The following is a 288,358-nucleotide window of genomic DNA, read 5'->3' as shown; positions in this document are numbered from 1 at the left end:
CCTCTTGAGAAACCTATATGCAGGTCAGGAAGCAACAATTAGAACTGGACATGAAACAACACATTGGTTCCAAATAGGAAAAGGAGTACGTCAAGGCTGTACATTGTCACCCTGCTTATTTTACTTATATGCAGAGTACATCATGAGAAATGCTGGGCTGGAAGAAGCACAAGCTGGAATCAAGATTGCCAGCAGAAATATCAATAGCCTCAGATATGCAGATGACACCACCCTTATGGCAGAAAGTGAAGAGGAACTAAAAAGCCTCTTGATGAAAGTGAAAGAGGAGAGTGAAAAAGCTGGCTTAAAGCTCAACATTCAGAAAACTAAGATCATGGCATCTGGTCCCATCACTTCATGGGAAATAGATGGGGAAACAGTGAAAACAGGGTCAGACTTTATTTTGGGGGCTCCAAAATCACTACAGATGGTGATTATAGCCATGAAATTAAAAGACGCTTACTCCTTGGAAGGAAAGTTATGACCAACCTAGACAGCATATTCAAAAGCAGAGACATTACTTTGCCAACAAAGGTCTGTCTAGTCAAGGCTATGGTTTTTCCAGTAGTCATGTATGGATGTGAGAGTTGGACTGTGAAGAAAGCTGAGCACCGAAGAATTGATGCTTTTGAACTGCGGTGTTGGAGAAGACTCTTGAGAGTCCCTTGGACTGCAAGGAGATCCAACCAGTCCATCCTAAAGGAGATCAGTCCTGGGTGTTCTTTGGAAGGACTGATGCTAAAGCTGAAACTCCAGTACTTTGGCCACCTCATGCGAATAGTCGACTCACTGGAAAAGACTCTGATGCTGGGAGGGACTGGGGACAGGAGGATAAGAGGATGACAGAGGATGGGATGGCTGGATGGCATCACCGACTTGATGGATGTGAGCCTGAGTGAACTCCGGGATTTAGTGATGGACAGGGAGGCCTGGTGTGCTGCGATTCATGGGGTCGCAAAGAGTCAGACACGACTGAGCGACTGAACTGAACTGAACTGATAATAGAAATAAAAAATGAAGACCGTAACATCTTTCCTTGAGTGAAGGAAAATCTAAGACTAATTTTTTAAAATTAAAACATTAATAGTAGATAAGCTGAAATGTTACTTTGAAGGTTCCGGGATTACTCATGTTACATACTTCAAAGCATAACATTTTCATATTCTCTGCTGTTGCTGTTCAGTCACTGGATCATGTCTGACTCTTTGCAACCCCATGGACTGCAGCACTCCAGTCTTACCTGTTCTTCACTGTCTCCTGGAATTTGCTCAAACTTGTGTCTACTGAATCGATGATGCCATCCGACCAGCTCATATTCTGTCACCCCCTTCTCCTCATTCTCTATAATATATGACAAACCAGCAAGGGTTGTTATCGTGACAGATAGGAAGTTGTTTAAGTGAGGAGCTGCAGTCATAACACACTGCACTGCTTACCTGTAAACAGGATTTGTACAGTCATTGTCCCTCTTCTGTTTTACCCTCTACAGCACTCTGCTTATTTCCTTAACAACAGTATACTGCAAAATAAACCTTTCTGTGTGGAGCTGTTTCTTTGGTTCCTATTTGTGTCTGCTGACAGGCTATAAACCCTTCAGGGCAGGGGGATTTCTCTCTCAACCATCATCACATCCTCAGCTCTGAACATGTATGTCTGACACAGTAAATGGTCAGGGTATAATTGGTTCAAGGAGTGACTGTTAGTAACTGTTGTGTCCATGTGACTGTCCTTAGGTCACCCAACTATTTCTTTATCCGCCATCCCCCTGACTTTTGGAAGGTTTTCAATTTCTGCTACTTCCGCTTGTTGGTAGTATGATGATAAATTCTCTAGGAGTAGGGAATTTTTTTTGTTTTGTTTTGGATTATATATGTTTAATAAACACACCGAAGTGTGAAGACTTTCGTCTCCATTCTCAGACCTAGTCTTATACTGTGGTTGGGTACTATTGTGTGGTGTACAATACCAGACTCCTGTAATCACCGACTCAAATCAGTGATTCAAACCTAGGCCTGAATGTTTAAGCCAACAAATGTGCAAAGACCATCCATCAATCAGCTAGGAGGCTTCCTCCAGCTTAATTCCCCTTCACACTATTGTTTTTCTTAATCCATCTCCTGAGTGGATTTTTACGCCACTAATGCCTCTTATTGTTTAAGAGGAAAAATGGTACAACCTGGAATATTCTTGTCCTCGTGGGGTTTATCTTACATTTTTATAATGCTTTCTAAAAGCCCACATTCCTCCTTCTTAAATGTGATTTGATATCTTCTCATTGAAAATACACTTACTGGAAATATTTCTAAAAACCTCCTCTTGCAAGTCACTCTCTTAGAGAGGCCTTCCATGGTTACTATCTAAGCATAACTTGGGTCCCTCCTCATCCGGGCATCTTCATCATCATCACAAATCATTCTTATTATCACCATCCTGTAAAAACTGCTGCAGGCTGCACGCATGGTATTACCTGAAACGCTCTCTCCATACTGTCTTATCTAATTCCGCAAAAGCAAACAAACCTCCAGACACAGTTATTGCCTCTTTACAAAATGAATCCCCTAAACTCAGAGCATGCATGCTAAGTCACTTCAGTCATGTCTGACCCTTTGCGACCCTACGGACTATAGCCCACCAGGCTCCTCTGTCCCTAGGATACTCAGGCAAGAATACTGGAGTGGGTTGCCAGCCTCCTCCAGGGTATCTTTCCGACCCAGAAATAGAACCCACATCTCTTACGACTCTTGCATTGGCAGGCAGGTTCTTTACCACTGAGCCACCAGCGAACCTCCCTCCCTAACCTTGGTACCTCAGAATGAATTAGTGATTTGGCTTCTCCCCACTTCCTGTTCTGTTTAAGCTGGTGTAAAGCACATTGTTTCTTTTCATTTCGGTGGAAGCATAGAGATGGAATATTTGCTTTTTAGTTTTGAATTAAAAATTTTTTAAATAATTGTTTTTTTACTGAATCTAGTTATTGACTGTCAACTAGCTTTGATAAAGGGGAAGTACACACATATTTTATATATGTGTGTGTGTGTGTGTATATTTATATAGATGATATAAATGTTTAGTTCCTAAGTGGTGTCCTACTGTTTTGTGACCCCACAGATTGTAGCTCACCAGGCTGCTCTATCCATGGGATTTCCCAGGCGAAAATGTTGGAGCGAGTTGTCATTTCCTTCTCCAGGGGATCTTCCTGACCCAGGGATCAAACCTACGTCTCCTGCTTTGGCAGGCGGGTTCTTTACCACTGAGCCACCAGGAACGCCTGATATAAACATAATCGCTATATTATTATATTATATGTGACACACACATGCTATACATAGGTATTAGATCTTATGATCTATCAAAACTGATAGATAACAACACACACAAAATACAATTATGTGGACTGGAATGGGTGAATTTAACTCAGATGACCATTATATCTACTATGTGCGGGCAGGAACCCCTCAGAAGAAATGAAGTAGCCACCATGGCCAACTCCGGGAGTTGGTAATGGACAGGGAGGCCTGGCGTGCTGCGACTCATGGGGTCACAAAGAGTCAGACATGACTGAGTGACTGAACTAACTAATGTATTAACGTATCTGTACACATATACAGTGGCAGCGATCAAGACAATCCCCAAGAAAAAGAAATGCAAAAAAGGCAAAATGGTTGTCTGAGGAGGACTTACAAACAGCTGAGAAGCTATAAAGAAGAGAAGCTATAAAGAAAAGAAGCTAAAGGCAAAGGAAAAAAGGAAAGATATACCCACTTTAATGCAGAGTTCCAAAGAGTAGCAAGGAGAGATAAGAAAACATTCCTCAGTGATCAATGCAAAGAAATAGAGAAAAGCAATAGAATGGGAAAGACTAGAGAGCTCTTCAAGAAAATTGGAGATAACAAGGGAACATTTGATGCAAAGATGGGCATACTAAAGGACAGAAATGGTATGGACCTAACAGAAGTGAAGTTGCTCCATGGTGTCCGACTCTGCAATCCCATGGACTATGCTTACCAGGCTCCTCCATCCATGGAATTTTCCAGGCAAGAGCACTGGAGTGGGTTGACATTTTCTTCTCCAGGGGATCTTTCAGACCCAGAGATCAAATCCAGGTCTCTCGCATTGCAGGCAGACGCTTTACCATCTGAGCCAGCAGGGAAGCCGCTAATAGAAGCAGAAGATATTAAGAAGAGGTGTTAAGAATACACAGAAGTACTATACAAAAATGATCTTCATGACCCAGATAATCACTATGGTATGATCACTCACCTAGAGTCAGATATCCTGGAATGTGAAGTCAAGTGGACCTTAGGAAGCATCACCATGAACAAAGCTGGTGGAGGTGATGGAATCCTGGTTGAGCTATTTCAAATTCTAAAAGATGATGCTGTGAAAGTATTGCACTCAATATGCCAGCAAATTTGGAAAACTCAGGAGTGGCCACAGGACTGGAAATGTTAGTTTTCATTCCAATCCCAAAGAAAGGCAATGCCAAAGAATGGTCAAACTACCACACAATTGCACTCATCTTACATTCTAGCAAAGTAATGCTCAAAATTCTCCAAGCCAGGCTTCAACAGTGCATGAACCATGAATCCAGATGTTCAAGCTGGTTTTAGAAAAGGCAGAGGAACCAGAGATCAAATTGCCGACATCCATTGGATCATCAAAAAAGCAAGAGAGTTCCAGAAAAACATCTATTTCTGCTTTATTGACTGCGCTAAAGCCTTTGACTGTGTGGATCACAAGAAACTGTGGAAAATTCTTCAAGAGATGGGAATACCAGACCACCTTACTTGCCTCCTGAGAAATCTGTATGCAGGTCAGGAAGCAACAGTTAGAACTGAACATGGAACAACAGACTCGTTCCAAATAGGGAAAGAAGTACATCAAGGCTGTATATTGTCACCCTGCTTATTTAACTCATATGCAAAGTACATCATGAGAAACATTGGGCTGGATGAAGCACAAGCTGGAATCAAGATTGCTGGGAGAAATATCAATAACCTCAGATATGCAGATGACACCACCCTTTTGGCAGAAAGCAAAGAAGAACTAAAGAGTTTCTTGATGAAATTGAAAGAGGAGAGTGAAAAAGTTGGCTTAAAACTCAACATCCAGAAAACTAAGGTCAAGGCATCTGGTCCCATCACTTCATGGCAAATAGATGGAGAAACAATGGAAACAGTGAGAGACTTTATATATTTTTTTTGCTCCAAAAATCACTGCAGATTGTGACTGCAGGCAAGACATTAAAAAATGTTTACTCCTTGGAAGAAAAGTTATGACCAAGTTAACACAGCATATTCAAAAGCAGAGATGTTACTTTGCCAACAAATGTCCATCTAGTCAAAGCTATGGTTTCTTCAGTAGTCATGTATGGATGTGAGAGTTGGACTATAAAGAAAGCTGAGGGCCAAAGAATTGATGCTTTTGAATTGTGGTGTTGAAGAAAACTCTTGAGAGCCCCTTGAACTGCAAGGAGATCCAACCAGTCCATCCTAAAGGAAATCAGTCCTGAATATTCATTGAAAGGACTGATGCTGAAGATGAAACTCCAATACTTTGGCCACCTGATGCGAAGAACTGACTCATTTGAAAAGACTCTGATGCTGGGAAAGATTGAGGGCAGGAGGAGAAGGGGATGACAGAGGATGAGATGGTTGGATGGCATCACCAACTCAATGGACATGAGTTTGAGTAAACTCTGGGAGTTGGTGATGGACAGGGAGGCCTGTTGTGCTGCAGTCCATGGGGTCACAAAGAATTGGACATGACTGAGCAACTGAACTGAACTGAACATATGTTACTGAACATATAGATACATGCACCCCCATCCACGTACACAGGGTATACCCATTCGGCTGTCTCACATAGTAAGACACCTATGTCAGCAGTCTCTCTTCTCCCGTGTGTCTCCCGGGAAGGTTCATTAAAGCAGAAACTTCCCCTGTGTGCTCACAGGCACCTTCTCTCCTGAGTCAGCAAACGCCATCATGGAACTGAGATGTGTTCAGTAACTACTCAGTAACGACCTTACTTTCTGGCTGCTGGTTTCAGAGTCATGCGAGAAAATCATGGAATGTTCTGGAGTACCAGAATCATGTATTTAATTCAGACATGAGACGGGGGTGTGAACCCCTGTTCCTGACGTGTCACCTTACAAGGTGTTGTCTTTCCTTCCCAGAGTCGTTCTCAAGCAGACCTGCCTTCTCACGTCATTTCAGTGTCACTTTTCTCAGAAACAACTACCAGCAAGGCCACGTGGATCCAAGATGAGTCTCTGCTCTAGCAGATTATATACTAAAAATAACTCCTAACGTTATACTTTTTCCATTTTTCATCCTTCTGAACGCCTTAATATTATTGCTGTAAATGTGATTGTGCAAAGCTATAAATTCCTCACTTAATCATTTTTAAATCTCTCTGACATGTGACCAGGAGTTGGAAATACATAAATGTTAAATTTTATGCTTTTTTTCCATGTTCCCATACCCTGCTCCTCTATTATAAACTGTCATCTGTTACCTAATCAAAGGAAAATGGATAAGAAAAACTTATTGCAGTCCAAGGAGCATTCCTTTTTGCATGAATTTACCAACTTTATAGGATGTAGAGTGACTGACCAAACTTGGAGTTTCAGGAGCCACGGGACAGAGCGGGAAAGGACAGGTCTTTCCCAGCTTCACTTCTCGCCAGGATCAGGGCATAAACACCTGGTGTGCAGTCTGGGCCAGGGTGCACTCTGTCACTAGAACTATTCCTCTCGGGACTCGTGTGTATTTCCTTCACTCAGACTGACTCAGTCTTCACAGTTTTTTATCCTAGATGGGGATAGGTAACACTTTGGTCAAAAATGCATTTTTTTTTTTCCACAAAAGAGAGGAGGACTCACTGGCTTCACTACAATCACATAGCTCAACATACAGCTGGCCATCGAACTGACAAGAGTTTCCAATGTTTTGCTTAGTTTGGTTCTTGCAAGCTGGGAGGAGTCTGAGCTTAAAGGACTTTTTTTCCAGCTCCTTCTTTTTCTAGACGTTGGACAACTACTTGCTTTTCTTCTTAGTCTGTTTTCTCATCAGCAAAATGGCAGTGATCACACTTACTGCAGGGGTTTCTATGGATGTTTTGAGCCTAAAAGAAACAAGGTTCTAATGTCACATCACGGACAGAGGACAGTTGTCATCAGCACATAGCATTGTCAAGCTGCATAATACCTATGGTTTCCAAACTAAGGCTGAATGATGGTTTTAATATCTTTCAGGACTCTGAGGAGGTGCAGGCAGGGAAGCTCCAACATGGACCTGGAGCCTCCCACACTACCGAGCAGTGAGCCTGAGCTCAGGTGATGGCAGGACACACTGAAAGGGCGTAGAAGCTGGCCTGAAAGAGCTCCCGGTGGTTGAGGCTGGAATAACTGGAATGATAAAAATCAATGGAGGACTGGATTGCAGCTCCAAAATCACTGTAGATGGTGACTGCAGCCATGAAATTAAAAGAAGCTTGCTCCTTGGAAGAAATGTTATGACCAACTCAGACAGCATATTAAAAAGCAGAGACCTTACTTTGCCGACAAAGGTCTGTCTAGTCAAAGTTATGGTTTTTCCAGTAGTCATGTATGGATGTGAGAGTTGGATTATAAAGAAAGCTGAGTGCTGAAGAATTGATGTTGGATATGAGGACACGTAAAGAGCCACTGAACTGAACTGGATTGCAGTCCTCAGAATAAAATCATTATCCACGAACCCAACATGCTCGTGTAGGTACACAGTTGAATAAACGACAAAGAGAGAAGAGAGATACCTCTTCCTCACAGAAGCTGTTTTTGCTTTTTTTTATGTAACAGTGCATGGGATTCCCAGGCAAAGTCTAGCAGAGGTGAGCACAACTACTAAAGAGCTCATTTCCTTGATAATGGCTGGGCCATGGCACTCCAGGTCTAACTCTTTGGAACAATGTCTTTGAATCTCAGAAGAGTCGTCGTAGTGCCTGGTAGGTGATTCCTATTTCGGCTGTAGACTCGTAACCAGAGGCACATCGATGCTAGGAAGGGTGTCTCACATAGAATGTCTTATGAAGACATTTAAGATAAATTCATAGAGAAGTGAGTGGAAATGCAGAATCTGATGCACAATTTGAGACCTCTCATATGATTTCAAAGGACTCTCAGACATGGGAGCACACCTGGCTTTTTGCTGGGCTGCACATTTCATTATTTTTGTAACAGAGATGCATCCACGGGGTGTCCTAGCCTGGGAGAACAGTTGACGACACACAGCCTCCATCCCTTCCCCAAATCCATCTAGTTAGCCGGATGGGGTTGTTTTGGAGATGATATAAAATAGCCTAATTATGGCTGAAAACTTTCATAGAATTTATTTTATGGTTCTGCTTTTACATCAAGTTTGTGCATTTTCTGGTATACAATGTCTCTAACAAAGCTTTCTGGGTGATTGCTAGCCAGTTCAAAGAGTTCAACACTGCCAAGTCAAATTTACCTGTTTCCGCTGAGGTTCTCTCACTTTCAAGAAGTCACGTCTGCTCTTGGAAGAGTAGCCGCTTCTAACATAGAACCATGCCTTCTACCAGCACGCGGGCCACCTTCCAGGCCAGGACAGTGCCCTTCTTCACAGCCATCTGGCTTGCTCTGGCCCCCTGCCCATTGTCCCCCTCCATCATGAGGGAAGAGCATCATTGTACTGCTCACGGCCAGGTCTGCACAGGAGATGGGGTCAGAACAGTGACCTCAAGTCACTCTGATTAGAGAAACAAGTGCAGACGCTGCTATTTACCGAGTTTAACTCATCACCCACATGTGTAGATGCATATACAGATATAGACTGGAGAGCCGAGGGTCAGATACAGACCAGAGAACTGAGGGTCAGCTAGAGACCAGAAAGCCAAAGGTCAGATAAAAGGAAAAGATGAGCATTCCAACTCTTTGTCTGCAGATTTCAAAAGATAGGGGGAAGGGATAGTTAGGAAGTTTGGGAAGTTCATGTACACACTGCTGTATTTAAAATGGATAACTAACAAGGACCTCCTGTACAGCACAGAGAACTCTGCTCAATGTTATGAGGCAGCCTGGATGGGAGGAGAGTTTAGGGGAGAATGGATATGTGTATATATATATGGGTGAGTCCCTTCACTCACTGTTCACCTGAAACTACCACAATATTGTTAACTGGTTCTAATCCAATATAAAAGAAAAAGTTTAAATTTAAAACAAAAGAGTCTCTGGTAAAAAGAGATGAAATAAGGTTTAATATGAGAACACTAGTTTGCTAGCTTTGCCATAGCAACGTAGCACAGACAGGGTGACTTAAACAGCTGAAATCAATTTTCTCAGAGCTCCAGAGGCTGGATGCCCAGGATAGCATCTGGGCAGGTTGGTTTCCTCCCTTCTTGGCTTGTAGAGAACCCTCTTCTCTCTGTGTCTTAATGGTCTTTCCTCTGTGTCTCTGCCCTAATTTCTTCTCTTTATAAAGACGCCAATCATATTGGCTCACGGCCCCACCCCAAAGACCTCATTTCACCTTAATCATCTCTTTAAAGGCCCTCTTTCCAAATATAGTCATTCTGAGCTCCTGGAGGTGAAGATTCCAATACACAAGTTTACAGGGAGACGCTTTGTTCAATACTTAACTGTACTTTTCAAGACAGAACTGCCAGGGTAAATCTAGAGGTCAGTGCTGAGCATCATGTGCATACTTAGAGGATGAGTTTCAAAAACACGACTGATTCGAATTCATGTGGTGTCTCCCTCTGGGGAAAAGAGTTTCATTTGTTTTTGTCTTCCATCACTCAATTAAATCTTAATTTAACACCCATTATGTACAATGTTTCCCTGGTGGTTCAGATGGTAAAAAGCTGCCTGCAATGTGGGAGACCTGGGTTTAATCCCTGGTTCAGAAAGATCCCCTGGAAAAGGAAGCACAACCCACTCCAGTAATCTTGCCTGGAGAATCCCATGGCCAGAGGAGCCTGGAGGGCAACAGTCCATGGGGTCACAGAGAGTCAGATAGCACACACTGAGCACACAGATACACACATGCAACATGTTCTTAAATTCACTAGGGATAGAAAAGGATTCAAGAATGTCTGAGACAATCCCATTTTCAACACAATTCCAAACTTTAACTAAGAACTAGTGAGGTCACCTGGTTGGAATATGGTAAAGTCATGTTAGCCTAAAACAGTGATGTCTGATAGTTGTAGGCATTCCCTGTATGTTTTGAACAAATATTTTATGCATAAAGACAATTATTTTTACAGTATTTGTCTTTGGTACCTGGATAGGGTAACTGCAAGGCTGGTTCTACAGTTCAGATTTCTTTGTGACGTATTTCCAGTGACAATGGAGGCTTTAGGAAGAAAGACAAGACTTTAGGTGTTTCTAAGGTGCATGAGGTCGGCAGCTATAGATGATTGGTGAATAATCAGGCTAGATCCTTACCTACAGGAGGATTTGGCAGACTCTCTGTGAAAGTCAATCATGGGGAATGGATAGGGAATCTAAGAGTTCTAAGACTGCATCTCATTTTTTTAAAACAGGCATCCGACCTTTGACTACATGTTGACTCTGTATTAGATGAATGCATTTGCTTGGTCAGAGTTCACAGATCTTTTTTCCCTTAAGAAAAGAGGCCTGCAACTTTAAAAAAAAAAAAAAAAAGAACAACTTTCTCTGTGGAATACTGAGTCAAAACAACAACATATTCCTTTTTTCCCCTTCGAATGTTATGAAAAATACTGTTTCTAGATTGATGGCCAACACTTCATGCTTTAATCCTTCTGGACCCCGATTTGTGCCAAGTTAAAAACCTTTAAACACATTTGTTAGCAGTGGCCTGGGCGGGCTGCCTTTGAACTGCTGTCACACACCCGGGGCTGTAATTTCTGCAAACCTGAAGCTCACACAGGCCTGCCGAGTGCCGCTGAGATCCTCGTGTGAGTCACGAGGAGTCGTAAATAACTCCCGCGTGAAGCTCTCCAGTTTTCATCAATCTTCTCGACTTAATACAAAAGCATTTCAGAAGCGAGTCCTGTTACCGTCTGAAACAATGCAGGCCTGCGGTAGGTCTATTTGAGACAAGATTTTACAGCTCTGTCATAAAACATATCTGAGTAAAAACACATGGTTTCTTGATCATTAAGATTTTTCCGATTGAATGGGCCAAACTTCACAATACAACAGAATTTCATTTCTGCTTTGATACCTGTAATGAATGGTGCAATAATCCCAGAAGGCCGTGAATTTTAACAAAAGATTCACCGTTTCCTAAAATCTTGTGCTTATTCACTGAAATACACAAACAAACCTCTTTTCTTGATTTAGCCCCACGTGAAGCATGCCCAGGCGCGTGGGCTCAGATCCACTCAGTTTGTTCCCAACAGCTTTGATCTGTTGATGTCAATGCTGATTTCCTGTCCCAGGTCCCTTCTTGATGACCCTGAAAATGTTTTCTCCACAAAGATAGTGCTAATCACCTTGAAAACGGAGCAAATGGTAGGGCAAGTCAGAGAAACTGCAGGTCGGGGAAAACGTTAACCAAAATGAGATCCTGAAACCCTTCATTTCACCTCATTACAGGGACACTGAAAGAGACTGGCTGTCAGGAACACACTTGTATGTCTCAGGTTCAGACTAATGGCCAGAGATCAGTTTTGGTTAAAGAGAACACAGCACACCTAAGCAATCATTCATCCCTCTTCAGAGTGGCTCTCCTACTGATTGATTTCTAAAAACAGCCACTTCGAGCAACAGGCCAATATGGGAGTGTCTGTACTTGACACACAGAGTGGCTGAAACACCCCAGCATCGTACCATAGCACAGGCTACCTCCTCCGCACACTGAACACTGGATGCGTAGCAGCCTCAATGGGCCATACACACATTGCACACAAGCTGCACAAGCTCCAGGCACTGGGCGGGCATGGTCCACAGTGGCCCATTTGGGCCAGGGCCCCTGCAGCACTGCCCCGCCCCCGTGGCTCCCCGCCCCCAGCTTTGGCTTCGTGGTCTCAGATTCAGGGAAAGAACCCAAGGATGGAATCCTTCAGTTAGTCCCTGAGACGAAGTGTTTTAATGCTCCTGGCTTATTCCAGGTTCTTAAGTTACATTCATTCCCGGTGTGCTTTTCTGGCCGTGGGTGGCCAGGGGTGGGTCACCCGCGGTCTCCACCCAGGGGGTCACCCTGCTCTCCACTGTGGTCTAAGAAGTGGGGCCCCTCACCCAGGACAGACAGGAAGGTGCAGAATTTCAGGACATACACCCTTTCTTGGGTTGGAATTTGGTTTCTGTGGCCAACTCAGGTTTCACCTGCAAGACCAGCCCAGACATGTGCGAACATAGCCACGAAGGATGGCTAGCATGCCTCTCTGTGCATTTTAAGCAAATCGGCTACTTGAAGAAGGAACACATGATGCCTTTACGACTGATCATCAGTAAACAGAACTGATTTTGGATCCCACCAGCTTATTTAAATTGTTATGTATCGGAGCGGAACACGTCAATTGTCCATTCCCAAATATCACTTAGCTTTTGTGATTGAAGCCTTGATAGGCATGATTCTTTACTGACTTGGTGTGCTGTCTACCAGACACTGTTCTGGGTGCTTTCCTTAGACCATACAGAGCCCCACGAGGGACGCAGGACACAGAGGCACCCATGGGGCCAACCTTGGACTCAACAGAAGTCAGATCCTCTCCCAAAACTGAGATCATATATTTAGTATCCATTGCAACATTTCTGGAAAACAGTAACTGCTCAAAACATGTTTGCTACCAGTAATGGCACTAAAATTGCAGGAAAATGAATTATTCCTGCTACCTTCCAACAACTCTAGACACTATTTACGTGAAGAAACAGAATATTCAACCTGCCACAACCAGATACATGAATCTGCATGGGCTTTCTGAAGTAGCTTCTTCACACACACATTCTTGAGCTTCCTAATTTTAGTATTACCCTTATGAAATTTAGTGCTTGTAAGCCAATCAAAGGTTCAAATATTTTAAGCTAGGAGGAGGGAAAACAAAGCACATTATTTACTAAAGTTACTTGGGCAATAAGCTACTATTATAAGTAAGCATACTCAGATTTTTTTCACCTCTTCAAACCAAATTTGGCAGTATAAGCTGATCAGTATTAGTGTCAATATTATATTTTATTGATTCTAAGTAAGTCAGAGAAATATGCACTCCCAAAAGACATTTTCAATCATCAGAGAAGTATTTAATGTGTAACAGGTAAAGAGACTGAAATACCTTCCAGACACCCAAGACATTGCCCAGCCCTAAAGCCACAGGTTTCGGCCCTGGCCACGCCAACTTCATCTTTCTTACTGTGGACCTGTCCCCGGAAGGTTTTCTCTGCCTCCTGGAGTGTCCGTGTTCTCATCTTTGAAAGGCTGGCTGGGTGGAGTGGGAGATGATGCACGTGCAGCACAGCGCGTCTGGCAGTTAGCGAGCATCCAGTGAATGCCAGGTTTCAGGAGTCCCTACGTTCCTGGAGGAAGGACCATTTGCATGAGCAGAAGGCCAGCAATGACCTCCCCTCCAGGTTACACTCATAGGTTTGTTTGTCAGGAATAGAACTTCTCCACCAGCTTCCACTCGGTTTTGGGGGATGAAGGGAGGGCCGTGTGAGGAGGCTGTGGGCAGCAGAGCAGAGGGAGGGGCAGCAGAGTGGCCTCAACGGGGGTGGGGGGTGGGGAGAGCGAGGGCTGCACCCACTGCACCCCTCCCCCACCATCACATCACCGGCTCCGGCACCATCCTCAGGCCATCAGCTTTGGATGGAGGCTGAGAATGAAGGGACGGAGCGGGGAAGATATGCACACAGCCTGTGGGGTTAAAAATAGGGAAATGACAGAAAACAGAGCAATCTCCGGGGATGCTCAAGGAGGCAGAGTCAGGAGGAAGCCCTGGAAACCAGGTCCCTCTGCTTGGGCTTCTCTGCCTCCTCTGCCTTCCCAGCTGTCAGTCTGCCTCTCAAGATCTGAGTGAGTAAGGCTCTCACTCCCCATCCCCACTAAGAAAGTCTAGATCCCACCCATGTAAGACACTTGTGCAGCAAGGAACACCTACCTCTTAAGTTGTTAATGTTCTTACTTTTATTTCTCTAGTAATTGAACAGATACTTACTGTGGTCCCTGCACAAAGGAAAACAAAGATTTTGCTGGAAACATGAAGCTGGATGAGGCATTGCCCTGCTGCTTTAGGAGCTGGCAGTCCAGGGTGGGAGGGAGGAAATGCAGAAAGAGATCATAGCAAACACGAGTGATGCTGTCACAGAAACAGAGGGGCTCCCAAAGCCAACCAAAGTGGGGTGGACAGATGGACGTCCCGCAAGAGGAGCCCCTCTGCTCTTGTTTATGGGAAATTGGAGGGGAGGAACAATTCAGATAATTTTCTCACTGTTTTTTTGATTCAGCATGGAGGCATTAATAGCATACTTGCTGGGCTCACCAGAAGGTTGGGAAGTACAGGAAAGACAGACTGGAGGAGATTTCCAACACAGCTTGCACGTGCTTCTCAGACACAGAACTCCCCAATCTGTAGTGACCGCAGGGCACTGCCCACAGTCAACAGATCCTGAGAAGGATTTCAGACCCACCCTGGGCAGCATTCCACTGCCCAATTAAGACATGGCATTTGTGTGACAGACGCCCTGGTCAAAGGACCAGACGCCGTGTGCCCCGGTGGAGATGGCCAAGGACACTGAGGCACCCCCATCCCCCACACCCACTGGCATCTCAGGCAGGGGCCACGTCAAGGGGCATTGGACGTGGACAGCCGTGGAAGGAAGCTTGCTGTCAAGTGAGAAGCCACAGTGGCGCATTTTCTGTTTCTGTTACAAGTCTAGTATAACATATGCACATATCTAGAAGCAGAGCTCACTTTTGATTTTCTAGTAGTTTCAACTCCTGTGTCCTCTCACAGGGTCCCCAGAGCTACATTCTGTGCAGGAGCTCAGCTGTGTGGAAGGGGGGCTGTGGGTGGGGGAAGTGCCGAGGGACAGCTCCACTGTATCTGCAGTCTCCCCAGACCCCCAGTCCTCCCCAGGCCTTAACTGTGGATGTGCACACGTGTGTGTGTGTGTGTGTGTGTACTTGAGTGTGCACATGTGCACACACACACAAATAATCATGACATTTGGGCTAACAGCCCTACTATACCTGAATGCCACAAAATCAGCATCCTTTAACACACTCTTTTACTGATGCCTCAACCATCTCACTCCTGAGTGTTTAAAAGAGAGGATGAATGAATTTCACAGGTGGGTAAGTTTAAGCCTTACACCTCGTGTTTACCCAAAACACTCTGAAGCAGACACGGGGGCAGAATCTGCAATTTCTCACTCTGAACTTCAAGGGCTCCTGCTTGCTGCCCTTCCAAGTTCTAAGAAGCCAAGGAAAGAGAGCATCCACTGGGATACACACATTTCTATTAAGAATTCCTCCTGAATCCCAGCAAAGTAGGCTCTGCTCAATGTTCCTCCACAATAATGATCACACAGACTAAGAGCGAGCCCTCTCCACGACACGACGCTCTTTCTGCCAGAGATCCGTCGTGGGATGTGTGACACGTCTGTTTCCATTATGAAAACCACTGCTTGTGATATGAAAATGGCTGATGAGGGGGTTTAAGGGTGGTATGCGAGCCCCTGATAACGGCACCATCCATCCTGTGTCACTCAGCCCTGAGCCCAACATGCGGGCATCTCCTGCATCCACACAGGGCGATTTAATTATTTCTATACATGCCTGATTGGAGAAGGCAATGGCACCCCACTCTAGTACTCTTGCCTGGAAAATTCCATGGATGGAGGAGCCTGGTAGGCTGCAGTCCATGGGGTCGCTAAGAGTCAGACACGACTGAGCGACTTCACTTTGACTTTTCACTTTCATGCATTGGAGAAGGAAATGGCAACCCACTCCAATATTCTTGCCTAGAGAATCCCAGGGATGGGGGAGCCTGGTGGGCTGCCGTCTCTGGGGTCACACAGAGTTGGACGACTGAAGCGACTTAGCAGCAGCAGCAGCAGCAGCAGCATACATGCCTGATTAGACAGGAGGCAGTGCAATGAAAGACATCACCCAGGTGACCCTCCTCTGTAAATAACCCCTCCTCCTCTGTCAAGCCAGTCGGGGGTCACTGTCTACTCTCCAGGTCCCCACTGCAGAGCGGGGCTCACCATGCCTGCCAGGTCACTGGAGCCCAGAGTGGCACAAAGGGCATCTTGTCTGATCATGGTCAGGCGCTTCTAAAGAGAAAAGGGACTTGTACCCTGTGCTCCCTTTCAGTCCTTGGAATTTTTCATCAGTTTCTGAGTCTGCTCTGGAATTTGACAGACTTAATCATGATACCATGTCAAGCAGTTGCTGCAGATGTCGACATGATCCCTTCTAAATGACCCTTCATGGTTTCGAGACATACCTGCCTCTGAAGGAGCTGTGCCCATGAGGCCCCCACTGACCTACATATTTGTGATTCCCTAAGACTTCGAGCCCACCCTTGGCAACCGACCAGGAATGTCTGGTAGGAAAGTTTTGAGTTAGATGCTTTTGTATAATAAGTTCTATCTGACGACGCAGGCACTCCCTTTCACGACCACATTGTGGTCTGCCAGGCGTGTACCCTGCACACAGTTGGCGTCCCCACGTCCCTCACCAGCCCCAGGCCCTGGAGGACATGTGCTCTTTGTAAACCATCCTTTTAATGAGTTCAAATGAGACTGTTTTTGGTTACGTCTCATACAGAAAATATACTTTTTTTTTCAAATAAAATGCCTACGAATTTATAGGAGAGACGTACATCACTGGTAAGAAGATTCATAAACCCAGCTAATTCATACTGTTCAGATTTTATCAGTGTGAACCGTTCTTATAAAATACTGGCTGACCTTTTTTTTTTCTCCTTCTTTCATTGTAAATATACTTGCTGACGAGGGGAACCATGGTGTTTTAACAGGTTCAGCAATTTAAAGATTGTCCCCTTTTATGTGTTCTAAGTATGGAAAGCTTTTCTGTATTATACCTTGAGTGCAGAGAAAGGCTGTTAGAGAACCCTTCATCCCAGGGGGACTCAGTTCATGCTGCAGCTGCAATCTTTCCGCTCGGCAGCATCTACAGAGAGGTGAAGATTTATACAGCCTGATGTCAGACCATCAGTGACGTGCCTTATGGAGCATTCAGTTGAAATAGCAAAGTTAAAGGCCTTGCCTGTTCTTCTTAGGGCTTCCCTGGTGGCTCAGCGGTAAAGAGTCCACCTGCAAATGCAGGAGACATGGGTTCAACCTACGCCAGTATTCTTGCCTGGGAAATCCCCAGGGCAGCAGAGGATGAGATAATTGGATGGCATCATCAACTCAATGGATATGAGTTTGAGCAAACTCAGGGAGATAGTGAAGGACAGGAAAGCCTGGTGTGCTGTAGTCCATGGGATCACAAAGAGCTGGACATGACTGAGCAACTAAACAACAAGTGTATAGATTATTTGGGAGAGGATTTACAGTATGTTTCTGTATTCAAGTATTATGTCTTTCAGTAGGATGCTGTATGTTGTGTTTATGTTTGTGATAAGATAATTTTTTTAATCTAAGCATTAGCTTTTTGTGAAATGCATTGCTCATTGCCAGAGCAAACTTGATCTGGTCCTCATTGCTTATCCCCAATAAAGTTATTATATATATATTATCATATATGAAACAGATCGCCAGTCCAGGTTCGATGCATGAGACAGGGTACTTGGGGTTGGTGCACTGGGATCATCCAGAGGGATGGGATGAGGAGGGAGGTGGGAGGGGGGTTCAGGATGGGGAACACATGTACACCCATGGCAGATTCATGTCAATGTATGGCAAAAACCAATACAATATTGTAAAGTAATTAGCCTCTAAAATAAATAAATTTTAAAAATAAAGTTATTATATATTATGCTACTTAATTTATAAGCAAGACCATTCTGAATTTTCTTTTTCCTCAAAAATAATTAACAATTTGTATCCGCCTTTTCTTTCTTGTTTTATTAACCATTACCATCCAGATTAATCTTTCAAACCCTTCTTGCCTTTGCTCTCCTTCGCTAATAGCACATGACTAGTGAATGAAGGACCGTATGATTGCCACAGGGTGGGTTCAGGGGGTACTGGGTGAGCAGAGATAGGTAGTATCCTGTCATCAAGCCATCTGTGCTGAAACATTCTGTCCCAGTCAGTGCAAAAAAGCAGAAAGCAAGACAGCATCCCAGGTAGAGACAAAGAAAGGAGAACTTTACATCCCTGAAAGTCAAAGTGAAAGTCACTCGGTTGTGTCTGACTCTTTGCCACCTCATGGTCTATACAACCCATGGAATTCTCCAGGCCAGAATTCTGGAGTAGGTAGCTGTTCCCTTCTCCAGGCGGTGTTCCCTACCCAGGGATCGAACCCAGGTCTCTCACATTGCAGGCAGATTCTTTAACAGCTGAGCCACAAGGGAAGCCCAAGAATACTGGAGTGGGTAGCCTATCCCTTCTCCAGTGGATCTTCCCCACCCAGGAATCGAACCGGGGTCTCCTGCATTGCAGGCGGATTCTTTACCAACTGAGCTATAACTATGATGATAGTGCACATAAGAGAAACTCACGTAAAATACCAGATGAAGAGAAAGCAAAGCCCTAGGACCCCAAAGTGAAATTAACAAGGCCATAGGACTTTTAATTTTTAATTTTATATTGGAATCGAGTTGGTTCATAATGTTATGTTAATCTCAGGTGTACAGCACAGTGAATCAGTTATATATATACATGTACCTCTTCTTTTTCAGATTCTTTCCCCATATAAGTTATTGCAGAATATTGAGTAGAGCTCCCTGTGCTATACAGTAGGGCATTGTTGATTATCTATTTTTATTTATCACAGTGTGTATGAAATTAATACCAAAGTCCTACTTTATCCTACCCCCCTCCCACCTTTGCCCACTTGCTAACAATAGGGTCATAGGTTTAGAGGGTCGATATACAAACATCAAACACATTTCCATAGAATAGTAATGAAAAATATATATATAAAATTGTAAAAGAAAATAGGATTTAAAAGCATGAAAAATATCAACACCTAACATGCAGGGATGAATTGACAAAATGGGCAAAAGAAGACATGCAGGTGCCCACTGAGCAAACGCAAAAGTGCTGAGAGTGTCTGGTCATCAGGGAAAGAGCCACTAAAACCACAGCAGAGGCCACTCCGCATGCTATGGAAGAACAGAGCTATATTGGGCCTCGTTGTATCACTTCTGACCCTTCTGTGGGCCAGTGAGGCGGGAGGAAGTGGCCTCCGGGCGGCCTAAATGCCCCGGGCTTCCTTCCCCACATAAACAGCCGTGGGGTAGGGAGTCAGTTAGTCCACAGGCTGGCAGGGAGCAGAACACTTGCTCAGAAATGCCTTCCAGCCTTTGTTTCCACCTCATTCCAAGTGTTCGCTGCAGCTTTCATGAAGAAAGCAGTCCAAGATAAAAACTTGCCTGTGTTTCTACAAAGGCTCCAGCCTTGCTTTCTAATTTACTCTCTTAAGTGCCCTTTAAACTCCATGGTAATGGCAGCAGGAAGACAGAAGGGGGAAAAATGAGCCATGGAATAAAGTGTATTTTGGAAAATTCACCTCTTGTATGACCACGTCTCCATTGGAAGCTCTGTAGCCAAGGCGGGGAATTGGCAGGTAGGGGAGTACGGCTGGGGGCTCCCTCCAGGGGGCTCTAGTGGTGACGAACCCACCTTTCAAGATGCAGGTTTGATCCCTGGGTCAAGAAGATCCCCTGGAGGAGGAAATGGCAACCCACTCCAGTATTCTTGCCTGGAGAATCCCATGGCAGGCTACAGTCCATGGGGTCGCAAAGAGTCGGACACGACTTAGTGACTTAGCACACACAACACTCTGGAGATGACAGCAAGGTTAACAGGACTCTGAGGAACAACACACCTAATTTCACGATGATCCTCCCTCACAGACCTCCCCTCAACTCTTCAAAATACACCTTTTGATTGTCTTTCATTATAAATAAAAGACAATGGATGCATCAAGCAAATAGGATGGATTTATTCTGAAGTACATCCTATGACCAAACAGCCAGATTCTGAGGCTGTCTAAGTGATTTCCTCTGGGCAAGCTCCATGGAAGAACCCAAGTCTGTACTGTTGTTCTTTAGTCTCTTCAGTCGTGTCCGACTCTTTGTGACACCATGGACTGTAGCCCAGCAGAGTCCTCTGTCCATGGGATTCTCCAGCAAGAATACTGGAGCGGGTTGCCATTTCCTTCTCCAGGGGATATTTCCAGCCCGGAGATCGATCCTCTGTCTCCTGCTTTGGTGGGTGGATTCTTTACCACTGAGCCACCAGGGAAATCTGAAGTCTATATTCAATGCATTTAAAAATACCCAACTCCCATTACTCCCAGGGGTTTCTTTGAATGTAAGAAGTAAATTACTAAATCATATTTATATGCATGAAGTGATCTTATCTGTACCTGAGTGACGGTACAGGAAAACAGATACAAATATTTGTCTACAAATATTTGGTATGCATTCTCAGTTCAGTTCAGTTCAGTTCAGTTCAGTCGCTCGGTTGCTCAGTCGTGTTGGACCCTTTGTGACCCCATGGACTGTAGCACGCCAGGCCTCCCTGTCCATCACCAACTCCTGGAGTTTACTCAAACTCATGTCCATTGAGTCGGTGATGCCATCCAGCCATCTCATACTCTTCATTATTCATGCATTCTCAGTTTGCTTTTAACACATGATTATGAAGTCAGCAGGCCTGCTGTTGTTTTCCAGGGTAGTTCTAAGTATCAGTCCAGGTAACCAAATTGTGTGTATGTCTACTGAAGGTTGGTTTAGTAAACTGAGAAATAGTTTTAGTAATGGCAACCCACTCCAGTATTCTTCTCTGAAAAATTCCATGGACCGAGGAGCCTCGTGTCTAAAATTAACCTGGCTCCTAACATTAATCCTCCAGGCTACAGTTCACCAGGTGGCAAAGAGCTACTGAGCACATTCAGTATCACAAAGGTATCACAGCCATTACATTGAAAAATCCAGCTGATTTCTTGTCTAAGGGACAGATACCTCCCTTACAGAAACTTCATAAAAATGTATATTTGTGTGTATATGTACTTTGACTTTATAACCTGGATGTTCTCTCATAGAAAGGAGCACTAGGTCTGGGAGGTTTGCAGAGTGGGTTCATGATATTCATGGTAATGTCACAAGAAAGGTCCTGAAATCTTCCAGAGCTTTCTTCTGAATCTGAGGTGACACATCTGACCCAGTCATTCAGTCATTTAAATACTGGGACACCCTTGCTCCCTTCTGAAAGCCAGGGCAGTGCAAGTTGGGAGAGGAAAGGGAACAAAGCCCTGCTCTATGACTTAGCCACAGGGAGTGCACGGCACAAAGAACCTGGAGAACCCATCATGGTTGCCTGTGTGGAGACAAGCAGGGGCAGAGCACAGAAGTGGTCACTGGGTCACTGACTTGGCCGACTGTCCTCTTGGGTCTGGGAGCCTCACAGCGCAGAGATGGTCATCAGACTCCAGCCCTGAGGAGGGCTTTGTGCTCTAGGTTGTTCTTGAGCTGGTGACTCGCCTGACTCCTGGAGACCAGGGGACCCAAGACACATCTGTTGTCTCCCGCACAACTTAGGCTATTTATTTCCTTGTGGCTGAGGGTAACATCAACCCTCTTCTCCCCTCCAAAATGAACGTTCTAGGTTCCTAAACCTTTCCCTGAGCAGAGTTTGAAAGCAGAGAAATAGGAAGATGGTATTTGAATCTAGAATTCTCATTTTAGAGCAATACCCAGGGAATCTTAGACTCCCAGAACTGCCTTTTCTCTAGCCTTTAGGTCCTTCCTCCCTCTCTCTCTTTTTCTTTCATTCTTTCTCTCTTCTTTCCTTTCCCTTCCTTCCTTCCTTTCTTTCTCTCTTTCAGCAGTCAAAGAGACTTCAAGTCCATAATTCTCTTTCTAGGGATCCCCTAAACTAACAAAGAATAAACTTTGCAACCAACACCTTTATACACAAGGTAGTGTGATGAAGAGGGCAAGGGTTTCACCACCTGGAGCTCTGATGACAGATCCACTGCCTTCTCTCTGGGAAGAGCAGCAAGTTTTGTTTTCCCTTGCTCCACGTCCACAGAAATGATTCTATGATTCGCTCTGGTCTTCCTCTGCAGGCTGCCCCCTCACTGCTTCCTGACAAGAAGGAAGAGGCTGTGGGTGACCTCTGCCCCCTGAACTCCACTCTCAGCAGACTTTGGGGGAGATAGAACAGCCTCCACAAGCTTCTGCTCCAAAACCATTGCAATGAGAGAAAATCAAGTCCAGTTTTATTTGTTTACTGCTAGGAGCCCACCCCACTTAGAAAGAAAATTAAATAAGAATAACATTTTCATAAGCTGATTTCTCAGGAGAAAGTGTAGATATTTAAAATATTATCACATCCATGATCTTTCAGATGAAAATTTTCACCTAAAGAAAGGAAAGCAGTCTCATCAAGTGCCTGTTTTGCCTCTTTTTTTCAAATAAAAATTTAAGGGTGAAAATGTAACATGAAATTATAAAAGCTTGAATAAATAGATCTATGTATCGGGGATCCATTGTAGGTACCAGCATATGCTTTGTATTTCACAAAATAGATGTTGCTAGCATTTAGATATCCAGGGCTGCCAGAACTGCAAATGTTTCCTTAGAGACCTTTTAAAAGCAGAAATCTATTTAATTCATAAAAAATTTTAATGAAAATAATAATGGCAATGTTACAGTTCCAGATGTTAGAGTCTTTAAACCAATTTTTCTCTTTCCTTTTTCAGAACCTTGATCTCTGCAGATGAGTGGCATTGCACTGTCCAAGGCACAGATAGACAGGTATTTATCCCCTAATTCACAATGTGAAAGACAAAAAGTGGAAGTTGCTCAGTTGTACCTGACTCTTTGTGACCCCATGGACTATAGCCTACCAGCCTCCTCTGTCCATGGGATTCTCCAAGCAAAAATACTGGAGTGGGTTGCCATTCCCTTCTCCAGGGGATCTTCCTGACCCAAGGATAGATTTCCTGCATTGCAGGCAGATTCCTTACCATCTGAGCCACCAGGGAACACACGGCCCAACAAGGGGCACCAAGGCCTGTGACTCTCTGTGGCAACTCAGGTTCATGATCAGGCTTTAGACTCTTTATAGCCTCAAAGCCTGGGTAGCTCAGCTGGTAGAGCATCAGACTTTTAATCTGAGGGCCCAGGGTTCAAGTCCCTGTCCAGGCACCAAAAAGTAAACAACTAAACAAAATAAAAATGTCTTTTAATAACAACATTTATACTTTTGGGGGGGCTTCCCAGTGGCTCAGACTGTAAAGAATCTGCCTGCAATGCAGGAGACTGCACTCAGTGACTTACTTCCTAGGCTTGTGTGCTTGTATTTAGCTGTGTGATTTAAGAAAAGGATGAGACTCAGGAAGGATAGAAAGGATTTCTTGGCATATATAGTAGGAAAGGTAGACCCAGCATGACCAGGCTGGAATTTTAAGACATAGAATGACCACATGACCATTTTAAGAGCAAAGGCACAGAAGTTAATAAAGAGGAAGAAAAAATGTGTCTAGCTTTATTATCTTGGTGAAAAATATCAGGGATCTGAGTGTGTGTCAGAGCTGCGGGATGTCTAAACATGGTAACTAATCTCTGGTTCCCTTGTTTTCTATTTTGTCAAAAAATCTCTGGTGGGTTTCCTCTCTTCCCTCAGTACAACATGCAAGTATATCTGAAGAGACCCATAGACTTGCTTCTGTGTCCAACTCTTTGTGGCCCCACAGACTGCAACCCACCAGGCTCCTCTGTCCATTGGATTTCCCAGACAGGAATACCAGAGTGTGTTGCCATTTCCTCCTCCAGGGGATCTTCCTGACCCCAGGGATTGAACCTGGGTTTCCTATATTGCAGGTGAATTTGTTACCACTGAGACATCAGGGAAGCCCTCCTCTGAATGACAGGAAGAAACTGAAAAAAAAAAAAAAAAAAAAAGCTATGGATCTAGAGAGGAGAGAATGCTCGAGGGTGGAAGCCTCAGGGTGTGCATGTATGTGGGGGCTCAGGAGACAAGAAGACCTTCTTCCTAAGCCCCTGTTTCTCAGGGTGCATTTCAATTTCCTCACAACCCTGCAGTCCCAATTTTCAGATAAAAGATGAACCATCATTGGTCAAGCCTTCTGTGAGAATCTGAAATCTTAACCCTGCTTCCACGAAGAAATGATCCCGAGTTCCAAACATGAGACTTCTTCAGAGCTTCAGGAAAGGAACCACAGGAGCATTGAGCCTCCTTCAGGGTAGCCAAGAGACTGAGACCTCTAAGATTTGGAACCTAGAGTCTGAGTGGCATCTCTCCTCCTTGCTTTATCTTGTGGCCAAGAAGAAGTAACCGCCATCACAATGCCTTCCAATGTGGAGGAACATTCAGCCTTCGTAACGGTTACCTTAATGATTTCTAGAGCCGGAAGAAGAAAGTTTTCCGAACTAGACTTTTGGGGAAGCATTGTCGTTTGTTTTAGATCTATGACTGGTAGACAGATCAGAGACTACATATCTCACAAGCAGGATTTAAAAACGTTGCATTTCAAGAAAAGTTGACCAGAAGCATTCACATTTTCCCTGCCCGTTCTTAACAACATCAGTGTGTGCTCTTGTGATTTATGGCCTCACTTGTGATACTGGCACCTGCCATGGATAAGATCATTAAAACTCTTTTTTTTTTTTCAAGTCTTTATTTATCAAAGCCATGGAAAAATGACATTCCTATTAGCTTGAGTTGGAAAAGTTAGAAAAGCATGGTGTAACTCATTCCAGGTAATATCTTTCTTTTTGTATAACCATTACCCAGACCTCTCTAAAGAAAGAGTTGAGTGTGAATTATTTCAAAATCAAAATAGTCTCTTTAAAATTGGAAATGCATTATGCACCTGAGGTGCTGACAGCAAGGTCCATGCCAAGTATTTGATCCATGAATACCCATTTTCCAAGCTCTCTGGGTCCTTAGATCTGCGTCTCTTCCATTTTTTTCCTGTGGCCAATTTTCAAATAAGGGATCGGGAAACAGTTTAGAGATCATAAATCACACTGATGGTTGGGAACTAAAAAGGGTTCCTTTGCTTCTTCAGATGTGGTTCTACACATTTTTACACATCTTTAAGCTAAATCAGAAATCCAGATGCAAAATTAGGGTGCTTACATATATCATGTCTCTTTGTGACATTCCATGGAGGAATGCAGGGCTGAGAGAGACCTGACCTGGCTGCAAGCTGGCATAAAAAAGTTCAGGTCAGCACTGCTGAAAACAAGGGAGAAGAGTTTGGAAAAGTGAGAGTGTGGTTCCACTGCTGTGTATACGTTTTACTGAGTGACTAACTCAACCAAAATATAGCATTCACTGCATATCAAGGAAATATCTGTGACTTAGTAAACAGACCTAATAATAGTTTGAGCATAAGCTTATTAGCATGTAAAATGAGGGCAATTGTACAGTAGTTTGAACATTCTTTGGCATTGCCCTTCTTTGGGATTGAAATGAAAACTGACCTTTTCCAATCCTGTGGCCACAGCTGAGTTTTCCAAATTTGCTGTCATATTAAGTGCAGCACTTTCACAGCATCATCTTTCAGGATTTGAAATAGCTCAGCTGGAATTCCATCACCTCCACTAGGTTTGTTCAGAGTAATGCTTCCCAAGGCCCACTTGACTTCACACGCCATGATGTCAAGCTCGAGGTGAGTGACCACACCATCCGGGTCATTAAGACCTTTTCTGTATAGTTCTTCTGTGTATTCCTGACACCTCTCCTTATTCTCTTCGACTTAGGTGGAATTTCATCCTTGCATGAAATTTTCCCTTGGTATTTCCAATTTTCTTGAAGAGATCTCTAGTCTTCCCCATTCTATTATTTTCCTCTATTTCTTTGCATTGTTCATTTAAGAGACAGAACAATAATGAAAACAAGTAGTTTCATTTTCACTTTAAAAAAATTCCAAACTTTCTGATAGCAGTACTGAGTCCTTTCTGACTATTTTTACTTGTCTTTATTGTCCTAGTGCTTTTTAAATAATAAAAATATGTTACTTTTCTAATCATAAAAGTACATTTTAAAACACCTACACTGTCTTAGAGACACTTTAGATCTTCCTGCCTTTTAGCTGTTCTTTACACGTTGGTTCTTTACATGACTCTCCTCTTGCACACTTTTGGATTCTCTGGTGGTGTGTGCTTCTCATTAGATGTTTGTACATTCTGAGCATAAGTCACTTTCCTTCCTAAAGAGACTGCAGGAGGACTGACTGTAGGGACAGTTTACTGACTGTAGGTGCCTCTCAAAGTAGTAACACCATAATGATGTTCATTAAGCTTTCTCTTTTCACATTTCTTCTCCCTGCTTCCTGTGGCCCCCTTTCTATTCCTTGACAAGGAGGCAAAAAAAAAAAAAAATGTACTGAATCTCAAATGCTGATTCTGGCTGAGAACATTTATACCAGGCTTGATATTTTTGTATTCTTACTGCACTCAGTGGGCTTCCCAGGTGGCGCTAGTGGTAAGAAACCTACCTGCCAAAGCAGGAGATGCAAGAGATACAGGTTCAATCCTTGGGTCAGGAAGATTCCCCTGGAGGACACGGCAACCCACTCCAAGAGTCGGACATGATTGAGCCCCTCCCCTCCATATACATCACACTCAGTATTCAGTAAATGTCTTCTTTCTTAAAGAACAGTGACTCTGGTCATCATTCCACACTCCAGGATCCTGCCCTCATCCCAACCTGAATTTGAGGAGAAAGGTGGAACTTAGTTATATGTACACAGATGACGAGAGAAAGTGGTTATTTTAACAGCTAAGATGTCCTGTTTCTTTGGGTCTTACCTTTATTTTATTAAGCTTTTTTTTCTTTACTTATACTCCTTTGATAATTAACTGTCCACCTTTTTAGAGTAGGAAATGGCACACCACCCCAGTATTCTTGCCTGGGAAATTCCATGGGCAAGAAGAGACAGGCAGGCTACAGCCCGCAAGGTAACAAAGAGTCGGACATGACTGAAGTGACTTAGCTAGCATGCACGCACACCCGTATGTCAGACTGTCTTACATAGTTGCATGCTACAACGAAGGAATGAAAACAGCATCATGTATTTTAGGAACTTCGCAGTTTGTTAGTTAAGATCTTAATTTTTGTCTAATATCCTTCTGTTTGGGACTCAACTAGGATTCCACAGTATCTTTGGTCATCAAAGCTCCTTCAGTTTCTCTGGATTGTGACAGTTCTCAGTCTTTCCTTGGTTTTGACAACCCTGACAGCTTTATGGGGTATTCGGTAGGCTGTCCTTCTGTTGGAATTCATCTGGCGCTTCTCTCAAGATGAAGCTGGTATATTGTCGGGACGACGATTACATAGGAAAGGTGCTAGCTCATCACACCCGATCACCATGCACACTGTCAACATGATATATCCCTGCTGACACTGACTGTGGTCACCTGGCTGAAGTAGGTTGTCAGGTCTGTCCACTGCAGAGTGACTCTTCCTTTTATCCCTCTTTTCCACGCTTGACTCTCCCTTGTTTTATTTTTTGATTGGAGGAATATTGCTTTACAATGTTGTGTTGGTTTCTGCCGTATAACAATGCAAATCAGCCATAATTATTCGTATGTCACCTCCCTCTTGAGCCTCCCTTCCATCTCCCTATCCCACCCAATCTGAGTCACCACTGAGCACCAAGCTGGGCTCCTTGTGTTATACAGCAGCTTCTCATCAGCTGTCTTGGAGAAGGAAATGGCAACCCACTCTGGTATTCATGCCTGGAAAAGCCTATAGACACAGGACAGTGGGCTACAGTCCATGGGGTTGCAAACAGTCAGGCATGACCCAATGAGTAAAAGAAAACAATATTCCATTCATACTTGACCCTTTAAAAGGTAGTGACTGCATGGCCCACTCTAAGGTGTGAGGATGAGGCAAATTCCAGTGTTTTTATATAATGGGATATTCGGCAATACAAAAAGGGGGAAAAAGCCATGCTACTGATAAAAAGAACAATGTAGTTGAATTTCAGAAATATGATGATGCATGGAAGAGGCAGGCACAGAAGTGTACCTCCTGTAGGATTCATTTATATGAAATTCAAGGATAGACAAAAGTAATCTATGGCCACTGAAAATAGAACAAATGACTGCCTCTGGGGAAGGGGCCTGATAACAAGAGTTATGAGGCAGTTCTCTGAGGTGATGAAATGTCCCATGTCCCCACTGGGATGTATTCATTTGGAATGCTTCAGTTAACTGTAAACTTAAGGTGTTGATGTCACTTACATAAACCATACTTCAGTTGGAATAATACACTTAAGAAGAATCTTTAGCATTTATTGTCAAAGAAGTCATTAATGGTCTTGATAAGAGCAGCTTCAGTACAAATGTTGAGGCAGGACGTTTCCTGGATTTTTTTAATCAATACTTTTTATTGGAGTGCAGTTGATTTATGATGTTGTGTTAATTTCTGCTGTACAGCAAAGTGCTTCAGTTATACATATACATATATATATTCTTTTCTTATATTCTTTGTCGTTACATTGTGTCATAGAATATTGAATATAGTTCCCTGTGCTAGGCAATAGGACCTTGTTGTCCATTCTATATGCAAAAGCTTACATCTGATAATTCCAGCCTCCCACTTCACCCCTCCTCCAAGCTTTCCTGGCTCTTAAATTTCCCTAAAAGACTTGCAAGAATAGAACAGAGTGAGTGAAAGAACTTCTCTTGTTAAAGAAAGATCACTAATTAAACTTGAGAAATTAGAAGAGGACAGAGGACTGAAGATTTATGAAGGAAGAATAAATCAAACTGCATGAGCATGCAGTAAGAGTGCTGATCCTATAAAGGAACTAAAAATAGCTTACGCGGTATCCAGCTGCGAGAGCGATCCAACTGGAGGGGCAAATGCGAGGAGATGCTAGCGTTCCTGCGACAGGCTTACCGCCAGACCCCAGCCCAGCAATCTCAGTCCACCTTACATCTTTTTATAGTGATCTCTGGAGCTTTGCTAAGCCCCTGAAACACTCTAGTAAGACATAATCCCCTAATTTTTACGGCTTTGCAAGGACACACACAGGTACTAAGGAGCTGTAATTTTAGAAGCATGTGTAAAATGACATGTAAAATAATAAAGTGTATAGCAGAAAAATCAGTACAGTTCTCATGCGATTGTCTAGTGAGTCGGTGGCTGCACTTTACTTTACCTCATGTGATTTGAGAAATCCTCTAGAATATTAAAAAGAGAACAGAGAAGATCATTAAAAGAGTTGAGGGGAAAAAAACTTCTCTGAGAATAAATTTGGAAAATTATCCATCACGCTGAAGGGAGAGAAATCGTAAAAGCCACTCTTTGTTGGAATACAAAATCTATTCTGCGTAAGAAATTAGAACTCTCAGAAAAACTGTTTAACTTCTCCTGGAGCTCTGGGTAGAAACAGTATCTTAGCGAAGACACAAAGGCGCTGAAGGAACAGTCAAAAAGACAAAGAAATAAGACCTTTCCTTTGTATATTTGTTCTTGGGTGGGAAAGGAATCAAGAATTCCTATACGAATGTTTTTTCAGAACCTTTATATAAAATCTAGAACTATAAAAATAATAGCTAAAAACTGGGAGTTTAAGGCTCAGATACTCTTAAATCTTTTCTTAAAAAAAAAAAAATTGGTGGGACTAAGTATTTCATTACTAAAGCAAAATCCAGCCTCTGAAGTATGAATTAAATGGAGAGGATTGTTAAGATATATGTGTGCATGCTAAGCCGCTTCAGTTGTGTCTGAGACCGTGTGACCCCATGGACTGTAGCCCACCAGGCTCCTCTGTTCATGGGATTCTCCAGGCAAGAATCCTGGAGCGAGTCGCCATGCCCTCCTCCAGGGAATCTTCCTGACTTAGGGATCGAAGGCTCATCTCATTGGCAAGCTGGTTCTTTACCACTAGCGCCACCTGGGAAGGCTGTTAAGATATATACATGCTGGCAATTAATATATTTCAGTGAAAAACAGAGAATGCGGATTTTACATTTAATTATGTCAAGTTTAATTAAATCATTCCACCACACACATTTTTCATTTTTGCAATCATTCATTCTATAAACATTTATTGAGGACCAATACTGGTCTGGGTACTTGGTTTTCAGAGATGAACACACAAAATCTATTGTCAGATAACTCATTGTTTGCATTTTTCTGGATTTTTTTTTTTTTGGTCTTGTTTTTTAGAATAGTATTTATTTCAAGACTGAGAAATGGAAAAGATCTCCTCTTAGAATTCCTTCTAATCACATAATTTTATTAAACGTCTTATTGCCAGTTCTGGAGATCAACATTGCTAACTCATTTACATTGGTAAGAGCTTAAATAAATATATAGTTATTGTTGGGCTTTGAGAAAGGATATTAGGTTACATACCTAGGGAGCTAAAGACAATATAAAGAAGCATTTACGTCTGTTTTCCTATGGCATGGGGTTTTGATTCCAAAGAACTCCTGCACTTGTTATTTATTCAAGCTTTTCTCCAACATCACAATACCAACTGGTTATTCATTCTGTGTATCTTTGCTTTCACTATTAAATGCATAATAAGTCTTTTAAGATGTTTCGAGATAAACCTGATATCTTTAGGTAGCTGAATGGTTACTCAGCAACTGAAGGTTGATTTTCTCTGTATTTCCATCTCCATGTCCGCAGATAGACACAGAGGGAGAAATCTCCAACCAAGAAAGGGTGGTGGTGCCTTTTCAGTTCATGAAATTAGGAAATAATCTTTGCTGTAGATTTTGATTTTAACCTATTGATTATAACTACAAAATTGACTATAACTACAAAAACCATTTATAATGTATGAAGTACAAGTTCTAAATGGACTATAGGGAAACTGGTGAACAGAATCTTACCACGAGGCTCAAAGGTTTTGTCTTGATTATTTCTGAATCTACCATTTTTATTTATCTAAAGTTGTTTTACCTTGAGTGGGACTGAGCTGGGCAAGCTTAAGACATTATCTGGCACTGTAATTTAAAATTCACTGAAATTCTTTGTTTTCTTAAATTGTTTCCAGAAATAACTTCAGAGGCCATTAGGTAAAATCAACAAGAATATTCAACAAAGGAAAAATTGCCAGTATTAAAAGCCCCAAATTTTTATAGCTGGATTTGATGATGGGGCAGGGTAAGAGGTGAGATTTCATACACACACACACACACACACACACACACACACACACACAGTGCATATTTGAAAATACTTTGGTGATTTGTCATTGCTATCAAATAACAGAAAACAGCTGCATTTAGTAAAGTGACAACTGGACTGCGATTGTAACTCTAGCTTTCCACTTGATACTTGGCTGGGGGGAGGGGAACCTTCCACCACATAAGATACAAAACTATGAGGAGCACCACGATTAGGAAACCCATGAAGCCGTGAAATCAAGAGCTCATCAGTTCATCATCTTGCAGTCTCTCCCTTGGCCCCTTCTCACATCCTCTTCTCCAGCTAACGTCGATAAGTCTGTCCACCAGGTAATCAGCCTATCACTTAGTAGGTACTCCGGTTAAGAAAATACATAAGTGATCTTTTAAAATGTCCATTTCTAACATCTCTAGGAAGCTTAACAGTTTTAAGCTTAATATGAAGGCAGCTGGAGCGGAGACGTCATTGGCAGAAGCACACAAGCTGAGGCTCCTTCCCTGTGCACAGAGGGTGCGGCTCCTTCCCTGTGAGCACTCTCACTCAGGTGGCTGAGGGTCTAGAGCCTAGCCCGCCTCTCCTTCCCTGCTCCAGCCTGCTGCTCTCTGACCATGCTTCAGTCAGCTTCATACCCTCCTTCTACCTCCTGGTACTAGAAAACACAACACTCATCCCAGTATCCCAATGGCCAGACCAGAATTTCCAAGGAGGATTCTGAAGGCCAGTCCTCCAGGACACACCATCCCCTGGACACAGCAGGACTGCCCCGCCGTGAACAGAAGAAAGTTCCCCACCACTTATGCTGTCTCCCGGCAACCAGGGTCCTACTTAAGGTTCACTCACTTGCATGGGTCAGAAAACTATCTTAAAGCAGTTGCAGCCAATTAGAGAACTGATTGGGTAACAGATATAAGGATGTACAGAACACCTAAACCTCAGGAAAGACAGGGGTGCATCCAGGCTGTCAAAGCCGAAGACTTAGATGTTTCCAAGACTCTTTTTTTCACCACATTTGTTTTCACAGCAGCTGAAGTCTCTCTCATGGCAAACCATTCCGTCTTTGTCGTGGGAATCACGGAAATACAAGGAAAGCCTCTCCTGGGGAAAACCACCACCGTAACTGCTAATACCTCCCACAGGGGTCAACACTGTTGAAACTCCTAACACCATGGATTAACTGTGCTTATTTTAAAATTTTGTTTACATGGAAATCATATAGGATGCCCTCTTTCGTATCTGCTTCTTCCAGTTACTATTACGCTTTAGGGGTTCAAAATGCTTTATACTATTCAGTTCAGTTCAGTTGCTCAGTCGTGTCCAACTCTGTCCATCACCAATTCCAAGAATTTACCCAAACTCATGTCCATTGAGTCGGTGATGCCATCCAACCATTTCATCCTCTGTCATCCCCTTCTCCTCCAGCCCTCAATCTTTCCCAGCATCAGGGTCTTTTCAAATGAGTTAGCTCTTCACATCAGGTGGCCAGAGTATTGGAGTTTCAGTTTCAGCATCAGTCCTTCCAGTGAACACCCAGGATTGACCTCCTTTAGGATAGACTGGCTGGATCTCCTTGCAGTCCAAGGGACTCTCAAGAGTCTTCTCTAACACCACAGTTACTTGTCTAAATATAAAAATATTCTCTCCTTTGTTCCATTGTTGATGAAAATTTGGAATTGTTTTCCATTTAGGACAAGCAACACTTTGATGAACTTCCCTCAGGGGATGATAACACACACGAAGATGTTTCACTGGATACACGCCTAGGTGTGAAATTCCAGGTAAAGTGTGTTTGGCTTTATTGGACAGTACCAACTGGCTTTCTTGGAGAAGGCAATGGCAACCCACTCCAGTACTCTTGCCTGGAAAATCCCATGGATGAGGAGCCTGGTGGGCTGCAGTCCATGGGGTCGCTAAGAGTCGGACATGACTGATCGACTTCACTTTCACTTTTCACTTTCATGCATTGGAGAAGGAAATGGCAACCCACTCCAGTATTCCTGCCTGGAGAATCCCAGGGACGGGGGAGCCTGGTGGGCTGCAGTCTACGGGGTCACACAGAGTCAGACACGACTGAAGCGACTTAGCAGCAACTGGCTTTCTAAGGTGGTTTTATCAGTCTACACTCTTCCCAACAGTGAACAAGAATTTCAGTTCCTTCACATCCCTATATACTACTTTTGGTGTTTTCAGGTTTTGTTTTGTTTGCTTGCTAATTCTGGTAGATATGTAGTGTTATCTGATTGAAGCCTGATTTGTGTTAGGTCATGGTTAATGAATGGAGAAGGAAATGGCAACCCACTCCAGTGTTCTTGCCTGGAAAATCCCATGGACGGAGGAGCCTGGTAGGCTACAGTCCATGGGGTCACAAAGAGTTGGACACGACTGAGAGACTTCACTACTTATGGTTAATGAAAGGGTTTTCCAAGTGGCTCAGTGGGTAAAGAATCTGCCCACCAATGTAGGACACGTAAGAGACAACGGGTTCGATCCCTGGGTCACAAAGATCCCCTGGAGAAGGAAATGACAACTCACCCCAGTATTCTTGCCTGGAGAATTCCATGGAGAGAGGAGCCTGGTGGGCTGCAGTCCATGGTGTCACAAAGAGTTGGACACGACTGAGTGAACAAACAGCAACAAATGTCTGTGACTGCCCTGGTGGCTCAGACGGTGACGCATCTGCCTACAATGCGGGAGACCTGGGTTAGATCCCTGGGTTGGGAAGATCCCCTGGAGAAGGAAATGGCAATCCATTCTAGGACTTTGCCTGGAAAATTCCGTGGTTGGAGGAGGCTTCAACCTGGTAGGCTGGTAGGCCTCAGTCCATGGGGTCTCAAAGAGACTGAGCGACTTCACTTTCACTTTCACTTCTCTTTAATCTGTTTACTGGTTGACAGAGTCCTTATTTTGCTAAATGTCTGCTAAATTTCCTGTGCCTCACATTACTAATTCTGATTGTCCATTTTTTTTCTTTCTCTTTATTTTGCTCCCTAAGAGTTATTTATGCATTCTGGATACAAGCTTTTATTCCATTATGTGTATTGCTAAATCTCATGCTGTATGACCTGCAGGTTTACTCAGTTAATTAATTCTTTTGATTAATACATTTTTATTTTAATGAAACTGAAGTTATTAATCTTTTTGCATTATGGCAGAATTTTACTTTCTGTTCAAGGATTTTTTTGCTTACTCCATGGATACAAAAATATTTTCCTATGGCATTGTCTCAACGTTTTATTGTTTTGCCATCCTCGTGTGGATTTATAATCCACCTGGAATTGACTTTTCTATACAGTGCAGTATATAGTGCACTGATTTTATATACACTCTGCTTAGGGTCAAGAACAATTTATTTTTCTTGCAAGGACCAGTTCACCTAATTACATTTATTGAAATCACCATTCTTTCCCTATTACATAGCAAATCATGAATCAACGGGCCTGTTTACATAGGTCTATATCTGAAATACGCATTGTTCTCTTAGTCTCTCATCTGTTCTTGCATCAGTATCACACTGTCTTAAGTCATTCACTTTGCGTGCTCAGTCACTTCAGTCATGCCTGACTCTTTTTGACCCTATGGACTGCAGCCCGCCAGCCTCCTCTGTCCATGGGATTCTCCAGGTGAGAATACTGGAGTGGGTTGCCATGTCCTCCTCCAGAGGATCTTCCCAATTCAGAGATCGAACCTAAGTCTCCTGTGTCTCCTGCACTGCAGGCAGATTCTTTACAGCTGAGCCACTGGGGAAGCCCAAAGTCGTTCACTTTAAGACTTTGTATTTATTAGTGTCCATCTTCCAATTTTGCATTTTTTCAATATTTTTCTTGGCTATTTGGAGCCCTTCTGCAGTATTCAATAAACTTTTGAAAGCTCTTATTTTCCACCAAAGAAATAAGAAAAACTCTGCTAGAATCTAGACAGATTCTGCTAAATCTATATATGAATGTTAGAGATAATTGATGTCTTTACAATACTGACACTTTTCATCCAAGAACATAGCTTAGCATTCCATTTCTAAACTCCATAAATGAAATTTCTTTATTAAATTTATTTTGAGAAGTTTGACTTTATGCTATTATAAATTATCCTTTTAAACTTCATTTCTACTTGTTTTATTCTGGTAGAAAAATACAACCTACTTTTACACTGAATCTATATAAAGAGACCTTACTAAATTTGTTAATTCTACTAGATCGTCTGCAAGTTATTTTGAATTTTCTACCACAACAATTTTAATGAAGGATTAAATCCATTTGACAGATACATTACGTTTGAAAAATTCTATTTTTTTTCTGAATACACGCTGAACTAAAAAAATTACAATTCATCTCATTGTATCACCTACATTTCCTAATTTTATTTAGCTAAACTAGTTTATTTTTTAAAATAATGTTTGTTGTTTTTATCCATTCACTTATTTTCCTTTTTAATTCCGTATAGGGTGTGTGGCCTTCAATTTAAGGATTTAAAGCTATGTAAGTAATATGTAGTTGTTTTTTTCCTGTCAAAACTGCCAATCTTTATTTTATAATTGGAGAATTTAGGCCATTTACATTTACTGATACATTTGGATTTATGTCCCACATTTTACTATTTGTTTCATATTTTTCCCATGTTCTTTGCTTTTATTCTTTCTTTTTATCTTTTTTTGGGATTAATTGGCAATTTTTTGCCAATATTGACTTGCACTATTTTTACCATTTGAATTGATTACCACAGAGATTAAAACCTGATTTTTTAATTTATTTTAGAACAATATAATTAGTAATTTTACTAAAGTATATCTAGCTATAACTTATTTTATTATAACAGATACTGCATGCATATTGGTTATAATATACTAACGTGTAATAGTTACTTCGCTTCCCACACAACTCTTTATTCCACAGAATTTTTAAACATTACATAGAGCTTCTTCTCACCCTTATGTTCTTATGCATCTTAGTTTTTACATACTTTAAATCATGCTAAGTGATAGGTGATTGTTGTTTCATATTCAGTACGTGTTTGTATTTTCTCATATGTTTACATGCTCATTACTCTTCATTCCTTTTTGCATTTTCATGTTTCCATCCAAAGACTTTTTATCTTTCTGAATGTTCTCATTTTAGTTTAAGGCAGTTCTAGATGAGAATTATTTTCATTTTTGCTCACTACAACCCATATCTTTTTTCCTTTTCTCTATCTTATACCCACCTTTTAGTCTTGAAAATGTTTGCTGGTTTATTTTCCAGTTCACCCAGTCTTTCTTTTGCTCTGCCCTCACTGTTGGAGACCCTGTCTTTTAACTTCTGAATTCCAATCTTGCATTTTTCAATTTTATTCTACGTCATGGTTGTTTAAGGTCCGTTTATCATACTTTCATTAATTGGGTTATTTGTAAGTCTAATACTATTTTTTTTTTTACTCTTTTCTTCTTGATTCTGCTTTTTTGGTGTGATTTTTAATTTTTTATTGAGAGTTAGATTTTACCTGTGGAAGACCGTTCTCCTCCTCCAGAAATGTTACAATATACCCTCTGGTGGTGAGATTCAGTTAAGGCACATCATTTTTATCAAAGTTAGGGCTAAGACAACCGAACTGGCCTGGAAGTTATCCTGGCGCCATCTCAGTCCTTCATTCATTCCTAGAACCTCACTCTCCAGCCAGTCCACCCAAGGCCTGGGGTATCTAACGGAGAACCCTTTCTCCTTTATCGTGCTTGAATAACATTTTTTGATCTCCCAACAATATCATAAAATTCTATTACTTTTTTCAGTGGCTTTCTGCTGAGCTTATCTTCTCAAGAATTCCATAAATGCCTCTAGGCAAAAAAACATAAACTATAATACATCTCCAGATCCTTCAACTCACCCAGAATTGAGCTTCTCAATTCCAGCTGTTTTGAAGTCCTAAACTCCAGATTCTTTGTCTCCAGTCCTAAGACGCTGCCAGACATTCTGTTGGTACCTCTTATAAGCATTTCTCTGCCTGCAACTTTGGTTCTGACCTCTGGACAAACTGGCAACAGCTCAGAAAACAATGACTCTTGGGAAGGTCTCATGTATCTCTAAGGTTTTCTCTCTGGGACCTTGATCCTTCAATCTCTCATCACCCTGACAGCTCTCCAGGGCATTCAAATGGTTTAATGTAGTTTTCCTGCTTGTTCTCAAGTTGGCATGTTGATCTGCTTCAAGTTACTTCATAATAAATGGAAGCAGAAGTGTCAAGGCATATTTGACAAATAAAAACGTGTGCTTCTTGCATTCATTACTGTTGTTAATAGGTTCCTATTATTTTTAATTCCAGAGAAATTAAGCTTCTACACCATTTCACTAGACAAGAGTAAGCGGCAATCTGGTGACTGGAAATTTACTCTCTAAATCACCCAAAAGTGTTGGTTAGAGTCAACAAGCAGCAAGATATGTTCATCTTTTACAGACATTGTATATTTGAAGCTAGACACTAAGGTACTTGCTGCTGCTGCTGCTAAGTCACTTCAGTCATGTCCGACTCCATGCGACCCCATAGACAGCTTGGCTGATCTCAAATGTTACAGCTTCCTGTGATCAGTCACTAGGATTGCTATGAAAACTAAAGCTCAACTTTGTTTTTTTGTTTTTCAAGTGGTAAATTTTTGACCATCTATAAAAGCCAGATGTGAAATCCTCGCACATCTCAAATACATTTTTGTCATTTTTATCAATATGAAATATGTGGTTTTCAATCAAAATATACTAATCTCACACTTCTCAATTTATCTAGATTTAAAACTTTATATTTTTTACAGACATATGGAAGAAACTTTGTGCCCTTTATTTCACATGCCAAAAGACTTCTCAGTGTAAAAATAGTTTCATTCCATCAGTGATGAACATATAAAATCTATAAATAGGAAAATATTTTCCATGTTATATTTTACCTAAACATGTGTTCACATAGTATTAAATGTTTCTCTTTAGTACGTCTGGTCTTATGATTTTGAGAATTTGTGCAAATATCATATATCAAAGATCCAGTACTTTGTCCACCTGAAAGGAAGAGCCAACCCATTGGAAAAGACCCTGATGCTGGGAAAGATTGAGGGCAGGAGGAGAAAGGGATGACAGAGGATGAGATGGTTGGATGGCATCACCGACTCAATGGACATGAATTGGAGCAAACTCCGGGAGATGGTGATGGACAGGGAGGCCTGGTGTGCTGCAGTCTGTGGAGTTGCAAAGAGTCAGACATGACTGAGTGACTGAATGGCAACAATCACTGGATGAATTCAGGTGCTTGAAGCTCTATGATGAGGCTCCCATGTAACATGGCTGGCTTAGTAAAATGTGGTCTTAGCATGAAACAGGAGAAGTCGAAATCTAGGGTGAGAGAAGGGCTGAGCCTACTTTGCTCAGCTGTGGTCAGGACTCACCCTGACTGTGGTGTCCTCTTCAGTCCTCATTCATTTAATGACAAGATAGAATACAGTGTCCTTAGAACAGTGAATGACTCTTAAACCCTGTTTGTGTGGAATGGTTCACAGGGCCAAAAGGAAGATACCTGTTTCCCATTCGTCTCACTTCTTGTTTTTTTTTTTTAAATCAGGGTACAGCTGCTCTACAATATCGTGTTAGTGTTTCTGCCACACACTGAAGTGAATCAGCTACATCATTTGCAGAGACGTGGATGGACCTAGACACTCTCATACAGAGTGGAGTAAGTTAGAAAGAGAAAAACAAACATCATATATTAATGCATATATATGGAATCTAGAAAAATGATTCAGATGAACCTCCCTGCAGGGCAGGAATAGAAACACAGACGGAGAGAATGGATGCATGGACACCGAGGGGCGCAAAAGGGGGTGAACTGGGACACTGGAATTGGCATATAATCTCACTCCTGACTGTCTTCAGATCAGCTTGCTTGAGGACACTCCCCTCTATCCACAGAGATGAACATTTGCCACTTGTGGCTGAGCTGAGACTATTCCAGCAGGATTCTTATCACATCATCTCTCCTAGTTTCTCACACAAAAGATAATCCTCCTTGACCACCCACATTTCTACACATTTAGAATGTAGCTGTGTGACCTTGGTAAGTCACTTAACCTTCTTCTGCCTCTATTTCTTTATTTGTAAAATGGTATAAATAATGGTACTTACAGCACAGGATAGCTACAAGCATTAAATAAGTTATTATTTATAAAGTGTTTAAAGCTGTGTCTGGCACAGAGTAAACACATGCTGCATATGTGTTTGCTGAAGAAACTGTATTTAACATCAACGAGTAAAAGTCAATGAAGCTTTTCCGTAAACGAATTATTAAGCAGCCATCAAGTGCCCCGTAGTCTCCCAGTGTGCCTCATCATTTTCTTCGAGACATAGCAACTGAGAACTGGTTTCATCGAGGTAGTTACTAAATGCAGCAACATGAAGGAAAATTTTCTGAGAAGCATTTTCCTGGCTGAGCTTAAAGGTCTGCCTCTCAAACACTTCTGTTTTGGAGATACGACATTTTATAGCATGAATGGAAAAAACTGCCTGGAAGCTATAGTGTTTTTTTTTTTCTTTTTTACATAACACCCACTATTTGTACTTTACATTTCATAGTTTACAGAATGTTTGTTTTAAATAGTAATGGGGTTGCAAAAAGCCTGTCTGGTGTGCACCGTGCTCTGGGAATCACAGAACCTGAGAAAATCGGCGGTCTGTTGGTGTTTTTTCTTGGCTTCTGCTTTGCACACTTAGTTGAAGGGCTGTCAAAGTTGGCACAACTTAAATGTCATTTTTTAAATAACTGAGGATCTAGAGGCAGCTGAGGTTGTGTGTGCGCGCGTGTGCACGTATGCAAGTGTGTGCTAAAGATGCAAGAGTTTAGCAAATATCTTCATTTGATTGAATATGAAAATTAACTTATACTTCACTTAAAATAAGTTGCTTTTCTCACCCTCCTGTAGGACTGTTTCCACTGAGTTCAGTCAAGGTGACACTAAAGAGAGGAGACTGCCAGGTAAGAGTGACATCACAAGAGGACCGTCCTGGGTTGGAGCCCCGCCTCTCCTTCATCCTTCCCCAACCCCCGCCTTTTGTCCTTTGCTAGAACCTAAAATCTGTCCTTATTCCTCTTGGGAGGTCCATTTACGCGGAAGGCACATCTGGCCTAATTAGGCTGACAGGTGCTCCAGGTATATTGGATGGAGTCCAGACATCACACGCACTGCCATGAACTTGGCAGTTTACCTTTTCATAAGCTCATCTTCAGGCTGCCAGTGAACTCGAGAAATGCATGTTTATTATTTGTTAATACATGTTCACTTTCTGCTTTGCTACCTACACCAACATCAGAGACCACACTGGAAGGCTAAGGGCAGCTCCCTCATGCCAACTGGCGAATAGTAAGGACCCAGCTACCCAACCCTGTGAAAACTGGGCTGAAAAGCATAACAGTAAATGGTCCACAGTGGCTATGCAGAAAATGTTGAGGAAACAACCCCACTTTCAAGACTCATGTTAGCTTCCGCAAAAACTTTAGAACTGATGCTTTCGAATTGTGGTGCTGGAGAAGACTCTTGAGAGTCCCTTGGACTACAAGGAGATCAAACCAGTCAATCCTCAAGGAAATCAGTCCTGAATATTCATTGGAAGGACTGATGCTGAAGTTGAAACTCCAATACTTTGGCCACCTAATGCGAAGAATGAGTTCACTGGAAAAGATCCTGATGCTGGAAAAGATTGAGGGCAGGAGAAGAAGGGGGTGACAGAGGACGAGATGGTTGGATGGCATCACCGACTCACTGGACATGAATTTGAACAAACTCCAGGAGATAGTGAAGGACAGGGAAGCCTGATATGCTGCAGTCCATGGGGTCGCAAAGAGTCAGACAGGACTTAGTGACTGAACAACAACAGACAGTAAAAGTGACTACAGTTCCTGCCACTCTGGCTCCACCCAACAGAGGAGGGGGTCCTCAGATGCCCCATGCCCACCTGTTTCTCATCTGCATTCCTGTTCCTCCAGCAACAGGGTGACCAAAAGCTTGGCATGTGCAGACAGATGGATTGGGTTGTAGCGAATCCCCGAGCCTATGTTTTAAACCACCTGCATTAAATGCCTTTGTAGTTGGTTTCATCAATTCACACATAGTCTTCTTTCAGGAGAGTTCCATGCAGAAAAGCTGAGAATAAAGACTGTTTTTAGCTGCCTCTGCCCAAGCCTGAGACAGACTCATGAAAGCAAGGCAATTCCAGGAAGCCCTTCCAAGGGAAGATGGCTGGCGTCTCCCCACCACCCTCTCCAAAGAAGAAGTGAAGTGAAGTGAAAGTCACTCAGTCATGTCTGACTCTTTGCAACCCCATGGACTATACAGTACATGAAATTCTCCAGGCCAGAATCCTGGTGTGGGTAGCCTTTCCCTTCTCCAGGGGATCTTCCCAAACCAGGGATTGAACCAAGGTCTCTTGCATTGCAGGCGGATTCTTTACCAGCTGAGCCACAAGGGAAGCCCAAGAATACTGGCGTGGGTAGACTATCCCTTCTCCAGCAGATCTTCCCAACCAAGGAATTGAACTGGGGAAGAAGCATGTTTTATTTAACACACTACTGTTAGCCCTCTTGGAGGTTCAGCTAATAGAATATTTGATTCTCTTGGAGGAAGGGATTTCCTTTTCCCAAGGATCCACATCACTGTCCCAACTGGAGACAAAGGGAGTCTTTCAAAACTGAAGGTTCCTTCTATTTCCCAAGAACATCATCTTCCTTCAGCTGATATTTTCAATCATGATGATTAAATTATCATTTCCTCCCTTATAATTCACCTTGACTCTGACTGGTCCCCGGAAGTACAGGCAGGAGATACCAAGTTCCTAATGCCACACATCCTCCAGGAATTTAGCATTGAAATGTACTTTGTCTTACAGCATAGGTCCCATCATCCCACCACAGATTTAAGAAGTGCACCAGCAATTAGCTATCATGTATGTTTTGATCCATTTCCTAAAACAAATGAACAATAAAATTTGCAGTTGAACAAACAAAAAACCATCTTTCCATTTGATGATGATAAAATATGTGCTTCTTGATCAAACACTATCCAAATAAGTGATTTTTTTTTTTACTTTGACCTGTGTACAAGTCAGGTCAAATGTCTATTTGACCAGTTTTCCCAGCACCACTTGTTAAAGAGATTGTCTTTACTCCACTGTATATTCTTGCCTCCTTTGTCGAAGATAAGGTGTCCATAGGTGTGTGGCTTTATCTCTGGGCTTTCTATTTCGTTCCATTGACCTATATTTCTGTCTTTGTGCCGGTACCATACTGTCTTGATGACTGTGGCTTTGTAGTAGAGCCTGAAGTCAGGCAAGTTGATTCCTCCAGTTCCATTCTTCTTTCTCAAGATTGCTTTGGCTATTCGAGGTTTTTTTGTATTTCTATACAAATCTTGAAATTATTTGTTCTAGTTCTGTGAAAAATACTGCCAGTAGTAGCTTGATAGGGATTGCATTGAATCTGTGGATTGCTTTGGGTAGTATACTCATTTTCACTATATTGATTCTTCCAATCCATGAACATGGCATATTTCTCCATCTATTAGTGTCCTCTTTGATTTCTTTCATCAGTGTTTTATAGTTTTCTATATATAGGTTTTTGGTTTCTTTAGACTAGATCACTTTCTAACACCATACACAAAAATAAACTCAAAATGGATTAAAGATCTAAACGTAAGACCAGAAACTATAAAACTCCTAGAGGAGAACATAGGCAAAACACTCTCCGACATAAATCACAGCAGGATCCTCTATAATCCACCTCCCAGAATACTGGAAATAAAATAAAAAATAAACAAATGGGATCTAATTAAAATCAAAAGCTTCTGCACAACAAAGGAAACTGTAAGCAAGGTGAAAAGACAGCCTTCAGAATGGGAGAAAATAATAGCAAATGAAGCAACTGACAAACAACTAATCTCAAAAGTATACAAGCAATTTATGCAGTTCAATTCCAGGAAAATAAATGACCCAATCAAAAAAATGGGCCAAAGAACTAAATAGACATTTCTCCAAAGAAGACATATGGATGGCTAACAAACACATGAAAAGATGCTCAACATCACTCATTATCAGAGAAATGCAAATCAAGACCACAATGAGGTACCATTTCACACCAGTCAGAATGGCTGCGATCCAAAAGTCTGCAAGCAATAAATGCTGGAGAGGGTGTGGAGAAAAGGGAACCCTCTTACACTGTTGGTGGGAATGCAAACTAGTACAGCCACTATGGAGAGCAGTGTGGGATTCCTTAAAAAGTTGCAAATAGAACTACCTTATGACCCAGCAATCCCACTGCTGGGCATACACACCGAGGAAACCAGAACTGAAAGAGACACATGTACCCCAATGTTCATCACAGCACTGTTTATAATAGCCAGGACATGGAAACCTAAATGTCCATCAGCAGACGAATGGATAAGAAAGCTGTGGTACATATACACAATGGAGTATTACTCAGCCATTAAAAAGAATACATTTGAATCAGTTCTAATGGGATGGATGAAACTGGAGCCGATTATATAGAGTGAAGTAAGCCAGAAAGAAAAACACCAATACAGTATACTAACACATATATATGGAATTTAGAAAGATGGTAATGATAACCCTGTATGTGAGACAGCAAAAGAGACACAGATGTATAGAACGGACTTTTGGACTCTGAGGGAGAGGGAGGGGGTGGGATGATTTGGGAGAATGGCACTGAAACATGTATACTATCATGTAAGAAACGAATCGCCAGTCTATGTTCGATACAAGATACAGGATGCTTGGGGCTGGTGCACGGGGATGATCCAGAGAGATGATATGGGGTGGGAGGTGGGAGGGGGGTTCAGGATTGGGAACTCATGTACACCTATGGCAGATTCATGTCAATGTATGGCAAAACCAATACAGTATTGTAAAGTAAAATAAAGTAAAAATAAAAATTTTTTTAAAATGTCTATTTAAGTTTATATAAATACTAATTCAGTTCAGTTGCTCAGTTGTGTCCAACTCTTTGCAACCCTATGGACTGCAGGACGCCAGGCTTCCCTGTCCATCACCAACTCCCAGAGCTTGCTCAAGCTCATGTCCATCGAGTCAGTGATGCCATCCAACCATCTCATCATCTGTCGTCCCCTTCTCCTCACGCCTTCAGTCTTTCCCAGCATCAGAGTCTTTTTCAGTGAGTCAGTTCTTCGCATCAGGTGGCCAAAGTAATGGAGCTTCAGCTATAGCATCAGTCCTTCCAATGAATATTCAGGACTGATTTCCTTTAGAATGGACTGGTTTGTCTCATGCATCAAACCTGGACTGGCAATCTGTTTCACATATGATAATATATATGTTTCAATGCTATTCTCTCAAATCATCCCACCCTTGCCTTCTCCCACAGAGTCCAAATGTCTATTCTTTACATCTGTGTCTCTTTTGCTGTCTTTTATATAGGGTCATTGTTACCATCTTTCTAAATTCCATATATATGCATTAATATACTGTATTGGTGTTTTTCTTTCTGACTTACTTCACTCTGTATAATAGGCTCCAGTTTCATCCACCTCATTAAAACTGATTCAAATGCATTCTTTTTAATAATTGAGTAACATTCCATTGTGTATAAAGTAATTAGCCTTCAATTAAAATAAATAAATTAATTTTTTAAAAACAACAACAACGACCAAAAAAAGACTGGTTTGATCTCCTTACAGTTCCAGGGACTCTGAAGAGTCTTCTCCAACACCACAGTTCAAAAGTATCAATTCTTCCATGCTTATCTTCCTTTATGGTCCAATTCTCACATCCATACATGACTACTGGAATACATAAATACTAATAACAATATAATAAAATTTTATGATCTAATCAGATGCTGTGCCATGAATATTAGTCATAGTCCAGGCACTGTGCATTTCTATCCACTGTAAATCATTCAGTGGAGAGGCAGGCTTATTTATAATAACCCCTCACACTTGACAACTGTGGTGCTGCCTTCTCCCTCCCTATTAATTAATCTGTGTGGCAGAAGACAACACCATCCATGGGACCAGAAAAACCTTATGTTCCCTGAGCTTCTGGGTGTCCTTGTAGATGGTTTTTCCTCGCTGACTAAATGAGATAAACCAAGGTTACTTTGTGGGCCCCAGTGAATCAGAAGGGGTAATCTAGCATCTGCCAGAGGCTGGTGAAGCTGATGACCAAGCCACTAACACCTCCCTGGCCACTTGGTCCTCCTAGCCCGGGAGTGGACCTAGAACTTGCAAAACCACAGTCCTGGAGGGGGACGTGGGCAAGTAGCATGGCTCTTAGTGTCCTGTGTGTATGAAATAAACCCTGGTTTCCAACGTGGGAAACCATCTTCCTATCAAAGCTTACATCAGTATTCTTCCTTAAAACTTTCTTAGGTCAATAGATTGTATAGGCTTTGTTGTCATTAGTAGCTCAGGTGATAAAGAGACTGCCTGCAATGCAGGAGACCCTGGTATGATCCCTGGGTCAGGAAGATCCTCTGGAGAAGAGAATGGCAACCCACTCCAGTAATCTAGCCTAGAGAATTCCAAGGACAGACCATGGGGTTGCAAAAGAATCAGACAAAGCTGAGTGACTAACACTTTCTCACTTTCTTTCCTTTTGTCCTCATTGTACCCTGTGTAAACTGCACACAACAGGAAGAGCTCTGACTAGATGTTTAAATAACCAGGATTTATTATCAAGATCATATCCAGGGCTTCCCTTGGGGCTCAGTGGTAAAGAATCCACCTGCCAGTGAAGGAGACATGGATTTGATCCCTGATCTGGGATGATTCCACATGCCTCAGAGCTCCTAAGCCTGTGCACCACAGCTATGAGCCCGTGCTCTAGAGCCTGGGAGTTGCAACTACCGAGCCCACGTGCTGCAACTATTTAAGCCTGCACGCCCTAGAGCCCGTGCTCTGCAGCAAGAGAAGCCACGGCAATGAGAAGCCCAAGCATCACAACTAGAGAAAAGCCCGTGCAGCAACTGAGACCCAGTACAGCCAAAAATAAATAGATAAATGTTAAAAAGATCATACCCAAATTTCATGAGCTGTGAGATTTGGGGAAAATCACTCCAATCTCCTGAGTCATTCTACTGATTTTCTAAAATGAAATCACAGTAACACCCACAATTCAGAGTTGCTGCAAAGGCCCATGAGAACACAAATCTTCGGAGCTTTGCAAGCTCTCAAATCTAGGACCGGCGGCCAGAGAGCTGGGCGCCTCTGCCTGGTGGGCCGAGGGAAAGCCTGGGGACACAGGCCCCAAGGTGCTTGCAGCCTTCAGAGGCTGTGGCCGGAAGGCAGAGAAGTGGGTTTTGCAATGTCATTCAGAGAGCTGAATCTAAGAGGCAGGGAGGACTGTAAGAGGCTTTTAAGATGTTTTACTAAAAAGGCAGAGAGGCAGCTGAACCACCGTGGTCCTGATACTGAGAAGGTGCTGTGATGGGCACAGTGAGAAGTGACCTGTTTCAAACAGTGGCAGCTTCAAGAGTCAAGTGCATTTTCACAGTGTAAATGGTGTGAACTTGGGAAGACAGAGCGAGAAACAAGTTTGGGAGGAAAATGCAAACAAAGAGGTACCACCCTTTCACACAGAGGATCCCTGAGCTCAGGGGCCATGTCCTGCTCAGTGCTCTGAATCCCAAAACCTGCAGACCTTGTAACCGATATGTGTTGAGCAAACAAAGATTGATAAGTTGCTTGAAGACCCTAAAATTACCCCATTTTGTCAACTGCGTAACAGGGGTGGTCTGATTAAATGCTACTCTCTCCATAATACTTGGCCCTTGCATAGCTGGGATGTGACATTTTGCTCTCAAAATGTGTATCAAAAACATATAGTACAGAAAGGAGAAAAAAAAGAGAAAAATCTCTCCTCTTCTCTCCTTCTCTCACCTCTGTCCCCTAAGTTCTTGAGAGAATTGTTGTTTAGTTGAGTATTTGTGTCTGACTCTTTGCGACCCTATGGACTGTGGCCCACCAGGCTCCTCTGTTCATGGGATTCTCCAGGCAAGAATACTGGAGTGGGTTACCATTTTCTTTTCAAGATCTTCTGACTCAGGGATTGAATCCATGTCTCCTATGCTAGTAGGTGGATTCTCTAGCCGAGAATCCATAACTGAACTCGAGAAGTTCAGTTGTGGCTGAAAAAAAATCCTCTAAGATGAAAACTGCCACTTTCAGTATTTCACATTTGGAGACATTTTCCTTGATTTTTAAAAATATTGCTGTAGGCTCCTGTCCACGCCCCACTCCCAGTCGGTCTTCTAACCAGCTGCACTGCCTGCACCACCTAGCACAGAGTGTCCAGGGCTGGGTGGACATGCATATTCATCTCCACCCCTTGGACCAGTCGGGTGATTTATCTCTTGCATCCTGCATCTCCTTATTGGGTTTATAAGTTATGCAATCATTCATTCTCTGTCAATTTCCTGTTCTCATTTTGCAAATTCAGTGCTATGCATCCACTTCTATTAATTCGGCACCCACATGGAACTGAGATTTACCGTGTGGTCTGACATCTCTAGTTCAATTAAAATAAAACATCAGACCCACAGCTCTCTCCCTAGTACCCAAACTGTGTGGTTGTTCTTTGTGTCAAGCTGAGCTTAAAGCATGGGCCACAGTTTTCTTCATCAGTAAAGTGGGAATCACAGCTGCAGTGTTTGCTTCTCATAGGCATTATAAACCTCCTAAAGTAAAAATAACTGTCATTGGCTTTTGTGCTTCAAGAAATTGCTTTCTTATAAAACTCGGGGTTGTCTGAGTGATAAGGATGCCCTACTGACCCATGGGCTTCCCAGGTGGCGCTAGTGGTAAAGAACCCACCTGCCCATGCAGGAGACTTGGGTTCAGTCCCTGGTTTGGGAAGGTCCCCTGGAGGAGGAAATGGCAACCCACTCCAGTATTCTTGCCTGGAGAATCCATGGACAGAGGAGCCTGGAGGAGCCTCTGCTCCATGGGGTCGCAAAGAGTTGGACAGGACTGATGCGACAGTACACACGCACCCTCTCTGAAGAAAATGAAATGTACAACTTGAACCATGGAAAGGGCTATTTTATAAAATGTTTACAACCGATATCATTAGCCAGGTAAACATGATCTAAGCCTGATGCATATATTTTAAATGTGTAATAGTGCTACCATCACCACTGATGAAAGATAACTGTGTTCTGGTTTATACAAACAAGTTTATACATCTTGAGCACTTCTTTCAGGTTTTATTATGAAAATATTTTCTCCCTTGAATAAGGGATTAGTTGTCAGAAATCCGATATGTTCAGCTAGAGAAGGAATCTTGGTTTTCTGATGGAGGTGGATTTTCTGCTCAAGATCAGTCATAACTTGTTCCTATCCAAACACACAAGGAAGGGCTAAGGCACATTCTTCCCTAATGTTGCAGGGAAGCCAGTCCAGAATTTAAAGATGAATTGCCTCATTGTTCTGCTAACATACCGTAATTAACTGCACCTCTCAGCTTAAATTACTAATTGGAGGATTCCTATCAAAGAGTGGAACTACTCCCCTTGTAGAGAATGTTCACTTCCAAACAGGTTTCTGGGTTTCCCAGATGGCACTAATGGTAAACAGCTTGCCTGTCAATGCAGAAGTCACAGGTTCGATCCCTGAGTCAGGAAGATGCCCTGGAGGAGGGCATGCCAACCCACTCCAGTATTCTTGCCTGGGAAATCCCATGGGTAGAGGAGTCTGGTGGGCTGCAGTCCATGGGGTCGCAAAAAGAGTCAGACACAACTAAGCGATGACATAGCAACAAAGATTATCTGAAGCAGCATCAAAAGGATGTTCATGTGGGAATAGAAGTTACCAACACAAAGCTCCAGGTGCCTCTTTCACTTGAAGGGCAGGACACTGCGCGTCACTGTGGGAACTGAGTGTCCACAGCATCCCGAGGCCACAGGACCATGAGCTATGCTCAGAATTATGTACAGTAAACCTCCCAGAGGTACATGTCCTGTTTCATTTTGAACTCATGTCCCCTCAGGGCCAAGTTCACTACAAAATATCATCACCTTGCATTTCTGTAGCTAAACTTTAACGTGGGTAGCATATTGTGTTTCATACTGATGAGGTCAGGACCCTGTCCCTCTCATATTTATTTATAGGTCATTATCAGATCTATTTTTGGAGAAGAAAATGGCGAAACACTCCAGTATTCTTACCTGGAAAATCCCTTGGACAGAGGAACCTGGTGGACTACAGTCTATAGGGTCACAAAGAGTCGGACATGACTGAGCAACTAACACACACACACACACACACACACACACACACACACACACACACCAGATCTATCTTATTATCTCAGTTCCTAATTTTTACCAAAGTGGCTCATCTCAGATACATTAGTCATTTTGTTCAGTGAATGTCCTTTATATTTAATGACTGCATCAAGCTCCCTAAAATAGCTACATTGAGCAAAAATACATGATATTTTAGCTAGTGTTTGTGCTGACTTGATCTCTTTGTAAAAAGCGCAGAGAGAGGGACTTCCCTGGTGGTCCAGTGGTTAAGAATCCACCGTGTAAGGCAGGGGATGTGGGTTTGAACCCTGGTAGGGGAACTAAGATCTCACATGCTGCAGACCAACTAAGCCCATGTGCCACAACTAAAACCTGACACAAATGAATAAATCATATTTTTTATAAAAGCACAGAGAGGAAGTCGCACATATAAAGGGAAATTCAGAGGCTACATGTCACCTTAACAGAAAGAGCACTGTGGATTGCATTTTCCATTGTATCACACACACATACACACACACACACACACACACACACACACACACACACACACGTGCCCACAGGCTCCAGGGGAGGGGTCGAGTGGCTGGTGGAGACGGTGGTCCCCAGCGGCACTACCTTTCCCTGTGTGGACACAGTGGGCAGGTGTCATGATTGGACTTAACGGCCTGAGTTTGGAACTCTGAAGGGCAAGTCAAAGACAGGGAGGCAGTGAGGTGGAAGAAGAGGAGGGGGAGAAGGGAGGTGGGGCTGTGTGGGGGAACCTGGGCTGTGTGGGGGAACCTGAGCCATTGCCGGGAGCCTCCCTCAGGGCTGGGGTCCGGGGGTCCAGACCCTCTGCCCCCAGCTTGGCCCCTAGGAGCTGCGAGGGAGACACCACGGAGAATGCACACACCACTCAATGGCTCCACCACCCTATCACTCCCTGAGGGGTTTGTCTGCTTTTTTGTTTGACTGACAATGATCAGGGTTTCCTCCAGTGCATGTTCCAGGACACAAAGTTGATACCAAGGAGAGGTGGCACGCCACTCTTCACTTGGCTCTCACCCAACATGTACATGGCTCCTGGTGGAACACAGAACATACCTCACCCACAGTATTTAGGGCCAGATGCTTTCTGAATTTAAGACATTGCCAGAGTTGGGATACATAAACCGCAAAGGTTACAAAAATTAAAACAAAATTACCTGCCAAGGTATGGTACAAACTATGCAGTTTAAATTTCCTAAGAAGGTGGCTCAGATGGTAAAGTGTCTGCCTGCAATGCAGGAGACCCAGTTTTGATCCCTGGGTTGGGAAGATCCTCTGGAGAAGGAAATGGCAACCCACTTCAGTACTCTTACCTGGAAAATTCCATGGATGAAGGAGCCTGGTAGGCTACAGTCCATGGGGTTGCAAAGAGCTGGACACAACTGCATGACTTCACAAGAAATAAACAGCTTTCAACTGCATTGTTAGAAGACCTTTTATTCAGAATAAATATATCATAAAATCATGTATATGTATTAACTTTTTCACTCCTTTGAAAACATATGGGTTTATCTAAAGGGAGAAGATAAATCTGAATTGATACCCAAATCTATTTTAATTGCCAGTTATTACACTGAAAATAAAAATTTGCATTAGGCACTATAAAAAGTAATGCTTGTTAAGTAGTATTTCTTCAAAGTAAATACTTTTTGATAGACAGATGGGTTGTGACAAAATTCTGTCATCATGATTAAAATCTGCAGAAAACTAAGGAAGAGAAAAAGAGCCCTTTGAAAAAGATTCATCTATGGCATCCATGTCCTACTGTTATGCCCTTATCTCCTTAACTTTTGTTTTCACTTGTACATGTGAAGAATTATCTTCTTGATGGCAAAGATTTGTGTTCCATGAAATTGATTAGATGTTTTCAACAAGAAGCCATTTTTTTACCCATTCATTATTACCTTCACAACACTGAATGTTACATACAGGATCACTACCCAGTCATTTATACTCTGGTCACTCACAGTATCACCATTCATCATTACGCCATCTCAACATCATCAACCACCTCAGCATCACCATCTCAGCCTCATCAACCATTACAGCATCACCATCTTAGCATCACTGACCATCTCAGCACCATCACAGCATCACCAGCTAAGGCAGCAACCCAAACCAACACCCCCCACCAACCATCACAGATTATCATACCATCAGAACATCATCAGATCACCAGAACATCATCATACCATCAAAACTTGTCTTTTAATCAACTCAGGGATGATATCTTAGAATAGACTATAAGAAGAAATATTTGTGGAACAATTAAGCACATTTTCGGGGAGTTCAGACTGATACGGATAACTGCTCTACAATTCTCTAAGAGGCTATACCAAAAAGTCTGGTCTGATACATAGATTCAGTTGATACCTTAACAAGAATTAAGAAGAACAGAATATATTAATATAAGAGGGAAATGTCAAGAAAGGAGGTCAGAAATAATTAGAAAATATCACTGAGAAAAGGAAATGAGGTCTCAGAGCAGCTGAAATCACACAAACAATAAATGTTGCTCATTTCCTAGTTTTACCAGCTTGGGTATCCCAACCACGCCTGTCTTTATAATCCAGACAACTTGCTGCTAATCCAGCCTCCAAGACACTGTGTGCATGTGTTTTAAGTCTCCACCCACTTAGAACCACCCGTCTTGAACTACTTCATTACCTGCCAAGGTTTCTCCCCACACTTGATCCAGCTGTCGAAATCTAACAGTCAGAAGGGTGAGTCTGTTGGTGACACTGCACCACTGTGTCCCTGAATCTCGCACAGAGCTCCAAACCCCACCCAGATGTTCCATGGCTTCGTTCAGAGCCAACAGGTGCATCTTCCAGGATCTTGTCATTTTAAATATTGCTCCTCTTCAGAAATTAGGTCTCCATCATTCATAAACTATATTTGTCATTAGGAATCTGAGTAAGAAACAAACTAATCTACAGTTAAAGCTGTGATACTGATTTTAACTCTAATAGAAGTTTACTTCCTAGAGGCGGAAATGGCAACCCACTCTGGTATTCTTGCCTGGGCAATTTCATGGACAGAGGAGCCTGTTGGGTTATAGTCCATGGGGTCGCAAAAAGAGTCAGACAACAACTTAGCAACTAAGCACACACACAGGAGTTTATTTAAAGAAGTAAGACATTATCATCAAAATAAGAATGCCTTTAAATGTAAATAAATTGCACTTAAATTGCTGGGAAATAAAAAATTAGTTATGCCATTAGCATGTTAAACACATTCTTTGTATCCTTTTCTTTGAAATGTTGACTTCATTAGAAGAAATACTAGATTTGCTTTAAAAAAAAAAAAAAAAAGCACAGTTCATTCTAAATCGGATTTCACATGGGCCAGAATGTCTCAGTGAGCAGGGAGGGGAAAGTCCAACAAAAACATCATCCACGTGACTCTCTGGGTTTCCTCCTTCGACATATTCAGACATTTTCTCACACGCATCTGCTCCATCATCTGATGTAAAATACAAACCTACAGCCTGTGTGTAAACACAACTTCAAAGACGACTGCAGTGATCCCCTTTCCAGGTCAGAAGTTTGGGTGTTCCATGTCTGTGTTTGTGCTCAGCTGAGCTGGGTCCCAACCCCTCATTCAGGCTCTGCCCCAGACCCCAGATTGACCAGCATAGAAAGTGCCCACTGAGAGCATGGTGCTGCCCCACACCCTCCCCTGTCCACACCACCTTGGTTCTAACATTACACAATTACTCTATGTCCTGTCATCTTCCTTCTATTTGCACAGAAAGGCCCCCGCTCAGAAGGTGTCACCTCTCTTCACTGGGTCCCCAGAGACCAGTGTGGCACCCGACACAGGGTACCATTTGTTCAACTGTCAGTGACTCACGGAAGGGAAGAACGGATTCACAGACGGCTCACGCCCGTCTCCTCATCACATGTCTTCGCTCATCACAAAACTTCCATGACAACCCACTTCAAATAGCACACCCGAAAAACTGGGACTCCGCACACTTAAAATAAGGTAATGGCGAGAATAAATTCCCCTAGAGTGAAATTAAGGGCCTGTCTCAAATGTTTTTTAGATTACTATAATTGCTTGTGCAGCACGGCTTATAAATCTGAACTGTCTACAGAAACAAAATCTAACTCAGCAAGTGAACAAATTTACTTGGCACGGTCTTAAGATGAAAAACAAAATTATAAGTAAAACTGAGAACCTGTTTGAATTTTGATACTCAAGTGTACTTTCTTACTAGATGGGATACTCAGTGTACTTTCCATATTAGAAAATGTTATGTCCTGAATACTTGACATGCCAATACACTTTCTGAGTTGAAAAATGAGATTTATATGTGAAGGCAGAAAATTTGTAAAACATTTTGAACACCTAAAATATTACAAATGAATAACACGAGTGTAAATAGAAAAGAAAACGAAATGAGGCTGCTACTTGAGAAGTTAAAGTTGTTGAGCCTCCCTGGGTATGATCACCTTGCTATTAAGTAACAGGAATGATACAGGTTAGGATGACTTGAATTGCCTTGGCACTTAAATAAATTCGTGGGGGGTTACATATGTTTATCTAATAACTAAAACTTCTCTGTTTAAATAGAAAATGGTCACAAACTATTTCTTTTTATCTTGGAAGGCAGAGAAATGGCATGTGAGAGCAGGCCCTGAAAACAGTCCCTGCATAAGTGAATAAACACCCTTATCTTCCCTGCGGTAATGGACGTGCCAGGGGATCTCCTCGTGACACTGGAAATCATTCATCCAGTGTGCTCTTAAACCCACCATTGTTTCCTGATTTTTGATGGTTTTCCCTGAAAGTATTAGCTAATCTATCGGACTGATTCACAATGAGAAAATGAATTCATCACCTCTCCCTAACTCTCTCCAATCAGTTCTCCCTCTACAAATAAAACTACCTAAATGTATGTAGTTAATGAGAACAGAGAGGAGAGGCTCAGACTCTGTATTTAAGAATGATTCTCAGGTCTGAGAAACTGTCCTAGGGCAGAGGAGTCTCAAAGGATAACATGGCTCCATGTAACGTTGGATCCTGGAGCGGTTGGTAGAAACCAAGGAAATCAGAACAAACAGAGAACTTCATAGAAGGACAGTGCATCAGTATTGGTTCATTTATTGTAACAAACACATCATCATAATTAACATCTTCTAAGATGTTAAGAATGGGGAAGTGATCCTGGTGCAGGAACTCAAGACTACCTTCTCAACTTCTCTGTGGATTTGTCAATTCTAAAATTAAAATCATTAAGAAATGTTTTCTCCTGCTGATTCAATGGGCTTCCCTCATAGCTCAGTCAGTAAAGCATCTGCCTGCAATGCAGGATACCTGGGTTCAATTCCTGGGTCAGGAAGATCCCCTGGAGAAGGAAATGGCAATCCACTCCAGTATTCTTGCCTGGAAAATCCCATGGACAGAGGAGCTTGGCAAGCTACAGTCCATGGAATTGTAAGACTTGCAAGAGTTGGACATGACTTAGCGACTAAACCACCACCACTGACTCAATGATTTTAGCCCAGATGAAATATTTTTAGGATATTCTGCTACAGTCAAAATTAGTCTAGAGTTTTACAAACTCTCATTAATTAAGATCTAGGATGGAACTTCAGACAAATGTCTCCTTCCTTTGATTTTATAAAATAGTATCTTTTCTATGCTTATGTTCATGCAAAGAATAAGGCATGGAGCTGAAATGTGCTGGCAAAATACACTAAAATGTTGTAAAACATTTTGAGCTGCTAAACCTAAAATAATTATGAATGAAATTTAGGAATTACACAGGACAGTTTCTTCCAGGGGACCCTACACTGTGGAAATGGCTCATTTTTAATAATATTCCTTGCATTCAATAGCTGACAATGGGAGGAAATCACTATATTAAAACTAAATGGGGGGGGAGGTCCATGACAGTGAGAAGTACATGACTTCACAAAGTCATAAATGGGCCAGGAGTTGCTTTTGGGGACACAATGCCCTAGAAACTGAACAATTACGGGAATCAAAATGACCAGAGCATTTATGAGTCATTTATCAAAGGATTCTGCAAAACGATTCATTTCTAAAATGTTTCTTTCAGTTACTAACAAATACCTAACATAGCTATGGATGAAGAGGAAAACAGAATGTGTATATACACGTATGGAATTTTTAATATTTTAGTCTCACAAAATTCATACAAGTGAGGGGTCTGCATTTTTCTTTTATTCAAGAAATATGCTTTCCATATAATCTAATGGAATTATGTGTGCCTATATCCCTGTGTCTAGTCAAAGCTATGGCTTTTCCAGTAGTCATGTACGGATGTGAGAGCTGGACCAAAAAGAAGGCTGAGAGCCAAAGAATTGATGGTTTCAAACTGTGGTGCTGGAGAAGACTTGAGAGGCCCTTGGACAGTAAGGAGTTCAAACCAGTCCATCCTAAAGGAAATCAACCCTGAATATTCATTGGAAGGACTGATGCTGAAGCTGAAGCTTCAATACTTTGGCCACCTGATGCAAAGAGCCGACTCATTAGAAAAGACTCTGATGCTGGAAAAGATTGAAGGCAAAAGGAGAAGGGTACTACAGAGGATGAGATGGTTGGATGGCATCACCAACTAGATGGACATGACTTTGAGCAAACTCCAGCAGATACTGAAGGACAGGGAAGCCTGCCATGTTGCAGCCGATGGGGTCACAGAGAGTCTGACATGACTTAGCAATGGAACAACATACCCCTTTGTGCATGTGTGTGTGCACATGTGTGTGTTTAGGAGCAGGTCACAAGTGCAGACTCACAGATACACCAAGAAAGCTCTGAACCACAAACGCATCAGGGACTGTGAGTATCCATGCCCTCATGCTGCAGAGTCAGGTCATCATTTTGGGGCTGTCTGGATTTCTCACCTGCTCCTGGAGGAAGAATTGTGTAGACTCTTCCTGGTACTTAGATTTGTGAAAAGTAGCTCTAAAGTTTCCCTGAGAAAGCAGACAGTATATTTAATTCAACACATTAACACACATTACACATTTTGAAATGGATCTGTGCTAATGGTTGGTTCCGGTCAGCTCCCTCCAGGGCAGCTGGCTCCGTGAAAAGGTTTCTGACACACAGGAATCTGTGGAAACCCAGCCTGGAGACACGTGAGCCCATGTAGCCCACTCCACCTGACAGCCTGTTTGCAAGTGGAGACACTCAGAGGTCAAGATCAGCTCACCCCACATTGCGATTCCTGGAGCATGGAAGGAGGAGGGGATGGGGGCAGGGGCATCTGTGGGAGGGCACATTAGTGAGGAGTTTCCCATGTGGAGATGAGGAACTGAATGTCCTGAATCCTTTCCACTGGGGCTTCCTCTGGTGTAGAGGGGGGATTTGAACATGAAAGGAACGTGAATTGTTCATTTCTGCAAGGTGTGCAGGGCCCAGATTCCAGCCCTTCACAACCACCTTGAAACAGGGCTCCAGACAGGAAAATGGAGCCCACTCATGAGGGGCTGCTCTTCTGAGCACCCTCAATTTCTTACAAGAGAGTTTGAATGATCTATCCTCGTCCTCATATATGCATGCTGAATTACAACACCCACACTCCCGTCTCTAGCGTCTGCACATCAGCCTAGAGACCAGACCAGACTATTTCTGCAGTGTGGAGCCTGCCCTTGGATGATGGGTCACGTGTGTTGAATCCACACCAAACACGTGACAAATGGAGCTCGGACAGGCCAAGATGTGAAAAAACTACTGGAAAGCACACATGTAGTTCTTGAAAGAAAGGAGAAAAACAACCAGCAAGTTTCCATCCCCAGCAGAGAGAGAGTCCAGCAGAAAGCACTTCATTTCATTAAACCCTCCCAGGCTCCACTGAAATCTGGCTCCGGTTTATTCCTAGAGATGGCCCAGGTCACCCCACAGCAGAAGTGATTATGGTGGTGACTTCCCCCGCTTCTCATATCATGCAGATCGTAAATGACTACTAGGGCAAACCACGATTCTGCTTGTGCTCACTCTCTGCAGTCATGTCTGATTCTTTGCGATCCCATGGAACCTGACAGGCTCCTTTGTCCACAGGATTTCCCAGGCAAGAATACTGGAGTGGATTGCCATACCCTCTTCCAGGGATCTTCCTGACCCAGGAATCAAACCCATGTATCCTTCATTGCAGATGGATTCTTTACCCACTGAACCACGGGGAAGCCCAAAGTTCCACATCTCTGTTAAAGAAGGCAAGGGTCTGGGCCGTGGGTTCTCCCTGGATCCTGCCAACCCTGCCCACCTTCCCCAGACCCCGGCCTGCATCTTCATGTCCTAATGGGACATAACAAATGAACTGAACTCCGAGGCCATGGGGCTCATGCTTACTCTCGTAATGATTTTAAAATGTGTGGCTGCATCTTGAGAAAGAACAGACCTTGACATAATATCCGTTATCAACCAGCCGTAATTGACACAGAGACAGGCCGCGCTTTCCACTGGGTTGTAATGAATCTGCTGGGCTGACCCCAGAGCCTGCACTTCTGAGCGCCCTCGACTCTCGCCCCAATGCTCTGTCATCTGCTGCGGGGGAGATGAATTACGGATGAGGTACTAATGATGCATTTCATCACCTGTTTACCTTCCGTGATCAGCGGCCCTCCTTTAATTTACCACAAAGACATTTTTTGAAGCTACTGTCAGTTCAGAGGGCCTCTTGTTTGAAGTGGTTATAGAATAACACATACCTGGGAAAACTTGGCTTCGAGGTTCTGGTACTAGAATTCTACAAGAAGGGAAGGAGAGAGAGAAAAAAAAATCTGGGTTTTCTAAACAGGAGAGAAAAGGTTAATGCTGGTGACCTCTTCCATTAGTAGGTTTTACTTCTCTAATGAGCACCAAGAAAGTCAGCCCATCAGAATACGTTCTCATAACTTAAAATCAACACTGAAGCAATGTCCCACAAGCTCCGTGCTGCACTTCACATCAGCATCCATTCCTGAACAGGTGGTGGGTTACAGAAGCACCATCCCAGCAAAGACGGATCATCCCAACATTGAGTGGCTTTGGCAACCACTTATCCTGCTGCATATTTTTTTTTATCTTTATGTCATTTTATTTCCACTAAATTTCCTTATCTAAAATGTGGAGAAGAAAATGCCTATCCCATCTGATTGTCGTGCAAATAACAAAACAAAATCAGAAAATGGCTTTATACTCAGTGGTACCTAGTAAACAGATGGGCTTCCCAGCTGGCTCAATGGTAAAGAACCCACCTGCCAATGCAGAAGAGCTGAGGTTGATCCCTGGGTCAGGAAGATCCCCTGGAGAAGGAAATGGCAACCCACTCCAGTATTCTTACCTGGGAAATCCCACTGACCAAGGAGCCTGGCAGGCTACGGTCCATGGGGCTGTAAAAGAGTTAGACACGGCTGAGTGACTAAACAACACCGAGTAAGCAATTTTTCTTTCTATTCCATTTTAACAGCTATTTATATTCAGTCCTATTTATTTCAAATCAATAGATATTTCTGCTGCAGGGGATAGAAAACATCAAGGAACTATGGTAACAAAACAATTGTAAGGTGGAATAAAACAAGTATTTTCTCTAAGAACTTTCAGTTCAGTTCAGTCGCTCAGTCATGTCTGACTCTTTGCAACCCCGTGGACTGCAGCACACCAGGTTTCTCTGTCTATCAAAAACTCCCAGAGCCTAATCAAACTCATGTCCATCGAGTCAGTGATGTTATCCAACCATCTCATCCTCTGTCGTCCCCTTCTCCTCCTGCCTTCAATCTTTCCTAGCATCAGGGTCTTTTCCAATGAGTCAGTCCTTCACATCAGGTGGCCAAAGTATTGGAGTTTCAGATTCAGCTTCAGTCCTTTCAATGAATATTCAGGACTGATTTCCTTTAGGATTGACTAGGTTGATCTCCTTGCAGTCCAAGGGACTCTCAAGAGTCTTCTCCAACACCACAGTTCAAAACCATCAACTCTTAGGTATTCAACTTTCTTTATGGCCCAACTCTCACATCCATACATGGCTACTGGACAAACCATAGCTTTGACTAGATGGACCTTTGTTGGCAAAGTAATGTCTCTGCTTTTTAATACTCTGTCTATCTTGGTCATAGCTTTTCATCAAAGGAACAAGCATCTTTTAATTTCTTCGCTGCAGTCACCATCTGCAGTGATTTTGGAGCCCAAGAAAACAAAGTCTGTCACTGTTTCCATTGTTTCTCCATCTATTTGCCATGTAGTGATGGGACCAGATGCCATGATCCTCATTTCTTGAATGTGGAATTTTAAGCCAGCTTTTTCACTGTCCTCTTTCACTTTCATCAAGAAACTCTTTAGTCCCTCTTCACTTTCTGCCATAAGGGTGGTATCATCTGTGTATCTGAGGTTATTGATATTTCTCCAGGCAATCTTTATTCTAGCTTGTGCTTCACCCAGCCCGGCATTTTTCATCATGTACTATGCATATAAGTTAAATAAGCAGGGTGACAATATACAGCCTTGATGTACTCCTTTTCCTATTTGGAATCATGTCCATGTCCAGTTCTAACTGTTGCTTCTTGACCTGCATACAGATTTCTCAGGAGGCAAGTAAGGTGATCTGGTATTCCCATCTCTTTAAGAATTTTCTATAGTTTGTTGTGATCTACAAAGTCAAAAGCTTTGGCGTAATCAATACAGCAGAAATAGATGTTTTGCTGGAATTCTCTTGCTCTTTCTATGATCCAATGGGTGTTGGCAATTTGATCTCTGGTTCCTCTGCCTTTTCTAAATCCAGCTTGAACATCTGGAAGTTTACAGTTCAGGTACTGTTGAAGCCTGGCTTGGATAATTTTGAGCATTACTTTGCTAGCATGTGAGATGAGTGCAATAGTACGGTAGTTTGAACATTCTTTGGCATTGCCCTTTGCAACAGGAATGAAAACTGACCTTTTCCAGTCCTGTGGCCACTGCTGAGTTTTCAAAATTTGCTGACATATTGAATGCAGCACTTTCATAGCATCATCTTTTAGGATTTGAATTAGCTCAACTAAAATTTCATCACCTCCACTAGCTTTGTTCATGGTGATGCTTCCTAAGGCCCACTTGACTTCACATTCCAGGATGTCTAGCTCTTGGTGAGTGATCACACCATCATGGTTATCTGGTTCATGAAGATCTTTTTTGTATAGTTCTGTATATTCTTGCCACCTCTTCTTAATATCTTCTACTTCTGTTAGATCCATACCATTTCTGTCCTTTATTGTGCCCATCTTTGCATGAAAGATGGTATCTCTTGGTATCCCTTGGTATCCCTTGGTATCTCTCATTTTCTTGAAGAGATCTCTAGTCTTTCCCATTCTGTTGTTTTCCTCTATTTCTTTGCATTGATCACTTAGGAAGGCTTTCTTATGTCTCCTTGCTATTCTAAGAACTTTATTTCCTGCTTATTTCAAGTTTAAGCTTGTTCCCTTTTCCCATTCTTCATTCATTTTTATATAAAGATATTCATATTAAACACACAAAATTCAGTTTAATATGTCCTAATTTTGAATCCTAATGTGATTCACTCCTGATAAAAATCACAAAATTGCAGAGTTTATAATTGCCTCCCACATAGAATCTAAACTCTACCTGGTGGGTGAAGCTGTTCGCAGTTACTGACCACACCATGTGTGTTCGGTTGCTAAGTTAGGTCCGATTTACAAGTTGTATCTGATTCTGCAACTCCATGGACTGTAGCCCACCAGGTTCCTCTGCCCATGGGCTTATCCTGGAAAGAATACTGGAGTGGGTTGCCATTTCCTCCTCCAGGACTGTCAGCAGACACTAAAATTACGTATAACGGAACTCAACTCAAACCAGCCTGATCTGGTGGGGGATGTATTGGCCCCCTTGCCTAAGAAAGGAGCAGGCTGCCTTGGGCATGCAGGGATTCAGGAATGCACACGTTCCCTCAGGAAACTCTCTCTTCTTCACCTCCAGGCTCTGTTTTCTGTTTGTTTGGCTTCCTTTTCAGACAGGCTTACTCTGTAGGTTGGCAAGGTGGCCCAGTGGCAGTTCTAGGCTTATAAGATCCCTACAGCCAGAAAATTCAGTGAGAAGAAATCATCTTTTTCAGGAATTTCCAGCCAAAGCCTCAGAAAGGTGGTGCCTGGTCCAGTTGGCTGATGGTCCCCTGAACCAATTACTGCAGCCAGCTTGGTACAGACTCTGATTACACGGCCGCTTCTGTGACCACGAGGGAAGGAGGCCAAGTACATCAACCAGATTATACAGGTTTCCACAAAGATGTGGAAGACAGTAATGACTAGTCCATGACATCCTCATCTTGTCAGGTCCTGAAGCTGATCTGGCTCTCACCCTCATTCCTCCTTGGATATAACCTCTCAGGGAGGAGGCACCATGGTCTTCTCTGACCTTCCCTAGGGAGCCCACCCTCTACTTCCCAACGCTGTCTTATAACGTGCATTCTTAGTCTTTGCCCCATTCTCCTTCCTAAATCCCTGGCCAGGGGCTAAGATCCCACGTGTTGCATAGCACAGCCAAAAAAAAAAAAGAACCCTGAAGAAAATACAGATATGATTTACCAAACCTGATTTACTGTGGGGTAACTACGCACTGGAGTATAACAGGGAGATTTTCTTCAAAACAAAATTTAAAAAAAAAACACACACAGGATCTTAATTACTCATTTCTGACCTCTAGTTTCAATTAATGGAAGGCTTCACTCTATAAACAGTCCAGTAAGTGACCAAGTACCCACTTATCAATCCATCTTCACAGTCATTTATCAACCTATTGGTTAAGCCTGTTTATCATTCCTTATAATCTTAGTCCCCTTATAGTGGATCTAACTCTATCTTTAAAGCATGATCTACTGTGTACACTAGTGAAGTCCCAGATTATTGTTACCCAAATGTGGGCTATTTCCACTGCTTAGCAAAGTTAATGGGAGTTTGGGAAGGATTCTAAAGGAGATTTAATTAAATCCTTCCATTTTGCTTGTCCTTGGCATTTCTTGTAAGAGTTGGTTGTGGTAGAATACTGCAGTTAGGGCTGAAATAAAATCTAGAGCCTGTCTGTAGATTTCATTTAATTATATTACTGCTTCCATGATGAACATGGAAATTAGGTGTTGACTGGAGAATCTGAATCACAAAGAATGACCTCTAAAGAAAAGAGCTCTTAAAAACTCTAATTTGATGCTTTGGTTGAAAGATGCTAAAAATAAAATTAAAAGTAGCCTCTTTCAGGGGAAATATTAAAGTATCATCATCGAGCCAGCAAAAGTACTCTTTAAAAGAGCATGCCAACTACACAGCTTTTAAACTTATGTTTTAAATATTTGGTTCTTCTAGAGGTAAACAGTTAATGTAATATTTTAAAAATGATTCTTGGTGTTAAATGGCCTTGAAGCTCCTTCTCTATGTATTTATGAATGTTGGTGCATAGAGGCCTCACCTTCCTGATCATTTTCAACTTAGACTTAACAGGGAAATAAATAAGGTTAGTGGCCTGAAGATGAAGCTAAGACATTTTAACTCAGCTTTTTGAAAAAATGTATTCATTTCTGTCTCACTTTGACATGGTCACATGCTAAAATATATTTTCCATAAGTTATGTTGAGCACAAGCATTAATTTTCTGTTCGTTTTTTTATGTCTGTCTTCCATACCCATAGATAGGGCTGCTGGTCACTCAAGGAAGAAAATAATTTTTCTACTTCCGAAAATTGTGCCCAACATTGTGACAGAGAATTATACTCTTCAACCTTCTGGTAGTCATGAAAATCCATTACCTGCCAGTGGAGAAGCTGATTTTCATTTATTTGTAGTTGTTCATACCATATATCTAACTAACTTCTTCAGAGCCATGTCCGGCCCTGAGTATGAATGTCTACTGTATCAGCTACAGTGTGGATTACCTGGAAAGCAATGGAAATTAAGCTTTACCAAACAGAACTGCAGGCTGGTTCATGGTAACCATTTAAAAGAAGTTAGACGAGATGCAAAGAGTAAATTTTTCCTCTTAATTGATTATGTCCTGCAGTTCATCACTTTCCCCTCTCACAAAGAAATCTACCCTCAATGCCAACACTGTACCTAACCAAACATCTCTGTCTCAATATGTCAGTGATATTTTCCCCATTAACAAATTCCATTAGATTTTTTTAAAATTAACTTTTCTACAGAATAAATAAAAGCTGTGACAGTAAATGCTGTAATGCATTATGTCAATAAATAGTTTAACATGAATTATACTTTAAACTCAGGGACGAAAGCTTATTCTTGATGACTTTCTTTCAATACAACAACACTTACCCCATTTTCAGACAATTTTAGCATCTCAAAGGATTTGCCCTCTTACTTTTTTTCTACTAGGTTATTGGTTCATTCCTACAACTCTATAGAAAGATAAATTGCAAAAGTAACAGAAGGTTACTTATGAGATGTGAGTCCTGCCAATTTCACCTCTGTGCCCTAAAATATTAATTTCTTTGGATTTCAGATTTCTTATGCCCCATCTAAGTAGGCTGGACTAGATGTCCAATTGACAGCTTTTTCAGAACCACAATTCTTTACACTATCTTTTCTTCCTCTGTAACAGCTATACTTCTACACATGCTTTTGTGCTTAGTGGATTGTGGTTATTAATAATAATAAAATATTAACAAAACATATCTACTTTTTATTCATCTATAATAGATATATGTCTGTCTACCTAACTGACTAATCAGGATTTCCTATGAGGATGAAATGACTCTCCCTGGTGCCTGGTGATCTAGTGGTTAGGATTCGGCACTCTGACCACCACTGTCCAGGTTCAATTCCTGGTCAGGGAAGACTTTCTCAGGGACTTCCCAGGTGGTGCTAGTGGTAAAGAATGTGCCTGCCAATGCAGGAGACTAGAAGAGACAGTTTCAACCTCTAGGTTGGGAAGATCCCCTGGAGGAGGGAATGGCAACCCACTCCAATATTCTTGCCTAGAGAATCCCATGGACAGAGAAACCTGGCAGGTTATAGTCCATGAGGTCTCAAAGAGTTGGACACAACTGAAGCAACCAAGCATGCACACGTGAGAGTGAAGTCATCATTGTTATCATCCTTAACTGAGGCGATTTTAGTCAAAAGTAGGAAATCTTGATATTTTTAGTCTCAACCACATTACCCTAGAGCATTTAGAAACCGACTTACAGCTGTGTGTATTGTTATAACCATTTCAACAGGAACTATTTCACCAGATGATCTCTCAGACTCTTTCCAACAGTGATGTTCAATCACTCACAACCAACATGATCAACATCATTATGTTCAGTCCATACTGCCATCCTGCCACGTGGACTTGAACACGGAGAGAATGGCTATGCCATCCATCGTGGCAAAGATCATGTACAGACTGTTAAGTCTTTCCGCCTTTCCATGGATTTACTGCAGTAAATGTCAAAGACAAAGACAAGTGCCTGAGATTCATCAGACGGTAGAACTGGTCACAATGTCCCAGGAACCAGCCACATCTACGGAACATCTTTAGCAGCATACACACTTGTATGCACTGTGGGATCCGATCTCTTGCAACTATTTGGGCAAACAAGGCATATCCAGCTTTTAAAAAAATCTAATAATACAAGAGAAACATGCTGTTTCTCATAATTGAAACAGTGGTTGCTATGGGTTAGGAAGTCAGAACTCAAGACATGGAAGCAATTTAAATTTCCATCAACGGAGGGATGGATAAAGCTGTGGCACATATATACAATGGAGTATTACTCGTCCTTTGTAAAGAATGATATAAGGCCATTTGCAGCCGGCATGGACGGACCTAGGGAGTACCATACCAAGTGAAGCAACTCAGACAGAGAAGGGGAAATATTGCATGACATCCCTTATATGTGGAATCCAAAAAGAAATGATGCAGATGAACTTACAAAACAGAAAGAGACTCACAGACTTAGAGAACAAAATTATGGCTGCCAAAGAGGAAGAATGGGGGGAAGGGACAGCTAGGGGGTTTGGGATAGACATGTACACACTGCTATATTTAAAATGGATTACCAACAAGGACCTCCTGTACAGCACAGGGAACTCTACTCAATGTTGTGTGGCAGCCTGGATGGGGAGGGAGTTTAGGGGAGAATGGATACATGCATATGTATGGCTGAATCCCTTTGCCGTCCACCTGAAACTGTCGCAACACTGTTAATCAGCTATACCCCAATACAAAATAAAAAGTTGATTAAACCAAAAAAAAAAAAAGAAGAAGAAGTAAGGGCTTTCTGCGAGGCTGAGTGTCCAGGGAGCTCTCTGTAGACAAAGCAGAACCAGATCACCAAGGAGTAAGTGGTCCACGATGCAGACAGGCTAAGACCAGGTTAGAGACAGAATTGAACCACAGCATCTGGACAAAAAACACACCATCTCAAAGGAACGAGCATATTCAGGAAGATTCAGAAAGTGACAGCCTTGTAACTCAAAGTACAAGCAAAAGTCCATTGAACACAGAAAAGTGTTTGCACAGATGATCAGCTAGAGAAAAAGATTCTTTCCCTTTTGCATTGATTAGGAAGGAGCAGAAAGAAGGAGCTGATAAGCACACAAAGGAAAGAGTTTGTGAGTCTGATGATTTTTATCAGCAGTAAGCAGTTTCCTGAGCAAGACCTAGAAGAAGCATGGAAGGAAATTTATATGAAAATACTGGTCTTTTTCCCAGATGTTTCCCATGTCTAGACAGTTAGTGAACAGAGATGAATATCTGTAGTCTTACTTCATGGACCAAAAATCTCCTCCTTTTAAAATGTCTGCCTGGACGTCCAGAGTGGGTGTGCCCCAGGAGTGACTTTTCAAAGTATGACTCAAACAATAGGAAGCTGAAGTGAATTAATCTATTTTTTGTGCTTTGTTTTTACAAGGACAGCTGATAGTTCCCTTGGTATCAAGACTTCTCAAAAAGGGGGGAAAAATAAGAAAATGAAAAAGAAAAATAGTTGACCTGATTCTATTGCCTCCTGTCAAGTGCTGTTTTTAAAATACAACTTTAAATTTTCCTGTGGCATGACGACAGTGCTGTTTCCATTCCCAAGCTCTCCTGTGTGGCTTAATTGAATTTCAGGGTGGAAAGAGACTTCGAACACTCCCTATTCCCATCTTCAACTGTAGACAGGCGGATGGAGGCCCTGGAGTGTTTTCACTAGGTGAGCAGCTCCCTTCCATAGCCAAGGAACGCTCTGGAGTTATTTGAAAATGTTGGATGGTCATATCTTGGTCAAGACAGAGGGATAGACCCCTGGTCACTAGGGGTGAAAAGCAAACTTTTCAATGTGGGACAGGAATATAGCAGGAATTCACCTAGGAATACAGCAGCTATACTGTAGCTAAAAGAAAACTTAAAGAAAAAAAATTACTTCTGTTGACAGACAAGACTGAATTAGTTTACGGGAAATATAAGCCCAAGGATAGAACCCATCACTCTTGCATCTGTGGCAACCTAGCAGAGAACTCTGGTTTGGAGCGCACCAAAACTTTCATTCCTGAGCCTCAACAAATTCTGTTCTTATGGATTTCGCTTGGGGAGGTTTCACATATCCAGTGCCATGCACTCCAAGGTGTTCTCATCTTAAAAACCTTCCCTTCACGTAAAGCGCCTGCCACTCTACATTTAAAAATACCCACATTTCACGTAAGCATGTTAATTAGCTTTAGCGCTTGACAAAGTGCTTCCCAATGGCTAAGATACTAAAGAGAGCATGACTCTGAGCTTCAGACATCAAGTGGAAATGCTTGGATAAATCCGGGTCAGTTCAGTTGCTCAGTCATGTCCGACTCTTCATAACTCCATTGACTGCAGCACGCCAGGCTTCCCTGTCCATCACCAACTCCCGGACCTTGCTCAAACTCATGTCCATCGAGTTGATGATGCCATCTGGGTCAGGTGATTATCAGTTGAAAGCCAGTCGACAATGGACCATTTATGTGGTATGAGCTGCATTTTAAAACAATCTTAAATGTGGCGTTTTCATAGAAACTGTTGACAGGAACAAACAGACACAGAGAAAACAAACATTAACAGTTGTAACCTCAACTGTTGAATTTCAGGGTGGAAAGAGACTTCGAACACTCCCTAGTCCGACCTTCAACTGTAGACAGGCGGATGGAGGCCCCAGAGTGTTTTTACTAGATGAGCAGCTCCCTAGTTGCAGTTGAAAAATACTGCCTTATGGGACTGCAGCATTATGGGACTCTGTATGGCAGATTGGGGTATTTGCTCTCCAAGTTCCCTTCCGAACTGAAGAGCCTGGGAATCTGTGACCTTGGATGAAAACAAACTTTCTCAGTTTCAGCATCAAGAACAGCCTTCTGGATAATATTTTGTTCAGCAGCCATCTCTGGCATTTACCTACTAGACAGCCGTAATTCTCGAGGCAACACCACTCAGCGGGGACAAACAAAACTATCTCCAGAAATTACCAAATGTCCTCTGGAGGACAAACTACCCACCAGTTGAGACTACAGAAGGAATTTTTTTAAGGTACTTTAAAAATGCTAACCTTTAGCCCCTCCTTCACTTCTCCCCAGTTATAATTCCTTAAATATCTGAAGAGCATCTCCCTGATTTGGGACCAAAATCTGCTAGGTTTACATGATCTCTGATAAAACTCCAATAGCATTAAGAATTAAGCTTTTCTTTTTCCATTTACATTCTGCTTTCTTAAGTTTCTTTTGATGTTGGCTGTTTTTATTAACTTTTTTACACGTGGCCCTTTAAAGAACGAAAACTAGATAATCTCTCAGATTTTAGCAGTTATGGTATGGATTACTCTTAAGTTTTCACTTTGAATGACTGACTCGTAGACTATTTTGTTTATATGTGTTTGTTTAGCTGTTTTAAGTTGGCAGCGAAGTCGTCAAAAGGATGTAGCTACCGTGACCTCCGTGTCCAGCAACGATGGATGATCACTGAGAAAGAATGCAATGACATTTTGTAGTTTTTTTCAGCGGTCCAGTCACACCATCCCTCATGACCACAATGTAAAACTCGAGAGGGAGCTGGTGCTATTCTTTGATGATTAATAAGAAGTTAACTCTGCCTGCAGTCACTAGGACAGGCTTCAGGTAGGGATGTTAAAGCATCTTGCTTCCCACCATTCATACAGAGAGAAAGAGGAAGAACAAAGCTGACCGTGGACAGTACCCGGGGCTACAGGAAACCTCCCCTTGAGCACCACCTCTTCTAGGATTACTTTAAGAAGACAAATGAGTGGACACAAGGAAGTTACTGGGTGACACTGACTAAAACTACACATTAAAAAGCACATGGCCTTATTCCCAGACTTCTATTAATACTTAGCGATAATATGACTTGTTTTTCAGTCAATCACATGAGAATTAAGAAATTCTGCAACACAAATGTTGAACAGAAATACAACCACTGTCCTATATCTTAATTTCTATAACATTAAATTTTTGTGAGAGCACAGAAGGAAATGTATATGAAACCAGGGAGGTAATATCACTCTAGAAATCCTTTAAACAAACACGTGTTGTATTGTGTGTTCGTGTTTTCTCCCCAGCAAATACCTGGCATTAGGCTGTTAGTAACTGCTGAAGGGCAAGTTCAGCTGTTTGTTGTTACGGATGTTTCTTTTCCAAAAGCCCAGGCATTCTGGTTGTGCTGCACTTGGCCTCAGACTTCTTTTTACCTTTGCCAAGACAATTCCCTGGACTTCTCTGGGTCCTGTTTCCTTGGTCCTGTGACTTTCTCTCTCTAGGATTACTTCTCAGTGGAGGGGAAGACATTTTCCAGAGTTCCCTGAGAAACTGTACTTGGCAGGTCATTTTTTCAAGAACTCACATGTCTGAAAATGTCTTTATTATCCTTGCTCTTGATTTATAGTTGGCTAGGTACGAAATTCTAAATTCCCTCAGCGTTTTAAGGTTTTGTTCCATTGTCTTCTCGCCGGAGGTGCTGCCGTTTGAGGAATCCAAGGCCAGCCTGGTAGTTTGTTCTTTGTACCCGATCTGTTTCTCACCCTTGGACACTCCTAGACTCTGTTAACTGTCTGGCTCTGAGCTCACTGCTGAGTGCTCCCATCTTTTCACTAACCGTGCATCATGGGTGAACCAACAAATAACTTCTGATTCCCATTTGTAGAAGGTGTAATACAACATACTGAAAATTGTATATAAATATTTTGCACTTTGTGAAACTTGGCTCTATGAAGAGACTGTCACTTTTTTCCCATTGAAGAAAAGTGTTACTAGAATTTATGACCTTCTCTCCATCAGCTGAAGGAAATTCTGTTGTTCAGCCACTCAGTTGTATCCAACTCTTTGCATCCCCATGGACTATAGCCCATCAGGCTCCTCTATCCATGGGATTTTCCAGACAAGAATACTGGAGTGGGTTGCCACCTCTTTCTCTAGGGCATCTTCTTAGACCAGGGATGAAAACCATGTCTCCTGCCTTGGCAGGTGGATTCTTTACCACTGAGCCACCAGGGAAGCCCAAAGGAACATCTTGGGAGCTTCTAATCCCAAATCCAAGCATCAGGGTTTTTTCTAATGAGTCAGTTCTTTGCATCAGGTGGCCCAAGTACTGGAGCTTCAGTTTCAGCAGCAGTCCTTCCAATGAATATTCAGGGTTGATTTCCTTTAGGATTGACTGGTTTGATCTCCTTGCAGTCAAGGGACTCTCAAGAGTCTTCTCCAACACCACAGTTGGAAACCATCAATTCTTGGGCACTCAGCCTTCTTTATGGTCCAACTCTCACGTCTGTACACAACTATTGGAAAAATCATAGCTTTGACTATACAGACCTTTGTTGCAAAGTGATGTCTCTGTTTTTTAATATGCTGTCTAGGTTTGTCATAACATTTCTGGTAGCATGACCTTTAGCAAATTTTTTAGTAAAATTCATTTTCCCTTTAACCTTTATTGGTTTAGGATTACACTGCCTGATACCCTGATCCTAACACAAGGCATCCTGGAACATTTGGTGAGAGCCAGTGCCTTCAGGGGACATACAGTCTCTCTGTAATACTCCAGGTGTATATGTTATACTAAGCTGTATAGCTAAAAATTAGTTTATAATTAAACAATAATATTTAATTGGATGTGACTCTCTTGAGGGGCTTCCCAGGTGGCTCTGTGGTAAAGAATCCACCTGCAATGCAGACACACAGGTTCAATCCCCAACTCAGGAAGATCCCCTGAAGAAGGAAAAGGCAACCCACTCCAGTATTCTTACCTGGGAAACTCCATGGACAGAGGAGCCTGGCAGGCTACAGTCCATGGGGTCGCAAAGAGTCAGACACGATTGAGCAACTGAGAACAAACACAGATGACTCTTTTTTAAAAACCATGTTTTCTGTCTATAGAGGGAAAATATTTGTCTTTATACTTTCAGATGTTTTAGGAAACCCCCGTATACTTGAGCTTACAGTACCTTAAATGCATCTAAACATTTTGTGTAGCCTTTGGCTTTTAGCAACTCAATGAACGATATTATTCAATCAAGCATTTTTTAAGAAGCAAGAACTTTTTCTTTCCATTTATAATCAGAAGTATACAGATGGCTGTTCCTTTAGTGTCTGTGTTCTCTTACTCTTCCTACATAACACAAATTCCTATTCATATTCCAATCTATGTTCCTAAAATTCATTTGGTTCCTAAATACCTATTTTCCTGTGTCAGGTCTTTAAATCTGTACTGGAATATTTTAATTTTCAGTTTAATTTACCTTTTTTATAAACTTGTGTTATTTTTTAAAATAGATTATAAATTCTATGTATGAAATAAAATTATTTTATCAATGTGCATATTCTCACACAACCTAGTGTAATTCTGCCCATTTTTTTCTCATCACTGTATAAGTGTAATAAACTTATAAGAAACAAAGCTGAACAAGCCTATACAAGCCCTGTTCCATAAACTAACTGAACAAATGCTTTTTGATTTCAAATTATTAAAATGCTAGTTTGAGAATAATGTTGATTCTTTACTTTGAGGAAAAGTCAATTAATGAAATATACATGTAATTAATCTCTCTGACTGTCTACACCCTAAGTATATATATTTGTTTAAAGCATACGACAAAAAAACCTCGAATTGCCAAAGCAATCTTGAGAAATAAGAATGGAACTGGAGGAATCAACTTGCCTGACTTCAGGCTCTACTACAAAGCCACAGTCATCAAAACAGTATGGTACTGGCACAAAGACAGACATATAGATCAATGGAACAAAATAGAAAGCCCAGAGATAAATCCACACACATATGGACACCTTATCTTTGACAAAGGAGGCAAGAATATACAATGGAGTAAAGACAATCTCTTTAACAAGTGGTGCTGGGAAAACTGGTCAACCACTTGTAAAAGAATGAAACTAGATTACTTTCTAACACTGCACACAAAAATAAACTCAAAATGGATTAAAGATCTAAATGTAAGACCAGAAACTATAAAACTCCTAGAGGAGAACATAGGCAAAACACTCTCAGACATAAATCACAGCAGGATCCTCTATGATCCACCTCCCAGAATTCTGGAAATAAAAGCAAAAATAAACAAATGGGATCTAATTAAAATTAAAAGCTTCTGCACAACAAAGGAAAATATAAGCAAGGTGAAAAGACAGCCTTCAGAATGGGAGAAAATAATAGCAAATGAAGCAACTGACAAACAACTAATCTCAAAAATATACAAGCAACTTATGCAGCTCAATTCCAGAAAAATAAATGACCCAATCAAAAAATGGGCCAAAGAACTAAATAGACATTTCTCCAAAGAAGACATATGGATGGCTAACAAACACATGAAAAGATGCTCAACATCACTCATTATCAGAGAAATGCAAATCAAAACCACAATGAGGTACCACTTCACACCAGTCAGAATGGCTGCTATCCAAAAATCTGCAAGTAATAGATGCTGGAGAGGGTGTGGAGAAAAGGGAACCCTCCTACACTGTTGGTGGGAATGCAAACTAGTACAGCCACTATGGAGAACAGTGTGGCGATTCCTTAAAAAATTGCAAATAGAACTACCTTATGACCCAGCAATCCCACTGCTGGGCATACACACTGAGGAAACCAGAATTGAAAGAGACACATGTACCCCAATGTTCATCGCAGCACTGTTTATAATAGCCAGGACATGGAAACAACCTGGATGTCCATCAACAGATGAATGGATAAGAAAGCTGTGGTACATATACACAATGGAGTACTACTCAGCCGTTAAAAAGAATTCATTTGAATCAGTTCTGATGAGATGGATGAAACTGGAGCCAATTATACAGAGTGAAGTAAGCCAGAAAGAAAAATACCAATACAGTATACTAACACATATATATGGAATTTAGAAAGATGGCAATGACAACCCTGTATGCAAGACAGGAAAAAAGACACAGCTGTGTATAATGGACTTTTGGACTCAGAGGGAGAGGGAGAGGGTGGGATGATTTGGGAGAATGGCATTCTATCATGTATACTATCATGTAAGAATTGAATCGCCAGTTTATGTCTGACGCAGGATACAGCATGCTTGGGGCTGGTGCATGGGGATGACCCACAGAGATGTTATGGGGAGGGAGGTGGGAGGGGGGTTCATGTTTGGGAACACATGTAAGAATTAAAAAAAAAAAACAAAAAACAAAAACGGATGACCAACAAAAAAATAAAAAAATAAAAAATAAAGCATACGACATTATGTTAGGCCTTACAAAATTCCATCTATCTCTACAAATATCTGTATAGTCACTGATGTTGTAGGATGTGTACTGTGTCTTACAACCCATCTTCTTTGAACAGATATCATCTCTGATTGAAACATTATTATGACTATTATTTCTTTTTGCACCTCTTTAAGAACTAAGCCACTAAGACTATGTATAAGAATTTCAAAGAGAAATACAAAAACAAATAGTAAGTTTCACAGGAAACTTATCAGACTTAACATGGTAATAAATGAGGTTAAAAAAATAGGAAAATCTCAAACATAGCAACCAGCAAAACAATGAAAACAGTGCCTCAATCTTTGTCCACCAGCTCCACCATATGGCACCATGAGAATTTACAGTTTATCTTCAAGGCAAAAGAATTTCCCCAAATATTTAAAAATACTTATTCATGGTGAATTCAGTATCTCATAACAACAACAACAAAAACTATTGAAAGCAGTAAGAAGCAACTTTTACCAATAACAAATGTGTGTCCTTTTACTTTGTTCTAAGTTTAAGAGGTTATAAGAATATAGTATTATCATCCCCCAGGAAAATAGAGCTAACTAACTTTTTGCATCTTAAACCTAAACTTTTGCCGTCTGCTTTGCAATATTATTTTACCATTTACAATGTTATATTGAAAGTTCATGGTTGGTTTTATTTTATCCAATATCTATTTCAGGCACTAGATTTGTAGCTCCATGAAAATCACATCATTTCATAAAATATAAGAAGACAGAAAAACATATGGTCATCCCTTTATAAATTTAAGAAGGCTTTAAAATTAAATTATTTCTTCAATTTAATTTTCCGATCTCCTCTCATACTGATCTGTGTCCTTAAGTTGGAGCATACAAGTATACTTTTAAAAAATAAATTTCACAAAAGTCTGCTGTGAGAATCAGAGCTGAGCAGCTTAAGTAAAAGGAGATTTGGGAGGGCTTTTGAATGTCCATCATGGGGAGAAGCAGTCAGATAACTAAGGTGGGGCAAGAGAAGGGTGTGGGCACCACAGGGCAGCTCTTAGTTCTAGTGTCTTCCAGGCGACTCAGGTCTGATCTACAAACACTGTCCTTGGACTTGCCTCAGGAGCCTGCCCTGAGCTAATCAGCTGACCCAGGGATGACTCAGTCACATCTGTTCACAGTCATTGAAGAAGGTGGTTCCTAGGCAGGTATAGACAACACCTGTGTGGTCCCATAACCAACACCACCAAGATGGTTCTAAAGGCAGCTAGACCACTAAAAGGAGGAGATGGCTTCCAACTCCACATTATTCAGATGATCGACTAAACCAGTCAAATACAAATAGTGTTGCTAACTAGATAATTCAATATTTCCAGCCCAATAGATTTAAGTCCAAATTATATTTGTAGAGTTCAGACCACAAATTGTACACATTCGGAGAATTACAAACTTCCCTCTCTCTATGTGAATTTGGGCAGATTACAGGAACACCAGCTAAATGAAGCAGTTTGGATCACAAAGCATATGGTCCTCTCCTGTTAGGTGTTAAAGGAGGTCATGGGAATTATGACAACACTCTGGACTGCATGGATTTTCACACTACTACTGCCACCAGTGAGCCTGCAGGTGACGGTGGCTTTCTGACCTTGACTCTTAAGGTCGTGTCTGCAGGCAGGGACCCATGTGCTAAAGTGGGACACATCCACATGGGAGCACTTCTCAAATATCTTTCATTTACCGAGGACAGATTTTCAATAACAAAACAATTCCCCTGCCATTTCTGGGGCACTTATCAGGCCCACATCCTCTTTACATGTATTAGCATACTTTAGTGCACATACAACAGTCCTATAAGTATTATTTATTATTATTATTTACTATTCTCTTGGGCTTCCCTTGTGGCTCACCTGGTAAAGAATCCACCTTCAATGCAGGAGACTCTAGTCCAATCCCTGGGTTGGGAAGATCCCCTGGAGAAGGGAAAGGCTGCCCACTCCGGGATTCTGGCCTGGAGAATTCCATGAACTATATAGTTCATGGGGTCGCAAAGAGTTGGACATGACTGAGTGACTTTCACTTTCACTATTATCCTCTTAAACAATGAGAAGGGCTTTTCTGGTAGCTCAGAAGGTAAAGAATCTGCCAGCAATACAGGGGACTAGAATTAGATCCCTGGGTCAGGAAGATCCCCTGCAGAAGGGAATGGTAACTCACCCCAGCATTCTTGCCTGGAGAATCCCACGGACAGAGGAGCCTGGCAGGCTACAGTCCATGGAGTCGCAAAGAGTCAGAAATGACTCAGCAACTAACACTTAAATAACATCAAGAAATCAAAAATTGCAATCCCAAGATCCCACATCTAGGAATGATTTAAATTCAATCTACTTTGGAGCCCGCCCAAAGACAAATTTCCCTACAAAAGCATGTTTAAGGCCTATGCACTCAGTTGTATTTAACTTTTTGCAATGCTGTGGACTGTAGTCCGCCGGGCTCCTCTGTCCATGGAATTCTCCAGGCAAGAATACTGGAGTGGATTGCCATTTCCTTCTCCAGAGGATCTTCCTGACCCAGGGGCTGAACGCAGGTCTCCTGTATTGACAGGAGGATTCTTTACCAGCTAAGCCATTGGGGAAGCCCCTGAGAGATGAATTATCCTTATCACAATCTTACTAAAAAGTATAGACAGTGTATAGATTCAATTGCAATATAATTTATATTGAAGGAGAAGATTTGTGCCTTGTTCTGTGTCAAACTCTGGGCCTGGAAAGTAGACTATTTCTTATACTCCAGGATCCTAATGAGCTGACAGCAGCAACCACAGAATCTCACCTGACAAGTCGCACAGAAACCACTTCTAGTTATTGTCTGATAATAACAGTAATCCTGCATTGGACACCTACCATAAATCAGTTGGTTTTCCTACGTTATCTTATTCAATCTTCCCAATACTGTCAGTTTGGTATTATCATCCTCCCTTTACAGGGGAAGACATGGTGTCCTAAACTAGGTCCTGGTAACGCTGGTTTTCAGATCCATTTGGAGGGGGAGGTTGTTTCATTTTCTTTCAGTTTTGAGGCTTATATTTCTTCCATTACAACACACAAGACCTCTGGAACATCAATCTACTTTTGTGTGCTTAATCTCATTTCCCTAGATACGCAGTGAGCTGAAGCTCACACCCATAGTCCAAAGAAACGCATTTTCTCTGGAAGGGCTTTTATCAGTGGATGTCGTGGGCACCAAGGCTGACTCATCTAAACTATATTTGGTAGCTCCTTTAAGTTGCTCACATCACAACACAGAGAGGCTATATGCTCTGCAAATGAAGGGCTCTCCAACTGAAGAATTTTACAATCCATCGATAATAATCTCTGCAGAATCACATAACAACTTCTGACTTTTCCATCAGAAATGCCCCTCCATCCACATTCTGTGCCACCAATCCAGGAACAGATATAATATTCCCAGAATACACTTTAAGGATGAACTGCAAAATCAGAGAGTTGGTTGAGAACTGTGTGTGTGGTGGGGGTGTGGGTGTGGGCATGTCACAGTTTTGTTTGTTTGTTTGTTTTTTCCCAGTGTTTTGGGTTTTTTAAGAAATCTTTGAGTATGCTTCTTTGAAAAGACCTCTGGGTTGTCCATGCCAAGACATCAGTATTTCTAACTTGAACCAAAGTTAACTATTGACCTACATGCTGTCTCCGGAAGACCCAGGCACTGAATCACCACCAGTTATCTGCTTTCAGCATCTTTCCTCCTGCCCACATCAGCTCAACACTTCCCAGATATTCCTACATTCATACAACTTTTCATTTTCTCTGACGTCATCATTTGGTCACCAACTTTTCAATCTTTACAGTTCATCTAAGTGTTGGAGAAGCACTTCATCATAGAAGGACTTTCATTTTTTCCTGCTTAAAATGTAACTCTTGCTTTGCTTTGCATTTTTATTTGACAAACTCTTCTATTTTTAAAACATCAGTCTTTGAAATGACTCTGACAGTGTCCTGCTCTCTCCCATCCTAATGTGTGTATTCCAGAGGCGGATACTCTGTGCTAAAGACAGCAACAGCTGTCCGGTGGCAGCAGCCACTGTACAGACACAGCGTCCATGCAGTGCGTGCCACCCCTGTTCCAGACATGAGCGCTTCTCTGGTCTGGAAAGAGTCATCTGACACTAATTTAGAAGTCCTTCAACAGTACAGATGTGTATTCCCTTCAAAGTTCCCCAGCCCGTTATAAAAATGTTCAACTCAGTGATTCTCCAGGCAGGTCCTCTACTCAGCACAGCCTTAGTTCTACGAGGGAGGTTATCTTATCTAAGAATTACACTTAAGTTAGGCTGAGATGATCGTTCTTAAACAAGCTCTGTTAGCTAATACTTCATACATTATGGCATTCAGGCACTAACTCGCCATTTCCCTAGGATGTGTTCTGAAGTATTTTTCTTGTGGGTTTCTTTCTATTTAAGGAGGATTCAAGCATCCTTTCCTTATGAATCCTACAGATAATAGTTGGTTAATATTTTGAAATAATGTGTTCCCACAGAGGGACATAAAATGTTAATAATAGAAAACTGAAGAATATATATGTGTACACACACACACACACACACACACACACACACACACACACACAAGGAATATGGAAAGAACAGACAAGAGCAAAACTCCAAAGCTATAGATTTCAAGTAGGTGACAACTGAAAATTGTAGATACCATATAAAGTAAGTTTTGTTGGAAACTTTCCTCCCGCATTCGTAAACATTTGTTATAATGTTATTTAAGGAAAACTTGAGTTGCAGAAAGCATGTTACACTGCATTTCAAATTTTAATATTTAGTTGCTGAAATAGTAGAGCCTTAGGGGTAACAGCAGGGGGAATTTGTGCCATTCTCAGGACAATAATACAATTTCTAGCAGAATTCACCTAAGCCCATGGAGATGGGGAGGGAGACCTCCAGTCTGCGCTCTCATTTTAATCACCTCCCTACCCTCACTGCCCACCCCCCGAGGCTCCTGGCCACAGGATGCTCTCAGGACAGCACAGCAAAGGCTCAGAAAGCTGTTTTCCAAGAATGGACTTAGGCACAAAATTCTGGGAACAAATCACCACCACCAGACTTAGTTTATTGTTCCACTTTCAGGATATATGATCTTAGAATTTCAGCCTACATCACAGTTGACATGCGTTCAGGCAAAATTCACAAGACAATCGTTAGTCTGCCACGAAAGGTTTTGTTCAGACCCTCCTAAAGTCTCCCAGCCAACCTCTTCAAAGCCAGCCTGGGTCATTCTCATCTTACAAAGCAGCTGAATCTGCAGCATCTTTATACCTGCCTCCCCCAACCTCGAACTCCTCAAGCCTCCTCCCTTTTAAAAATCAAACTTCCCCTTTCACCCAGTTTTATTCTCCTTAGTGGGCACACTGAGACACACGCCTGAATCATTAGTAGTCTGTTCAGCACACCTCCAAACTCTGTTTAATCCACTAAGTCTTGATGAGGTGATTCAGAGAAAGTGCATAAACAGTGCCACAACCAGACATGAAGGGTTGGTATCACCTGGACGTATCAGATGTGAAGGGTTGGTATCACCTGGACCTATTACCTTCTGAGATTACACAGATTCATTTTCCTCCCCATTTGATTTCTTTGTTCTGTCTGTAATGTTACAGTGATACCAAACCTACACTCCGGATGAAGTTTGATTTTCACATTTTATGAATTTCACCAAAGCTAAATACATCTAATACCCTCCCCTAATTTTTGTATATTGGAATTAATTTGAAAAAAAGGGAAATTATTAAAATGAGAGAGTGTTGCATGCTAAGTCATGTCTGACTCTTTGCGACCCCAGGGACTGTAGCCCACCAGGCTCCTCTGTCCATGGGATTCTCCAGGCAAGAACAGTGGAGTGAGTTGCCATTTCCTTCTCTGGGGGATCTTCCCAACCCAGGGATCAAACCCAGGTCTCCTGCATTGCAGGCAGATTCTTTACCACTGAGCCACCTGGGGAAGAGTTAAAATCGATACACTAATATCCAGAGATAACAATTAAATTCTTCATAATACTTTCACTATTTTCTCTATATACTTATTTATACCCAAATTAGCATATGGGCACTTGGTGATGTGCTTGTTAACTAATAAGTTAATAATTTTTACAACTAATGAAATGAACAACTGTGCATGATAAAACATTAAAAACAAAATGACAAAAAATGTTATTCTTAAGAGTTGCATAATAATTTTTGGATGTACTATGAATTCTTTGTCCATTCCTTTGAAAACCATTCTATGATTACAAATTGTTGAACTATTATATTGCCATTTTTGCACTTGGATCCAGATCAGATCTCTGATCATGACTTTGGATTCTGAAATGTGGAACTGTGGGCTTAAAATTAAAAACATTTAAAAGCTTTTGAAACACCAAAGCCAGTGTTTTTCCTTCAACGTGTTTCTCTAGAGAGGTTTTATCAGACTTACCAGTCACAGTAACTCTACACCTCCTGACACAAATTAGTCGTATCTTAATTGTTTCTTATTCTACAATTAATAGTTCATGAATGTAACTTGTGTTCCATTTATTACAAATCTATTGCACATTTTATTTGATTTTATATTGATTTGCAATTTGTTTGAAATTAGTTAACTGACTTTAGCTGATTTTTATTAGTGCTTTAATGTAGGTATTTGTTTGTTTACCAAACCTTATTATATATTACAACAATTAATACTTTATCTGGCATTTATAAAGCAAATTGTTTTCTTACTCTAACAGTTTCAGTCTTTTGACTTCAGTGTGTTAAATATATTTTATTGATATTTTCCTCTGTGCCTTCAATTCTTTTCAAAATATTGATAATTTAGTGTTTTACTTTTTGTTTTGGTATATGATGTGAGATGAAAACAAAAATTGAGTTTTTCCATTCCCAGTACCATTAATCAAACCATCCATTCTCCTCTGGAGTGTTTGTGTATTTTCCTGGTCACATACAGACAGAAGAGAGGGGCTTCCTTTCCACCTGTTGGAGCCAGCAATAGGGCCATGATGCCTAAATCTAAGCATTAGTTTATCCCTGAGTGGGCTCAACTTCCCACATTCTTCTTCTTCTTTATTCTCCCCATTCATTCTATTTTTTCTAAATGATATTTCTTCACTTTTATTAAGTCCTTCCCCTCAGCATCCTCACAAAACTTATTTCCTTTATCCTATGGCTAATAATTTGGAGAAGGAAATGGCACCCCAATCCAGTACTCTTGCCTATAAAATCCCATGGATGGAGGAGCCTGGTAGGCTGCAGTCCATGGGGTCGCCAAGAGTCGAGCACGACTGAGCGATTTCACTTTCACTTTTCACTTTCATGCATTGGAGAAGGAAATGGCAACCCATTCCAGTGTTCTTGCCTGAAGAATCCAAGAGAGAGTGGGCCCCGATTTATGGGGTTGCACAGAGTTGGACACGACTGAAGCGACTTGGCTGCAGTAGCAGCAGCATGGCTAATAATTATACTAATACTCTATGAATTTAAGTTAATTCGGGAATAAGTGAGATCTTTAACACAGCTCATTGACTTATTCAAGATCATGGCACATTTCTCTATTCCTTAAAATTCACTTTTAAGTTTCTTTGTAAGTTTCCTGGTTTCTTTGTCTTGTATCTTTAACACAATTCTCTTTAGGGTGATTCTTAATAGCACTTTTGGATTTTATTTTTCTGATTGTTCCAGTTTTTATTTGCTATCACAATCTTCTCCCATCTCTATACCAGCAAACTTACAGAGGATACATAAGAACACTTTCAGTTGTATGCTGGCATTTGCTCACTTTACTGAATACTCATATTTAATTTTAGGTTTTTATTCAATTGATTCTCTTGCACTTATTAAGCATGCAATTGTGTGAGTTCAAGTAATGGCAAGGTTGTCTGCTTTGCAAGAGTTATATCTCCTTTTCCTATTTCATGCCTAATCTGTTGCATTGACCAAAATGTCCAGAACAATGATATTAGTTGTGATATGTTTATAAAAATTTACATCAATAGAAATTTTGACTGTATCTCTTTGTTATATGTGCTTTGCTGTTTTATACCACAATAATACAAAGGCTCATGAGAGACTACTATGAACAATAAAATAAAAAAACTAGATAACCTAGAAGAATGGTTAAATGCCTAGAAACCTACAACCTACCAAGAATGAATCATGAAGAAATAGAAAGTCTGAAGAGACCAATAATAAGTAAGAAGATTGAATCAATAATCAAAAACTTCCCAACAAAGAAAAAGCCCAGAACCAGATGGTTTCACTGGTAAATTCTGATGAACATTAAAATAGAATTAATGTCAACCCTTCTCAAATTATTCCAAATAATTGAAGAGACAGAAATTCCTTTTATGAAGATGGGATTATCCAGCTGCCAAAGTCAGATAAGAACACTAGGAAAAAATAAAATCATAAATCTATACCCTTGATGAATGCAGATATAAAAGTATTCAATAAAATATTAAGAAACTGCATTCAACAGCACATTAAAAGGATCATACACCAAGATCAAGTGAGATTTATCTCTGGAATGCAAGGATGATCCATATACACAAATCAATCAGTGTGATACACTACATTAATTTAATAAGATAAAAATCATAAGATTATCTCAATAGATGCAGAAAAAGCATTTGGCACAAACAAACATCCTTTCATGGTAAAAAAAAAAAAAAGGCACTCAAAAATCTGGTACAGAAAAAATATACCTCAACATGATAAATATCAAACATGTCAAACCCATAGCCAACATCATATTCAATGGTATATAGGTCATACTCAATGTTTTCTCTAAGATCAGAAACAAGACAAGTGTCCCACTGTTACCACTTGTATTAAATACAGTTCTTAAAGTCCTAGCCACAGCAATTAGGCAAGAAAAGAAACAAAAGGCATCCAAACTGGTAAGGAAAAAGTAAAATTATCTTTGTCCACAAATGATATGATGATATATATAGAAAATCCCCACAAAAAGAAAAAACTGTTACAGATAATCAATGAATTTAGTGAAGCTGCAGGATACAACATACAGAAATCAGTCACATTTATTATATGTTAAAAATCAATTATCTGAAAAAGAAATAAAGAACACAAGCTCATTCACAATAGTATCAAAAACAATAAACACTTAGGAATAAATTTAACCAAAAAAGTAAAGATCTTTACACTAAAACTATAAAACTTTGATGAAAGAAATTAAAGAAGATACAAATGGAAGGAAATCTCATGTTCATGGATTAGCTGAACTAATATTTTTAAAACGTCCATATTACCCAAGGCCATCAATAAATTCAGTGTAATCTCTTTCAAAATTCCAAGGGTGTTTCTTGGAATAGAAAAAATTGGAAAAAAAAAAAAAGTCCTAAAGTTTGCATGCAGCGATGAAACTCCTGAATGACCAGAACAATCCTGAGAGAGAAGACAAAGCTGTTAGCATCACACTCTCTGATTTCAAACTATACTACAAAGCTACAGCAATCAAAACAGTATTTTATTACTTTTAGTCACTGATTTATAATTTATTGATTGATTTTATATTTTGGTATGAAACTTCAAGCACATGTTAATTTGACTTACATTGGACTCAGAGGGAGAGGGAGAGGGTGGGATGATTTGGGAGAATGGGAATTCTAACATGTAGACTATCATGTAAGAATTGAATCGCCAGTCCATGTCTGACGTAGGGTGCAGCATGCTTGGGGCTGGTGCATGGGGATGACCCAGAGAGATGTTGTGGGGAGGGAGGTGGGAGGGGGGGGTCATGTTTGGGAACGCATGTAAGAATTAAAGATTTTAAAATTTAAAAATAAAAAAAATAATAATTTGACTTACAGTTTTAATCAACATAAAAGGATTCTTATTTTGCTACTTACTGAACTGTTTGAATTATTAAACCTATTTTTAATATCCCTCTTCTTTATTTGTTCTCATTTAATACTGTATGAAATATCATATGAAATATCTTCTTGACTTTCATTTTACCACTGACTTTGACAAAGCTGCTAATAACCTGAAATTGATGACACCTGAAGAGTGGGGCTTGGGCACAAGGGTGGGTGGATCCTGTGTTACCCTTCCATATAGGTATTACTCTGATTTTTTTTTAATCATTAAAGTAATTAAATTAAATAAGGAAAAGGAATTAACAAAGTCACAATGAGACTTTGCCACCTGCATTGGACTTCGACTATGTCACTTTCTAGTGTTTTCCCAAAACCAGAAAAACTTTACCTTCAGATTCATATCTGTAGGATCTATCATTGATGCCTAGCATCTCAGAGATGTTAAATAAATGCTTTGAATTAAATACATCGATCAATTAATATGGAATGAACCTTCTTTTTACAGAAAGTAAGAGAGTATAAATCATAGAACAATAAAGAAGTATTAACAATACAGTGACTGGTTATCCAGGCAAAAAAGTTCACCCTGAAGCTAGATCACGTTTAAAATCCACCTTACTACTTTGTGGAAGATTTCTAAACTTCTAACACTTGAATTTTCTCAAGCTTAAATGGTGATTATAACAGTTCACTCACATAGTCGCTATGAAGCTGAATAGAAATTACCCATATCACAGTTTGCAGATACAGTAAATATCAGTTTCCCTTTTCAGACCAGTGATAAATGGTATAGCAGCTTTAGTGGAAAAAAAGTGCCTGGATTTATATATCTTGATGAATTGATTTATGGAAAGGAATGAGAGAATAAACTGCAAATACACTGCAAAATCAATGCTAAAACTTTAAAGTGAATATGTCAGGCCAATACACAGAGACAGCATATAAATACTTCCACTAATTCTTCAGAAACTCTGGTTCCAGATGCAACAATATCTCAGACTTTAACAGGAGAGTTTCATACCTGGAAATCTTTTTCTATGTATATACCAAAGCCAGGGCTTCCTTCAGATGACCTTGGACCTTCAGAATTAGCCTGAATCAAAGACAGAATTAAAGAAGAAACAAAAGAACCAGAACTGAAACTCAGATATTTTAAAAACCAAGACTTGTTTTTACGAAGTTGAGTTTCCCAGTTTCACAGGTTTGACTCTGTGCATTGCACCTCCAGGTTAGCTTCTCTGGTGCCAGAGCTATTTCAGGATTCAAAGAGAGTCCTAGGCATGATACATACTTCTATTGAGATTAAAAAAAAAAAATCAACATTCCTTAAAGATATCTCTTGTCAATTACAACTCAAGTGTTGATTACAAAGGGCAACAATTTCCCATTCAAGACTGCCCAACTCTGGTCTAGTTTAACATATTCATCAAATCTAAGTTAACTTCACAAAGGTCTTTAGCACCACAAGAGGGCATCCCCTCCTCCAAACCCTACCCCCAAACTCTGAAAGGCACATATATGATTTGGACAATACACAAAGGAACAAGAGGGGATTCAGAAACAAATGGCTGTTGTGATGGGAGCTCTGAGGTCCCTGATCCTGGCTGAGAGTCCAGGAAGAAGGCATCCACTAGCGGACACCAACAAGAGAGCATTGTGTCCGCAGAAGACGGCACGTTGTGTACAAGGGGGAAATCAAATGCATTGTAGGCATTGCTCCGATTTCCCATAACACAAATGTTATAAAACAGGGAACAGATGAATGAGATGGCAGTTGATACAGCAGATAAGTGCAGAGCATGAAGTCTAGTTACAGTCAACAGTTAATCAAATTCAATGCACAGCTTTTATCATCCTTGGCCTTTGACTCTCCGACACTGACATTCCCCACACTCTATTTAGGGAGTTTTGACTTGGCTGGAATCTCTGAATTGTAATCACATTTAGCTGAAAACAGCAGGGAGTGGGGGCAGTTTAATCATTTTTAGTGAAGATGGGGAAGGAAAGCATCAGAAAACCCTCTTGTTTTCCCAGTGTGGTTTAATTAGCATCTTTCTGAGTCACTTCTTAGCTGTGACAAAAACCTGAGCTTTGTGGCTGGAGGAAGGGGTGTTATCACAGGTATGTGGGTGGGGAAGGGGCTGGAGCAGGGATGGGGTGGGGAGAAAGCAGAAAGTGGAGGTAGGAAGAGGCCCCGTTTGCCTGTTGCTTTCTTGACCTACATAGATTTCCCTTTTGGGGACTGAATGAGGACACACAACTACCTGCTCTGAAAGTTGCACAAAAGAGCATCTGTTCTATTCTAAAGGTGAGAAAAATCTTTGTGCAGGAATAAATATAGCAGCAGTACGAATGTCTATATTTATTCACATCCGAGTGAAAAGGAGCTTTTCAAAGCCAACGAGAATATTTTCTATGTGTGACCTTCACGTGCCTAAAAATAATTTCACTATCATGCACACATTTCATGTCTTTGAAGCAGGGAAGAGAAAATTTTCTTTTTTTCCCAAATCTGTATCATGACTAATTTGGAGATAACACAAGCCCCCAAAATCTCCAAGATAAAAGTAAATCTCCTATAAACACAAAGGAAATATTTTCTACTAGCTGTTTAATTGTTTCCACTATATCCCAAAGAAGAGGTGACTTGATTGAGAATTTAATGATATGAACAGTTCTGTTCATGGGTGGCCAAAAATAAATGCTTTAAACTGGTTCAGGTTGGTCACCTGGACATGAAAATTGCAATTCCCCTGCCAGATGGTTGTAGGAGGAAACCTTGCCAGAATCTCTACCATAGAGGGAGGTGGTTCCAGTCTTCCAGCAGCCCCCACCTGCTCTTACATCCCTGGGTGAGTTCAAGTATGGCCATCCAGCAGCCTCAAAACTGCAGGGACCCCAAAGCTTGCTCCCCTCCCCACAAATAAAAACAAAACAAAGCAAACCAAAAAAGCTGGGTGCCCTGAAGATCTTCAGATCATTTCATGTGTAATCATATGAATCATTTATAGGTATTTTCAGAGTCATATCCTTTCCTATTATTTCCCTAGTGTTGGTACTTCTATTTCTCTCAACAAGTATTAACTGAGTATTGGGGTAGCGAGATGTCCTTCCAGGCTCCTGGGAGACTGCAGGGAACAAAATTCAGAACACCCCTGCCCATTGGAGCTTCTAGCAGGGAGAGAGGCAGACGATACCAGTACACGTAGGAACATTACATGGAAGAATGTTAGGTGGAGCCAAGTGATAACAATTCGGGGTAAAGGGGAGAGATTGTGGGATGGAAAGGCTGATATCCTATGTGGGAAGGTCAAAGAGGCCACTCAGAAAAGGGGATGAAAAGTGAGGGTCTAAAGGAAGTGGGGGCAGGAGCCATGGTGACACTGGGGGAAGAATATCTGTGGCTGCCCAAGCCTGCAGTGAAGCAGGGGAGGGGGAGCATAGATGCAGGACTCAGGACCGCCAGCGGGGAGGGGCAGTCAGGCCCAGGCCACAAAGGCCTTGACCCCTGCGCTGAGGGACATGCAGTGCCGCTGGAAGCGTTTAGCAGAGCAGTGGCAGAACTCTCTCCATCTCATTAGGATTGCTCTGGCCATTATGAGGTCTTAACAAGCATCCAGGTAAGAGATGAGGAAGTCATAGAGGTGATGAGACCTGGTCAGGGTTTTGGGGAGGTTGGGGGTATATATTTGAAAGAAGAGTCCAAGGGATTTGCTGGTGAGTTGGAGACGGCATGAGAGGAAAAGAGGCCTAGAGGCCACGGTTGCCATGCGGAAGAATAAGAAAGATGGTGGGAGGAACAGAAATGCAGGAGAGGTGCTGAGAAGGCAGCAGAGGTAAGACACAGATGGGGCTGGAGGGAGGAGTCTGAACTGAAAACATGCGCTCGTGAATGACTAGCTCATAGGAAAGGGTGATGGTCTTGGGATAAAAAGCAGTCACCCAGGGAGTAAGTACAGACCACACGGAGAAGAGGGAGGCTTTGGACAGGATGTGCTGCCATGCTGGGATTTGAGATACGGAGGGGGCAGCAGAGGAGCCTGAGAAGAGCCCTCATGAGGAAGAACAGACAGGAGTCGGGGTCCTGGGGGACAGCTGGACAAATTGCTAAAGGAAAAGCAAGGGTTTCTCAACCATATGTTATTGATGGAATGAATAAAGATAACAACAGGCCATTAGACTGGGTAACATAAACCAAAGTAGTTAAAGGATTTTCCTGGTGGCTCAGACAGTAAAGAATCCACCTGCAATGCGGAAGACCTAGGTTCAATCCCTGGGTTGGGAAGATCCCCTGGAGAAGGGAATGGCTACCCACTCCAGTATTCTGTCCTGGAGAATTCCATGGACAGGGGAGCCTGGCAGACTACAGTCCATAGGGTCACAAAGAGCCGGACACAACTGAGAGACTTTAACTTTCACTTTTCTTTCATTAAAGTAAAAGTCTATGAACAGTGCTCGCTTTGGCAGCACATATACTAAAATTGGAACGATACAGAGAAGATTAGCATGGCCCCTGCGCAAGGATGATATGCAAATTCATGAAGCATACCATATTAAAAAAAAAAGTCTATGAACATTTCTACTCCCTGTTTATAAGAAAAAGTACACATGTCAGTGGATCATAAGTTAAGCAAGTGGATGGAACCTAGCAGCTCTGACCCAGTGCCAGGTCAACATCCCTGAGGGGCCCCAAGGTGCAGGCAGCAATGAAACCCCAGCCCACAGGCCACTCTTGAGGGTCAGGATAGACACTAGAAATGTCAAGTGACTATATTATTTGCAGTGAAGGTACAGTCTGGGGGCCACTTCACAAGGTCATTCCTTTTTCCTCAGGAGCCTCTTAGCATCCTTCAGGTGGGAAAGCCTTCCAGGGACAAGGCTGAGTTTCCCACAATGACCTCCAGCCTCAACACAGAATGAGACCCTGAGCCCCAGAAAAATGGCACTTGGATGATATACCTCCAGAAAGGAAGTGACGGTGGTCCCCATCTGCATGAAGCTCACTGCGGGGGGGGGGGGGGGGCGGGGTGCGAGGGGACAGTGGGGCAAACACACAAACAGGGGAGACCTCGGCTTTGCTGTGCAGTGCAAGCACTGTTCTGTGCAGAGTCAGCAAGTTCTGACTCCATTCACATGGTGTGCATTCAGATTTGCAACACAAAACAGGAGAAAAGGCTGGAAAACATGCTATTGCAGAGCTGCTCCCCCAGTCCTGGCTCAGAACAACGTCTTCTGCTTCCCCAGGTCTGGGTGATACATCCTAACAGGGGCCCTACGGGGCTGCTGCACTCTTCAGGGAAAACCGAAGATGGGTTTAGAAATACACACAAACTACCAGACATTCCTCTAAACGTACGGCAACTACCGTTGTCATAATTTAATACAATACAATACAATACCGTTGTCATAATTTAATACAAAAGAAGCCCCGGCAGCGTTTTCTGCTGACTCCACTGAACTGAAATCTGTCTTCCACACAAACTCAGTTTCCAATCTGCCTGGGAGCAGAACCAATAAAACGCACGTGGCAGCCAGACTCCCCCCTCTGTCATGCAGGTAGCTGAGATCAACAGTCATGTGAGTTCAGACTTAGCAGGAACTGATACAGGTGCTTGTTCTATTCTCAAGCCTGAAGCACCTGGCTCTCCAATTCTTTCCTGAAGGAGCCCATGCTGGTTGTCAGACCACAGGGTCTCCTGTCCCTTCAGAAGGACCACAGCTAATTTAATGCTCTTTTAATGCCAGGCATCCTTAACCCAGGGCTTCCCTGATGGCTCAGTGGTAAAGAATCCACCTGCCAATGCAGGAAATGTGGGGTCCATCCTGGGTGGGGAAGAACCCCTGGATAAGGAAATAGCAACCCACTCCAGGATTCCTGCCAGGAAAATCCTATGGACAGAGGAGCCTGGAAGGCTACAGTTCATAGGGTTGCAAACAGTTGAATACAACTTAGCGACTAAACAACAACAAATCTTTAACACAGGAACCAGCCAACATGGTGCAGGCAAAATGTCTTCAGAGGAATTTCATCTGGGAAAGAACTGCTTTGGGCCTTTGTGTTCCTCTTAAAATGACCCACATCTCTGCCCTCCCCCAGCCTCCAGCTGTTTTTTTTCTTGAGCTCAACCATATAAGCCGCTGAATCAAAACTAACTCTAAGAGGCTTAGAGCCCTCCTTCAGGGGCCGGTCTGAGATGATGAGAACTACTCTGGGACGATGATGCTGGAAGGCCAGGAAACCATGTGTCTGCTCCTTACAGAAGTCCCTCCTAATGAGTCTGCATGCAGAGATCCCTATTTAGAATCACCTGAAACTGAACCTAAAATGATTGAAAATCATCTAATCTAGCAATGCTTATTGCAACTTTCAGGATGACTGCTTTTATAAAAAGATTTTTTTGATGTGGACCATTTTTAGTCTTTATTGAATGCATCACAATATTGCTTCTGTTTCATGACTTGGTTTTTTGTCCCTGAGGCACGTGAGATCTTAGTTCACTGACCAGGGATCAAACCCACACCCTGCATTGCAAGGCAAATTCCTAACCACTGGACTGCCAGGTAAGTTCCAGGATAACTGCTTTAAATGAAAAAATAAGAGCTTAATTTTTACTGAATATCTCAGGATCTCTAGCTGTGTGTGTGTGTGTGTGTGTGTGTGTGTGTGTGTGTGTGTGTGTGTGAATGTGTTCAGAGTTTAATTGGGAAAAGAAGGGTTAGGGTACCTTTTATTTTACTTTAAACCAATAATACCCTAGCTGTACATTGAGAAAACATTACTCACTCCTGAAGAGTTTTGATATATGAATTCCTTTGTTGAGCAAGTCCATGCATGTAGGCTACACATATATTGTAGGATATTTGCTGCAGAGCTAAAGCTCCCAATTCTTGTTCAGAAATTGCACTGTGTCAGTGGTGCCCACAGACTCATGGCTCCAATCTCTGCCCCCATCCCCAGGCTGCATCCCTGGGAGTCTCCACCTCTTCACATAAGAAAACTTGCCATCAGATTGAGAGGCCATCTGGGTAATCTGGGATGATCTCATGCTGAGTCCCTTCATTGCATCTGCGAAGACTCATTTTCCAAGCAAGGTCACATTCGCAGGTTCCAAGGGCTAAAATGTGGACCATTCCACAGACTGCAGGGGGATAGGTTTTTGGCAGATGGAGATAAACAAGGACAGTTTAGCACAGCTGTGCAATGATGCACAGCACTGCCCTGCATGCAAAGAAATTGTGACATTCTCATTTCCTAAAACTAAACAGAACTTTCCCATGAGTTTCAACATGTGCCAGTGGAGATATGAGGAGAGGAACTTTAACACAGAAATCCAAGGAGAAGAGGCAAGGAGAAAGGTATCTTACATCCTTGCCTTCCCACAACTGTCTCCCTCAACACACTCAATGACAGAGGGAGGGCTAAGGCCTCCACTCCTCCTTTATTCTGGAACAAACTTTCTCTCTGTCATATTGTCCTCTCTGCCAGGTGATAACTACTCTAACCTAAGAATCAAGTATTTTAGAACAAACTTAATCAAAGTGGGAAAAAATGCACACCTGAAATTATAAATCACCACTGAAGAAAATTGAATGAGAGACAAATAAATGGAATATGCATAGGTTAGGATATTTAATATCGGGAAAATGGATATATTCTCCCTCAAAATTTATCTACTAATTCAACATATTTAATTTCAAAATCCCAGGAACCTAATTTTTTTTTTAATGTTAACAGCTCAGTTCAGTTGCTCAGTCGTGTCCTACTCTTTGCGACCCCATGAATCGCAGCATGCCAGGCCTCCCTGTCCCTCACCAAATCCCGGAGTTCACTCAGACTCATGTCCATTGAGTCGGTGATGCCATCCAGCCATTTCATCCTCTGTCGTCCCCTTCTCCTCCTGCCCCCAATCCCTCCCAGCATCAGAGTCTTTTCCAATGAGTCAACTCTTCGCATCAGGTGGCCAGAGTACTGGAGTTTCAGCTTCAGCATCAGTCCTTCCAATGAACACCCAGGACTGATCTCCTTTAGGATGGACTGGTTGGAGCTCCTTGCCGTCCAAGGGACTCTCAAGAGTCTTCTCCAACACCACAGTCCAAAAGCATCAATTCTTTGGCGCTCAGCTTTCTTCACAGTCCAACTCTCACATCCATACATGACCACTGGAAAAACCACAGCCTTGACTAGACGGACCTTTGTTGGCAAGGTAATATCTCTGCTTTACTAAAATTCATATGGAAGTGCTATAGAACCAGGAGAGCCCAAAACAGTCTTGAAAAAGAAAAACAATGTTGGAGAACACACCATTCCTGGTTCCCAAACTACAGCATTTAGGATAGTGTGAGGTTGGCAAAATGACAGACATATAGTACAGTGACTATAATTCAAAGTCCAGCAATAATCCTTTCCATTTATGATTAATTGATTTTCAAAAGGATGCCAAGACAATTAAATAGGGAAACATTAGTCTTTCTGATAAGTGGTGCTGGGGCAACTAGATCCCCAGCATGCAAAATAACCAAGTTGGACTTCATCACAACACAAACAAGAATTGACTCAAAATGAACCATAGACCCAAAGGGAAAAGGTCAGGTATAAAATTCTTGGATGAAAACATAAGACTTTGTGATCCTGGATTAGGAAATGGCTTCATGGTTATAACAGCAGAGGCCCATGCAACCAAAAGAAACATAGGTAAATTATCTTTCATCAAAATTAAAAATACTCCTGAGCTATAAAAACTGGGAAAACTTTATGTGTAAAAGACTTATATCCAAGTCCCTTTTAAATATATACATACATTGTGTGTGTATGTGTGTATATACATACATACATATATATATATAACTTCTATAACTCATTAATAAAAAGATAAATAAACCAATTTTTAGAACAAGCAAAAGTAGAAATAAAACTTTCCTAGTTCACAAATGACATGATTTTCTATTTATGTGTAGGAAATCCCAAAGAATCATTAAAAAACAAACAAACAAACAAAAACCTCCTGGAACTAAGAAGCATTTATAGTAAGAAGGTAAGATACAAGGTTAGTATACAAAAGCTGCTTTCTTTTATATATACCAGTACTGAAGAAGTGGAATTTCAAATTAATACCCCAATACCATTTACATTAGCACCAACACATTAAATACTGAAGTATAAATCTAACAAAATATGTGCAAGATTAATGTAAGGAAAAGTACAAAATGCTGATGAAAGGCATCAAAGATCTAAATAAATAGAGAGAGACTTCTTATTCATGGATAACAAAACTCAATATTGTTACGCTATCAGTTCTTAACAACTTGACCTATAAATTCAATACAGTCACCATAAAAATCATAATTCTTGAACTATGGTGCTGGAGAAGACTCTTGAGAGACCTTTGGACTGCAAAGAGATTAAACCAGTCCATCCTAAAGGAAATCAATCCTGAATATTCATTGGAAGGACTGATGCTAAAGCTGAAACTGCTATTCTTTGGCCACCTGATGCAAAGAACTGACTCACTGGAAAAGACCCTGATGTTGGGAAAGACTGAAGTCAGGAGAAGAAGGGGAAGACAAAGGATGAGATGGCTGGATGGCATCACTGACTCGATGGACATGAGTTTGAGCAAGCTCTGGGAGTTGGTGATGGACAGGGAAGCCTGGTGTGCTGCAGTCCACAGGGTTGCAAAGAGTCAGATATGACTGAGTGAAGGAACTGACTATCTTGTGAATACTGACAAATGGCTTCAAAGTTGTACGGAGAGACAAAAGACATCCAACACAGCAGCAGAGGAGAAGAATAAAGTAAAAAAAATTGACTTACTTCTAGACTTATTATGAAGCCACTGTAATCAAGATAGTGTGGTACTGAAGAAGAAATAGGCAAGTGGATCATTGGAACTGAATAGAGAGTCCAGAAATAGCTGCAGAAATATAAAATCATATTTGTATGACATGTTGGTCACTTAACTTTCATTTGCAAATGTTCAAGAAGCTAATCTTGCAGATCAGTGACTCTGTCTTCTAAGAAACCCTGGGGAAGCTCAGAAGCACATTCCAAAACTTTGGAGAGATTGTCCTTCCTGAAGGCATCATTTTAATTGTCATTGTTGTTTCTTTGACCAAGTGTATGGCCCATCACTTCATGGGAAATAGATGGGAAACAGTGGAAACAGTGTCAGACTTTATTTCTGGGGGCTCCAAAATCACTGCAGATGGTGACTGCAGCCATGAAATTAAAAGATCCTTACTCCTTGGAAGGAAAGTTATGACCAACCTAGATAGCATATTCGAAACCAGAGACATTACTTTGCCAACAAAGGTCCGTCTAGTCAAGGCTATGGTTTTCCAGTAGTCATGTAAGGATGTGAGAGTTGGACTGTGAAGAAAGCTGAGTGCTGAAGAATTGATGTTTTTGAGCTGTGGTGTTGGAGAAGACTCTTGAGAGTCCCTTGAACTGCAAGGAGATCCAGCCAGTCCATTCTGAAGGAGATCAACCCTGGGATATCTTTGGAAGGAATGATGCTAAAGCTGAAACTCCAGTACTTTGGCCACCTCATGGGAAGAGTTGACTCATTGGAAAAGACTCTGATGCTGGGAGGGATTGGGGGCAGGAGGAGAAGGGGACAACAGAGGATGGCTGGATGGCATCACTGACTCGATGCACATGAGTTTGGGTGAACTCTGGGAGTTGGTGATGGACAGGGAGGCCTGGCGTGCTGTGATTCATGGGGTCGCAAAGAGTCAGACATGACTAAGTGACTGAACTGAACTGATGGACCTGACAGGGAGACCATGGGTTGGCATGATAACTTGTTACTCACTCAACAGTCTTAGGTATGAATGAAAGTCTCTGAAGTGCAATTTTGAATTAAAATGTGAATGACAAAGGGACTTCCTTGTTAGGTTATTGTGAACCTCACATGAGGTGAAATACACAAATGGTTATCAGAACACCTGCCTACTGCATATCATTTCACTAATAAAATTCGGTTCTACAATTATGACCAAAAGAAAAGAAAAGGAAGTATTTGAAAGTCTACCAGTGGGCTTGATAACATTTAGGAGAGATGGACAGGGAAGGGGCTTAGTTCGAGGTGACACCAAAGTTTCTGAACCAGAATAAGCAAGATGGTGATGCTGTCATTAAATTTAACTAAGCTCAGTCAGTTTTCTTCATGTTGAATTTAGTTGAATGAGAGTGGAAAATTGAAATAAACTTGGGAAGAAATTACACTTGAAATGTTCTTTGCTTCAAAACAGTAGTAGATTCAATGACTGTTGAATGAATATATAAATTCAGGGCTATCATTAAATACCTCTTGTTGGCTCCTTGTAGATTTTGTCCAAATTCCCACATACAAGCTTAGTCCAAAAGATCTGAAGAAGGAGATCTCTTAACCCAAAAGATATAACTCCTCCAAATGAGGTTGTGAAAGAGTCAGGCACTTTGATGATGCTGTTAAAGTGCTGCACTCAATACACCAGCAAATTTGGAAAACTTAGCAGTGGCCACAGGACTGGAAAAGGTCAGTTTTCATTCCAATCCCAAAGAAAGGCAATGCCAAAGAATTCTCAAACTACTGCACAATTGTACTCATCTCACATGCTAGCAAAGTAATGCTCAAAATTCTCCAAGCCAGGCTTCAACAGTACATGAACCATGAGCTTCTGGATATTCAAGCTGGATTTAGAAAAGGCAGGGGAACCAGAGGTCAAATTGCCAACATCTGTTGGATCATCAAAAAAAGCAAGAGTTCCAGAAAAACATCTACTTCTGCTTTATGGACTATGCCAAAGTCTCTGACTGTGTGGATCAGAATAAAACGTGGAAAATTCTTAGAGAGAATTTTCCCAGGTGATGGGAATACCAGACCACCTGACCTGCCTCCTGAGAAATCGATATGCAGGCCAAGAAGCAACAATTAGAACCAGACAGGGAACAACAGACTGGTTCCAAATTGGGAAAGGAGTATGTCAAGGTTGTGTACTGTCACCTTGCTTATTTAACTTATATGCAGAGCACATCATGCAAAATGTCAGGCTGGATGAACCACAAGATGGAATCAAGATTTCCAGGAGAAATATCAATAACCTCAGATATGCAGATGACACCACCCTTATGGCAGAAAGCAAAGAAGAACTAAAGAGCCTCTTAGTGAAAGTGAAAGAGAGTGAAAAAGTTGGGTTAAAACTCAATATTCAAAAAACTAAGATCATGGCATCTAGTCCCATCACTTCATGGCATCTGGTCTCATCACTTCATGGCAAATAGACAGGGAAACAATGGAAACAGTGAGAGACTTTATTGTGGGGGGCGGGGGGCTCCAAAATCACTGAAGATGGTGACTACAGCCATGAAATTAAAAGACACTTGCTCCTTGGAAGAAAAGCTATGACCAACCTAGACAGCATATTAAAAAACAGAGATACTACTTTGCCAACAAAGGTCCATCTAGTCAGAGCTATGGTTTTTCCATAGTAGTCATGTATGGATGTGAGAGTTGGACTATAAAGAAAGCTGAGTGCTGAAAAATTGATGCTTTTGAACTGTGGTGTTGAAGAAGACTCTTGAGAGTCCCTTGGATAGCAAGGAGATCAAACCAGTCAATCCTAAAGGATATCGGTCCTAAATATTCATTTGAAGGACTGATACTGAAGCAGAAGCTCCAATACTTTGGCCACCTGATGCGAAGAACTGACTCACTGGAAAAGACCCTGATGATGGGAAAGATTGAGGGCAGGAGGAGAAGGGGATGACAGAGGATGAGATGGTTGGATGGCATCACCAACTCAATGGACAAGAATTTGAGCAAGCTCTGGGAGCTGGTGATTGACAAGGAAGCCTGGCATGCTGCAGTCCATGGGATCTCAAAGTTGGGCACGATTAAGCAACTGAACTGAACAGGCATTTTATGCTTTCTGATGCTTTTAGAGAATTTGAATGCACACTGGACGTGAGATAATACAAAGGTACGATTTTTAAATTTTTTAATGTAAGAAAATACCTATAATTTTTGGTGGAAAATACCTATAATTTTTGGTGGTAGAAACCAAAATATTGTATTTGTTTTTTAAATAATTCAGCAAAAGAGAAAGGAAAAGAACTTATAAACAAAATTGTGTTAATGGTTGAATCTGGGAGATAAGATTACTGTAGCTCTTTCTTTACTTTTCTTTATTTTTTGTTATAGAAAGAAAAGAAATGAGACATATATATGAAGACATATAGGGACTTCCTTGGTAGTCCAGTAAGACTCTACCTTCCAATACAGGCAGTGCCAGTTCAATCCCTGGTCAGGGAACTAGGATTCCACATACCTTGTGGCCAAAAAGCCAAAACATAAAACAGAAGCAATATTATAGCAAGTTCAATAAAGATTTTAAAAACGATCCACATCAAAAAAAATTAAAAAAAAAAAGTATAAAGACCAAAAATCAAGATACACTGAGAGATGGAACAAAACAGCTGAGAAAACTTGAGACTGCCCACTGCTGGAATATTAGCTACATAAATAACAAAACACCATGGTTTGAGCCAATCAGTCCTGGTTCTTGACTGTTTTCATTTGAACAATACAATTTTATGCTATTGTAAACAGAATATTGACTTCATATTTACCATGTGCTATCATGAAGTACTTTTTTCATAGTTTTGAGAGCTGACAATTCTGTGAATCCTTAAGACTAACAGAGCACATTTCCTTCTAAAACCATAGTATTCCTTACATAGCAAATTACTCACCACTTCCAGTTCATTCAAAAGAGTGATTAAGCATTTTATATATACACAGTACTTTGGCCACCTCATGAGAAGAGTTGACTCATTGGAAAAGACTCTGATGCTGGGGGGGGATTGGGGGCAGGAGGAGAAGGGGATGACAGAGGATGAGATGGTTGGATGGCATCACTGACTCGATGGATGTGAGTCTGAGTGAACTCTGGGAGTTGGTGATGGACAGGGAGGCCTGGTGTGCTGCGATTCATGGGGTCACAAACAGTCGGACATGACTGAGTGACTGAACTGGACTGAATAATGTAAGGTTTGGGAAAAGGTGCAAATAGACAATGTATGGAGGAAAGTGATCAGTTAAGGGAAGTACAATAAATCTATATTTATGGAAACCTTTTATTTGGTATGGGTTTCAGCTTAGACACAGTCTCTCACATAAGATAAACCACAATCTATTTTCATAGGCCATAGGATAACCAATACAAAAGAAACATTATTATTAATCCAAGTAAAGTCATGTTCTGTTTCTCATTCAGTTCAGTTGCTCAGTCATGTCCCACTCTTTGCGACCCCGTAAACTGCAGCACGCCAGGCCTCCCCATCCATCACCAACTCCCAGAGTTCACTCAGATTCACGTCCATCGAATTGGTGATGCAATCCAGCCATCTCATCCTCTGTCGTCCCCTTCTCCTCCTGCCCCCAATCCCTCCTAGGATCCAATGACTCCTTTTCCAATGAGTCAACTCTTCGCATGAGGTGGCCAAAGTATTGCAGTTTCAGCTTTACCATCAGTCCTTCTAAAGAACACCCAGAGCTAACCTCCTTTAGAATGGACTGGTTGGATCTCCTTGCAGTCTAAGGGACTTGAGTCTTCTCCAACACCACAGTTCAAAAGCAGCAATTCTTTGGCACTCAGCTTTCTTCACAGTCCAACTCTCACATCTATACATGACTACTGGAAAACCATAGCCTTGACTAGACAGACCTTTGTTGGCAAAGTAATGTCTCTGGTTTCGAATATGCTATCTAGGTTGGTCATAACTTTCCTTCCAAGGAGTAATCGTCTTTTAATTTCATGGCTGCAATCACCATCTGCAGTGATTTTGGAGCCCAAAAAGTTAAAGTCTGATGCTGTTTCCACTGTTTCCCCATCTATTTCCCATGAAGTGATGGGACCAGATGCCATGATCTTAGTTTTATAAATGTTGAGGTTTAAGCCAACTTTTTCAATCTCCTCTTTCACTTTCATCAAGAGGCTTTTTATCTGAAAGAGTTGGGAATACCAGACCACCTGACCTGCCTCTTGAGAAACCTGTATGCAGGTCAGGAAGCAACAGTTAGAACTGGACATGGAACAACAGACTGGTTCCAAATAGGAACAGGAGTACATCAAGGCTGTATATTGTCACCCTGCTTATTTCACTTATATGCAGAGTACATCATGAGAAACACTGGGCTGGAAGAATCACAAGCTAGAATCAAGATTGCCGGGAGAAATATCAATAAACTCAGATATGCAGATGATACCACCCTTATCGCAGAAAGTGAAGAGGAACTAAAAAGCCTCATTTCTCATTAGATATTTACAATTTAAAGCCACATAGTCAAAATTGCTAAATATGCTTCTCCACTAAAATTATATTCTAGCATGCCTAAGAGCATGTTTTACTTCATGTTATTTTTATGTAAACATATAAATGTGCCCATGAAGAAATTTGTTTTTTTTTTTTCAATATAAATGAAAAGTGCAAGTTTGGTCATAATTTTTCATGAATACAAAAACACTGGATACATGACTCTATTTAGTAGTGAAAACCAGCTACCTATATCAGCAGATTAAGCTTCTATCTAAGATGTTTTGTTTGAATTGTAAGTTAAACGTTGTAAAATGCAATGAAATGGCACATAGCATGTCCTTTCAAGTTCACAAAGTTTTAGGTATCCTCACTTAGAATTCTGTCTTAGGTATTTTCATGCACCACTACTTTTTTTACCCACATTTAAGGAACTTCTCTGGTTGTTCTGGCATTTGTTTTTGTAACAGACTACGGACACAACTGAATGCGCAGTAAATTAGGGGTAGAACAGCAGTAAAGAATCTGCCTGCAACGCAGGAGACCTGGCTTTGATCCCTGGGTTGGGAAGATCCCCTGGAGGAGGAAATAGCAACCCACTCCAGTATTCTTGCCTGGAGAATCCCATGGACAGAGGATTCTGGAGGGCTACAGTCCATGTGGTCGCAAAAGAGTCAGACACTACTTAGCTGCTAAACAACACGGTAAATCAGAAAGAAATGTATTTTACTTTGAGGTTGTTTTTAAATTTAAATGAATACATCAGCACAAGAAAATTTAGTTTTGATAAAATAGAACTCCAAAACAACCCACCTCTCAGCTTTTCTGGATAGGGAATTTTAAAATAACTAATATGAAAACAGGAGCTATGGTTCAAGCAAGGAGATAATCCCTGTTTGGCCCATGTACTCTGATCTTACCATTTTGTGAGTATAAAAATAATCTAATTAATTTGATTGGCTTGAAATATTTGCTTTATTGCAAATCATAAAACCAGATGAAGAGTAAGATGAAACAACACTGGCAGGACCCTGAATACTTCAGATTCCTCAGCAAGGCAGGGAACAAAGGATTTATTTCTCCAACTCAAGGAAGATGAGATTAATTTCCCGGTCTTCCCATTAGTGGCTGTATATCTTTCTCATCCCCTCTCGCTTCTTACTCAACTATTTGAGCTCCTCTATCACTAAACTCGTAATGTATTCCCTGCCCAGCCTTCAAAGCCATGTTCACATTCACAGATAAAAGGCCTGGTGCACCAGCCGGGGTAGGACCGCCACAAGCCACCCTGCAGTGATGACATGAGCGCATGATAAACATCCTGACACAAAAACGCTCTTTTTTAGAAACGGCCACCACTCCATAAGCAGACCTTTGTTGCTCTATCTGTGAGTTAAAGGGTCGGTCCTCCCACTGAAAGGCCCTGGAGTCGACAGACCAACTACTCCAAGTTGCTGACACCACGAGACAGAACAAAGGATCAGTCGAAGTCTTGATCTCCCGGGTCGGCCTGGGCCAAGTTCAGCCCAGCCATCTGTCAAGACCCTGGAATGTGCCGTGAGAAAATACCCACATTCTGCCAAGGGGAGAGCAGAGCTGAGTCACTGATGTGCACGGGACCCTTGTCTGAGGGGCATGGGCAGCCTACATCCAGGCCTGCACTGTATAATGGGTAGATTTTCAGCAAGAGCTTGGAAGACAAATGATGCTTTTATCTGGCTTCTCCCCCTTGCAGTCAGAGTTTACGTTAAACCCACTTAGCTGTCTGGAGTGCAGCCTGCGGATTACCTGTTTGTATGAATCCAGTACATTACTTGGTCATGTGACTGGGAGAGATGGGGGCGGAGGAGATTTTTGTCAAATTGGTTTTGCTTTGAAGGGATCTGCAGTGATTTCTGAAGCCTCACAAAGATGACTGTGCATTCTGGACTCCACAACAAAAAAGGATTAAAAATGAACAATATACCAAGTAGAGACGGTTGTCTTGTATTTCTGGCAATTTTATTAGTTTAGGCTCACTCAGTTGCAAGCTTAATATTGGCCACTCATAAGGGCAAAGTTGGAAAGGGAATAAAAACCCAGGCCCCGTGACAGTCTTCCCAAGCTTGGGAGCTGAGCATCCAGTGGATTTTTGAGATAAGGCCTCATCAGCTAAAGTGAAACAATCATCTTTGAACTAAAACCACAAGGCCCTAAGTCAGGTCGTGAAGACAGCACCGTGAGGACAGGCGTCTCAAATGTTAACAAAGTTGAACTCAAATACCTAAAATGATTAATCAACCAAACTCATGTTGAGGTTAAAGCTTTTTGGTTTCTAAAATGCATTTGATTCCAAGAAGGAATTCTTTTCACAGCCACCCTGAGTGAAGCCTCAGCTTCAGCCTCAGAGGTTTGCTTTCTTTATCTTCATTAATCTTGGTCTCAGCTGAGGATGGGTGGGGGGTTAAGATGAAAATGGAAGGATGTCAGAGAATTTAATTTCCAACCTCAGTACCAATGCCCAATACCAAATTATGTACTAAGTCTTATTAATAAAACTCACCAGTGTCAAGACTTGAAGGTCTTCTTGGAGACATGACTGAGCGGCTGAACTGAACTGAATAGAATGTCAAGACCTAATCATCACTACCTTGAGGACCTACCACATAGACTTTTTTCCATTTTTTAAGGACCAAATGAGATAAATGCATGTGCAACTGGTTTGGGAAAAAAATCTGAAGTATTATGATAAACTCATCCTTAGGTTGATTTCAGAGTGCATATCACTGGCGTTGCTATTCAGTCGCTCAGTTGTGCCCAACTCTTTGCAACTCCATGGACTGCAGCACACTGGGCTCCTCTGTCCTTCACTATCTTCCCGAGTTTGCTCAAAGTCATGTCCATGGAGTCAGTGATGCCATCCAACCATCTCATCCTCTGTCACCCCCTTCTCCTGCTTTCAATCTTTCCCAGCATCAGGGTCTTTTCCAGCGAGTTGGTTTTTGACATCAGGTGGCCAAAGGATTAGAACTTCAGCTTCATCATCAGTCCTTCCAATGAATATTCAGGGTTGAATTCCTTTAGGATGGACTGGTTTGATCTCCTTGCTGTCCAAGGGACTCTCAAGAGTTTTCCCCAGCACCACAATTCAAAAGCATCAATTCTTTGGCGATCAACCTTCTTCATGGCCCAGCTCTCACATCTGTACATGACTATTGGACACCATATCTTTGACTATAAAGAACTTGGTCAGCAAACTGATGTCTCTGCTTTTTAATACACTGACTAGGTTTGTCCTTCCGAGGAGCAAGCATCTTTTAATTTCACAGCTGAAATCACCATCCATAGTAATTTTGGAGCCCAGGAATATAAAGTCAGTCACTGCTTCCACTTTTTCTCCTTCTACTTGCCATGAAGTGATGGGACCAGATGCCATGATCTTAGTATATAGGAATGTAAATTGAATCTAAAATCTTGTTCTCCATTTAATTTCCAGTTTTCATCTCTTTAACAGACAAAGAAATCACTAGACTATTAACTGTATAATAGAAAAGTGAATTCTTCAGGACTTTCTGCCCTGGCTGCCAATCATATGTTATATAAGCTCTCAACCTGAAGCTATTTCTAATTGAAGCCAAAAGTCCAAATTTGGCCAAGACAGGAGGCATTTAAGTAATTCAAGTTTAAAATTCAGGCCTCAATTTCAAATTGACAGAGACTGATAAAGTCAAAAGAACAGATGTTTTTGAACTGTGGTGCTGGATAAAACTCTTAAGAGTCCCTTGGATAGCAAAGAGATCAAACCAGTCAATCCTAAAAGAAATCAATCCTGAATATTCATTGGAAGGACTATGCTGAGCTGAAACTCCAATATTTTGGCCACATGATGTGAGGAACTGATTCATTGGAAAAGACCCTGATGCTGGGAAATATTGCAGGGAGGAGGAGAAGGGGACAACAGAGGATGAGATGGTTGGATGGCATCACTGACTCAATGGACATGAGTTTGAACAAGCTCTAGGAGTTGGTGATGGACAGGGAGGCCTGGTGTGCTGCAGTCCATGGGGTAGCAAAGAGTCAGACATGACTGAACTGAACTGACAGATTATTTTCTCTTGCAAAATAATTGATTTTTTCCTAGCACTTGATAAATGCTCTAATTTACAATCTAATTTACAAAAACTGAATATTTCTAAACATAGACTTCTTTAAAAAGTATCTAATACAGGATGCTTGGGGCTGGTGCACGGGGATGATCCAGAGAGATGATATGGGGTGGGAGGTGGAAGGGGGGGTTCAGGATTGGGAACTCATGTACACCCGTGGCTCATTCATGTCAATGTATGGCAAAACCAATACAATATTGTAAAGCAAAACTAAAAATAAATAAATTAATTAAAAGTATCTAAATATTCTTAGATATTTGTTCACATTAAAAAAGATTTACTAAGGTAGAAATAGAGACACAGACATAGAAAACAAATTTATGGACACCAAGGGGGCAAGGAGAGTGTAGGATGAACTGGAAGATTGGTACTAACATATATACACTGCTATTAACATATAAAATGATGCATAATGAGGGCCTACTGTACAGCACAGGGAACTCTATGTGGTGCTCTATGGTGACCTAATGGGACGGAAATTTTGAAAAAAAGGTATATATATATATATATATATATATATATATATCTGATTCACTTTGCTCTACAGAAGAAACTAACACAACATCATAAGCAGCTATACTCCAATAAAAATTAATTTTAAAAAAGCTAAAACATAAAAAGATTTACTGATCTTGACACAGCTTTGATCATCCATGGTATGGTTTTTTTAGCAGCTTTATTAGATATAAATTGTACATACCATAAAGTTCACTCATTTAAATATACAGTATACTTTCTCAGGCAGCTCAGATGGTGAAGAATCTGCCTGTAATACAGGAGACTCAGGTTTGATCCCTGGGTCAAGAAGATCTCCTGGAAGAGGACTTGGCAGCCCACTCCAATATTCCTGCTTGGAGAACCCCATGGACAGAGGAGCCTGGCAGGCTACAGTCCACGGGGTCGCAAAGAGTCAGAGATAACTGAAGCGACTTACCATGCACACATGCGTGACTTATTAAAGAGGAACAATGTAAATGAGAAATTGTATTATTATTATAGCTATTGCCATTATTATTATTTTGCTGAGAGTGCACTTTTTCTTTAACACATTGACTGTAATCTTGTTAACATGTATTTTATCTCTGCCTGTTCTCACCTGTGATTCTTACCTGTGATTCTCCATCTTCACCTGCATGCTACCTGGGCCATGACACGTGCTTTTCAAAGATGTGTTTGGGGGTCAGGATGTTCCAGGTTCAGAAAGAAAAGGGAAGATTAATTGTGTATAGAGACAGACAGATCCGTGTTGCTAGGGTGACTGGAGAAATAAGCACAATAAGGAGACTGTAAGAAAACAGTTTTATTTGTCCTTTTCATCCAAAGTCTAGCCATTCCTATCAGATCAGCGAGTCCCACTGCTTTCAACTTTAATGAAGCACATTTTTTATAAGACTGTCTTAAAGGTTTCATATATAAAACATAATAATCAATCCCAACTAGAAAAACCCCAGACAACTTTAGAGTATGTTGTTCATGCCTCCCTGGCATCCTAGTGTGCCTGGACCAGTGCTGAGCACACAGCAGTTCCTCTATGAATGTTTTAGAAATGAACAACCTGAAAGTGAACAGAACAGCTGAGGCCGGAGGCTGGGACTGACTGCAAGTCTTCAGATCGAAAGAAGAGTCAAGTGGTCATAACAGAGTGTCAGAAAGATTTCTCTGAAATCAGGGTTGAGGACAGACTTGGAGAAGAACAAGATAAGAGTAGAAGTGCCTGACTATCCACACAGAGGGGAGGAGGCTGAACCACTTGCAGGAATTAAAGCAAAGAGGTGGAAGTTAAGAGGGAGCAGGGAGGCTGATTGACCCTCGGACGTGGAAGGTGAGCAGAAGGGAAGCACCAGACATGCGTCCAGGGGGCCCCTGGAGGTGCCTCTCACCTGGCTGGGGCTTGCCTGGCTGGGGTTGGAGAAGAAGTTAAGCTTGGCACTTACAGAGGATTCTGTCTGGATTATCACTCAGGGACCTGCAGCAGATCACAGAGGCCTGGGTTTCAGGGCAGGGGAATGGCCAGACCACACAAGACTGCAGGTCTCCAATACAAAGTAACAGTTTAAGCCTCTGGAGTGGATGAAATTTCCAGAAAGAGGGCAAAGGAGGAAAGAAGACCACAAATGGAGCCCTAGGGAACAACAAAATTAAAGGGCAGACAAAGTCCCTCAGCATCCCTAGAAGGATAGCATGATTCAGAGAATCCATCATTATTCATAAAGAGTCAACCATCTCCTGTCATGTGCTGAACTGTGTCTCCACAAAACATATTGAAGTCCTAATGCTGGTTCTTCAGAACGTGCCTTTATTTGGGTGGAATGGGTTAAGATGAGGCCCTCTTGCAGTAGCGGGCCCCTAAAACACCACACGAAGAAGCAGGCATGTACACAGCAGAATGCCCAGAAGCCTGGAGTTACACTAGCAGCAGCCGGGGAACTGCCAGGAACCAGGAGATAGATGCTTGCCTGCTGTTTTCCAACGGAGCACCACTGTGCAGACACCTTGACCTTGAACTTCCAGCCCCCAGAAGGCGGGACAATAAGTTTGCATCTAAGCCACCGGGTCTGTGGTACTTCCTTATGGCAGCCTCAGTGACCTGACACCACACCTCTGCTGCACAAAGAAGGTGCTGTTTCTCCACTCTGTTCCAGCCTCTCTCTGGCATCCTTCCTGGATCTCGCTCCTGATTCTCAGAGGTTTCTGGGTGGGCAGACCATCCCCCTTACTCACCCGGAGCCTGAGAATCAAACTGTCATGCTCATCTCGACCACTTCAGACTTTGCCCTGCTCGAGGTATGCCAGGAGACACGGTGGCACCTCAGTTTCCGTGTTTCCTTTTTTTCAAATTTGCTCTTTGATTGGAGGAAAATTCCTTAATAATGTTGTGTTGGTTCCTGCCATACAGCCAGGCAAATCAGCCACAATTATACATACAGCCCTTCCCTCTTGAGCCTCCCTTTCCTCCCTCCAAACCCACCCCTCCAGGTCATCACAGTTCACTGAACTGGGCTCCCTGTGCCATACAGCAGCTTCTCACTAGCTAGCTGTTTTACACATATTAGCGTATATGTGTCGATGCTACTTGCTCCATTTGTTCCACTCTCTCCTTCCCCCCACTGTGTCTACAAGTCCGTTCTCCACATCCCATTTTGAAATAGGGTGCTAAGATTGCAAGAGCATTTTCAGCTTCAAGTTTCTACAAATAACTGGATGGAAATTAACCTGCAGAAAAGTGAGGACATGAGTCGATCCCCTCCCCCTTCTCACCACTAAACACCCCGAGCTTTTATCTGAGCAGAGGGAGAGAGACCCTCCTTTGACATTATCAGACAAATCTCCTTGATTCACCTGCCATATTTTTAAGTCTTTCTTATAAGCCTCTAAGTCTCATAACTGTATTAACATTATTTTTCCTTCATCTTAAACCTGACCCCTTAAAGTTTCGAACGTTACTGTGATTCAATGTTAAATATGATGACTTATAAAGTTGCACATATCAGACCACGATTCAAATCATTCTCAGATTCATCCCTCTCAACCATCATGCTAAACTGTCTTCATAATTTCACCACCCATGAAGCCTGTCTGATTTTTACTTCACCTTCTGATCTACTTTCTCTGCCATCAAGAGTAAATCACCCATATTTCCATGTTTCCTCCTCTTCTCTAACTATATTACTGTAACAATTTCAAATTCAGTTTCTTCCATAAAGTAAAAGAAGCACCTAATGAAACAAAGGAAACTCTTTAGTGCCGTCCTGCCTTTAGAACCTGTGCTCCCCCTAGCAAATCAAGCCTGCTCCAAACCAGTGGTGTCACTGCGTATCTTGAATACCATTATATCCTAAACACTGGTATCTAATGTCGTTGAAACTTTGTCACGGACCAACCTGAGAAAAAATGGGGTGCATATTTTTGAGATAAGACAGCAATCACAAAGTTGGCTCAAGGGCTGTATCTGGGAGTAACATTTCTGTTTTTTTGTTTGTTTGTTTGTTTTGTTTTTTACTGGGGGGTAATGGTAAAATGCGTAACTCATAAAAACAGTCATATTGCTTCATGAAGTCAAACTACATCATCACTTCAGATCTATTAGTAGTAGAAGAGGGAAAATGTTTTTTCCAGTCTTAGCTTTGTAAGAATTTCACATATTTTATTTTAAAACCAAAATAAAATGTTTGTTCCTTCATCTACCAAGCAGAATGTATGTTGTTTAAAAAATATATATGTATTGTTCATTGATTCTCCAAAGGCCCAGTATAGCGTAGAACCCTATTTGTCACTGAGCTTTTTTATACCTAGGAGTCTGATAGTAAACAGACGTGGCCCTTTAACACTTCAGTTCAGTTTAACCGCTCAGTTGTGTTCGACTCTTTGTGACCCCATGGACTGCAGCATACCAGGCCTCCCTCTCCATTACCAACTCCCAGAGTTTACTCAAACTCATGTCCATTGAGTCAGTGATGCCATCCAACCATCTCATCCTCTGTTGTCCTCCTCTCCTCCCACTTTCAATCCTTCTCAGCATCAGGGTCTTTTCAAATGAGTCAGTTCTTCACATCAGGTGGCCAAAGTATTGGAGCTTCAGCTTCAGCATTAGTCCTTCCAATGACTAATCTCCTTTAGGATGGACTGGTTGGATCTCCTTGCAGTTCAAGGGACTCTCAAGAGTCTTCTCCAACACCACAGTTCAAAAGCATCAATTCTTCGGCACTCAGCTTTCTTTAGAGTCCAACTCTTACATCCATACATGACTACTGGAAAACCCTAGCTTTGACTAGATGGACCTTTGTTGGCAAAGTAATGTCTCTGCTTTTTAATATGTTGTCTAGGTTGGTCATAGCTTTTCTTCCAAGGAGCAAGTGTCTTTTAATTTCATGGCTGCAGTCACCATCTTCAGTGATTTTGGAGCCCCCCAAAATAAAGTCTTTCACTGTTTCCATTGTTTCTCCATCTATTTGCCATGAAGTGAGGGGACCAGATGCCATGATCTTAGTTTTCTGAATGCTGAGTTTTAAGCCAACTTTTTCACTCTCCTTTAACAAATGGTTGGCAAATAGCCTGGTATTGAGTGGGGCAGGATTCTTAGAGGAAAAGGCAGAATAGGGAGTTGCCAGGCACATTAACCGAGAGCTTTTTATCAGTGGAAACGTAATGAGAAATTTTCTCAAGATGACGCTCTGTGAATCAGGTTGTTTTATCCATTTTCTAGGAGAAGGAACCGAGTGTCATTTCTCACAGCTCATAAGGAGCAGAGCTGGGACCCTGTGTACCCAAGTTAACACATCCTCATACTTCCCCTGATCAGAAGAGAAGCCGGAAGGGAGCCATCTATGTTAATGTGAAGAGCAACTTCCTTTCCAAATATCTGATCAGATTCAGTAGATTCCAGACAAACACGGCTTTACTAATGCTTTACTGTTTCTGAAACTACATTGTTGCTGTTGTTCAGTCACTAAGTTGTATCTGAGTAGAGCTGAGACTGTACCTTACTGCAGGCTAGGTTCCTTTCTGATTCTGACTTCCTAGGCAATCTACTCTAAGAAAGACCTGTCTACCCCTCTCTCTCTGTCTCTCTCACACACACAGACACACACATTATGACCCAAGTTTAGGAAGTCGTAGACTTTTTGTTGACTGTATAAACCAATGGGATAAAATGCACACCTTCTTTCTCTCTCTGACTTCACCATAAGTGAACTTATGGTGCCATCGTGTGGTGAGATACAGAGATTCATTTTTATCTGTTATACCAGGCTCCCTAGACTTCAATCTGTGACTTCAGCATCACCTTTTGTACCATCAATCTCTGTCTCTCCATAAAAGCACTGCCACCCCTGAGGGAGACATGTGTATCATTTCCACTTTTTGCATCGGACATTCAGCAGAAGGTGAGGTGTTTGCCTGCTGCTTCCTAACAGGTCAGTTATGGGATTATCTGTGGGGTACTCTAATTGCAGCTTCACTTGCAAGGGTGCCTTTGATTACTGAGAGGTGTGAGTAAAGCTGAGTCCAGATATTTGTATGCTATCTGCAGGCAAAATATAACCATCTGGAATGGAGTTGTTGACTGGTTTTCTGCAGGTAAAAAGTGACGAAAAACTAAAAGTGTTAGTCGCTGAGTAGTGTCTGACTCTTTGTGACCCCGTGGACTGTAGCCCCACCAGGCTCCTCTGGCCATGGAATTCTCCAGGCAAGAATATTGGAGTGAGGAGGCATTCCCTTCTCCAGGGGAATATTCCCAACCCAGGGATCAGATTCACATCTCTTGCTTTGACAGGTGGATTCTTTTGGTATATTTTCTAATTTATGCAACAAGAATCTGTTGAGAATGGCCCTAAACCTGGCTTCTTCACTTTAGTTTCCCACAGTTTCCCCTCCCTGGATCTTTTCCCATGGGTCCCCTCACCCACAACATTCACACATCAAAGATGTGGAAGAAGAGACAGAATTTTAGCTCTGGCCTCAAAACAGAAGTGAATTTCCCATAATTCTCAGGTTAGATATGTTCAGTAGGCTCGTAAACTAACGTTCAAAAAATACAAAATACAAAAATACAGAAAAACTGTGTTGAATGGACATTGTTAAAAATCATTATTTACTTCTGGAAGTTAGTTGATTTTATATTTTTCGAGCAGATATAAAGATATTACCACTAGAGAGCACCATGGTTCTTCCTTAATCTATATACATATGGGTTATAGTGATCCCTAATTTTAGGGATGATGTTAAATAATAACCATTATAATTTAAGCTGAATTTGGAAAATTCTTTTGCTCTGTTTTGGTCTTTGCCTAGTAACAATATCCAAAGGCATTTCAATTTTGTTTTTTAAGATGAAAATCAGCAGCCAGCTTCTCTGAAACCAATGCCACTTGTTTTTAGTACAACACCTACAACTATCTTCACCAAGCAAATACTAGCTATTCAAATGCCTTAAACACCCTCCAGATTCACAGAATGAAAATTCATGCCTTTAGGAGGCTTATATTCTAGAGGAAAGACTGAGACAATGAATGAAGATTATATATATATATATATATACATACACACATATATATACACATACATACTATACACACATATATTAATAACATTAATGAGATATTATATATAAAATTGTATATAGTCTATATAAAACCCCTGACAAGATGTTACATATGATATATGTATTTACAAGTCTTGTCTGAAATATTATCACTAAGATAAACTCAGATTGGGCTTCCCTGGTGGCTCAGTGATAAAGAATTTGCCTGACAATGCCAGAAACACAAGTTCTATCCCTAAGTTGGGAAGATCCCATGGAGGAGGGCATGGCAACCCACCCCAGTATTCTTGCCTGAAGAATCCCATGGACAGAGGAACCTGGGGGACTGCAATCCATGGGGTCACAAGGAGTCAGGCACAATTTAGTGAAACAACAATAACAAACTCAAATTGTTAACAAGCAGCTATACTACATTAATTAACATGCAGAAGTAGAAGTGTCCTTTTCTATAGAGAGTCATCATCAGAACATCCTGCCCAATCTCTCTGTGTGCTCAATCTCCAGACTACCCCGACTCTTATACAAATGTCTTGAGAGTGAGCCACAGAAAGATAGCTTTGGTTTTATTTTGGCATACATGCCATTGTACCTGTACTAATATCATGGAATCATGACTCAGGACTCCACCTCAACAAGACTTCATTCATCACGAAATAGGTTTCAGGTCAGATTCCATCAAGTGCATCTGGAGAGATACTTCCTTGTGAGTATCCCATCATTCTTCCATAAGACATACTCAAGGACAGAGCTTTGCGGTGGCATTATCCACAATGAAATCTGCTCAGAGGTCAGGACAGATATATTGCCTTCACAAGTGGCAGTTCCATAACTTACTCAGTGCAGTGTCTGGATAGCATAACTCCATAACTCCTCAATAGGATCCGGAACAGGAATAAACCAGATATAAAAGGACAACTGATGAAATCTGAATTTGGACTGCCAATTAAGTGTCCTGATCTTCATCATTATAATTTGGTTACAGGGCTTCCCAGGTGGCTCAGTGGTAAAGAATCTGCCTGCCAATGTAGGGGACATGGGTTCAATCCCTGGGTTGGGAAGATCCCCTGGAAAAGGAAATGGCCACCCACTCCAGTATTCTTGCCTGGAAAATTCCATGGACAGAGGAGCCTGGTGGTCCATAGTCCAAGGGGTCACAAAGAGATGGACACAACTTAGTCTGAGCATGTACACAATTTGGTTGCATAATAATCTGTCCTTGTTCTTAGGAAATCTACACAGAACTTAGTGTAGGAAATCTACAAAGAACTTGGTGACAGAAGGGCACAGTATCTTCTGCTTACTCTGAAATGGTTCAAGAAAAGTAAATATTGTCTCTATACTAAATTATCTCTATCTACTACACCTGTCTCCAGAGAGAGAATGATAAATAGGTCACTATTCTTGAAATTTTTCCATTTTTGAAATTAAATAAAACACTGCCAAAAAAGAATGCACATCAAAACAGAAAATGCACACATAAAATTATATCTTTCCTATTGTGACAGTTTCCCTCAAATTTGCATAGGTAAGGAAGCTGTGAATTATTCAAATGAATAGTGAGTGTAGGTGGAAAGTTCTGGTTACAAATAGCAGGAATAACATTTCTCCTTAGCAATTCATGGCTAAGGGCAAGGTTTTAAAAACCCTGATGCAGAAGAGATGGCTGAATGCAAAAGGTCACAGCTGTTTTTAGAAAAAGGCAAGCAAGCGATTGCACAAAACTTCCGCATGGTAAAATAGATTTTAAATGCCCTAACATTATGTATTTTCATAAAGAGTACTCTGATCCATAGAACTGCTATATGGCTGCTAGAGATAGGAAAGAATTTACTTCTTCCTGCATTTGATAAAATGGCTGGAAATAGCAAGTTTAAAATGAAATCATCATTTTGCTTCAATTTTCAATCCAAGAAAACCCTCTATTTTCACCCCATGGCTATAAACGTCTGTGCAGGCTCACAAGAAAATGCTTCAAGAATTCACACTAACACAGTTAGGATGAACCCTCTTGACTCATATCTTCCCCCTCTTCTGTGAAATTCCTGTCCTAAGTCATTTACTTGAATTCTGCCCCAAGTGACGGGATGCCCTTGGCACCTGAAGACTGGAGATGACAGGTCATAAAACATTGAATCTGGGAAGGACAGCATTGGATAAATACTGCTGCTAGGAGCTCCTGCTACGTGGAAGAAAGGCAGAGTATAACACAGTCGATACTAGTTACAAGATGGGAAAAATCCCTTCTGTGAAGATACATTCCAGTTTTTTTAAACTTGTAAAACCTGTAGTCAGGAAAAGGAAAACAATGGAGAGAGAAGCGTGGCATAGATATGTTACTTATTTCTCACAAAAAGCCCTCGAGGCTCCTCTGTCCATGGGATTCTCCAGGCAAGAATACTGGAGTGGGTTGCCATTTTCTTCTTCGGGGGATCTTCCCAACCCAGAGATTGAACCAAGTTTTCCTGAATTGCAGGCAGATTCTTTATTGTCTGAGCCACCAAGGAAGCTTGTCTTAAGAGCACGCGAGCATAGTTATGTAATGTCAACAACTGTCTGTCAACTGCCTATTACCAAGTGGTCGGAGAGCTAGACATTTTATACATTTTCTTACCTCATCGAATCCTCATAACAATCTCATGATTTAAATTGCATTTGTTAAACATCACAGAGAAAAATGAGAGAAAAGTCAGCTTGGGTAAATCCTAGCTCAGATTTAAATCTAGGCTGTTAAATGTCAAAATCTTTGCTCTCACCTCAAGACGCACTGGCTATGAACAGGTCCTGATGGGGGCAGCCCTGGCTCATGATTACCATATAGTCAGTAAAATCTATCCTTCCCTATTTTACCCACAGAGGAAAAATCATATGACCAGAAAGAGCATTCTCACCCTGCAGCATGGAAGAGAACATCCAAAAAGTGACTGAACCTCCATCTCCTGCAGGAAGATTTTTTACCACTGAGCCACCTGGGAAGCCTGATTTAGGGACTATGGCTTTTTTAATATCCACAAAACATAAAATTTTAAGTCATTTTATACATGACAATAATGTTATTAAATGTTCATTAAATGGTGGTGCCAATATGAGATTGGAAAAACAAACCCCCCAAATAAAGGATCAATAGCCAGATAAATCAATAAAAAAGAATCAAATAGTTTTCAGTTAATGTTAGAAAACTTTGAAAATTAAAAGCAACATTAGAGAAGCAAAGCTTTGTATAGCAAAGCAAATCACTATGTATCAGGCAGGAATGATGAAAAAAATACAGGTGAGATGGCTGCAAAATAAATGCCATAGCAACATGCCTGTACACATCAATTTCAGGAGATTTCTAAGCTCTGTAAAAGCATACTACCTACCCTACATTTATCTCTTTACTCCTGAATTACTCTTGAAAACTACTCTTGAATTATTCAGGTGTTGAATTGCTCAGGGTCTTCAAAAACAATTTATAACAATGGAATCATTTTACTGGGCACAGATAGATGAAAAATCACTCCAGTCATAAGAGAGAATAGCATCCTTCAGAAACCAATGCATTTATGGCTGATTTACATGCTTTCTTGTGATGCCACATCAACATTTAGAAAATAAAAGAGCAAATGACTTTAAGAAGCACTGCCTGGGAAGACTCTCAGATGAAGGTCACCTGGGTGGCCAGCTGCCGCACTTTCTGAGGTGGAGACAGGTCCCCACACAGGCCGGCGCTACTGCCCTAACGACGAAGTCAACACTTGCTTTGATACATTCATTAAATGTATTCTGGATTACTATGTGTGTTGTAAAGAGCATATACTTTGGTTCTGTGTGTACATGTGCATTCGTCCATTTTAGCGTGCATTTTTAATTCTCAGGCTTTTCAGGATAATTCTTTCTATATCATCTTGCTTCTGTTATTTTCTTTTCAAAATTTATAGTTCCTTTCCAGTTGATTCCATTTTCTGTCCAGGCTACATCATCTGCTCTTATTTCGTTCAATGATATGGATGGTAGATAACCTTCTACAAATTCAATAATGGCCACCTAAGAGTTCACAGAGACATCTGTTAGCTGATTTCCCTTAAGTGTGCTTATTTAATTTTTTTGTGATTCATTCTGGTATTAAAAACTGACAAAGCATTAAATAAAATTTGAACAAACATGTAAGAACAAATAATCTCACAATAACAGGAGCTATATAGTCTGGTAGTTGTATAAAAAGGGCTGTCAGATTCAGATAAGATCATGTAATTGTTTTCCACCTGAATGCCTCCCGCAGTTAGGCATCTCATTTTCCTGTCTCACTAAAAGGAGGAGAGGAAAGTAACAGCAGCAGTTGATCATAAAGATGCATGATGTTTTCAAAGACACAGACGCCCTGTGAAACAGAAAGCAAAGGTCTGCAGAAGCTAAGCTTGCAGGTGATCCTCTGTATAGAGACGTTTCCTGACTCGGAGGTACATCTATCATTAACTTTAGGTTACTACAAGGAGGTCCTTCCAGGGTCTATTGTTTTTCTTTCTTTCCTTTCTTCTCTCGTTTCTTTTCTCCCCTATCTTTCTTTCTTATTTTCTTTCTTTGGGTATATAATCCAAGTGCTAGAAGGTTTCTCCGAGAACAACCAGTTTAACACCTTAAGAAGGCTATGTATCAGACAGCTAGTGGGAAGCTCAGCTCGGTGCTCTGTGATGACCTAGAGGGTTAGGAGGGGAAGGGAGGAGAGGGAGGTCCAAGAGGGAGGGGATATATATATACTTAGAGCTCATTCACAGCAGAAACTAACACAACATGTAAAGCAACTATCCTCCAATTAAAGAAGACTGCATGGACTTGTCAGCGTCTCTGACATTCAATGACACAAACAGCATCTCAAGCCCAGTGTTGTTCTCATCATGACTCCTTGACTTCCTCATTTTCTTATGTTTTGTTTCCTACCCAGAATAAACACACAGAAGTTGCCACTGAATGGTCTGGAACTCCTTGATACCGCTTCAATTGTGAAACTAAACGACACACACCGCAGAGACACCCCTGCCACCCCGAGTCAGAGGCCTGATGAATGGCACTGGGCTGGCACTGAGCGTGTTTGCCCTCCTGATCACTCAGTCCATAGAGTGATCATAGCCAAGAGGCATGAGTAAAACCAATGTAACTGAGGATGCAAGCACCATAGACAGGAACTTAAGGATAGAAAAGACATCACTTACCTTATTACTTCCAAGGTTCAGCTACTTTATAAGATGCATGAGGCTCATTCGTTGGACTCTTATAGAAAACATTTAAGGCTAAAACAATTTTACGTAAAACACCACTGATATGTTATCCAATGAAGCACAAGAGAAAGGAAACCACCTTCCCATCTGTGGTTTCACTGCTCTCCTTCCACTCTGCCCCTCACCAGACTAACTGATAACTTGCCCATCCAAGAGGCAGTTTCTGTGGTTTGAAATCCAACCTTCTGGTGTGAGTGCCCCAAAATGTATTCTCAATGAAAGTCGATTGTGAATATATAATGTGGATTCTAAACCCCAAGTAATTAGAATCCAAGTCACCAGGGCTTCCCAGGTGACTCAGTGGTAAAGAATCTGCCTGCAATGCAGAAGATGAGGGTTCAATCCCTGGGTCAAGAAGATTCGCTGGAGTAGGAAATGGCTACCTACTCCAGTATTCTTGCCTGAAGAATCCCATGGACAGAGGAGCCTGGTGGGTTACAGTCTATGGGGTTGCAGAGAGTCGGACACAACCGAGCTGCTGAGCATGCATGCACAAACCCCAAAGATGCTTACCACTGTGTAAGGTAATACATTGCTTTACATGGCAAAAGGGACTTTGCAGATATGGTTAAGACTCTCAAGATGGGGAGACTGTCTGAAATCCTCTGGGTCAGAATCAGAGGAGGTGATGCAATGACAGAAACAAAGGTGTTGACTGGGGAGAGAGTGGGAGCTCCTTCATGGATGGTGCGAAGATGGAGCAGGGTCCATGAGTGGAGGAAGACGGGCAGCCTCCAAAGCTGGAATAGACACACACTTCTCTGGAGCCACCAGCAGGGAGGCAGGCCTGCTGACACGTCGACAGCAGCTCAGGTAAGCTTCTTTCAGACTGCTGACATCCAAAACTGTAAGATGATAAATATGCGTTGCTTTGAGCCAGTAGGTTTGTGGTGACTTGTGACAGCAGCAAGAGGAAAAATACATTCCCCTCTCAGTAGACAAGTCCTTCCTGACACCTTCAGTGAGAGAAAGCAGGCTTCTGAGTTCCAGACCTACTTCCTGACTCCTGTTTGGCATCTCCAATTTCATGTTCTGGAGAAGGGAATGGCAACCCACTCCAGTATCCTTGCCTGTAAATTCCATGGACAGAGGAACCTTGTGGGCTACAGTCCATGGGGTCACAAAGAGTCAGACATGACAGAGACTGATCACACATGCTAGCGTGCTTCAGAAGGATTTAAATCTTAGCGTAGCTCAAAGGACACATGTTCTATGAAAGTTATGGACGTTACAATAAACTCTAGTTGTGGAAAATGAAAGTGTTATCAATTTCTGTTGAATAAGATATTTCAGTGGTGTCCGACTCTTTGCAATCCACCGGACTACGGCCCACCAGGTTCCTCTGTCCATGGGATTCTCCAAGCAAGAATGCTGGAGTGGGTTGCATGCCCTCCTCCAGGGAATCTTCTCTGACCCAGGAATTGAACCCACATCCATTATGTCTCCTGCATTGGCAGGCAGGTTCTTTACCACTAGTGCCTCCTGGGAAGCCTAGTTGTGGAAAAGAAACTAAAATGCAAGACAGAATTGGTGTAACCTGTGTACACAGTTTACTGATTCAGGACAGACTTAGTTCTAACCTTGCAATGAATGGCCTTAATAAGAAATATTGCTCCAAAAGAATGATCAGAAAGCAAATAATTCATTTGCTAAAAGACTTTCAGACATCATACCTTCTTGGACAATTACAGTGTCTCTTGAAAGACTTTAGAATTTTAATTGTCTAAAGGTTATATACAAAAAGTTGGTTTAGAAGAAACTTTTTTCTAACATGCTCTTTCCATTTCCTGGAAGAAAAAAGCCAAAAAGTGATCAAAATACTGAAGCTGTAAGGGATTGGCATCACTAGAACATTTTCAGTAACAAAATAAAACAAAACAACACAAAAAATAATAATTAAAACTTTGCTACACTCTTTTATATCACTGGCTTCTGGTGAAAAATCAAACTAAACACTAATTAAACCAGGACTTTCATTGTAGATAATGCTAGCTCTATAAAAGGGCAAGAGAAAAATAAATTATATACTGACCAGAGGTAAGTCATGAAAAGGGTAATAGGGCTTATAAGATATTAGGAATCAGGCAGGGAGAGGATTAAATGTCAGAAATACTGCTCTTCCAGAAATTATTCGATTTGGTTTTATCACTGTGAAAACTGTCATACTCTCCCAATACCACTAAAAATTCCTCAAAATTATCCTTACACATAGATACTTGTATACGAATACAGAGAGAGATAAACAGATATAACTCAAAAACATACTAAAGATAACGTCTTTCTTTGAACATGTGAGTCTGTGTAAACTGGTAGCTTTTGCAAAGTAAGTTCTACATCAATAATTTCATCCAGTCTATGGTCAGATCTCAAACTGGAGTCCATGTCTGCATATTCAAAGTGCAAATCTCTCACCAACAGACACAACAAATCTCAGAGAAATGGACTAAAGGATGCCTGGTGTATGCACATATACCTACCAACAAAGTGCATTTTCTGTGATTGTGTTAGAAATCACGGCTGTGTGTGCTCGTAAACACAGTATTTCAGACTCCAGACCCCTGTGTTAGAAACAACAGCTGTGTGTACTATTGAACCCAGTATTTCAGACTCCAGACCCCATTCAAAGCACTGCATCACCTCCTGGTATTACAAGGCGGCAGTCCTGCAAATCCTTGACAAGACACAGCTGAGTTACCCCGTGTCACCTGCCTGCTGATGATGCCAAGTGGGCACTGGGGCAAACAACCCAGGCTTGGGAATATTCTAATTCAACTAATACTGTTAAAATAAGTCAAATGCCCTTTTGATTACTACTGCAAAAATTAGAGAAAAATGGTACTGATGAACCTATTTGTAGGGCAGGAACAGAGACACAGATGTAGAAAACAGATACGTGCACACAGTGGGGGAAGGAGAGGGGGACGAATTGAGAGGGTAGCATTGACGTATATACATTACCATGTGTCAAATAGCTAGTGGGAAGCTGCTGTATAGCCCAGGGAGCTCAGCTCAGTGCTCCCTGACGACCTAGAGGGGTGGGGTGGAGGGGTGGGAGGGAGAGGACACGTATACATACAGCTGATTTGCACTGTTGTACAGCAGAAACCAATACAACACTGTAAAGCGATTACACTCACATTAAAAAAAATCCTACGATAAACCATAATGGAAAAGATATATATATATATATATATATATATACATATATATATAACTGTTCATTTTGCTGTACAACGGTAATTAACAACATTGTAAATCAACTATACTTCAATAAAATAAATAAGAAAATAAATTCAAAAATCAAGAAATAAAAAATTATGATGTCATGACTACTGATAAATAAAACTTGAGCTCTGTGCTAAGTGTTGTATTTACTTCTTTCCTGTAAACATCACTGTAAACCTTCAAGACAAATATTCATTTAAAACATTTCCGCAAGTAAATACACTGAGTAGAGATGGGTTAAATAACCCACAGAGACTGCATAGGTAGGCAGAAGTAGAGTCAAAATCCAAACCCAGATCTATGTGACTCCAGTAAGTGCTTTTGAATAAAGCATTATTTAATGTGTTAAAAATAAGTAACATATATCACTTTTGGTCATTTTAAAAAGCAATGAATATATAATAACAGACAACATAATGATCATAAGAAAAAGTTACAAAATAAATTTGCAGGGTCTGCTCTAGCATAAAGAATAAGAAAAAAATAGTGTTGTTCACTCACTAAGTCGAGCCTGACCCTTTGCGACCCCATGGACTACAACACACCAGGCTCCTCTGTCCTCCACTATATATATATATATATATATATATATATATGTGCAAAAAACAGATAAATCTCATTATGTTGCCAGAAATGACCACTTATCTGGGGAAAATGTTGGCCACGTATTACATATCATATTCAAAATTAACTTCTAGATTATTTGAAGTTTAAAATATGAAAAACTTTTCAAAAGTCTAGAAATATTTTAAAAATGAAAACTAAAGATTTAAGTAGAATATTTTTTAAAATAATGGAACAGAGTATGCTGAAGCAGGATGCAATCATATTTTTTTACTGAGGTATAATTGACACATAATGATATACTAGTTTCAGATGTACGACATAATTTGCTATTTGTTATGTTGTGAATGACCACCTGGGTAAGTCTAGTTAACATCTGTCATCGTGAACAGCTAATTTTTTTTCTTGTGATTAAACACTTTTAAGATCTGCTCTCTTAGCAGATGTGTTTATGACTTGGAAATCTGAAAAGGAAGAGATGGGCAAAGACAGGCCATGTAACTGATAAAAACATGAAAAATGGCTTAGAGAAATATATTTTGACAAAACTGAATACAGGACTCAAACATTGAGTGTGATGGCACATGCTTTATGTTGACAAAGGCACCTGCATTCAAAAGGCAAAAAAACTCAAGGACTGAACAGCATCACATTGAAATACAGAAAGGAAATACTTTCAAAAAATACAAAGAAACTGAGAAGACTAGAATTAGGGAGGGAAAAAATCTGTCTCAGAAAACAGCAAAGTCATACTGAAAAAAATAACAATATGAAGAATTTGAATATCACAAACATCCAACATATATAGAGACAGAGAGAGAGAATTGTGTACCAAACAAAATTGCAACTAAATTGCACTCTTTTCAAACACCATATAACAGTTGCAATGATAACCCAGATGTGAGGTTACCAAAAAATGCCTTTAGAAAGTCCCAAAGCAGAAATCACACAGCCCAAGTTCTGATCAAAGGGTCACAAAACCAGACGGTAAACAACCAAGGCCTAGCCCCAAAGAAACTTCCTACTGAGAAATGTTGAATCGCTCTTCTAAATGACTCAAGATAAAAAGAAACTCAAAATTAAAATTAAAGGCTATTCAGAAATGAGTGAGAATAGAACACCACATATCAAAACACAGAATTTGGACAAAGCATCAATCAAGGAAAATTTGATGGTGAAGGCATTTACTAGAAATGGGGAAAAATGGGAACTACATGAGCCAAGGAGTCAGTTCAACAGAGTAGAAAGAGCAGCGGTCTAAACTCACAGCAAGGAGCCTCAGGCAGGGACGGGGAGTGAGCACTGGGGACAATCTGGGGTGGACTCTGGCCTCCTCCTCCATCCAACTTGGCCCTTGATGGAGTTATTTCCCTTCTCTGTTGCTCTTCAGCAAACCAGGGCTCTCATTGTTTTGTTAAAGGATTAACGGAGATGGCGCTAGTGGTAAAGAACTCGCCTGCCAATGCAGGAGTTGTAAGAGAAGAGGGTTCGATCCCTGGGTCTGGAAGATCCCCTGGAGGAGGCAATGGCCACCCACTCCAGGATTCTTCTCTGGAGAATCCCATGGACAGAGGAGCCTGGCAGACTACAGTCCATGGGGTTGCGAAGAGTTGGACACAACTGAAGCGACTTAACATGCATGCATGCCTAAGTGAGATGGTGCAGATAAAGTTCCTGGGTGCGCACCTGACCAGCAAAGCTTACCTTAAGAGGAAGACAACAGTGTGCATTAGTCAATGACTCAAGGACTCCTAAATTAGGCTATCTCTTGTATGAACATAGGTGCAAAACTCTTAAAATATTCACAAGCCAAATCCAGTCACGTATAAAGGTGGGGGTAACATGAGTGAGCCAGCTGAACATATTCTAGACACACCAAGTTGACTCACCATTGGAAGAAAATTGACCAACATTATTCATGAAGAACTCGTCAGGCCGATAGGAATAGAACACCTGCTGCTGTCTTCTCTAATGACCCTAAATTAAGACTGTCGGCATCTCACTCAGGTGAAATCAGGAGGAATTCTCCAACTGAGTCCATCCAGGAAGAATGTCAACAGGTCGCATCTGGAGTTATGCATCTTACTGACAGGCCACAGGCACCTCCATAGTGCGCTGCATATACATCATTAAAAATAACGCTGACATCCCAAAGCTTCACGGACCTACGTATGTAGTGAACAACAACATTTCCATCCAGAAAGAATTCAATTTTATTTGAGAGCAAGAACGTTTAAAAATTCTCAAGCAAAAATTCACATAAGCACGTTTGTTCTGTTCTCCTGATTTTAAAAATAACATCTAAACTGCCACTTTAGTAAAGGAGACAACCAGATGGCAATTTTATTTCAAGAATCTTATTTCAAGAGGGTCAGTCCATCAGCATAACTCTTCAGTCTGTTCTGTCTATAGCTCTAAATCCAGGAGACATTCAAAAATTATGTTTAAATGTATTTATCTAAAGGACTGCCCAGGGTTTATATTCAAGGTGACTCTAAATATATAAAAAAGCATCTCTGGGCAAGAAGAGACAAAGGTATCAGTAGGGCTCCCTCTTCCTCCTTCTTCTTTAAAAGAACATATTGATATGAGTAACCTAAAATTCAAGAAATGAGACTTTACAGTTGCTTGAAGCTTGCAATCCTAGAATGTCCTCTGAGAAGGTATTTAGAACGTCAACATTCAGGTGGACCACAGACCACAGCACGAGGCTCAGATCACATCAAGAGGACAAGCACATAATGAGAATCCAAATTTAGGCAGAATATGATGTGAAAATATGAATTCAGGCAATATCTTCTTGTCTTGGCATAATGGTTCTGCATAATCATTTTACATTTATTTTCAGTTCATGCTACTGAATCCACATAAAACGTCTAATGTTGTTTAAAAATGCAATGAAATCAAATTGCCTTGTTAAATATTAGGAGCAATTAACCAAAATCCATTATTCTAAGTTTTAAAAGGAAAATTTTCCCTTTTGTTGGGAAAAGGAATGTAGTACACATTTATTTTACTCTCCTTTCTGAACAAATCACCAAAACGCACAAAAAGGAGTCAAAAATAGTAAACAAAACATCACCTGCATTGAAAATAGGTTGTGATCATAAACACGGGGTGCAAAATCATGGTCTTATTTTCTCTCAAACTAAAGAAACTTCTTAACATTTCTTGCAGTGCAGGTGTGCAGGCAATGATTCTCTCAACTTTTGATTGTACAAGAAAGTCTGTATGTCAACGTCATTCATGAAAAGTATTTTCACCGAGCGTAAAATTTGAGTTTGGCTAATTTTTTTCTTTTAGCATTTTCCCAATGTTTGATTGTCTCCAAGCTAGTATAGTGTCTCACAGGGTGTTTGTTGTTATTCTTAGCTTTGTTCATCTTGATATAAGACATCTTTTCCCTCTGGTTATATGAAGATCTTTCTATGGCTGGTTTTCAGCAACCTCATATGGTATGTGACAGTATGATCTTTTTGTTTATACAGCTGAGTGCTTCTTAAGTCTCTTGGATCTACAGATTTAGTGTTATCAGATTTGGAAAATATCTTGGCCATTATTTCCTCAACTTTTTTTCTGCCCCTGCTTTTTGGGCCTCCAATTACACATATATTACATTGCTTGCCAATGTCCCATGGCTTACTGAGTCTCTGGATTTGAGAAAAAAAATTTTTTCTGTCTCTTTCCTTTGCCTCTATCTGGATTATTTCTATTTCTGGATTATTTCTATGTCTTCAAGTTTATGAGTTTTTCATCTGAAGTCACGTAATCTGCTGTTTATCCCATCCAGTTAAATTGCTGCTTCAGTTGCTGTTTTTTCAGCTCTTGATGTTCCATTTGGCTCTATTTATATATTTTATTTCTCTTGATACTGTGTTTTAATGTCCAGTTTTCCCAACACCACTTATGGAACAAACTTATTTCCCCATTGCATATTCTTGACTATTTTGTTGTAAATTAATTGACCATACATGCATGAGTTTATTTCTGGGCTCTCTGTTATATTCCATTGACGCATGCCATTTTTATGCCAATACTATACTGTTCTGCAGAGAAGGCAATGGCACCCCACTCCAGTACTCTTGCCTGGAAAATCCCATGGATGGAGGAGCCTGGTGGGCTGCAGTCCATGGGATCGCGAAGAGTCGGACACAACTGAGCGACTTCACTTTCACTTTTCACTTTTATGCACTGGAGAAGGAAATGGCAACCCACTCCAGTGTTCTTGCCTGGAGAATCCCAGGGATGGGGGAACCTGGTGGGCTGCCGTCTATGGGGTCGCAGAGTCGGACACGACTGAAGTGACTTAGCAGCAGCAGCAGCAGCATACTATTCTGATTACTCTATCTTTGTAATATAGTTTGAAATCAGGGGGCATGATGCCTCCAGCTTTGTTCTTCTTTCTCAAGATTGCTTTGGTTATTCAAGGTCTTTTATGGTTCCATACAAAGTTAGGATTGCTTGCTCTATTTCTAAGAAAAAATGTCATTGGGATTTTGAAAGCAGTTGCATTGTATCCGTAGATAGCTTTGGGTAGTATGGCCATTTCAACAATATTAAATCCTTAAATCCATGAACGTGAAATACCCCAATAAGTTTTTTGTGCAGTATTCTCATTTAGTCATCTAAATTACCAGTGACTATAGTAATTTCCTCTCTACCAAACAGTTATTTTGGAGAATGTTATTCTAATTTTCAAGTGATTGTAGTTTTGTTTAAATAGATTTGTAGGATTCTTCTGTAGTTCTTTGATTAACAGGTGAGTTTTTCTGTCTGATGTGAAATTAGTTTTTTCTTCTGCACTGATCGCCTTAAGTGTTTCTTTATTTTCATATTTTTCTCATCATTGCAGGGGGAATCAGGAAATAATTAGGTTTGTGTTCAAACCATCACCTTGCTGGAAAACAATCATGGATAACGGTTCAGTTGACTGGTACTTTCTTCTTCTCCAGTATAAACCATTTGGTCGTTTTGTTCTCTTTGCCCTCTCCAGCACAATCAGTGTTCTGTGACTATGGCAATATCAGGGTCATTGTAAATTCTGTTTGAGAGAAAAGTCACTATCTACTTAGAATTTAAGGTGAAAACCAACAGCTAGCCTCCATTGTGCTGAGCCATGATTTTTTTCTGCACAGCATGATGATGGCACTCTCCAGCAACAATAACTCAGGAGTAACTTGAAGACATGTCTCTGTAATTGCTTCACACCCAGAGCCACAGAGACAATAACTGCCCTGCAAAGAACCAAAGAGATCATCCAATTAGTAACTACAGTCCCTTGTTCCGTAGATGAGGAAAACGAGTCATGAATAAGACTTTCCCATACCATTATTTAATGGAAAATTTGCATTCATATTTGCACGAAGAGCAATGCCTTACATAACAGAAGACTAACAACTTAGTATAATTTATGGGAACATCATTTTTAAAAGGGTTACTCATAACCTCGGCTCCTTCAGAAACTACATAGAATAGAAACGACTTTCTGTCAGCCTTTAAAACTGTTAATTTTCTATCCTAAATGTCAGCTGGTAAGTTACTCACTGGAGTCGCACATGAACAGCACCCAAGAGACACTGGAGGTTTATATTTGAGATTTTGTATTTCAAAGTATTGGAATTTCTTGATCATGAAGACAGGCAATGTCTGTAAAATATCTATTTGCAACTTAAAGGCAGGTATTCATGACTTGTCTCTATAGTGTACTCTCTACATAAAGAGTTGTCATCTACTTTGCCCTTACTCATCTTTACCATCATTTCTAGAACCTCCCTTCTTCACCTCCCTTAAGCCATTCCAGGAATAACATGAATAGTGATACTGATATTATTTTCATCTTAATTTTACTTCTGATTTTAATTCCAATACTAATACTAGCTGAAGGTTATTGAGTACTTATTAGATACCAAGCTCTTTTCTAAATGCTTTAAAACATAGATTGTCTCTTTAACACAAGTAAGAGCCAACTATTAGGTCCATTTTACAGACTAGGAAACTGAGGCACAGATTGCTGAGTGACTTAGCCCTACCCAGGCAGTCTGGTTCCAGAGTCTGAAGTCTGTTTTTAAATGCTGCTCTACTTCTCAGTCCCAGAGTCCATTCGGGTATTTGTCATGTCCAGCTGAAAGGGGGAATTCTGAAAGCCTTCTCCCACTACAATGGCCCAGGGAACCTGTCTTTCTTATAGAAACCACAGGTGACTTGCCTATCCTTGGCCATGCTTGCCTCAGAAGCCCGATGAGAGTCACATGCATGACGTTTCATGAGCGGGAGAAAGAAGTGGGCTCCATAAATCATTACTGTACACTTCTGAGAAGGAGAAGAAGACCCAGAAGTAACAGTAGACTCTATTCATATGTTGGACAAACACTTAACAAATGCTCATGACCCAGTGATGAAGGGCAGGAGACTACCACACCTGCACATGTCCCATTCAGGGGGCTGTTCCTCAGAGGAAAATGATGGCTCCTCCTTGGAAATACTTCCTCCTTGATCTCATATTTCTTGTTAATTTTAAGATGGCAATTTCAAATGGTTATTCCCATTGGCATCAGATGAAAACTGAAAGATTGAAAGCAAAAGGAGAAGAGGGTGACAGAGGATGACGTGGTTGGATGGTATCACAGATTCAATGGACAGGAACTTGGGCAAACTCCAGGAGGTAGTGAGGGACAGGGAGGCCTGGCATGCTGCAGTCCATGGGGTTGCAAAGAGTCAGACACAGCTTAGTGACTGAACAACAATAACAAAGACTGAAAATGTCCATCAAATTCAACAACCAGGTGGTGTGGCTACAGCAGAGCAAACCAGGGAAGCAAGGCAGGGATAAGATTCCCAGGCTCACAGAGCCCTGTTGAAATGCTGGCTTTCATGCTGAACATGGTGGAATCACAGGCATGACTCAAGCACAAGAACAGCGTGTTCTGGCTCAAGATGTTAAAGGTTCATGCAGGCTGCAGGGTTGTGTACAGGCCCAGGGCGACCAGGCAAAACCGACCACTTAGGAAGGGATTTTAATCATCCCAGCAAAGAAGGACTGGAAGCTTTGCGGTAGCAGGAGAGATGGAAAGGAGGGGTGGTCAGCTGGGGTGCAGGGGTGCGGGGGGAACCAGTTAGGTTTGCTGATAGATGGGACATGGATAAGAGAGACAGCAAGGTCCAAGGATGAATCCAGGGTTTTGCCAATGGCACTGGTTCTGGCTTTTTGCTTGTTTGCTTGTTTTCTTGGAGTGTCTACAAAGATGGAGTTATCAGAGGAAGTATTCAGAAGGAAAAACAGATTGTGCAACGTGTTGGTGCCATGTTATTCTATTTCATTAACTTGACCAATAAAATGCATCGAGTGTCAATTTCACGGCATGCTCTGTGCTAGATGTCAGAGATGGAAAACAGAAGGACGTGCCATCTTTGCCCTCAAGGGAGTCACAGTCTAGGAGGAGACAGACACATAAGACCATGTTTCAGATAATTTCCTTCCCTCTCAAGAGGAGGAAATTTGTTGCCAGGGAAGAGAAATTTATCATCTCACAGAACAGGACTAAACAAACCATTCCCCAGCCCCATTTACTAAGGTTCTATAATGATAAAAGTTTGAAATGTCCTCACCCAGAGCAGGTCCAAACAGCTTAAGCCCCAAGGACAAATCAGTGTTAACATCACTCCCCACCCCAAGAAGATACAAGATGACTTTATATGAAGAGACCCGAGCAGAGAGAATAACTCTATTTTTCTATTTTCTAAATTTCCCTTCGTCTTGAGGCACCAACTGTGAGAACCCAGGAGCACAGAAAAATATCTAGGAGTAAATCAATTTAGAATAAATTGGCATCCTTCTGAACACAGCAATTTGGAAAATTGGAGGAAAAGTGTCAACCAGAAAACTGAAATAGCATATTATCACTCTGAATGCTTTGTTGGTTCTGGAATTCTTCCTTCAGGTTTTAAGATCTTAGACTCAAGGAGAACATGAAAAACACATCACACGTTTTGTTCTGAATCACTTATTTATGGGTGTAATCTTTTTAAAGTTGTCATACATTGTAGACATTTTAAGTTTAGCCTCTACTCTTCAGAAATATAGAACTTTTCTTTCCAGTGCATATATATATATATATATATTTCCTACTGTGATTATATAATATTATACATATTCTTAAATTATCATTCTACTTTGAAAAATAGCACCAGTCGTTTATAGCACAGCTATCTTGAGTCAGCATCCCTGGGCTGAGCTGATCATATTTCATTTCTAGAATTTATTAGACACAAATTCCAGGACTAAACCTATGGTATGAGCAAACCTGGGGTAAGAGCAAAGCTAACAAACCAGTGCTCTGACTTTTTATGGTGACATTTCTACTGTGGTCATGAAAATCAGTGTGGCTATGTGTCTATGAAATTATTTTAAATGTCAATAAAGACAGTGAACATTGAAGAATCTATGGAACAGCAATTTTATTTTGGGATCAGTTTTATATTTGGATCTGATTGTGGGCAGAGTAACTAGAGATCAAACTGACAACATTCACAGAATCATGGAGAAAGCAAGAGAATTCCATAAAAACATTGACTTCTGCTTCACTGACTGTGCTAAAGCCTTTGATTGTGTGCATCACAACAAACTGTGGAAAATCCTTAAAGAGATGGGAATACCAGACTACCTGACCTGGCTCCTGAGAAATCTGTATGCAGGTCAATAAACAACAGTTAGAACTGGGCATGGAACAATGGACTGGTTCAAAACTGGGAAAGGAGTACATCAAGGCTGTATATTGTCACCCTGCTTATCTAACCTATATGCAGAGTACATCATGCAAAATGCCAGGCTGGATGAATCACAAGCTGGAATCAATATTGCTGGGAGAAATATCAACTGCTTCAGATATGCAAATCATACTACTCTAATGGCAAAAAGTGAAGAGGAACTAAAGAACCTCTTAATGAGGGTTAAAGAAGAGAGTGAAAAAAATAAACTGACTTAAAATTCAGCATTCAAAAAGCAAAGACCATGACATCTGATCCCATCACTTCATGGCAAACAGATGGGGGAAAAATAAAAATAATACAGCATAGTATATACACATATATCAGAGAACAATTTGGTGAAAACTTGACATGACAGTAAAACATTTTGAGATGCTATTTAAAAGATATATGCAAATAAACCTATAATTATAAAACTGATAGAATTGTATCAGAAAAATCATAATACCTCACTTAATATGGCACTTTAGAATTAAATGGTATAATATTAATACAGGTAAAACCTTTGCATAGTGACTGAAAACTATACGTGTACTCTGGAAGATGGGGATTCAGGAAGGACTGTTGGCAGTTAAATTTGTAAAACCTTGAGAAAAGCCTGTATAAAATCTTAATAAGTTAAATAAACATTTATCAATGACCTGTTCTGCTGTGTGCATGCTCAGTCATGTCCAACTCTTCGTGACCCCCATGGACAGTACCCACCAGGCTCCTCTGTCCATGGGATTCTCCAGGCAAGAATACTGAAGTGGGTTGCCATTTCCTTCTCCATGGGATCTTCCTGATCCAGGGATCGAACCTGCATCTCCTGCACTGACAGGCAGATTCTTTAACCACTGAGTCACCCGGGAAGCCCTATCAATCACTTACAACAGAGCAATTCTGAATAAGTTGTTAGACTTCAAAACATGACTAAGACATGGCTTATGCCTCCGATGTGTGAAGGTGAAGTAATGATTAATAATTCAAATGCAACATACAGGTGCTCTGATGCAGGTGTGTCCGAAGCTCCGGCAGGGGGTGGGGGCGCACAGAGCAAGATGAGCAGCTGCCCTCTTGAGAAGAGGACCAGGAGATGGGGCACACAGGATTTTCACAGGGCAGAGAAGGAACAAGTTTCTAAGCAGAGAAAACAGATGCTCAGGAACTTGGCAGCAAGACCATGGGGTGGATTCACTTTAAAGGGAGAGAAGATGTGAAGCTTGGGCAAGACAGGGAAGAGTGGTGACCTCAGACTCAAGGGGCCTTTGGGTTTAGTGTTCTTCTCCTAGGCCACCAAAATTTTGAATATGCTACCACCTAAAAGGTAAGATATCAATAACCTCAGATATGCAGATGACACCACCCTTATGGCAGAAAGTGAAGAGGAACTAAAAAGCCTCTTGATGAAAGTGAAAGAGGAGAGTGAAAAAGTTGGCTTAAAGCTCAACATCCAGAAAACTAAGATCATGGCATCTGGTCCCATCACTTCATTGGGAATAGATGGGGAAACAGTGGAAACAGTGTCAGACTTTATTTTGGGGGGGCTCCAAAATCACTGCAGATGGTGATCACAGCCATGAAATTAAAAGATGCTTACTTCTTGGGAGAAAAGTTATGACCAACCTAGATAGCATATTCAAAAGCAGAGACATTACTTTGCCGACTAAGATCCATCTAGTCAAGGCTATGGTTTTTCCAGTAGTCGTGTATGGATGTGAGAGTTGGACTGTGAAGAAGAAGGCTGAGCGCCAAAGAATTGATACTTTTGAACTGTGGTGTTGGAGAAGATTCTTGAGAGTCCCTTGGACTGCAAGGAGATCCAACCAGTCCATTCTGAAGGAGATTAGCCCTGGGATTTCTTTGGAAGGAATGATGCTGAAGCTGAAACTCCAGTACTTTGGCCACCTCATGCGAAGAGTTGACTCATTGGAAAAGACTCTGATGCTGGGAGGGATTGGGGGCAGGAGGAGAAGGGGACGACTGAGGATGAGATGGCTGGATGGCAACACTGACTCGATGGACGTGAGTCTGAATGAACTCCGGGAATTGGTGATGGGCAGGGAGGCCTGGCGTGCTGTGATTCATGGGGTCGCAGAGTTGGACACCACTGAGCGACTGAACTGAACTGAAAAGGTAAGATATTGCAAAATACTTTGGAAATCTTCTGAGAGCTGAGCCACTGAAAAAAATATACAATAACTAGAGTTCTGAAAAGTCTCAAGAGACAGAGTCTAGCCTTTCCCGGGTCACTCTTGGGAGGAATGTGGAAAGCTGGAGTGTTACTAGCTGCACTCCAGTGAATGAGAGGGTGGGATGATTTGGGAGAATGGCATTGAAACATGTATACTATCATGTAAGAAACAAATCGCCAGTCTATGTCCGATGCAAGATACAGCATGCTTGGGGCTGGTGCAGGGAGGTGGGAGGGGGATTCATGTTTGGGAACGCATGTACACCCATGGTGGATTCATGTCAATGTATGGCAAAACCAATACAGTATTGTAAAGTAAAGTAAAGTAAAAATTTAAAAATAAATAAATAAATAAAATAAAGAACTTAATTTAAAATCAGGCATTAATGACAGCATTGGAAAGAATCTGGTTCATGGTCCCTGACCAAGGTCATTAAACAATGCTATTTTTGCATATATTACATATAAAGCTAAGATTAATTCTGATTTTCTTATATTTTAATGTTTCATCCCAGAATTGTCCATGCAGCGGCAAGAGGAAACATTGAGCAGACTCCAAGGCAACGAACGAGAAATAGGAAGAATTCTCCTGACTTGTCTCTAAATCTCTATGAAAACTACATTGACAAAGTATGTGATGGTGTTCATATACGAACTCCTCTTTACAAATGAAAGTCCCTATTAAAAATTTTAAAGTACTGACGACTATGAATATAAATGGGTCTTCAAATACTATGGGCTTTAAATGGTTTCTAGCCTACGTGATAAGAAAGTAAGCCTCTAATCCGAAAGTTATGTTTCAAAGGCAAGCATTTCACACTTTCTATTTCCATTATTACATTTTATTGAGGGAAGGCAGTCTGCTTGGAATAATGCAACTCCATTTCCTACTTTTGGTAAAGAGCTGTCTTTGGACGTAGATACGGAGCTGTTTCAGTCATTATAGATTTTCATGACAACCACTCAGAGTTCACTGCAAATTCGATTACATTCGAATTTGGCAACTCGGATGGTCATAGCACCGACTATGTTTTCTCTATTCCTCAAGAAGATTGGTACGCGTTTTGATGGTCCCTTAGTGTCAGGGTGAAAAATAAGTGTCCCTGTTTTTCCTCTCCAGTGTCAACAATTTTGGATGATTATATACCTTCTGAAATTGCTGTTATTCTCGTATTGTTTTCAAGGTCCACTTAAGTACCCAAATCTATTCACATTTTTATGCCGGGGATGACAATTTGGAAAAATGTAAAACACTACACAGCAAAATGAAGGCCATCTTTAGAGAGAGATGGCAACTTTTATCTTCATTTAAAGGAAAGTTGGAGAGATTTTAACCAGCTCAGAAGACCAGAGAGGTTAAATAACTCATCCAAGAACATATTATTAGATCTGGTGTCAGTAGACCCTTCTGACACCAGATTTCAGTCTCTGCTGACATTTAGAGCTCTGTTCCTACTGGTGTTAAGCTAGGATGTTTGTTTCTATTAATACATGAGTCTCCTCCACACCTGGACTTGGGCAGGTGAGCAACTGAGATGCTGTAATTTTCTGTGTTTATCCATGCAAAATATCTTTTCCAAGCACCTAGTTCCAGGCCTTATGTTTGCAATAAAAAACTAAACACTGTTCTTGGCCAGAGGAATGTTTAACCTAATGAGAGAGGAAAGCTCATGAATTACAAATATAAAGGGGTAAAACACTGCTATGTATCAAATGCTGTTAAAAAGAACACGGAATTGCAGACAAGGAATCTGCTGCCACTGTGATGAGTGTGGTGGGAGGTGGGGGAGGGGCCCAGATCCATGAAAGTGGGCAGAAGTCAGTCCCCACAGTCAACAGGGAATAGAACCCAACTCCTCTTTCAAAAATTCACATCCTGAGACAGCAGACCCCTGACTTGCCTTTGATGGCTCGTATCCATTAAACCACCTCGTCCTGCCCATGTTTTCACGTCATGCCCTTTTTTCAGTGCATGTATTCTGTGCTAAGTTCCTAGCAGCAGACACAGAAAAGGAGACATCCAGCTAAATGATTCATACTTGGTGTATAAGATGGGTTGGGTCATTGTCGTAATCAAGATTTTTGATGAATACTGGAAACAGAGCTAGAAAACAGTATTTAAGCAAGTATTTGAAAGGTGCCCATTTCGTGGGGGTTTTTCAAATTTTGACTCTACTGAGGTATAACAGACCTGTAAAATTATAAGATATTCAAAGTATATATCATAGGGATCTGATATATGCATACATTGTGAAAGGACTCCCCATCTAGTTAATTAACACAGCCATCATCTCCCATATAAGTCTTCTTTTTTAGATGAGAGCATTGAATTCTACTCTCTTTGCAAATTTCCATTATGCAATACCATGTAGTGTTGACAGCTAAATAAAGAATTATTTGACTCAAGAAACAATGGAGTTGGGTTGGGTTGGACACCTTGGTGAGAACCAAGATTCTATGAAGATAAAAATAAAGCCCCAAAATTTATTAAGACAATAACTCTGCATGTTTTCTAAGGCACGGATAGACAGTGGAAACCTTAAAGTTGTCATTCACTGCATGATTCTAATAATTTAACCTTGAAAATTTAAAGCGATATCAGATAGTCAGTCACAGAGTGCAAAGGAAGAAAGAAATGTCTTAATACACATGGGAAATGAAAAAATTTTATTGCACCTGGATTTAACTTTAATAAATGCTTTTTGACTTTCTCCAAAATGACATTGGTCGTTTGACTAGAAGGAATGCTGAGGGGAAATTTTAATAGAGATAATTTTAAAGGCCTAGGAAAAAAGATGGTGCCAAAAAGATGTTAATGAAAATGGGGGTACAACTGACATTAACTTTTCTTTACCAATTTTTCAAAATTTCTACAATGTATGTGAATTGGTATCACAATCATAAATACCATATACATTAAAAACAATGGGAATACAAAAGGAAAAGATATGCTTGTTCACTGCAAGAAAAATTAATCTGCTTTCAAAATAGTTTCCAGATGTACAATTCTTCTGTCTGCAGATTATCTGAATTTCTTGGCCAAAATATTCTGGCCATTTTCAAAGGAAAAAAACCCACAAATTAATAAAGATAAATTGCCTAGAGATAGATTTTAATGAAGGTGAACTCACAACAGCAGCATATTTATTGCCTTGCATTGGCAGTTTAACAGGGGCACACCTGGTACTGAAACACATATTGTTTAAACTATCTGAGCACATCTGGTCTTATTTTACCAAATAACACAGATTCAGGTTAAACTGGGGAAGCCCTCATGTCTGTGAGTTTCTGGTATAAAAATTTTCTAAACAGCAAAACACACAAGAGATACAGGAGCACCTACAGGAAAACACGTTCAATCATGGGGAAATTTCACTGGGTATGTGTCAGCTCATGGGAAAATTTGAAGACTGACGAGCTTGCTTCAGAATAATGACAGTTTTAAAATGAAAGTGAGAAAAATAAACTTATAAGTACATTCTAAGAGCATATGAGCAGACAGCTTTAAATTTTCAGTTCCTACAGAACCATACCCTTATTCACGTGTGCATCTATTTGTGAACCAAAATTTTTATTTAGACACTCATGTGCCAACCTCTGAGAAGCCTGGTGGGTGACAGGTGAGCGAAGAGAATCATCTCAGAGCTTCAGGTCAGTGGGGAGCAGACAGCATGCTAGAACCTGGCATGTGCTCTACTGGGATGGCGGGGTGGTCCTGATACTTTAGAGAAGCCCCCAAAGTAGAGCGATCAGGTACCCACCATGGATTCCTACTAATCCGTAATGCAGCTCCTAAGATTAAATCAGTCAGTCACAAACTCCACTCCACAAGCAGCTAAACAGAGGTGCGGTGGGTGAGCCAGCCTGCACGCGCACTGGTTCAACTGAAGTGTGTTGTGTGTGTGCTCAGTCGTATCCAACTCTTTGAGACCCCATGGACTGTAGCCCACCAGGCTCCTCTCTCTGTGGGATTCTCCAGGCAAGTATACTGCAGTGGGTTGTCATGCCCTCTTCCAGGGGATCTTCCTGATCCAGGTATTGAACCCAGGTCTCCTGCATTGTAAGCAGATTCTTTACTGTCTGAGCCACCAAGTGAGCACCCAATAATAATAATGTTCAATGAATGAACTGTTAGATAAGGGAGCTGAGGTCTTCAAATTGCTTCTCACTGCCTCTCTTTAAGAGATTTGACAAAATTTTCCTATGCCTGGGAAAACATGTGTGAAAAAAGGAAGCTATTTTTTTTAATGTCTAAAATTTGCCTTGGAAATGATTTGAAAATGTTAAGGCAGTTTGAGAATCATGAAAAACTGTAATTAAGTAATTCAAATTATTGAAATTACAGAGTTTGTAAACATGATGGGAAACACTGACCTGGATATGGTAAATACCATCACACAGCACTCCCTTCCCTTCCACCTGTTCTGAATCTGGAGTCTTTACTCAGGACAGGATGCTCCAGGAATCACTAGAAACGTCTTGTTGACACTTGCTCAGAACTTTCTCCCCTCTTTAGCGTGATTTCATTTCATAAAGCAAGGATAAAATATTCCAATAAAACACATCTCTAATTTAATATTAATAGGAAAATGATTTATCTTTAAAAGGTTATTTTTAAAGGGTTGAAACAATTTACTTCTTAAAGCAAAGAATTATCTGTACAATTTATTTTAGAGATGCTTTTCTATCTCACATGGAATAATTACCTACCTTAGCCATTTGTGAGCTCCATATTTTTAAGGATATAGAATTAAGACATGATTACTGCTACCAGTAAACTTACAACCCAGCAAAGTAAACACATAAAACAATATACTAGAAGTAGCTAAATGAATCTTGAAATATATTAGATGGCATACACCAACCAAGTCGCATGATGCAATAATTAATAAATGGCTCAGAGAATAGACCCTCAGTAAGGACTAAAGGAATCCAAGAAGACTGCACAGAGGTGTCAGCCAGGGAAGACTTGAAGAGAGAGGGTTTTGACTGACTTTCTGACTAAAAGTCCATACGGATGAATGGAAATTTCCTACAACACTCTATTGCCCTTTCCATCTCCATCTAATCAGAGAAACATTAAATGAGGTAGTCCATGCAAAACTGGAATTCTAGAGAGAACATACAAATATATATCACAGGCATCTACACAGTACATACCAGAAGGATATATGTGTGTGTAATATCAGATCAGGGGCTCCCTGGTGGCTCAATGGTAAAGAATCTGCCTGCCAATGCAGAAGACATGGGTTCAATCCCTGGGTCTGGAAGATCCCGTGGAGGAGGAAATGGCAACCCACTCCAGTATTCTTGCCTGGAGAACCCCATGTACAGAGGAGCCTGGTGGGCTACAGGCCATGGGGTCACAAAGAGTCAGACACAACTGAGAGACTACACAACAAAACATCAGATAGATACATATCATATCTGATGGATGTACTTCATGCAATATATACATATATGTATCGTTTCATATCGAACAGAGGGACACAAATCCTATCTATGAACAATGATGCTGACCCTACCCACATTCCTGACCCTCGGAGCTTACTTTCCCCTCAAAAATCCCTCAAAGAAAGTGGCATCCATCCTTCAGAGCCACACGTCTCGCTCCCAAGAGCTAACACCCCACAACCAGCTAAGGAAGCACCAGGATGTGAGTTGTCCCATAGCAGGTTTGCCTGAGCCCACCATCTAGGGAGTTCTCTTCGTGTTTACCGGCCAGGAGGCTCTTTAGTTCTCCAGTTAGTACCATCATGTTGCCAGCCTTTCAGCCTCACTTACCACAGTTGATAACCCCCTTATCCATGAGAAGCCACATTTATGAGACCCTGTGTTCTCTTCCCATCTTCTTCTCATTTCACTGGGGACACCTTCTCACCATGCATTTCTTTGTCCTCTTCGTCTCCCCAACTCTAAATACTGTCGTGACCCAGAACTGAATCTTCCAGACTGCTCTCTCCAACTGCACCTCTGGTGCTTCAGTATCTTCCTCAGGGTCATGGCTTAAATCCCAACTTCCATCTTCATGTCCCAAGCCTGGAGCCTCCCTCCTCAGTTCTTGATGCAGACAACTGCTTATGGGATGCGTCAGCTCGATGTCTTAAAGGGGACTCAAATTTCACAAGTCTAGCACTAGACTCTTCACCAGCCGCTTGAACCTCTTTTCCAGCCATCCCCTCCAAATCAGTCCTCGGGTCCATCATTCACCATTTGTTTGAGGCAAAATGTGAAGTTATCTCAAACTTGGCTCTTTTTCTTACCTCATATCCAATCCATCACCAGAGGTGTTGACTCTAAGCAGTCCTCCACACTGACCTGCCCAGGCTGTGCTCACCTTCCACCTGGGCTGTTGCAGTAAAGGCCTGTCATGTCACCCCAGTCACTACAATCTACTCACTGAGCAGCTTATACAACAGGCATTTACATCTCACAGGCTGGAGGCTGGGCATCCAAGATCAAGGTGCCTGCAGATTTGGTTTCTCCTGCACCTGCTCCTTGCCTTGAAGATGGACCACCTCCCTACTCTTTCCTTAAGCGGTCTTTTCTGCTTTTCCTCACCCTACTAGTGTCTTTCATGTGTCCTGAATCTTCTTCTTATAAGGACACCAATTAGACTGGATTAGGGCGCCACCCTAACAACCTCATTTAACTTTAATCACCTCTTTAAAGGTCAAGCCTTTAAATATAGTTACATTTGCAGCTGGCGCTTCAGTGTATGAATCTGGGGAGGCAACAGTCCATTATGCTATCATTCAGTGGTTTCCCATCTCACACAGGAAACAAGCCAGCATCTTTTCAGTGGCCCGAGAGACAGCACCTGGCCTGACCACCCTGTCACCAGTCTTTCTCCAGCTCCTGCATGCAAGCAAATCAGCTTGTTTGCCATTCATGGAAGAGCAGGCACCCTCTTGTGATTCCCTCCTCAGAAGGGTTTTCTCTCCCTGCCACAGGGTTCTCAGGTCTTTGCTGAAGCATCTCTTCTCCAGGAGACCCTCCTGCCTAATTTACAGCCTCACCTTGAACACCACGACCCCCCTCTCCCACTTTATTTTCCATAAGGACACCTGTCATCATCTCTCCCAGTGTTGACATGACATATATTTTACACGTTTATGGGTATTTGTCTGACACCAAGCTTCCTGGTGGCTGAGGTCTTTGTTTTATTCAGTGCTGGTTCTCCATCATCTTGAACAGGAGCAAACATTCTCCGATCAAGGTGACAAAAATTCATGACTGTTTTCAAGGGTATAACGCTGATCAGAACTATTAACTATTTCTATAACTTATTTGGTCTTGGCCAATAAGCAACCTCCACTTTCTCCTAGTTGATAATAAACTTATACTGGTTTTGAGATCTCTTTCTGGTGACTGATTCTGCACAGCTACCCCAAATCCATTATTATTTCTTGCTTCTTTGCTTGTATACTTAGAACATGCTGAAATCAGCATATACAAATTCATAAACTCAGACCTCAAGGGCTTTTCTATGAAAGTCCCTGGTTTATTAAGGTGTTAACATAAACCATAGTCCTGCAAAGAGTTAGAAATTTTAGATGAAAGAAGAGAACATTTATTGAGCACCCACTTTGAAAGTGTATGATTTCATTGAATCCTTACTACAAGCCTGATGCTTCCCTGGTGGCTCAGACGGTAAAGCGTCTGCCTACAATGTGGGAGACTGGGATTCAGTCCCTGGGTTGGGAAGATTTCCTGGAGAAGGAAATGGCAACCCACTCCAGTATTCTTGCCTGGAGAATCCCATGGTAGGCTACACAGTCCATGGGGTCGCAAAGAGTCAGACACAACTGAGCAACTTCACTTTCAATACCTTTACTACAAGCCTCCGTTACCACTGTTATTAAGTCTGTTGATACTCATTAAATATATTCATACTGTATTGTCTATTGATACTGGATTAAGTCTACTGATATTGTTATTAAATCTACTGATACTGTATTGTCTATTGATGTTGTTATTAAGTCTACTGATACTCTATTAAGTCCACTGATCTGATTCTCTCCTCCCACACAGGAGAGCCAATATGGTTCCCTGAATATATAACAAAATCTACCTTTTTTTCCCTCGTGAATATGCAGAGTTAATTCACAACTCTTAAGGATTTTATATAACAAGAAGCTTATCTTCTCCACTGAGCTAACACTCTCCTGCTGGACACCCCATGCCTGTTCTCACATGTGGAACCCTGGATACAGCCTTGATCTCAGAGGCTTGGAATCAGCAGGAGCCAGGAGGGAGGAAAGGCATTGTCTTCAGCAGTTCTCCAAATACAGCATAATGTACTCTGTAAGAGTCTGGACTCCTGAGTGCAAAGCCCTGGTTGTCCATTGACTAGCTGTACATCTTGGGGAAAATACTTCACTTTTCTGTTAAATGGGAAGGATGACAACAAATACATTGACAGGAGTCACAGAGACGTTATGCCCACAGCCTGTAAGAGCTTCAGTAATGTAAGCTATTGATCTGCAACTGGCTTTTTTCATTCATACCAGCAGTCACATGTTTGCCTTGATGATAAACATTTAATTTCTGGTCTCTTGCTTTAATAATGCCAGTCAAACATCCTCATACATATTTCCAGAGGCTTATGTGAAAATCAGTCTAGGATATATACAGAGAACACAGTTTGGCAACTGTTCGTCTCCAATTTGTCTAGATATCACAAAATTGTTCTCTAAAGCATTTGTACTGACTTTTACTTTCATCCCCCCACATAGCAGTGAATGATACCCTCTCATCATCTGATTGTCAGGCTTGATTGAGTGTGGCCTTCTGATGTGTGTGAGATGACCTCACGAGACACTCCGTTTTCATTTCCCCGATGGTTAATGAGGTTGGATATCTTTTCATCGTGTCAACCTTTCAGATTTCCTTTTTGGCTGATTGCTTATTCACAATCATTTCTACTACAATTTATTGATCAAGGTAATTCATAAAACCAACTTTGATTTGAGGGTAGGAGAAATAGAGTCCATTGCTTAAACAGACAGAATATCATACCACATTTATCAGTTCTGTGGCTTGCCTTTTTGTAACTGTTTTAGTTAATTTTACTGGAATTACCTATCATTCCCAAATAATATCTTCACCCATCTAGGTTATTACAGAATATTGAGGAGAGTTTCTTGTGCTGTATAGCACATCCTAAATGTAAAGAGAATTTGAAAAAAGATAGATATATATATGTATACTTGAATCACTTTGATGTGATTTATGCATCACAGATGTCGCTTCCCAGCATACGGCTGATCTTTTCACACTTTACAGTGTCTTCTGACTCATAGACATTTTCAGTGTTAACATAGTCAAATTTACTGTCTTTGTCTCATGAACTGTGATTTCTGTGTCTCTTTTAAGAAAATCTGTGCTCTCCAAAAGTCATATTCTGCTGTTTCTCCAAATGCCTTAAATTTTAGTATCTACATTTGGATCATAAACCATTTGGTACTTATTTTAGTACATCATTTGGGGTAAGAATAGAATTTAATTTTACTTTTTTTCATGTAACAAGCCAATTGCCCCAGCAGAGTTTGTTAAAGAGTCTAGATTCCTCTATTTATTTGTAATGTCCTTCTGCTGTATAAGTTTCCTTATATTTATGGTTGTATTAAAGTCCTCTCTAGCTAAAAAACACTATTTTAACAACTGAATAAGTTAAGACCGAACATTTGATTTGATACACCTTCATTTTTTTCTTCTTTAACTTCTCCTGACTATTAATGTTCTTTGCTTTCTCATTCAAATTACAACTGGTTTGTTGAGTTCCACTTATTAGTATCTTGAATGTTTTTTTTTCTTTTTTATTTAAATTTTTATTTTTACTTTATTTTACTTTACAATACTGTATTGGTTTTTCCATACATTGACATGAATTCGCCACGGGTGTACATGAGTTCCCAAACATGAACCCCCCTCACACCTCCCACCCCATATCATCTCTCTGGATCACCCCATGCACCAGCCCCAAGCATCCTGTATCCTGCATAGAACATAGACAGGCGATTTGTTTCTTACATGATAGTATACATGTTTCAATGCCATTCTCCCAAATCATCCCACCCTCTCCCTCTCCTTTAGAGTCCAAAAGTCCGCTCTACACATCTGTGTTTCTTTTGCTGTCTCACATACAGGGTCATCATTACCATCTTTCTAAATTCCATATATATGTGTTAGTATACTGTATTGGTGTTTTTCTTTCTGGCTTACTTCACTCTGTATAATCGGCTCCAGTTTCATCCATCCCATTAGAACTGATTCAAATGTATTCTTTTTAATGGCTGAGTAATACTCCATTGTGTATATGTACCACAGCTTTCTTATCCATTTGTCTTCTGATGGACATCTAGGTTGTTTCCATGTCCTGGCTATTATAAACACTGCTGCGATGAACGTTGGGGTACATGTGTCTCTTTCAATTCTGGTTTCCTCAGTGTGTATGTTCAGCAGTGGGATTGCTGGGTCATAAGGCAGTTCTATTTGCAATTTTTTAAGGAATCGCCACACTGTTCTCCATAGTGGCTGTACTAGTTTGCATTCCCACCAACAGTGTAAGAGGGTTCCCTTTTCTCCACACCCTCTCCAGCATTTATTGCTTGCAGACTTTTGGATCACAGCCAATCTGACTGCTGTGAAGTGGTATCTCATTGTGGTCTTGATTTGCATTCCTCTGATAATGAGTGATGTTGAGCATCTTTTCATGTGTTCGTTAGCCATCCGTATGTCTTCTTTGGAGAAATGTCTATTTAGTTCTTTGGCCCATTTTTTGATCGGGTTGTTTATTTCTCTGGAATTGAGCTGCATAAGTTGCTTGTATATTTTTGAGATTAGTTGTTTGTCAGTTGCTTCATTTGCTATTATTTTCTCCCATTCAGAAGGCTGTCTTTTCACCTTGCTTATAGTTTCCTTTGTTGTGCAGAAGCTTTTAAGTTTAATTAGATCCCATTTGTTTATTTTTGCTTTTATTTCCAGTATTCTGGGAGGTGGGTCATAGAGGATCCTGCTGTGATTTATGTCGGAGAGTGTTTTGCCTATGTTCTCCTCTAGAGTTTTATAGTTTCTGGTCTTATGTTTAGATCTTTAATCCCTTTTGAGTTTATTTTTGTGTATGGTGTTAGAAAGTGATCTAGTTTCATTCTTTTACAAGTGGGTGACCAGTTTTCCCAGCATCACTTGTTAAAGAGATTGTCTTTACTCCATTGTATATTCTTGCCTCCTTTGTCAAAGATAATGTGTCCATATGTGTGTGAATTTATCTCTGGGCTTTCTATTTTGTTCCATTGATCTATATGTCTGTCTTTGTGCCAGTACCATACTGTCTTGATGACTGGCTTTGTAGTAGAGCCTGAAGTCAGGCAAGTTGATTCCTCCAGTTCCATTCTTCTTTCTCAAGACTGCTTTGGCTATTCGAGGTTTTTTGTATTTCCATACAAATCTTGAAATTATTTGTTCTAGTTCTGTGAAAAATACCCCTGGTAGCTTGATAGGGGTTGCAGTAGAAGGAAAGAAATCTTAAAAATTAGGGCAGAAATAAATGCAAAAGAAACAAAAGAGACCATAGCAAAAGTCAACAAAGCCAAAAGCTGGTTCTTTGAAAGGATAAATAAAATTGACAAACCATTAGCCAGACTCATTAAAACAAAGAGAGAAAAATCAAATCAATAAAATTAGAAATGAAAATGGAGAGATCACAACAGACAACACAGAAATACAAAGGATCATAAGAGACTACTATCAGCAATTATATGCCAATAAAATGGACAACGTGAAAGAAATGGACAAATTCTTTGAAAAGTACAACTTTCCAAAATTGAACCAGGAAGAAATAGAAAATCTTAACAGAGCCATCACAAGCATGGAAATTGAAACTGTAATAGAAATCTTCCAGCAAACAAAAGCCCAGGTCCAGATGGCTACAAAGCTGAATTCTACCAAAAATTTAGAGAAGAGCTAACACCTATCTTACTCAAACTCTTCCAGAAAATTGCAGAGGAAGGTAAACTACCAAACTCATCCTATGAGGCCACCATCACCCTAATACCAAAACCTGACAAAGATGCCACAAAAAAAGAAAACTACAGGCCAATATCACTGATGAACATAGGTGCAAAAATCCTCAACAAAATTCTAGCCATCAGAATCCAACAACACATTAAAAAGATCAGACACCATGACCAAGTGGGCTTTATCCCAGGGATGCAAGGATTCTTCAATACCCTCAAATCAATCAATGTAATTCACCATATTAACAAATTGAAAAATAAAAGCCATATGATTATCTCAATAGATGCAGAGAAGGCCTTTGACAAAATTCAACATCCATTTATGATAAAAACTCTCTTGAATATTATATCAAAATTTTAAAATTTAATTATATTGTAAGCAATGTAAAAATCTCACCAGGCATTTTTCATTTTTTTCTTAGAGACTGAAAAGATGATTTTAAAATTAATATGAAACCATCTAGTGTATAGGAATATTGTATATCCAAAGCAGTCTTTGAAAAGAATTAAGCCAAAGGACTTATACTACTTGATTTCAAGACTTATTATAAAGCTGTAGTAATCAGGATTAGTGATACTGGCATGAAGACTGACACATACATCAATGGAACAGAAAAAAATCCTGGAAATAAACTCACATATGTACTGATGTTTCATTACCAGCAAAGTCAGCAAAGCAACAACTGAGAGGGGAATCTTTTCAAAAGGAATTGTGGGAACAATTGGACATCCATCTAGGAAAACAAACCATAACACTCTCCTCAAACCAAACACAAACATAACTCAGCATGGGTTACAGACCTACATTTAAATGCCAGAACTATAAAGCTTCTAGAAGTTACAGGGTCCAAGTTAGGTCTCGGAATATCTGTACCAGTCCTTAACTAATTTAACAAGAAAGAGCCGAGCAATAGCAAATTGTTTCATAGCCGTGTTCCCATGAACAGCACAAAATTTTCTCTAAAACACTACACACTCCCAAACTAACATATTCAACAGCTAAATCTAATCATATTCAATATGCTTCTTGCTTTGTATCAGTGCATAAAATCCTAACAAGATTGTTTTAAAAACTCCTTATGGGAAATCTATCACCACTTTATTTCCTGATGCTCCAAAGTGAGCTGTTTAACTCAGTATTAAGAAATTTCCCACGTCTTTCTCTTTGTTTTTCCTCTCCTGGCTGGCATAATTTTTGATATGTAGTAGGCACTACTTTGTTTAGTTTCATTTAATTGAAGATATAAAATCAAGGTTTAAATGTTCATAAAAATTTATGAAGGAAACATTTCTTTAAATTACTAAAGCTGAAGCCAATGGAAATGACAGTAAAACTCTAAAACACCTATTTTCTTTCATCCAAAAACTCCCTACTCTTCTATTGCAGATTAGCTCAAAGAATTTAAAACATTTCTTTCAAAATCAACAAAGAACAAAAGGGTAAAATTTTAAAACACAATTCAGGAGTTTGAGCAGATTCAGAGTTTTCTCGTCATTAAAGGTAATGAACCTTTGACACTATAGCTTTAATATTCGGAGAAGGCAATGGCAACCCATTCCAGTACTCTTGCCTGGAAAATCTCATGGGTGGAGGAGCCTGGTAGGCTGCAGTCCATTGGGTCGCAAAGAGTTGGACACAACTGAGCGACTTCACTTTCACTTTTCACTTTCATGCATTTGAGAAGGAAATGGCAACCCATGCCAGTGTTCTTGCCTGGAGAATCTCAGGGACAGGGGAGCCTGGTGGGCTGCCGTCTATGGGGTCACACAGAGTCAGACAGGACTGAAGCGACTTAGCAGCAGGATTCTTCTTCAAATGTGTTCATAACTGTTCGTGAAGCAGTTTTAGGTTCACTGTATTTACATGCAGCATATTAAAAGCATGACAGCTTTGAAACTCCATAGGCAAGAAACTTGTGACTTCCAATTCATTGTTATGTTGTAAATTTATAGATATGCAAACTTGTAATAGATATTTTCATCTACAAAGACTGCAGTTGCAAGAAGCATGATAACTATTTCATTTCTGCCATATTTCGCACCAGTTTCTGAATGAGCACATCCAATCACGTTGTTATCTATTCCTTAAATATTTTAGGACCTTTCATGTTGTTCCAGTATGCTAAGCCATGCAACTCTCTAAATTTCTAGCGCTGTGCAGGGGCTGCAAAACTTTAACATATTTTTGAAATCAATTATTAGAACACAAAGGCGCCTGAAGGAGAATCTGACACAGCAGCTGTGGAACTATTTTATTCACGGGACTTTTTTGAAAATCTTATAAAGATTACAGACACTGTCAGAACAAATGCACACTTTCACAAAATTTTGCTTACAACTGTAGGATTTTCAAAGAATACTGAAGTCTGATTCTTGGATCCCAAATTAAGAATCTTCACCTAGTTTAGTCCCCTTGAGTAAGTGAGTAGTGTGTGCTCAGTTATGTCCAACTCCTTGCAACCCCATGGACTGTAGCCTGCCAGGCTGTTCATGGGATTTTCCAGGCAAGAATACTGGAGTGGATTGCCATTCTCTTCTTTAGAGGATCTTCCCAACCCCATGTGCTGTGCTGTGCTTAGTCACTCAGTCATGTCTGACTCTTTGTGACCCTATGGATTGTAGCCCGCCAGGCTCCTCTGTCCTTGAAGATTCTCCAGGCAAGAATACTGGAGTGGTTTACTATGCCCTTCCCCAGGCGATTTTCCCATCAGGGATTGAATCCAGGTCTCCTGCATTGCATGGATTCTTTACCATCTGAACCACCAGGGAAGCCCCTTCCCAACCTATACTGGGAGCCAAAGCCCAGCACTGTGGGCCAGGACTCAGCACTTCAGTGGCCCAGCCAGACTAAAACTCAAGCTTTTGCTGTCTGAGTTCATTACTATTTTTCTGCACAGTACCCTGGTGGCTCAGACAGTAAAGTGTCTGTCTACAATGTGGGAGACCTGGGTTCGATCCCTGGGTTGGGAAGATCCCCTGGAGAAGGAAATAGCAATCCACTCCAGTACTATTGCCTGGAAAATCCCATGGACAGAGGAGCCTGGTAGGCTACAGTCCATGGGGTCACAAAGAGTCAGACACAACTGAGTGACTTCACTCCAGGTGTGCACAGTACTCAAATTCAAAAGAGGTGACTAGGAACAAAACACAGGACAACAATTCAAATTTCTTATTAGATATGGAATAAAGTCTGAACAAGACAGACAAGTAGGTGCAGTAACTCTAGCATAATATATTTAGTGGTAGAAAATAATCATAGCAAGCCATCAAAAATGACATCTTAGAGACTTGCCTGGTGGCCCAGTGGTCAAGATTCCACTTACTAATGCAGGGGACAAGGGTTCAGTCCCTGGTGCAGGAAGATCCCACATGCCATGAGGCAACTAAGCCCATGTGCCGCAATGAGAGAGAAGCTTGCACGCCGCAACGAGAGATGCCCATGTGCTGCAGCTAAGACCCAACCAGCCAAATAGACTAAATAAATAAAAGTGACAGCCTAGGCATGAGTGGTCAAAGTACATCCCACACAGTGAGCACAGATAACCAATATAAAGTGATTGCTGGAAGGAAGGAAGGAGAAGGGCAGAGACAAGGTGGGAATTCAAGGAGGGGAGGGGAGAGAAATGTGTTTACCAGCACAGAAATAAACATTCATCTAAAACGTCATGCTTCTGCTAAGGTTTACACTGTCTTATCTGTCCAGTTAAGTGAAAATGTGACCATGATATGGTGCTTCCTTGATGGCTCAACAGTTAAAGAATCCGCCAACAATGCAGGAGACACACAGATTTGATCCCTGGGTCAGGAAGATCCCCTGGATGAGGAAATGGCAACCCACTCCAGTATTCTTGCCTGAAAAATCCCATGGACAGAGGAGCCTGGTGGGCTACAGTCCATGGGGTGGCAAAGAGTTGGACATGACTGAGCAACTAAGCATGCACGCCATGTGACAATATAAAAGTCTGCTATTAAGTAGTTATCAAAGGAACAAATATTATCTCAGGTTTTTTTAACCTTGGAGTAAGATGGATCCTGCTAAGATGGTGCTTTGTTCAGAGAAAGAGCAGGTGGGGTGGAAGAGCCTGGGAGCTGGCAGGAGCTAAGATTTCAGAAGAAAGCAGAAGCCACTCTGCACAAAGAGGGTGATGTGTTTGGAACCCCACATAGAGGGAAGGACAGAGATGGGAAAGAGGACAGTGTGTAGAGCGGGCAGGTGGCAGGAGGGCTCCACTCTGGGAATGTACTGGAAGAGGGAAGGACTAATCTAACTCCACATCTCACCTATTTCTTTTGCTTTAACACTGTGCTCGGTTGCCTGTGCTGAGTCACATTGCTTCTGAACCTTTTGTAAAAGAATGCTGCCCAGAGCCTGAAATACACAGGGGAGTCTGTTCTCAGGGCTCTTACCTTTAAGGGTCCATCCATACAGCGGTAAAAAGTTGCAGAACAGACAAGAGCACTTGTTTTATTGACAGTTTATAGAAACATCATGACCTGACCTAACTGCACAGCTGCAAGAACAAAGGATTCCTACACCAAAATGTTTGCAATAGAAAACTATCCCCCTTCCTCACCTTGCCCTTTAAAAATGTTTTGCTGAAACCCTTCAGAGAGTTTGAAGTTTGGGGAGCACAAGCCACCCATCTCCTTGCATGGCCCTGCAATGAATCTTTCTCTGCTCCAAACTCTGATGTTCTGATTTGTTTGACCTCACAGTGCATTGGGCACATGAACATGCTGTTGAGAATATGAACTTGGTAACAGTATCTCTTTCTCAGAACCCTCAGATCTTGAGATTGGTCTAAAACCCAAAGAATGTTTAATATGAGTGGTCAATTTATGGAAGACACTGAATGACCTAAACACTTTCTTTAGGGTGATGTAGGGGCCAAAACAAAGCTGCTAACTCTAAGAAAACTCTTTCTGACAATAGAATATATGTCCAAAGAATATTATAGACTCTTCTCTGGAAATGTTAAGGCTAAATTATTTATCCAAGAGATTTAAATGATATAGGTATAAGACTAACTGAACTGAAGTTCAACCAACTAATCAAAGTTACCAAAGTCTGCTAAATATCTTTAGTATCTTTTAACTCAGTTTTTATGTTTCTATGATTTGCTTTCTTCAATAGTCCACATGTTTTAAAATATTAGACACCATTAGAAATAAGAATTTCAGGTACTGAATTTAAATATATCTGTGAAATTCACTCATGCACATGGATTTCATTAAGTTCAGTGAAGCAAATAAAGTCTGTTGTTATGAAGAGGACCTTTGACAGCTCATAATTACATAAAAATAAGTGCATCAGTTGAGGAGTAGAACAAAATTAAGATGTCAGCATTGATGAATCTCATAACTAAAATTTTAAGAAGCACTTTAAGACTCAGTAACTTTTCCCTGTTTTGTGTGGCTACATTAAAGTGGTAACAATTAATTTTGCAGCAACTTGACAGTAATTATTTAACTCAACACATCATGGAAGGTAATTTTTAGAAATTATGGACTAAAATATATTAAATCTGCTTAGCTAATTAAACCATAAAAGACTAAGATGGGAATTGCAATGAGAATTCAATTTAATTCAAAACCTGAACAAAATTTATAGATTAGAAGTAAATGATTGGTTCTAACACTTATAAGTAAGGATAACAATACTAAAACAAAAACAAGCTCCAGGTCAAAACGCTAGTAAGAGGCATTTTTGGCAGTGGTAGCATCAAGATTCTTTTTGGTAAATACCGGTAGCCAACAATAGTTAGGACAGATGTATGTCCAGGCTTCACTTAAAAGCTAGTCTCAGATCAAAACCCACCACACATGGTAGGTATTGCATTGAATCTGTAAACTGTCTGGGGTAGTATGGTCATTTCAACAGCGTTAATTCTTCCAGTCTACAGGCACAGTACACCTTTCCATCTCTTTGTGTCACCTTCAGTGTCTTTCATCAGTGTCTCAGAGTTTTCTGAGTACAAGTCTTTGACCTCCTTACCTAGATTTATTCCTTGTTATTTAATTATTTTTATATGATTGTAAATGAAACTGTTCTCTTAATTTTTATGGCACCCCACTCCAGTACTCTTGCCTGGAAAATCCCATGAGTAGAGGAGCCTGGTAGGCTACAGTCCATGGGATCGCGAAGAGTCGGACACGACTGAGCAACTTCACTTTCACTTTTCACTTTCATGCATTGGAGAAGGAAATGGCAACTCACTCCAGTGTTCTTGCCTGGAGAATCCCAGGGATGGGGTAGCCTGGTGGGCTGCCATCTATGGGGTCACACAGAGTCGGACATGACTGAAGCAACTTAGCAGCAGCAGCAGTTCCCTGTTAGTGTATAGAAATGCAGCTATTGGCTTTGGGCTTATTATATAAGACTTTATTTGAAGAAGGAAATGGCAACCCACTCCAGTATTCTTGCCTGAGAAATCATGGACAAAGGAGCCTGGTGGGCTACAATCCATGGAGTCACAAAACAGTCAGACATGATGTAGCAACTAAACAATAACAGCCACATGCCTTTATTGTGTTGAGGGATGTTGTTTCTGTAGCCACCTTGTTGAGAGTTTTTATCATAAGTAGACGTTGAATTTTGTCTAAAGCTTTTTCTGCATCTGTTGAGATGATCAATCTGTTAATGAGGTGTATTGCACTGATTTATGTGTGGATACCAAACCATCCTTGCATCCCTGGGATAAATCCCAATCATGGTGTATGATCCTTTTAAAGTATTATTGAATTTGATCTGCTAATATTATGTTGAGGATTTTTGCATCTATGTTCATTAGTGATAATAGCCAGTAATGGTCTCTTTTTATGATATCCTTGTCTGATATCAAGGTGACCCTAGACTTATAGAATGTGTTCAGAAATGTTCTGTCCTCTGCAATTTTTTGGAATAATTTGAGAAGGATGTATCTTAACTCTTCTCTAAATGTTTGGTAGAAATCACCTGTGAAGTTATCTGATCTTGGACTTCTGTTTGTTGAGATTTTTTAAATTACTGATTTAATTTCATTAATGCTCACCAGAGCTATATGCTGTAGAGGTTCCTCTTATGTGGTCTGCATGGGCCCCTCTGCTGTTGTGAGCTGACTACTGTAGGCTGGTAGGCTTGTCTGACTCTTGTTTCAGTTGGTTGCCAGGCCCTATCTTGTGTGGAGGCTGCCTGCTGTGGTTGGTGGGGCCAAGTATTGGCATGGCTGGATATAGGGCAAGGGAATCTTGGTCTGTACCACCTTATTGGTGGGAGGCGCTGGGTCATGATGAGGGGTGGACTTCTGGTAGGCAGGGTCGGTTTTGTCATGGCCGACTGTGGAGTCCATGGTGTCTTGGAGCTGGAGGTGGGGCCATGCCCTGGTGTCTCTAGCCCTGGGGGTCCTGGAGTCAGTGTTAGCTCACAGGTGATGGGACAAGGGCCCAAGGTATTCCAGAGATGTGCTGTCCCCTTGGTGTGTAGGGTCGGGTTCTGAGCCCTCTGGTGGCCAGGGCCAGTCCCAGGGCAGCTGGGGTCGTAGGGGTTCCATGGCAGCCAGCTGTTGTATGGGGCCGTGTCCCCACCCACCTAGCTGCTTGGCCCAGGATGTCCCAGGGCTGATGCTGACTGGCTGGTAGATAGGGCTGGGCTCTGGAACTAGAGGGAGGATTTCAAAATAGCACTCACAGCATCAGCATTCTCGTGGTGGACGAGCTCCACACAATGGCTGCTGTAGCATCCGCATCCCCAGGGTGAGCTCCCATTACTTCCAGTCTCTCTGCAAGGCTCTTCAGCATCAGCAAGTAGGTTTGACCCAGACTCCTTGCAAACATCTGCCTCTGCCCTGGGTCCTGGGTTCTGTGTGAGCTTGGCAAGCATGGAGCCTCCCTTTCCCACTTGTCTCTCTTTAGCTTGACTTTCTTTGTAAACTTCTAGTTAGCCTACCATTGAGCTCTCAACTATCATTGAGTCACCAGCCTCCTCTCAACTGTGTATTACCAAGCTCTCCATCATTTCTGAGAGTGTCCTTAACTGAGAGCTTCCCCAAGCTCTCCTCCAGAAAAATTCTGTCTCCTTAGGAAGGACAGTGAACCCCCTGCTTCTTCCCTGGGAGAACCTGGCCCATTGCTCCAGAGCTAAGCAGGACATGTGCTTTAGTCACTCAGCAGTGTCTGACTCTTTGTGACCCCATGGACTGTAGCCACCAGGCTCCACTGTGGGTGGGTGGGTTCTTTACCTCTAGCACCACCTGGGAAGCCCAAGGACTTTAAATAACTGCTTTTAAAATATTTTCACCACTTTTGTTTCATTAGAGAGGGTCTTCAGAGAGCCCCACATCACCATACCCATATGTTTTCCATTTACGTATGTTTTTACCATTCAATTAAATTTTCTATTTGTGTTTTACAATGTAAGTAATATATTAATTTACTGCATATAATATAGTCATACATATATATAAGTTGCAAATAATCCTACCTGTGTTGCTCAAAATATCTCTGAGAAGGCACTTAGTCAAAACTGTATGGATGGATTTATCTATGGGCTTTCTATTTTGTTCCATTGATCTATATTTCTGTCTTTATGCCAGTACCATACTGTCTTGATGACTGTAGCTTTGTAGTATAGTCTGAAGTCAGGCAGTTTGATTCCCCCAGTTCTATTCTTCTTTCTCAGAATTGCTTTGGCTATTCGAGGTTTATTGTATTTCCATACAAATTGTGAAATTATTTGTTCTAGTTCTGTGAAAAATACTGTTGGTAGCTTGATAGGGATTGCATTGAATCTATAGATTGCTTTGGGTAGTATACTCATTTTCACTATATTGATTCTTCCAATCCATGAACATGGTATGTTTCTCCATCTATTCGTGTCATCTTTGATTTCTTTCACAGAGTTTTATAGTTTTCTATATATAGGTCCTTTGTTTCTTTAGGTTGGACATGACTGAAGTGACTTAGCAGCAGCAGCATTCTTAAGTATTTTATTATTTTTGTCACAATGGTGAATGGAATTGTTTCCTTAATTTCTCTTTCTGTTTTATCATTGTTAGCATATAGGAATGAAAGGGATTTCTGTGTATTAATTTTATATCCTGCAACTTTACTATATTCCTTGATTAGCTCTAGCAAATTTCTGGTGGTGTCTTTAGGGTTTTCTGTGTAGAGGATCATGTCATCTGCAAACAGTGAGAGTTTTACTTCTTTTTCAATCTGGATTCCTTTTATTTCTTTTTGTTCTCTGATTGCTGTGGCTAAAACTTCCAAAAGTACGTTGAACAGTAGTGATGAGAGTGGGCACCCTTGTCTTGTTTCTGACTTTATGGGAAATGCTTTCAATTTTTCACCATTGATAATGTTTGCTGTGGGTTTATCATATATGGCTTTTATTATGTTGAGGTATGTTCCATGTCTGCTTTCTGGAGGGTTTTTACAATAAATGGATGTTGAATTTTGTCAAAGGCTTTCTCTGCACCTATTGAGATAACCAAATGGTTTTTATCTTTCAATTTGTTGATGTGGTGTATCACATTGATTGATTTGCAAATATTGAAGAATCCTTGCATCCCTGGGATAAAGCCCACTTGGTCATGGTGTATGATCTTTTTAATGTGTTGTTGGATTCTGATTTCTAGAATTTTGTTGAGGATTTTTGCATCTACATTCATCAGTGATATTGGCCTACAGTTTTCTTTTTTATGGCATCTTTGCCAGGTTTTGGTATTAGGGTGATGGTGGCCTCATAGGATGAGTTTGGTAGTTTACCTTCCTCTGCAATTTTCCGGAAGAGTTTGAGTAGGATAGGTGTTAGCTCTTCTCTAACTTTTTGGTAGAATTCACCTGTGAAGCTATCTGGTCCTGGGCTTTTGTTTGTTGGAAGATTTTTGGACACCTTATCTTTGACAAAGTAGGCAAGAATATACAATGGAGAAAAGACAATCTATTTAACAAGTGGTGCTGGGAAAACTGGTCAACCATCTGTAAAAGAATGAAACTAGAACATTTTCTAACACCATACACAAAAATAAACTCAAAATGGATTAAAGATCTAAATGTAAGACCACAACTATAAAATTCCTAGAGGAAAACATAGGAAAAACAGTCTCTGACACAAATCACAGCAGTATTCTGTATGACCCTCCTCCCGGGGTAATGGAAATAAAAGCAAAATCAACAAATGGGACCTAACTAAACTTAAACGCTTTTGCAAAATGAAAGAAATTATAAGCACGGTGAAAAGACAGCCTTCAGAATGGGAGAAAAATAATAGCAAATGAAGCAACTGACAAAGAATTAATCTCAAAAATATACAAGTAGTTCATGCAGCTCAATACCAGAAAAATAACCCAGTCAAAAAATGGGCCAAAGAACTAAACAGACATTTCTCCAAAGAAGACATACAGATGGCTAACAAACACATGAAAAGATGCTTAACATCACTCATTATCAGAGAACTGCAAATCAAAACCACAATGAAGTACCACCTCACACTGGTCAGAACGGCTGCTATCAAAAGTCTACAAACAATAAATGCTGAAGAGAGTGCGGAGAAAAGGGAACCCTCTTACACTGTTGGTAGGAATGCAAACTAGTACAGCCACTATGGAGAACAGTGTGGAGATTCCTTAAAAAAACTGGAAATAGAACCCAGCAATCCCACTGCTTGGCACACACACTGAGGAAACCAGAATTGAAAGAGACACCTGCACCCCAATGTTAATTGCAGCACTGTTTACAATAGCCAGGACATGGAAGCAATCTAGATGTCCATTGGCAGATGAATGGATAAGAAAGCTGTGGTACATATACACAATGGAATATTATTCTGCTATTAAAAAGAACGCATTTGAATCAGTTCTAATGAGGTGGATGAAACTGGAGCCTATTATACAGAATGAAGTAAGTCAGAAAGAGAAACACCAATATAGTATATTAACACATATAAATGGAATTTAGAAAGATGGTAACCATGACCCTATATGCAAGACAGCAAAAGAGACACAGATATAAAGAACAGACTTTTGGACTCTATGGGAAAAGGCAAGGTTTTTGATTTGATAAAATGACATTGAAACATGTATATTACCATACATGAAATCGATCAGCAGTCCAAGGTCAATGCATGAAATGGGACACTCAAAGCTGGTGTACTGGGACAACCCTGAAGGATGGGATGTGAAGTGAAGTGGGAAGGGGGTTCAGGATGGGGGACACATGTACACCCATGGCTGATTCATGTCAATGTATGGCAAAAATCACTACAATATAATAATTAGCCTCCAATTAAAATAAATAAATTAGTTTAGAAAAAAAAAACTGTATGGAGTGTTCGGACCTTTCCACACTCCAGGCTTTTCCCCCATATTTCTCTTCGGATGCATTTAGCTTTTCCATCAGGGAAATCATGGCCAGCGCTCTGGGCCCCCTGGGCCGTCACCATCCCCAGGAAGAAACTGTGGAGCCAAGTCGCTCTCCCATGTTGACGAAGGGGTCAGTGAGTAAATACTGATAGACACAGAACCACTAATAGGAGAACCGTGCGCCTTAAAATCATTTCAGCGAACCTCTCCAGGCTTTAAGAAAGAAAAGGAAAAAAAAAAAATTGTGGTACTGCTTCTTCTCCTTTAGTAAGTAGAGGATGGGCGCTATTCCCAAGCGCAAACCCCGCGGGGCACCCCCAGCGGCCAGTCCCCGGCCCTGCGCGCTGTGTCCGGAGCCAGGGAGGTTCTAGGGGCGCCGGCCGGGGTCCCTCTGAAGCCCGCGAAGGGCCGGGCCCCCCGCATCGACGCCCGGACACGCGCGGGAAGGGCGGCGCTGGCTGGGGTACCTCGGAGGACGAGGGCCTCGGCTGGGGACCGGCCGGAGCTCACGGAACTCGGAGCACGGATGCGCGAGGCCACGGCGCTGGACCCGGGTGGGAGAGTCTGGAAGGCGGGGGCCGGAGAGGGGCGGCCCTGAGGCCGCGGGGCCGGGACTCGGGGAGGGGGCAGCGGAGGGCGCGCCCGTGGACGTGAGCGCGGGCCCGGTGCGCGTCCGGACCACCGGCGATCCCGCCTCCCCCGGGCCCCGGGTCCAGGGCGCCCCGAGCCCGCGCTGGGATATGGGCGCCGGCGGCTGGGGGAACGCCCCCCCAGGCTGGGAGCTGAGCCGCCGCGGCGCTCGCCGAGGGAGGAGGACGAAGGCGCGTCCCGCTCTGCCCGGGAAGAGGCCGGTGGTCCCCTTCCGCCCGGGATGGAGGACCCGGCGGGGCCGGCCCGCGCCCCCAGACCCGGGGAAGCGGCTCAGGTAAGGAGCGCGGCCGCGCCACCGCCTCGCCCCAGTAGCCCAGTGTCCACCCCCGAACCTGCCCGCTCCCCCGCCTAGCCCTGCCCCACGAACCCCCGCCGCCTCCTGCCGGGGCCCTGGCCGGCCCGCACCTGCCCCTTCGCCGCCGCGCTCCGCGGAGTCGGGGAGGGGGAGCCCTGGGGTGCAGTTGGGACCCTTCTCCAGTCTTTACCCCAAAGACTAAAGGCTGAGCCGTGCTCAGACGGGACATAACTTCGGAGCGGGAACGGTGGTCCGCGACCCGGCCTTGCGCATCCCTCGGCGGCGGGTGGGTAGGAGCGCCCTTGGGGGCTAACCTGGGCTTCGAGGGGCGGGAGGGGGACAGAAAGCGCTGAAGTGCGCCGTCTCACCCCCTCTTCACTGGGGTGGTCCCTCCATCCTCATCCTCTACCCTCAAAGCGCCCTTATGTGTATGTTTGCATGTTATCACTTGGTTATGTTGGGATTAATTATTAATAGGAAGTCAGTAACAGCCAGCCAACGTAGTTGCTGTTCATAAATTTCGGGACAGTAGCGTTCAGTATTTCTGGGAAGCCGCTGATCTTCAAGTGTTACCCGCTGCCTCGGAGCAGGTGATGAAAGGCTGGCGCTGCGAATAGATGCGCGGTACCTTGGTGCAGTGCTGCTGGGTCTTCCTTAAAGCCGGTAAATCCGTGTGAAGCAGTGGAGTTGTATTTTTTTATGTTAGCTTTTTTACATGGCTCTTTTCGTGCTCTTCTTCCTTTCATATGAGCAGGTTATTTTAAAACTATGAAAAGTAGATTTTATAATATTATTCAAATATTTACTTAAGCTGATCTCTTGGCTCTTGGTGGTGGACTACTTTGCTGGAAGGTTCGATGTGCCTGGTGTTAAAACTTCCTCCGAGAAAACCGAGCCTCCAACAGAGTGCTGTCAAGTGACAACCAGTCCACGTATGCAAAACGTCCTCCAGGGAACTTTTCAAATTGTGGAACAGTCATGTTTTCAAGTATTTTACTTTCTGTGAATCCTGTGTTCTTTCCATTTTCAATGCTCGTTAGTGCTGACTCAACATTAAGCACAATATTTAGTAGATATTTCACATAAATCATTAACACAGATAATACTCTTGCACTTACAGGCTCAGAAGCATAAAGTGTCCTACATAATAGTTATCATCTATGAGATAATGTTTCTTTAATCTCGGAAAAAAGTAGTGATGAATTTTAACAAATTAAATTCATTAGAGCTACAGAGCAGACTATGCAAGAAATAAGCAAAGCTTTACATTTAGCCAATAATTTGTTTGCTTTTTTAAAACTATAAAAGCACCTCTTTCAGAGATAATGAGACTCATTTCAATTTTAAAAACGTGTTTTATTCCTCTGGCTAGATCATATTTAAAATATATCAGATTAAATGTATATTAGTACTATTACATTTTAATCAGCATCATTTCATTATCTTGGTTCTGATTTTTCTTTTAATTTATCAGACCCTCATTTAGTGGTTAGTACTTACGATTGTGCCCTACAAGAACTCCTGTCTTACTGTGGGTAATATATACAAGTGTCCACAGACATAGTTACAGTTAAGCAAAAAAAAAGGTAATTTTTTTCTTTCTCTAGAATTGTATAGTTAAAAAGTGATTTATATGGGAATTATCATTGTAGTGTAATAATTAAACATTTAATTTGACAAACATTTAATTTTATAGACATAGGAGATGGTGATTTGTGATTTTAAAAAATACCCATTTTATTGTCTTCTTTAGTTAAATTTATATGAAGTAAACACAACAGGCTACGTGCTGTCAGTTCTGCAAATGCAGTGTTCTCTGTATAGACAACCTCATTTGAAGTATATTTGCATATAAATTTCTGAGTGTAGCACCATCTAAATTAGGAAACAAAATAACTGTGTATAACAACTTGTCTTTTTAGCATATCATTTTGCTATATGTGAGGGAGATGTTTGTTGTGGAATAGGAGGCCCTGGGAAGAGGAAGGAGACAGAAAAGAGATGCTTCCTCAAGGTCATGGACCCCTTTGAAGGTCTGGTGAGAGTTACAGGTGTGCTATCCAGAAAAATGCCCAGAGAGGTGTACCTACTTTGGACTCAGTTTCAACAGGTTAACAACCCTCTAAGCTCAGTCTTGGACCCCAACCAAGATCACTTAAGTTAGATTTTTAGCATGTCAGTGGGCTTGGTTGCTGCACATACAGAACCCTAAATCATTCCATTATAGCAAAACAGAGCTGCACTAATAATTACCTTCATAATAAAACAATGAAAAATGAGTTGGAAAAGAAACATGAATTAGGTATAAATTTCTTAAAATGTGCTTATTCTTTTTGTCTGTTTGTTGCTAAACTCTTTTTTCAAAACTAAGGTCTCTGAATGAGAAAAGGAAGAATTTTAATATGAAAATTTTAACTAAAATCATATTACACTTATGACGGAGACCTAAGGAGCAAACAGATATGAAAAAGCTAGGACTGGACACAAGCTGTGTTCTTACAGAGAATGTCTGTATAAATCATTGAATTATTTAGGTGAAATTCTGTGGGCTGTGTTACAGCTGAGGTTCTGACCAATGACCCCTCCTGGTAGCCATGATTCACCCTCTGTATCCTCCTCCTTTAAGATTCTTGACTCAGTCTGTTTGTTTATAATTCCTTAGTTCAAAATGCCTTGAGAGAAATACCCAATAAATTGCTGTTCAGAATCTCCTTCTCAGATGTACCCTTCAGTTCAGTTCAGTTCAGTCGCTCAGTGGTGTCCGACTCTTTGCGACCCCATGAATTGCAGCACACCAGGCCTCCCTGTCCATCACCATCTCCCGGAGTTCACTCAGACTCACGTCCATCGAGTCCGTGATGCCATCCAGCGATCTCATCCTCGGTCGTCCCCTTCTCCTCCTGCCCCCAATCCCTCCCAGCATCAGAGTCTTTTCCAGTGAGTCAACTCTTCGCATGAGGTGGCCAAAGTACTGGAGTTTCAGCTTTAGCATCATTCCTTCCAAAGAAATCCCAGGGTTGATCTCCTTCAGAATGGACTGGTTGGATCTCCTTGCAGTCCAAGGGACTCTCAAGAGTCTTCTCCAACACCACAGTTCAAAAGCATCAATTCTTCGGCGCTCAGCCTTCTTCACAGTCCAACTCTCACATCCATACATGACTGCTGGAAAAACCATAGCCTTGACTAGACGGACCTTAGTCGGCAAAGTAATGTCTCTGCTTTTGAATATACTGTCTAGGTTGGTCATAACTTTTCTTCCAAGTCTTCTGGTGTTTGCCCTCAAAAGAAAAGTGCTGTTTTGTTGCATTGATTGAGTTCCTGCTTAAACCAGGCACTTGAGGAGTTCTATTTCATTCCATCTTCAACAGCACCCTGTGATTAGGGCCCCTGATAATACAGAAGGAACCTGGGCCCAGAGAGGCTGTTTTTATTGGCCCAGGTGGCTGTTGGGCAAAACTGAGTAATAACACAGACCTGACCCCAAATCTGTGCCTCCCACCACAGACAGCACAGAGGGTTTTTAGGGCAGTGAAAATACTCTCTATGAATCAGTACAGGAGGAAAACTGGAAAATTCACAAATATGTAGAAGTTAAACAACACGCTCCTGAACAACCAGTGGGTCAAAGAAGAAATCAAAGGAGAAGTGAAAAAATACCTTGATGCAAATGAAATGACAACACAATATAAAATCTTTGGGGTGCTGCAAAAGCAGTTCTAAGAGGAGAGCTGAAGGCAAAGTACTTACATTCAGAAAAAATAAAGATCTCAAATAAACAGTTTCATTTTACACCTCAAGGAACTAGAAAAGTAGATCAAGCCTAGCAGAAGGAAGGAAATTACAAATGTCAGAGGAGAAATAAATGAAATAGAGACTAAAAAGACAACAGAAAAGACCAATGAAACTAGGAGCTGGCTTTTTAAAAATAATTAAAATTTATAAATCTTTAGTTAGACTAAAAAGAGAGGACTCATAAAATCAGAAGTTAAAAGAGAGTCATTACAAATGATAGTGCAGAAATACAAAGGATCATAAGGGACTACGGTGAACAATTATATGCCAACAAATTGGATAACCTAGATGAAGTGGATATATCCTAGAAAAATGCAACATACGAAGACTCAGTTCAGTTCAGTCACTCAGTGGTGTACAACTCTTTGCGACCCCATGAATTGCAGCACGCCAGGCCTCCCTGTTCATCACCAACTCCCAGAGTTCACTCAGACTCACGTCCATCGAGGCAGTGATGCCATCCAGCCATCTCATCCTCGGTCGTCCCCTTCTCCTCCTGCCCCCAATTCCTCCCAGCATCGGAGTCTTTTCCAATGAGTCAACACTTCGCATGAGGTGGCCAAAGTACTGGAGTTTCAGCTTTAGCATCAGTCCTTCCAAAGAACACCCAGGACTGATCTCTTTTAGAATGGACTGGTTGGATCTCCTTGCAGTCCAAGGGACTCTCGAGAGTCTTCTCCAACACCACAGTTCAAAAGCATCAATTCTTCGGCACTCAGCTTTCTTTATAGTCCAACTCTCACATCCATACATGACCACAGGAAAAACCATAGCTTTGACTAGATGGACCTTAGTCAGCAAAGTAATGTCTCTGCTTTTTAATACTCTATGTTGGTCATAGCTTTTCATCAAAGGAACAAGCATCTTTTAATTTCTTCGCTGCAGTCACCATCTGCAGTGATTTTGGAGCCCACAAAAATAAAGTCTGACACTGTTTCCACTGAAACAGTGTTTCCCCATCTATTTCCCATGAAGTGATGGGACCAGATGCCATGATCTTCGTTTTCTGAATGTTGAGCTTTAAGCCAACTTTTCACTCTCCTCTTTCACTTTTATCAAGAGGCTTTTAGTTCCTCTTCACTTTCTTCCATAAGGGTGGTGTCATCTGCATATCTGAGGCTATTGATATTTCTCCCAGCGATCTTGATTCCAGCTTGTGCTTCTTCCACCCCAGCGTTTCTCATGATGTACTCTGCATAGAAGGTAAATAAGCAGGGTGACAATATACAGCCTTGACGTACTCCTTTTCCTATTTGGAACCAGTCTGTTGTTCCATGTCCAGTTCTAACTGTTGTTTCCTGACTTGCATATAGGTTTCTGAAGAGGCAGGTCAGGTGGTCTGGTATTCCCATCTCTTTCAGAATTTTACACAGTTTATTGGGATCCACATAGTCAAAGGCTTTGGCATAGACAATAAAGCAGAAATAGATGTTTTTCTGGAACTCTCTTGCTTTTTTCGATGATCCAACAGATGTTGGCAATTTGATCTCTGGTTCCTCTGCCTTTTCTAAAATGAGCTTGAACATCTGGAAGTTCACAGTTCATGTATTGCTGAAGCCTAGCTTGGAGAATTTTGAGCATTGCTTTACTAGCATGTGAGATGAGTGCAATTGTGCGGTAGTTTGAGCATTCTTTGGCATTGCCTTTCTTAAGGATTGGAATGAAAACTGACTTTTTCCTAAATCAGGAAGAAATAGGATATCTAAATTGCTCAGTAGCAACTAGGGAGATTGAATCAGAATCAAAATTCTCCCAACAAAGAAAAGCTAGAGACCAGGAAAATTCTACCTACATTTAAAGAATTAATGCAGTTTCTTTTCAAACTCTTCCAGAAGAGTGAAAATGTGAACGCTGCCTTTTGAATTTTTACTTTTTAAATCAACTTGTTCAAATCAGAGGAGATACAGGAGACGATCATTTCAAAATGGAACATGTGACCAGTTTGATCATTTGAAAATAAAGGAGAAGTGACGGAGGGCTGGAGAAGAAGGGGCATGTGTCTAGGTGGGGGGAAATGCTAACATCCTCAACTAGAGAGCAGACAGATGAAGAGATGCTCTGTCATCAGGGGCCAGGAAGCAAATGCTGACATAGACTGTTTGGAATTTCAGAGGTGACCGCAGATAAAACAACATAGGGAAAAGGAGAAGAAGGTCACTGGGTGATAATGTGCATGAACTCAGCCAACAGCATGAGCCCAGAGTTAATAAATCGAGCTACAGCCATTTAAGTTTATTTAAAGGTCAGAGGTGAGTGTGGGGAAGAAGATGTAAGTTGTGACTTGGACCAGTGGACATGGAGATTGGTAGGGAGACGCGGGAGACTTCAGGTTTCTCATAAGCACCCCCCCTTTTTTTTTTTTTGCTGTGAGACTTGTGGGATCTTAGTTCCCTGACCAAGGATTGAATGCAGACCCTTGTGAGTGAAAGCACAAAGTCCCAACCACCAGACCACCAGGGAATTCCCTATCACAAGCCCTTCTAATGGTTTTCCTTTCCAGCGTGTGTGGGTTCTGCTTTGCTAATTGCTCAGTGTTTCCTGTCATTCTGATGGGCACACACAGCGCTTCCATTCTCTGCCCAAAAGTCCATACTTACTGAGGCTGCAGTATCCGTTTTCTGTGAATTAGCAAAGTTATATGTTCATGAAATAATGCTTTTTAATTATTATGATGCAATTCGGGCATTACCAGTGGATAACCTTTGAAATTTCAGGTCATGTTCCACTTTCTCTTCTGAAATCTTAAAGTTTTCTATTCCTTTTAGTCTTTCCTTTTTCTACCTCTTATTTTTCCAGCATTTCAATGCTTTATCCTCTCTGTCTTCCCTGAAAACACTCAATTAGCCCTTGATACTGAATACTGACTCCTAAATTCCCCAAAAGTACCATGAAAAGCATAAGATACCCACATCAGTAGTCCAGTAGTTTCATTTTTATTGATTTGGAAACTCTGAAGGGACTATGAATTGTTTTTGTTAAAATGCATACAACCTGAAGACTTCTCTGGTGGTTTAATGGTAAAGTATCTGCCTGCCAAATGTAGGGGACATGGATTTAGTCCCTGGTCCAGGAAGATTCCGCATGCCAGGGGGCAGTGAAGCCCGTGTGCGGCAATGCTGAGCCCTCACTCTGAAGGTCGTGCTCCACAACAAAAGAAGCCACCGCAGTGAGGAGCCTGTGCAGCGCTCTGGACAGCAGTCCCCACCGCAGCAACTAGAGAAAGCCCGCGCAGCAGTGAAGACCCAGTGCAGCCAAAGAAACAGATAAATAAAAATAAAAGGCATGCACTTGGATCACTCCTATTTAAAAAGTCATCAGAGAGGCAGGTGAGAGGCCTCCAGGTAATTATATTAATAACATGTCAGATGAAAAACTTGAGTTTTCAGTTGTGTATAGAATCATTTGATCACTTCATTTTACTTACTTATAAGAAACGAATCGCCAGTCCAGGTTCGATGCAGGATACAGGACGCTTGGGGCTGGTGCACTGGGATGAACCAGAGGGATGGTACGGGGAGGGAGGTGGGAGGGGGGTTCAGGATGGGGAACACGTGTACACCCATGGTGAATTCATGTTGATGTATGGCAAAACCAATACAATATTGTAAAGTAATTAGCCTCCAATTAAAATAAATAAATTTAAATTAAAAAGAAAAGTCTGTGGCCATCTGCTTTGAAGAATTACAGCTTCAATTGAAGGAGCAAATGATTCACATGGTTTTTTTTTAAAGGTTTAAAGTTGATCACTTACAAAAGAATTTAACTTTATTTCACATTTCATTTACTCTGAAAGTCATCCTCTTACTGCTGTTATACTGACCTCTTCTGGATAATTCTTGTAATGTCATTCTGATATATATGTTAGCTCTGTGTGTGTGTGTGTGTGTGTGTGTGTGTGTGTGCTACTGTACACTATGGAATTGCTGTCATAAAAAGCAGAGTTTGGTGTAACTGCAAAGTTCAACTAATTGAGGGTTTACTATATGCAGGTGCTAAGCAGGTAGTTCATGGTCCAGTAGAGAGAACAGGTTTACAAACCAATGATGGCAGTGTGCATACAAGCAGTTATAATAAATTTTTAAGTGCATATAGAAGAAAAAGGAGAAGAAAATGAGCGAGAACTCTAGTGCAAGGTCCAGTGGGCACCCGACTGCACGGTGACTCCTGTGGTTCCTTACAGAACCCGCAGGGACAGGACAGGTGAGATGGGCAAGGCCTGACTATAAAGGAGCATGTGCCTGTCTGGACCTGGTGCCCTATCCCGACCTGCTGAAGGACTTGAAGCAGGGGAGTGATGAGGACAGAATTTCCTGTTCTCGGTGTTAATGTGGCATCAGGGAGAGTAAGATACAACACAGTGTACCTGCACACAGGGAAGCAGGTACCAACTACACACCAGGCAGACCTGAAGGGGGGTTCCCCAGTCAGAAGGGGACCCAGGGCAGAGAGGGGGGCAGAGCAGGAGGGGCGATGTGGATCAGTGACTGGCAGGCAGGTTAGCGAGGAGGCTTCCTCGACGTGTCTCCCCGAACTGTGTGGAGGATGGAGTCGTAAGCCAGGAAAGGAAGGATGGGCAAAGGGGCAGGTTTGGGGAAGTGAGGAAAGTGTAGCCAGGGTCAGGGAGGCTTTGCTGTCGATGATATCAGCTGCAGGGAGAGTATAAAGTCTCAGGGACCGTTCAGGATGGGACCATTGTCTATTCATCCACTTCAGCTAGACCCTGAACGCAGACTCATACATTTCACTGGTAACTTTACTCCCTACCTCTTCAAAGCAGCTACTCCTCACTTCTCTGTTCTTTCCAAAACTCGAATTATCTCATCTGAAAGTTGCTTCCCTCCATGCCCTTAGCAGCTCTGGCCTTGAACAAAGTGTTTTACATCTAGTGGAGGGGGAGACTAGTTTTCTTTAAGGCTTCTTACAGCTTTGTAATGTTATCATTCTGTTGAAAACAAATGTGATGTGTGTATGTGAGTTACAAACCTGAACTAGACCTACAGTGGATGCTTTGAGGATCTTTTTTCAATAGTATCAACTGCGGTATAAAATCAAAAGATTTTGTTTTCAAAACCATCCTTCCAGCAGGATTAAAAGTTTAGTCGATAGTGTTAAATATATCTGTGAATGTGAATGGAGAACAGACACACAACTTGACTAACGTGCTTACAAGACAGCCCCCAAGTTGAAAATTCATCGCTGTGAATCAGTTAATCGACTGACAAGAGGTCCCTTTGTAAGTAACTTTTAAGTGTGACATTTCAACCAGAATATTAAGTTAGGGGTTTCATATTTTGACTATTCAGGCACCCGGTGATATTAAAATACATCTCATATCATCACTGTTAAATATAGTAGGTATTTTTGTTGAGAATTGGTGGCTCTGCCATAGTATTTTGTCCAGCTGAATTGCCATGAGAGAAAAAATAGTAATGCACAAAGAATTCATGTAAGATTTTTCAGTGTCTTATGAATAAATGTACGATTAGTTGAAGCTGTACCAGCTTTTCATTTAAGGCCTGCAGCTGTTGGTGTAAGAAGCATCAAATTTCAAAAGAAGTTAGAGCATAAATAAATAGCATGAGAAAAAGTCTCCTAAGAAGAAAATAAAATAAAAATTAAGCATCTGGATTATCATTCACATTGCTTCTCACAGTCAAAGTTTGGTGCCAAAATATCAATTTCAAGTACATAATTTAGTCAGTTTCAATTCATGCTGGAAACCAGGCTCTGTAAAAATAATGCAGAATAAAAGATTAAGATTATTCAAAAGTTCAGTAGATTTTCTTTACACCTTATAAAAGATGAATGATCTAATTGTTCTTTTTAAAGAAAGGTAAGACTACATAAGATCACTTTGCTGCTGCTGCTGCTGCTGCTAAATCACGTCAGTCATGTCCGACTCTGTGCAACCCCATAGACGGCAGCCCACCAGGCTCCCCCGTCCCTGGTATTCTCCAGGCAAGAACACTGGAATGGGTTGCCATTTCCTTCTCCAATGCATGAAAGTGAAAAGTGAAAGTGAAGTCGCTCAGTCGTGTCCAACTCTTTACCACCGCATGTACTGCAGCCCACCAGGCTCCTCCGTCCATGGGATTTTCCAGGCAAGAGTACTGGAGTGGGGTGCCATTGCCTTCTCCACCTTGTTACTTTCACGTAATTTGTTAAACAAGATATAATTTTAGTTTACTGAGAAAATAACTGTCATAATTTTAACATGTCGAGTCTAACTTCTCTTTATAGTAATGATCATTATTTAAGGTTTTCTCAAATGTTAAAGTTTTTTCACTTAAAAAAGGTCTAAAAAAAGTGAAAGTCACTCAGTCGTGTCCAGCTCTTTGCGATCCCAGGGACTATACAGTCCATGGAATTCTCCAGGCCAGAATACTGGAGTGGGTAGCCTTTCCCTCCTCCGGGGATCTTCCCAACACAGGGATCAAACCCAGGTCTCCTGCACTGCAGGCAGATTCTTTACCAGCTGAGCCACAAGGGAAGCCCCACCCCCCAAAAAAAAGTTCTAAAGAAAGTGATTTTTAAAGACTGTTACATAAGACTTTACTTGAAAGAGAACAGTATACATTTAATACTAGCAAAATTGCATGTGAATTTTATTTTTATAAGACTTTTGTTGACATTGGATTCCACTGGAAATGCGTCCCACAGGCTTTTCCTGCTCATTTAAGGTCAAGTTCACTGTAGAAAGTTAAAATCACATACTAGGGTCATGATTCAGGATTTAACTGTTGGTTTTGTAGGAGGATTTTCTCCTTGGCACACTTAGTGCTGTGTCCTGGAATTGGTGCCCAGACAATTTTAAGTGTGGTATGAGCTGTTTGTGTCACGGGAATAAAATTAGATGCGCCTGTTGCTAATAGGAGGGAATGAAACATGAGACAGACCCAAAATGGGAGCCTTCCTCCAGCTGCCTGGCAAACTTGACCCCTCCCCTCTCACTGGGCGATTCCTGGGACAGCCTCAAATCCTGTCTCAGAAGCTCTGAAGGAGTGCAGTTAATTCACTTTGTGCTTTTTGACAACATCTAAGGTAAGTAATCGGCTTTACCTTGGATCTTACAGAATTAGAATGTTCAACTTAAAGACCAAATAGGCAGAAGGCCTCTTGACTATTTTTCCTTCATAGATGACATAATGGAAAATAAATTTAAAATGTTAAATAAATTTAGCTCAAAATGATTATATATTAAATATCTACAAAATGGACTTAATGCTTCATTTCAACTTTCAAGTTTTTCCAACTACTAAAATGCTACATGTTATTCTAGCATGATTATGTCCTTTTAATAGTTTTAATTTTAGAACACCATGACAGTATTTTTGTATTATCAGGCATTTAGCTAATTTAGATAAAGAGTAATCTTTCAGATCACCTACTTCAAATTCTGGGCCACCCTGGTGGCTCAGACAGTAAAGAATCTGCCTGCAATGAAGGAGACCTGGGTTTGATCTCTGGATGGGAAGATACCCTGGAGAAGGGAATGGCAACCCTCTCCAGAGTTCTTGCCAGGAGAATTCCATGGACAGAGGAGCCTGGCGGGCTACAGTCCATGGGATCAGAAAGAGTCAGACACGATTGAGCGACTAACACTTTCACTTTCACTCACTTTTCACTTCTAATTCTACTCTTAAACTTTTGTGATAGAAGTACATTTGCTTTACATTTTGTCATAGTTTTGTCAAAGACGTTTAAACACAGAGTAAAATTCATGAGAACCAAAGTCCAGGTGATTTGATACATTGAGAATAAGCAAAACAGAAGCAAAATGCCAGCTTCAACTGCCCAACTCTTCTTGGATGAAAAAGGGAAAAATGTCTCTCTCCCCAAATCTGGGGAAAATAGTCTATTGCTCAAAATATGTATCAGCAAATATAGTAAGTAGAGTATGAGGTAAACGTGTCCTGTGCTTTGATCTGTTAAATGTCTGTTCTTTCTGTTGGATCCTAAGTAACATAGGGCCTTTGGAGGACGAGTTTCTAAAGAAAGATAATAGGGAAAAAATAGCTTGGCTGGCTGGAAAATTTGCCAGCAGAATGGAGTAACTCACTAGTGCAAAATTAACTACAAAACTCCCTGTGTTTATGTTTTGCTTGTTTTCTTGGAAACATTTTGTAGAGATGGATACAGAGAGGCGTACTTACCACCTTGTGGTTCAAGTTGTTGTTAGTCTTAGAGGCTCTAGAATTTATCTGAGGTTTCTTTCAAAGCTAAACGAAAAGCAGTGTTTCACTGTATTTAAATATCAAATTCCAAAGACTAACACATCCAAGTTTCCTGAATATGTTGGCTAAGCTTGCAGCTAAAATGCTGCAAATAAAGCTGTTCCGTGCTGTCCTTTAAAAAACAAACACTGTAGTCATTACACTAAATTCTTACTGTTGTTGTTCAGTTGCTTAAGTCGTGTCTGACTCTGTGACCCCACGGACTGCAGCACACCAGGCTTCTCTGTCCTTCACTATCTCCCAGAGTGCTCAAGCTCATGTCCGTCGAGTCGGTGATGCCATCCAACCATCTCATCCTCTGTCACCCCCTTTTCCTTCTGCCTTCAGTCTTTCCCAGCATCAGGGTCTTTTGCAGTGAGTCAGCTCTTTGCATCAGGTGGCCAAAGGATTAGAGCTTCAGCTTCTGCATCAGTCCTTCCAATGAATATTCAGGACTGATTTCCTTGAGGATTGACTGGTTTGATCTCCTTGCAATCCAAGGGACTCTCAAGAGTCTTCTCTAGCACCACAGTTTGAAAGCATCAATTCTTTGGCACTCAGCCTTTTTTGTGGTCCAACTCTACTGTATTGAAGGTGAAAATCAAATAACAATGATAAATTATGAATGGGTGCCCATTTTGTTTAATTTTGCACATTTTGTGGGACCTGGGAAGGGTTCCCCCAGCTCCCTCTTGTACATGGCTGCTTCTCAAGTAAGCCCAGCACTGCTCACCCCCATGGCTTTGGTTTCCTAGTGAGGAAACTTCAGAACCCACCTCTGCTTCCTTCTTTCCTTCCTGCCTCCTTTCTCAGCCTCAAGAGCATCTAGCCTTATTCTTCTCTGGACCTACTTCAGGACCAGATCGTTCTCTGGTGTTCGCGTGAACTTTGTAGAATTCCTTACCCACTGTCTTTGCTGTTCCAGACTCCATGCTCACTTCTTGTTTCACATCTTACTGTGCCTTAGGGAATTTCCTGGGAAATAGATGCAGGAGTGTTTGGAGATCTGCGGACTTGCAGGAGACTTGAGACTTCTCCCAGAGTCCTTCACAGTGTCCGAGTCCACTTGACTTTGGTCCAGCTGGTGTGCTGTGCATGCTGGTGAAGGAGCTGGCATTCCCACGGGTTGTGTGTGCCCAAGACAGGTGTGCTTCGTCCTGAAGCCACTGGGATAGAATTAGTCTTGGGGGAGGTCACTTTGGTTGCCATGGAGACTGGATAAGGGGCATGGAGCGGGAGAGAGGAGATGTAAAACGTCAAAAGATGGCCTCCGCTGAGGGCTGGAAAACAGACCCCAAGGGAGAACCAGCAGGAAGAAGTCATTGCCATGGAGATGGTACCTAAAACCCATCCTCACCTTTGTGACTGTTTTAACTCTTACTTGAAACATTTTTCAGCGAGTTTTACATGTGCAGCATCTTTGAAGAAACACACTCTCAAAAAGCCTGGTAGGTCACTTGAGTTGATCAGTTGACCAACTGTTTGTTCCTCAGTGGACAGAATTGATCATCACATCATAGAACTAAGAAGGTGTGACTTTAGATTTCAGTCTGTGCTATACGATAGTGAAAGGGAAATACCTAAGATAATATGGCTGAAAAGTGAGGGTAGAAACAGCCCTTCTGCTAATCGTCCTCTGAAATTCAACTCATTTATCAAGGTAGAACTTTGCATGATCTTGAAATACACTGTTGAAATACAGAGCACTTATGGATAGACATTCCTGGTAGAAAATGAAGTAGCATGAGGTCACTAGGGTGTGAAATGCAGGAAAGGTCCAGCCTATAAACCTGTAGATGCTGGTTATATACTGGTGAACAAAACGGAGAACAAAACATCCTTATTTTGGCCTTATTTCTGCTAACTTCAGCTTCTGGACATTGATATTACTCCTTAGTCAAACATGACATAAAGACGTGGTAAAAGCTTCAGATTTCTGAGTTTATTTAATAAAAACAAGAGTAAAACACTAAGAAAACATGTTTGAATTGCTCATCTTCATAATCATAGCCCTGCTTTAAAATAGTCTCTAACTGAACTAAGAAACAAACATGCATTTGAAAACCACAGTTTTATGACCTAACATTTGTATGACAGTGGCTAAAAGTGTTTTTTTTTCCCCCCCTCTTGTTACTTTTTCATTTAAATAAAGGTTTCTTCCCTGATCAGGAGTGTTAGCTAGTTAAAGGACATTTATTCTGTTGGTTTGGTGTATTCTGTAAGGAACTTTTTAAAATGGCAGCTTGCCATTTTATTTTAAAAGTCAGTTCTGTTGTAGAGAAGAGAGAACAGTTTGATGACCTTGTAACCTGTAACTCTCTCTGTGCGTGTGTGTGTTTTATAGCAGGGGCCTTTGTGATGGTGAGAATTGTATTGATTGTGACTTTGGATGAAATTGATAACTACAGTTTGTGTACTTTGCTTCATTTTATAGTCATGCTAAGCAATTTGACCAAAAATGAAGCGGAAGTATTTTTTAAATTATTTGGTCATCCTAAATGTAGTCATGAAGTTGGGACAAGTATAGTGAATTTTCTATTAGCTTTTCTATTATCAGAGAAATATATATATCAAACGGTAGATATATACAAATTTTTTAATCTGAAAAAATACAGAAAGACATTTGGGAAATGCAGTTCTAAGTGAAAAAGGTAGAATATGGAGGGAAATTGTTGTTAACAATTTTAAATTTGTTTATAGTCTGTTTCTCTGGGTGTATATTTTAATTTGTATTTCACTGTTGTGTTTTTCATTCAGCACTCTACCATTAGCATTTCTCTAGGATATTCAAGATATATGCTTTCAAGCAGTTAATTCTGTAATGATATAATAATCTAATAACTAGTTACTCTGATGTTTAAACCTTATCATTATTTGTTGTTGTTGCTTAGTCGTGTCTTGACTCTTTCGTGACCCCACAGACTGTATAGCCCACCAGGCTTCTCTGTCCATGGGATCCTCCAGGCAAGAATACTGGAGTGGGTTGCCATTTCCTCCTGCAGGGAATCATCGAACCCAGGTCTTCTGTGTCACCTGGATTGGCAGGCAGATTCTTTACCACTGAGCCACTAAGAAAGCCTTTACTTTCCATTCACCTTTGCTTTTCATTCACCATTATAGATAAAGTAAAACAAATACCTTCAAACATCAATCTTCATTTTCATTCCTGGTTGTTTCTTTGGAATAAGTTTCTAGAATTGAAATTACTGTCTGTTTGAGATTCTCAGTACATAGTGCCAAATATCCTTCTAGAGACATGGTGTTAATTTTCACTTCCAACAGGAGAGGAGTTTCATGCCCATTTTTCAAACATATCCATATGATATCACTTATGCGTGCCAATGTTGGCTAGAACCGGTTTTTAAATTTCCCTTACTGTTTGAAAACTGACTGTGGAAGTTGTGTTTGTGCTTCCTGGTGAAGTAGAATCTTTTACTCTGTACTAATCATTTGTGTTTCTTTAATGTGTGTGCATGGTTTTGCTCAAGTTGTATTGATTTATTTATCTTTCTAAGGGTATTAACCTTGTCTTATCTTTAAGGCAAATATTTCCTCCATTAGTTATCTACTGTTGAATTTTCCTTATTGATGTACTTTTTGTCACATCTACCAAGGCAATCTCTTCGTTTTCCTAAACATTGGCACCATGTAGGATGCAAACAGTGACCTCCAAAACTAAAAGATAATAAGATTATGTTGGATGTAGCTAGGTTTGTGATAGGTTTACACCAGCAATAGTAAGCTCTATATAGGAATAAAAATATGTAACAATTGGAAGACATACATGTGTGTGTGTGCGCCCGAGAATATGTATATATGCTCAGCAGGTTTTATTATCTCTGGCAATATTGTAAAAAATATGTGATAGTTTTGAATTCTGAGTCTCTGGCCATACCCCTCCAATCCAGTCTCAGACTCTGAGCTTATCTATGGGCTGTCTGAATTTGCCACCATTATTTAGATGACACATGCTTTGAAATTAATATAACAGAATGATGTGATATGATGGGATTGAGTGTGTCCAGGGAAGACTTCTTGGAGGAGATGACATGTGAACTGGTGCTGAAGGTGAGGAGGGGGCCAGCAGAGGGTGTCAGGTGGGGAGGATGCCCAACAGTGAGTCCTGACCTGAGGGTTCACCTGGGCTGTTTGCGAGTAGGTGGGGCACCTTGGTAGCAGATGAAGAGGTGAGCGAAGGCTCTCATGTAGGATTGGGGGTGTGGGCGATGGAGGAGCCTGGATGTTCTCAGTGGGGGAAAGCCATGGGAAGATTTGACATTGTAGAGTGACAGGCACTGAATTTTATTTCATGTGCCTGCCCCTGGATAGAGAGAGGTTTCCAGAGCAGGAGGAAGGGAGACACGTTTGCAGTGGTGAAGATGAGGGAGTTCGAGGGCTGGCGCCAGAGTGGTTGCCATGGAAATGGAGGGAAGTAGGCAGACCGAGGATCCAGGCTGAAGGTGGCGTTGGTATGGGGTTGATGTGGGGCTTGAAGGGGAAAGCAGGGAGCAAGAATGACTTCAGAGACTTTGAAGACCTGGGTGGGTGGTGATGGACTTTCTCATATAAAAAAACTGGAGGGCTCAAAGATGAGTAAGTGAAGAATGCCCTCATGAAACTGTTAATAACCGTTTGGGTTTTGAATAATGCAGATTGTCAGTTCTCAGTGTTTGAAAATGATGAACAGCACCATTTTATACAATCATTTTGAACATGGGGGAAATGCCTGTTCAGTTGGAAAGAGAGTTAAAGAATTATTTTAGACCATGACATTTTAAATAAGGACATGTTTAAATCATTCCTAAAAGTAAATGCATGGGGGGGGGGTGGTTCATGTTTGGGAACGCATGTAAGAATTAAAGATTTTAAAATTAAAAAAAAAAGTCTCAGAAGAGAGTACTTTATGTTCTGATTCATCATTTTGCTACCTTTACAATCAGAAAAGTCATCTTAATTTCTAATTTTAATTTAAACAAAACTATGCTCTTTGTGTGTGTGTGTAAAGAAGAGAATGAGCAACTTTTTAAAATCTCTTCCTAAAGTGGATATTGTTACTGAAACTCTTACCTTGATTTACATAAAATGATGGATGTTTGTAAACATTTGTACACATCCACGTTTTGATCTTTCTTAAAGTAGGTCAGTACTTGGGACCTTTATTATAGGCAAATGTTGGTGTGATTGATATCTTGTAAAGATAATTCTAATTTTTAATTCTGAGTAATATGTAGTAGCTGAAGGAAGATGTAACCTAATTGGTTGGCGTAAAACTGAGGAACTGGAATTTTTTTCACAAGACTTATAGGTACCAGCTTGATTTTCCTCCCACTGAATCTTTTAAGAACTTGATCACTTGACTGTTGTAGGTTGATGCTTCAATTCCAAAGTTAATCCTGCAGAATTTTGAAAGCTGTATATGTATTGAGTTTATTGATTAAGACCTGAAAATGTGATTGTTATTATTGTAGTCGCTAAGTGGTGTCCAACTCTTTTGTGAACCCATGGACTCCATAGCCCGCCAGGCTCCTCTGTCCATGGGATTTCCCAGGCAAGAATACTGGAGTGAGTTTCCATTTCCTTCTCCAGGGGATCTTCCCAAGCCAGGGATTGAACTCTGATCTCCTGCATTGGCAGGTGGGTTCTTTACCACTGAGCCACCTTCGAAGCCCTGGAAATATGATCACTGGATTTCAAATGAATTTGTTATATCTAATATGGTGAATGACAGATTATCACTGTGGCTGAAATACAATGACATGTTTCAAAGTATTCTTTAATGCTCTTTTCAAAAATCACTTAATTTTGGAGATTTGTTATTGGGGTAAAAAAATGTTTTGTTGGACTAATGGTCAGTCAATATTGACAAATTCTCTGTCTGTCTATCTGTCCCTTTGTCCCTCTTCCCACTCCACTTCCCCACCTCCTCCCCCCTTTTCCCCCTCCCCCTCTTCACCCCCTACCTGTGGCAGATGGTGCGTGAACAATACACCACGATCACAGAGGGCACCCACATAGAGCGGCCAGAGAACCAGGCTGTCTACAAAATCGGCATTTATGGCTGGAGAAAGCGTTGCCTGTATTTGTTCGTCCTTCTTTTGCTCGTCATCCTCCTTGTGAATCTTGCTCTTACCATTTGGATTCTTAGAGTCATGTGGTTTTCCCCAGTAAGTGTTATTTTTCCTGATAACCATGTTCTTGCTTTGTTTGTGCTGTCAGTCCATCCCCATTGCATCAACAGAAGCTCCCTGTCATGCAGTTAGTGCTTGTCTCCTGTCTAGATAGAAGGCTCAGTAGCAAAAAAAAATACATATAACATTTAAAATAATATAGCATTTACCTTTTCTTAACGTTTTTAATAGTTTCACTGCAGATTATACTGTGTTGATTTTACAGTGAGTTTTCATTGCAGTTTTTCCACTCGTCATTATCTTTTCATGGTGGGAAAATTGGAGCCACCTTGAGTTTGGGGTTGACTGTGTGTCATGATTGCTTAAAGATTATTTAATTCATTAACTGACAAAATTTTGCAAATTTTATTTTTCTAATTTCACTAATTTATAAATATTTACCATTCAGATGCAACTTACTTGATTTTTTAAAAGCCCCATTCTGATATGCAATAAATTCTAGTACACATTTTGGTATTTAACAGCAAACTTAGTAACTAGTGAATTCAGTTCAGTTTAGTCACTCAGTCATTTCCGACTCTTTGTGACCCCATAGACTACAGCACGTCAGGCCTCCCAGTCCATCACCAACTCCCAGAGCTTACTCAAACTCATGTCCATTGAGTCGGTGATGCCATCCAACCATCTCATCCTCTGTCATCCCCTTCTCCTCCTGCCTTCATCTTTCCCAGCATCAGGGTCTTTCCCAATGAGTCAGTTCTTCTTCTCATCAGGTGGCCAAAGTATTGGAGTTTCAGCTTCAGCATCAGTCCTTCCAATGAATATTCAGGACTGATTTCCTTTAGAGTGGACTGGTTGGATCTCCTTGCAGTTCAAGGGACTCTCAAGAGTCTTCTCCAATACCACAGTTCAAAAGCATCAGTCCTTCAGCGCTCAGCTTTATTCACAGTTCAACTCTCACATCCATACATGACTACTGGAAAAACCATAGCTTTGACTAGACAGGCCTTTGTTGGCAAAGTAATGTCTCTGCTTTTTAATATGCTGTCTACGTTGGTCATAACTTTTCTTCCAAGGAGCAAGCATCTTTTAATTTCATGGCTGCAGTCACCATCTGCAGTGATTTTGGAGCCCAGAAAAATGAAGTCAGCTACTGTTTCCCCATCTATTTGCCATGAAGTGATGGGACCAGATGCCTTGATCTTAGTTGTCTGAATATTGAGTTTGAAGCCAACTTTTTCACTCTCCTCTTTCACTTTCATCAAGAGGCTCTTTAGTTCTTCATTTTCTGCCATAAGGGTGGTGTCATCTGTGTATCTGAGGCTATTGATATTTCTCCCAGCAATCTTGATTCCAGCTTGTGCCTCATCTAGCCCAGCATTTCACATGATGTGCTCTGCATATAAGTTAAATAAGCAAGGTGACAATATACAGCCTTGACATACTCCTTTCCCAATTTGGAACCAGTCTGTTGTTCCTTGTCCAGTTCTAGCTGTTACTTCCTGACCTGGATATAGGTTTCTCAAGAGGCAGGTCAGGTGGTCTGGTATTCCCATCTCTTGAAGAATTTTCCACAGTTTGTTGTGATCCACACAGTCAAAGGCTGTGGCATAGTCAACACGCAGAAGTAGATGTTTTTCTGGAACTCTCTTGCTTTTTCCATGATCCAACAGATGTTGGCAATTTGATCTCTGGTTCCTCTACCTTTTCTAAATTCAGCTTGAACATCTGAAAATTCATGGTTCACATACTGTTGAAGCCTGGCTTGGAGGATTTTGAGCATTACTTTGCTAGTGTGTGAGATGAGTGCAATTGTGTGGTAGTTTGAGCATGCTTTGGTATCGCCTTTCTTTGGGATTGGAATGAATAATTTAGTAACCTAAAAATCAGTCATTATAAGGAATTTGGAGTCTGTTTTAGGCACCTTCATGTTTTCAAGATAGCTGGGTAATTTTATATGCTTTAATAATATTTTGTGTCCTTTTTGGAAAAAATTCATTTAATGCAGCATGTTTTTACTTTACAAGATAGTCACAGTGAGAAAAGATGCAGCAATGAACATTTTTTGGAGACTGAATGAAGGTTGAACTCCTCAGGTTTACACCCCAGGGTCTGTCAGGGGCACCTCCTGACTACAGGGTCTTGTCTGGCCTCAGAAAGACTCTCGCTGTGTGGAAGGCTGAGGGATGAGCAGGAAGACGCTGGAAAGGCCTGGAAGGGAGATGCACCCACCCGCCCCTCACCTCCAGCCCCACAACTGCTGGAGACAGAAGACTGTAACGCCCCTGGGCACCAGGGGCCATGCATTCTCCCAGCCACTGTGTGATCCCACAGCGTGGTTGGCACTCAGCCAGTGTGTCCTGAAAGAATAATGATGGTGTGCATTTTCTTAGAAATATGTGTCAATTAATCCCACAGACTTTGCGTGAACATTGTTATACTGTGAGCCCACCAGGTGCTCTTGGCTGTTTATCATAAAGTGATTATTTAAATCTTACATGCATTTCCTAAACAGTCCTTTGTATTTACACAAGATTTAATATAACACTGAATACTGAATAAAAGCAACTAAAGTTATAAATAAAGTGCTTAAGAGAAATGCAGAGAAAGGCCGATAGGAAATCTATGAAAAGGTATACATAATTTAAGTTGATAATAAAAGAAGTGAAAAAGAAAGCAATAACAGAATCTCTGCTCTTGTTAACAGGTAGGCATGGGTCACCTGCATGTTATGGCAGATGGACTTCGCCTGGAGGGGGAATCTGAGTTTTTATTCCCATTGTATGTCAAAGAAATACGCTCCAGAGCGGTAAGAAAATGAGGACACGTTTAAGTAATTTGTTTCATGAAAAATAAATAATGGTTTGCTTTTCTAATGAAAAGGATGTCTGCACTGACATTGCATGGCTCCCTGGCCACGTGCCCTGTGTGTGCCCTGGCACACAGTGAGTGACCAGCAAGGTCACACCCAAAACCTTGCCCAGAAACCCCAGCCCCGCCCCCAGCAGATTTTTTACATCCCATTGACTAGAGTTGTGTCACTTGGGTCTCCCTCCCCAGAAGACAGGCTGAGAAAGAAATTAGCATTTCCAGCCCCTGAGGTGGAAGCCAGAAAAAAACGTGGGGAGAGGGGAGTTGGAAAGCATCCATGAGACAGGCAGCTGACTGTGTCCATGCCCGGGGGTGGGCCTCGCAGCCCTGACTGAGGCCCTGTCCTCCCTTTCAGGGAGAATGATAAAAAGAAAAAAAAAAAAAACAAGAGCCTGGACATTGGCACCTGAAGACTGGGCTCCATCATGGAACTGTCACTTGCTGGCTGTGACTTTGGGAGAACTGTCATTTAATCTCTTTGAACTCAATTTCCTCATCTGTAGATGAGGAATAAAGCTACCTCCTCCAAAGTGTGGAGGTAAATGAGAGGATGGATGGTCAAAATCTTCGGTGAATTGTTAGCTTTTACTATCATGCTAGTTATTTGATAACAAAGCAAAAACAAGTAGTAAGCTCACACTATTGGATAAAAGGTGAGATGCTGGTAAACCCATGTGCTTCCACAAAGCAAGTTGGAGAATTTCTAACCAGCCAGACGTCCAAAGTGCTCCTAAAACTTCTTTCCTTCTGGAAAAAAGAAAAACACATCATTCCCCCACCACTTCGGAAGGTATTTGGTTCCCTCTGAGTGACATAAACCCACCTGAATCCAACAGCCGAATTACTGCATTCCTTTTGAAGAAAACTGTTTATATAAGAGCCAGCAATCTTCTGTGAAACAAAGCCCCCATTCAGACTATGACCTCACTTACATGCTCATAAAGCCACTTTATCTTCCAACAAAGAGCTCTAAAAGTGTAGGCATCCAACAGATTTTAAAAGCTCTTGAAATTGTGAGAAGGCTTTTGTGTTTTGAAAATAAGTAATACGGTCTTTATTATAGAAGAGCTAAACATTCTCTGATTCATCTTTAAAAATATATCATATCCTGGACATAAATTGTGAGAAATGAAATTTTAATTTTTTTGAAAAGACCAAACAAACACTGATTAAAATTTGATTGTTTCAGATCTTTACATTGAGAATGGGCCTGGTGTATTATAAATGTACATGGGCTCTGTAAACCCACGAAGTTATTATATTTTGTGAGGAAATAATTTAATGCATTTACCCCATTCACATAATATAATCCAAGTTTAAAAAAAATTAGCCGCAGTTTATAGGCTTACAGGATCTGTGATGTCGGAAAAATTATTTTCTATAAATCTTCAATTTATATACAAATGTAAAGGTGTAGTCACTTTAGATAGTATACATCTGGCTCACTGTGTGAATCCATTTTTAGGACTCATCTCTGCTTCTGCAGTCTACACAGAATGTGACCATGAATGCACGCAACGCGGAAGGAGAAGTCACAGGCAGGTTAAAAGTGGGTGAGTTCAGCTTCATCAGAGTGCTTTGAGTGTGTGTGTGGTCCACGAACAGTTGTGCCAAATGGATATATTTGTTTTTTTCTTCTAAAGTGTTCAGAGTTATTTATGAGCAATCAGCGTGTGAGTTTTCTAAATATCATGCTGTGTGGACCATAGAGAGTCATTCACTTTGTGGGAGGACAGTCTGAAGTATTTTAATTGAAGTTATTTTGATTCCAAGAAATAGAGGACCGTTTAAGGTAGTACAAGAAGCACAGTGATTATTGCAGGCTACAAAATCATCTTGCCGAGGCAGAGAAAAGAAAACAAGGTAGTTGCACTCAAAAAACACCCGGGGCTGAGAGTCCAAGTATTCCTCCTCTCTCTTTCTCTCCCCATCCCTCTCTCCACTGTGTTTCCTTCCTTTCCGTGTGTGTTTGCCCATGATTTTCACTTGAGTGTTGTGATTACATCAGTCCTAACTCTACAGGACTCTCTGGTCCTTCCTCTGGTTGACTGTAGTTCTCAACACCAGCCAACTTAGTCTTCAGTGTCTTCAATTCTGAACTCACAACAAAGCACTCAAATTGGCCCAATCACTCGTCCAACCAGCTGCCCTTGGGTGAGCCATGTACACCCATCTGATCAACAAATAAGATCAGAGAATATGTTCACATGGAAGCAAGGTCCCATGGAATCTTGCACAGAGAGCAAAAGGATTAGAAAGAATAAGTATCGGAAGAAATGACAAAAGAGCAAACAGATGGTGAAAGGAATGTATATTTGTACTACACATGTATACATGTATATGGCAACCCACTCCAGTGTTCTTGCCTGGAGAATCCCAGGGACCAGGGAGCTCGGTAGGCTGCCCTCTATGGGGGTCGCACAGAGTCAGACACAACTGAAGCGACTTAGCAGTAGCAGTAGCAGCATACATATATATGACTCAGTTATACATATACATGTATCAGTTCAGTTCAGTTGCTCAGTCATGTCCAACTCTTTGTGACCCCCATGGACTGCAGCACACCAGGCCTCCCTGTCCATCACCAACTCCCAGAGTTTACTCAAACTCAAGTCTGTTGAGTTGGTGATGCCATCCAACCATCTCATCCTCTGTCATCCCCTCTCCTCCCGCCTTCAGTCTTTCCCAGCATCAGGGTCTTTTCCAGTGAGTCAGTTCTTCTTCTCATCAGGTGGCCAAAGTATTGGAGTTTCAGCTTCAGCATCAGTCCTTCCCATTAATATTCAGGACTGATTTCCTTTAGGATGGACTGGTTGGATCTCCTTGCAGTCCAAGGGACTCTCAAGAGTCTTCTCCAACACGACAGTTCAAAAGCATCAATTCTTTGGCATTCAGCTTTCTTTATAGTCCAACTCTCATATCCATACATAACTACTGGAAAAATCATAGCTTTGACTAGATGGACTTTGGTTGGCAAAGTATTGTGTCTGCTTTTTAATATGCTGTTTCAATGGCATTCTTTTAATAGCTATATAATATTCCAAAGAATGTACATATATAATAACTTGATTAGGTAATTCTCAAATATTGTAGTTAGGTTACTCTATTCAGTCATTATCACAGTTCTTAATTCAGGCCACTCATATACTTAGTAGGTGTTTTCAATAAATTCTTATTGAATGAATGAATAGAGGAGTGAATGAAAGATTGTGTAGTATGGGATGGGCTAAAAACCAGTTGGGAGAGAGTTCTAGGAGATGGAATGGGGTAAGATGGCCTGTCTAGGGTGCTCCAAAGTGCACAGGGGTTCAGGTATAGGTCTGAGCTACACCATGAGGGATTTGGGGTCATGAAGAGGATCATGGGTGGGAAACAGATTCAAAATTTAGCAGCCAAAACAGAGGAGAGAACTTCAACAAAGGAAGTCAGGAATAAAAATCAAGGGGTTAGCAGCATTATTCACTATAGTCAAAACATGGAAACAACATAAGTGTCCATCAATGGATGAATGGATAAAGAAGATGTGGCTTACATGCACAATGGAATACTATTTATTCAGCCTCAGAAAAGAACAAAATAACGCCATCTGCAGCAGCATGAATGAACCTAGAGGCTGTCGTACTGAAGTGAAGTAAGTCCCACAGAGGAAGGCAGATACCGCATGATATCACTTATATTTGGAATCTAAAAAATAATAATAAAATATGACACAAGTGAAACTATCGACAAAACAAAAACAGGCTCACAGACATAGAGAGCAGATTGTGGCTGCCATCGGGAGGGGCCTGGGAAGAGGGATGGACTGGGCGGCTGGGGTTAGCAGATGCAAACTATTACCTAGAGAAGGCATGAGCAGCAAGGTTCTACTGTACAGCACAGGGCACTGTATTCAGTATCCTGTAATAAACCACAGGGCTTCCCTGGCGGCTCAGTGGTAAAGAACCCACCTGCCAATGCAAGAGATGTGGGTTTGATGCCTGGGTCAGAAAGATCCCCTGGAGAAGGAAATGGCTACCCACTCCAGTATTCTTGCCTGGAGAATCCCATGGACAGGGGAGCTTGGCGGGCTACAGTCCATGAGGTTGCAACATGAAGTTGGAGACGACTTAGCAACTAAACAACAAAAACAACAATAAACCGTAATGGAAAAGAATATGAAAATGTGTATATATATATATATATATATATATATATATATATGTATGTATGTATGTATATAACTGAATCACTTTACAGCAGAAGTTACAATATCGTAAATCAACTCTACTTCAATAAAATAAATTTTTAAAAACAAGGGGTTCATCCACAGTGCTGCTGTAAACAGGCCTGGAGCCCTTTCCTCGCTATTTAGGTCCGTGAACTCAAGAGTGTAGATGTAAAAGACTAGCCAAAAGATTAGAGTCAAGCTACACAGATAAGGGTCATTGACTCCAGGCTTATAAAGCTGAACTAAGTAATGCAAGATTACTCTAAAAAATTAGTAGAGTGAACTCAACTGCAGTTTTCGACTTCCAGTCCAGTATTTGTCCGATACCATCTTTGCAGTGGTAGAGTAAAACCTTCCTAAAGGACTTTGTGCTGTTTGTTTTTAAATGATGCTCTCTTAAGTCAAAGCTAGCATAGTGGGGAGGGGCAGTGTTAATGGGGTATATTGTGAGTTAGGAAGAATCTGATTGTGTTTTTACAAGGAAAACTCTTGGGCCAGTTTCACAAACTGAATTCATCAGACCATAAAACCTGCCTTTATTTACTTCCTTTATCTTTTATTTATTTCCTTCTTTGTTTGAACCAAAGCCTTTCATTAGAAATTTTATTTTACCAAATAGCTCTTTCTTTATCATGAAGAAAGTATTTGAGTTTTGTTTCTTAAAGGACGTGGCTGCAAATGAGGGTGACATGTTCACCTCTAATGCACACTCAGCAAGGTTATAAAATCTAGTAGACTATTACTAAAAGAAGATTTAGTCATACACTCAGTTATTTTAAGAAGTGATTTATTCCTATGGTGGGCTTGTTGTCACGTGGAGAACAGTTTCTTTCGAGGTGGAAAACATATTTAAACATGTTTAAACACTAAACATGTTTCAGTGTCTATGTTTTTTATTAAATGAAGATGGAATTTTATTCACCTCTGTGCCTTTGCTGGGGCAGCCCCTCTACCTGGAAGGTCTCATTCTCCCCAATCAGGGAAACACTGATGCTTCCAGGTCAGCCCAGACATTCTCCCCCCCGGGTGTCAGGAATTCCTTGTTAGGTTCTTGCTGGACACTGTCCATGTTCGTCTCATGGCACTTATCACATTGCCCTGGGCTTACATTCTGTTGTCCTCAGTGGGCTGTGAATTCCATCTGCATCTCACTCATTCATATATATTCAATTCTTAGCACAGAACTTTGAACATAAAAACCATACAAGAAATTTGTATTGAATGGAAGAGACTCACTCTCCTGCATTTTCTTTGATTTGAGGGTTTACTTGGCTCTGTTACTCGTGAAAACTATGCAGCTAAATTTTTTTGTTGAATATTTCAACAATATATACGAAGTAATGGTTACAGGAAAAAATATGTCATTTAGTTGAGCCCTTTTACTTAATAAATTTCCCTCAGATTGTTATATGAACTTCCAGGGAGCTAAACAGTGAACTCTTACTGGATAAATTACTCCGGTTTTTTCATCTTGATTTTAAGCTCAAATAACTTCAAATTCATCACTTAATGCAGATCAATATTTATATGATAAATACATCAGATATATCAGTGACCCAGAAGAGATAAATAGTGACACTGAATCGCAGGGTATCTGAGTTTGGGGGAAAGCTAAGAAGAGCAAAATTACAGGCAACTAACAAAAAATAAAGCAAGCCTTCCTAAAGAGAACAGAGATAAAACATGGAAAAAAAAAAAGACTTCCACTTTATAACATAAGCACACACACACATACACATATTTAACTGAAGCATGTGTGTGGTGGGTTTTGAGGTACAAATCAGAATATGTATTGTGACAATATCCAAAACTGATTAACGTATTAATTGAAAAACTTCTATTTAATTTCTAGCAGGTCCACCTCAACTTGAATGAATACTGTGAGGGACACAGGGACACATACACAGAAGCTTTAAGTATCCATTTGACAATAAACTTACTTTTCTAGATAAGACTATAGGGCCAACAAAAGAATTCCGGAACACTTGAACAAATGCTGAATGCTGTGTTCTAGAGAGATCAATCCAGCATTAATCCTTCATGCTGGGTTAAGGTGCAGGGTTGGAAGAATAAGAAGCACAGAGAAGTTAGGAGACATAAAATGATGGATACCCAAGTGCACCGATGAGGGAGACTGAACAAGATCTCACCCACCAAAGGTACAGCATCACCAAAGCCTGGCACTAGAAGCACCCATGAAACAAACATCTGCTGAGTCAGCCATGGGTTGCTCACAGTGGGTCTAAAGTGCATGAGAAAGGAGTCAGCTTGGAGGACAAAGTGATGCCCTGTCCCTGAAATAGAAGACGTGGAGGAGACAGAAATGTCTGGGATGAAGGGGAAGGGCAGAAGATGGAGGGTGTATTTCCAGGGTGATGTCTGTTTTCTCCAAGGAGTAGGAGGTGAGGGGTAGGGCAGAGGCGAGAATCCGAGTGACTCATTGCCTGGGTTAACTTTGGTCACTGAGATGGTCTTTCACAGATCTCCCATTTCAGAAAACAAAATCCTCAATTGCTAATATGCAAAAGAATAGCAATTTAAGTAATCTTCATAAAAGAATTATATTATTTTTGGCAAGTTTTAAAAGCTGGAGAAAATTAATTTTTAAATAATTCATTCATACATATATTTGATATATAGTAACACACAATGGCACCCCACTCCAGTACTCTTGCCTGGAAAATCCCATGGATGGAGGAGCCTGGTAGGCTGCAGTCCATGGGGTCGCTAAGAGTCGGACACGACTGAGCGACTTCACTTTCACTTTTCACTTTCATGCATTGGAGAACGAAACAGCAACCCACTCCAGTGTTCTTGCCTGGAGAATCCCAGGGACGGGGGAGCCTGATGGGCTGCCGTCTATGGGTCGCACAGAGTCAGACACGACTGAAGCGACTTAGCAGCAGCAGCAGCAGCAACACACGTGTGACCTAAATTAATTTTAATAAGATTTAGGGTTAGGACTTAAAATTTAATCATAGAATTAAAAAAATAAAAACTACTGGTGACAAATCCTAAATGTTTAGTGATTTGGTACTACTGGGTGACAGCACATGTAAAAGTAGAGTTTGTAACACTGCACAGAGTAAACACTTTATAATAAGCTGTTTTAATTAATTCTTTAGGTCCCCAAATGGTAGAGGTCCAGAGTCAGCAGTTTCAGATCCACTCCAAGGATGGCAAGCCACTGTTCACTGTGGATGAAGAGAAAGTCATGATTGGTACAGATAAACTTCGAGTAACTGGTAGGTATAGCTCTTTATTTTTGATTTAAGAATAATTGACAAACAACATTAGTTTCAGGTATACAATATGGTGATTCAATATTCATATATATTGTGAAATGATCCACACTAAGCCTAGTTAATGTCCATCACCACACATGCTTACAAATTTATTTTCTTGTTATGAGGACTTTTAAGATGCACTCTCTTAGCAACTTTCAAATATATGATACAGTATTATTAACTAGGGGGCTTCCCAGGTGGCTCAGTGGTAAAGAACAAGCCTGCCAATGCAGGAGACTTGGGTTCAATCCCTGAGTCAGGAAAATCCCCTGGAGAAGGAAATGGCGACCTGCTCTAGTATTCTTGCCTGGGAAATCCCATGGACAGAGGAGCCTGGCTGACTATAGTCCATGGTGTCGCAAAAGAATCGGACAGGACTTAGCAACTAAACAACAGTTGCTTTCTGGTTTTAAAATAAGCCTGAGTAGGAAAGATATGTACACCCCAGTGTTCACTACAGCACTGTTTATAATAGCCACGATATGGAAGCAACCTAAGTGTCCATCAACAGAGGAATGGATAAAGATGAGGTATTTATATACAATGGAATATAAGTGAAAGTGAAGTCACTCAGTCGTGTCCGACTTTTTGCGACCCTGTGGACTGTAGCCTACCAGGCTCCTCTGTCCATGGGATTCCCTAGGCAAGAGTACTAGACTGGGTTGCCATTTCCTTCTCCAGGGGATCTTCCCAACCCAGGGATCAAACCCAGGTCTCCAGCATTGGAGGCAGATGCTTAACTCAGCCATTAAAAAGAATGAAATAATGCCATTTGCAGCAACATGGATGGACCTAACGAGTGTTATATTGAATAACGTAAGTCAGACAGAGACGAAGAAATATCATATGACATCCCTTATATGTGTAATCTAAACAGAAATGATACAAATGAACTTACTTACAAAACAGAAAGAGACTCACAGACTTAGAGAATGAGTTTATGGTTGCTGGGGGGAGGAGAAGGATGGAGGAAAAGGATAGTTAGGGAGTTTGAGATGAACATGTACACACTGCTGTATTTAAAATGGATAACCAACAAGGACCTACTGTATAGCCCAGGGAACTCGGTTCAATGTTATGTGGATGGGAGGGGAGTCTGGGGGAGAATGGATACGTGTATATGTAAGGCTGAGTCCCTTTTCTGTCCACATGAAACTACCACAATATTGTTCATCGGCTATACCCAGTACAAAATAAAAAGTCAAAACAAACCTGGGTATTTGTAACTGCTTTAAAAATCATATTTTGTTTATAGGAACCTAGTGAAATCGTGGTGTTCTTGGAAAAGTAGGAAAGCAGTTATGCCTATTTTATCCCACAACTCAAACGTCTATACAAAGTCAACAGTCAAAACCTACATGTCCTGTAATATGGAGTATAAAGGCTTGATTTGTTAGCTGTTGTTTACTTTTGTAAGAATGCTGCACCTTTGGTTTGTGTTTAGGGCCTGAAGGGGCTCTTTTTGAACATTCGGTGGAGACACCCCTCATAAGACCCGACCCACTCCAGGACCTCAGGTAAGAGTTTTGTTCAGATGTAAACAAACTGGTTATGTGCTGGAGTAATGCTTCAGCAGATGCTACCAGGTGGTTCCTTGTTCTGATGACCTTCCACCCATGACAGGTCATTTCTGACAGAATCCAGAGGGTGAACGTCCTTGTGCGCATCCCGTCCTCCCGTCTCTGAGACGCAGGCCTGGTGACCAGCCCGCCCCTGCCCCAGGGCAGCCTGCACCGTTCTAGTAGTCTAGTTCCTCCTCCAGGAAACCTCAGGGACTTGGCTAAATGCCACTATTTTATTTTTTCCTCGCTTTTTTTTTATTGTGGTAAAAATACACATATAAAATGTATCATTGTAACCATTTTTAAATGTATAGCTCAGAACATATTTATACTTTATATACTTAAAAGTTTTGTTTTTTATTTTCCATTATGGTTTACCACAGGATATTGAATATAGCTCCCTGTGCTCTACAATAAGACCTTATTGTTTATCCATCCTGTATATAGCAGTTTGCATCCATTGACCCCAAACTCCCAATCCTTCTCTCCCTCCATCACCACTCTTCCCCTTGACAACCACAGGTCTGTTCCCTATGTTTGTGGGTCTGTTTCTGTTTTGTAGATGAGTTCATTGTGTCATATTTTAGATTCCACATACAAGTGGCACCATTGATGGCTCAGCAGGTAAAGAATCTGCTTGAAATGCAGGAGACACGGGAGATGCGGGTTTGATCCCTGGGTGGGGAAGATCCCTTGGAGGATGACATGGCAACCCACTCCAATATTCTCGACTATTGGTTGAAAAATCCCATGGACAGAAGAGCCTGGCAGTCTACAATCCAAAGGGTCGCGATGACTCGGACGTGACAGCCCGCAGCACACATAAGTGATATCCTATGGCATTTGTGTTTGTCTGACTAGAGTACGTACTAGAGAGTAGGATGACCTCTAGGTCCATCCATATAGCTGCATACAGCATTATTTCACTCTTTTGTGTAACTGAATAATATTCCATTGTGTGTGTGTGTGTGTGTGTGTGTGTGTGTAAATATACCACAGCATCTTTATCCATTCACCTGTCGATGGACATTGAGGTGGTGTCCACAGTTTCTGGTTACTGTGAATAGTGTTGCTATTAAAGTGGGGTGTAAATGCAGCTATTTAAAAATGCTTCATTGACTCCATGTCAGCCATAGGAAAGTTCAGAATGCTCCCAGGGCACTTGGCCTGTGACCTAGTCTCTGTGGGGCTCCCTAGACTGGCACCCTGGGCACCTCCCTCCTCACTCGTCCTGAAACTGAGCAGCTGCCAGCCCCAAGCTCCACACTCCCACACACCTTGTCCCACCTGACTGGGGTGCCCCTCCTTACCTTGGACACCCATGGACGTCTCCTTGTCCTCATGCTTCAGCTCACCAACCCATCGTTTTTTCCTGAAAATCATCAGCTGAGGTAAAACAATTGTACCTTTTAGTGAAAGAGAATTGTGTCCTATATGGGCTTAAAATGTCCAAAAGGCATTCTCAGAAATTTCAGTCTACATTACATTTTTAAAATATGTGCACTGTGAGTAGAGACAAGAGCGTTACAAAACTGAGAACGTGATGAATCCATATATGCAAAGAAATTGTAAACCGTTGATATATCTTTTTTCAACTGTGGCAAAATACACATACATTTTACCTTCTCAACCACTTTTAAATGTACAGTTCAAAAGCCTATAGTAGACTCATTGTTGTCAACCATCCCTACCTCCAGTCGCCAGAATTCTTTACATCTTGGAAAACTGAAACTCCACGCCCCTTAAACACTAACTCCTGTCCCCTTCCCCGACCCTGCATGCCACCACCCTGCCCTCTGTGTCTATGAATCTGAGGACTCTCGGCACCTTGTTTAAGTGGAATCATACAGTATATGCCCTTTTGCGACCGGCATAATATCCTCAACCTTTGGTATATCTCTATGTAATATCAGAATATATAAAATCACCTCGTTCCATATGTGTCTTTTCTTTATACAGAGTCTCTGTGTGCCTGTGTGTATTTCACTGTCTCACTGGCTACTGAACGTCCTTTACTGCTGTAACTGTTTATTCTAATAGTGTATTTGTACTTTATAACAAAAACAAACAATAGTTTTTAAAACAAGTGTCTACAAGTCTACAGTGTCACTTAAAGTCACATTTAGAATTTGAACTTGAAAAATATTCAGGTCAACTAGCATATTCTAATATATTATGTATAAATAGGGGAATAATGTACAGTAGGAACCCCAGCTTTACAAACAAGCCTGGTGACCTTGGCCAAATTAACCCTTTGAAGCTATATTTTCTCATAAAACATTGGTAGTATAATACATCTCAGAGTATTCTAGGGAAGATTTAATAAGCTATGAAGTTAAAAATGTTTTGTAAACTGAAAGTGGAATACAAATAATCATTTTTATTATCATTATTATACCAACTAGATATTCATACCAAATGGAACTGGATTTAGGAAATTTGGCATTTCTCTTAATGTTAATGTCTAATTAAACATTGCTGCTGCGGCTGCGGCTGCTAAGTCGCTTCAGTCGTGTCTGACTCTGTGCGACCCCATAGACGGCAGCCCACCAGGCTCCCCCATCCCTGGAATTCTCCAGGCAAGAATACTGGAGTGGGTTGCCATTTCCTTCTCCAATTCATGAAAATGAAAAGTGAAAGTGAAGTCACTCAGTCGTGTCCAACTCTTAGCGACCCCATGGACTGCAGCCTACCAGGCTCCTCCATCCATGGGATTTTCCAGACAAGAGTACTGGAGTAGGGTGCCATTGCCTTCTCCGAATTAAACATTAATCTAAAGCAAATGAGAGTTCAATTCATCTTACCCACTTAGAGAACATTTGCAGCATAAAATTAGATTGTGACTATAATTAAATTGCAACAGTTTCATTGATTTTGATAAAGGACCATGAGATCAATATTATAGAATTATTATAGTTAGGGAAGAAGAACATTTTACTTTTGTAGGAAAGAAACATGATTCAATATCTTTAAAAAATAATGCCATGAGAAAAATTTTGTTATTAAAAATAATATAAATTGTAGACCTGCCAAACCACTCTTTGCAATGAACGTCACTGTTTTAAAAGTATAGGCCTCATAATTAAGCAATTCGTCTTACATTTTTCCCATTAGGAAATAAATTTTCTGGCTTCTACAGCAGGCCTTTCCTGAAAAAGAAATGGCAGAAAAGTATTCTCTGGCTTTCTAAAACATGACACTAAGGGAATATTCCATAACCCAAGTGTTACAACCAGAGTGATTGAGAACATAATGAAATTATAAGGAATTGCTTGAGGAATGGGGTTTGGATGGAAGACATGAACTAACAGGTTTCGAATGCCTGCCATTGCCAGGAAATGTGTCTGTACTGTCACATAATTTATCTCGTTTCCTCGTCAGCTCGACCTGAAAAGCATCAACTCAGTCCCCATTTTACAAAAGAGAACACTGAGCTCAAGGTAGGAGCACATTCTAAGACACAAAGGAAAAAAGGCAGCCAACTCATGACTCAACTTAGCTCTGGCTCCAAAGCCAGTGTACGCTCTGTTCCCACCTTCCACCACCCAGGGGAACCCTTTAGTGATTTACTCCCTGATTTATCACCAGACTCAGCTGACTGAGTGCATGAGAGTTGTATTGTCTTCTGTGAGTTCATGCTATCACCTGTCTTTCCCTTTTTATATCTGTGTCCAGTAGCATTACTATTCCTGGTCTGAGTAAAATGAGATCGATTCTGGAATATGTTAACTGACCTATGAAAACTTTGTGGATGTTGTTGGGTTAAGATCATGAAGATCATTTATAAAAAGACCTCTGAAATATACATGTTTAAATATCACAATTTAAATTTTGGTATGTGCTCAAATGGTAGTTATGAAAGGGTAATAGTTATTTTCTTTAAGAAAAATATATAATTGACTTGTATTTAAGCTAGATTTACATTTCTTAGGGCAAGGTCATCCTCAAGAGAAGTATGAACTGTAACATACGATTTTAAACCTAATTCTCATTTATGCATGATATAATTCAATCTTTTTTTAAAAAATTCAGCAAAAACGTATAAAGTGTGTTTACGTGCCAGAGTCTATATAGATGCTGGTTCCACAGTGATAAAAGGCGTGGTCCCTGACCTTAGTGAGTTTAAAGTCTGTTGGGAGAAAGAAACGTGCAAACAAGTTACAATGACATCATTCATTGCGATGATGAAGGTGCAAAATGATAGTGAGGGCATAGGAGAAAGAGTGTAACTCTTCCTTCGGCGATCTGAGATGAAGTCACAGATAAGAAAGCTCTTGAACGGAAATTTAAGGAATCAGTAGATGTGGATGCAGTGGGGCAAACTGCAAAGCCCCTACAGCCCAGTAGGGATGTGATGGCGGAAACCATGCCTAGGACATAGTAACACATATGTTTCTTCATTAGATGAGTAAAATGAACAGATGTGGAAGTATTTGTTCCCATTTCAAACACTTGTAAATATTGGTTTCCTTAATGCAGTTTATAAATATCACCTAAGTAGAAACCAAGGAAGCCCATTCACTCTCAGGTCCCAGTAACCAAGCAGAAAATTCACGGTCAGTGCATGTGTTGCTCAGTCATGTCTGACTCTCTGCAAATCTGTGGCCTGTAGCCCACCAGGCTCCTCTGTCCATGGGATTCTCCAGACAAGAATACTGGAGTGGGCTGCCATGCTCTCCTCCAGGGATCCTCCCAGTCCAGGGATCGAACCCAGGTCTCGCGCATCTCCTGCGTTGCAGGTGGGTTCTTCACCACTGGCACTACCTGGGAAGCCCATGGTGGAGTGGAAGCTAAGTCAGGGGTACTCAAGGAGAAATCAGGATTCCACAGAGACTAGGGGCTGGAACTTGAATATTTTATGGAGACTGAGTCCAAGCTACAACCTAGTGTGTATGAAATGCCCAGAGATATCTCATAGATCTTGAGAAGATACTTCAGCATCTGGTAGGACTAAGCACACACACACACGTGCACACACATACACACATATGCATACACACATACATACACACACCCTCTCAGAGTTTTTCTCTCTCACCATTTCTCTGTCTGTTCTTGCTTATTTTTCCATGTGAACATTAGGTCTTTGATATCTGACCATGTTGATTGCATTCATGGAAATGTGTACTTCAGAGCATTCTCATCTCAGCCTTTTTGGTAATATGGGTCTAAACCTGTACTGAATTGAAATGTTTCGTCTTCAAGGATAGAAATAAGGCAGAGGGGACGAAGTCTGCTTCTGGGAGCACTGTGTTGTGAGAACATTAACAACTAGTCATTGGTCCTGTTGAGGTCACTTGTGGTTTGAGAATGACCCTGGAAATGGACTCACCTTCGACAGGGTCCCTGAAATGGGCCCAGCGGTGCAAGGTGCTCACACCCTCCTCCTTTCCCTCCGCTGTCTTCCATCAGTCCAGGCAGGAAAGATGCAGGCAGTTAGCAGTGGCCAGAAGGTGCCTCCATCAGCAGACCAGGCTCATGTAGGTACCAGCATGTTTCCCCCAACACCTAAACCCAACAGAACTTGACCAATACATTCCAGGAATATCTCTGCTTCTGACACTCAAAGTCATATTTTAACATGTGTAACAGGTCAGATCTTACATACTGAGAGGGACATAAGAAAAGGGAGCTTTATTTTCCATAACAAATAGTGGTAGATGAGAAAACTTGCCAATTAAAGGTAGTAATCCACCTGATTTAAAGGTTGATCGGTACCACTTAGTCATAAAAAAGAACAAAATAATGTCATTTGCAGCAACATGGATACAACTAGAGATTATCATACTAAGTCAAGTAAGCCAAACAGAGAAAGACAAATAATATAGGATATCACTTATATGTGGAATCTAAAATATGACGCAAATGAAACTGTCTGTGAAACAGACTCCAGGACATAAAGAATAGACTGGTGGGTGCCAAGCTGGTTGGGGGAGTGAAGGATTGGGAATCTGGGATTAGCAGATGCAGATTATTATATATAGGATGGATAAGCAACAATGTCCTACTGGGTAGCATAGAGAACTGTACTCAATATTCTGTGATAAACTATAATGGAACAGAATATAAAAGATTCTATATATATATATAACCGAGTAACTTTTCTATGCAGCCAAAATTAATTAACACACATTTGTAAATCAACTATACTTCAATTAAGAAATTATTTTAAAAGTTGATCAGTCACTTCAGACGCAAATTCATTACCAGGCACTTCTCGCCTCTTAAATGCTACTCTTTCTTTCTCCTGCCACCTGCACCCTACTCTGACCCTGCAGTGGGATGGGTCCCTTTCTCCTTCTCGTGGATGTTTAAACATTCCAAGCAAGTCAGCCTTTCGCCTTTTGGTTGAGTCAGGTTGGAGCAGATGAAAAGCCTGTCCAGTGATCCTGCTGGGCCATCTGGTGGAAATGCCATCAGTCGTTTCCAGGCAGAAGCAAATAAGAGAAGATCCCTGTTCCTGTGTTCCTGGTTCTGAATCTGTGTTTGACTAAATCACAAGGAGATGCTGCTGAATCTTACAGAAACAAGGCCTGCTGAGGCTAGTCTCCACCTTGTCTGTAAACTCCATTAGTTAGTCATTTTTCCAGGAGAAATTGCTGCATGTGCCCTGTAATCTTCCTAAATGAGAAAAAAAAAAAAGCAAACAACGAAGTCCAAACTTTTGTGAACATGTAGCAAATGAATGTGTTGCCCTTAAATTTCTCTTTTTCCCAAAGAAGTCTGGGTTTGGGCTAAAAATAAATAGTTTTCCAGAGATATTCACCAGTAGCACTTTCTTTTGGTGTGGCATGCCAGCCTACTGACCATGTTGTCTGGAGCTGCCGCACAAGGCTGGGATGGTCAACGTTTGCATCAGTTTTCAGGGGATATTAATTTCATAGATTCTCATTGATGGGAAGTTAATTTCTTTACTGCCCTTTATTTCTGGATTTATCAATGAAAATCAACCCTGAATATTCATTGGAAGGACTGATGCCAGAGCTGAAGCTCTAATACTTTGGCCACCTGATGCGAAGAGCTAACTCACTGGAAAAGACCCTGATGCTGGGAAAGATTGAAGGCAGGAGGAGAAGGGGATGATAGAGGATGAGGTGGTTGGATGGTATCACTGACTCAGTGAACATGAGTTACAGCAAACCCTGGGAGATAGTGAAGGATAGAGGAGCCTGGCATGCTACAGTCCACGGGGTTGCAAAGAGTTGGACATGACTTAGTGACTGAACAGCAGCTGTTCAGTCCAACCTCATGGACTGCAGCATGCCAAGCTCCCAATGTATGGCAAAACCCACAATATTGTAAAGGAATTAGCATCCAATTAAAATAAATTAATTAATTTAAAAATTTTTTAAAAAGAATGAATGAATATACTGTATATCTTACTGATATATATTCTCTGTATGTCTCTATCTCTATTGGAAGATACTATGTCTTACTGATTATATTCTCTATGATCTTACCGATTATATTCTCTAAGATTTATGTTCTCTAAGAATATAATCAGTAAAATATATAGTATATTCTCCATTGGTTGGGGGATTCCTGGGGTGGCTGTTTTTTATGCCATTTTTTCTTGGTTTCCTTCCCTCATTTCAGACTAGAATCCCCAACACGGAGTCTCAGCATGGACGCCCCCAAAGGCGTTCACATTCAAGCCCCTGCGGGGAAGATCGAGGCCCTTACCCAGATGGACATCGTTCTTCAGAGCAGCGATGGGACGGTGAGTCCAGTGGACGGTGGGTGGTGGCTGCCCCCATTGTACAAGCCTCACGTCCACTAAGTAATGATGACATTCACATCCAATAAGCCATCAGCAAATTACAGTTTGTAAACAGATGTCATGAAAGGCATCACAGAAAATGTGAAAGAAGGAAAAAAAATTTAACACTAAAAGAAAAGCCAAGAAAGGTTAAAAGCAGTCTCTGTTGGATCCAGACTGCTTTCTTTGGCATTTGTCCTATCAAGTCTCTTATTGTTTTCAGCTTTGAAAAAGTCCTGGACATTCAGAGCTTGCAAAGAATGTCCATTCTGCCACTTCCTAGTGACCCTCTCAGTAGAACCATCACTGGGGGTCACCTGTAAGGGATAACTTTTTTTTTTACCACCCAGGGTGCTTGCTCACATCAAGTCCTGGTTCAGTGAAAGTCAAATATGAAAAATAAGAGTTGCAATAAAGAAAACTCTGGAACCTCCAGTCCAGAAATAAAACATCCCTGATAAGAGCCCCTCTGAGAATGGGCAGCAAGGCACAGGCTCCCTACTATTTATTGATCCTTCTAGTGTGAGATCAATTCGCCAATTACGTGTTTGAGTCGGGAACATTAACAGGCCTCTCTGGGCTTCTCTCCTCATTTGTCAAGTACAGGAAATAGTATTTACTTCACTATGTCACAGGGCTAAGAGACATCAATCCAGTAAGATAATTTTGAACTGATATTAATTTAATATTAAGGGGGGGTGTGGTTGAGGCTGCAGAGGTAGACCACAGGAGGCAGGTTCAGTCCTGGCTTGGCAAGATCCCCTGGAGAAGGGAATGTCAACCCAAGTATTCTTGCCTGGGAAATCCCATGGACACAGGAGCCTGGGCCAGCTATAGCCCATGGGACACAAGGAGTCGGACACAACTTAGTAACTAACAGCAGCAGCAGCAAAGCATTAGACAATAACCGATATAGGTTCTGCTCCAAAAAACATAAGACCCATTTGACTTCCTGCTCTGACGGTGACCCAGACCCCAGGGCAAAGCCTGCCTGCCATGCCCTTGTACTGTCACCCTGCACTGCCCGCAGAGATGTCAGCATCCCGGGATGCCAGTGTATTCAGAGCCCGGCCTGACGGGACCAGAGCCGCATAAAACAAAGGTGGGATTCCACCTTGTTGGTGAGGAAGAACGTGGGAGCTTCCCAAACATAGTTCAGCTCGTTCTGATAAGTGAACACCCTGCTGGGGCTCAGGCTTGGTTGCTCTGTGCTATGACTCTAATTTCTTTTAGCTGTCAGAGATTTCCAAAACTCAATCAACAGCCATTTGTGTGCATCTTGGTTCAACTAAACCTCTCTAGGAACAAAAAGTCCAGTGGCTTCCCTCTTATTTCAGTTGTCTGCGTGTCACTTGCTTCCTGTATCTAATAGAAGGCAACAGAGTTGCAAATAAAATTGTAAAAGCTGGAGAAATGGTTGCTAGCCATTACGATGAATTTAATTGCCTCTCCTAGGAAAATAATATCATGAGCAATTCCAGCATTCACAAGGTAAAATAAATAAGATGAGTCAACTTCTGCGGCTTGTACTTTATCCCAATAGGAGGAGAAGCTGAAGGTCAAAGTGGAATACAAGGTCGATGTGAATCAAAAAATGGTATTATTTTGGCCAGATAACTCTGAAAGGTCTTCAAGGAGTGTCACATCATACACTTTCCTAGCTGGCCTAGTGCAATGAATAAAAGGAAAAAAAAAAAGACTTCCCTCCAGTTCCTAAGGAATATTTATCCCCCCTGCCCAGATGGAAACGAGAAATAGGCTTTGAAAGAATCAGGTCATCATAATGCGACTTCAGTCAAGGCAGGTACCTACTTCATTTTCTATGCAGAGAAAGAACTTGGAACATTTGGAGCGTTTGAGTTTCGTGTTTGTCGTGTTCCCTCCCCTTGACCACGTCTTGTCTCACTCTCTCCCAAGCAGCTTATGCTCGACTCGGAAACTGTGTTTTTGCCCGAGCTGGCTCTGGGGAGCCAGGGGCCCGCAGGCAGCTCCCAGGGGCTCTACGAAGTCTGTGCATGTCCGAACGGGAAGCTCTACATGTCTGTAGCCGGCGTGGGTACCACGTGCCACGAGCACAGTCATCTCTGCCTCTAAACCATCGGCACTGCCCAGGGCGCATCTGCTGTGTCTCGGTGCACTCAGCAGTGCAGACCTCAGCCTTCCCAGCTGGAGCCACTCGACAACAGTGAGCTGAGTTTGCGTGTGGGAGTTTGAAAGGAGCTCAAACGCACCACTGAAAATGTTCCTGTGAAACTGTGATCTCAGAGTGGAGCTTAGACACAAAAGTCCAAGGATCAGAATCATTGTGACTTTCCCTGTCCTGTGTGTGTCGGTCTGTGATGGGATGTTGGGCTGCTGTGTGGAACGGATGCATGGATGTGTGATGCTCAGCTGGAGACTTCTGACCTCCCGTGAGAGTAGTCTGAGTCCTACCCAGGTGCCTCAGAGTTCTCTGAGGTTTTCCACTGTGTCAATCAATTCTGCAGGAGCTGTATTCATTTCAACGCAAAGTGTGTCTGGTTTCAGAAGAAAATCTTCAAGTTTTAAAAGGATGTTGAGATTGATCTGACTTTCAGAATGTGGTCAGAGGAATAAATTGTACACAACTGATCATGTTTCTTTATATAGTCCATAAGCAATAAAAATCAACCTACATTTTTCATAGACTTCACAATGTGTGTTGCTTTCTTTAATCCTCACAACTCTTTTTGAGTTCCGTACTGTTTTTCCCCCAGTTGCTGGTGATTAAAAAAAAAAAAAATGAGTCAAGTCACAGGTCACCCAGTATCTACTAAAATTAAACTCAACTGGACCCTAACATTTCAACATCAGTTTTCACTTTGGAAAACTTTGATCTGTGTCTCATTGCACCTGCATCACCTGTTTACCTGATACCTGCACAGACGGGCTGATGCCTACGTGAAAGGTGGAGAAACTAAAGTCAAGGGGAGTTTTGTCATCCACCAAGAGGGCCCCATGAGCTGGTGGGGGCTCGCCGCTGCCCAGCCCGCATGCTCACCTCACAGGAGAGGTGAGGGACCGGGGTGGAGCGGAGCTTCACCAAGTCCTTGCTCACAGTTGCCATCCTCGGCTGTGTGATCTGTATATGAATATGGTGAACACACACACTGAACCCATGAATGCTTTGGTTTTGTGGTTTTACTTACACGGTAGGATGCCTTCATCACACCGAACGCCAGGTGTTGGTTTTGATGTGTGTTTAACTGATCGTTCCCGTTAGAATCCCCACACAGCACGAGACGTGGTGGGACCAACAGCACTGCAACTTTCCCATTAAAGGATTTATGACTAGAAATACAACACTGGTTTCATTTTCCACAGTCTCAGAACTGAGAGAAAAGTGGTCTTTATTTCTAATGCTGTCTTAACAAGGTGTTAACAATGCAACCCACTCCTAACAGTTTCTTAATATTTAAATTACTGGTATTATAAACATTTGAAATTATTAATACAAAATAAAATTAAAATTTTAAAAATACAGTGTGTCCTAATCAGTTAAGAGCAAACTCAACTCTGAATATAACACTCCTAGTTTCAGGGGATTGGGAGGGTGGGGACTTAGATTATTTAAACAAGTATTTGCCTTTTCCATTAAGTCCTGATTTTTAGAATTAACGTCTGCTTTCTTGCTGGGACACTCCTGTTGTCGTAGCAGTGTTGTCACTTTTGTGTCATATTTACTCTCTTATACCATGTTTGTGCAGAAAAAAAAGTCTTCCAACCCAGTCGATATAGATGGGTTCTTATAGAATGTGTGTACATGTCCAAAAAAATGTCGACGATAAAGCAGAGTCAAAAAAAAAAAAAAAAGACTCAAAGGACAGGGAATAAACATTTTAAATAAAAGGTGTAAATCCAAACTTTTGTTTCTAGCTGCATTCTCCAGAGTAACGAGGAGTTTCTCCTTGGTTTCAAGCCAGACTTTCAGATGGGCTGTATTCTAGAATGTACTGCATAAACCTACCTTCTTAAGTACATTATACAGTGTAGTTTAAATCTCCACTGAAGGGGCAAGGCCGTGCTAGGAGCACCTGCAATGAGGCACGTACACGGACTAGGCACCAAGTGGTTACGACCACTGAGTATTGGTTGATACTTTAGGGACCTTGAAAAACAGTCTTTATTTCTTTTCCAATTTCCGAACCGACTGAGAAGCAGACACAAGTCAAAAAATGAAGATCAAAATGTCAGCTTTAATAGTAAAGTTAGATTTGCAGCAAACTAGATTTGCTAAGACCTTTCAGTGGAGCAAACGTGAACCTCTCAACCCCTCACAGGCTCTGCAGCTCCTACAGGGCTCAGGTTCCCCTCTCGGTGTCCCCCAGGTCAGTCTCTGCTCGTGAGGGACAGGGGAGCAGGGTGGGAGCTCTTCTGAACAGCAGAGCCATCCCCAGCATGAAGCCAGCGAGGCTGGGTTGCTTGTACTGTTTGTCCCTGCCATTCCCCGATCTAACACGTCAGCTCACTGGGCTTCAGTCTTCTCTGTAACTGCCACTACACACTGGCTGTCGTTTGAAAACCAAGTGAACTTTGGGTCAGGCATAAACAAGCAGGTGGAACAAGAGGGTAAGAAGGGCATGGAGCAGAAAGTGAATTTTGAGCTGAATAGTCAGTGCAGCTTCGGTTTTTGTCCTGGGCTTTGTATCCAGGGTCTTAACAAACACAAGAGAAAGAAGCAGAGATTTTAAGCATGTGGTTCTTCTTTGGCTCTGGTATCCATGTCCCCCCAGGCTCTCCCATGCCTTGACAGCACAGGCCGGGGACTAGCTTCCTAACCAGTGGAGGACTGATGACACTTTAGACCAAATGTGGCAAAACAAGATCAGTGGGGAAGCTCTAGAAGTCCAGGGTTTAGGAACCTCCACCTGCAGTTAGGAAGCTCCAGCTCCTGCCCATGGGCAGGCATCCTGTGGGCACAGCCTCTAGCCCTGATGGCTGATCAACTCCTGGAAGGAGACCTCTTCCCACGTGGTGTCCACACGTCTCCCACTGGCTGCAGGCTCTGGTGGAACCCTGAGCAATACACGACTAGCTAAGTCTCATCTACTTGCTGTTCTCTACTCTCTTATCCTTGAGGTCGACAAAACGCTCAAGGACACAGGATGTCAACTGGCACTGATGGAAGGACACCCACTGGTCCCCAAAGTTAACCTGTCAACTACTTCTCTTTATTTGACTAAACGCTATGCAAACATCTTCCCAGCATCATTCTCGGGCCTTCACCTGCTCCCCCCGGGTGGCTGTGGACCACTCGGGCCTCCTGCCCACAGGGCAGCACAGAGCCCGCCTCCATGGGCAGAAGGCCTGTTCCAACCCCCTCCCCAGGAGCAGCTGCTCACACACTGGTTGGCAGTCTCCAGTTTCCTTTTAATAAGAAAAGCAAAATAGGGTAAAAGGCGTAAAATAATAATAATTAAAAAAATAGTTTGGGTCCAAAATTCTTTGCCCTCAACTTCAAAATCTAAAAGTTTCAAATAATGAAAACTTCCCAAATCTATCTGCTGTAAACTCTGGGCAGCAAAACCTGATCTAAGTTTAGATGAGGCTGTTTCTCAGGTCTGTGTAGTTTAGGGTGGGTGGGTGTTCATGGTTTCACTGTGTTTGATTAAAGGGGAGTGGCCCAACCCCCACCCCCAATGGAAAAGTGAAACTGAAGTCACTCAGTCGTCTCCAACTCTTAGAGACCCCATGGACTGTAGCCTACCAGGCTCCTCCCTCCATGGGATTCTCCAGGCGAGAGTACTGGAGTGGGTTGCATTTCCTTCTCCAGACCCCCAATGGAAAAGCCTCATTAAACCCAGTTTATACACAGTAGTATTAACTTTCTAAAATCCAAATTCTGAAATACATTTGTATGCAAGGGCTTCATGGAAAGGACTGCAGACCTATAATTTTTCTGTTAAAGGAAGTCTAGAAAAAACAAAATTCCAACTACATCAACTATCATAAAAGCCAAAATTTCCTGTGTACATTTTAATATCCAAAAGCAATAAAATACATTCTAAGTGTTGAATCTGAGTTTTAAAGTAGCAAGAACTTAAAAGTCCCAGGTAGCTGGAGACCCAGAACTGGGGGGGGGGGCGGGGCCTGGGACAGAGAACCCCAAGTTTGGTGTGTAGGGTTTGAAAACTTGTGCCTCAGGTATAAGAGGAACATCGCCCACCTGTTAGGGCTCAGGTGTGAACTAGCCCAGCACACAGCCCTTCCCTGAAGCAAGGAATCCATCCAGCCTCTACTACAGAATAATTCTATTTCATATATTTCCAAATACGTATGTGTATCACATATGTTGAAGTTATAATACTTTGGCCACCTGATGCAAAGAGTCAGCTCATTGGAAAAGACCCTAATGCTGGAAAATATTGAAGGCAAAAGGAGAAGGGGGCGACAGAAGATGAGATGGTTGGACAGCATCATGACTCAGTGGACATGAATTTGAGCCAATTCCAGGAGATAGGGGAGGCCAGGGAAGCCTGGCATGCTGCAGTCCATGGGAGGGGGGGTTGCAAGTCAGATACAATTTAGCAAGTGAACAACAAAAATCATAAATGTCAACTAATCGCATTCCCTAAAAAGGTGAAATAAAATCAACTCTTAACAAAATCAATGAGCACCTAATAAACTGAGTATATACCAAGTACTTTATACTCAATCATAAAAAGAAACCTCTTAAAATTCCAGTATAAAATATATAGGAAAGTTCTATCCTAGTATTTCCAATAAACACACATATACACAGCATGTCAAATCTTAATACAGGAAGATACTAAGTTTGATTTTCAAGGAACTATTTCTCAAGAAATACCAGTTATAATGACTTCATATGTACATTTGCTTTATTAAAATTGTGGCACTTATTATAATAGCAGAAATCATCACATGGCTCACATCCAGAAGCAATACAATAGTGGAGGCGCAAACATTCCTTATTACCAGTACAAGTAAAAAAAGTGGTAATATGTCCCATAAGCCCTTAATTGCATAAAATATTATACTGCACATCATTTACAGCCAGCACACTTAAATAAACTAATTATCATCTTTTATATTCTGCAAGGGATATAACGTTCATAGGACATTCAAACATGATAAAAATTAAACATCAGTTCTGAATTATTCATGGGGAAGACACAAGCTGATAATTCCTCTTTTATAACCTACTGGATATTGTCACATGATTTTACAGTTTTTTAATGTCTTCAGAGTGAAATCCAAAGGAAAAAAAAAACTCCACTAAGTGCCATGTTGAAGGACAAAAAATGTTGAGTGCAGCACCTTTAGACAATGAAAGATCACATCCTGTCCAACCACACCATATAAATTAGGGCGTTTGTGGGAAACACATACAAACATCAAGCAAATGCCCTCACAGGTGACGGGCGTGGCTTTGGCAAGCGGTTCTCAAAACAATATTCACATCCAGCGAGAACAGGGGCCACCACTGGGTCTCCCGTAATGCCATCTTCATGATCTGGGATGCCTGCAGGCCCAGGGAGGGGGACCTCCAGGAAGAGGATGTGAAGGGCACTCAGGGAACCCCAGTGGAGGCTGTCTGCAGAGTCTCAATCAAGTAGTATTCAGGATAAAATACTGTACCATGTTACACATGTGCTGAGTATCTAGTATGTAAAACTGCAACAGGCTCATAATCAGATCCAGCTGATAATGCACCCAAGAGGATCTGCTTAAAGAAACGATAAAGCTCCACAGACCTAATATCCTTAATTTGTTTCAACCAATGATATGTCCAGTGTTTCATTAGCTCCTTCAAAAATACTGCATACATCAAAAACACAAAACTAACTCCTCCCACCCTCCACCACCAACCAGAGACCCAGAGACTCTATCTAACAGACCACTGAGCTTTGGTGTGTAAAGTGCAGTTCACAGAGGTGCTGGCCGGCCAGCCAGCCGCATCCAGCAAGCTCAAGTTCACCACCAGCCTCGAAACACTACTCTCTCAGGTCAAGGTCCCCTGTGGACATCCACGTTAATAAGAAGGCCGAGATTCTACCTGATCAACTCCCATGTGCTTCACCATCCCTGAATGCTGGCGATGAGGCTTAAGGAAGGACAGTGAGTCATATTTGTGCTACGACATGTCCAGGACCTAGCTCCCCACTTCTCCCCTAGTGTTGCCTCACGCTTTCTGTTGTATGAAGTTTTCAAGTTTTATGATGATACAGGCAGTACATTCCATCACCCTCATGGCGACCTCAGATGTGAACCTGTCATTGGGGATCTGCGGGAAGGGCAGCAAGTCAGGGTACCTGGTCTTCAAGCTGTCCACACCGTAGGCCTCCAGGGTGTGGACATCGTTGGTCAGGCCCTCCAGCTGCTGACTGTACTCCTCAATCTTCTGTGCCAGGGCCGTTGGCTTCACGTCCTTATCGGACTTGCCCCGCACAGCATAGTCGGCCGCGATGAGAGCCAGCTTGGCAGACAGGAAGCATTTGAAGCACACCCACTCGTTGGCGTTCTTGTGCAGGTCGTTCCTGGCAGCCGAGAAGTTGGCCCTGGCCTGGCGCAGCCACCTGCGCGCCTCCACCGGGTTGCCGACCGTCTTGAAAGTAGGGGGGACAAAGAACCTCTGGGAGTACGTCTGCCCAGCTGGCGGTGGGCCTTTCTCTTTATTTTGCTGCTGCCGCTCAGATTTGTGGCTTGTGGCCTCCTGGTTCCACGATGTGTAAAATCTCTGGAAGGAGAACTTCTCCGACTGGAACCGGGTGGCCGAAGTGGGAAACGTCCGCCTCGAGGCTCTGTCTGCATTTTGATCGAGAAAGGCCTGTTTCTCTAACCTGTTAATCTCATTCTGCAGATGCTTGAAAACCTCATTAGCCATGTCGTGGTCCTCTGGGTTTTTGTCAGGGTGCCATTTCAAGTACAACCGCCTGATAATCTTCTTCCTCTCCGACTCAGGAAGCTTCCAGGCTTGCTCCACCACAGACGTCACCTCCTTTAGAATTTCTGGGAGAGAAGTAGCCTTGAGCTTTTTGGGGGAATGATGCTTGGAAGACGGGGTCTTGAGGCCGTCTCTCCCAGGGAAGAGGGGTGGAACACTTCGAAGACCGGGGGCCAGGAACTCCGTGGGGCTGGTGGGGGTGGAGGGGGTGCTATCTCTACTCTGGGAGCTCTCCTCTGGCCGTGAGAACTTGTACAGATCCAGAGAGCTAACGATTTTGTATTCACTGTAGCCAATGTCAATCTGATAAATCTTACCTAGGAAGCTTGAGTTGTCGGCGTCTTCTTCTCTTTCGACCTCTTGTACGATGATGGCGTACGTGTACGTTGGCTGGTACGACCCATAGATGTCCCCGCCTTCAGCATCGACAAGGTAACCGACGTACTCTCCCGGGTAAAAGACATTCATGGGGTCCATGAGCAGGGTGTAATGAATCTCAGCAGGTATTGGTGTGCCAGGCATTGGTAGTTCAAGTTTCGATGGTTCTGAAGAGTCATACTTCACACCTAGGCTGTCAAGCTTCTCACTGATCCTGTAAATATCATTGCAGCCCAGCATAGCAATTAGGTAGGACGTGTCAGAGATCAGGTTGTCGGTCGCTGACTTTAGCGTCATGGCCAAGGCCAGCAGGAAGTTGATATCCTTACTGTCTGAGTGCTGTATGTACAGCAGGATGACGGCATTCCCAAACCGCTTCAGGAAAGCAAAGGTCTCGCTCCTGCTCTGGGGTATGGGGTTGAAGCCCTTCACCCGTAGTGTGGTCTGAAGCTTCTCAAAGCAGGACACCTTCAGCCCTTCACGGAGGGCCTTGCAGAGGCGGATGGCCTTCTCCTCGTTGGCCAGGAAGGCGTTGTCATTCTCGTGCTTCATGATCCTGACAAGGCCCGCGATGAACTGCTCAGAGGACAGCAGGAGCTGCAGCCGGCCTTGGAGTGAGCACAGTGCCCCAAACTGGCACACCCTGGGGGTCTCCTCGTCCAGCTGCTCCTCCAGGATGCTGCTCAGCAGGCGTGGCCGCAGCTTCTGGGGGAAAAGCATGATGAGCTTGGTGTGGAAGCCGTGGTCCTTCCCCAAGTAACACTGGCTGAGGTCCACCAGCATCTGCACCCCGATGCTGCCCTGGATCCGGCTCTTGTAGTGCGGGGCGTCGTCGAACACCAGGATGCTCGACCTGACCAGTCGGCCGTCCTGACTTGGCAGGTAGAGTGCGAGGTCCCGGATGTTCTCCAGGTCGCCCCGCACCTTGACAGAGTCGTTCTGCAGACTCCTGAATAGGCCAGAAACCACCCTCTTGACAGTGCGCATCTCGTTCGGGTCCAGCTGCTTCCCTTCCGAGTTCTTGAAGATGCGGCTCAGCACCTCCACGTACTGCTTGGTGGAGATGACGTCCTCAGTACCCAAATGTTTGAACAGCTGGTGGAAGGTGCCCAGCTCTAAGGGCAGCTTGTACAGATACGGCTTGAAATCGGACTCGTACTCCAGGTTGATCACCACCTCCTCTGGCTTCAGGAGCTTCCAGCCGTCTTCCACCATCACAAATGCAACACCCCGCAGCTGGAAGCGGAACTCCCTCTTCTCAGCACTGAGGAACTCGTAGATGCTCCTCAGGACCTTGGCTCTGGTCCTGACCATGTCCTCGTCCAGCGTCGTGATGGCGCACACGTTCCTGCAGTTGTTGATGACCTTGTCCACGGGGGGGTCGAGGTTCACGTTCAGCAGGCTCAGAACCTGCTCCAGCTGCTCCTGGGGGCCGAGGTCACTCCCTGCTTGCTCCCTGATGCTCAGGGGCGTGGCCTTCTCTGGGAGGATGGGGCAGGACGTCCACAGCAGCTGCAGCACATCACACTGCTTGAACTTTGGGTTCACCTGGGCGCCACTGAACCTGATGAGGGGAAGTGTCCCGTTCACCTCCTGATATTGAGGGTGAAATCGGATGAACTCTGCAGGGGCCCGCTCTGGACACAAGAAGGGGATCAGAGACAGTTCTTTCAGGAAGTCCCCCACAAACAGATCTGTTCGTTCCTGGAATATGTGATGAAGAAGGATGTCGACCGTGTTCTGCAGCGTTTCCTTAGACCAGTTTTCCGTATTAGCTCGCACACTGATCTCCTTAGCAAACTGCAACAACTGCTGCTGAGAGAGGATGTGTTTCAGTCCAATGTTTCTTAAGAATTCTACCCAGGAGGTCATAAATGCAACTTGATTTTTGGGTTTTATAAGTTGTTCCAGTTTTTTAAAGAAGTCTTTCGGGATGAACAATTTTTCAGGAAGCATAACTTCAAAAACTCTTACAGTTCTGTCATAGAAATGCTTTGCTTGCTTTAGTCGGTTGTTAGCATCGTGGATTATCAATAAACCTTCCAGCTTTTCAAAAAGTTGTTCCTTAATCTCAGACAGCTCCTCAACATTCGACAGTCTATTCTTGAGATAAATCAAATGCTCTAGTTTTGCATCATAAGAGAGATTTTCAATTTTTGGTAAGAGGTGTTTCAAATATACCTCAAGATCATCCACAGGTACACAACCCAGCAGCTCATACAATTCTTTCAAGTGTATTTTTTCTTCAAGAAATGCAGAGGATGATGATTGTGTCCATTTTTCCACTTCAGCGGAGGGAATACTTTTTGTAAGCACGTAGCATGTTCCAAACTTCACAATGCTCATGTAGCGACCACTGATGGATTTGTAGCATGGAAGTGACTTTAAAATTTTTATGTCATCTTGGGACATCAAGTGATTCAAATTGCAGTTGAAATACATCAAAAGTGCTTCAAAGTCATTTTCCACTAATTTTTCAGTTCTAAACGTTGAGGTTTGGACCATGTAATGCACAGCCTTCAAAATGCTTGTGGGGCTCTCTATGTTGGCCGTGTGAGAGGACAACAAAGGGACAAATGCACTGTCTTTGGAGCAGATTTTGTTCAAAGCCAGCTGAATGCAGCCAGCTTTCATGAGGGCATGAAAGACCTTATCAGTCTGGGCATTTGGGAAGACAGCGATGTGCATGAGGCTCAGTGGGAGCAGGACGTCCCCCTCAGGGACCACGAGCTGGTTGGCCGACACAGTGAACTTTGTTCCCGGGAGCAGGGCCCAGTCTCTCAGGGTGTCCATGACGGCGTCGAAGGCTGGCTTTGTCTCCTCTTGGTCCTCCTTCACATTCATGGACTCGCTGATGAAATGCCAGGCATTCTTCAGCCAAGACTCACTGGCAAAGCTGTCTTTCCACTTGGTGCAGCTCTTGGTCTTGTACTCGCGGGGCAGCACAGAGGGCAGCAGGTCGGCAAAGCTGGAAATGTCAAACACTTTCGCAACTTTACAGTTCAGTAAAATATTGCTGTACTTCAAGTACAGCGTGTTCATGAACAGGTCTTTGCGGGATGGGATCAGTTCGTGGTATGTTGTTAGAAACTTGGGACGTTTTGCATCAAAAGTTTGCAAAACGCTGTCCAGGGTAATGAGAAGGGGCAGGCCCTCCACTTCAAACTCACTTTCTTCTGCGTCCTTAAAACAATAATCAACTAAAAGTTTTAAACTGTGGAAAAGCTTCAGGTTGGTCTGCTGGAGACGACAGGGCAGCTTCCCAATATGGCAGTTGGTGTCGGGGGAGGAAAAGGTCATTAAGAAAGCCCGGACATCAGCAGGGGTGACATAGCTCACGGGGATGTTGGCATCCACAAGGCAGTGGTACAGGTTAGCAGTCTCGTCACAGTTATAAACCAGGTTGAAGCCGATCTCCAGGAGCAGGTGCTTCAGCCTGTAGACATTCTCTGCGACTGTTTTGCGTGTGGTGATGTTATAATCTGCGTTTTTAAGGTGCTGTAGCTCATCCTGCAGTAGATTGTCAAAGAATGGCCTGGTTTTATTTGAGGTGGACATGTTGACCCAGGTGATGATAACGGCGGAGTGCAGGTCGGAGCCGTCGATGCTGGGAGCACGCACCACTGGAAGGAGGCGCTTCATGTCATCGTGGATGCAGCTGTACAGCGCCTTCACCAGACAGTACAGGTCTGGCTGGAGGTCCAGCCTGTTGACAGGGAAGAACGACAGGAACTTCTTCAGCGTGTCTTTGACAACATGGATGGGTGTGCTCTGCAGGACCGACAGCGTTGGGTCAGAGCCAGGGAAGTAGCGCTTCTTTAGCTGGGCCAGCAGCTCCACATACGCGGGTGCGATGAGCGCCGTCATCAGGCTGCTGTTCCAGTCACTGCGCACGCCGACCCCGTTGTCGTCTCGCCACAGGTTCCTGCGGGCCGAGTCCAGTGCAAAGTGGCCATTCACATGGAATGGGAGCCCTGTCTCTAAAGAGAGTGGCAGAAAGCAGAAGACCCTGTGGGGCTTCTTGTAGTTGTGGGTGATACAGGCGGCCACGCCCCCACGAGGGAAGAGCGTGATGTCCTGGTTCTTGTGCGCTGACACAACACTCTTGGACACCTTGTCCATGCTGGAGAAGCCAGACCTGTTACAGATGAGCCATGTGGTGAGGCTCCCCTCAGAGTCCTCAGTGTCCATGGTGTAGGTGACCTGCTGCACTGGGATGTCTGGGAGCTGCCTCTTCTTTGTGACACTGTCGATGACAGACGCGTGAAACTGCTTCCTCTTCAGCCGGTCCCCATCAGTGATATTGCCCTTCACGGAATACAGCACGTTCAGGGCACCCGTGGCTTTGTCTATTTCACAGATAGAGATTTTTTCCATGTGGTTAAGAAACATTAACAGCTCTGCCCCATCTGACCGCAGCTTGTCCAGGAGGTTCTGGACCATCCTGTCCGATGATGGAACTGATGAGATCTCCGAAACCTTTGCCATCTCTGCGTTACGGAGAGGGAACCGGAACATCGTGCAGTTGTCCAGCTTGAAGTGGGTTCCAAGGTAAAGATCCAGAACGTCCGAGAACTGAGTTCTGAAATCCGCATCCAGATCTCTGAACATGCGTCCAGGACTGACGGACGTGGCCCCCGGCGCATACCTGGCATGAGGGTCGAAAATGCACAGGATGTCGTTGCCGGAGATGAAGGAGGGGCAGTCTGTGATGTGATACACGGAGTTGAACCCCACCCCGTACTGCCCGGTCTTACAAGGGTTCCCTTCCTTGGTGCCTCTGCCCAGGTTCTGGATCCCTCTGACGTCATCCTCTGTGAAAGGCTGGTTGTTGTACACACACAGCGCTGGCCCCTGCAAGGGTGCCCACTTATCATCAAATATCCTGTCCGCTGGGTGCTGCCTGGGGTCAAACACGAAGCAGATCTCCGTGGCCTTCGCGTCATCAGCGTTCTGAAGCAGCTCTTTCAGCATCTCCTTTTCTGAAGGATAGGCATTGAGGATGCTCTTAATTCTGCTGGTCAGTTTTTCTTTCTGCCCAAACTCCGAGCCCAGTGTCGTGAAGCACACATTGGATGCATACCGTTCCAGGGCTTTGTGCCGCTTTGGCACTGCACCCAGTTTCACGGCTACTTCCCTGGGTATGTCTGCATGACAATACTTGACAGTGCTATCCTTCACTTTTATCCAGGGACAGTCATTATAGCACAGAGACTTCGCAGGGAGAAGCTTAAGGTTAGTATCCGGCAATACTATGTGGCCATAATTCTTCTCACAAAATTCTTGTTTCTTTTCTCTAATGAGACTCCATATCCCCTCACTGATTATTCGCCGGCAGAGCTGAAAATTCTCTTCTGTTACTTGTTTGGTTTCTTTTTCTTGAGCTATGGATTCCAAAACGAGAGCAAAATCTTCCACAGTGAAAGACTGCCTCACACCCACACTTTCAAAAAGTTCACGGAAATTATTTTTATATTTATTAGGCAACTGATAAAGGTATGGGGCTGCTTCAAAATTTAAATGAAAAGCCACCTTTTCTGAGTTGACATACGCATTTTCAACGAGAATGAAGCTAAAGGTTTTCAGCTTTTCAGTGACTGCCGTCTTGGTGCTGTCGCTCTGCATCATTGCCTCGTGGAGGTATTTGTAGCAAGCATTGGTGATGTTCTCCTGGTATAATGTGATCCCATCATCAACTGACTTTGCAACTTCTCTCAGCTGGTTTACAACCAGCTCAACTGTGGGCTTCCGGAGCAAACCCAGAAACTCCTTCACTGCTAAGGGCACAGACCCACAGCCTCTGAAGGAATGAGAATTTTCATTTAGAATTGGTTGCAAAAGACAAACTATATCCTGGTGCTCAGCTATATAGAGGTCAGTTGCTGCAAACATGGTTTCAGGCTTAAAGCTGTTGCCTTTCCAATCCAAAGAGAAACCTGCCGGCTTTGTCAGAAATGGGAGGAAGGGGATTGTTTGATACATTGCAGCAAAATCCTTTGCTCTTGGATCCCTTATCTTCAGTTTTTCATCAATAAGACTTAACAGGATGCTACTTCGTAGACAAGCAGCGCCGTGATCACTTTTATTAATTTCAGCTACTGACTCTGCACGCTCCAGCATGTCGTCCCACAAAATGTCATCCTTCGCCATACCTAGCTGGACTAGTTTGATCAGAATAATAGGGTTTAGATAGTCCTGAGTGGAACCATAAGGAAATCGTCCATCTTTAGTATCAAATAACTTAGCGACTCGTCCTTCAGGGTGGATTAATCTTGACGGTAAAACCAGAGGATGCCCCTCCAGAGAGCAGGGGATACATGGGGTAACACGGAGGATCCCTGAGAACTCATCAACTTTCTCATTTAGGACAAAATTCATTAAAGGATCTCTGAGTTCTGCTTCAATTTCCTGAATATTTGGGAAAAACACTTCTGAAAAAAACTGTCTCTCTGAAAATGTATTTTCCAGCAGTATCTGTTTGCAGCCAGCTTCTTCAAATCCTAGCTTTACCGAAGAAGGAAGTTCAACAGCACAAAGGTTTTTCGACCCTGTCTTCTTGAGGTATTTCAAAAATATCTTGAAGGCGGCTGGACCAACATCTCTTCTTTTAAGTATGGAGTCATCCAGAAATCTCACGTTCTTCATGGAGACCCACGTGGACCCGTCAGAGAAGACCCTCGTCAAGTCCTTCCCTTTCCCATGGGCGATGTCTTCATAAAACCCTTGGCAGATGACAGAAAAGTCATCATGCACTAGGTCGGGGTCAGGCCACACAGTGTGGTAAGTGTAGTCCATCAGCTCTCCGCTGGCAGCTAGCTCACGCAGCACACTGAGAGCCTCCAAGTACGCTTTCACGACCACGTGCCTCATGAAGGTGGTGTTCCAGCGCCCCTTCGTGTCTGTCTTCCAGATCTCTTTCCTGTTTGAAGTAACAGCAAAGCACCCGTTGATGTGAACTGGCAATCCTGTCTTTATCCGCAGGGGTAAATAGCAGAACACTTCTCCAGCCTGTGGCCGCACAGCCCACTTCTGGTCCTGGACTTCAGCAAGGAGAACCGCCACAGCTCCACATGGTACCAGGCCCAACCTTCTCCCGCTCTCACTCAGGGAGAACTTGAGTGCCTCCCCCGTGTCCATGCAGGTACAGATCAGCCACGTGGTACAATCCACGGTTTTCTGGGGCAACTCATCTGACGGTTTTTTGGATTGGCCTGCCTTCGCCATTTCAAAGAGAGCAGCCGGGTCATCTTCTGGACCTCTGAAAAGTGGTGACTGTAAGTCTGCAATCCTTCGGAACACGTGGTGAAATTCCTCCACTGTGATCTGCAGGATGCAAGACGACTTGGGGGCCTCGGCGGGGAGCTTTTTGTTACTGGTGCCACAAGTTTTCATGAGCTTAGCGGCTTCTTTTAGAACACTGATGACAGGTGTGGTCAGCGCTTTGGAGGAGCATGGTTTTTTTTTTATGATTATTGTGTCCTGTGCTAGGCTGGGATTGGTTTCCTCAATCTTCAGGTACTTCAAGTACATGGAGGTTACATTCTGAGTAAAAATGATGAGCCTGTGTCCACAGAGACTAAACTCATCCACCAGAGAGTAGATGTCAGCTGTGTTGTAGCAGGTGCTGCTGACCTCGCTCACTTTGGCTTCCTGCTGGGTTCTGAAGGACAGTCGGAACAGAGTCCCACTATAACTGTAGGGTGCCTCCACCGTCAGGGGCAACTGACAGTCAAACACGTTCATGAATGGCTTGAACTGATTAGGAAACTTCCTGAGTCTCTTCTGCTGTTTGCTCCAGTTAATTTTGATCCCAGGGTTAGACCTGTCCTTAATGTGCTTGCTAATGTGGTTGATGTTTGGGTCAAACATTATCATGAACTCTCGGCTCATAATGACAGGGATGTCAGTGATGTGGTACACAGAGTTGAACCCAAGACCAAATTTCCCAACCTTGTCAACTTCGGCCCTCTTCAGAGACTCCCCAAGCCTGGTTATGTTCACAAAGTCTGAATCTGAGAACTGGGAGTTGTTGAACGACCACAGAGCCGGCCCGTGGCACGCCGCCATCCCCGGGTCCAGGAGATTCTCTCGGATGTCCATGTTTCTTCTCATGTCAATCATGAAGCTGCATTCTGTTGCATTTGCATCATCAGCATTTTGAAGGAGCTCTTTAAAGATATCTGACACCGAAGGGTACTCTTCCAGAATGTTTTTGATCCTTACTGTCAGCGGTTCTCGTTGTCCTGACTGCTCAAAGCCCATGTTCTCAGGGTTGATTAGTCTTGTACTGAGGCATGGGACTTTCAGCCACTCGGCAGTTTTCATGGGTATGTCCTCATGCACCAAAATGATCGGCTCCACAGAATCTTCCAGTAAGTCATTCAGGTCATCAACTTTGATGTCACAGTAGCAGCATTCATGAATTGGCTTCATGATGAGCTTGGAAGGGTTCTTGCTATGATGTATAGGGACTGGTGTGTTGGGGCTTGCTGGAATCTGATTGCTGTAAAGCCACCTGATAATGTTCAACATAAGATGAAGATTCTGTTTGCTTTCCTGGTCACTGAGGTCTTGGTCACTTTTGAGATACACCTTCTGAATGACCATGGAAATATGATCTGCTGTCAACTCCTCTATTGAGCCACAGGCCTTAAACAGCTGGTGGAACTTTGCCATGGTTTTAGGCACACTATGCAAATAAGGCTGAAGGTCAAGATCATGGAATGGTTTTATCACAGCTTGGGTGAGAGGACAGAACTTTTTGCCAGTCCAAACCCATGGAAATTTTAAGGCTCTGAAAGCATCTTTCCCTTCATTTAAATGATCATGCATGAATCCATAAATTTCAAGCAAAATATGTTGGAATTGGTAGTAGTCTTCATCGCTAAAGGCCTTTGATGTATACCAATCCACAACGATCTTAAAGTGCTTTAAGACGGCGTTGATACCAGGTTTTGTGAGGATGCCTAAAGCTTTCTCCAAGTTTACATGGACGCTTTCCACAAGGGGAATTGAAGAGCCAACCAGGATGGCATGGGCTGCATCGCACATGTCAGGGGGCGCACAGAGCTCACAGAGGTCGCCCTTCCAGACTAAGGAGCCTGGGTAGTTTGGGGGCCTTTCCTTGCAAGCTGGAACCCATTTTATCTTCTTTAGGGTCGCCTTCCCTTCACACGAGTGCAGCAGGCCAGGGTTCTTATTTAAAACCAGTAAGAGTGTCCTGGCTTTCTTCAGGAGAGTGTCCTGATTTGGACAAGAACTGGCCTGTAAGGCTTCAATTTTTTTAGCCACTTGCACAACATCTTTCTCTTTGAGACTGGCTTCATTTTTCAGGCCAATCTGTCTTAAAGAGTGAAGGATGTCTGGGGAGGTAAAGGCCGAGGGCGGGAAACAAGCTTCCTCTTCGTCATAGAAGAGGTCCTTCAATACCTCTACGTCAGGGTCAAAGAGTTCACTGGCCATCACCAGCCGCCCTGGTGGGAGCTGAATAAACTTTAGCGGCGTTAACCAATCAAGCACATTGGGGTTCTCACTTTTGAGAGAGGACAGGTTCTCAAGGACCCATAGCACAAGGTGTGTCACCTCTTCTTGAGAGTAAAATGTACTTTCTATGTCTTTTAAGATGAGCTTCAAGCAGCTGGTGGTCCTGACCTTCTCCACCTTCAGCAGGTTCGCCAGGCGGATGGTGGCCTCGTCGCTGCTGTCGACCACTGAGATGGAGAGCCGCAGGCCTGCCGGGAGCGTGGCCGCAGGGTGCAGGACCCTGCAGCCCTTCAGCTTGGTGTAGGAAGACAACCCCTGGCTGGATGAATGGTTGATGCGCTTGAATATTGTCAGCTCCTGAATTATTCTCTTCTCCTTCTCACTGCTCTCAGTCAAGTTGGCCAAGAACTTACGCAGGGCATCTTTGTGCGTTGGAAGCAGCGATGCAACCTGGTTACACAGCTTCTGCAGAGGCATCTTCTCCATGATGTGCAGCACAGCACTTGGCGAGGGCAGGTGGATATATTTTTTAATAAGTGGGTGCTGTATGCAGGCATCTAATTTTTTAAGGACAATCCCTCCAAGCTTCTGTACCACGTCTGCTAAAAATTCTGGAAGCTGTGCTTCAGACTCATCATCTAAAATGACTAATGAAGGAGCCCTGAGTCTGATGAGCTCCACACACGTCTGCCCTTCTTCTAGTGGGGTCCTGGGGATGAGTGGCATCTCATCAAATAAAGTCAGATCCTCTGAAAAATGTACGTAGAGATGCTTCCACACCATCCTAAGCCATGACACAGATGGGTGCTTTCTGTCTTCATCGCATGGGTACCACTGGACAATCAACTCTCTGCCAGGCCAGAATGTGTTCATTACTTCTTTGATAAGACGTGCAAAGCGTTCTGGATTCAGGAGCTGAAGCTGAGTGCAGGGTCTTCCTGCAAGTCACATAAAGAGATGCTATAAGTAAATACAAGTCTACTGTTGCTTATTTAACTTGCATATTCTTGCATATTAGATAGGCCTAGACAGTCACTTTGAGAGTTTTAAGCACACTGTAAAAACGCAACAATTTGGCATAATTGTGCTGACAGAGCCTAGAGAAGTAATATTTTTCTCTGGAAAGTGCTTACTTTATTTTTTTATAAATGTTATTTATTTATTTTATTTGCCTGCATCAGGTTTTGGCTGTGACACGCAGGATCTTCAGTCTTCATTGAAGCATGTGGGACCTTTAGTTGTAGCAAGTGTGATCTAGTTCCCCGGCCAGAGATTGAGCCAGGCCTCCTGCATCAGGAGCACGGAGTCTCAGCCACTGGACCACCAGGGAAGCCCTGGAAGTGCTTATTTCAAATAAATATATAGAATGCATTTACATGCGTTTAAAAAATTACCCTATAGTATCATACAAATGGAATCAACATGGAAAATAATTTTTAGTGGTGATTTGACCACAAACAAGAGCATCAAAGAAAATGTGAATAAAGCTTAAAGAAGCCTCATTTTATTTAAGGATAATTTATAAGCAGGCCCTGTAAGAATTTTTCTTTGTGGTGCTCCCAGGAGCCGAGCAGCTGAAAGGATAAAGCGAGGCTCCAGGTGAGGGTACGGGGACTGATGTCCCTGTCCTAGCTGACCCAGGCTGTAGGAGCTGAGGCAGCCAGGGCCCTGGAGCTTCCTGTCCACCACGACTGGACATTTGAGGAGAGGGGGCTAGTACGGCCACTCTGGAACTTGAGGGCTCCCTAGAGAGAGGAAGGGGCCGAGGTTACAGCTCTGAGATGCTCTGTGCGTGTTCAGGCAGGGAGCACGGCCACAACCCTCCGAGGCAGAGTTCACTTGTGCTTATCACCCAGGAAAGGGCACTCTTCTGGACTCTGGCCTTGGCAGCAGTGCTTCAGGGATAAGCAACGGGACACCGGGGCCAGCTGTGATGGCATGCTTTCCCCACCAGGTAGCAGCACTCTAGGACTGTTGATAAACCAGGAGGCTAGTAAGGTTTCCTCTGGGGAAAAAACATGTTTGCTGATTTTCAGCCACTGGTCTAGAAAATAACATTTTATTTCTAAGCACATTTTGTGTTTCCGTGCATTTGTCTACAATACCAGGAATAATAAAATTTTAAAATAACATAATATACCTGTGGGTATGTATTTGCCTATACAGGGAAATAAAAAGCATCGCAAATTCAATATTATGCAAACTAACATTTCATTTTTTCCCTAGCATACATATAATATCTAGACCCTGGAAAGACTAATTTTGGAAAAAAATAAAAAGGGGAACACCTCAAGCCCCTTGAAATTTTGTCCATCATCATCTGTTAACCAGGGAATGACACTCTATTTCACAGACTCACACACCAGGGAGATGGCCTTAACTTCTACCAAGAAGATTCTCTCTCATGTTACAATAAGACATTTAAAATTACTGCCACAGAAGTTTAAGCAAGGACACACTTCTGCAGCTATTAAAGACACCAGTACCCATGTCCTGATTATTGTCAGTTTCTACAGTATGTGGTGTTGGAGAAGACTCTTGAGAGTCCCTTGGACTGCAAGGAGATCCAACCAGTCCATTCTGAAGGAGATCAGCCCTGAGATTTCTTTGGAAGGAATGATGCTAAAACTGAAACTCCAGTACTTTGGCCACCTCATGCAAAGAGCTGACTCATTGGAAAAGACTCTGATGCTGGGAGGGATTGGGGGCAGGAGGAGAAGGGGACGACAGAGGATGAGATGGCTGGATGCCATCACTGACTCGATGGACGTGAGTCTGGGTGAACTTCAGGAGTTGGTGATGGACAGGGAGGCCTGGCATGCTGCAATTCGTGGGGTCGCAAAGAGTCGGACACGACTGAGCGACTGAACTGAACTGAACTGACACTATGTCACTTAGGGTGAGTCAGGCAGTAGTGTTTAAGAAGTCACAAAATCTTGTCTATAGTCTGACTAGCACAGCCTCCTTGGTCTGTGAGTCCCATTAAAATATTATTTTTTAATTCATTTTTAATGTTCTGAAAAATGCTTACTGAATTAACTATAATAAAATATCCAAATCACAAGGCAAGGATATAATGCCAAAGATACAAAAAAAGAGTTAGAAATTAAAATTCAGAACACTCAAAAAACAGAAAAACCAAATGTGCAGCACACTGTGTTCCATGTTAATAACTGCCACCCAACATGCACTCTGCAGATAATCCTGTCCAATAACCTTGCATGGAATTCAGCAGCCTATAAGCCACATACCTACCTTCAGGACAGCTGTCTAGTATCAATGTGCAAATAAAATGTCAACAATATGCACACACCACATGAAACATGCGATTGCGTGCGCCATGTGTAACATGTGATTCACACATATACCACATGTAACATGTGCTTGCACACACCACATGTAACATGCGATTAGCCAGTCATGCTCTGATGAAACAAATCATGGAAAATAAAGGAGAGAGAAAATGTAGTAAGAGACATTTCTAAGCACAGAAGTCAATTAAACCTGAAGTTCTGATTTCTGTCTATTTTGTAGTTAAGCTTTCAGCTTTTACCCTAAAGTATAAATGTTAACACAGAAAAATGTCTCCATGCCCTGGATTGGGGCACCCTTGAAATTGTGAAGCACCTCAACCAATATTCATAAAATAATTCAACAGAGTTTATTAAATGACTTGTGCTTCTGTGGCCCTGCCTTTAGAATTATTGGCATTGTCAAAAGAGGTTAAGTATTTCATGCCAGGCATGTTTCTAGAGACAGAGAGCGTTTATCAGTTGTAACTATTTAGGAACAACTCTGCTCAGACTGGTTTGTGCTTTACTGTGGGTCAGCTCAAGATAAAACTGTCAGCATGCTAAATCTATGGTTCAGCCCTCACTTTGAGGAAGATTTTCCACGTGGATGGAGACAGGATGCTACAGTCCACTTGAAAATAAGATGAGGTGCCAGCTAAACTGTAGGCCATCTGTCAGTCAAATCTTCAAAGGAAGAAAAAGGAAACAAAGGACAGAAAAGCAGCACACAGGGATGGAGAGGGCAGCTCGGTGGTGAGCCCGGTGCTCCCGGCGCTCTGCAAGGGCCCAGGGAAGCCTCCCTCTACTCCACAGGGCACCAGGCTGGCTCAGAACAACACTGCAGCGCCGCCCTCACTTCCAGCCTGAACAGGAGACAGACAACAAGTCGGGGGGTGGCCGACACGACCCACAGCACCCCCACCCTGGGCAGGTGGCTAACCATGCAGCCTGCTGACAACAAGACTCTGCCTTCCGCTGTGATCACTCCTTAAAGATGTAGGAATGCAGTCACGGTAGCTGTGAGGGATCAGCCACTTTCCTTACAAGCTAGAAAACAAGGTTAATACTTACATGGACTATCACTATAACAGTGACTTAGCTTCTAAATTAATTTTAGCTTCAAGGAATAGACTAACTCCAAAAATAATGCTTACTATAAAAACAGTTTCTATAAAGCTAATCTCATATCCTGATTTTCCAAGGGAAACACAAACTGGAGGAAAATAGTACAAGTTTATCAAAACTTTTTATAAAAAGACAGTCAATAACTGACACTTCACCGACAGAGATCCTAGAATGGATGTCCCTCTGTCCATTTCAATCTCATCATGTAACAAGTATGGGCACTCTCACCCTTCCATTAAATCCCACAGCTTAAATACCAATCTCAGCATAATTGTTTCATTTGAGACTAAATGTTCTATGAACTGAAGCATGGCCTGATTGTGGTGTGTGCAACAACCACCTATGTACTCTACTAGTATAGTTTCCTCTCTCCTTTAATTGTTAGCACCAGAAAATAACACTGATACAACTTCTAGCTACTGGGGTAAATGAAAAAGCAGGATTCAAAGAATCAAATGAACAAAAACATCAGGCTGCAAATGAATACAACATTTAGTCAGTCATCATACCTGAGTATCCCCAGAGAAGTTGTTGTGCTAGAATATAATTAAATTCATTCTTAGAAAAAGCCAGAATTGTCACAGTTTTCACATAATGGCTACAACAATTATTCTGAATCTTAAGATAGCACTGTTTTCAGAATCTTACACATCATTATGTAAAAGAAAAGCCATAAACAAACTCCAAACATAGCAGAATATACATATAAGATTTAAGGATATACTTCAATATAATTGACCTAGGTTCAATTCCTGGGTCAGGATGATCTGCTGGAGAAGGGATAGGCTACCCACTCCAGTTTTCTTGGGCTTCCCTTATGGCTCAGCTAGTAAAGAATCCACCTGCAATGCGGGAGACCTGAGTTAAATCCCTGGGTTGGGAAGATCTCCTGGAGAAGGGAAAGGCTACCCACTCCAGTATTCTCACCTGGAGAATTCCATGGATTGTATAGTCCATGGGGCTGCAAAGAGTTGGACACGGCTGAACACTTTCAATATAAACTTTCACTTTCAATATAAACTAAATCCAAATTATGAAGCATTCCTACCATATGTCTGATTCAACTGCTTTTCTTCTACTTCCTCCAAAACCCATTTACCTGCTCTTCTAACTTCCAAGAGTCACCCATTTACTCAAGTAACTTAATACAGAAATAACCTGTAATAGAACAGACGAAACAACAGAATCTTCACCCCAACTCTAAAGCTCCAGAGAGTCCTAAGTCCTTAAGCTCTTTCAGCCTCAGTGTCTCTGTCCCTCAGAGGAGGATCAAGGTGGAGAACAAATAAGACACAGAAGATATGCATTTGAAAAGAAATTCTGACTCACGGCCACACTACAAGCATCTGCCTGCTCGTATCCCCGTCCCCGCAGCTTCATCCCACCTAGCCGAGCAACGGAAGCTCAGCATCAGCCTATCAACCTGGCACTGGGAACATGAAAGAGACTAGCGGGTGGCTTCCTAGTCTGTCTGGCCCAGGAAACCGGGGCTGTGATCAGGCAGAGAGGATTAAAAGGGCCGTGACAGGCTTGAGTGACACAGGTCTGTGTGGCCTACAGGGGCAGGGGCGTGGCGGGGCGGGGGGGGCGGGGGGGAGGGGTGGCAGTGGGTGGCACAGAGAGCCTCTCCGTGGAGGAGGCTTGTGGGTTGAAGGCAAAGAGATGAACAGAAGCCCACAAGCAGGGTGCAGGAGAGAGAGGATTTTAAGCAAAGGGGATGCTGTGTGCAGAAACACAGATACGCAAAAACCTGAATTCGTGCAAAAGAAAACTTTACCAAGCGTCCACCTCGAAGTGGGCACTGTGCCGCGTCGGGGTGACAAACCTCACAGGGCTCTGCTCTCTCGGATGAAGGGAACTCTGGTCTCTGGAGGCCAGTCACGGGAACCCCACAGGCCACACAAACAAGACCGGACCTGTCTGGAGCCAGGACACACACTGGAACCCATTAGTGGACGGTGATGAGATGAGCACGGCAAGGAGGAGGCCCGGGGGGCTCACAACACAGCCGGAGAAGGGCGATGCAGAAATTCCATCCCCAGAGCCCAGAGACACGAGAACAAGGGTGGTAATGGTGCCGTGCTCACAAGGAAAGATCACACAAGAGGCGAGACAGATATGGACACAAGATGAGGACTCGAGTGGGGAAAGCATGGACTTCGAGCTCCCTGAGGAGCTCCACGGACAGAATGACAACAGTGTTTCTCATGAGCCAGGTTTCATGTTAAACTACACGCTCCATGCACACTAGCTTATCTTCAGAGAAAGCCTGCCAAACTAAAATATCACTGGAGAGGTTGTCAATAGCCTGCCTGATGGCCATCATGCAAACTGGATAAAATTCAGCTGGTAGGCTGGGACTGCCTGCCATCCTCCACTCAACCCTTATTCTCATTTCATTACACTTGTAAGAAAGAAAGCAATCTTTCATTTCATGTAGTTGAATCTCAAGCGCCCTAGATACACTTTTACTCGAAGGATGTCACTGATGAGGAAAGAGGTTCACAGAGATCAGGTAATTTGTTGACGGTCACACAATGGAGGAATCAAGTCTGAGCCCAGATCTGTGCACTGACAGAGCCTGGGCCCATACCCCCTACCCTGCACTGCACTGTGAGTCCTGAAACTGGGCACCAGCAGAAGATGTACAGACCTCTACACGTGTGTGATCAAGGGACCTGGGTGAACAAGGAGGCCCAAAGACCATAAGGAGTTCCTGAACTAACCCTCATTAAGGGGTCAACTAAGGAACAGGAATTCACAAATAATTCTTAAAAGCAGGCAAAGAAGTATCAGGACAATGAGAGAGCCGGGGATTCAAAGATGAGTGACCAGTAGGAGCAAAGCCTCAGAGGGACCAGGTAAGAAGAACAAAACAATTTCACTGGATTTAATAAATTTTAAAAAGTCATTAACTGGTGATCTCAGTCAGGCAATTTTATTGCACTGAATGAAAAGTGCGTCTGCAGAGACAACAGATGCAGATGGTGAGCAAGTGCAGACGACAAGCATGTGCCACTCCCCCAGATGCTGGACTACACAGAAAGCAAACTAAAGTCAAGGTTGGCTTTGTTTCCCCCAAATGGAGAAGACTCTGTGGATCACAACAAACTGAGGAAAATTCTTAAAGAGATGGGAATACCAGACCACCTGACCTGCCTCCTGAGAAATCTGTATGCAGGTCAGGAAGCAACAGTTAGAACTGGACATGGAACAACAGACTGATTCCAAATAGGGAAAGGAGTACATCAAGGCTATATATTGTCACCCTGCTTATTTAACTTATATGCAAAGTACATCATGAGAAATGCCAGGCTGGATGAAGCACAAGCTGGAATCAAGATTGCTGGGATGAACATCAATAACTTCAGATATACAAATGACATCACCCTTATGGCAGAAAATGAAGAACTCAAGAGCCTCTTGACGAAAGTGAAAGAGGAGAGTGAAAAAGCTGGCTTAAAACAACATTCAGAAAACTAAGATCATGGCATCTGGTCCCATCACTTCATGGGAAATAGATGGGAAAACAGTGGAAACAGTGACAGACTTTATTTTGGGGGTTCCAAAATCACTGCAGATGGTGATTTCAGCCATGAAATTAAAAGACACTTGCTCCTTGGAAGTAAAGTTATGACCAACGTAGACAGCATATTCAAAAGCAGAGACATTACTTTGCCAACAAAGGTCCATCTAGTCAAAGCTATGGTTTTTCCAGTAGTCATGTATAGATGTTGGACTATAAAGATAGCTGAGCACCAAAGAATTGATGCTTTTGAACTGTGGTGTTGGAGTCCAGTGATATGGACTCTTGAGAGTCCCTTGGACAGCAAGGAGATCCAACCAGTCCATCCTAAAGGAAATCAGTCCTGAATATTCATTGGAAGGACTGATGCTGAAGCTGCAACTCCAATACTTTAGTGACCTGATGTGAAGAACTGACTCATTTGAGAAGACCCTGATGCTGGGAAAGATTGAAGGCAGGAGGAGAAGGGGACAACAGAGGATGAGATGATTGGATGGCATCACCGACTCAATGGACATGAGTTAGGCTCTGGGAGTTGGTGGTGGACCAGGAAGCCTGGCGTGCAACAGTCCATGAGGTCACAAAGAATCAGGCAAGACTGAGCTACTTAACTGACTGACTGAACTGAAGCGTACAACTGCAAATGAGAGGTGACAGAGTTAAATAGTGAGAGTACAATCAGTACCATAGTACTTAGCTGAGGATTTTACATGTGAAACAAGTGGAAGATAAAACTGTCACATGGTGAGGTATTTTGTTGGGGCTACACCCATTGCCAAAAAAAACACTTCCCATGCAGCTGTACTTCCAAATGTGGCCAATCAGATTTTACTTATAATTAGGAAAGAGAAGCCCACAGTGCTTTGTGTCAGCAAAAGGATCACATAATCTCTTTTTGCAGCCAAAAAGATTCACTGACGTTTCACATCTGTGACGTTCCCACCATAGGAAGGGAGCCCCACAGATGCAGCCCTCTCGGCCTCTCTTCTCATACTCTTGCCCCACACACCAGCAAGATGACTGGCTCATTGACTGCTCAGTGTAGGAAGGAAATGCCTGCCCCTGCCCAGGGGGATACCCAGGGTAGCTCCCACAGCTCTGCAGTGCAGGGCATGCTGGGAAGTTGAGGTCCCCAATGCTGCCTGTGACCAGCCTGGTGAGCTCGTCCATCTCACCCCAGAGGTCACAGTACAGGCCCACAGTGTGCCCTAAGCCATGCCCCCAAGACCAGGGTCACCGCAGTGACGCAGGGCTGACCAGTAAGGTCTGCCCACTGGTTCCTCTCTGCAGCTTCCTTCACCAACTGGAGTCCTAGGAAAGGAAAGCAAAGGGGTCATTACTGAGTCCCCACTGGCCCTACACCATAATGTTCTCCAAGCAGTAAATCTGTTCATTGGGATAAAGTGACATCAAAAATGCATTTCTGTGTGAAACTAATGATACAAAACAACAGGAAGGATGCCTGGGAGGCAGTCCCTTCACCACATGGTCAGCTAAAGACACCAGAAAGGCTAGAGACCAGGATGATTAAATAATCACAAGGGTGGCAGGCTAATATTAATACTTAAATCCAGATAAGTTGACAGTGAAGACAACTCCTGGGATAACTAGCTGCACATCACAGGTGATAATAACAGCAAAGACATCCCTTCTAGTGTAGAACCGGGAACCAGAGATAAAACACGGAGTTTACAGATGATTCCAAAATAACAAATCAGAACTCATAGTAGATGAGAAAATGAGAATATACACAGAGTGGGACGACTCAGCTTTACAAAGATGTCAAATTACTGAGTTAACAATAGATAAATGTAACTCATCCCAAAAATATTACAATAGGTCCCCACTCATGCGAGGCTAGAGAAGAGGTTGTGGCCATGCCCTGTGCCACAAAGTACTTGAAAATTCTAAGTAAGACCAACATTATCCTGCTGGTCTTCTACCCTTTGAACCTGATTTGATTCTGAATTATTTTCAACTGATTTCCAACTCCCTACCTACCTCAGAAACTAATGCACATGAACAAAAATTCTCCCTTCAAAACAAAGTGAAACCACACAATGAAATAGCACAGCTGTGAGAAAGAACGGTCTGCAACTGCGGACACCAAACTAGACGATCCCAAATTCAGGGCAAGTGACTGCAGCAGACTGTGGGCACATGGATTCCCCCCACAGGAAGCCCCGAGTCCATCTGTGCTGTCGAGAGTCAGGGTCACAGTTGCCCTTGGGTGGTCGGGACTATCTCGGAGAGGCAGCCAGTCTTCTGGTTCTGATCTGGGCGTGTTCTCCTTATAAACTTCCAGGCCTATGTTTAAGATAAGTATACTTTTCTGTGTGTACACTGTATTGCAATGTAATGTTTTACATAAGAAGCTAATAGAGAACTTGGGAAGTAAGAACTTGTAAAACTTTGGAGCAGAGAATGGCAGAGTCATAGGAAAGAATCCACATTTAGACTCCCCACAAGGCTCTTCTAAAGCTCCTGACACAGGGAACAGCAGCGTCCGGACCCCCTCCAGCTCACACCGCATTGCCCACAGCCTCCCTGAACTCCATCCTGAATCAACAACCCCAAGCCCCAACTCCTTTTGCTTCCATTTACAGGAATGAAGGTGCATGACCATTAGCAAGCTTTCCTTTAGCCGTTACCTTTGAAAACAAACCAGCACACAGTACAAAAGACAGGTCACAAAGAGCACGCTTTACAACCTTACCTAGTAGAACAAACCCAGAATTTTTCAGGCCAATATCTAACTTTAAAAAAAGTTCAATATCCTTCAATTTAAAAAAAAAAAAAGAGTGGCTGAAAGAATATAAACAAACAAACAAAAAGTTCAGGCAACAGTCTTACAAAGGTGCTCACAAAAGTTGAAAGATAAGGTTAAACAGAACCATGGTGATTTTTCCCCCAATTATTCTGTCTTTTCCTAAAAAGGACTCCCGATAGAGGACACCCATTCCTGCCTCGGCCCCAGAAGTCCTCCCGACCCTGATGCACAGGTCTCTTTTCAACGTGCAGGTCCCCAAAGCCACCCCAACACAACCACGTGGAACCCTGGAGGCAGGTGGTGTGGGGGCAGAGCAGGCAGACCCCGTCTCCCCTCGTGTGTCCACCTAACCCACAGCAGTGCTCTCACCGCCACGCGGGCCACCAGGGAGGAGGCCGGGGGCAAAAATGGGGAAAGAAATAGGGAAGTACTGCAGGCCCGTGAGGCACTGTGCAGCAGTGAGGACCACCGCCACACCCTAACCCTAAACACAGGTTTCTAAACACAGGACCACCTTTGCATTCGGACAGACGTCAGCATCCACGACTGACACATCTCAAAACACAAGTACATGAGGTTGAACTGTATGGAGCTGCTGACCAATAGGCAATTCCATATTCATTCAACTTAACAGGAAACACATAAATTGTTCACATTTTTATAATTACACTTATTTTTTAAAAGCTAAAATAGCTATAATACCTCGGGTTTGGGCAGCTTCCTTTAAAGCAGCTAGAAGGTGAGGCTTCAAGTTATCCAAAAGAAATCTTCCTTCCAGACCTGGGAAAAGGGACCTTAAAAGTGACAGAAATGCAGCAATTTTTAGTAGATAAGTCCAATGATATAATTTCAAGCCAGTTATATGTGCTCACTATTTTACCTAAGTTATAAGGCACACCTCAAATCACACGCAATCCTTGTAATCCAGTACTATCCAGGTGTGGCTTTAAACCCTGAGGCAGCATGCAAACCCAGGGACGGTCCAGAACACCTTAGAGAAACATGTACTGTATTCCCTGAAATGTCAATAGGCATCCTGAGCTATAATTGGGGTTTCCCTGGTAGTTCAGAAGTTAAAGCGTCTGCCTGCAATGCTGGAGACCCGAGCTCGATCCCTGGGTTGGGAAGATCCCCTGGAGAAGAAAATGGCAACCCACTCCAGTATTCTTGCCTGGAGAATCCCATGGACGGAGGAGCCTGGTGGACTACAGTTCACAGGGTGGCAGAGTCGGAGACGACTGATCGACTTCACTTTCTTATTTTGGTGAATTTATTTTCATCAAAATAATTTCCTTTTGACTAAATTTAGTTATTACTAGCTCTTTGCAGCCATTCTTTTCTACGTTGTTATTAGAATTTCCAGGAACAAGGGCTTGGACCGCTTTTTAACGGATAAACATATGCAGGCCCTTCCACCTTAGAACGTAACGGTGTGTTCTTTCTAACGGAGCAGCTCCGCAGAGCCCCCTAAGGCCGCACGCACTCTGACTTGTGCCCCGCCTACCTGGGGTGCTCCTCTGAGGCGATGTAGATCACGTCCTGGTCGCAGGCAGACGAGGAGAAGGGAACGAAGGCCCCGCTCTGCAGCGGCAGCAGCTCCAGCCCCAGCAGCTCGCCGTAGGCCTGGTCGGAGAGCACGAACTCCAGCAGATGCAGCCTCTCGGGCGTACCCGCGCCGCCCAGGCCCGCCTTCCGCAGCACCTGCCGGGTCCACGCAGGCGTCACCTGCGTCAGCGGCCCGGCGCTGGAGGCCATGAGCTGCGCGGCGGCAGCCAGGTGGGCCGGGGCCCGGACCACCTCCTTCCCCGAGCGCTGCAGGAAGCGGAGCACGGCCGGGGCGTAGTCCAGGCCCTCGTCCAGATCCGAGAAGCATGCCTGCTCCAGGGGGACCCAGTGGCCGCCCAGGGAGGGCAGCACCTCGTGCTGGAAGAGCTCCTGGAACAGCGGCTCCAGCGCCGGCCGCCAGGGCAGCTTGACCTGCGCAGCATCCGGCCACAGCCCGTAGACCCCGGCCACCGAGAGCGGCAGCCTGGGGCTGCAGCCAGCCCGCAGGCGGGCAATGGCGTCGAGGATGAGGGCGGCGTAGGCCCTGGGCACCACGCTCAGCACGAGCAGCTCGTTCCACACGGCGGCCGGGTCCCTCCACTGGTCCAGCTCCCGCCACTTGATGCTCCTGCGGTTGTCCGTCAGGCCGAAGAAGCCGCTGACGTGGACCGGGAGTCCAGTCCGGCTCTCCTCGCCGGGCGGTAGGGGGAGGAAGCAGAAGGCTTTCCCTGAGAACCCAGCCGCAGCGCCTCCGGCCCCGTTCTCCTCGGCGGGGCCCGGCAGGGGCGTGGCGATGCCGATGACTGGGACGAAGCGCAGCTCGTCGGCCAGCGCGTCCAGCTGCGCGCTCAGGCCCCGGCCGCCCACGCTGTTGCACACCAGCCAAGATGTTTCCCGGGGGCCCTGGGCGCCCCCGTCCTCCAGGACGATGCTCACGGGGTACGTGACGCACGTGACGCCGCCACTGGGCACCCGCTCACAGTAGTCACTGAGGGCGGCCCCCAGCGCCTCCACCGCCCCTGGCCGCTCTGGCGCCGGCGCTGCCGGCTCGTGGGCCGTCACTCTGAAGACCAGCTTCTCCGAGCCGTCGGCCTCGCGGACGTGCAGGGACACGCCCTGCACACTCTTCAGGAAGAGCAGCACCGTGTCCGCGTCCGCCTGGAAGGACTCAAACAGCTCCAGTACCTTCTGCTTGTTGTAGAGGGTCCCGCTGAGCTGGGAGGGCTGCTGCCGAAGCGGGAAACGGAAGAACGTTCCTGGGAAGCTGCCCTTCACAAACGTCTCCTTGGTGCTTCCAAAAAGGCCAATAAACGGCGCAAACTGGTCTGAAAGCTCGCTGATTTCTTTGCTGTCATCTCTGAGATTCCAACACTGGCCTGATTCGTGCGGACCGAACAGCGTCTGATGAGGATCTAACATGCCAATCTGGTCACCACTAAAGATGCAAGGAACATCTGCAGAGGAAAATTCAAGTCACCATCAACTCTGAGCTATACTGACACTGATAGTCACAATTACACTGCACAGTCACACGTGGAGAAGCGTGAGCCACAGGATTCTAAACAGAGTTATCTTAAAATGAACTAAGTCTTGCTTTGGACACATAATTCTTTGAATGCAAAAAGTGATTTCTCTTTAGATTCAAAAAGCACCAGGCATTGAGAGGCTTTAAGGGATTATTGTGAAAACCTAAGATGTATCTTCAAGCATTTACTAAATTAATTAAAATACATAAGGAATATTTGGATATTTACACTCTCCCTATAGCCTTGTGAACCCAACTAAACAGAACAGAGTTGTAGCCTGTGTGCAAAACAAAATTTCAACCACAGATTCTCTGAGAGAATGAGAAAGAACAGGTGATCTCAAGCATGCGTCCTGGAGTGAGTCTGAAATGGACAGTGACTTGAGTTCGTAACCTTCACACAAGACCTCTATGGGGTCCACCTGTGACACGCAGGGTCACCGACTACAGGCTTAGGCATCACAAGCACCAAATCCTGAGCTCTGGGGTATTTTCAGTAGGAAATGTTATATCCACCAGCCTACCACCACGTCCAGTCAAGAAGGCTGGTCCATAGACCCCCACTGTCCACAGTCCCATCTGCACTCCCATTACTGAAACTATGTCAGGGAGAAGCCTGGTGGCTGGAGAGCAGAATGCATGACCTTGGCAAGTCCTTGGATTAGAGGCCAGCACCCAGGGAACCCATCCCACAAAAGTGTGCTGGTTATCAAACAGGGAACAAACCCACATTGAGAGCAGATACCGGCCGCCAGGGGACTCTCTGGACAATACACCCCTGACAACAGGCTCCATGCTTATGCAACGCACAACTGTGTCCCCATAAAATTTAAAAACTACTGCATGTCACAGATGTGAGGAGTAACTCACAAACAGTTGAACACATGACTGTTAATATTCACATAGTTGTTACATAACATAATGACTTCATCAGTTTTATTATGTAATACATAATATTACTTAACACAATACTATACATTATAACACTGTGCATGCAATTTTAAAAATAGGTTTGCTAAAAATGGGCCATGGTGAGGATGCTTCTGCGTCCCACTTGCTCAGGGCAGTCCTAATTCGGGCCAGTGGCCAAGAATAATATCACTTCTTAACCCTCAGGACTACCCCAGTTTGGGCGATCGATTAAGTGTTATTCTAGCAACAGCTAGAACTCTGCCAGCACAGCCCCTTCTTCTCCTACAAGTTCAAAATGCAAAAACAGTTCCAAATTAAGCCATAACTGGTGCTGATTTCATTAAAAGCTTTATCACAAAACCACAGTAAATACTAAGAGCTCTGGTTCCAGAAGAACAGCCCTAAAAGTTACAAGTATTTCCTAGTGTAACTGAATCAGAAACCTCGTATTCTTTCTAGATTCCAAACATGACTTTAAAGTAATCATCAAAATACTCAAGTTTAAGAAGAGCATAATTTCTATAGGGAAAGTGAGAAACCAAGATCATTTTAAAGTTCTCTGTGTCAGTTACATACCATTGGATATTATATTTCCTTCTTCCTGTTATTTAAAAATATGTACAAGAAAATCTGTGAAAACCAGTTTGCCTGACTCAAAAATTTGCAGTACAAAAGTTTTTAGAGTAACAATTTTGTGTAGGCTTTCAACTGCTGACGTAGTAGGCTTTCAACTGCTGACGTAAAGTCTCAAACTTCACATAAAATGACTGACTATACTACATTGATTCCACCTGAAATGATGACATTAACTTTTGCATCACACGATGAAGATTTGATACGGTTACCAAGGTAACTAGAGAAAACACAAGACACACTGAAATTTCATCAGCATTCAATATCGTCTCTGAAGTTTACCCAATTCTATCCAAAGCAGAGGCTAAAATAACTGAATCTCAAGACTGAAAAGCCAAATACCACACCTGTGATATGATAGACAGAATTGAAGCCAATTCCAAATCTTCCAACCTTCAAAGGGTCGTCCTTCTTCCTGCTCCGCGCTATTTCCTGAATGCCGTGCCAGTCCTCTGGGGTGAACACCGCATTGTTGTACACGTAGAGAGCGGGCCCTGGGGGTCAAGATGCACAGGCAGGGGCTGAGAAAGAAGGGAGCCTGGACACTCACTCCTGCTACACAAACTTCCTCTGTGTAATAATGCTTATTTGATGAAAAGACAGAAAGAACTGAAAACAGTGACTGATCCAGTATCACTGTTTGGTTGCTCTCACAATAAAAACAGAAATTATAAATTAATGGTAAAAATGACCAGCACAAGAAATATAGTATTGTTGACCCAAAATCCAAAAAGGAAAAATTATAGTGCTTAGATACTCAAAACACAGCGTGAACAAGAAAGTTAATCACCATGTACTACTTTGTAAAACTTGACCCTAAGTAACATATTTACTTATATATTTTTATAAATGGAATTACCTATAAATATACTGAGAAGACTAAAGGAACCATGTTAAAATAATGCTTTTCATGTGCCTATGAATTCAAGCACAGATATGGGGATGCTGGTCATAATGTATGTTACAAAAATGGCATGACTGTAAAATATCTGTAAAATAGTCAAAGTAGAGACATGAAAAAGTAAAGCCTAAGAGGTTACTACAGGAAGGTTGACCATGTGGAGATCATGGTGTGTCCCACATAGCAGGAAGGGTGTGGGTGGGCTCTGGGAGCCCCCGGCTTCTGGGAGCCCCAGCCCTTCCTTCACTTGTAGCTCCTAATTAACTACACCCTTGAAGTCCTTAGTAAAGTGAGAAACTGAGGAAATCTCTTATTTTTCTGCATTGGATCTCTCTCATTGGACACATTCTGAGTCTTCTGTCTTCTCATTACATAAAAGAAACCAAAACAAGTTGAACTCAAGAGTTCTCATCTACAACACTAAGCGTCTGTAAAGGGGAAAAAACTGTAACCCAAGAAGATGACACCAGCCAAGACAACACTCTTGTCTGAATGTGAGGAAAACCCCTCACACAGCATGAGCACAATAGACGTGAGCTAAAGGATCACCAGGGCTTCCCTGGTGGCTCGGAAGGTAAAGCATCTGCCTACAGTGTGAGAGACCTGGGTTCGATCCCTGGCTCAGGAAGATCCCCTGGAGAAGGAAATGGCAACCCACTTCAGTACGCTTGCCTGGAAAATCCCATGGACCAAGGAGCCTGGTAGGCTACAATCCATGGGGTCGAAAAGAGTCAGACATGAACTGAGTGACTAACACTATAGTCCATGGGGTCACAAAGACTCAGACACAACTGAGCAACTTTCACTTTCAAAGAGATCAAAATCATGTCCAGCTCCTTCTGGACGTCCAAGTTTTAAAAATCTGTATAATGTGACATCACTCACACAGCTAAATAACCATTTCACATATTTTTTAAAAACTGAAGTGAAGTCAGGGCTGGAAGCAAAAACTAGACATGAGAGAGCCGAGAAGCAAAACACTTCTAGGATCTCTTCCCATTTACAGCTCTACAGGACACTCCAACCAGCAGAATGATGCCAGACAGAGAGCATGGCGACACACGCGAGCTCCTGGGACCCTCAAGAGTAACTGGGGGTGGCCGTGTCCTCGCCAGTCCATGGACGAGCAGGCTGACATGCCGCTGGGCTCAAGCTCCACTCAGGCCCAGGGAGGAACTTGAGGGGCAGAGCTGACACTGGGTACCAGCACCCGTGGACATGGAGCACGGGCAGCCCCAAGCAGGATCAGGACTTAGACAGAAGTCTGTCACATTTACACCGAGTGTCTTTCAACAATGCTTATACCACAGACTCTCAGGGCCAGGAAACCTACTGGTTTCATCCTCTCACTGTAAAACTGAGCTTGCCCGAGATCAGCGAAGGTGGCAGGAGTCAGGACTAGAGTGAAAACCTCTTGACATGTTACATCTCATCTCCTTATGGAATAAAAAAACAATACAACTTCCATATCACAAGGATAAACATATGAGCTATCATAAATGCTAAATATTTAGTATTTAAATACTTAACAATAATGTTGATTATCCTCCTAAATCATAAAACATCTTTTAAAGAATATGTGATTTACACCTCTGTAAAAAAATGTGTCATGAAAGTCTGACTTGAGTTTCCCTTTTCTCAATGACTTTCCACCACAGTCATTCACAATCATTCTGTAGACTTTAAAGCTGCTCTGCAAGTGATGAATTCCCTTTTCAACACAGCACTTCACAGCGCAGGGCTTCGGGAGTCCTTGTGTTAGTTACGGTTCCTACTGTCTTTCCTTTCATTCTCCTTACTCTACCCTTTCCTTTAGTCTTTCTTCCCACCTCCCTTCAAAATACTCCAAGGGCACCTCTCACAGCAGAAAGTAAGATACAAAACCACAGCTTCTAACTTCTTTCCAAATGCAGAGGACTGTTCTCTTTGGAAAGGGTGCCATTCTGTCTTGCTAACAATATAAAAGGCTCACAAGTTTACTGAATAGAATAAGAGGTTTACGTATTTACATTGTTTGTTCCTCTGAGTTTTAGGATTTTTATTCTTTTCTGTTCTGTAAAAATACCAACTAGCAGACACTTGCCCATGAAAAGCAGAGAAAACCTCTGAAGAAGTGGAGTTAAATATGCAGAGAAGTGAAGGAGAGGTGGTAATGCGACCGTGCACTGAACACTGTACTGTAAACCACGAAAAGTCACCTGTTAGTACACAGAATAAAACGTGTCCCTGACTAATGACTGACCCTTACCCTGATATTGTGCCATATCTTTCGACCAAAGAGTCTGTGTTCCATACTGAGTCTCATCATACAAGAACTTAACTTCTGTGGCCCCAGCATCCTCTGCATTCTGAATTAATTCCTAGAAATACACCAGAAAGAGTAATATTTAATAAAACAGTAATCTACTGCCCACCTTGTATTCACCTCGAATATGCAAAAAGCATTTACACATAAGTAAAGGAAACCCACTATCTGGATCACGAGCAGGTCTTTGTAGGTTTGCTTGTTTAGTTTGTTTGTTTAATGAGTGTATTCAAACTAAAGGATATATCGTAAATACAAATACTGAACTGAAAAAATTATCCTTTTAAATACACTCACCCAAAAAGCAAACTTCTAAATCCAGGAGTCAAGCAGGCATGGGTTCATGGCCCCTGAATGTGGGTTTAGTATTATTTAATTTGGTCAGCTGGTTGGTTTGCGATGCTCCTGCACAATGTTTTACATAAATTCACAAAATTACAATATGTAATTATATAAAAATTGCCCCAAAAAAGCATTTGTAGAGTGACACTGCTTGACTCCCGCACACAGGGGCCCCTTTGCCTCTGAACCCTCACACATTCATGCCAACTGCATCTCAAGCCGTCCTGTTCAGCATACGCACGGCAGGTGCAGAGGGAAACAGATACAGCCATTGAAATCTAGACAAAGCTTTAAAATGAAAACATGAACAGGACTTCCTGGTAATCTCTCTCATCTCATGGTTACCAGCATGGAGGTGCACATGCATGCAACCCTGCCCTACCTTCAGAATCTGCCCTCCTTCTGGGTACCGTCTCAAGATGTCCTTGAGGAAGTCCACAAGCGGTGGCGTTGTTTGACCAAATCGACCTAAAAGACAGAACACATTTAACATGATTGTTATTAAGTCATTAATAGCCTTTACAAATGATGAATACCATTTGGTTCTTAGAGACAGTCAGTCAGTCAGTCAGTCAGTTCAGTTGATCAGTCATGTCCGACTCTCTGCGACCCCATGAATCACAGCACGCCAGGCCTCCCTGTTCATCACCAACTCCCAGAGTTCACTCAGACACATCCATTGAGTCAGTGATGCCATCCAGCCATCTCATCCTCGGTCGTCCCCTTCTCCTCCTGCCCCCAATCCCTCCCAGCATCAGAATCTTTTCCAATGAGTCAACTCTTTGCATGAGGTGGCCAGAGTACTGGAGTTTCAGCTTTAGCATCATTCCTTCCAAAGAAATCCCAGGGCTGATCTCCTTCAGAATGGACTGGTTGGATCTCCTTGCAGTCCAAGGGGCTCTCAAGAGTCTTCTCCAACACCACAGTTGAAAAGCATCAATTCTTCAGCGCTCAGCTTTCTTCACAGTCCAACTCTCACATCCATACATGACCTCAGAAAAAACCATAGCCTTGACTAGACGGACCTTTGTTGACAAAGTAATGTCTCTGCTTTTCAATATGCTATCTAGATTGGTCATAACTTTTCTTCCAAGGAGTGTCTTTTAATTTCATGGCTGCAGTAACCATCTGCAGTGATTTTGGAGCCCCCAAATATAAAGTCTGACACTGTTTCCACTGTTTCCCCATCTATTTCCCATGAAGTGATGGGACCAGATGCCATGATCTTTGTTTTCTGAACGTTGAGCTTTAAGCCAACTTTTTCACTCTCCACTTTCACTTTCATCAAGAGGCTTTTTAGTTCCTCTTCACTTTCTGCCATAAGGGTGGTGTCATCTGCATATCTGAGGTTATTGATATTTCTCCCAGCAATCTTGATTCCAGCTTGTGCTTCTTCCAGCCCAGCGTTTCTCATGATGTACTCTGCATATAAGTTAAATAAGCAGGGTGACAATATACAGCCTTGACATACTCCTTTTCCTATTTGGAACCAGTCTGTTGTTCCATGTCCAGTTCTAACTGTTGCTTCCTGACCCGCATAAAGGTTTCTCAAGAGGCAGGTCAGGTGGTCTGGTATTCCCATCTCTTTCAGAATTTTCCACAGTTTATTGTGATCCACACAGTCAGAGACAGTAAAGCTGTGCAATTCTGACTTCATACACGTCACTGCAGCCCTCTGGTATGAAAACCTACCTGACTACACAGCTTCAGTACAAAGTAGAGTAGACTCAATTTTATCAAATCTCAAGCTTCTTAATTAAATTACAAATTTGGGTTTTAAAAAAATATCCTAAATGTCACATAAGATTATTAACTCAAAAATAAAGAGCATGGGGTGCTGCTATTTTCCAAAGCAAATGAAATAAATGGCGCTATTTTATGGGTGCTTTGGAGGTGGTTTTCGTCACTAAGTCGTGTCTGACTCTTTGTAACCCTATTGACTGCAGCCCGCCAGGCTCCTCTGTCCATGGGATTCTTCAGGCAAGAATACTGGAGTGGGTTGCCATTTCCTTCTCCAGGGGATCTTCCCAACCCAGGGACTGAACCTGTGTCTCCTGAATTGCAGGCAAATTCTTTACTGCTAAACCACCAGAGAAGTCTCTGCAGCTAAGAAAGAAGCCAGAGATGGAAGTGCCTGTCATGCCAGCCTTAATATTCTCAAATCAACCACTGTTCTCACTGTTCTGAAATGTGGCACAGGCAGCATCCCAATGGCTGCCTGGTTCCCATACCCTCTGTCTCTCCTAAACTGGAGACTTTCAGGACAGGCCATCAGGTCACCTTCAGACAGGGGACAGCAAAGTGTAGGGAGAATGGGGGAGGGAAAGTAATTTCCTAGACGCACAGAAAAAACACATGTTTATAAGCAAAAACGAAATCTGTGCTGACAACAAAACCTCAGTCTTAATTAATCTGCATCTTTCTGGTACAACAACCCACCCCCACCAAGCCCCACAGGACCCAACCAGCAGACCGCTCACCCCAGGGGAGGCTCACTCCACCCATGTGTGCTTCTCCGACCCTGACATGCCCTCATCGCATCCCAGTGGTATGTACTTTCATTTCATTTTTAAAACATTATCTTTATGCAATTAAAAATGGAATTGACTCCTAGTAAAGTCAACGGTATACCTCCTCCTTTTAAGCCTTTTGATTGAAGGTTTACAAAAAGATGACAGTTCTGGTAGGTCAGATCTCCAATCTTGATCCAGTCAGATAACTGAAAAAAAGAAAATGTATGAAAAGCAATATAGTTCCTACTTCTATAAATTCAAAACTTTACCTCATTCTGTTTCGCTTAAATAATGTTTGTTAAGTGTTCTAATCAGGAAATAAGTTGCTCTGGAGAAGTGAATATTTCAGAGAACAAAATTTAGTCAAAAATTTTATTTAAAAATTTAAATGGCTCTTCCTTGTGTGCATGCATCAGTCACTCAGTCATGTCCGACTCTTTGCGACTCTGTGGATTGTGGCCATGGGTTTCTCTGTCCATGGGATTCTCTAGGCAAGAATACTGGAGTGGCTTGCCGTTTCCTCCTCCAGGGGATCTTCCCCACCTTTAGGGATTGAACCAGCATCTCCTGCCTCTCCTGCATTAGCAGGTGGGTTCTTCACCACAGGGCCACCTGGTTTTTCCTTAAGTAATTACAAATAAAGAGACAGGGACACAAGCCATGGAAGAAAAGCACCAAGGCCAAGAGACTGTTAACACTGTTCCAGTGCTTCAGTTGGATGATGGGTTCATGGCTGTTCATTCTATTAATAATTAATTGATGACTAAAAGAGAGCTATGCACAAGCCAAGGATTAGTAGTCCAACTCAGTTAGCTAAGGTACATTTAAAGAAGAATGGCAGGAAGGGAAGCAGAAGTCTGTAACATAGGACCATGTCTCCAGGTTTTAAGGAGGACTTGAAAGGAAGAACACACGCTGTAGAACCCTGTTAGTGACAACAGACGTGACTGGCTGTGTGACTCCGACACTGGATGCTTCTGGCAGATTGTAATCAGTGGCCTATCTCAGGCAGTGATTCTCCCAAAGAGAAGCCAAGCAGCAGAGAGAACCCAGCAGTGTACCTGTGTTCCCTCCTGAGCCTACCAAGATCTGGGGGTTCTGCTTGGGCCTCTCCCTTGAGACCTTAAGTCAGTCAACCAAGCAAAGCTGGTCATATCCATCTCCAGAGGCAATGAAACCTTAAAAGTTGCCCATTTCAGTCATTGTATTTTGTTTTTAGAACAGAATGATTACAAAATAACTTGAACATTTGGGTCTCTGTTCAGGTCAGCCCTGCTGCTGCTGCTGCTAAGTCAATTCAGTCATGTCCAACTCTGTGTGACCCCATAGACGGCAGCCCACCAGGCTCCCCCGTACCTGGGATTCTCCAGGCAAGAACACTGGAGTGGGTTGCCATTTCCTTCTCCAGCGCATGAAAGTGAAAAGTGAAAGGGAAGTTGCTCAGTCGTGTCCAACTCTTCCTCCTCGTGTCCTACCAGGCTCCTCCTGGGAGCCTGGGATTTTCCAGGCAAGAGTACTGGAGTGGGGTGCCATTGCCTTCTCCGTCAGGTCAGCCCTAGTCTTCTTTAAAAACCTCAGCAATACTCATTTTCATTTTCCATGAAACAATAATTGTGAAGCAAATACTATAATATTAACTGCATCTAGATCTCCCAATACTTTTTCCTTTGTTCAGTTGTCAAGAGCACAAGGAGTCTCTCAAGATTCAAGGGTTGATAGGCACGTCTCTGATGAGCTAAACGAAAGGTAACAATACTTCCCACATCCTGGTTTGAGGTTCAAGCAGATTTGGCTGGAGAAGAAAGAGTCAGGAAGACACATAGCTCTAGTGAGCAGTTTCCCTCTCTTCACGGGATAGGAGGTGGAGGGAACAACAACACACAGACCCCTTGCTTCCAGGAGAAGCAAGAGAGACAAGGAGGAGGAGGATGGCAGGGGAACTGGAAAGACTGAGGACCAAGTACTACAAGTACCCACTCCTAAGTACATAACCTACTAAAACCAGTTTCTTGCACACCATGAAATATTTAGAATGCTCACCAATAATTCAAATCTAAAAAGTTCTGAGCAGCACTGGATAAAGAGGAAAAGAAATCCACCTCTATGAAAGGTTCACTTACGTAAAAGAGACCATTCTTGACGGCACATGTTGGCATCACTAAGGTCACCAGTTCAGTAGAAGTCACAGCCCATCTGCTGCATCAGGAGAGAATTATACCCTCTGGTTGTTTTCTGGGAGAGCTCTAAACTTGAGTTCAAAGATCACCTTTACTAGTTTAAGTTCCTCTTTGTTTTAAAGAACTTTACATTTAACTTTCATTTATTCCCAATTGACAGCCTGACCAGTTCTTTCTGGCGTGAACTTTGGAATCAGATACACATGGGTATGAATCCTGATTGGATCCTTCATCTCTCTGAATCTTAGTTTTACTCTTCTGCAGGATGGACCAGTCACAACTCTCTCATGAGGCTGGCTGTCCTGCATAGTAAATGAGATGACATGGGCAAAGTCACCAGCAGAACAGTGTGTGGAACACAGTCAACTGCCCAGCAAACATTAATCATGTCCCCAGTGAGCTTACCAAGATGAAGAAGGAGAGAGGCCCTGATCAAGTGGTTCCCAAACTCATGGCCCCAGCCCTGAACTCTAGCCCTTGAGCTTCAGGACCAGATCCACAGCTATCTGTGGACCACCATGCCCTAGACCGTTAACACAGCAGAGACCTTAGAACTGGTTCGGTTCAGTTCAGTTCAGTCATTCAGTCATGTCCAACTCTTTGTGATCCCTTGGACTGCAGCATGCCAGGCCTCCCTGCCCATCACCAACTCCCAGAGTTCACTCAGGCTCATGTCCATTGAGTCAGTGATGCCATCCAACCACCTCATCCTCTGTCGTCCTCTTCTCCTCCTGACTTCAATCTTACCCAGCATCAGTCTTTCCCAATGAGTCAGTGCTTCACATCAGGTGGCCAAAGTATTGGAGTTTCAGCTTCAGCATCAGTCCTTCCAATGAATATTCAGGACTGATCTCCTTTAGGATGGACTGGTTGGATCTCCTTGCAGTCCAAGGGACTCTCAAGAGTCTTCTCCAACACCACAGTCCAAAAGCATCAATTCTTTGGCACTCAGCTTTCTTTATAGTCCAAATCTCACATCCATACATGACTACTGAAAAAACCATAGCCTTGACTAGACAGACCTTTGTTGGCAAAGTAATGTCTCTGCTTTTTAATATGCAGTCTAGGTTAGTCATAACTTTTCTTCCAAGGAGCAAGCATCTTTTAATTTCATGGTTGCAGTCACCATCTGCAGTGATTTTGGAGCCCCCAAGATAAAGTCTGTCACTGTTCCCACTGTTTCCTCATCTATTTGCCATGAAGTAATGGGACCAGATGCCATGATCTTAGTTTTCTGAATGTTGTTTTAAGCCAACTTTTTCACTCTCCACTTTCACTTTCATCAAGAGGCTCTTTAGTTCTTCTTCACTTTCTGCCATAAGGGTGGTGTCCTTTGCATATCTGAGGTTATTGATATTTCTCCAGAAATCTTAATTCCAGCTTGTGCTTCTTCCAGCTCAGCATTTCTCATGATGTGCTCTGTATATAAGTTAAATAAGCAGGGTGACAATATACTGCCTTGACGTACACCTTTCCCTATTTGGAACCAGTCTGTTGCTCCATGTCCAGTTCTAACTGTTGCTTCTTGACATGCATACAGATTTCTCAAGAGGCAGGTCAGATGATCTGGTATTCCTACTTCTTTAAGAATTTTCCAGAGTTTGTTGTGGTCCACACAGTCAAAGGCTTTGGCATAGTCAATAAAGCAGAAGTAGACATTTTTCTGTACTCTTTTGGTTTTTTGATGATCCAACAGATGTTGACAATTTGATCTCTGGTTCCTCTGCCTTTTCTAAATCCAGTTTGAACATCTGGAAGTTCACAGTTCATGTACTGATGAAGCCTGGTTTGGAGGATTTTGAGCATTACTTTGCTAGCGTGTGAGATGAGTGCAATTGTGCAGTAGTTTGAGCATTTTTTCGCATTGCCTTTCTTTGGGATAGGAATGAAAACTAACTTTTTCCAGTTCTATGGCCACTGCTGAGTTTTCCAAATTTGCTGGCATATTGAGTGCAGCACGTTTACAGCATCATTCTTTTAGGATTTGAAACAGCTCAACCAGAATTCCATCACCTCCACTAGCTTTGTTCGTAGTGATGCTTCCTAAGGCCCACTTGACTTCACGTCCCAGGATGTCTGGCTCTAGGTTAGTGATTATACCATCATGATTATCTGGGTCGTGAAGATCTTTTTTGTATAGTTCTTCTGTGTATTCTTGCCACCTCTTCTTAATATCTTCTACTTCTGAAGGGCAGAGAAGCCCCAGCAAGATGGTAGGCACTGGAGCGGCGGCTGCGCAGCACTCGAGCAACTGTGAGGAGATACCCTACGTCCAAGAACAAAGGAGAAGCCCCAGCAAAGTGGTAGGAGAGGAGAAGTCGCGTTTAGAATCAAACCCTATACCCGCCAGAGATGCTCAGAGGGCTCAAACAAACCTTGTGCACACCAGGACCCAGAGACCCACAGAGACTGAGAAAGAACTGTGTTTGAGCATCTCCTGTGGAGGCACGGTGGAGAAGGCAATGGCACCCCACTCCATTGCTCTTGCCTGGAAAATCCTATGGATGGAGGAGCCTGGTAGGCTGCAGTCCATGGGGTCTCTAGGAGTCAGACATGACTGAGTGTCTTCACTTTCACTTTTCACTTTCATGCACTGGAGAAGGAAATGGCAACCCACTCCAGTGTTCTTGACTGGAGAATCCCAGGGAAAGCACAGCCTAGCGGGCTACCATCTATGGGGTCACACAGAGTTGGACACAACTGAAGCAACTTAGCAGCAGCAGCAGCAGTAGTGGAGGTACAGGTCAGCAGTGGACTGCCACAGGAACAAGGGCTCTGGGTGCAGCAGACCTGGGTATGGCATAAGCCCTCTTGGAGGAGGTCTCCATTAACCCCACCATAGAGCTATCAGAACTTATACAGGACTGGGAAACAAACTCTTGGTGGGCACAAACAGAACCTTATGTGTACCAGGACTCAGGAGAAAGGAGCAGTGACCCCACAAGAGACTGACCCAGACTTGCCCATGAGCGTCCAGGAGTCTCTGGAGGAGGCGTGGGTCGGTGATGGCCTGCTACAGGGCTGGGGGCACTGAGTATAGCAGTGCATGCAGGGACCTTCTGAAGGAGATCACTATTATCCTTCGGACTTCTCAGGTGGCTTAGACGGTAAAGTGTCTGTCTACAGTGTGGGAGACCTGGGTTCGATCCCTGGGTCAGGAACATCCCATGGAGAAGGAAATGGCAATCCACTCCAGTACTATTGCCTGGAAAACCCCATGGACAGAGGAGCCTGGTAGGCTACAGTCCATGGGGTCGCGAAGAGTCGGACATGACTGAGCGACTTCATCATATCACCCATTATTCTTCATTACCTGCACCATAGTCTGGCCTCAGGTCAAACAACAGGGATGGAACACAGCCCCGCCCATCAACAGAAAATTGGATGAAAGATTGACTGAGCATGGCCCCGCCCATCAGAACAAGACCCCAGTTTCCCCCTCAGTCAGTCTCTCCTATCAGGAAGCTTCCATAAGCCTCTTAACCTTCTCCATCAGAGGGCAGACAGACTGAAAACCACAATCACAGGAAACTAACCAATATGATCATATGGGCCACAGCCTTATCTAACTCAATGAAACTATGAGCCATGCTGTGTAGGGCCACCCAAGACAGATGGGTCATGGCAGAGAGTTCCGACAAAACATGGTCCAGTGGAGAAGGGAATGGCAAACCACTTCAGTATTCTTGCCTTGAGAACCCCATGAACAGCACAACTGGTTAGAATTTATTTTATTCCACTGCTACCAGAATAAGAAAACAGAGTCTACCGTGTTACTTAATTTGGCCCCTGTTACCCACTGGTAATACAGAAACAGGATCTAGGTCACCCCCCTTTCCATGTTCTATCCTAACTGCTTAAGTCCTGCACAAGCTCAAACACACATAAAACCTGGGTCACCCTCACCCCTGACCTGCTCATCTCTGCCACCTGAGCATTATCCTCCAGTCCTGTTCAAGGCTTGTGAACATCCTTGGCAAGGCCTTCCCCTTTATTCTACATCCAACACTCACCCACCACTTCTCCCACTGTTTGCACAAATATACACGGCCATTTGGTACCACACAACCCTGTCTTTCACAAAGGCCCCCATGTATCCTTTCCTTTGGGTTTCAACTCTACAGCACAGGTCTGGAAGCTTACCACTTACACGAGCACAAGGTTCCTACCTAGACTCTCCACACCCACCCATTCAATCCAACTGCTCTGCACACCACACCCACGCCCACCACCCCACACGAGTGCTCTGCAGAGATGCATCCAGAAACCCTACCAATGGCAAGACTGAGCCACAACTGACTCTTTGGGTATGACCATACCTAGGGGATAAGATGACAAAGCAAATCCAGAGGAGCAACCAAAGAGGTAGATATAGGACCAGGAGAGGATGTGCAGGAAGGTCAAGAGATGGAGGCAGACGCAGAGAGAGAGGTAAGGCCGAGGAGCTTTTCTCCTCTGTCCTGTCCAGAGCCCTGATCCAGTCACTGACCACCACCAAAACCCCTGGGGACCAAGCAGTAGGAGGACTGAACATAAGAACAGGCTAACCTGAAACCTGTTTAAGCAGGCAAGAGACGGGAGGGTGCACCAGGCACCCTGAAGGCCAGAACTACATTGCGAGATTAAAAATCACAGGCACCAAGCATGTTGCCGATGTTTGTACTGGTATTAAAAGTAAAGAAATCTAGTACTTGAAATGCCATCCTGGGTACTCAAGCAGTCCTGTGTATCTGGTTCAACCCTTAAAAAGTGAAGATGTTTACAAGGATAAAATAAGAAGTTAATTTTTAGTAAAATGTCTTCATTTAACACCTCCTTTAAGAAAACTGCAGTACTTCCACCAGTCTTAAAAGTTATATATAACATGAAATACTCCTGTTTTCCAAAGTTCTGATTGAGTCATTCATTTGCATCTTATAAGTTTTCATATAAATTTATTCCTCAAAATAATGGCTTACATGTTAGAGTACGCCTGAAGACCTTCTCAGCCCTAAATTTCTGTGCTTCAAAAATGGGGGGAACTTCTAAAACATAAAAAGCTAAGGTACTGACCAAGATTCCAGTCAAATGCATAACAAAATCAGAAAAATATGAGTAATGATGAAGTCACTTCAGTGGTGATGGCTCCGAATAAGCAAACTAAAAAAAAAACAAAAAAAAAAAAAAAACCTCTTGCTATACCGCACATCAGAAAAGTATCTTAATTTCAGGAAGTGAAGATTCAGACAAAAAGGGAGAAGGGGATACAGTGCTGAAAAGGCAAATCGACAAAAATCTGAGCAGTGACAGGCGCACACAGCCACCTCATCTTATCCTTATTCTCAGAGAAGGATGACTTCCAGGAGGGCAGGAGCCTGGGGCCCCTGTCCCCGGCTTCTCGCTCCCAGACCCCGGTTCTCCAGTCCTCCACCTCCGTCCCTGATCCCCGCCCCCAAGCTCCGTCGTCCCAGGGCCCCGTCCCGGCCCCCCACCCACCCCCGATCCTTGTTCCCAGGCGCCCCGTCCCGGGTCCCCTCTATCCACGACCCCCGTTCCCAGATCCCCCAACTTCTATCCCCCATTCCCGGTCCCCCCCCACCCCCGATCCCCGTCCCCAGGCACCCCATCCCTGGCTCCCCCATCCCAGGCCCCCTCATCCCCTGTTGCCTCCCATCTCCGACCCCCGTCCCCAAGGCCCCTGTCCGGTCCCCGGCCCCACCCCAGGGCCCGTCCCCGCCCTACCTGCCGGCCGCCGAGCCACAGCCTCTGCTCCGACGCGGGGAAGCCGGTCTCGGCCGCAAGGCGCCGCTTCACGTCGCGCACCGTCCAGGACGCGGGCACCGCTACGGTCCTGCAGCCCGCGCAGCCGGGCAGCACAGTCACCCGGAGCCACCTGCGCGAAGGAAAGGCCTCAGCGGGAGCCACGAGGGGTCGCGGCCCCCGCCGACGCGCGCTCACCTGTCACCCATGGCGCGTCCTCACGGCCGTGGCCACCGCGCCCTCGCCATGCTCCCCGCCGCCCGCGCCGTCCGGCCCGGCCGCGCCCGCCGACCGGAGCCGCGGGAGGAAGCCGAGGCCGGGGAGGGGCCCCGGAGGCGCCGCCCGCGGGTACGCGCCCGCCAGGACCGTTAGCTAAGGAGACGCCCGGCCTGCGCTTCAGGACTCGGAGGGCTGGCCCCGCCCCAAGCCCCGCCCGGCCCTCCAGGTCCCGCCCCTTCCTCACCTTTTCTCGAGAAAGCCCTGGGCCCACCAGGCCTCACCCGCCCGTCAGGACTCGCCCCGCCCACCCGGCCTGTCCCGTTACTTCAGACGCCGCTGGCCCCGCCCCTCCCGGATTTGTAGGTGAATTGCTGCTGGCCCCGCCCTCCACAAGCCCCGCCCCCGCCCCGCCCTCCCCGCGTCTCACTCGCGGACAACCCCCACACGGATTAGAGAAGACTTGTGTTTTCCGTGACCGAGTTCCAAAGAGCCGGTGCGTGCAGAACTTGCCCTTTCCAGGGCCTCTGTCTCCTTCAACCCTAGGAACTTGTGAGTGTCTGGAGGCATCTCCGGATGAGATCGGCGGGGGCCTCTCGGGCACCAGCGGGGAAAGAGACAGCCGCAGAATGCCTCCACGCTTTCGTTTCCTGTTTGCTTTTAAGGCACAAAAGGACGATCTATCGATTCAGTTTCCTGCTGGACTGCCAGCCAGAAAGCGATAGATGAGAAGGCACGCGGACTTAACTCGGCAGTATTGTCTTCTGTTGTTGTGGCCTGTTACCCATCGCACCTGCAAGCTCCTTGAAATCAGAAGCACACTCTCAGAGTCGATGGACTCGCCCCAGAGTGACCAACGTGGCCTTGCCATTTGAAAGTGTATGTGGCTTGATGACCCTTCAGAACATGTCCTTTCTTCGAGCTAACTTCTCCTAGGTGTGGATGAGACACGTTGCAAAAAAAAAAAAAAGGCAACATCTACTAAGGCAGCTCAAAGACTCTGTCGTGAACAGGTAAACTTGTGTGCTTCTTGTTAAAATACCCTTGGTAGAATTAAGTTTTTGTGTTGACCCCAAAGATGGCATTAATTACTGGTTTTCAATTATACTTCTCACACACACACAAGAAATATTATTCAGAACTCATTATCAGTAATAAAGATACAAAACACCCCTACAGCTGTTCCATCCCTTCCTTCCAACCATATTTAAAAGTGAAGTTCCTGTAAATCATTCAAGTCTTTCTCTGCTTGGAAAGTAAGTTTGTTCAATCAATCAGAGGGAGACAGGCTAATGTAATATAAAGATCAGGTCAGAAAACTCTAACAGACAAATACACTTCTTCAATCAGACAAGATGATACAAGCAAGTGTATCACACAGAGTGAGACTAGTATCATATGCTATAGCTTATATGCAGAATCCTGATACAAATGAACTTATTTATGAAACAGAAATAGGTCTTAGAGAAGTAACTTATGATTACCAGAAGAGAATGGTAAAGGGGAAGGATAGATTGGAGTTTGGGATGGATATGTACACACTGCTATATTTAAAATAGATAACCAAAAAGGACCTACTGTATAGCATGGGGCACTCTGTGTAATACTCTGCAATAACCTAAATGAGAATTTTTTAAAGAATAGATACATATATATATATAACTGATTCACTTTTCTGTACACCTGAACCTAACCCAACATTGTTAATAGACTATTTGTGCTTAGTTGCTCAGTCGTGTCCAACTCTTTGCAACCCCATGGACTGTACCCCACCAGGCTCCTCTATCCATGGGATTTTCCAGGCAAGAATACTGGAGTGGGTTGCCATTTCCTTCTCCAGGGCATCTTCCCAATCCAGGAATCAAACTGGGGTCTCCTGCATTGCAGGCAGATTCTTTACCAGCTGAGCTACCAGGAAATACTGCAATATAAAATAAAATAAATTTCTTTAAAACAGTATCAACAAGTAGAATGTGAGCTCTCACTCCTCCACTAAAGTGTCACAGCATGCACAACCCCAGGACAAATCCTTCACACCTCAATCCTTTGATAACCCTCTGGTCCCTGATTTTCTTAAGCATCTCCTAAGGAGCCAGGCAAATAGGATGTGGTGACAGAAGAATATAGATGCACAGTGAAGACTTGAGAGACAGAGAAATGACCTGAAGGGAGAGAGTTTCATAAGAATCAAAGCAGATTTGGCTGGGGAAGGACGCTGATCACAAAAAGCTCTGAATATCTGGGGTTCATAGTATGCTTGAAATACACGTTAAAGGATTAGTCAGCATGCGGAATGCACATCTGGAACTTAACAAGGTGCCAAAGCTAAGGATATAGAGTAGGGAATCATTCATTGAATCAGTGAGTATTTATTCAACCTCTCCTGTGTACTAGATCAAAGTGTTAGTCACTCAGTGGTGTCCGACTCTTTGCGACCCCCTGGATTGTAGCCCTCCAGGCTCCTCTGTGTATGGGATTGTCCAGGCAAGAATACTGGGATGGGTTGCCATTTCCTACTCCAGGCCATTCTCCTCACCCAGGGATCAAACCCATATCTCTTGCTTCTCCTGCATTGGCAGGAGGGTTCTTTACCACTAGGGCCACCTGGGAAGCCCAGGTGTCAATTTAGAAACAGACATTTCTAAATGGCAGGAATACAGCAATGAACGAAACAGAGTCCCTATCTCATGCTGATGTTTTGAGGAAGGAAAACAACAATAACCAAGTGTACAAATGATATAAATTCACATCACGAGGTCAGCCTGTTCTTTTTAAGTGAGGGGAGGGCATCGGGGCAGGACAGGACAGGACAGGAGAGGCAGTAGGGTGACTGGAGAACTCCTGCCTAAGAAGGCCCAGTAAGCAGATGCCTGGGTAAAGCACTGGGAGATGACCTTATGCAGAAAGAACCTACAAAGAGGGACAGAACTGGGGCAGCTCGCATTCCCTCCCCTGTCACCTGCATTCAGTGTAGTCCGATTCTTTTCCCTGTCCCAGTTCTCTCTCTGATCCATGTCCCACCCAACACAGACACAGGTTTGGAATTCCTGTGTCCTTTTACTGATGGTTTCATGGGGCCTGGAAGAGGTCGTCACACACAATAGGTGCTCAGTAAATACAGAGGAAGGAAGGAAGGACCGAGAGAGGGAGGGAGAAGAGAAGGAATGAGTAAATATCTGGAACATACAAAGAAGTGCAAACTCAAATATTATTCGTGATTCGAATGCCCACCCAAATGCTAATGATTTTATACACTGCCATAAATGTAAGGTTTTTTAATATGACAGTAATTACACCATGGACAAATAGTATTTTTCAGTACTCCTATCATGGTGTAAACCTCATTTCTAATAATTTCCTGACTTTCCATTGCGAAGAACTATCTTCAGGTACTTAACCCAATGAATACTTACATGGGTATTTTAATTTTTCAAAAGTGTACAACCTTCAATGAATATCTGTTCATGAAACATCACCATTATGTATGATAAGAAGGAAATTTGAAAAATATATTCTAGGAAATGTTAGAGAAGTGTGAAGGTCGCTCAGTCGTGTCCAACTCTTTGTGACCCCATGGACTGCACAGTCCATGGAATTCTCCAGGCCAGAATACTGGAGTGGGTAGCCTTTCCGTTCTCCAGAGCATCTTCTGGACCCAGGAATCGTACCGGGGTCTCCCACATTATGGGGCGGATTCTTTACCAGCTGAGCCACCAGAGAAGACTTAGGAAATGTTAAGCTGAGCCTTAATGCTTTTATCAAATGCAGAACAATAAGAAACCAGAGCTTTCAGTCCCCCCTTTCATGGTAAGTCCAAGTCAGTAAGTAAGGGGGATCATAGGACCACCCTCTGAGCCTGTTTCAGTTGTGGAGATGGGCAGATAAAGCTGTTTGATTGCATGTGTTGGACTCCGCAGGACACAGAAAACAAGATTCCTTCTCATGACACCTGTTTTAACTTGCCCTGGTGCTTCCTTTCTTTTTCCCTGGATGACACACACCTGGTACAACATGGGCCCCAGCTTCCCCATCACTCTTAGGTGATGAAAATCTCCCAGTCCCTGCCAAACGATTCATTTTAGTAACTAAAAATCCTACCCAGGGTCATCATCAAAAAACACCAGTCCAGGGCTTCCCTGGTGGCTCAGTGATAAAAAATCCACCTGCCAATGTAGGGGATCTGGGCTTGATCCCTGGTCCGCGAAGATCCCTCATGCTGCGGAGCAGCTAAGCTGTGCACCACAACCACTGAGCGTGTGCTCTAGAGTCTGCAAGCCACAACTATTGAGCCCAAGTGCCACAAATACTGAAGCCTGCGTGCCAAAAGCCTGTGTTCTGCAACAACAGAAGCTATCATGATGAGAGGCCCTCACACAGCAATGAAGACTAGCTCCCTGCTCACTGCAAGCAAGGAAGAGTGCAGCCATTTTTGTTGTTTAGTTGCTGAGTCATGTCCTACTCTTTATAACCCCATAGACTGTAGCCTGCCAGGCTCCTCTGTCTTTGGGGTTCTCCTGGCAAATATACTGGAGTGGGTTTGCATTTCCTTCTCCAGGGGATCCTCCCAACCCAGTGATCAAATCTGTATCTCCTGCATTGGCAGATTGTTTACCAATGAGCTACTAGGAAAGCCCATAAATAAGTGAATCTTAAAAACACACACAAAAAACACCAGTCCAATCCAGCGTAAAAATTCCTAAATTTTTATTGTGGTCCATTCTCAGCCTCACACTGCAGTTTGGAAGCATAGCTCCAGGCTGAGGTTAACTTCCCCTGAAACAATTGCTTCATGATTTTACGAAGTGGAATGTTCCCGATTGCGCGTCTTTGAGTCAAGGGAAACAATTAATCGGTTCCTTCTGCAGAATGTTGGCCAGTTATAAAAAGACAAAAGTGTAACAAATCATTATTCCCTTGTTTCATGAGTCAGCACAAGACTATTTAACTTGGAAACAGAAAGATGACGATATTGTGGGCACACAGTTCAGTGAAGTCCTAAAGGATGAGTAAAACCATAAGCCAAGCAGAGAAAGGAAGACGGTATCTAAGGGAGAGGAAACAGGACCACAAATCATGGAATAAAAATAGCAATAAAGCTGAGGAGCTTCTACAGTTGCCTTTGTAAGGGTCAGAGGGTAAAAGTCATGCAGAGCATAAAAAAAATACAACCATGTGGTCATGAAGCCTCTACACCACGAATATATGGAGTGACTGGAAGGACATAGGGAGTACCCTTTAGGCTTTAATCAAGTTAGGTGATCACAGCTACATTCTACAAAGACTCCTCAGGCACCAGAGGTTAGGATGACTGAAGAAGACAAGACTTAAGAACAAAACCAAGAAAAACTGGTCTCTGTGAGATTAAGTAAAATGCTTCAAGAAGGGAATCAAGAGTGCCAAGTTGCTGAAGTGCCCCCACTTGACAACAAGGAGGCCACTCTTGACTTAGTTTTTGCTCCAAAACCTACAGGGATCTGTAGGATCAACGGTCAAACTATCCAGTGTGGCATATAAGGCTCATCACAGTTTGCTGCTGCTGCTGCTGCTAAGTCGCTTCAGCCGTGTTCGACGGTGTGCAACCCCATAGACCGCAGCCCACCAGGCTCCCCTGTGCCTGGGATTCTCCAGGCAAGAACACTGGAGTGGGTTGCCATTTCCTTCTCCAATGCATGAAAGTGAAAAGTGAAGTCGCTCAGTCATGTCCGACTCTCAGCGACCCCATGGACTGCAGCCTACCAGGCTCCTCCATCCATGGGATTTTCCAGGCAAGAGTACTGGAGTGGGGTGCCATTGCCTTCTCCCATTACAGTTTAGCCCCCATCAATCTTCTCAAATTCTTCTGTGGCCACCCTGCCAACCCTGATACAGTCTGTGTCCAAGATCAGCTGATACTTAATATCAGCATTCATGGAATACTCACTACATGCCACGCACCAACTAAAAACCTTCTGTGATTCAGCTCATTCAGTCTTCCCAGCCACCCCGTGAAGCACATGAAGACCTCAATTTCAGCTTAAGAAAATGAAAGTAAACATCTTTCAGCTATGAACGGAAGAGCCTGATTTTGAACACAGGAAATGCAGCTGCAAAGCCCCAGCACTGTTCAGTGTTAACCTAGTCAGTCAGTTCAGTCGCTCAGTCATGTCCGACTCTTTGTGACCCCATGGACTGCAGCACACCAGGCCTCCCTGTCCATCACCAACTCCCAGAGCTTGCTCAAACTCATGTCCATTGAATCAGTGATGGCATACAACCATCTCATCCTCTGTCATCCCTATTTCCTCCCGCCTTCAATCTTTCCCAACGTCAGAGGTTTTTTCCAACGAGTCACCTCTTCACATCAGGTGGCCAACGTATTAGAGCTTCAGCTTCAGCATCAGTCCTTCCAATGAACATTCAGGACTGATTTCCTTTAGGACTGATTGGTTGGATTTCTTTGCAGTTCAAGGGACTCTCAAGAGTCTTCTCCAACACCACAGTTCAAAAGCATCAATTCTTTGGTGCTCAGCTTTCTATATAGTCCAAGTCTCTCTGTTAACCTAGTGTTTACAAAATGTGGTCACTTCACACTGCCTGACCTTCCCCATGGCCTCCACCTGCATTGTCCCACCTGCCTGCATCCTCCAGTCAACCCTCTCTTTCTGATAATCCCTAAGTTGTAGTCCTAGAATCACTACTTCCTGAACCTTTCCTGCACTCTTCAGTCTGAGTCATCCTATATAACCTGTATGTTGTACATTCACATTGGTACTTTAGTGCCAATCACATTTCTGTTCATCATATTTCATTTCTATTCATTGCAGCGCATGTCTCTTTGTACCTTAAGGGCCTATAATTAATAAATGTTACTCAGATATTTAGAGTTAAATGAATGGCTGCATATAAGTGGATATTCACTTTACCCCTAACATCGGTCAGCAAGGTTTTATTTTGGGTTTTTGTTCTGTCCAAGATGCTTTTGGTTGCAAATAACTGATTACCTGACTAGCAGTAGCTAAACCAGTAAGGGTTTGTTTTTCTCACAGCGCAGAGGAAGGCTGTTCTTCTTCAAGATCAGCACCCCAGTGACATGGAGACCTCCCACTCCTTCCCATAAAATGGCCAATACAGCTCAACATTTCCACATTCGATGAAGGAAGAAGGGAAAAGGGAAGACTCCCACCCTCTCTGTTTTATGGGAAAAGTAGAATTTCCTGAGCACACTTCTGTTTCTCTCTCATTGGCCAAAATTCTTATCACATGGACACCCCGTAGCTGTGAGGAAACCTCAAGAAAAGTGAGCACAGTTGTCCCTGGCTATGGAGGGCAGGATGGAGGTGGATTGGTTCCATGACCCCCCTGGTTTCCAAAATCCTTGGATGCTCAAGTTCCTTGTATAAAAGGACATAATATCTACACATAACCTACACACATCTTCTGTGTACTTTAAATCATCTATAAGTTTACCATCTGGGCCATGAGGAAAGTCCCTAATACTTTAGGCTGAACCAACAATCACTCATAAATTCTATATAGGTTATGTATAATACCTACTACAATGTAAATGTAATGTAAATTGCTAGCCCATGGAAAATTTAAATTTTGCTTTTTGGAACTTTCTGAAATTTTTTTCTAGTATTTTCAACCTACGGTTGGCTGAACCCTCAGATGTAGAACCTGTGAATACGGAGGGTCCATGGGTTTATCTAGCCTTCCAAACCTCTGTGGCAGGTTCCAGCAAGAGAGATGAAATTTATGAGTGACTGTTGGTTCAGCCTACAGCTTTGCTCTAATCTACACAGCAAAGTTATGTTTGAATTATCTGTAGAAGTATTAGGGACTTCCCTCATGGCTCAGATGGTAAAGAATCAGCCCACAGTGTGGGAGACCCAGGTCCTATCCCTCGGTTGGGAAGATCCCCTGGAGAATGGCATGCAACCCACACCAGTATTCTTGCCTGGAGAATTCCATGAACAGAGGAGCCTGGTGGGCTACAGGGTATGGGATCGCAAATAGTCGGACACAACTGAGTGACTAACACGTACTTTAGCAGTGTTAGAAAACAGCATAACTGGTAAGATTGTAAAAGCCTGAGTACTAACACGTCAAGGCACATTTTCTGAAGGATTAGGGGTAACGTTTTGTGCCCGTCACCTTTCTCTGCCTTGGGATGGGAATCGGAGCAGATTCTATGGTTTTTCTGCTCACTCTAACATAACCACAGTTCTGAGGTCTCTTTAAGTTATACAACATGATTTCATTTCTATAATTGGAACAAATCCAGCCAAAATCATTATATAAAATTTCAACCTTCAATCCTCATGCAAAGGTCAGCTCTCTTCTTGCTGAAGCCATCAGCACCCCGCACTAGGGCAGATGGTCAAAGGCTGCCAGCCTTTGAGGGGAGCAGGTGGGGGTCTGCTCTCTCCCTGTCCCGCAAATAGTCAGCTGTGATTGACCCCACACAGGCCAAAGCCCTGAGGGAAGAGAGGAAGAGGGTGGGCTGTTCTCCTTGACTGGGTGGTCCTGAGCCCCATGGCTCTGGCAGGGGAGTGAGTTCACCCTCTCTCTTCTTAACCCCTATTCCTGAGCATCTCTATTTGATAAGGCTCTCCCATTTCTGCTTTCCATCAGATCGCCTGACTTTGAGGGAGCATGGAGAGTCCACTGTCTTGGGTGAGGTTTGCTGGTCGCACAGGCTTTCTCTCCAGGCTTTCCCAGGGTGCCCAGCACCTGCCCTCTGCCCTGTGCAGTCTCCACTGCTGGTGAACCTAAAAAACCTTTAAAATGGTGAGTTTCGTGATATGTGAATTACATCTAACATAATAACAACATTGTAGTTGATGTGAAGCAAAGGCGTTCCCTGCACACTGTGTGCAGAACCCCTCTGGGCTCAAACACCTGTGAACGTGGCTCCCGTGATTTTCCTGGTGGGTCCAGTGGTTTATCTATTTAACCATCTTCTTAAGATGCTCTGGGCCTTTTCCAGAGTGGTCGGAACTGACATCTTTGCCCTCAAACACATACGTGAACAAGATGAAATACAGGCTCCTTAGGAGAACATGCGAGTTCTACTTTGCACACTCATCCACGCCCCGCCCCCCACCTCACCAATGTGCTCTCCCCACCTCCCACCTCCCTTTCTGGGCTCTGCTCCAGCCCCATCAGATCAGCCCCCCTGCTCTCTCACGTGGCCTTTGCCTGTGTCCTTTCTCCTCCAACGCCCACTCCTCCTTCAGATTCTGGAAGCCTGATGCCTCACAGGGCGCCACAGCTGTGAGCGAGCCTCGTGCCCACCTGCCTGCTGACTTACATCGTGTGTGTCTGTTCCCTAAGCTCATGGACCCCACGCTCCACCATCGAGGCCTCACACAGAGTGATCCTTACACAGAGGACCTGGTTTTCAACCAGAGAGGCCGGTGGCCCAGGCATGGCTTATCCAGCAACCACGTTCAATAATCAATTAGCCAGACAAGTAACAAAACTTCCCTTCTCTTCGTGCCGGTGTAGACGCAGTAGCTTGACTTCTATTTTTAGTTCCATTCAACATGCTTTGGGAAATGATGTCATGTTTCTGAATTAACGTTCCTGCCTTTGCTCCTTTCAAAGAGGGCATTATGCACCCCCTAGAGTAAAAGCATCAGGTAAAGCATGAGACTGTACACGCTTTACCTCATGCTTTTGAATCTGTTGTTAATGTGAGAGGTAGTTGTTAAGTTGCCAGAAATCCCAGATTGTTCATATATAACTGGGTCAAAGCCTGATTACCCAGGAAGAGCCTTAAGTGTAGTTGTGCTTCTGAACGGCAATGGGGTAATCAGAAAGAACTTCACATTAGAAAGGGAAAAAGTGACTCGGGCCCTCAGATTTTGTCAAGGTGACACATTTTGAGCTGTCTTAGCCATTTCAGGAATAATAAAACCACCCATGGCCTCTGAATTCCTCTTCTACTTATGTAATCTTTGATGAAACATCCTCTCTTGGAACATTTTATAGAAAATACAGGGACAGGGCGAGCTAACTATGGCAGTAGGTACATTAAAATGAATGTACCCCATGCTAATAATTAGGGTGAACTGAACTGAATGGAGTCTCGCCCTAGACACAACAGTAAGGAAACTTTTGACATAAACCTATAACTGCTGCTAAGTCTATAAAACGCTCCATCATAAAAATTGATTGCACTGGACATAAAAAAGGAAATGGTATGAGCAACGATACCATAATACACTCTAATACGCTCCATCCTTTTTTCTGTGTTTTCCGGCTATTTATATTTTTTCTTTTCTTTTAGGAAATTAACAATTTCCCTTCTGTTTTGCCCTTTATTTTACATGTTGCTTTTCTTCACTCTCTACCTGTCTCCACCCTCTACCCCCTTGAAAGTGAAAGTGAAAGTTGTTCAGTCATGTCAGACTCTTTGCAACCCCATGGACTATACAGTCCATGGAATTCTCTAGGCAAGAATACTGGAGTGGGTTGCCATTCCCTTCTCCAGGAAATCTTCCCAACCCAGGGATCGAACCCAGGTCTCCCACATGGCAGGTGGATTCTTTACCAACTGAGCTGTCAGGGAAGCCCTCTGCCCCTTCATGTGCGAACGAACTCATAGTCAGATTCTTGGCTCTCACACCTTTCCATGGGATGTCACCACTCCAAGCTCACCGCCTCACCTGTAGGACCCTTCCTTGGGGTTATGAGGAGGTGAAACGGACTATCACTGACCTGGGAGGGTCACGTGTATTCATACAATAAAAACACATGACAACCGGGATGCCCTAGGCATTGGCACTCTGACTAAGGGGCACAGTCCCCGGAGGGGTATGTCCCCCTCTGCCCGGGGGTGAGTCAGCTCACGGGAAACATCAATCAGGCAGGCACCGTAAGGAGGAGGCCTCACACCCTTCTTGTCGCCTTTATCCTCCCCTGTGCCCTCCTCTCTGGCTCTGGAGGTCAGTGCTGGAAAAACCATGAAGCAAGCCAGTGTGTCTCAGGTCCCCTTCAACCTTTGATCTGAACTTCAACTCTTCTCCTGACACACTCTGTGCTTGTATCCACTGCGTCCCCAGCACTGCTGAGCTCAGTAAACGTTACCCCTCCTAGGTGCAGGCTCTCTGCCAGGGGCTCAGAAATCAGACAGATAATGATCTTAATAACAGCCCCACTGCCCATTAGGAACTGAACGGCCTGTGTGCTCAGTCACTCAGTCTTGTCCGACTCCTTTGCAACCCCATGGACTGTAGCCCGCCAGGATCCTCTGTCCATGGAATTTTTCCGGCAAGAATACTGGAGTTAAAAAAAAAAAAAAAAAAAAGAATACTGGAGTAGGTTGCCATTTCCTCCTCCAGGGAATTTTCCTGACCCAGAGATCAAACCTGCATCTACTACATTGGCGCTCAGACTCTTTACCACTGAACCTCAAGGGCAGCCAAGACTAGAATGATGCAGAAATATCATTTCAACATAAAAGGGACAATGCTGAAATAAAGGCAAGCTGCTGAGTGCCACAGCGTGGCTTTCCATTAAAGGCTTTCCTGGACGAGCACCGCAGTCAGGAAAGAGACTGCTCTCCTGGGTGGCCCTCTGTCTAGACCGAGGTCTGGTCTTCTCTTCCTTCATTGTCTCTCCTCCTGAGCATACCCAGGCTCAGCTCCCATCAGCTGTATCCTTCACACACCCACCAGGCACACCCCTCCTGCGCACAAGGACCCCCTCCAAAGTGGCCCTGGGACTTCCATTCTGGTGCATTCCCCTGTGTTCCTGTGTGTTTAGAGATATCGTTTATTTTTCCTTCCATCTCTTTAACCTTCTTTGGAGAAGACCACACACACAGGGAGCTCCCAGCCAGCCCTCCCCCTCCAGCCCGAAGCACTGTGCTCTGACCCCTGCTGCTTCTTCCCCCAGTGGCTCAGCAGACACTTCCTGGCTCTCAAAGGAATTTTAATTTCTACCGCAGTGTGGGCCCTGGGATCAAAGGGCGGGAGGTGCGTCACTTACTGCCTCTGAAATCCTATCACCAAGACTGTTGTTCACTTAAAGCAGTCATTGGGATGTGAGAAATGGAAAATCATGTACAATAATAATAATCCGTGTGGCTAATGAAACACTTCCTAGGCACCAAACGCTTGTCATTTAATCTTCACTAAAATCCTATGCGGCATGTTTATTCCTATTTTACAGATGAAAAGGAGATTCAGAAAAGTTCTAACTGCCCCAGACCACATGCAGGTCCCGCAAACCCATACCCTGTGCATATCTCCATGTGGGCCTGTTATTGGTGCTAACAGAGATGTTTATCCTGGGGAAAACGTGACTCCAGCGTGCATGCTATACTGTTCAAATAGGAGAAAGATTTTCATGTGCAAAAATTTCTGCGACTCCAGAGACAGATGTGGGGTTCACTATAAGGAAAAATATCCCTTATATTCACTATAAGGAAAAATAACAGTGCTTGTTCGTATTTACTTATCACCAACCACATGCTGACTCTTTCATATCCACTGTCATATTTAATTCCCAGAAGAATCTAACATTATCATCCACAATTACAAATCAGGACTCAGGACCCAGAGAGGGCAAGTAATTTGTCTGAAGTTTCCTTGCAAACACCAAGTGTCAAGACCAGAACCCGGGTCTCCATTCAATGTTCTCATTCTGTGCTGCACCCCAGAATTGAAGTAGAAGAGAAACATTTGCTTTGAGAGTCTAAAAATCTCGCAGAGTCAGCACACCTTAGGGACTGCATGCATGCTTGACTGCTAAGTCGCTTCAGTTGTGTCCGACTCTTCGTGACCCCATGGACTGTAGCCCACCAGGCTCCTCTGTCCATGGGATTCTGCAGCCAAGAATACTGGAGTGGGTTTCCATACCCTCCTCCAGGGGATCTTCCCGACCCAGGGATCGAACCCATGTCTCTTATGTCACCTGCGTTAGGCAGGCAGGTTCTTTACCACTAGCACCACCTGGGAAGCCCATGCCTTAGGGGTAGGTGCCCTAAATTCTCTCCTAGGAGCTAATCACAATCTTGTATTCTCAAGCACGTGGCAGTTTTACAGTCTGGCCAGAGGTAGGCAGCACAAGAGCCCTCAGGCACATGCTGGGAAACACGTTTAAATGAATATGATAAATACGTGAGCATGCACTACAGAATAGAGACACAGACAATGCAGCCGAAAGGGTGAGATTGTACATTTCACTACTTCCGTTTCATTCATTATAGCCAGTTGAATTACTTGTTGAAAACTACGCTCCCCTACATATCTGAGCACCTCTGGGAGTTCTTGAAGAATAGGCCTGCTGCAGTCCATGGAGTCGTAAAGAGTTGGACATGACTTAGGGACTAAACAACAACATATTTAGCTGTGAAGTAGTGTCTCAAACAGAATCCCTAGACCATAATTTGATTAAACTAACATCCTCTGGTCAGAAGGATTTGAGAAATGAGTTTATTTACGAAAAACAAATGGGAATCTTTTTTATTTTGTCATATTTTATCTTTAACATTTCTTGCTTATATTCATTAAAGTTTTTTTTAAATTTCTTATTTTATTTCATTTCCAAATGTTTGGACTTGGAGTGATAATGTCAATGAATGATCACTTCAAAAGCATTGTGTTTTATGTCTGTGCAGTCAGTGCCACAATAACTTGAAAATATGAATTATAGAAACTGTGCCCACAAAATTATAGATCTGTGAATTTGTGAAAAACACCTTTCTGGGTTTTTCCTTTGCTTTGTATAAAAAGGGATCATGCTACAGCCTTCCTCATATGGAAGGTTTACAAATAGCTTCATGCATTTGCTGTTTGGCGGACAATGATAGTAGTTGGCAGGCAACCACTTGGAGGGGACACAAAGGAAATGCTAGTTAGAAATAGGTCAAGAGAGAATTTTTTAAGGAAAATTGGGAATGAATCCATAAAAAACAAAAATGACTGAATTTTATATGATTACTGTAACTGAATGGACCCTTCCTCTGTTAAAATCCTACATTTTGCTCATTTTCCAAACCATTTCAAATTTTCTCTTGATAAGGATTTTATTGGATAAATTAGATAGTTATAAAATAGAAAAGATATCTATTTACTGACAGCTTCTGAAAATGAATATTTCTGAAGAACCAAAGACAAGATTTTTAACAGAGAAAGCATAGAATAATAGTCATATGAACAGCTGTGCTTTTTTTTTTCAGAATTCACTCAAATCTAAATCCTCCCCCCCAAAAAACCTATGATTGTTCACTATTTCTATAATCTTTATAAATATAACAGCTAAGTAATTTTGGCTGATTCATGTTGATGTTTGATAGAAACCAACACAATACTATAAAGCAATTATCCTTCAATTAAGAATAAATACTTTAAAAAAATAAAATATAATAACTCATCAATGAAAAAGCTATTAAGGGCAGTTAAGTGTACTTCAGAAAACATATACTTAATGTTATTAGCAATTGCAATTTATATGTGTGTTTGTCTTTTAAGACGCTGGTCACTTTCTTGTTTTCTAAATATTTTCCCCACTGCCCCGAATCCTTTCCCCTCTGACTAATCCTGTTAATTAATTCCTGTTGCCACTGAGTTGATCTGTTATGAAGTATGACTTAGCCTCGCCCCAGCATAACAACACTCAGTACTTCAAGTCCAAAGTCTTCGTAGACTCACCTTTCCCACCTCATCCCCACCCCTCCTTCCTGGGCATCCTCCCAGAGCCCTGCAGCCATGCTTATATCCTTATACCTTCTTTTGCACATTTCTCTGAACATTTTGCTTTAAAGACATTAAAGAGGAAAAAAAAAAAACACACCAACAACTAGACGTGACTTAACCAGTCAACTGAGTGGACTTAATCCATAAATAATCCATTCTATGAATTTAAAGAATGGGCTAAACCTAACTAACCCTTTGAGCAGCCTTTGCTAAACAGTTGTAAGTAAACTGGGTAACGTTCATGGTATTTATACTAAAAATACATTAGCACAATTTTCTGTTCCAGAACAGGAAACAAGGATTTTGAATCATCTCTTATTGTAACATGACCTAAGAATGCAAAGAATATGATGGCAAGGTACACAGCTACTAAAATGCAGACATAAGGATGACCCTCCCAGTGTTTGCCTTTTTCAGTGACTGTGGGCTGAGAAGCCTCCAGTTCTCTGCAAGGCACGTGTTCTGCTTGCCAGCCCTCTGAACTCTTCTTCTGGGGCTCAACTGAAGCTTTAAGCTAAGCCTTCCCTAGTTTAAAAAAAAGGACAATATAAGTGTATGATGGGTCTGTAGTTCTACACAGAACCATCACATTTGCCTCCATCTTCTCCATGCAGGTGAAAGGAACAAATTAAATAGTGTCTGAAATATCTTCCTCTGGGACTCTACATTCAGCCACCACTTTCTTGCAACATGAGAAAGGTTAATTAATTTATTTATTTATTTTTCTCTTTCTGTGGGCAGTAGGGAGCAGGTGACCATTTAATTTTATGTCAAAATGTCAGATTGTTAGGCTATGCCTTCAGGTGCCAGTTGTCACAATCATAGGCAATCCCTTTTATACATTTTTCTGTTTTTAATATTTTCTATGATTCTTCAAGGGATGTTTTTTTCTATTCAGTCTTTGAAGGCTTTTTCTACAGCAGCTATTTAACTTGGCCTAGAATCCCAGGGACGGGGGAGCCTGGCGGGCTGCCATCTATGGGGTCGCACAGAGTCGGACAGGACTGAAGAGGCTTAGCAGCAGCGGCAGCAGCAGGAGGTGCTGCAGGTTTCAGATTGCATTTGGCTTTGCCTCTGGAAAGAATTAGCGTTTTGTTTCTATGTTGTTTTTCTGTGGCTATTGCTTGCAATCATAACAAACTAGAAATTAAGAACCATTTATATTAAAGTATCATAAACAAATCATTTTGCCTACTGCTTAATTAAAAAATAATAATAATCTTGAGTCAGTTGGGCTAAGTTACCATTTCTATATGAGATTCCCTCTCCCTCTACCCCTCCCCCAGGAGATTCAGTAAATGAGATAATTTAAAACTGTGTTTCTTGCTGGGTAATAGACTAACATTATTATTATTCTTAAGGAAAAGCTATCAGTTGATTTTTCAGTGGAGTGGACCTTCGTGAGCAGTGTCTAAAGGGCAGTGATTCCGACCCCTGTGTATTTTCAATGACACGTGTATTTCTACAGCTGAGACAGTTCCTCGTCTCCCGTCGGTGATTCTGTGACTGCACCGAACCTGTCCTGGGTCCACACTTGGGTCCTCCTCCCCTGACAGGAGCCTGCCTGGAGGGGGACAGCCCTCGGGGCTCCCTAGGGACCGCCCTGCAGTTTACGAAGCTTCCCAACACACACATCTGCACCCCCAGGGCTCTGCTGCGAGGACCAGGGGAAATAGGACATCTAGGGTTTGCTTCAACATGAAAAGGCAAAGAAAAAGAGAGACAGGAATACCTGTGGCTGAATTATGACAACTGCTGAAATCTGCCCCCTGGGTACAGGACGCTCACTGTAATAAACAGTTCCCTCTGCTTCTCTGGACGCCTGAAATTCCCCATGATAAAATTTTTACCACAAGGCAGAGGGGTACCAAGGCTGAGCAGAGGACTTCTGCTAATTCCAGGGGAGGGGGATGAGAACCAGCACCCTCCGTATGCACCAGCACCCTGCAGGGGGCCACTCTCCACCCGCTCTGGGCCCCAGACCAGCCTGTGTAGACCATCAGTGGTGTCTCCAGGATGCGCCCTGGGCCCTCTCTTTGTCTCTTGCACTTCCTGTCTGATGGCCAGTGACACTCCATAAGCCCCTCCCCAAAGAGAGCCCAGCGCAGGTGGAAAGGGAGGGGCTGACAGTGATGGGAAGGGACACCCCGCCACCAATAAGAGGGACAAGACAGACCGGTCTGCAGCTGCTCTGTAGGCTGCGGCGGCAGTAGTGGTGATCGCGGCACCCCCCAGGGCACCTGCATTGAGGACAGGTGCTCAGGTTGTGGGTGGGGCTTTGTGCGGGCTTCTGGAGGATGGAAGGATGAGAGCCGCATCAGATACAACATAAGTGTCTTACATTCACAGGCTCTCATCTAACATTTTTATGGGCATTGTTTTCCCTAAGGCTGCATGACTAGAAAATGGGATTCAGACCAAGTATGTCTGGCTCCAAAGTCTACACTCTTTCCATTACACGATTTGTTTTCTCTTAAAACAAATGGGTGTCTGTGTTTGTGGAGGGTGTTTGTGGAGTTGGTCTTGTTTTGTTTGGATGCGGAAGTATGTGTCTAAGGAAGAGAAAAGATGTAGAAAGGACAGGATGGGACCCACCATCCCCTCTCTGGCCACATGAGAGGGGCCGGTTTGGAGCCTGTGAAGACAGAGGGTGAAGGACCAGTGCCATGAAACCCTGGGTGGGAATAAGTCCAGGCAGCAATGCCTCTCTCCCAGGAAACAAAATCAGCACGGGCTTGAGAAGAAGGCATTCCTCTTCCTGACCTCCAGTCCACAGGTGGCAGTCACTTTGGTCCCAAGGGGTCTGTTGGGTTAAAGTCTTACAGAGGCACCACCTACAGAGGTCATGACAAGTGCCCCTGACCCAGAGGCTCAAGTGGAAAGAACATAAGCAAATTCGTTCCTGAGACCATAGGAGATGTCACCGCCCCAAGGACACCCAGAAATAGCCGGGGAAGAAGTTAAGCCAACAAGAAGAGCATCAGGGTTAAGGTCTTATCAACAGGTGAAGATCTGGAGTCATGGAGACGTGGGTGTAAATATGAATTGACCTTATTTACACTCACGAACTTCTGAAACCTAGGAGGGGCGGCATAATCGCTTAAGTACTTGCTCTTTCTCTGGACTCCACCTTCCCAGCTCAATCCCTGGCTGACTGCCATCAGATCCATAGCTCCATCAGAAGTCAGGGCTGGCTGGTTTGCTTGGCCCTCTACTGCCCACTACTGCTCTTCCCCACTGGGCTTAGTCTTCATACACTTGGACTCAGCTAGTCTGCCTCCTCTCCTGCTCTCTGGACCCTGCTGTCTTACCTGAATCTTTACTCCTCCTATTATGGCATAATAGGAAATAAATATTTGCTCTTTGCCTCTGAGTCTTGGCACAAAACTCCTAAAACTCTCGGAATTCCCTGAGAAAACAGTGTTTTTCGTATGCTGATGAGGTAGCTCAAGGCAGGGCCCCTAGATAGCTTCAGATGGGGAGGGAGGACTCAACCCTGTGATTAGAGGGTTGGAGTTTTCTGACCCTTCTAATCTCCATGGAGGGGGAAGGACTAGAGTTCAGTCAGTCAATGATGTAATCAGTCACACCAATACGGACACTTTGCTGGGAACTCAGAAACAACCACTAAGCTACAGGAACTTCCAGGCTGGTGACCACATGGAGGTGCTGGGGTGTGGGGGCCCCCGGACAGGGCCTGGGAGCTCTACACATGCGCTGCCCCCAAATCTTGACCCATGATCTTGACAAGAGCTCTTGTCTCTTCCATGAGCAGTTACAATAAACAGTAATTGTAAGTAAAGCACCCTCTGGGTTCTGGGTCAGTCTAGTGAGTTATTGAACCCAAGGGAAGGGGTTCTGGGAACCCCTGAATTTGTAGTTGGGGTGTCCCAGGGATCCCATTCCCATGGGCACCTGAAGTGGAAGCAATCCTGCAGGACTGTCTGTGACATGGGGTCTGTGCTAACTCTGGGAAGTTAAGTGTCAGAATCAACTTAATGTTGCTGAACTCCCAGGAGGTCCTGGAGAATTAGGGAACTGATCGTTGTAGGAGAGATGACTCAGCCCCCATCCTCATCGGGTTGTTGACATTCATCTTAGATGTCCTGGCAGTTCTGACACTGCCAGGTGGCCAGGACACTCTCCCAGCCTCAGTGGAGAGACTGACATAGGAGCAGCACTAAGAGGTCAGTGGGGGGCCTCCTCCACGCAGCCCTCCTGGCAGAACCACCCTGGTTGCTCACCTGGGAGGTGACCGCAAACTGCAGTGGGCCTTCCTGCCTCTGTTCCTGGCCTCCACACACCAGCTGGAGGGATCCTTTTACAAAGGAAGTCAGATCATGCCTCTCCCTGCAGTGGGTCCCCATCTCCTTCACGCTTCCTCTTTAACTGTGACTTCAGCTCCCTAGCCCTAAGTCCCTCCCTGCCAGCCCACCAGCCTCCTCCCTGTTCTTGGAACATTCCAGGCAGCACCCACCTACAAGATCTACACAGTCTGGAACATTCTTCCCTGAAAGAGCTTATGACTAATTCCCTCACCTCCTTCAACTGTCTGCTCAAATGTCACTTCCAAGAGGTTCGTCTTGACTATCCTATTTAAAACTGTGAGTGACACACGTTCCTATGAAACCCCGTAGACTCCCACCTCCTTTTCATGCTCACCGGTCTTTTGTTCCATCACGTGAGGTATGACTTAGTGACTAAACAACAACAAAAATGAGGTACCCTGTAATTTAATTAGGTATTAGGTTTATTGTGTACTTTCTGTCTTCCCCCTGTTAGAGTAGAAAATTCATCAGAGTCAATACCTACATCCATTTCATTCCCTTACATATTCTAAAAGCCTGGCCTAATAAATGCCCCACACACGTTAGCTGAAGGAATGACTTTGCGATGAGCAGGATCCTATGGGGTCTTCGCAAAACAGACCTCCCTCGCTGTCTCTGCAGGTCCTCCGCCTGCCTTTGTAGTAAAACTCTAGGCTCTTATGTTTTCCCTGAGTCCCAAAGAGTAAATTTAACCAAAGAAGTGAGAAAATGTAGGAAGAAAGGAAACAGTCAAGCAAGACAAAATAATAGTTTAGTCGCTGAACAAAGTTGAAGACCTCTAGTTCCACCTCAAGGGCTGTAGCGGAGAAGGCAATGGCACCCCACTCCAGTACTCTTGCCTAGAATATCCCATGGACGAAGGAGCCAGGTAGGCTGCAGTCCATGGGGTCACTAAGAGTCGGACACGACTGAGCGACTTCCCATTCACTTTACACTTTCATGCATTGGAGGAGGAAATGGCAACCCACTCCAGTGTTCTTGCCTGGAGAATCCCAGGGACGAGGGAGCCTGGTAGGCTGCCGTCTATGGGATCACACAGAGTCGGACACGACTGAAGTGACTTAGCAGCAGCAGCAGCAAGGGCTGTAGAGGATATTCTGAGCCTTGTTCTTTGAGCTGTTTTGCAGCTGCTGAATGAAACCCCACCAGGCGGGAGAAGTTAACTGCATGCTGTCCAGAAGCACATAGACCCCAGATGAGGTGAAACCAGGTTGATACGCTGACCCTGATTACCTTACCATCAACAAAATCAGAAGAAAGGTCCATGAGTTCACCACACAGCCCATATCTCCCTCCTTCACCCTGTCTTTATGAACCTTTCCCTGAAAGCTTTCAGGGAGTTCAGACTTAAGCACCAGCTGCCTGGACTCCTCACTTGCAGTGAACGCTGCCCTTTCCTTCACCTTGATCCCGGGGTCAGCACATTCACTTTACTGCGTGTGGGTGAGAGGATTCATTTGGTTCAGTTAACAGTGTGGAGGGTCCTAACCGAAAGGCTGCATTGTGGTCCACTGGGAAGGTGGACACTGGACATCAGATGGACTCTGGAGGAGGAGAGGCCAGTCCAGCCATTCTGGGCTTGTACCTGACCAGGGCTCTCTCTCAATCCTTAACCAAAGTTCAGAAGCTCCTCTGAGCTCTCTTTTCAACGAGTCTCATCCTCAGGCTCTATCTTTGAATGGCCTGGCCCAGTTTTAGCAAGAATCCCGCTGTCAGTGTAAAGAGACCTCCTCCCTCTTGAGGTCTGAGTAGCCTCCATGTCTGACCAAAGTCCTCCCCACCCACCCTTGACACTTGAGCACCCTGGCCTGCTATCAGCAAGTCAGTTCAGCCAGGGTCCCTGCCCTTGATGTCTTGGTAATTTGCCATCCACTGACTCCCCTCTCTTTGCTCATTGGCTGTAAATACCCAGCTCTCTATGCTGTATTCTGAGTTAAGCCAGATCTCTTCCACAATTGCAATAGGTATCAAGTCTTAAATAAAGACTTCCTTACTGTTTTAATAAGTGTCAGGGTAATTTTTTCTTTAAAACCCTGGGAGTTTGAACAAGTCACATAACTTCAGTTTTCTCATCTCATCAACCCACTAAGATAGGATCTTTTAGACATTGTCACCAGCCTGAATCAACCCCAAATGGACCAAGCGCTTTAGCACCCTGTACCTAGAACTGTTTCTTCAGCACCCTAGGGGACAGGTTCCCCAAATCTGGTCCACCTCTCTGTATCCTGGAATCTGCTCTTTGCACAGTAACACACTGACACTCCAGAGGTCCCCTGGACACAATGGAAGGGAACCAGTCCCAAAGCACCCTTCAACAAGGGAGACCAGGGACTTCCCTGATGGTCCACAGGGAGGGGGACCCAGGTTCCATCCCTGGTCAGGGAACTAGAGCCCACATGCAACTAAGAGTTCACATGCCCTAACTACAGAGTTCACACGCTGCAACTGAAGATCCCTCATGCTGCAACTAAGATGCATTGCAGCTAAATACATTAATTTTTAAAAAAGAGTGATACCAACTCAATTTTCAGGTTAATATTCAGATGGTATAGTCAATAATATGCCTGCTTTTATCTTAGCAGAACATTTTAAACTGCTTATCACATAGACAACCTTCTTTTCCTAAATACTCACATAAATCCAGTGTGCTGGGAAGGCTCTGTGTGTTAACACAGTGGGTACACACGCCCCCGAGCACTCAGTTACAGTGCCCTAGGTCAAGCCCACCCCAGATCCTTCTTAGCTTTAAAAATTATTATCTTGCCCCCTGAGCAAAAAGACCAGGCAATCAAGTTTTACACAGTAAGGGTCTTAATGAGACAAGTTTTAAATATCTTAATAAAAATGTGTTTATAAAATAATCTTAAGATGCTTTGATAATGAACATATACTCTGTGTATTTATAAATGCTGCTGTATGCAGTCACTGACATTTTAGCTTTAAGGAAATTATAACTTCTGAGGAAATTCTAAAGAGCCCAAAGCCTACAGGATGTCAATCTCTGGAAAGATATTCTCAAAGTTAATTTATACTTTGTTCTAGCTAAAAACAGATTGGAGCACCTAGTGACTGCAAAGATGATCCAATCTGTTGGGGTTTTTTTCACTGTCTCTTAGATGCTTCAAGTCAATCTTAATTGTTGAAAATATACGCTTAGTGTCAGCATCAAACTGTCTGTGTCATCACTGCTATTTAAAATAGATTTATACATGAAATTATTTCTAACAAATCTACTAACTGATAAGCTGAGTGAAAATGAGTTAACATTTAATTGGAAAAAAAATCTACTTTCAAAACAAGAGGAAAGCACTATACGGAAGCAGTTTGCTGCTGCTGCTGCTAAGTCACTTCAGTCATGTCCGACTCTGTGTGATCCCATAGACGGCAGCCCACCAAGCTCCCCCATTCCTGGGATTCTCCAGCCAAGAACACTGGAGTGGGTTGCCATCTCCTTCTCCAATGCATGAAAGTGAAAAGTGAAAGTGAAGTCACTCAGTCGTGTCCAACTCTTAGCGACCCCATGGACTGCAGCCTACCAGGCTTCTCCCTCCATGGGATTTTCCAGGCAAGAGTACTGGAGTAGGGTGCCATTGCCTTCTCCAATGGAAGCAGTTTAGAAGGTAAAAAAAAAAGAAAGGAAAAAATCCACAGAAAATACTGTGATAGCATTTGTATGATGCTATATAAGGGTTCCTCTATCAAGCTTAAACAATTTAGTGTCAGAAATAGCGAGAAAATTCATCTCAGATGACTTCTTATAATATTAGAAATAACCAAAAGTTCCAGTTTGTCAAAACTCAAACCCATTAAGTAGTCTCTGTACCTATGTTCTTCTCACATTTAAATAACAATGAGTCACAAGTGAATCTTGATTTGTTAAGAAGTAAGTTCAATTGAAAAGGTTACTCTTGAACTTCCTCTGTCTAATGAATAAAGGTTTTCAAAAGGTAAATGAGAAAAAAACAAATATTGGGTTCTCCCAATGTTTCAAATTGGAAAGTCAAATTTAAAAAGACCTTTTATTCATCGATGTCATTGGATTACAAGATGTGAGGACTTACCTGATCTCTATGGCCCTAACTTTTTGATTATTGACCACACTACTTGAATACAGACATCAAAAATCAATGAGTCTTTTGTTATAAGAAAAAAGGAACACAGAGAAATTTAAGGGGTAATTCTACAGATCAGTGATGCGATATGGTTTTGCATATACCCTCAAGCTTTTAAAATAAGTTCCTATAAAATAGCAACTAAATTTGCAAAAAGGAGCAAATGTTATCTTTTATCTTCATAGTTTATAAAGGAAAAGCAGAGAGTCCTCTGTCTTCTCTCAGCTTATCTGATACAATTCCAAGTACTTGACAGTTGTTATTTAATATTTTCCAAATAATCACAGGCCAGTGAAAGGCACCAATACATACATTTTATGAGGGAGAAAATAGGACACGTCGAGTCACCTGTCCACTGTAAGAGCCACACCAGGAAACAGAACCCAGAACCATCTGGGAAATGGAAGGAGTGATCGTCAACCTGCGGTGCAAGTGTCTACCCGCAGAGTCCCCATTAGAACCAACGTGTCTGGGGTTGATTCACTTTTACCTTGAGAGAGCATCCCTCTGTTTTTGCCAACAGATGTTTCCTATGTGAAAACCCAGCAAGCTTTGAATCTCAGTGCAAAGTGCCATAATTTTAAACATTCACTCATTTACCTATTATCCTGGGTCTCCATTATCACTTGTCTTGAAATATCTGTCTGGGAAAACCATGAAAATATTTTTCCTCCTTCCAAGTCGTTCCCATAAGTGTGGACTCCAGTCCAGCTTGCCTGGCCAGCAGAAGGGCTGTTTCCCCCTCAGCGTCCATTCATCATCTGATGTGGGAAAGCATCGCTGTGTTTGGTGTTTGCACTCCTTACAGCAGGGCTCTCCCGTCTCAGTGTCGTCTCCCTGGGTTACGCCTGCTGATCAGCAGCCCACGGGCCTTCTTCAGGTAAAACTGATCAGCTAATGGGTTCTGGCTTTTCCCCAAAGCAAAGAGGAGCTATTTGCATCTGAGAATCTTCCTTATTTCTTTCTGCAGGAGGTGGGGAAGATGTTGTGGACGTTCTTGGGCTCCGTGCTCCTTGCCCTCATCTCAGCAGACGTACGATACTCCCTGGAAAGTGCCCTTCTTCTTGCTCTGGTGATACCTGCATCTTAGCATCACTTCTGGGATCCTGAAAGAAAAACCAAGGGAGGGTAAAAAAGGAGTAGGGGAAAGTCCTCCCAGTAAAGGCACAGATGAGGCAGCTCCTCGTGGCTGACAGCCACAGTGCTGAGCTCCAGGGACTTTCTAATTATAAGCTGCTGCTCGTGTCAGAGCCCTGCCTAGGAGCATGGCACCTGGTCTCCACTCACCACCGGCAGACACACGGCCGTCGCTATAAATAAAAACACATCCACGTAACTTAGTTCCATGTTCTCACTCCCTACGCATTTCTCCTCATCCCTCCAGTTCCCTGGCTTCTTCCAAGAGGAATATGTGCTTCGCACAATGTACCTTTTCTCAGGAACAGAACCCCAAGACCCAAGCCTGTGACTTTATACATTATAACTCACATCTGAAAATGAAACATCCATGTTTAATAAAAAAGAGTATCTTACTAGCAATATGCTTAAGAACCATGGGTGCCTGCAACAGTCTAACATGTTAAGAAATAAACTAGAAGGAAAAAATTGACAAACTTGGACAATCAGGCTAAGCCAAAGGGATGCATGAGACTGAATTTTCTATACACTCCTGTAAGTATCATGGTTACAAATCCTTTATAATGTCCAAGGCATGACAAGTCTTAGACATGATGGCATTTCTTTGGGGGAGACAGCTGTGTGAAAGCAGGAACCTTTCACACATCTGTGAAACACCAACCTAAGAAATACCAACTCTGGTGGTGGTGAGGGGAGACCAGGCGCCATGCTCCTAGGCAGGGCTCCGATGCAACCAGCAGTTTATAATTAGAAAGTCCCTGGAGCTCAGAACCACGGAGCTTAGAAACACCAAGCTAAGTGGTGGTGTTTCAGACGCTCGACTAGGAAGTGAGGGGCGGAAAACGAGAAAACCAGCTGCTGACTTATTCTGTTTTTGCTACCCAGCAATGTTGCCTTGTGGAGAAGGCACTGGCACCCCACTCCAGTGCTCTTGCCTGGAAAAGCCCATGGACGGAAGAGCCTGGTAGGATGCAGTCCATGGGGTCGCTAAGAGTCGGACACGACTAAGCGACTTCACTTTCACTTTCCACTTTCATGCATTGGAGAAGGAAATGGCAACCCACTCCAGTATTCTTGCCTGGAGAATCCCAGGGACGGGGGAGCCTGGTGGGCTGCCATCTGTGGAGTCACACAGAGTCGGACATGACTGAAGCGACTTAGCAGCAGCAGCAGCAATGTTGCCTTGTAGACAAAAGTAATGTAGAGATCATAATCTAAGCTATATTCAGATCACTATAGATTCTTGGATTCATGAAAACCCAGGGAAGAAACTGAAGACTCACTGCAAATTCTTGCCCAAACACTTCCCTAGTGACTTGATATTATAAAAATATCCCGGGTGCCATGAGTGAGTGAGATTAATGGAAACAAACCCATCCAAAATCTTATTCCTCTTTTATATAAAATCGTATATGAAATGGGCTTCCCTTGAGGCTCAGCTGGTAAAGAATCTGCCTGCAATGCGGGAGACCTGGGTTCAATCACTGGGTTGGGAAGACCCCCTGGATAAGGGAAAGGCTCCCCACTCAGTATTCTGGCCTGGAGAATTCCATAGACTGTATAGTCCATGGGGTTGCAAAGAGTCAGACACAGCTGAAAGACTATCATTTTCATTTTCTGTCATCTGGGATGTTAACTAACCTTGTATCACCTGGCACGTTGCATTAACCTGCTAAACAGCAAAGAGCCTCATGGCAAATTATTATAACTTTCCTCCAGATGGACAATGGATCATTACAAAAAAAAAAAAAAACAACAACAACTTTGGGTCGTTTTTCCTAAATAACTCTGAGCTGTAATGAATGCACATCACACACGTCTTTTTGCCATCATTTCTAGCAGGATACAGCGACTTTCCCCAGCATATTATTATGTGGTCAGGATACCGTCTTTCTCCTGACCCCTATTGAGCTGCTGTCTGAACGGTTTTGCCGAAGGGAGAAATGCACTGAAGATGTGCCCCCCTGCACCCACGCTGGGACCCAAGGACCACCACGTCCTAACCACTCATGACTGCTCGCTAGCAATCCCATCTTCAGTTTTAGTATCACTTCTGTTATGAACATCTGACCCACAATTTGGAATTCCAGAAACTATTTCCCTTTTTTGGACACTTAACCATTTGTACATGTGAGTGTCCCCAGGACTTGTCTTACTCCCTGATTATTCAAAACTCACCTGCTGTGGCTGAGCAACTATACTTGCCAGTGACCACACAAGTGGGTAAGAGGAGGCAGTGAACTGCCTGGGACACCAGTGTCCCAAATGATAGTCACAAACTATAGTCATTTCATAATGCTTCTCATATTTGAGATGCAGCATACCATTCTGAGGATCTTTGGCCTACTATGTATCACCTCTTTATTTACTTAATGTTTTTCTTTCTTAAAATAACTCTCTACTTAAATAAATCTATTATAAAAGGAAACTTTCCGCCCACAATATAAATGGAAACCCAGTACCACTTTCCACAAATAGAGGGTAGCTCTAAAAATAAACAAAAGGAATCTTATTAAATTCTGGTTGAAAGCAAGTGCCCACGAAAAACACTGAGGCTTTGACTTGCTCCTTCTTCATTATAGAGGGCGTTTTGTAGATTTATGGGACATTTCCTTGGAAGGAAAGTTAGGACCAACCTAGATAGCATATTCAAAAGCAGAGACATTACTTTGCCAACAAAGGTCCATCTAGTCAAGGCTATGGTTTTTCCAGTGGTCATGTATGGATGTGAGAGTTGGACTGTGAAGAAAGCTGAGCGCTGAAGAACTGATGCTTTTGAACTGTGGTGTTGGAGAAGACTCTTGAGAGTCCCTTGGACTGCAAGGAGATCCAACCAGTCTACTCTAAAGGAGATCAGCCCTGGGTGTTCTTTGGAAGGAATGATGCTAAAGCTGAAACTCCAGTACTCTGGCTACCTCATGTGAAGAGTTGACTCACTGGAAAAGACTGATGCTGGGAGGGATTGAGGGCAGGAGGAGAAGGGGACGACAGAGGATGAGATGGCTGGATGGCATCACCGACTCGATGGACATGAGTTTGAGTGAACTCCAGGAGTTGGTGATGGACAGGGAGGCCTGGCATGCTGCAATTCATGGGGTCACAAAGAGTCAGACACAACTGAGTGACTGAACTGAACTGAACTGAACTGATGGGACATTTAATGCTTTCAATAATTTCATTCAGGAAAATGAATTACTGAAAATTAAGTATCCATTTCAAGACCTTAGAAAAAAGATTATGGGGATAAATCCAAAGAAAACAAAACTGAGAGTAGATAAGAGTAGAATTAACAAAATAGAAAACAGAGATACAATGGAAAAGTGAGTTATTTTAAAAGTCTAATAAAATTGGCCAATTTGCAGCAAGACTGATCAAGATAAAAGAAGTGATATACATAATATATACATATACATAGGGAGGAAAATGGGATGCATCAGGAATTTAAAAGATCACAGAATATTATTTTTTAAACTTCATTTATTTATTTATTTTTGGTCATGCTATGTGGCTTGCAAGATCTTACATCTCCTACCAGGAACTGGCTACATTCTGTGCTTCCCAGGTGGCACTAGTGGTAAAGACCTCCCTGTCAACACAGGAGATAAAAGAGACATGAGTTCGATCCCTGGGTCAGGAAGATCCCCTGGAGTAGGAAATGGCAACTCACTCCAGTATTCTTGACAGGAAAATCCCATAGATAAGAGGAGCCTGTCCAGCTACAGTCCATGGGGTCTGACAGTCCATGGGGTCACAAAGAGTTGGACACGACTGAAGTGACTTAGCATGTCACCAGGAATTGAACTCAGACCCTCGGCAGTGAAAGTGCAGAGTCCTAACCACTGGACCACCAGGGAATCCCCTAAAAATAACTCTAAGGTAATGAATTTTCAAACTTTGAAAACAGACAAATTATTGAAAAAATATAAAGCACCAGACAAATTCAAGAAACAAGTCAATCCAAAATAGTTTCATTCACTGATATTTAAAATCTCTCCAAAGGGAAAATATTAAGCTAGATGGTTTTACTGGAAAAATGTACCAAATATTCAATAAGCAAGGTAACTCTAAAACAACAAAGTCTACCAGAAAACATAAAAACAGACAATATGCCCAAATAATGTCATCTCTCTGATAATATTCCCAAATCCAGTTATCTAAACCAGACTGGCACAGTATGGAAAAGGAAAATTGCTGGCCAATGTCATTCATGAACACAGACGCAAAAATTCTAAATACATATTAGCAAGCTGAATGCAGCATATATAGTATAATAATACAAGATAATAGTTTATGACCTAATTGACTGGGCTTATCAGAGGATCAGATTCCATATCCATTAAAGACCTTCTGTCAAATAGGAAAGAAAACAAAAAACATTTAGTAAAGAGGAAAAAGATGGGAACTTCTTAATGAGCAAACCTCACCCTGGGCTATCTCTGTGTCTAGTAAACATTTCACTGGACAGGGACGGGAGGTGGGGGGAATCATCACCTTTCACAGGTGGGACATTCAAAAAGTATTTCAGACAAGTCAACAGGATTAATGATAGAGTTGATCCAGATTACTGATAGAAGTGCAACTGTATTTCTACATACCAGCAAAAGTTTTTTAAGGTATTTTTAGAGACAACCATTTATAATACCAAGAAAAAAAAGTTACTTTGGAATAATTATAACAAAAAACTTGTATAAAAATTTTAGGTAGAAAATCTATAAACTTGAACAAAAGACACCCTTTAAAAATGGTGATATGTACATGATACAGGGCAAGAAGGCTCAATATCACTGAAATGCCCCCTCTCCTCCAATTGGTCTTTTAATTCAAAGACATTCCAATCAAAATCCCAACAACCTTTCAAAATAAAATTTGAAATTCTAAAAGTTCTATGGGAAACCAAGGGGATAAGAGTAAAGACAGTCTTTCAGAAGTATGAGGGGAAAGACTTGCTTTGCTAAATAGCAAACTTGCTTTGCTAAATGTAAAACTATAATACCTGAGTTGGTATGGTATTCAAACAGAAACAATCAAAGGGTATAAAGCTCAGAAACAGATCCTTGCATTAATGGAAACTTGATACGTGACAGTGGTGTTGGCAGAGTACGGTGGGGAAAGCTGGACCATTCAAGAAATGTTACTGGGACAAGTGCTTACCCACCTGGAAAGAAAAATGTATTTGAACCTCACAGTGCACACAAGTATCAATTCCAGGTGATTAAGGGCATCAGTGAGACAATCAAACCGTAAAGTTTCTAGAAAGAAATATAACCCAATATCCTCATGACCTCAGGGTAAAAATGAACTCTTTAAACAGCAGATGGAAAGCATGAACCACAGAAGAAAAAGATGACTACATTCAAACCACATTAAACAGGTGAACATCTCAAGCAACATACATCAGGAGAACATACTTGCCACACAGATAATCAACAGAGAACTCTTGAAAATAAAAAAGAAACTACCTCAAAGGAAAGTGGGCAAACGAGTCTAATTTATACACACTCTTTTGCATGCATGGTATTTCCATTTAATAATGGTAAAAATTAAATATCTACTATATTGTGTCTCCAGCATGGGATAATGTTGAAAATACATTTTTAACATGATAGAGTAGTATATAATGACATCTTTGTTTTAAGTAGTATCTTTAATATGTTTCACTTATTATCATGATAGCTGTTCATTAAGAATGAGGTACAGATGGACTAATAGACTCAACATAACAAGGATTTTAAAAAGAGGAAGGAAGGAAGAGGAAAAAAGGGGAGGGGAAGCAAGGAGAGAAGAGATTTGCAGAAAGGGTCACCCTTGCATTGCAACCTCATTTTTCCTGCCTTTGTGAGGAGCATCTGGAGAAGGCAATGGCACCCCACTCCAGTACTCTTGCCTGGAAAATCCCATGGACGGAGGAGCCTGGTAGGCTGCAGTCCATGAGGTCTCTAAGAGTTGAACACAACTGAGCGACTTCACTTTCACTTTTCACTTTCATGCATTGTAGAAGGAAATGGCAACCCACTCCAGCGTTCTTCCCTGGAGAATCCCAGGGACGGGGGAGCCTGGTGGGCTGCCGTCTATGGGGTCGCACAGAGTCGGACACGACTGAAGCGACTTAGCAGCAGCAGCAGTGAGGAGCATCTATTCCTTCCCTAAACACCACTCATGCTCTCTCTTCTTATCAAGGTATGCACCCAGGGCCTTGTGAAACCGCCCTGAGAACTTACTCCCCAGGCATTCTCAGTATTCCTCAGGGTTCCCAAGACCCCCTCAGTACCAATAGATCCTTCTTCACTCATATGAAATTCTGCACATGGCATTTAAATAACACTATTTATTTAATAGTATTAAATAGGGGAGAAAAATTTGCTACCTCCAATTGTATCTCTTTGGCATGAGAATGAATTTGGACTGATAAGCCACATAGATGGACCCAGAGGTTATCATACGAAGTGAAGTAAGTCAGAAAGGAAAAGACAAATACCGTATGACATCACTTATATGTGGAATCTAAAATGTCACACAAGGGAACTTATTTACGAAACAGACTGATAGACGCAGAGAACAGACCTGTGATTGTTAACAGAAAGGGCAGTCAGGGAGGGATGGACTGGGAGTTTTGGGGTTAGTAGATGCAAACTAGGACTTCCCTCATAGCTCAGTCGGTAAAGAATCTGTCTGCAATGCCGGAGACCTGGGTTTGATTTCTGGGTCGGGAAGATCCTCTGGAGAAGGAAATGGCAACCCACTCTAGTAGTCTCACCTGGAGAATCCCATGGACAGAGGAGCATGGCAGACATTCATGGGATGACAACAGTTGGACACGACTTCGCAACTAAATCACCACAGATGCAAACCGTTTTATATAGGATGGATAAACTACAAGGTCCTACTGTGCAGCACAGGGAACTATATTCAATATCCTGTGATAAACCATAATGGAAAAGAAGATGAAAAAGAATATATATACATATTTATGCATGTATAATTGAATTACTTTATCACCTGAGGACTGATTTCCCTTAGTATTGACTAGTTGGATCTCCTTGCAGTCCAAGGGCCTCTCAAGAGTCTTCTCCAACACCATGGTTCAAAAGCATCAATTCTTTGGTGCTCAGCTTTCTCTATAGTCCTTCTCTCACATCCATACATGACTACGGGAAAATTTAGGCTGATGCTTTGTAAGGCCCCGAAGACTCAGGAAGAAGCTTTGACCTTCTTACTAACTATCTAAAGGAACACAGAGCGTCTATCCCAGGATGGACCATCAACGAACAGAACAGTGGTATGAACTAAGCACACGGACGGGGAGGACCCTGCAGAGTCTGTCTGCTGCAGTTCGTCTGTGTCCCATTGTCGCGGCCTGGTTCAGCAAACAGCTGTTTACCAACGTTCGCTTTCCTATCTTCAGGTCAGTTGCCTTCCTCCCCTTTGAAGTCCCAAACCACTACTGCCATTACCCTGTCTTTAGCTGAAGATGGTACTTAAGTTGAGGGCTCTGGCCATCTCAGTGAATCATTCAGTCCCTGGGTCTCTCCATGTATCTGTGTTTGTCACTCAGTCGTGTCTGACTCTTTGCGACCCCATGGACTGCAGCCTGCCAGGCTCCTCTATCCATGGGATTTTCTAGCCAAGACTACTGGAATGGGCTGCCATTTCATTCTTCAGGGGATCCTCCCAAACCAGGGACTGAACCTGGGTCTCCTGCATTGCAGGCAGATTCTTTACCATCTGAGCCAGACTCCTTAATAAAATTTTGTTTGATTTTCTCACCTTAATCCTCAGACAAAGCAGCAGAACTTAGAAGGTAGACGAAAATTTCTTCCATATAGTTTCCTCATTTTACAGGTTAAGACACCAAAGTTGAAAGAGGTTAGAGGCTGTGCCCACACCCTATGGGTGAGGAGAAGGGGACAAGATGACAGATGTTCTCGGGACCTGTCAACGTCAGTTTACTGAGACGTTAGTTCTGCAGGTGGGGTGCCAGACAGCAAGTGTGTCATAGCTTCAAGAGCATCTGGGGACACCGGGAAGTGACCCGGCCCCAGCAGACCTCTCCGCCCTATGTAGGGGATCTCAACAATAAACCAGGCTACTTTCACAGAATAACACTGAAAAACATAGAGCACATCAACATTTACAAAGCCTTTGTTACATATTATTTTACCTATTCTCATGATTACTTTGTGTTAATCCAAGATCAAAATATACAGACAAAAGAAATATTAAAATGTCTTAATTCTCAGTATGTGATTCACACACACACTCACACCTTTATTCAGTTCAATAAATATCCACTTCTTGGTGTGCAGTGGCCAAACAGTCTATATATGCAGATAAATGAACATATCTCTCCCGATAATTAAGTGTGTGTGTGTGCGTGTGTGTGTGTTAGCTGTTCAGTCACGTCTGACTCTTTGTGATCCCACGGACTGTAGCCCACCAGGCTTCTCTGTCCGTGGGATTCTCCAGGCAAGAATACTAGAGTGGATTGCCATTCCCTTCTCCAAATTAAGTGTATATTTATTGCTATTTCATCCTTATTGTTTTAAACTACAGAAATGTTTTGTTCCTTGCTGATTACCACTATATAGGATTTTATAGTCTAATGTTTCTATTGTATATAAATCTCCATCTGAGAGTGAACCCATTTTTGAGTGCTTCAGTATACCACACGTTTGCTTCTATAAATCCTTTACAATGACAATACAGAGAAGATAAAAGCTACTAGCCTTTCTTACGGCATCTAATATGATTGAACAGCAGTCTAATACAATTTTAAACATAAGAAATAAATATTCAAACTATCCATACTAATAAATTTGACAGTTCCTCAATAAGAAAAATCAAATTAATCGTGATATGTTAAATCTACATTTGTTTTTACTGCTCTCACGATAATTTTGTCTTTATTTCATTAACATGGTCAAGAATATTAGAATATCCTAAAGTTTGAATACAGTGGAAATGTTACTGATAGTAAAACTGTAATGTCGTGTGGTAAGGTTACCTTGCAGAGGTACAGTGTCTTTAATTTGTTAGAGTGATTTTATAGATACTGTCTTGTTTCAGTTTCATAAGAGCCTAGTGATTTGGTAGCAAATTACTAATTCCATTTACAGTTAAGGAAATTGGTGTCCAGGAAAGTCAAGCACCATCTCAAGGACTTAAACTAAGGCTTTTACTCCATCTCTTACCTTAGTCCTGCTATCGACTGCCTGACACAATACAGACACTGAACTATTATGTCCTTCTCTGCCCATACGTTTCCCCAAAAGGGAAGCCAGCTGCCCCTCTCATATCACTGAAGGTGGAGGCCATGGCCTGGGAATCTCCTAATCTCTCATGCCCCGCCTTCCTCACCATGGCCCAGGACAGCTTGCCCCCTCCTCGCAGAGTCATCGCAAAGACCGGCCTGAATGACATCTACAAGGACCTAATGAACTGCAAGCCAGTCCCGCACATAACGAGACACCAGTCTTTGCTCATGGAATATTCTCTAACACACGAAGAACACAACAAGCTCATGGTCTCTGCCCACAGACCCTTGTCCTTCTCTCACGCATCAGGGGCCAAACAGTTGGTGGCCTACAGTGGCGATTAAGGAATCAGCCTGGCGGTCAGCCCTGGCCAGCTGTGGAATCCATGCATTTGGCCTCATCGCCCGAAGCCACTGCCCGTGGCTAATACAGACACAGTGTGTCCATCCAGCAAAAATGCCCTGCTTTGGCAGCCCAGGCTCTCCCATAGCAGGCGGGGTTGGCACCATATAAGATCTCATTCAAGGAGCAGGAAAGAAACATGCCAGTTCCACTTACCAGGGTGAATGTTTCTTTGAGTTGCTCTACTTGAAACAGAAACAGGTTGGACACCCAGGGTCTAAATCATGACCACGTGACCGAGGGCCATGTCTGAGGAAGTGGGAACTCGAGGGGGCCCCTCCCCCTTCACTGTTCTCAACAACCCTGAGCACTACCTGTCTCAACCGTGCCAGTCTCCCTAAAAACAGTCTTTTCACCCCTTTATAGCAAAGACTCAAGCCGGAAGAGACTTCAGCGACCTCTTGCGAATAGAACACACATTCCTCTAAAGATGGGAAATAAAAAGCAGCATTACTTTTCATCATGCTCTATCAGACACATTCACACACAGTTAAATCCTCTGTGATGTGCTGAAAAATTCACCCTTGAAAGTCCCTAGCATTGCAGAAACAAGGAGCCAGTGCAGATAGACTTCTGACCCACAGGAGCCATCACTGGAATTACCCTCGGAATAACAGTATTGCTCTCCCTGCTGTCAGAGCAAGACATGAGTCAGCACAGACTTGAAAAAGGCATCTTTGCAAAACAGAGAAGTCAGATTAATTCACCTTGTAAGTCAAGAGCCCAAAGTGTAACACGAAGGAAGAATTGCAGCCATTCTTAATAACAGAACTGCCTGGGCATGGTCTACTGGAAAGAAGGTCATGGTCACTACAGCCGTTACATGACCCCAGATAAACATCCCTGATATGAAAGATTTACACAATACGCTTTACAGAGCCCAGACGTGGAGCCAAAGGTAACAGATACTTCTTATGGAGGGTGTTTGATGGTGTGTCCTATGTGCCTGCTCGGTCATGTCCGACTCTTTGTGACCCCATGGACTGCAGGTTCCTCTGTCCATGGGGATTCTCCAGGCAAGAGTACTGGAGTGGGTTGCCATTTCCTTCTCCATGGGATCTTCCCGACCCAGGGACTGAACCCGTGTCTTGAGTCTGCTGCACTGCAGGTAGATGCTTTACCACTGGCACCACCTGGGAAGCCCTCATGTGTGTGTGTGTATGTGTGTGCAGTAAAGATTTCCAGTAGAATGTACTGCAGAAAAAATATCGTATATCAAATCTAATAAGAAAAATGTATAAATTATCCCCTCAAGTGTCCCAAGTGTTCTCTTCTGTGTCATAGAAACCTTCCTCATTTTGCAAGGAGGTCCCCCAGGATGTCTTGTTCACATTTGCCTCCCCTGGTCAGATGCAAGGCCGTGGATACAGAAGGTATTCAATAGAGAAGGAATCATTTCACCACTCTGGCCATTTCCAGGCAACAAGAGGCATCTATACTTTCACAGCATGTCTTGAATCGAGAGGATCTAGTGTCAGCATTTGGTCCATCAGAGGGCAGAGCTAATTGTTGGCAACAAGGATTTGGAGGGGCTACCACTGGCATTAGCTCTCTGGAGTCTCAGACTGACCTTTAAAAGCTCAACTATCTTCCAAGTTTATACAAAATTAATATGCCGTATGGGTGAATCGTATTAGTATGTGAATGATATCTCAATAAAACTTTTACTTTTTTTTTAGATTTTTTTTAAGGTGGACCGTTTTTAAGTCTTTATTGAATTCATTACAATATTGCTTCTGTTTTATGTTTTAGTTTTTCGGCCTCGAGGATCTTAGCTCCCAGGCCAGAGATGGAACCCATGCCACCTGCTAACCCACTCGACCACTAGGGAAGTCCCTCAGGAAAGCTTTTAAAGATCACATATTAAAGATAGACTATATGATTGAAATAGATCTCATTTGATATTATCTAATATTATTATCTGACTTTTTGAAGGGAAAAGTAATAGGCACTCATTCTCTGGAAAACCCAAGTTTCTCTAGAAGCCTGGAGGAGGGGACTTTGCCCACCTGACATCTGACAGTGGTGGGATGGGGGAGGGGGAATGTGGCCATTGAGCATTTAAGGAGGAGGAAATTGAGTCCATTTAAGGAGGAAAATGAGTCCATTTAAGGAGGAAAACAGTCATTGAGTCCATTTAAGGAGGAGGAAATTGAGCCTCTGAGAGATGAAGCATCAGAGCTAGTCTCACGTGCAGGCAGTTTTAAACCATGTTATCTGACTCCAAATAAATATATTTAAAATCTTGGGTAGTTTTTTCAGTCATTAGCGGGGCCTCTGAGGAACATGAGGTGACTGGGACATGCTTTTCAGGATCAGAATCTTCTTAGGATAATCATGGGGTTTAAACATTTCATAGACAAAAGCTTTAGTCAATAAACCCAGGGAGATGCTTGGCATATTATGCAAAATTGACGAAAACTGGATGTAATTTATATTGTAAGTTTAAAAACCTAACAAGTTAGTATCTTTATGCCCAATGAAATGAAATGAAATATTAGTTACTCAGTTGTGTCCAACTCTTTTCGACCCCATGGACTGTACCCCACCAGGCTCCTGTGTCCATGGGATTCTCCAGGCAAGAATACTGGAGTCGGTTACCATTTCCTTCTCCAATGAAGTAACCATTATTTATCAAGTAAGGTTCTGCTTATATAAGGGTGCCAGATTTAGCAAGTAAAAATATGCCTAGTTAAATGTGAATTTCAAACAAGTTTTTTAGATTATGTTTATCTTATACAATAGTTTCTGTAATTCATCTGGTAACCCTATTAGGACTTTTTTAACGGTTAAATGCATCCTTGCATTAAAAGCAAGGAGAAAGACTGAACCTCTATTCATATGGTGAAACAGTGCACAAATTCCAGATGCAGTAAAAATCCAAACTTCTCTCTAGGACTTAGTACTTTAATGAAATAAGAAGTTCTATGAAGTTTAAATGATCACCCATAAAAATATTCAAGCAGCTTTGACTTTTTTTTTTTAATGTCATTTTAGAACACTTGAAAAGGCCATGTAAACAGCAGAGCCCATATTTTCTGGTCTAGACAACAGACTGGTGGTCTCAGCCAGAGCAGAATACTGAAAACAGACATTTGTCTGGATGGAACATTGCTGTACGTGAACCACCAATGTCCCTGACAAGACAGAGAAGCCCAGTGGCATCCTGGGCTTCACATGCCCATGACCTCTGGGTGCCCTGATGCAGGGCCCCATGGTACAGGGGTCAGTATTTGGGGAGGGGGGCTGATCTCAGCGTTCACTGACGTCCAGTGAGAAAATCAAACTGGAGACTGTCCCATCAACCCCCTCTTTCTACAAATCAGGAATGGTTGGGCCTGTACTCTGTCTTAATATTACATTTAATAATGTGCAAAATGGGCTGCCTGCTTCATAAGGCTGCTGTGAGAATGAAGAGAGGCAGCAAGCATGAAACCGTGGTATCTGATGGAATAATTGTTATAAACTGAGTATGTCAGGCCTTGAAGGAAATGTAAAGATGGTCTACACCATACATCTCACCTCAGAGCTGAGGTTAAATGACTCTCCAATTAGCACAGAGAGGAGCCAAGGCTGAGGCAGGGCCACGCCCCTGGTTCCCAGGCCGTGGCCCTTCCCACTTCCTCGTGTCTCCTGAGGCGCAGGCACAACGGCCCATCCTGCCTGCAGTCTGACACAAGGCGCTCAGTGTGGAGTTTCAGGGAGGCAAAGGTGGTGAGGCGAAAGGAGAAAGGCGCATAAAATAGAAACGAAAGCAGTCCCAGCATTGGCAGTAGGAAAAGCAGGTTACCACCCTGGTTGTCCACCATCAGAACCACCATAGGAACTGTTCCCATTTCCAGTTTGGTGCCCTTTATATCATTCACTTAGCGGTCCTCAGTTGGACTCACAGCAGGACTGTTGAAGTCCTCAGTTCTGCCATCCCTCAGGACTTAAAGGGACCTAGGGAAAGGGACGAGCCCTTCCACCTCCAGCAGAACACGCCTGTGCCGACATGGAAATGTCTACATCACTTTTACAAGAGATCCTTCCCTCTGTCTCTCTCAGTCGTGTCCAACTCTCCACAACCCCATGGACTGTAGCCCTCCAGGCTCCTCTATCCATGGGATTCTCCCGGCACGAATACTGGAATGGGTTGCCATGCCCTCCTCCAGGGGATCTTCCCAACCCAGGGGTCAAACCCATGTTACCTGCATTAGCAGGGGGATTCTTTTACCACTGAGCCACCTGGGAAGCTCTAAGGGATCCTTATCAAGTACTGAGTATGTTTTATGTACTCAGAGCTGATTAAGAAGCACTTGGTCAAACGATCATTTCAAAATCCATTCCTTCAGGGACATGGCAGAGAACCCTCTTTAGCCTGCTTCCCCATGGATGGGTGGACAGGTAGCTGGATGAATCGAAGGGAAAAATGACAAAACATCCCCTGAGTAGCTACATCTGTGCCAAGGATGGTGCTGGGCATCTTCAAGATGAGCCAGATGGTGCTGGCTCATCTCAATCCTAGAAAACTGTGCGAACAACTGCCATCATCTCTAGCATAGGAAGGAACTGAGGCTCGCAGAAGCTGAGGGGGTTTTCAGGGTCTGCAGAGCTGAGATCTGAACCCAAGTCTTCTGAGAGCAAACCCAGTGTAGAGCAACACGAGATGTGCTGATGTAAGCCAACCTTGTCTTAAAGTAAGGCTGTCATGAGGCTTCCCTTCCTATCATGTGAAGAACAGAAAACACCATTTTCATCATGGAAAAGATCTCGAAAACCAAACAGGGAGCCAGGAAGGTATGAGAGTATGGTTGGTTTGAAAGAGAAACTGAAGGAGCCTTGACCTCGACAGAAAAGGAGCGGTTTGGCCAGGCAAAAAGCCAGAAAGGTAAAGAAAGGATGAAGGGACGGCCGCAGGAGGAAGGAGGACAAGGAACAGAGTGTCATTTGTCTACGATGTGAAAGAAGACTTTGCAGCAAGATTAGGGAAAGACAGCCGGTTAGTCCTGAGCAAAGCCAGTGGGATGTGATGCCCAGGCACTAACCTAGTACGTGCCTGGTTATCGATGTATACAGCTTTAAGAAACAACAGGCGAGATCCGCCTTCCAAGTGACACATAAAATGAGGCTGAGGATCTAGCTCTCCCGCCCGCACTGGAGAAGTCAGAGCTCCCTGGGCCATGACTCCAGGGAGCACAAGGGGTTGACCTGCATTCCGCCTTTCATCCAAACCGGCTCTCCTCGCACAGGGAAGACAAAGTCACACAAAATTAAGTCAGACACTGGCACGTCAGAAACAAACCCAGCCCTCTTCACCGAGGTATCAACCTCGTTTTAAGAAACAGAAAAGGAGCGAGAGATCTTTCATTGTTGTTAAAACTGGGATACTCTTTCTAAGAATTTAAGGATCACTGATTAAAATATAATTTAAAAACTATGGAAAACGTTAAAACACCCACTCAAAGCAGGGTGTCCCGATATTGCTATGTAGGATAAGTGGGTGATATGTGTGGACTCATTTCAGGGCGTGCAGTTTAAAGGACGATTGCTCTGCATCAGGCTGGAAGGCACTTGGGGGATCCCGCTTTACAATTCAACAGGACACTCCCAGGGCCCACACTCCGCCTTACAGCAAAGGGTCCATTGTGAGCAGACCCACAAGCCGGGCTGGAAATGAAAATGACAAAGCCGGACTGTCTGAGCATCTCGGCGGGGGCGGGGCGCCTCGCCCACCGCCGCAGGCCGCGGCCCAGACTGGGGGGAGCGGAGAAAGGGCCCCTTCCTCACCGCGGCCAGGGGCGCTCAAGAAGTGCCCCAGTCCTCTCCAAAGGCGGCTCCCCCATCGGCCGCAGAGCCCGGGCGCCTCCCTCCGCCCCGCGGGGCCCGCACTCCCGGGGCCCCCTCCGGGCCCCCAGCCGGGGCCTCACACGCTCACCGGGGCTGCCAGGGCCGCGTCCGCCCTTTGTTGTCCTTGTGTCCCGTCAGCGGGTCCGGCGCGACTGGCCCCGCAGCCGCGCTGGTCCAGGCCCCGAGCCGGTGCCGCAGTCAGCAGCCCGCCCTCCCCTCCCGCACGCATGCTTTTTTTTTAATTTAAAGAGATAGAACCATCCCCAACCTCGGGTGTCGATAATGCTGCACCAGGCGGCCTGCTGGCTTGGGCTGGTGACACAGACCACAGAGAGCCCGCTGTCCCTTCTCTTCTGACTGCAGAGCTTCATTCGGAGGGAGGCAAGGCTGCAGGAGGTCATCTCCGCTGGACCCAGGGAGACCTAGGGCCACGGTTGCCTTAGACAAGTCTTTAGTGGGTGGCATATTCCCACGGAATACGGAGAGTCCTTGTCCATGTCCAGTCTGGAAATCCTGTAATTTACTAGAATCACCAAGAAAAATACCAGCTGCATACTTGCTGCTGAAACGCAATAAATACACCATGTGTGCCTTGCAGGTTCTAGCCCACAAAGTGGTTTCTGTATTTTATTTGGATTTGAGTAGGAGGTCCCAAAGGTTAAAAAAAAAAAAAAAAAAAAAAAGCATTCACTCATAATACTTTGTAAATTGTGAAATGCTCTCCAGCTGTCAGAGGCGCTGTGTTTTCATTGTTACTGCCAGTTGAGTATTAAAAATACTGTAACAATAGATCAGATAGGATCTATCTCCTTTCTTCCTACAAGAGGGGCATGTGAAATCCCAGGAAAGTCTGTGTTTATAGACAGCCCTCCCCTCCGTGCCTTGGGTGGGTGCACTATGCTCCTCCGTCCAGGTTCATCCAGGTTCCATGTGGACCAGCCCACGTCCCCAGTGGTATCTGCATTGGAGGATTATCTGGGCGCAGATGGAGCGTCCAAGCTCCGGGCTGCTTTACCCCAAAGGAAAATTGCTAACTCAGCTCAGCAAAGTCTAGAACTCTCCCCGGGGGAGACTGAGCAGGCCCCCAGTGCCAGAATCAGCCCAGAGCAAAGCCACCTGCCTCTCTGCAAAGCAGCCGCGTGCAAGCTGCCCTCAGGACACCAAACTGCCCGCAGGGAGTCCTTGGCAATCTTCGCCTCACGGAGTCGTATGTGTGCATAGTGTCCTAGGACTTGGTAGGGAGTGTTTCGTCCTAGCATAATCACCAGGTAAGGACAGAGGACAGGCTCCTATCGGGGGGGAAAACTTGTCTGGGGAACCCTTTTCCCCTGATTCTCACTGTGGTGCCGTGTGGGCCACCAGTCACCTCTGGAGGTAAGCCTGACCCCCCAGTTCTTTTTTTGTTTTATTAATTGGAGGATAATTGCTTTATAATATTGTGTTGGTTTCTGCCATACAACATGAATGAAAGTCCCTCCCACCTCCCACCAGGTTCCATCCCTCTAGGTTGTCACAGAGCTCCATGGGTTATACAGCGAATTTCCACAGGCTCTCGTTTTGTACACGAGAGTATGTTTAGCGTGCATGCTTCCATGCTACTCTCTCCATTCGTCCCCCCGTCTCCTTCCCCCACTGTGTCCACACATCTGTTCTCTATGTCTGCGTCTCCGCTGCTGCCCTGCAAATGGGTTCATCAGTACCATCTTTCTAGATTCCATATGCATGTGTTAATATACAATATTCACTCTGTATAACAGGCTCTAGGTTCATTCACCTCATTTGAACTGACTCAAATGCCTTCCTTTTATTGGCTGAATAATGTTCCCTCAGTACCAACAGCATCGTTTCCATGGTCACAAGATGCATGAAGCCACATGGACCTTAGGTAGGTGCTGGGAAAATCTTCAATTGCTTGTTCACCTAGGATGATCATCTGCCCATAACTTTGAACTGTTAGATAAGCTCTAAGTGTTTGTAACTCCCCACTCCCCCACCTGCCAAGGAAAAGGGGTCCCTAAGAAGATGGATTTCTTTTGCATCAGGTAGGAGGGTGAGGACCCAAGTAGCAGAAGCTCAGAGGTGAGCCCAGTCATACTGACCTAGCTAGAAAGTCCCCAGGAGCCACGATCCAAGGAGAGGGAGAGCTGAGTGGATGAGGGGAGCCAAGAGAGAGCCGGAGGGGGCCAGGCACAGAGAGTGGAGCCGAGTGTTTCTACGAGGATGGAGGCTTTGGGGAGAGACTTAGAGAGTGAATTTCCAGGAAGCTGTGCTGTGTGCAACTCCTGCAGCGTCATTCTGTCCTGCCTCCCTGAAGCAGGAGGAAACCTTTGGTGAGACTGTCCCATCTCTCCTTACCCTCTGCAGCGGGTTTGGGATCCCTCAGAACCTGCCACAGTACTGAGTCAGTGCTGGGAGCAAGAAGACACTGGGGTGTCAGAGACATGAGACATTTCTGCAGGGGATGTAGAGTCTGTCCCCAGGGGCTGGAGACCCCCAGGCAAGGACTGCCCTGTGCTGTGGCCTCCCCCCGGGGACCCCTGCCCCTAAGCAAGTCCCTCCTGCCCTCTGACCTCTGTCTCTCCTTCTGTGTCAGTGTGGCCACCACCAGGAACAGGCTTTCTCCACCCCGGGCCTGGTGGTGGTGGTTTAGTTGCTGCTGTTGCTGCTAAATCACTTCAGTTGTGTCCAACTCTGTGCGACCCCATAGACGGCAGCCCACCAGGCGCCGCCTTCCCTGGGATTCTCCAGGCAAGAATACTGGAGTGGGTTGCCATTTCCTCCACCAGGGGATCTTCCCTACCCAGGGGTGGAACCCAGGCTTCCCACATTGTGGGCAAATTCTTTACCGACTAAGCCACCAGAGAAGCCCCAACTATTTCCTTATATGTGTGTGTGCGCGCGCGCTAGTGCGTGTGTGTGCTGTGTGTGTTTAATCGCTCAGTTGTGTCCAATTTCTTTGCTGTCTCTCAAATAGATTCTTTATTCATCAAAACTGGCTCTTCAGAGCAGGTGTAGACAGGAATCGGGGTCCTGGGCTCTGCCTGCCATCTGTCTGCACAAGTGCAATCAGTTACACCAAGTCTCAGATTTTGCGCCATCGCTCATCCAGTGATAGTTTTGCAATCAAATGACAACACCTAGATTTTTTTTCTTAAATGACAGTTATTGCCTTATGCTAATTAGCCAGGCAATGTGGGTTTATTTTAGAAAATATGACAAATATAACCCCTTATCCTACCATCTAACATAACTGCTCTTCATCATTTGATATATTTCATATATGTTGTTGTTTAGTCACTAAATCGTGTCTGACTCTTTCTGACCCCATGGACTGTAGCCCTCCAGGCTCCTCTGTCCTTGGAATTCTCCAGGCAAGAATACTGGAGTGGGTTGCCATTTCTTCCTCCAGGGAACTCCCTGACCCAGGGATCAAACTCGCATCTCTTGCATGTCTTGCCTTGGCAGGAGGATTCTTTACCACTGAGTCACCTGGGAAGCCATATTTCATATATATATATATATATATATACACACACACACACATATAAGTTGTATCTGGTTTTCCCACTTAAATTATGCTAATAGTTCCCTCTTTTATTCTTTGAGAACATATTTGTAATGCCTGCATCACAGCGCTTTTTACAGTGATAATATAACTTAATCAGTTGAGTCTCTATTGTTGGATTTCAGGTTGCCATACATAGTTTTCAGAAAGGTTAAACCATTCCCCCACCTGCTCACACTGCATAAAAGGGCCCAGTGGAATCCCGGTTATGCAGAATCCACCTGAAGAAGTTTCAACACCTCCCTGAGCTTCCACTGTCATGACATTTACAGATGATTCCATGTGGTTTTACGCCCGTGCTACAGGTTCCTGTACCATGTGGGTCAAGGGCACGACCTCCAACCCCACTGTCCAGATTCACCAGCTATAAACTTTATGCGTTCAGTTAAAATGTTGAATTCCTGGTACGTTCATCATGTTTGGATGTTGTTGTCAGAGGGTTTAGACTGTGCCGTAAACATGTTAAGGAATCGAAGGCTTCCAGATGATTAGTGATCATGGATCTCCTGCATTCAGGTCCATGACTGACTGTTGGTGCACACAGGTCCGAGGTCAACAGGTCTCCACCTCACCTCAAGCTGAGCCCTTGAAATGGCATACGAAAGTGTTATCTGGAGCCACCCTTGCCCAGAACCAGAAGGCTTAGCCAGAGGGGAAGCTGTGGCCACTCGTCTGGGGCTTTTAAGGAGCTGGCACCACCACCCTCTGGCTTCTTCTCCTGGAAGACTCCCAGACGAGACTCTCACCGTGGTCCACTTTTCTCTCCAGCCACATCTTGGGGCCCAACCCCTCTGCCCACATGGCCTGCATGGCCGAACTCAAAGTTCTTTAAGTGTCAGATGTGTGTTGACTCGGAAACAGTCGCTCAGCCTAAGAGCTGTCCACACCATCTCGGCACCTGCTCATACTTTTGGAGTCTTAGCTTGCATGTCCTTGTCCTAGACTCTGCTAGGTCATCTGTGTACATGGCCAGGCTCTCTCGTCTCAACAGCTGCTTTTGGCAGCTTAGCAAGCAGGCCTGGCTTCCCAGGGGGTGCTAGTGGTAAAAAAAAATCTGCCTGCAATGCAGGTGACACAAGAGACAAAGTTTCGATCCCTTGGAGAAGGAAATGGCAAGCCCACTCCAATATTCTTGCCTGGAGAATCTCATAGACAAAGGGGCCTGGTGGGCTACAGTCCATGGGGTTGCAAAGAGTCAGGCACAACTGAGCAACTGAGCACACAGATGGCTTCAACCTTGTAACTGAGCCAGGGTCTAATAAAGTCACCTATGCTTTTGACCTTCTGTTTCTTCATCTGTGAAATGGGAATACTGCCGTCCAGTGTGGGAGTAGGCAGTCCTCGGCATATAGTTAATAATCTCTAGCTCTTCAAATCATAGAAGTTATTAATTTTGTATATTTCCTGCTTTAAGACACTTTCCCAGTTTGAGAATTATTACTTAAGACGTGGGAGTAAGACACTTGCCCTTAAAAACTACTATGTCAGCTCAGGTCAACTTCAGAACATCCCCGGTTACATTTCTAAGAGCAGCAGAATGTTGCCTTGACAAGTCCTAAAAGGGACATGCAGCCCCTGAGCTGTGAGCGTGTGGGGAGCTTTGGACACAGCCAACCGATCCACGACCCCGTGATCACATGGGCCCCAGGGAAGCAGCGCCACCCATCTGGGGGTCCTTTCAGGTCCCCACAACCTCGGGCCATGGTGGCCATCTGGGCGTGTGGCTGGACATCTGTCCATAGCTGGACAGCAGGGACTGAGGCAGAGCACACTTCTTTCTCAGGCAGCCAATTTTTAAGGAAGGCTGATTATCTCATTTCACCAGATGTATTTATAATGGCTTTTATCAACTTCTCTACTGTGGGATATTTCAGATATATCCAGATACAGCTATAAATCTTTGTTTGCATTTAGAATGATTCTTTTATGCTATATTCTTTGACGTTAATAGTAGATCAGACAGAATGGACATGTTTAAAGCATCATGTCTGTATGTGCCTGCATACCCAGTGGTGTCTCAGTCTTTGCGACCCCACGGACTGTAGCCTGCCAGGCTCCTCTGTTCATTGGATTCTCCAGGCAAGAATACTAGAGTGGGTTGCCATTTCCTCCTCCAGGGGATCTTCCCGACCCAGGGATTGAACCCAAGTCTCCTGTATCTCCTGCATTGGCAGGCAGTTTCTTTACCACTTAGCTACCTATTGTGCTTAATCACCCAGTCGTGTCCAACTCTTGCGACCCCATAGACTGTAGCCTGCCAGGCTCCTCTGTCCACAGGATTCTCCAGGCAACCAGTTGCCACATTGGCCTCCAGGAAGACTTTACCAGCTGACAGTCCCACCAGCAGGGGGTGAGAAGAACCACATGTATTTCTGGATGCACTGGAATCCAGGTGTTCTGCAGGACTTACTAGATATGAGGACGTCGTGAAGGACTTTGTGAAGGTGCTGCACCCTATCCCCTCCCCCACCAGGAAAGGGCCCCACACAGTGACGGGGGGCGATGGAGCAGGATGAGAAAGAACACAGCAGCTGTGTTCAAGCCCGCACTTCCCACCTCCCACACGGGGCCTGGCAACATGACTTGTCTTCAGGCGTCAGTGTCCTTGAATGTAAAACAGGTGACAACAGAGCCTGCGTGCATGAAGAGCTGTGCACATCACCAGGCCCAGCTCCCCACGAATGTTAGCCAGATATTATTCTACCAGCGCCACCTATCCGCCTAGAGCAGCTGCTCTCCTCAGAGGCCCTCGATGGGGTCTGGTGACATGTGTCAGCCCAGGGCCAGCTGCCTTGGGTCACGGGTGACGTGATTCAGCGAATCCTTGGCCGCAAGGCTGGGCAAATGGCGGTATAAGCTCACCTCGGATCTGGGCGTGGAATGTGGAGAGGGTGGCCTGGGGACACTCGGCCCCGCTCAGTGATACACAAACAGTTGCAGCATCCGAGGAGCCCAGAGAAGCTGGATGCAAGGCCAGCTCCACCCGCACGGCCCCCACCCAGGGCCGCCTCCAGACCACACGTCCCTTTAGCACAGGAATTTGGAACTGGGAGACAGAGCTAGGAAGCCAGTGAGTGATGAAGGTGAGACAAACAGGTGTACGTGTAAGAGAAGCAAGGAGGGCAGTGTGCAGGCTGGACTGTGAGACAGCAGAGGCTGTGCTTCAGGAGAGGAGGCGGGATGAGAGAGGGAAGCAGGTGCAGGAAGAGGAAGGTTTCCCTCGACAGGGAGTCGGGAATCCTAGGAAGGAGCCTTGTGCTCGGCGATGCTCCAGCTTCAGTCTCCAGCAACCTCTGTCTCCAATCCTCACGAGGCCTCTGAAGTCTACTTAAGGCCCTTTTATCTGAGCCACGTTGACGTTCCTGACAACTGGAGGAGACCTGACTCGAGCAATTTCAATCTGTATTGACAGTTTTTATTGACTCTTATAAAATATTTCCCTGAGTTAGCTATGCTCTCAATACATAGTTTTTAATGGCTAAATAATGTTTTGTAGTATGGATACATTGTATTGTTGCTGTTCAGTTGCTCAGTCCTGTCAGACTCTTTGTGACCCCATGCAGTGCAGCACACCAGGCTTCCCTGTCCTTCAGTATCTCCCAGAGTTTGCTCAAACTCTTGTCCATTGAGTCGGTGATGGCACCCAACCATGTCATCCTCTATCGTCCCCTTCTCCTCCTGCCCTCAATCTTTTCCACCATCAGGGGGAAAGAGTAGGCTCTTTGCATGCCACAAAGTCAATTACTGCTAATGCTATTAAAATAAATCCCAGGGAACTAAGAAATGATCCAGGCGACCCAGGATGAGCTCCAGTGTTTAAGAATCCTTTTACCCATTAGATGTGGCAACACACACACACACACACACACACACACACACACACACACACACACCCCAGAACTGACTGTGGAGATATCTAGCATAGTATGCCTTCAAGAACAATTCCTTGAGTGCTGCTTTCCTAACTGAACCCACTACAGATGTTCTTACGAGGACACGGGGCTACTTTCCAGCCTCCATCCCCATCCCACCATTGTAACCCATGTCATACCTAGTCCTACCTGACCTTAGCTGTGGGACAAGGAAATCCAGGCCACCATGGAGTCCAGCTGAGCTGTGGACTAGGTGCACAGAAACAGCACTTACGCCTAGACCCTAAATCTGTCTTTTCTTTCTAATGGATCTCCTAGATTGAAAGAACATAAAGTACCATGTTGTTCTTTCTAAAGCAGAAATGGAATCACTGACGCAATGGACATGAGTTTGAGCAAGCTCCGGGAGTTGGTGATGGACAGGGAGGCCTGGAGTGCTGCAGTCCATGGGGTCGCAAAGGGTCGGACACCACCGAGCAACTGAGCTGAACTGAACTGAATGGAATCAGCTCAAAAATTGGCACCGATGCTTGGTAAAACCTCGGGCCAAGAGAGGAATGTGGTCACCACCCTCCATTTCTAGATAGAATATTACCACTGCTTTTGTGGGTTTGGAGAGTATTTGGGGAAAAAGCCCATCACGCTCCCTCATGCAAACTTCACCCACACAGTAATGTGAAAGTCCTCCCGTTTCTACTCTTTCCCACCTAAACAGGATAGTTAGCTTTTCCAGCTGGGCTTCTCCCAAGCCACTAAATTCATGCCAGTCCTCCCATGAAATTCCACCCACCCAGTTTTAACAAATGCACAAGGGAGAAAACCCACAGCATAATTAAAGCAGCAGGACCATCTCTGAACACGAGGGAGCCCTTCTTTGTGTGCTTTGCCATATTTTTTCCAGTGATGTGGCTAAATCTCTTATGAGATAAGAGACAACAACAATGTTCTAGCTCTTATTTAGGGTTACTTAGGAATGATTGTAATCCCCTTAGGACAAAGGTTAGTTCTGAAAAAACTTGAGATGAAGTGCGTAAAACATGAAGCGTGTTTCACAAATAAAACACTGTCTTTTGCTGGAACGTCAAGTAAATATAAAGGTCTGGTGAACAGAATACACTGGGCTGTGACAGACACCAGTTCAAGTTTGATCTTCCTGACCCCACGCGAGTCCATCCGCTCTGCCGTAGCTCTTATCTAAAACGTGGTGTTAGAG

The 288,358-nt window shown here is 42.9% G+C and overlaps 2 protein-coding genes, 1 long non-coding RNA gene and 2 other non-coding genes across 7 annotated transcripts; 4 read left to right on the top strand and 1 right to left on the bottom strand.

The window, feature by feature from the left end:
• Window positions 1-23,213: 23,213 nt before the first annotated feature.
• Window positions 23,214-23,286, top strand: TRNAK-UUU (transfer RNA lysine (anticodon UUU)). Its single transcript has one exon. It is a non-coding gene; the product is annotated as a tRNA-Lys (tRNA).
• A 64,241-nt stretch (window positions 23,287-87,527) lies between these two features.
• On the top strand, window positions 87,528-87,634 carry LOC114116741 (U6 spliceosomal RNA). The gene has a single exon (XR_003590568.1). It is a non-coding gene; the product is annotated as a U6 spliceosomal RNA (small nuclear RNA).
• A 76,969-nt stretch (window positions 87,635-164,603) lies between these two features.
• Window positions 164,604-194,327, top strand: SGCG (sarcoglycan gamma). Its single transcript, XM_004012160.5, has 8 exons — window positions 164,604-164,670; window positions 171,812-172,006; window positions 174,678-174,779; window positions 176,307-176,394; window positions 182,174-182,293; window positions 183,780-183,852; window positions 191,494-191,617; window positions 193,577-194,327. The coding sequence occupies exons 2-8, from the start codon at window positions 171,812-171,814 to the stop codon at window positions 193,748-193,750; spliced, it is 876 nt and encodes a 291-aa protein (XP_004012209.3). The 5' UTR covers window positions 164,604-164,670; the 3' UTR covers window positions 193,751-194,327.
• Window positions 194,328-198,491: 4,164 nt separating this feature from the next.
• SACS (sacsin molecular chaperone) lies at window positions 198,492-279,862 on the bottom strand. Of its 3 annotated transcripts, XM_060394094.1 has the most exons (11): window positions 279,797-279,862; window positions 263,690-264,195; window positions 239,729-239,879; window positions 231,949-232,036; window positions 229,700-229,785; window positions 228,919-229,030; window positions 226,117-226,263; window positions 222,659-224,153; window positions 221,857-221,948; window positions 215,368-215,394; window positions 198,492-211,378 (listed from the first exon to the last, which is right to left on the bottom strand). In XM_060394094.1, the coding sequence occupies exons 2-11, from the start codon at window positions 263,707-263,709 to the stop codon at window positions 199,818-199,820; spliced, it is 13,779 nt and encodes a 4,592-aa protein (XP_060250077.1). In that variant the 5' UTR covers window positions 263,710-264,195; window positions 279,797-279,862; the 3' UTR covers window positions 198,492-199,817. The 3 variants fall into 3 exon arrangements, with proteins under 3 accessions (XP_060250077.1, XP_060250079.1, XP_060250078.1); XM_060394096.1 differs by lacking the exon at window positions 215,368-215,394; XM_060394095.1 differs by lacking the exons at window positions 263,690-264,195; window positions 279,797-279,862 and adding an exon at window positions 239,945-240,116.
• Window positions 240,391-275,767, top strand: LOC105609560 (uncharacterized). Its single transcript, XR_001043094.4, has 3 exons — window positions 240,391-240,975; window positions 248,576-248,731; window positions 264,060-275,767. It is a non-coding gene; the product is annotated as an uncharacterized LOC105609560 (long non-coding RNA).
• Window positions 279,863-288,358: the final 8,496 nt, after the last annotated feature.

This window comes from Ovis aries, chromosome 10 (genome assembly GCF_016772045.2).
Source record: "Ovis aries strain OAR_USU_Benz2616 breed Rambouillet chromosome 10, ARS-UI_Ramb_v3.0, whole genome shotgun sequence".
Lineage (NCBI taxonomy): Eukaryota > Metazoa > Chordata > Mammalia > Artiodactyla > Bovidae > Ovis > Ovis aries.
This window is presented reverse-complemented; position numbering and strand designations above follow the sequence as displayed.

Coding starts and splice junctions, on each gene's coding strand:
- SGCG (XM_004012160.5), top strand. CDS start 171,812: ATGGTGCGTGAACAATACACCACGATCACAGAGGGCACCCACATAGAG. Junction 174,780..176,306: donor AAGAAATACGCTCCAGAGCG/GTAAGAAAATGA, acceptor ATCCATTTTTAG/GACTCATCTCTGCTTCTGCA. Junction 191,618..193,576: donor TTCAGAGCAGCGATGGGACG/GTGAGTCCAGTG, acceptor TCTCCCAAGCAG/CTTATGCTCGACTCGGAAAC.
- SACS (XM_060394094.1), bottom strand. CDS start 263,709: ATGGAGACCCAGGATAATAG. Junction 229,031..229,699: donor AAGGAGGGCAGATTCTGAAG/GTAGGGCAGGGT, acceptor GTGTATTTCTAG/GAATTAATTCAGAATGCAGA. Junction 224,154..226,116: donor TTCTGTCTATCATATCACAG/GTGTGGTATTTG, acceptor TTTCCTCTGCAG/ATGTTCCTTGCATCTTTAGT.